The sequence below is a fragment of the Vidua macroura genome, chromosome 8 (assembly GCF_024509145.1).
Source record: "Vidua macroura isolate BioBank_ID:100142 chromosome 8, ASM2450914v1, whole genome shotgun sequence".
Taxonomy (NCBI): domain Eukaryota; kingdom Metazoa; phylum Chordata; class Aves; order Passeriformes; family Viduidae; genus Vidua; species Vidua macroura.
The window spans coordinates 19,493,845-19,719,696 of record NC_071578.1 but is presented as its reverse complement, the minus strand read 5'-3'; the positions used below and the strand labels follow the sequence as shown (position 1 = coordinate 19,719,696).

Below are 225,852 nucleotides of genomic sequence, written 5' to 3'. Positions count from 1 at the left end.
GGTGTCTGATCTCTGGGCACAGTGCCTGCAGTTACTAAACGCCCTCCCTGTCATAGGTACTGAGGCAGGCACGCAGGGCTGTGGTGTAACTCGGGAAATTAAAAAATTGAAACTGTGATTTATGAGGCAGCAAGCAGGGAGCAAGCTCTTTTTTGCCTTTTTTTTTTTTTTTTTTTTTCCCCTCGAGGAAAAGTAGGACATGAGTCAATACTTTTCAGGAGACTGAAGAAGCCTCACCCAAGAGCTGCAAGCTGAGCTGTGCACAGGGCAAAGCTGCCTTCTGCCCCTTTGTCTTGCTCCTGGCAGGGCCGGGGGATCATGAGCAGGATGCAGCAACACCCCCAGTCTCGCTGCTGAGTGCGGATCTCCCTGCAAGGGCCCCGAGTGCGGCGGGAGGTGTTCGGGGCACGCTTGAGCCAGCTTTTCAGGTTCACCCGGCCCCACAGCTCCTCACCAAACTTCTCTGCGAGAGGCACGGCAGCCCTGTGACTGGGAGCCGTCCTGGCTTGGAAACACCCTGGGTTTGCAAATGAATGCGTGTTCCAGGTGATGGCTGTGCAGCGCTGCCCAAACCCTGGGCTGGGGGCAGCTCCTTGTGGGGAATAGGGAAGGGGTGCAGCCACACGCTGGCATGGCTCCTGTTATGACCCCTCTCCTCAGCCCAGTGCCGGCAGCTGCAGCACTGCTGGGGCACACATCGGGGCCTGGCACTGCCTCGGAGGCTGCTCCCCTGAAGGACTTTGCAACCAGCTCATAAACTACTGCTGCTCCAGCCCCAGTGCTGGCTTTGGAAGGGTCCCCGCACACCCCTGGCAGCATCTCCATGGGAGAATCTGGCTGTGGGCTGCCACACGCACATCAATTCCTTATCTGGTTTTTCCAGCCTAGTAAGGTGGAGGCACCAAACAGCGTCAACAAAATTTGGCTAATAAAGAGGAACTGTCTCCCTCTGCAGGTGAGTGTGAAATCGCTCTATCGGGCAGTGGGAAGACTAGAGAAGACGATGATTTTTACTTACCCACCGTTTAATGACACTAATCAAAGAGCACTTCCGTGGTGGGAACCCCTTCCCTTTGCTTGTGCATGGCTCAGCCCCAGCCTCTCATCTCTGCCCGTGGGTATCTCCCTCATGGCCCCCATGCACCTCTCTGATGCTTTTGAGAGTGTGGGCAATGCTTTTCTCTGATGCTTCCAGGTTACAAATATTTCTCACAGAGGAAGGCAAGGAGCCAAGCTCTGTGAGGCCCCAGAGCCCAGCCGTGGCCATTTGCCATTGAGAGCACTGTTGGAGCAAGCTGGTCCCCACCAGCTTGCTCCCTAAGGGCCTCCTTAGGGCTGTGCCATGGCAAATGGAACTGCACAGCAAGTCCTGAAGGCAGTGCAATGGAAAGCAGCTTTCTCCCAGGTTCTCAGGCAAGGCATGATCTCAAAAACCAGAAATGCCCATGGTCCCTCCCAAGCTGTGCTTTTGGAAGGGCTTCCCAAATCCTTGCAAACACCAAGGAGAGATTACACACCAGCCAGGAGCTGGGCACTATGCCTTCCAGGACAGCTGAGGGCAGCCAATTACTCCAAACAGCTGACAGATATCTCAGGATACACCTCTCAGCCTCTTCCCTCTTTTTCAGGGACTGCTGCTAAGATGCTTCTCCCTCTCCAGCTGAGCTCATTTACCCCTATAAGGACCACTCTACCTGCTGCAATAAAAGACTCTGGGTGGGATACAGCTAGGACTAGTTATTTTTCAAGTTCTTACATCTACTCTCTGTGGTGACCATGGTAGGAATGGCTGTGTAGCAATGTTTTTAAGGAAAACTTTTGAATTATTATTTAGTAAAATATCTGTGCTAGTACTATAGTAGTGATGCTGTTGACTAACGTAATCCTGTCTCCTTTGAATTCAGCTATAAGAGTTTCTATAAGGTAAGTTCTTCCAAGATCAAACCATGTGCTGATCTAAAACTCAGCTATTTTAATAAAGAGCTTTGTAGAGTTGAATTTTCTTCTGTTATTAGCAGTCCTGGAAAAACAGAGGGATCCTGCTTGATTGGAAAGAGATAAGCGTGGTTATAGTGATATGCAGAACCATATATGTGTAGTTCAAAGGAAGTCTGTTTTGAGAAATCCAAGACAACAAGGAAGGCTGGAGGAGTTATTGAAAACAGAATGGTATGGTTCACAAGGGCTGCTGGGAAAAAAAAAAAAAAAAAAACAAACATAATATTACACATTCTGCAAATGGTAATGTTATAATGCTAACAGAGTTCAACAGATGCTTTGGATGGAGTTGAACTTAAGTGCCCTTCCTGCGAAGGTTTGGGTAAAGTCATCTGTCAGTTTAGGCAGAGGTAATGCTGGATTTTGGGCTCTAGGCAGGGAAGTATTAAAGGCTATGCCCTGAATCACTAATGATCTACATGGACTGCCATTAAGAACAGTCTTTTTAAAAGCTAAACTAACTGGGAAGGAAGGTTGAATGGCTAATTTTCATTAAAACAAAACAGGTAAGAAGCTGAGGGCCTTGGCAAGAACAAAAGACAAAACTGGTAAAAGCTGATCTTAAAACCCCTGCCTGTAGTTTGGGTTATGAAGCGGGGAGGAGCTGAAGAAACAACTGCAGACCTTTTGGGCAGCGCGGAGACACCTTTGACAGTTGGGTGCTTGGATCCCATCTGCCTTTTGTCAGGATTGCCCAGTAGCAAAAGAAGTGAGCACCTGTACTATAGGAAGAGGTTGAGTCTGATCAGGGAAGTTGCATTACAGTAAGTTTTGTAACAAAATGGTTGGAAAAAAACCCAGATGCTGAACAAAGGCTTGAAGACTCTTCTCCTTGAAGGTCATACCTCGCTAACCAAGGAGTCTCTAACTGTATCAGTTCAGAGCTGGGTAGAGGAGTGTGGGTTCTCATTACCAGGACTTTCCAAAGATGTTTCAAAAGAGGCTCTGCAAAAAGAGGCAAGTAACTGGTGGTGGCAATCCAAGCTTTACTGGGGATCAAATTAGTCTCAAGGCAGAACCAAGTAGAATGAATGTTGATTAGATTCATTAAAAGGCAGAAACAAACACTTTCTGCAGGAATAGCATTTTAGTCCCACTTCTGTAGCCAGGGTATTCTACAAAGCAAAGTGCTGAGCTTTGGTTTTGTGGTCTCAACGTTGTCTGGGATTGGCAAATTTACCTGGACTCTGCAGTCTTGATAGACTTCAGCCAGAGGAAAGAGGTGATGTTTTGTGCATGTTTGGTGTTGGTGTAACTTCTGCTAACTATGACAGTATGACAGTAGATGATTCAGCTGGGGACTGGAGCACAAGAATGATTAAGCGGAGAGGGCCCAACATAAAGCCACTGGAAAAGTCTGGCTGTGAATTACCTTGGGGCAATTTTGCTTAGTTTAGCAAAGCAGAAGGTGCTTTGTATTTTTGAGAATGCAGGGTGGAGAGCTCTTACACACCATGATCAGTGTAAGCAACAGCTCACATTGGCAATTTCTTCAATGCAATAATGTTGTTATTGTCCTGTGGTTTATTTTACTCTGATTTAAGGCACAGGACCAGTTCTGGTTGAGAAATACTGAATGTTTGTACAAAGTCTCTCTCTAATGAACACTTCAGAAAACAAAAATAGGTATGTACATGAATGCTTACAGGTGTTCTTAAACTCTGCTTGAGCTTTGAGACTTCTGTGATAAAGGCATAGCTGACTGGTTTGTTCAAAGGACACCTTTGATCTTAATCAGAAGTCATCCAGTGGGATTTTTGTACATGCATCAGTTCAAGAACTTGTTAATTAAACTAGTCTCTGCCTCTAAATTTTCAGTTGTGAAAACAGACACCAATGAATTAAATTAGCAGATTCTCTACTAATCTCAGGTTTTCTGGATTCTGCATATGTATCCAACTATTGTTTTCCAAGCAAAGCTTGAAGACATGATAACTCCAGCGAAAAGCCCAGCTGCCCACTCAAAGTAGTTGTTTTAATCAATGTTTCCAAACACCAGTGGGCCTACTTACAGGCTTTAGAGAGCAAAAGGGTTTGTAAATGATAGGGTTTTGACAAAAGACCTGCTTAGAGGTGATTTGCATCATGGATGTTTTACATGGGATTTGTAACCTTTAGCTTAGAGTTGATAGCATTCTCATGAAGGGTCATTGCTGATTATGACATCTTTGGGTTAATAGCTCCTGATGTCACCACCATTTTGTTTACCCCTTAGGATGTTTAACTCTTAGCCCCTTTGTTATTTTCTGTTCAAAGGTCTTTCAAAGTGGTTAGAACAACTAGGTCAGAGAGCAAGAAATAACTTGGCCACTAGTAAAGATTCCAAGTGGTCCCCTCTGAGAGGTCTCATATTCCTGTTCAATGCATCTGCTTTGGGTTTTGTTTCATGCTTAGAAAACACTGTCTGGCATGGTAGAGGGAAAGCAGACACATCTAGTGTGTTCCCCAGAAGACATCTTTAAAAGTATGTATGTATACATGCATGCATGAAGGAACAATACTTTGTCTTGCTCTATGAAAAATTGTTCTCAAATGCCCAAATTTCTTGATCATCACACACATCCTTGAGAAGGACCATGCCCAAACACTGTACAGTGAAGGTCTGATACAGATTCAAGGACTGCTGATTATGGCTGTATCTTGCCAGGGTACAAAGAAGAGATGCTATTGCTGAGCTGTGTCTCTAATGGCCTCTAGTTAAACATCATGCAGGAAGCTGCAAGGAAGGATTGTTTCCTCTGATACTGTGCAGTTGTTAAACCCCAAACTATTTGTACCAGCCTGCTTGGGTGACTCTTGCAAGGCAATGAAGCTCATCTGAGGCTGGGGAAGTGGAAGGAAGACAGATGGACTGCTTGCAAACAGCCGGGGATCCTCTCTTCACCCTGGGCCTGAGGACATGTTTTTCCAGGAGAGGACAGCTAACACCTCCAGAGAGTCAGGAAGAAGCACAGCAAACCTCCTGCCTGCTCTTGCTTTTGGGTCTCTGTTCAGGAGGTGATACCTCCCTGCACTTTTGCAATGTTTTCTCCCCTCTAATGGCCAAAGATCTGAGAGCCCCTTGGTGGAAACCTTGGTGTCACAGGCCGTGGTGGCTGGTGCAGAGGGTGCCCTGTGCTGGCAGACCTGTGAGGCATTGAGCCGCAGGTCCAGGCATGCTCACCATTACCCAGCACTGGGATAGGGTCTCCCACAGATTTTCCTGCAGTTCTGATAGCTGGTGTTTATCCCTGTGTTCCCTTACATCTCCAAAGGAATGTACCTGTGCCATGGTGGCTGAGAGAAAGGGTTATAGCTAAACTTAACAAAGCAAGGCACTGAAGGCAAATTGGTAAATCTGCACGGGTCTTAGTCCTCCCAGAGTCAGTGTCTCCTGCCTACCTCCTGACAGAAGCTCTTTGCTACTGACACTTGCACTGCAACTCTTCCCTCTCCTTGGAACAAGTGATGCCAACTGCCTGGGTTTTACCCAAGCCAGCTATTATTAATCTTCTGCAGACTGGTTGTTATGAAGCCTCAATTTATGCAAAAATACGTGTGTTCGTGTGCTTGAGGCTTTGGTTTTCAAATAGCTATGCTATTTATTGTGCTGCATTACTTGATGTTGCCCTTTCTAAACAAAAGCTTTTCAGAGCTGCCCACATATGAAGTGCCAGAAAATGTAAATAATATCTCATTTTACATCAGCTTTTGTATCTAGAGGTTATCATAGAATGGTTTGGTTTGGAATGGACCCAAACATCACCCAGTCCAAACCCCCCTGAAATGAGTAGGTACGTCTTTAACTAAAACAGCTTGCTGAGAACCCCATTCAGCCTTGAATGTTTTGAGAGACAGGACATCTACCATCTCTCTGGGCAATGTGTTCCACTGTTTCACCACTTGTGTGGGCATAAGTTTTGTGTTAGCTGAGTGTAAGCCTCACAGCTCAGGGTAACTCCCCCAGCACATTATGTCAAGCTCTTTGCTGCAATATGTGTTAAAACTAGGCTGCTTTCCAAAGTTAGGGAATCAATCAGGAGAGAATGTTTTTTTCCTTATCCTTACTATTTCTTCTTACCTCTTAAACCTGATTAAAACAAACTGTGATACGTGTAAAAACATGCCTTACCTGCCATGCCACTTCTGTTGGTGTCAAAGGAGTTAAAAGATACTTTGATCAAGAACACAAAGACTGTTCTTTGTTTTCATAGTGTGGTCAGTCTGGTGAAAAAGCTGCCCTGGGAGGGCCCATATATTAAGTCATATTCTCTGCAGTCAAGAAGGTCATATGGAATCAGGTCGTTATCCTAAGCTTTGATGAAAGCTTGTGGTGCTTGTGCAAGGAGATCCTTCCATGGCTTTCACTGCTCTGATGTGTAAATCACAAGTAACAATCACAGACAGTGTAACAAACTGATTTGGAGGTGGTTATGTGCAATAGCCTTGTCTGCTGGACAAAAAATGTTCTCTGCACTGGTGGGGATGGCAGTGTAACTCAGACCAGCAAGGTCCAGCTTAGGTGAGGCTGACTCTGTGTGTACTCTTGTCCTGCAGACTGTCAGGGGTCTCATATTTAAGGGCAATCTGAACTGGCATATTAATACCTGGAGCTTTTTTTTTTTTTTTTAATCAACAAGTCTGCTTCCTTGTTTCCCTGTCCCCACCTGTGTGGATCAGGCAGGTAGTTGGTGGCAGTACAGTGACAGTCAGCCAACCAACAGGCAGTTGAAGACTTTGGTGGCCACATTGCCTCTAGCCCACACAGTTATAATGTTTTGCCCCGTTCTAGTTATTGTAGCTGCTCTCTTGACTCCTGCCACTATGTTTAAGTCCTACAGACTTCTCTGTGTCATCTTTTTTGTGTCACTTCCTATGGAAGTGGTTGATCTGTGAGGCTAGGGAACTGTAAACGCTTGCTGTCCTTTATCTTTCATAAAGTTTTGGTTTCGTTCATTTGTAGTATTCTTAGAAAAGAGATTATGCACTCTGTCTTTTTGGAAACCACTTCCTGCACTTTGGATCGTATCAGGATTTGGCATGTTGTTACTCATTCTGAATGGTGCCTGCAGTCTTTCACAAATATCTTCATAATCTCAAGGCTTGACAGAAGGCAAATGTGCTATCTACCACTAAAGTAGTCTATTTGTTTTTTATTGTTCTGTTACAGGAAATTAGTTTTAAGACTTAGGATACAAAATATTATATTTTTGCAAAAATCAATTTTCTTGTACTCTTGACCACAGGGCAAATAAGATGTAGGTGATGCTCAGTCCCAACATCAGAAATAAGTTCTCTCTCCATGTGTATTGGTGAAAAAGTGAATCTTTACCAGAAAACTAAAACTCTTGTTGAAAATAGCAATTTAAGTGATAATTTAATCTATTTAGGTCTACCTCAAAGAAGAATTATTTCTGGAATGCTGTAGAAGCAGTCTAATATGACCCAGCTCTCCATAAGAATCCACAATGTTATTTCATGGTCCTCTCAAAATTTTCCTTTCTCTTTGAGGTCCTACCTAGCCATTTTGGGCTCAAAATAAAGGCATGGAGGCTTCTGTTCCATAGGGCCTCTGTCTCCTTCCCACTCAGTTGGAGGACAGAAGAATGAAGTGCTCCCCTCCCATTGAATCAGGACTGCAGCCCTGATGTTCCTGCTCTGTGTGAAGTGTTGCTGGGGCTTCACTTCCTCACCTGCAGTGGCTGAGCTCTGTGCAATTCACTGTCATGTGTGAAAATAAGCTCATCTGTTTATTTACAAGTTGCTCTGGTGTCTAGATTGCATGTCAGCTGCTAAAGCCTTCTGAGTCCAGCAGTGTTTCTGAGCAGTGCCAGTGACCAGGCACTGTGCTTGGCAGCTCTCTGCATGCTAATCCACCCAGATCCACGAGGGCAGACAGATGTATTTGACAGAGGGGAGAAAAGAGGATAACAAGGCTGTCACAACTGCATCTGCATTGTGCAGGTGAGCTTTCAGTCTGTGACAAAGCCTGCTTTATTAAACAAGAAATGTGTGCCAGAGGATGCTAGAGCCTCATCCCTGCTATCTGCTTCTGTTCTTTACATGTGTTGTTCTTGTTCCCATCTGCCAAGGAGACACTTGGGGAGGGCTGCCAGCTGCCTGCTCAGGTGGTACCAAAAGCTGCAGTGTCATGAGCTCCTCCTGTAATTGTACATGCCACCACCTAAGGGATGGATGGACAGACTTGTCCTAGAAAAGGCACTGTTCTTGTTCATGTGGCATGAAACAGTTTCCAAATGAAAACTTTACTGAACCTAAAACTAGATTAGGAATAAGAAATTATGTCAATATCAGGATGTTTCCTACTCAGCTAATCCAACTCATCCTTGCATCTCTCGACAGGTATTTAAAGGCTTTTTTCTCTTTTCATATGGTGCCTTACATAAAGGAGGCCTTGTTTAACAGTTGCTAAGCATAGGTCAAAAAAGCAGGTATTTTGTACTTGTAGTGCCTCAGCTAACAACTGTACTCCATCTAAGAACAGTGAATCCACAGACAAAGAAGTCAGCAACAGTGAAACCATTGTAAAGAGCATGGAGAGGGATAAATTGATAAGGTTCCCAACATGGCTTTGCTGCTGAATAATGAGACTGAACATTGACTTGTATGCATTAGAAGGACAAAAAGTTTGTGTTACTATGCTGCCTCTTCTCTGCTCTTACCCTTGGCTTTATTGGTGGTTGCACCTATTCTTGTGGTATGCAGAAGCCCTTGAAACAGATGAAAGTTTCTTCCAGCATGTACCTGAATATTCTGCCTGGTAATGCTACTGCCCAAAGTAAGTGATGAAAGATGAATGACAAGTGACCCAGGAATGGAGACTGCACAATCCCTGACCTGCAGTCCTCTGGAACGGGAAGAACATCCTTGGTGCTGGAAACACTAAGGTGAGAGCTGTGCAAGGCACAGTGGGAGCTCATGCTGTGTACAGGGTGTTTTCCCTATGTGGGGTATGATAAAACCACTGCTGCTGACATGTGTAAGCTGAACTTTCCACAGATACATGCAAGTGCTCTGCAAAATGGAGAGTGTAAGTCAGGGGTGGTGCAAAAATCACCAAGGGATTTTAATTCCTACATGTTAAAATCTTTCCTGATTTTCTCACACTACTGCATTGTCAAATACAGAGAAAACTGTGGATGCCCAGTCCCTAGAAGAGTTCAAGGCCTGGCTGGATAAGGCTTTGGGCAGCTTGGTGTGGTGAAAGATGTCCCTCCCTATGACAAAGGGGTTGGAATTAGATGATCTTTAAGGTCCCTTTCAACCCAAAGCATTCTACAATCCTATGAAATGTCTTACCCAGGCAAATGTTCACCTGTTTGAAGAGGCAGCAGTTAAGCAGATGACTTGTGTGCAGGCACAGTGATGCCTGCATGAAGCAACCCCCTTCCAAGTCTTTGAGCTTTGCAGGGTGCAGCTTTGCACCTGTGTAAAGACATGACACTTGGGAGAGACACCAAGATGAGCGAAGTGACCAGAGGGTGCAATGAGATATGCTGTATTCAGGGGATTTTGACTGTGCTGGAGCCATTTTCAGCTGCAGGAACTTTAGTAAGAGATTATCCAGAATCCATCTAGTCTCCAGCAGTGGCCAGATGCTTCAGTCTATGGTAAAGAAGGCACAACAGCTAACCGCCATCAGGGTAATGGAACTTCTGCCTGCTGCTGGTGATAGCGTTGGAATCACCTTGCCTATCTGCTGAGGGATGAGCTGGGCTGGATGGGGAATGGGAGGACCTCCTGCTCATCCTGACTGGGTGACCAGAGCCTCCCCCTCCTTACCCAGCAGAAGGAGTGGGAGGCTCCGGTTCTCTGTCGGACCAGGCGGCTCCCGGTCCCGATTCCTGCTGCGGTGTGATGTTGGGGCGGAGCGCATTCCCGGGACTATAGCCACCGTGAAGTGTGCGGGAGTGACTCATTTCGGGTCGCTCCCGGGGATGCTGACTATGGAAGCGAACATTGACCCGTTGGAGCTGCAGCCACTGGGGGAGTATGACTTCGAGAAGAACTTTAATCACCGGGCAGCCAGGAAATGGATGGAGGAGAATTGGTGAGAGGAGAGGAGGTTGCTGACCTGAGGCATTCCAGACCCTGGGTAGCCCTATTGGGTCCTGCTGCTTTTAGCAGAACAACTGTGAGGATCTTCAGTTCTGAGGAGGAGAAGATTGGGGGTCTCTGGTTGCATACCTGAGGCTGTGGAGGACGGGGTGCAGCAGTATATGTGGCAGAGCAAACAGCGTTGCAGATGGTGCTGCAGCTTGTAGGGAGATGGTGATGTGGCAAGAGGGCAAAGAGCACCCACGGATGGCCACTGCAGCCCTTGCACTGGCAAATAGGGTACTCAGCCCTGCCATGCTGCACTAAAGCCTTGGAATTTGTGGGATATAACACAAGGCACTTGAGGCTTCAGCTTACATGAAACTGGCCATTTTAGACATCCTCTGCCTGTAGAGTCTCACGTGTAAAGGGATAAGATGCATTGATGTGTTTGCTTTGGATCCTGCTCACAGGCTACCAGAACCTGCCTCATCCCATCAAGGTCTTGTGGAAATCTCCATGATGTAGCAGTTCTCTTTCCTTTGTGCAGTCCCCAGGGTTATTGCTTGCTCACTGTCAGGGCAGGCTTTCTTGTGACCAAACCCTACTTTAACATGAGAATGGCAAGTCTCTTTTTTCTTGGTGAGAGTACTTTGCTGGGGCTACAGAAGTCTGGCTAAAAATAGGTCAGTTTGGGTCTTTTTGTGACTGTTCCCTCTTCTCTACTTGCAGGCAAAAGTCTTTAATTTTTTTCTATTATTTATTTGATCCTGATCTTTGGAATCCAGCATTTCATGAAGGAACAGAGACCCTTCAAACTGCGTGGACCACTGGTCCTGTGGTCCTTCAGCCTGTCTTTGTTCAGGTATGAGCCTTTGTTAAATGTGGAGACAGCTGTAGACCCTTCCTCAGAACTGGATTGCTGGAAAGTTCTGGTTATTCCTTACATTACTAGGGAAATACATTAACTTTTTCCTCTTGAAGGCCCTTTCCAGCTAGGAGAGTGACCTGCTTATACAAGTCATTTATTTCTCACCAGAAATACTCCAGCAAGAATGAGGTGCAAAAGGAGCTCTGGGGAGAGTGCTTGAAAATCATTAGTAGGTAGATTTGAACGTGAAGCCTGCAAGAGCAGACATCTTCCCTCATTCAAAGGCTGCTTGCCAATTGCAAATTTGATTTGAGGTCTATTTCTCTTTAAAATTTAGATTTCTTTCTCTTCCCCTACCCACCCCCCCCCCCCCCCACTCCCCCATTTCTTTAATCCCGTTGTGTAGGAGGTGGGGAAAATTCTGCTGCACTCACAGAAGCACAGAAAATTAAATTAAAATGTGCTTTCAAACTGTCCAGTCTTATTGAATAGGTTTCCTGCAGTGGCCATGAAAATGTTTTGGCCCGTGCTCTGTATTTAAATTAGCACATGTCAATTTTAGAAAATTCCCCTCATCTCCACAACTTTTTTTGTCCATTTGGGGGGACAGAGAAAAACTAGACTACTGCCTCTGTAACTCCAGTTGGCTTTGACAAGCTCAAAGGGACACTGGTTGTCCTCTGTCAGGGCAGGGTATGGCAGTCATCTGTAAAATCACAAGCTGTGGGAGAGGGGAGGTCAGGGGATAGCTGTTCATGGTCTGTTCAGAGTCAAGCCTGTGCTAATGAAACAGGCTGATAACCAAGAAAAAGTGGTATTTTTTCTCTTAAGCTGTAGGAGTTGCTTGCCACAGGAGGTTATAAGTGCTCCCTGTCCTCTGGGCCCATGTCGAAAGGCAGGAAAATTGCCCTCCATTTCTCATCAGGTGGGGCAGCTTTTGCTCAAGTGCCTCTTCAAGCAGTGGATGCAGGGGGTGCTTCCCTGAGGGGAGCACTCTGATGCTGCTTGTCTTGCAGGAATAGGTTTTAAATCCTGGCTAAGATTTGTTAGGAAGTCTAAGAAGGCAAAGGTTTCTTTAAATGTCTCTGAGATTGCCCTGAGCATCAAGATGGAGTCAACTAAATATCCATGGATGTCAGAGGCTATGTTGAGGCCCTGGGCACAGTATTCAGCTCTCCTCTGGTTTTCTTGCAGTTTCATTGCAGCCTATCAGATCTGGAAGCAGATGGCTTTCCTCCTTCTTACCAAGGGATTTAAGCAACTGGTGTGTAGTCTATCTTTTTATGTCCACCCTGTTTCCAAGCTTTGGATGTATCTATTTGCACTGAGCCAAATTGTTGAAATAGGTGAGTCTGAAACTTCTCCTTATCCTGTGTGTTTATAATTGCTTTGCTTTTACAAGCAGATTTTCTTTCACAGGTCTCTGTCCAAATGTTACTTGAAGAAAAGGGTTCTTAGCCTTGCATGTATCACTCGTTTTCTTGCTCCCTACAGCTCGACTCAGATGATATGCTTCCTCTCCACGGGGTTGCAGCCTGATGTTACTGTTCAAGTTTGATCCCCAGGCCAGTGCCTGGAGTAGGCAATTCTGCGCTGGAAAGACCCTGGCAAGGGGGCAGCAGACAGGCAGGGAAGGCTGGGCTTTCCACACAGCTTTCATAAAAAGAAGTAAAGAAGAGCCGGTTGGAAATGCAGTGCAGGTAGATCCGGGAAAGCAAGCCTGGGGCAAGGGGCTCTTACACTACAAATGTGCCAGAAGGTAGGGTGCCTAAATGGTCCTCTTCAACACAGATGATTTCAATGGGAACCTAGGCTTTGGTGGGATCAAACTACATAATGGCTTCAGCATTGAAGCTTGCTTGGTGTGTTTCACATGAAAACTTGTGCAGCTGCTGTGCTTTCACCTGACTAATGATATACCTCTTCCCCAACCCCAGGTGACACTTTGTTCATTGTTCTTCGGAAAAAGAAGCTCATCTTCCTCCACTGGTACCACCACCTTTTCACAATGATTTTGTGCTGGTATGGCTATAAGATGATGGCAGCTGGGGCAGGGTGGAACGCAGCCTTAAACTTCAGTGTCCATTTTGTGATGTACTTCTACTACGCTGTGGCAGCCGTGAGCATCCGGGTACCCCACTCCCTCACCATGCTAATCACCACTTCACAGATAGTGCAGATTACAGGATTTGTAATAATTAACGTCTTTATCTTCTTCTGGAAGGATGATAAGCTCTGCCAAGTTACCTGGCCAATGCTTTTCCTTCCATCAAGCTTGTATACCACTTTATTTGCCCTCTTCTCCAACTTCTTTGTGAAACTTACCTTAGTAGCACCCAGAAATCAAAAAGAAATTAAAACCAAGGAATGAAAGAAGAGATTATGATGGAAGTGGGGAGAGAGGGAGAGGAAAAGGGGAAACTTTTCGCTTCTGTGTGGAGCCTAAGTACCTGATGGGATGGGTGTGATGGGGTTTAGGAAGAGATCATTGTGGGTAATAGCCTTCAGAGTAACTTGCACATTGGCTTTTGGTGTGGCTGCCTTGCAGCGGGTGGCATGCCAGAGTGAGGTGCAGGTTGTGGCAGGCTGGTAACAGGAGAAAGGGGAAGAGGCTGGGGTCTGGAAACCTCAGGGTTTGTGGTTCTGCTTTTCTTTCCTTGCATCACTTGGGTTTGCCTTGTGCTTCACTTCCTTCCTGGGGACTGATAGAATCCTGCATGCATCAAGACTCTCCTTGGAAAAAAGGTAGAGAAACTCCTCTCAAAGCAGCACTGCCCTCTCCATGGTCCCCAGTTTTGGGGAAGAACAGAGCCCAAACCTGCTGCTACTCTGCAGGGAAACCCTAATAGATTGCTGGTGGGAACAGCACTGAAATGGAAAATTCCTGCTGTTTTTTTAAGGTTATGTAGGGAAGGGATCTTCTCCTCTGTGATGCAAGGAACTGAATCCCATGAACTTTAATGGCTGTTACCTGTGGTGTGCCTCTTGTAAAATATTAACCCATCTATTTAACTTGACTAGCTACTGCCTCAAACCCTAAAAGATGAGCAGGGTCCAGCTCTGTCCTGTGGAGTGTGTCAGGCATTACCAATGGTCCCAGCCCATGGCCAGTCTCATGGGCTGGGGACAGAAGGGTCCCAGAGTCAACTTGTCTCTGGGTGTATCTGCCACTGGGTGATGTGTTAAAACAACTAATAAATACTGTAACGTGTGGATTGATTGATTTCTTTGATGCCTTTTTCATACCTGACCTTTGTACAGAACTGTGAGAGGAATGCTGCCTTCTCTATCTTGATAGTGTGTCTTCTTGAGGGTTAGCAACGTGTCCAGCAGGCTGCCCCTCTGTGCTTACCCCTTTTGCAGTCATCAGCTGGTCATGCTGCCTGAGCATCTTTGCTCACCACCAGGGAGCTAGAAGTGAGAGAGATGATAAAAAAATATCAGGCTGTTGTTTTACCATCTGAAATGAGCATGTCACTGTGCTTCATAAAGCCAAGATGTGCTTCAAAGCCTGAGTCCGAGAGCCTGAGCCTCTGGGTGGGTGTTGGCTCCTACCTGGTGAATGAGTTTGGCCTTTCAAGGCAGTGGACTGGAAAGTTACCACAGGCCAGTGGGCTGCACTTTCAATGCTGGGAGATGGCAACAGCCCTGTCCAGCCTTCCCTGACAAGGGCTCCTGCTCTGGACTTGGCAGCATTTTGGGTAGTGGTGTAACAGCACCTTCCCCAGCTGTGGAAAGGCAGGAGCAGTCAGCTGAAGGGTTGGGGAATAGGAATAAACTGGCTTCCACATTTAGGTCTCTTTAGAGAGGGGATGGTGAACATATGGGAGTAATGGGGTTGTCTCTCTCCTGCATAGTGCTGTTTGGGGCACTTTCTGTAACAGCTGTGGTCCTGGTGAAGCAGCTGCCAGCTCTCCTAAGTTCTACAGCTGCTGCAGGCATGCTCTCTCAGCTGTGTCCGGCATCTGTGCCAACACACACAATCACAGAATCATCAAGGTTGGAAGAGACCTTTAAGAACATCAAGTCCAACCATCCACCCAGCACTACCACTGTAACCCCTAAACCACATCACCCAGCACCAGATCCTGATGCCTCTTAGACACCTCTGGGGTGCTGACTCCACCACATTCCTGGGCAACCTATTCCAGTGCCTGACCACCTTAACAGTGAAAACAATTCTAATATCTAATCTGAGTCTCCCCTGTCTCAGCTCTAGGCCATTTCCTCTTGTCCTCTCTGTAGGCAGAGTAGAAGAAATCAGTCCCCACTTTGCTGTAACCTCCCTTCAGGCAGTTGTAGAGAGTGATGAGGTCCCCCTGGAGCCTCCTCTTCTTGAGACTAAACAAACCCAGCTGCCTCAGCCATTCGTCATAAGACAAGTTTTGCAGACCTTTCATGAGTTCTTTCTGGACATGCTCCAGCACCTCAGTGTCCTTTCTGAAGTGAGGGGGCCAGAATTGTAAGTAGTACTTGAGTTGTGGCCTCACCAGTGCCAAGTGTGGGGATATGTTCCCTTCCCTGGTCCTGTTGGCCACAGTATTCTTGTTACAGGCTAGGATGCCATTTGCCTTCTTGGCCACCTGGGTGAATTGCTGGTTCATATTTAGCCCAAGTCCTTTTCTTCTGAACAGCTTTCATGCCACTTCTCCCCAAGCCTCTAGCTGTCCCTGGAGTTGCTGCAAGACAAGTGCAGGACCCAGCACTTCATCTCCTGCAGTCCTTAGCCAATTGATTGAATCTATCCAGGTTCTCTGTAGAGCCTTTCTCCCTCTGAGGAGATAACACTCCCTGCCAGCTTAGTGTCATCTGCAAATTTACTGAGGATGTACTCAATCCCCATGTCCAGACCATCAATAAAGATGTTAGGAGTGGCCCCAAAGCAGAACCTCAGGAAACACCGCTAGCAATTGTCCACCACCTGGATTTATCTCCATTCACCACAATTCTCTGGGCCTGGCTAGAGAAAACATTGAAGAAATGGTGTGTTCACAGTTGCTCTTTTTCTACCTAAACTGCCTTATGTGGCACTTCAGAGGAGGAGGAATCATTGCTCAGGGGGAAGCCGTGTTCCCTGCTGAAGGCATCTTTGAGGACCCTTGCACAGCCAGAACAACTTGTCTTGGGGGCCGATGAAGGGGTGTGCGGGGAGAGCAGGATGCCGGGGAGCAGCCCTGCAGCTCTGGCACGGGCCGGGCAGAGGACGCGCTGCAGGCACGGGAGTAGACGGAGCTCCAGATTGCGAGAGCCTGTGAAACCGGGCTGGGGAGTGGGCGGGAGCGAGGGGGGCGGTTTTACCCCGGAGGCCGTATCGGTGTCACGGTGCTGGGGAGCTTTTCCCCGAGGCTCTCTGGGTGTCACGGTTGTGGGGAGGTTTCCCCGAGGCTCTCTGGGTGTCACGGCTGTGGGGAGGTTTCCCCGAGGCTCTCTGGGTGTCACGGCTGTGGGGAGGTTTCCCCGAGGCTCTCTGGGTGTCACGGCTGTGGGGAGGTTTCCCCGAGGCTCTCTGGGTGTCACGGCTGTGGGGAGGTTTCCCCGAGGCTCTCTGGGTGTCACGGCTGTGGGGAGGTTTCCCTCTGCGCCCCGAGGGCGGGAGCGCGGCACTCGCTGCAGCCCGCCGCTAGGCGGCGCCGCCGCCCGCGCTGAGGGCGCAGCCGGCCGGGTCGGGCCGGACCCGCACCGCGGCGGCCCCGGGTCGGAGCGGCGGCTGGGAGCGAGAGTAGAGCCGCCCCTCACGCCTGTGGACCTGTCTGAGCCCAGCTTTCACACGTACTGCAGCGGCCCGGAGGTGCGCGCCCAGGCCGCGCTTCGGGGCTCTATTGGCAGCACGCACCAAGCAAGGGGAGCGGGAACATCCTCGGCTGTGCGAGCGGGACACGAAGCGGGCCCGGTGCCGCGCTGCTTCTGGGCTGAGAGGAAGAACCGAGGGCAGCTGCTGGGGACACCCGGCGGCGGTGCGCTCTATGTGAGCCTTCAGACACAGCTGCGGGCGAGCGGGGAGCACAAGCCGTGCTGGTGGATGGGGGCTAAAGTCTGGCCTTGAATTAGAAAAGTGCAAGGAAGATAGTATTTACACAAACGGGATTTTTTCAGACCCTCTCGGTGTGGTGAACCTCACACAAAGCAATCCCAGAATTAGTCATTGTTATCTATGAGAATTCCCTTGGAATTCCCCCCTCTTCAAAATGGGGACTGGGGCCAAAAGCCAGGAACTGCTCACAGTTAAATCACCCCTTAAAAAAACATTTTTAAAAAACCTAAACAAAAAACCCCCAAACAAACAGAAAACCCCACCAAAAACCCACAAAAAAACCCCAAAACCCCACAAAAATAACCAACCAACCAACCAAACAAAACCCCCCAACAACAAAAAACCCACAAAACCAAACCAAAAAACCCCAAACAAACAAACCAAAACAAAACCCAAAAACTCAAACAAACAAACAAACAAACAACTGGATGAAATAATTTCAGTGTATATAAACAGTGGAGATGAACAGGAGCTATGTGGACACAAGATATGCTATGTTCTATCAAGAACAGAATCCGGTCAAAATAATTCAATTTTCCTGTCTGACAGGGTAAGGGCATGGTGACAGAGATCTTCGGCTGCCAGTCAAGTGGCTTTTAAGGAGGATCTATAAAGTATTTGGGTAGGTACAAAACCCACTGGATAATTATACCCAGAGAGTTATCCACAGTTTACTGTTGAGAAGGAAGGGGTCTGTTGAATGAAATTCAGGGACATCTGTTGTGGGTTTGGTTTTGCTCAGCACTTCCATTAATGATTTGGATGATGGAGGAGAATGTGCACTTGTTAAATATGCAGATTGGGAAGTATCCAACGACAAAGTTATTTGCCTAACAGGTCTCCAGAATAAGTGGGATCCTGCTAAAAATCACATGCTTGGGGTTGCAGTATCAACAAGATGCATCTGGGGAGGTACTGGGGGCTTGTGAGAGAGAAGTCCTGGCTAAGGGCTGTAGAATACCTGCTGTGCTTGAGCTGGACCCGAGAGCATGATGTCCGAGTCCTGGCCCGTGGGGAAGAAGCTGAATGTGAGAGGCTGAACTGGCTTAGCTGAACCAGGAAGGCAGGAGGTATTTGTCAGACAGGAGACACCTGCAGAGCGCTCTGCTGCCAGCCTGCTCCATTAGTTATTTGCTGTTGGCCACTTCTGTTTTCTGTAGATTTTAAGGTTTTCCCCATGGTTGTGTCAGTTGTTAGGGTACTATTGTATAAAGTGCTCTCAGCTCAGAGCTGATGTGTGGTTTGCCATCTGGTCTGGGTCCTACATGGTGCAATACCTCTGACTGCAGGAACAGCCCCCACCATCTTCTCCATACAGCATGGGAAGGAAAAACTTGAGTCAACTAGCCAGGCTGCAGAGCCACTGGCCACATGTACCAGTTATCTTGTGTGGGTACTGAGTCTGTCCTGCTCAGGAATCAGAGTGGTCCGGAGTAATGTTAATTTAAATGACTGTATGAAAAACCTCAGGCTGAAAAATCAGGACCTAAACTAGGTCTTGACTTTCCCCCACTGGCTCCCAGAGGAGACAATGAGAACCAAGTGCTGGAGCTGGCCTTCTGCTTGTCATAGTTGGACATATCTTTCATCCACTGAATCCTGAAACAGTCAGCAGCCAAGTCTTGTACTGTGTCCCCCAGCCAAAAATCATCTTCTCTGTGGGACAAGTAGAGGACCTCCACAAGCATCAGAGCAGCATAGAGAACCACCAAGCACAGGCTAGAGGTGCAGTGTGTGTGGAAAAGGAGAAGGGGAAAGACCAAGTGTGTAAAGAGATCAGCTCTTCATCAAGGCAATATGAGAGGATTGTGGCACCCCTGTCTTGGGTTACCAGGGAGAAAAGGTGGACTCTGCTATGAGTTGGACTCAGTGAAGGAGAGGATATTAGAGAGAAGTCCAGGCCCTTCTTTCTTCCCATAGATGGAAGAGTTGTGTTAGAGAAGGGAGTTAAGCACAGTAGCACCAAGATGAAGTGTGTATTTGGTGGAAAGGCTGCTGGGTGGCAGCTCCAGCACAGAATGGAGATTAACCACTAAATCTACTTCAACAGCACTTGTGCCCAGCAGCAAGGTAGGATCCAGGTTAAAATGAAACAAATGGTCTGGGATGTACCATGTTTATGTTTTACATGTTTACACTTGATCTTTGAACCCTTTCCACTGGTAGCTGTTTCAGTGCAGAATATTTTGGCTCCCAGATTTTGGATTAGCTCAGAGCAAGAATAATCTGTTACAGTGAGGATGAGCTGACACTTGTGACTGCTTTCAGCATCTGCTCACGAATACCTTCAGAAGCAACTGAACTGTGGAAGAGGCTTTGGCAAAAACTAAGCAGTTTATGTGCTTGGTTTGTGAGAGACCTCTTACTGTGTCCTAGTGAGGATCCATTCTTAGCAAAGAACTTGCTTTATCTCTGCATGTTGACAACATTGCAGAACATGGGTTATGTCAGATTTGCCTGTCCTGTTCTTCCTGGTAGGACAGTTTGTTGTGAAGATATTTTAGGACTGTTTTTTCTCTCTAAAGAGGAAAATAAAGTATTGGAGTTGTGTTTTCCCTTGGAGCTTGTGCTTGATGAAGGGAAAGGTGATTGCACTGGGTAGAGATGCCCTGCTCCCCTGCTGTATGTGGAGCTTCCTTGGGCCCTCAGAGGGATCTGCTGCCTCCCTCTGCATTGGCTGAAGCAGAAGCTTTTCCAGGTGCCTGTATAGCTTAAGAGGGCCACCTCTGTTTTACAGTTTTCCCAACAGAAGCTGAGCAGAGCAGATGCAGGTTGCTGCATCTGGCACCTGCCCTGAGGACCACTGTTCGGAGCCAGAGTGCCTGGGGGCATTCCCCTGCCCTGGGCTGTGGGAGCCCAAAGGCACTGGCTCCATCCAGCACAGTGGGGAAGCCTGAGCCAGAAGAGGCTCAGCCTTCCAGCTGCACTGGGTGCATGCAGACAGGGAACACGAAGGGGGCTTGTTTTCCTCTTCCTACTGTGTATGAGGGCTTTTGTTGTTCTGAGAAGCCAGGTGTTTGATATGTAAGTGAGGAACATGAAGTACTCTTCCAAACTTCAGCCTCTACTCCAGCTTGGACTGCCTCATGCTGGTGCTTGTAAGGATGCTCACCTTTACCTGGGCTGCTGGCACTTGATTTCAGAATCTTCAGATGCAGGTTTGTGCTTTCAATAACCACACAAGCAGAAGCTTAAAGGGTTTGTGCCAACTTTTATTATCTTTTTTGGAAATGGGATCTGGGGAAGGGAAGGAGATGTGCAAGGAGGAGCTGATTGTTGCAGATGGGAATGTTTGGGATGTATGCTGGCAGCAGTGTGTCTGACCAAGATGACTGAAGCAGTAAAGCATGACAGCCAGGACACTGCCTCACTGGATGTGCTTCCTTTGCAGGGATTTTGGTTTTAAGGTCTACTATGTAGGTTATTTCACATCCAAAACAAGAAGGCATATTTTAATGTTTCTATATGTATTTGTATATATACATAAGATAGATATATATATATACACACATATTTTATATTCTTACAACCCCCAGCTCCTGAAGGTTTCAAGTCTGAAGGGCCATGTGTATATATGCATTATAAAGAGATGATAATTGACTGAGACAAGGCTTCCTTACTGGCTGTATGATAAATAAATGGGCAAGATATCTTTCACTGAAATCTTGCACATGTGCAGAGAATATGGTTTAGCCAAGCACCAACTGGCAACCCCCCTCAAGCTGTCCTGTCTCTGGCTATTTCCTGCAGGGGTGGTGTGAAGCTGCCTGTGCTGTCCCAGGAATTTGGGGGGCTCACCCCTGTGGGGCTTGGAGGGGCAGATTGAAACATACTTGTTTGTGCTTCCCATGGGTCAGGCACCCTGCTTGTTGGGGCTCTATTTCCCCATGGGGCTTCCAGTAGACTCTTTTGGTTTATTTTACCATGGAGGAGAAGGTTTGGTGGGCAAGAAGGGAAGGGGTTTTGAAGGGGAAAGACAGTCAAAATTCACCATACAATAGACAAATCTTCATAAAGGTTCGTCTGCCTGCTCATTCTTTTCTCTCTTTCTCTCCCTGTCTCCCTCTTATGCTGTTATGTTCACTCATTCTCTGCAGGACGTACGCTGTTGTAGGGCTAAAGGTCTCCTTTTGTCAGGCTAAGGTCAAGTCCCTGGTTGGCAGAGGGCAGCCCTTCATACAGGCCTGTCCACGGCGTACTGGCAAGGGCTCAGGTTGGAAGCTGCTGTCTGCACCGCTGGGTAGGTGAAGTTGGCGTGCTGCTTGGCCTTCAGCCGCAGGCTGGCCAGGCTGGAGTTGCACGTGTCCCTGTACATGTAGGGGCTGGCTGTTGAGGCGTAAGGACAGGCACTGGATGAGACAGCAGAGTTGAGGCTCGGGCTGTTCAGATTATTGATGTTTCCCAGGTTGTTGAGGCTTGGGGCCGGTACTCCGGTCACAGCAGTAGGGACCATGGATGAAGGCATGGTCATTGAGGTGATGGAACTGGGTGGGGAGAACATGGGCTGGGAGGAGAGGGGACTGACATTCATGGAGTTGAAGAATGGAAAGCTCTTGGCTGAGAGTGGACTGCTGGCAAGCCCCTTGGTGGCCCAGTTGTTGTAGGAATAGCTGGAATACATGTCATCATAAGGCTGCATCAGTCCATTGAACTGGGCTCCGAAGCTGTTCTTGCACAGTTCGGCCTGTTGGTTCCTCTCTCGTTTCCTCCACTTAGCTCTGCGGTTTTTGAACCAGACCTGCAAGAGAGAGAGAGGGAGGGCATGGGAATTGCTCTGGCTGACCTTGAAAGGGGCCTTGCTCTGGTTTCTTTGCCAAGCAAGACAAGAGCTTGAAGGGCTGGCAATGCTCCCAAGGAGATGAGAGGCTGAGCATCAGGAAAGAGCTGCAGCAAGATATCTGGGCTTCAGAGTCATCTCCCAGCAGAAATCACCAGGAGGTCCTCAGTCAACCAACAGAAACCTAAACCACTGCCATTTCACAACACACAGAATAACCTACCTCACTCAACAAACAGATGCCCTTTCTACAGAAAAAAGAGAGGAAAATACTTGCTGTATTTCCAAGAGACCACATCCAGGAGGAGGGATTGGGGTTGTGTGACTTGGGAGCAAAGTATCTGGGGGATGTGTCTTGAAAACTGCTGAACAAAGGAAATAACTTCTCTTCTTTTGACTTTACCTCAGGACTGGCCTAGAGTGGGGTGTTATAGGTCTGTCTTCTAAGAGGAAAATCTGTTAGTGTTAGAGGGGTTCAAACAGTATAACTTCTAGAGCATGGAAGCTGCTGGAAGGCTATTCATGATGCTGCTAACTCATATTTCTAGTAGCAGAGAGAAGCTCTCACTCCAGCTGGAGCCCTGCCACACCATGCCTGTGACTGCACATTGGTTTGGGAACCCAAAAATGTGCCCTCCAGCAAGAGTAAGGCTGGGGACTGATGGTACTGCAAGACAAGGAAAGGTTCTGCTGGGTCGAGGTAGCCAGCAGGCAGGGCTCTGCGGGGAAGAGCCTGGGCTTTGAATCTACCTGTATAATTGCAAGGCGGCTCTGGATGGGGAAGCCACCACCAGCAGGGGGTATGTGTGTGGCAGGACGTGTCAAATCTCAAGGGCAGACCCTAGTGAGGTGTTTCCAAGACAGGGACATTTTCTGGTGCTCCTAATTCCTTCCTTGGTTTGGGGACAGCTTGGTCATGTATCACAGCAGGCTTCTTCCACACAAGCTCAGACCCAGGAAGGTGGAAGGGCTGCAGTCCTACCCGGACTCGTGCCTCTGTCAGGTTGGTCCAGACTGCAATCTCCTCCCTGGTGCTCATGTCTGGATAACGGTTTCTCTGGAAAGTGGCTTCCAGCTCTTGGAGCTGCTGGCTGGTGAAGTGTGTCCTCTGCCTCCGCTGCTTCTTTTTGAGTGAGCCGTCTTCAGGGTTGGAGTCATCTGTCTGGTTTTGCTGGGACTTCTCAGTGTCTGCGTGAGAAACAGAAAGATGGGAGAGATCCTCTGAGTTAACTTTGAGGGCTTGGTTGCACTTGGGGAGCCTATCCTTGGGGCAACCAGTGCACGCTCAGTGAGGAACCCTTCCACTGCAGCCACCAGGAGTGGTCCCATCTCCCTCCCTTGTCCTTGCAAGCAGGCATCCACCCAGCACCAAAACCAGTGCCCCCTCCATGCAGCACAGCTTGCCTTTGTTTAACTGCCATAACAGATATTAGCTTCCAATGACTGGATTTAGATTTTCCAAACTTCCAGTATTTCGGTTTCATTTACAGTTCACATGGGAGACAGTGGCAGAACTTATCCAGATCAGAAGGTTCTTAACCAACTTAAAACTCTCTGCCTAAGGTGTCCTTTAGAAAAACTGAATAGAAAATTGACATTTAGGACACAGCAAAAGATCCAGTCTTGTCTCTGTGGACAAGGAATGAGAAAAGGCAAATTGCAAATTGATGGCAAGCTAGGGTTCTCCAATTAATCAAACCCGAGGAGCACAAATTTTCATTCACCTTCTTGCTCCTTTACATTCTTACTTAGCTGCCTATGTTTTGATTTTTAAAAAACAGGGAAAGGCTTCTCTTAGACCTTACCATGGAGCACTCCAGCATCTCCCCGTCTTTCTGCCCCTGCCATCCTCCTGATCCACGGATCCCTCTCCTAGAGGCAGTGTCTTTCATTTCACTGTCCATTAAAGTCTCAAAACTCTCCAGTGTTCATACTGATATCTCACTGAAATCACAGCTCAGCCTCCTTCTGGGCATCAAGTCCATGTCTGCTTGCTGAGCTTTTGGCTGCTGTGGGTGGAGGTGGGCAGCCAGCTGCTTCCCTGTGCCACAGCCCTTTCTGGGGGCTGTGCAAATACAAGCAGGCAAAATGCAAATAGGGGCAGAATGCAAATACAAATATCTCCCATTTAACTGTCCTCTATAGAGTGCCTAACTGCTCAAATTTGGCACTTTCTTTTATGCTGGAAGAAAGCTATAGCTTGTGGAAGATGCTCCTGTCTCAGGAACCTGGTGCCACTACCCTCTTCCTATAACAGCCTGTTAATTCAGAAATATTTTCCTTCTGTTCCTGGAAAACTCTCGTACTTGCCTTTCTTCAAGGGGAGCAATGCTGGAGTTGCAGAGAGCATTTGCAGGAGAGGCGCTTGCTCTCCAGGGAGGAAACCCTGCGTGTGGTCAGTGGCTTGCTCCCCACCATCCGCCTCTGCTTCTATAGCACGTCTGATGCTATCCATCAGCAGGAGTGTGAATGCAAGGACAGTGAGATGGCCATTGCTTACAGCAGCAGGTTATAAGTTGGTTCTTCTGAGCAGGAAGGTGCTATGTCCTGTTCTTAGCATCAGGACCAGTTTGTGTTTCCATCCAGGGCGTACTTGTACAAGAACTTTCCCAGCACACTCTTGAAACAAAGACATAGGAATTGAAAAGTGGAATGAAAGAGCTTGGTTGTGGTCTTGTGGTACTCTTCTCATTTTCATGAGCATCTTTGGTTTGGATCCCATATTCAGCAGAACTCTTGGAAGCATGCTCTTAATGTGGATTTTTATAGTGGTTCTTGACAATCAGATTAATCTGATTTCTCTAGCTCAGTGCTCTAAACCAGTATTGGATGCAGGAGATTCCTGCACTATTCATCTCCAAAAGAGATTGAACAGGGAGTGATGCCACCCATCTGAGCTAGTTATTGGGAATGCTCAATACAGATGAACAGGCAACATTTGGTTTGTTTGTTCATCTGCTGAGCCTGGGTTAATTAGGAGCCTGATGCGTACAGGGGATGTGCTCTCACCAAAGTCCCTGACAAATATTCATTTCCGAAGGGGTTGCTGTGAAGTAGGAGGCTATGCCCTTATTGAGAATTCCTGCCCAGGACTGCCCTTCTTCACTCAGGAAGAAACTATACCAAGAGGGAAAGAAAATGGAATGAAGGTACCACTAGTTTATGGGCTATATCTGGGTGAAAGAGATCACAGTGTATCTTGTTTGGTATTTATCTTCTCAACACCCTCTGGTATAGCTACCTTCCATAAATCTTAAGTCTAAGGAGAAGTAGGAATCCCAACTTCGAGCCTTGAAAAGTCTCTGCAGTTCATCTTGGTGTTCTCTTTGTTTCCATACCTGCTAGCTGTGTTTCTTTCTGTGTGTCAGTCATCTCTTTCCTGCTTCTTCTATAAGCAGGGAATAAGTGTCCTCTGTAAAAGGTGCAGAGTTTTGACTGATTGCAGTGGGGACCCAAACTGTGGCGATACAGGGAAAGAAAGGAGCCTACAGAAAGGATGTGGGTGCCTTGAATCCATGCTTGAGGAGCACAATATGGGGAGATGTGGGGCAGTTCTTTACCTCCCTCATTCCTTATCCTTGCTCTCCCCTGACCTGTGCTGGCTGATGAAACCTAACAGAAGGGGGTGTCACTAACCATGCCATACAACTGGAGGACACGTGAGATCCCTGAGTGCTGAGCCTAGACAAGCAAGGCTTGTGTTCACTTCCTCTGGATCTCTTACTTGTGTGGATGAATGACGCAGGGCCAAGGAGAAGTAGGGAGGCTGCTCTCTTGAGGGGAGTCAAGAAATGCCAGAAGTGCAGCCATGCCCCTATTCCAGGCAGCCCTTGGTAGTCAGCCCTATTCTGCCTGACCCTGCTGATGTATGGCTGCCATCAGCTTCTGCTGCAAAGGCACAAGCTGTCAGCATCTGCACACAGGTAATGTTGACAAGTCACCTCCCAGAACCATTTTATTTCTAGACTGCTTAAGAGAGTGGGGAGTGATGTAGCCAGGCATCCAATGCTTATTGTCACCCCAAAATAGATTGTGGAATAGATCTTGTACACATTCGCCCACTCAGTGAAACGACTGTGGCCATAGCTGGAATTAGCTGCTCATGCCTAATGGAAAGAAAAGTCAGTGCCTAAATTGGCACTTCTACAGCATGCCAGGGTGGGTTCAATAGGGAAGGCCACTTGAATGGAGACACTGCCATGCATCCAAAGCAGCTGACGAGGAGCCACTGAGCTTGGGGATGTGCCCAACTAAGGTACGTGTGCAGTGGGGAATTTGTTGGGTGGATTCTGTGACTCTAGTTATCCCAGCATAACTCCCTTCATGATACTTTCTCTGGGGAATTTTAATCTGCATCATTATCCTTATTAGCTTTTGCATGCGGGTGAGCCTGGAGGCTTTACACGGAGAGCAGCGGGCTGTCCCCGGCCCTCACTCCCTCATGCTGGCACTGGCAGAAGCAGCTTTGCATCGTGGCACATCCAGAATAACAAGGGATGGAGTGGTAACCGGACAGATGTAAAATCCAGAGGAAACCATAGCATTTGATAGCTGATTTCTGAACAGGTGTGAATGGTGATGTTCCTTATTCAGAGCCTGATAAAGAATTAAGCAGGCTTGGGGTTTGTTCAGCCTTTGGGAATGGTCAGAGGCACAAGTGACGAGAATTTTTCAATTAAAGCAGGAGCAAGACAGTGCTTCCCTTCATCTTAATGCCTGCACCTGGAAAGTTCAGCCTAAGGTTTACCTTTACCATGGAAAGTTTAAACCCAAACAATTTAAACAGAGGTTAAAAAATTTAAAAAAAAAAAAAAAAAATTAAAAAAAAAAAAAAAAAAGAGCAGTTTAAAATTAGATGTAGCCTTCTGTGCCTTGGATACTTCCTGTGTTGGAAGGAAGTAATCTTGATTGGTCTGTGACCTGACTTGCCTGGCTCTGACCTGCCATGGGCTGTACCCTTGTGAACAGTGGCTTCCTGCAGCCAGGGCCAGATGACCCTGCCACTGGGATGATGTTCTCATCCTCCCAATAGCTGTCATTGCAATATGGACCCTTATGCCTTTCCCCTTCCTGTTGGCACAGCCGTGCTGCTATGGCATTTTTCTGGCTCCCAGTACAATGGGAAACTGTCCCTCTGGGAGCACTACAAGCCACTGGCCACCCAGAGCCAAGGACAAGGATGGGTCAGGGTTTTTCTTGTATCTTGAGCCTTGCACTCACCACTGTGGTCCTGTCCTTTGCAGCTGTGCTCATGTTGAGGAGTTCCAGAGTCTGAGAGAGACAAGGCTGGGCTGCGAGCCTCCGCGTCTGCCAGCAGGTTGAAATCCATGGGGCAGGGATGGGTGGTGGAGAAGGAGGAATCTGAAAAACAGTAGTCACAGGGTGATCAGAGAGATCAATGTGTGTGTGACCTCTCCTCACCACCTCCAGCAAGGACTTGCCTTGAGGAAAGGTCTAGGAAAAGGAAAGGATCCCTATGTGATCCTTGGACACCTCTGAGTTTCTTGGCTGGAAAATGGACATACTGGGCTTTCAGCTGAGTTTCCCTATTAATCAAAGATCATCTAGTGACACTTCTATTTGCAGCCTTCAGAGAAAGAGCCTCCAATTTATAGGTGACATTCAGACTGAAATAGCAACGCCGGGAGCATGCTGTGTAATGGAGATCTGAGGAAGTGGTTCTGGGCGAGCCAAGGGCTGTTAGCACCTTCCCCAGTCATCCTACCTCTCCCATCCTCCCTGCCCAGCTTCCCTCCTCTTTCTCCCTTGTTTCTCCACAAGCTGGCCAAGCCTAAGCAAAGCTATTCAGAGAGCACTACATGCACACATCCCAAAAGAAAAGCATTCCTGTGCCTGGCACTGATAGGAAAGCACATCTGCCTGCACAGCCACTGCTACAAGCAGAGACCCAGACAGTGCAAGTGGACTCCTTTGGGGTACACAAGGACCTCTGGAACCTGAATTAACATGGGAATCACATTTCACACGCCTGGGTGCCTGGGAATGAGTGGTCCTGACTGTAGCAGGAGCTTGCTTCCAGGCCGAGATCATCCTGACTGGAGGCTCCCCCTGTCCCCTCAAGAGACTGGCCTGTGCTGGTGAGCCATCTTCCCTGGCTGAAAGCATCCCAACTGGGAAGCTGTCAGTGCTGCTCCCCACGACTGCAGGAACCACTGTGACTCTTCTGCCATCTCTTTCCACACCTCTCTGTCCCAATTCTTTTCATCATTCACTTCCTTATGGACCCTGCACCCTCCACCTGTATATCCTAAAGGAGCTCAGCTGAGACCACTTTGTTCTGGACAACATTGGATGCTCATGAAGAGGCAGGCACAAGGCAGTAAGTGTTCCAAGCCTGGCTACATCCCCTTGGAAAGGTGAGCTGGCCATGTGTTAGCCCCTAATCTGAATGTTGGATCATAACCCAGCAAAATGCAGGATGTTTCACTGCCACCGGTGCACAGTTTATGAAGGCTGGATCAATCTGAGGGGACCCCAGCAGCTTCTGAAACTTTGGCCACTCCCAGCTGATACCTCACCTTCCTAGCCAGGGATCTTTTTCCTCTAAGACACAACAGCTGATACATTGTGCCAGGATGTGGGACCCCTGGGTTTAGGGAAGTTTGGACCAGGGGTTTGGAACTTTCAAGCTTTAGGTGGAGATCAGTTGTGAAGGCTGGATCCTGGGTGGTGAAGGATTGCCCAGCCCCTCAAATCCATGCGTATCAGGGAGGGAATGTGCTGAAGACAGTCTGGACTGTGTTAGTTTTTAGACATGTAAACAAGAGATTAATCACATAGCTGTTGCACCTCATTTGGACGTGGATGACAGTGACTAAGAATGTATTTTCAGAGCTGTCTAAAGCCTCCTTTAGTCCATTTGCACAAGGCTGCTGCCAGGGCCCAGGGCTGATCCCCATACCTGCAGTGTGCTTTCCAGGCTGTGATGAGAGAGAAAGGCGCCATTTCTAATGGTTATTTGGCTGGCTTGTGCAGCAGATTTTGCTCACAAACCCCCTGCAGTTTCCCTTGCTCTTCACTTGGCTTGACCTCCATTCATTGCCTGAGAGGTTCAACGCCTCTCCCAGGTACTGGCGGGACAGTCTCAACACTGACCTCAGTCAGTGCTCTCTGGAAGTAGCACATAACAAACCAGGACCTGGTTCTGGTTTCCCAGACCTTTGCCTTGCTCTAGGCTTCTCCTCTTCTGTGGGAGAGAAGTGTCAGGACTCCGGCTTTGCCATGAGGCTGGTTTCCATTTCCACTTTGTGGCAAGCCTGACCTTTGATGTCTGCTGGCTGTGTTAAGCTCCTGCCAGCAACCAGGCACAGCCCTGTTGCATTCTGCAGTGTGTACATACATGAAGTGATGTGACAGGGGCTGTGTTTTCTTTAATACCTTTGCATGGAGTAGGGGAGTCCATCTGCTGCTGATATTGCCATGGCTTTTAGCATTACTCTCAGAATTATGCAGAAACGCGCAGTGAATTAATTCCACGGATTAAGTCTTGATTAAGATGTGTGTCACTTTGCTGTCTCAGAATTTATTAAGAGCCCTTCTTGAGTCTGCAGCAGATGGAATTTCTGCCCAATGTTTGTAGATGATAATTTCCCCTCTTCTACAGCCATTTGCATATGATTGCATCTGTCAAGCACAATTTCCTCTCTTCTAGAGCTTGACACTGTACTGGACAATTTAAGGAGGAATTCAGATCCTTGCCTTGCTGTAACTCAAGGACAGTGTCCTCCTGTGTAGGGGCCTGTTTGCTCTTTTTTCGACATCTTGTATTGCTTTCATCTGTACAGACTAGAGTGAAGACAGGAAAACCGGGGGGGAGTATCTTACATAGGCAAGGTTCCATAGGCTTAAATGACAACAGAAGGTACGAGGCTCAGGAGAACCTAGTCCTGGCCCATCCTGGGCTGCACCAATGCAGTGGTTGCAAAGTTCATCCAATCTGCTGGACACAACATAGCATGCTTAGCCTGCCTCAGAGATACAGTAGGCACTTAGATTAAAACTGGTTATGAAGGGTGGCCAGTATTCAAGTTTAAACTGGGACTTGTGGCTGAGCACAAGTTTGCTTTGCGAACTGAATTTAAAAGCAGGAGGATTTCAGAGAGAATATGATGTATGTATATATGTAATTGCATAACTTACTGCATGTGCTGTATGTGGAGGCATTAAGGAATGCCTTCTCAGTTTGCTCTGAGCATGTCACGGAGAAGCAAAAGCAAGGAGAGAGAGGGATCTACTCAGCATGATTATAAAAGCAGGAAAAGTCTGCAATTGTGACAGCACGTGAGCTCTGTACCAATGTATTTACTCAAAGGCAACCCCATGCTACTGACACAAAAGGCTGTAAGGTATTCTTCTAGATTATACAGCCCTTTTGGATTTTAAAAAAGGTGCTTTCATCCACATTGGCTAGATCTTGCTGTAGGCAGAGACATTAAAAAAGTCAATGCTAAACCTTCATGGCATTTCTACTAAGTTGTTTGCCCACTGATTCTCAAGGAATCAGTGAAATTGGCAACTCAAAAGTTTTTTTAGATAAAATCAAATTTACCGTCTTCATCTGACTCTTCATCTCACTTTCTTTTAACACAAAAGAACAGTTTCTTTAGGGACAGCTCCTGTACTAGCAACATGCAGCCAGGCTCCTCAGAGGCTTCAGTTTTGTAAAACTAGCCATGGCTCCCAGTCTGCTCCAGCACCCGTAACTCCTTCCACTGATGTGTTACTGCCCCTGAGATAAAGGTTCCTAAACCTGTAACAAACACATCTCTTCTTCCAGTCACTGCCCATGTGTGTGCTCTCCTTGGTGCCCATGTGAACATGCTGTGGCCACCCGTACAAGACCCTCCAGCCAGACAGGGAATTGCTGGCCCTCCTCCATGGGCATGGTGGAGGGCAGGGGAAGAACAATCCTGGCTCTAGGCCTTTTCTCTTTTCAAATGTACCCCCTTTCTATTTCTGTGTCAGCTCCTGACTGCTCAAGCTGGGGACATTTAGGCAGTAGAAGGAGGACACTCCTTCGTGAGGAGGGCAACCTTGCTTACCTGAAAACAGAAACAAGGGTCCCTGTGACCCATCTCCTGGTTCTCAGTAACACACTGCTCCATCATCTCGGAGTAAAGAGGATTTTACTTGGGTGTTTTTTTCTTTGAAGGGGTGGGAAGGAAACATAGAGGCTGACTTCAAGCCAAGTAAGGATAATTAGAGAGGTGGCTTTTGTGATGCGGATCTTGCCCATTGAGAGCTGCCTAGAAACTGACTAGTGTGTGCTGCTCAACTCTCTGCACTGCCATTGGGGAGCAGGCTTCCTGCTGGACCTGCTTTTTGCAGGTTGATCTGGAAGTGAAAAGCTGTCTCTTGCATTGTTTTGATGTTATTTGACTTCACATGGGCATGCAGGGGTGCTTCAGCAAGGACCTGATGCTTCAGGTTCCAAGATACCAGCACAATGACCACTGATGACACAAGGATAGCAGGTAAGCACTAAACTGGCCTCTCTCAAGCAGATCAGCACAACCCTGTGGATCTGTGAGTTTCCTGCCTCCAGACAGGGCCAGAGTAGCTGAATCTTCTGCTTGGAATTGCTGATCTCCACAAAGAGTTCAGGGTTACCCCTCAGGCTGAACGGTGCTCTGCAATCATTTGGGGGGAAGTGTCCTTTCATTCTTGCATCCCCTGAGGTGAAGATATGATGTTACACTAGATTCTTAGGGTCAAAGCTGTCTCTTCCTGCTCCATCAATCGCAGAAGTCAGACTACTGCTGATTGCTTCACTCCTCCCATGCTCGTGTTCCCTGTGTGCTGGCTTAGTTTTAGTAGAGACAAACATTTGGGCTTCTATTTAAATGTACATTTTCAGGAAGATAATCTGCCTCTGTACTTTGGTCCCCGTGAGGGGCTGAGGCAAGGTAGAACAGGCCCTGCCTCTCCCTCTGCTCCTTGTCAAAGAGGAAGTGATTGAGAGTGTGCCTGTTCTCTTGAGGAAGAGCATTTTGTTCTCTGGATACCTGTGTTTGTTCAGGCAATGGTGCCATCAGAGTGCTTGTGAGCTGGAATTACAAGTGCCACATGAGCACAGCACACGAATCATGCAGCAACCAAGAGTCAGATTCTCTTTGCTGGCCAACACAAGTGCTGCCTGTGAGGGGCTCTTTCCCCACTGCTAGAAAACAAGAAAGATGGGGTGCAAAATGAGTTAATATTTCTGTCCTTGAGACTATAGAAATATTACTATGGGGAGACCAAGGTCACCCACTGCTAAACATCTCCGTGTAGCTTTAAATCTCTAATCTTAATGGAATTGCAGCAGGAACCAAGAGCAACCATTAATCACTGGAAGATAAACAGCAGCGGCCAACTGGTAACCCGGAGCGCAGGGCCATTATGGGACAGGAGAACAAGCTGCCTGCCTCCAAAAACATCAGGCTGTGCACAGCCCCAGGCTGCCTGAGTAGTGGTTTCGGGTGCACACTCAGAAGTGGATCATTGACCTCCAGCAAGGGCTGAGTCACAGGTTATAATAAACTTTATTTCTCGATTTAGTCCCTACAGCTGGGCACTAACCCCTGAGCTCCTGAGTGTGGCTTCGTAGTGGTGTGTGCTGCTTTGAAGAACATGGTTTAGGGGTTTTATTCCTCTCATCAGTAGGAATTGCCAAAGCTCCCTGAGGCACTTAGTGGCTTTGTTGTCAGAGCAAGTTGTCTGGCACTGCCCCACAAATGGACTGGGCCACAGAGCAGTGAGAGCTGTGCATGGTGCCATGGAATTGCAGTAGCCCAGGCTCTTGCTGCCAGGCTTCCTGACCACAGCTGGCAGCAAGGACCTGAGAGCTGGCAGCTCTCTGACAAGGGGGTCCAGGTTATTTCTCTTTTTGTGCATGGCTCTAAAGAGAAGTTCCCACTTGCTTCCCTCACATTGACATGAACTTCCAGCTGCAGAGGAGGATGATGGCTGAAACCTCTGCTCTGGGTGGCAGAGGGTTAATAAACCGCCTGTATTCCGGAGGATTATCACAATGGAAATGTCCCAAGGATTGACAGCTCCATACCCATGTCCACAGCAAAAAAAGCCCACAATGGAATGTGTCCTGTTCGCTGATTTGATGGGCTGCGCTGTGTCCCTGTGCTGTGGAAGCGCCCTGATGTCACCATGCCCCACACACAGTGCATCGTTCCCCACAACAGGTGTGTCTGCAATACCCTGGGCTGGTGCAGACCCTGCCAAGCTGAAGCATTGGCTTCTGCAGAGACAGGGTAATGTGCTTGGGCTTGGCTTAAAGCAAGTTCTTTACAATAGTATCTTTGGAACCTCAGTGCCACCCTTAGCATACCTGGCTAGTTTCTGAAATGGCACACAAAATTTGGAAACAAATTGCTAATCTTAGCACAAAAGAAAAGCCCTGCCAGACTTTCTGCAAAGTTGGCTTTTTTTTCTCTAAACTAAACATTCATAGTTTTGCATTCTTGTAAGCATTGTGCTTCAGGTCTCACTGTGTCTGGCTGTGTTTCCAGTGTCCCTTGGACACTATGCCTCAGTGGGCTGTTTGGTACCTTGAATCTATCAACCAGGACTAGGATTTTCATTCTGACAGACTGTGCAGTTATATTAATAAGGCCAGGCTTTGTTATGGCTTACTTTGTTTGTTAGGCATCTGGAACAAAATAAATCAGCAAAAACTCAGTTTTGCCCAAACAACTTTCAGTTGCAAAAAGTTGCTGGCATGGTGTGGATTCACCATGCAGGAGTGCTAGGAGTGGCAGCACAGTCTGCAGTTACAGGAAAAGAGAAGTCCTTTAGGGAAATTAATCCCTTTGTTTTGGGGAAGGGAGAAAAAAGGCTGATTTTAGTAAGAAATTCTGTCTGGGAAAATCTTGCAACTGAAATAAAGGATCTGCTAAAGTGGAGTGCCAGCACTGGCCTGGCTGGAACATACTGACTTTGTTCATCTCCACCTGCCCTTACCCACTCCTGCAGCCCCATCAAGCTGGCTGCAAAGCAACTCATGCCACGACTGAGGAATCTGCCTGCATCTGCATGAGAGAAATAGCTGCACAGCCATAGTGTGCAAGGGATAGGGATCTGGTCTTGTGGAGCCAGGAGCAAGATGAGACAATTGCAAGCCAGAATCCCGGGCAGGAACGAGAGGTGCAGGCAGCCTGTCTGCAGCTCAGCTGAACACGCGCTGCTCATGCAGCAGCGAAGGCCCCCAGGGCCTGGCATCAGCAAATCGGTATGTGTTGCTGTATTTAGTTGGGTGATTGTATAAATTTGACTAATTATTCTGGCAGTCAAAGGAAACTGGCCTGATTCCTATGGGGGCAGTGCTTGCAGAAGCGGGGCTGGGTCATTTCGGTATCTCTGTGGTTGTAAAGTTGGCTCATTTTAGGGAGGCCCAGATAGCTCTGTGGCTCCAGCTGCTGTTAGAAGATTTGTATGCAGATGAAGGGCAGTGGATAAATCAGATGTTATCGAAGATGTAAATGATTCTCACAATTAGTAAACACGCTCAAGAAAGTTCATCATCAAGTGGGTAAATACAGGAGGTTGAAGGTTGGGACGGATGCCCTGCCACCAACATGTCACACCACTATGGCTGTCTGACCTCTGGGTACTGGGCTGCCAGTGTCTGCCATCCAGCACCACTTCTGGAAATCCTTTCTGGAGAACTTCAACTTGATCATAAACATTTGTTCTAAGACAGAACTCAGCAAAACCAGCAGCTAGAAAGAAGTTTTTTTGGGGGAGAGATGGTACTAGATCGTTGTTTTAAAAAACCTGTCAGAGCTCAGCGGTTTGCAGAGCTGCAAAGGGAAAAGGGGTAACTGCCAGGAGTTTTGTGATGGCCCCACCAACCACCATGGCCAACGAGCAGCTCTGTTGGTTAAGGAAACAAGAGCCCAGAAACTGCTGGCTTGCTCCGAGGGATGTGTTGTCTCAGTACAAACCGGCAGTGCTGGAGGGAGCCGATGTCTGCTGTGCTTGGCTGTAAAGTTTCCTGATGATTTTTGGTTTGTTTTTTTTTTTTTTTTACCCCCAAGTAATTTGTATTTAAATTTTGTTTAAAGCTCTCTGGCAAGAAGATCCTTGCAGAATGAAGACTGCTGTGAATAAAACAAGTGGATGATCTCAGCTTACAGTATGCCTCCCCTCTTCCTTGCGATACTGCAGCTGGTAGGGCTGGGACAGGAGGAGGGTGGCTCCGGGAGGGATGCTGGAGCTTGCTCCCTCCCCACACTCCATCTTTATGGACCTTGCAACATGCCCTGAAGGTCAGCCTGTTTACCCAGACACTGTTTGAAGGGGCCGAGGAAGGCAATTAGCAAACACTACCGGGGCCGATCCCGCAGTGCTTCGCACGAGGCCTGTGCCGGCAGGATCGGGCCCGCGGATCGCCCGCTTTTCCTGTCGTACACCGGCCGCGAACGTTCTGCGAGTCGGGGCGAGGAGGAAGAAGGGCGGGTGGGGAAGCAGAGAGGGCTAGCAGCCCTTCTCCCGGAGCCTCTCGCCCAGAGGCCCCACTCGAGGCCGTGGCAACATGTCTCGCTAAATCCAGGGCACAACAGTCGCTGCAAAAGCAAAACCAAGAGGTTTCACTTTGGGAATCCTGAAATGTGGGAGTGTGCTGCCTAAGGACTGTATACAAAGTCTGCTTCTTTTTTTTTTTTTCCCTCCACCCCCACCCCCACCCCCCCACCTTTCCCCCGCCAAATCCTCAGTTTTTCCATCTGCTCGAGGCCGCATCCCATGCGGAGGAGCCCTGGGAGGTAAGCAGTTTGGGTGGGTAGGAGAGGAAGCTGCAGAGCCCTAATTACTCAGCTAGTCTGGCCCTCGGGCGATCCCATCAAAGCGGCTCGGAGAGAAAAGGGATGGGGCAGAAGGATGTGAGCCATCTCACAACACTGCTGCCTGGCTCACACCACGTCTCGTCCACGGGCGAGCCTGCTCCGGGGACGGGGCCGTACAGCCGAAAACGCCGCTGCCCGCGCAGACCCTGGCACCCTGCGAGCAGCCTCTGCTGCAGCTCCAGGGCCAGGGAACGGCTTGCAGCTCCCACCCTGGTCTGCATTCGGGTATATCTGAGCGCAGGCACTGGGGCACTGGTATTAAAACCCACCCAACACGAAGTAAGCTGTAAAACCTTTTTAAAAGAAGGGACACGAAAGTCCATGTTCATCGCTTTGGTATTTCTCTCTGCTTAGGTATGGATTCATACAGTGGCTGACCTTTATAACTCGATTAATTTACCTTAACAATCAATTTTTTTTTAAATTATCCTAATACATTCAGTCCTCTAAAAACTTTTTTTTTTTTTTTTGGAAGAAAACCTCCATGCATTTACTTTAAAAAAAAACCCCAGCTTTAAAATAAATGAAAAAAAAAAAAAACAAAAAAAACCAAAAAACAAACCCAAACCCAACTCACAGAACTGGAAGTTGGGATATTGTGGCACCAAAAATAAAACTGATGGAACAAACAGGGAATTTCATGTGGTTTTCATTGTCAAGTCTAAGCTCAGAAACAAACAGGAAATAAAAATGGCTAAAACAAAAAAGATTTCTTTTAAACTCTGTTCAAATCTAAGTGGGGAGCTGCTTTATGTGGGAGGGATTCTATGTTTATTTGCTTTTCAAAAAAAGGAGTAAATAAAAATGTCCACACGCAGACAGGTCAATTTGATTTACCATTAAATCCTCATGTTTCACAATGGTCATTTATAATCAGCTTTTTTAAAAGAAAATTAGACTCATAGAAATGGCAGCATTGCAAAGGAGAGAAAAGGCAATGGGTGGTGGGAAGGCTGCTTCTGTTTTAAATAAGGTTGAGGGGAAGAAGGAATGGAAAGAGAGAGAGGTGGAAGTAACTGCAAACCTCTAGTCATTTGTTTCATTCCATCTTTGTTTTTTTTCAGTTTTTGCAGAGAGCTCGGCAGGTGCTGAGCATTCCAGCCTGTGCCACACCACTGAAGCTCCCCAAGTAGCAATTTAGTGTATGTTTTTGAAAAAAATAGCCTATAGGATCAGTGCTATGAGATTTAGAGTGGCATATGTGCTATATTCTCCCAACAGAAGTATTTCTTAGGCTCTCAGATTTGGGATTGTGAACTTGTTTGATAGGGGTTTACAAACAGGTGTCTCAATCACAGCAGCCCTTATGGTGATTTTTAGGGGTTAATTTAGTGCACACAGGACCCAGGTTCCCCAAGCTGGGGATCTGCTAAGATCCCCAGTAACTGCAGTCCCATTAATGCATCTCAGAACATTTTGAATAGTTGAAAAATCAGAGGGACAAAATGAATGTCACTTGCTGCAAATCCAGCTCTGGTTTCCCTCCTCTTTTGTACTATTCAAAGGGGTGTAAATGTTTATTTTCTGGTGGAGCTGTGGTTTAGGAGATAGCAAAGAGCATCAGATTGATGGTCAAGGGACAGAGGCTGTATTTCTGACTCAGATCAGGAAATTCTGCCAGAGCTCAGTTTCTCCTCTGCTCAACAGGGATATTTCCCTTCGTGCTAAAGCATCCATAGATCTACGTATAGAAAAGCTAGGAGGCTCCTGAGGAGAGAGATCATAATGTTCAGCTCTTCATAAATGAGTGTTCCAAAGATGAACCTACACCCTGCAAATCAGTGGGAAATTTCCTGTTTAGGGGTAGAGGATTGGCTCTCTTCCTGAATCTGCTTGGTAATACTCTGACACTGATGGGAAGGGAAGAGAGGGACCTCTCTTGCTCACTCCCCACCTCTTTTTAAAGTCTAATAACAGAAATGTTCCTTAGCATCTGCTCTGCTAGATCTCCTAGGTCTTTCCTGAAAAAAACTTCTAATATTTTTTTTTTTTTTTTTTTTGCTGAAACCCAACAGATCTATTGCTAACCATCCCACAGGAACTGCTCTGGCTAGGCTGCCGTACCTGTCCTCCTCTGGGGTCAGAGGGAGATGAGGATTCAAGCAAATCCTTTCCCACAGAGGTGACCCCCCTCTTTACTGAGTCTGGCCCGGGTCCCTTGTGCTGCCAAGCTTCCAGGATCAGCCTGTGGACTCCCTTAAATGCCCCAAGGAAGCCCAGAGCTAATAACCAGCTTCATTCAATTCCCAGTCACATTATTATCCAATCTGCCAGAGGCATTAATATTCAGAGGTGAGGCGGGAGGAGGGCAGGGGTGCTGGTGAGGGGGAGCAGCACACAAAGAAGAGGAAGGGAAGTGTGGCGGACTGGCCTCAGAAATATTCCTTCTCCAGCCGTCCGAAACCCCAGCCTATTTCGGCCGGGTTTTGACAATAGAAGGTTTTTCCAACAGCCTCAGCACGAACTTTAATACCAGCTGGTAGAGACTGTTCCCCAGCCAACAGCAAATGCCCAGCCTTGGCACAGCCTAATACCCACCAGCTCCAGAGGCCCACAGCAAGAGGGGGAGCTTTGCCCCCTCTGCTATCAGGCCCTAAGTAAATAGCAATCTCCCATTTTTAAACAGCCAGATAAATAGCTGAGCCTGCTCAGAGACGCCACAGACTCCTGTTTCTGACCCTCCTCCCTCCATGGCACCACAATCTCATCCCATTGCCTTCCTGATGCAGAGCGCACAGCTTGAAACCAGCAATTCTCCCCATCTGGGACTTTGTTCCCAGACCCAGGTACCTCCCCTGTCCCCAAGGCCAGGGCACATGTGCCAGGTCACGAGACAGACCTCATGTCCCCTGCTCATCTCATCTTCCTTTTGGAGCGGTCTCCTAGATCAGGTTTCTGGCTTTTTCTTTTTGGCAGTCTCCAAAGTCAGCCTCACCTCTCAATCTCAAGGTTTTGGGTAGCATCTGACAGAGAGAAGATACAAGGGGTTTTTTGCCAGCTCTCCACAGGGAATATTAACCAATACTTTTGCAATTCAGTCACAATTTGCCGATCTAATAATTGCCTGAATTAAGCCCTTATAGAAATGTAATAGATATTAATTGAGGCTTGCAACAGTTTCTCTGACAAAGATTAATATTGGTTTTTAAACCAGTGCCTTGGACAGGAATATAGGTGGGCTTACATGGCAGAATCTGGGCTGCAGCTCAGGCAAATCCAAGAACTACAATAACAGCAGAAAAACCACCACCCCTGCCCAGACCCCTCTCCAGGCTGGCACAGAAAGACATCTCTCTGTGAAGTTCCTTATGAGGAGTACTGGGCATGGTGTGACAATTTGCTATTGAAAAATAATTTTTAAAAAATTAAAATCAAACTCTGCTCTTCTTCAGCAGACATTTATGAAAACTGAAAACTGGACATTCCCTCCAGAGCCAGCAGGCAGCCTATTGTCCCTCACAGCGAGGCACCATCAAAGCCTGCACAAACACCTATCCACTTCAGCTCACCGGCAGGCTGAGGGGCTTGGACGTGGTGCCGGGAGCCAGGGAGACACTGATCCCATCACTGAAAAGGTGGTCCTGTCCCTGTCTTTGGAAGATGGGACAGGAACAGAGGTGAGACTCTGAAAGACACCTTCCTGAGCAGTTGCTTCTAGTATCTCCCGAAATTGCAGATGGGAGAGAGCCATTTCATCCCTAGCATCCTGTCTTCCAGGCCAAGGGCCATGTGTGGAAGACCCACAAGTTTGTCTGGGGGATGCCAAATTCCTCTCTTTGCTTTCAGCACTGGACTCCACTTAGATAGTGGACGGGTCGTGCACCCGTCAGTCGGAAGTCTGCTTCCCTCCCAGGTGGAATAACGGGGAGGAGATGAGGGATAAGTTTTGATTTCTGCACTGCCAGCTCGAAGCATCAGATGGGTGCGGCAGCCGGGGGCTCACCTCCAGGCTATGCGGGGCACCGGCGTCCTGAAGCAGCGTGTTCCTCTGCGGCTCCCTTGAGGAGCCGAGCTCTGCACCTGGTAACCCGGCGGCCCGGGCGGGGAAGGGCTAGCGGAGCCCCGGGAGCTCCGGCTAAGGGACTGCTGCCCCGAGCTGCCTAACCCCAGCGGAGCGGGGGGGAGGGAGGGGTGCTGCGGCAACCCCCGTCAGCGCCTCTGCAGGGCCCTGGCTCGGCCGGGAGGTGGAATCCAGTCCCCTCCCCGCTCGTCCCCTCAGCTGTCCAGCCGCGGGGGCGCCGGGTGAACGGCCGACAGGTGTGCCCTGCTCGGCGGCACCGGGCCCGCCGCCCCCCTCCCTGAGCCCGCTCCAGCAGCTGCGGCGAAGCGCCGGCATCGGCCTCCGCCTCGGTCGCCCTCCCTCGCCGGAGCTGCGGCCAGCCGGGACGCACCCGTTCCTTAGTCCCGCTCCGAGGAGGAGGTCGGGGGAAAGGACAAGGGGATGCCGCACTGGCGGGCTGGCTCTTCCCCCGGAGCGGCACTCGTTGAGCAAGAAATAGACGGGGCAGCGGACAGTACCGGGCTCCGCCGGGAGCCCGCTACAGTTGGCCGGCCTTCCCGGGCACTCAACAGGACGGAGGGACGCCGCTCTGCGCCGTGCCCCCGGCGCCGGGGAGGCGGGAGAGCCCGTGCAAGGGCCCGGAGGCCCGACAGCCGGTTCTGCCCGCAGTAACCCAGCAGCCGCGCTCCTGCAAGGAAGCTCGATGCTCCCGGCAGAGTTGACGCGGGATCAGCGCTCCCTCCCCGCAGCCCGACCAGGTCTATTATTCCCGGTCGGGTCCCTGGAACCCCATCCGCCGGCGCGCTGCAGCCAGCGGTGTCCCGGGGCAGATTCGCTCCGTCCGCCGGGGCCGGCTCGTTTCTCCCCGGCGCTACAGGGAGGTCGGCTCTGCTGTAAACAGGAGCCAGCCCTTACATAAATATCATTTATCCAACTGTCCAAAAGCCGTCGGGCTGCCTTCCTTTTCCCCGGCGACATCTCCCCGCCTCTGCTCCCTGCGCCTCTCTGCCCCGGACCCTGCAGACAGCTGAGTCGCAGCCCGCAACGGCGTTATTTACAGCGAATCCCGGCTAATTTAAACAGTCCCCTGCCCCACTCGCTCGAGTGGAAAATGACTAAGTTTAGCAACGGCGAGAGACTACAGCAGCGCTGGACGGGAAGGGGCCCGCGTCGACCCCGAGGGGGCGGTCGGGGCTGTGGCACCCCGACGGCGGCGAGTAGGGGGTCGCCGGGCCCTACAAGGGCAGAGCAGTGGAAGCGCCGCGCCCCGCTGCCAGGCGGGCAGCGCTCCCGGCAGCGATAGGGGACAGTTCGGCCGCGCACAGCCCCGGGACCCCTTCTGGATGGCAAGGCAGGGCTCTATCCGCCCGCTCTCACCTGGTTGCCGCCCCTAGACACGCGGGAGGCGACGGAAAGCCGACCTCGCGCTGGACTGGGGCTGACCCCGTGCTGTCGAGCAGAGCACACCTAGCCACCCCACCGGGGATGCTCTTACCCTGTGCCAGCATCGAAACGGTTACCGCCGGCCGGGCTAGTATGAAGGGGCTCAGAGTGAAAGGAGGGGAGAAGGCCGGGGACGGAAAGGCACTTACAGTGGCTCCAGATGCGGGTTCGGCTGAGCGGACTTAATCCTGCGAGAGGAGCGAAGCTGACCGCCGCCCCACGCCCCGAGCTGCTCTGCCGCTATCAGAAAGTAAATTCCCCCGGCTCCCCAGCCACTCTGCGAGTCGCTGCCGGCCCGCGGCTCACGGGGAGGGCGGAGGCGGAGGGCGCCGGCCGACTGCCTCCCATTCACCCTGGCCATTCACTTTATGGCGGGCGGCCGGCGCCCCCCGCCAGCTGCACCGGGCGCCCCGCTCCCGCCCGCCCCATTCCAGCTGCGCGCCCGCCGCCGCCCGCCCCGTCCAGCGCCGTCCGCCCCAGCACCGCCCCCCGCCCGCGCCGCCCAATCGTCCCGCGGCTCATTTACATACGGCCGCAGCTCCGCTCTCCGATTGGCCGAGGAGGGCGGCGGACCTCGCCGTCCCGCGCTGGCCCCGCCCCGTCCCGCGCGCCGCGCAGGGTGCGGGGGCACGTCCCGGGCGCGGCGCTCGGCGCTCCGGCAGCCCCGGTGCGTGGACACGGCGCTCCTGTACGTGTACACCGATCCACTGCGCCTGTCCCCGCACAAACTGCCCGCCTCGCTCGGTGCTTGGCCATCCCGTACCCTGGAGCCCGTGCTGAGCATCCGCTCCTCTCAGCACCGGCGCGGCGAGCCTCTTCGGGTTTTGCAGTTCGAGCTAGCAGCCAGACAGAGTTTTTTGGGGGGGAACCAAGTCCGTAGTCAGCTGGAAGCAGCTGGAAGCGTTCCGCTGCACGATGGAGCAGCAGTTGCAGGGCATGCCTAATCACAGGCTAGTCACCGCACGCACTGTTGCGGCTCTAGGCGGTACCGAGAAGCGCTTCTCTGTCAATACTGTGCCGCTCCTACCGGGACACGGAGGCTACCGGCTGTGCGAAAAACACCGCGCTCCAGCCCACTGATGGGTCTTTCAGAGCCCAAATGCTGCTCGTAGTTTAGATTCCAGCCTGGCTTCTACTGAAGTTCACGGCAAAATCCCAGTGCAGGAGTGTAGGGTGCGATCACTCCCTGAAATGCTTGTACCTGCTACAGCAAGCCTTGAACGTGTTGGCACACACATTTTACTCCAACTAAATAGGTCCCCTCTCTCCCAATGCCTACAGGGAGAAGTTTGTAGAAGCCGGGTTTAGCCTCTCTGTCCTGCTCCGGGAGCCCAGGGGAGAAGTTTGTCCCTGTCAGACTCTTCTGGAGCTTGATGTGTGATTCTACGGTCTGATTTTCTTGAGGTCATTCTCATGTCAACCTGCTCTCCAATTTATGATGTCAAAGGTCACCCTCAAGCTCTTCCACTGACATATTTTAAAGATTAGGAAATAATGTTGTGAGAATAGTAGTGAATTTTAACCCTGAATGATTTACCAGCCATATTAAAGGAGCCTAATAAATGCAAAACAAGACATAAAGATACGATGGAAAGACAAGTGCACACGAAGCAACACAGGATATAAAAAGAGGTTGAGCAGACCCAGGCATTATGGATCATTGTTCAAAAACATGCACTGACAAGTTAATTCAGTAGAAATACAGAGAGTTTAAAAGGAATCACAACGTTGACATACTTGTAAGAAATTACCATGGTTTTTTAATGGTAGTAATGCCGGACTTATGTTTGTCTTACTACTCTTTTGCCTGACAAAAATGACAGAAAACTGGACCACATCTGTTTCTAGCTCAGATTTTAATCCACCCCGGCATAGGTTTGTCTCCATTAAGAGAAGCAGACACAGTGTAACAGCACTAGCACTTTCCACTGGGCAGTCTGTCTCTATCACCACATGCCACAGGGAAGTGGAAAACCGTGCACAAGGTCTGCAGCAATGAAGGGACCTTATTTTCAGTTGCCTCCCTCTCTCTCCAAACCTTTCACCTACAGTAGCCTGCAGCAAACAGTTTGTGCTTACACCTACAAGTAATAATGAAAGAAATGTATTTTTAGCTATTTTTTCTTGGGCACCATGTCACAAATTGGTTCCCTGTGGAGCACAGTGCAAAGACTCTTGGATCAGACGATCCAGGGACCTGCAGAAGAAGTCTGTCATCAAGGCATCCTCAATTCAACTGCTGGACTGACCCCTGAAGGGTGTCTTTGAGAGGGAGGCTCCAGTGCCTGTTGTTGAAATGTAGATCTTGTTGGTTAGTGCCAAGACCTCTTAGCTATAGTGCATCTTGTCCTGCCAGCAGGAGACTTCATTGCTGGGGAAGAGAACAAGAACTTCACATAGGTTTAGGAGACCGATGTCACTATTTTAAATAAAATAAAATAGAAAAGAAAAAAAATGTAAAAGCAAATTAAATCAAGAGTGACCCTGATTCATGTCTTGGCAGAGAGGTAGGATATGCAAAAGAAGGGAATTACTCAGCATCTTAGACACCCTTCCTTTTTCACCAGCTGGGAAGAGTTTGCTCTCAGACAAGATCTGTCTCTGCCACAGACAAACATGGTCCTCATGCTGGATGGGTTCACTGCTCTTGAAGAGTGGTGGAGTTGTTGATGATCATGGTTTCCATCTCAGTGTCTTAACTGATCTTTAAGCCATGCTGGGTCCATGCCATCAAATGCCTTAAAGATCAGGACTCAAGCTTGAATTTGGCTTGGCTTTCATGCCAGAAGAGGCCTAGAGAGCAGAGGTAGGTTTGATGCACTTGTGGCAGCCAGGGCTGCCACTGCAGCATGCTCTTCTAGTTGGCATTTGACAATCACTGTGGGCTTCATGCCCAGGTGTATCACATAGCTGTAGTCTAGCCAAGAAGTGACAAAGATATGACTAACTGAGCCTGGCTTGCTCCTGCCAAAAAGGCATGGCTTGCCTTGGCCAAGAAGAGACAACGAAAACATTACACTGGGAAGTTCACTGGGGGAGCTTGATGTCACTGGGAAGTGCAGGAGTGTTCTGGAGACACGGGCTAAGTTGAACACCGGGCAGGGTATTTTAGATTTAGGAGTCTGCTCTGCAGGTTTAATACTGTACTTGGTATAGTTTGTACAGTTTTTAATCATTTGTGTAGTTTCCAGAGAAGTGTTTTAATCCTTTTAATTGTTTCTGCAACAGCAGTTTTGCTGTTTCAATTGTAGGTCCTGACTTGGATTCCAGATTGTGTCAGATGCACATCAGTTTTCCTTTGGAGATCCTTCAGCTGGCTTTGGGCTGATCTCTACCTGAGCTTGCTCTGGAAAGGAGCAACTGCTTAGAAACACTGTGTTCTGCACATGATCAGTAGTGGTTTTGGGATGCTTAGCTCTGGGAAGAGTGGCTGTACATAGTTTCTAGCCATGACAACTCCTTGTACCTTCTGAGAAACTCCATCTTTCTGCTCTCTTTTCTAGAGATCTTACTAAGCCTCTGAGAAGGAGCAAAAGCCTCCAAGAGGAGGGGAAGAAGTTTAATCTCTCTCAGACTACCTAACCTGATGGAAAATTTCTGTGTTATAAGTGCCCATGGGTCTGATATCTGGACTCTGAAGATAACCATGAACTGGTGGTGCCTGAACAAGAGTAATGGACTGTACAAGGCTGGTGCAGCTTGCAGAGGTGCAGGTGGTTGGCAGCGTGGATTTCTGAGAGTCTTACCCAAGGCAAGCAGTTGGTGTGACATGGAGACCGTGCTCTTTGCAAGGGGCTGGCTGCTCAGATGTCTCGTGAAAGCAGGTAAGCTGACCAGGTACCTGGGAAAGCCCTGAGGGGATGATTGTCAGTGAGTTTGGTGAGTTTGCATCCCTTCCATAAGCTCCTTGTAGGCTAAGGAGGAATACTCAAGACAGAAGCTGCTGAAAAGCTGCATCTTTGCAGTGAAGATAAAGCTAAGCTTTCCTGACCAGATAGCAGGGGGATTTGCACAGACTGCTTGTCTGATCTTTGGTTTCACTGTACCATGTTGTGTGTAAGAACTAGTGCATTATCTTGGAAATAGAGGGATAAAGGATTATTCAGTGTCCTGCTCCTACACCTGGATCTTTTGGTGCAGAGTGCTCCCATTTGCCCACATGTGCCCACAGCTGTGCACCACTCACTTCAAACACCGCTGGATCATGCAGTCCAGGCAAGCTAGGTTTCCCCACTGCTGCCAAGCTGGGGATGTTGGTGGCACACCGTCACATCAGCAGGATTTTCTGTGCAGCCAGGGTGGTGCTGGGCTGTCTGAGGGCTGACTAACGCAGTGCTGTAGTGTGTGCGAGTGAACTCTCCTCCCCAGGCAGTGTGGGGCCATACCACATTGTTTTTCTCTCCAGACAATGCAGTGCTGGGTTCTTAGTAAAAATGCAAAGCACATTGCAATGTTTGCTCTTTATTAATGCACTAAGATGCATTTGGGTGAAGCAGAAGGCTCCTGCCTGGCTTGGTTTCAGGCTCCGTGACAGGCTTCCATAAATAACACCTTAGCAGGGTCCAATTCACCAGATGTGACAGGGTAGATGTGCTCAGGCTCCAGGATGTGCTCAGGAGCCTGAGCTACACAGTGGACACTGGAAGGAGCAAGAAGGTATGGAACGGGGTCCAGATCTTTTCTTGGCGGGCATAACAAACCTGGATTAAGCTGCAAGGTGTACAGTGGCTAAGCCAGCACCTGAAATCCACTTTCCAGAGCACGGAGCGATGGATGGAGTGGCAGATGAACTCCTGTGGATTTCAAAATGTCTGGCAAATACCACCAGGCTCTTAGTTAGCATCTGCTGGAGTGGGGCAAAAGGGAAGGAGAAAGCACTAGCAACCAATTTGCTTGTTCTGCAAACCTTCACTCATTGCCTATGTGGCATATGAAATCTGGGCTTGGTGAGTATTTGACCATCTGTTTTATAGCTGAGAAACTCAAGATGTACCATGAAACTCAAGCCATGTACCATGGCTGCAGCAGAGGCTGGAGGAAGACATCTTAGCTTCTGAGCCTATGGCTAGACCGCTGGGGCATACTCTTTCTTGTTTCACCTCTAGGGAATGTGGCTGCTTAATGCAATTACAGCTTAAACTTCCAAATCCAAAGACTTCCTACATGCTGCCAGGCAAAGCCGGGCTGAAGAAGGTCCCCTGGCGGTGCCAGAGCTGGGAGGTAACAGCAGTTTCAATGTAAGGCACGTTGAATCTCAATGAGGCAATAGTCTGATAGCTACTGATACGTAGAGCAGCATTGAAGTCAGCCTCAGATTTATATTTGGCTGGCCACCGAACAGTGCTGTTGGATGCTCCCTTGAGCCTTTGTCTGAGAACTTTCCTCAGTCACACTGTGGTAGATGAAGTTGTGATTAAAAGTGAATGAATACTTTTTGACCCTTTCACCTTTCTCTTGGCTCCAGTGATTTGTGTTTTCCCTACAGAGTGTAGGATTTTGGGGTAGCTGCTGCTTTGACCATTCTAATGTCTGCCACAACTGATCCCTAGGCTGACCTGACTGAAGATCCTAGAGCTGTAAAACTGTAATGTAACTGCAAAAATCTTGTCCTCTGTCCCGAGTTCAATGGGCAGAGGCTTAAATAAGTAGTGAGCCCTGCAAATTACTGCCTTTGAGGCACACAGCATTGCTACTGGAGCACAGAGGTAGAAAGCGCCTGAGAAGGTGGGAGCAGCACCAAGAATTCATTTTGCCCAGTGCTCTTTAGCTACAAAGCTGTGATTGTTTTTGCTGCAAACAGCAGGCCAACAAGGTGGCTTCACAGAGGAGTTAAACTCCATGGTGGTCTCTGTCTGCCGAGATCGCTGGCCCGGATGAACTAAGGCTGCAACCTGAGCAAGCAATCAGCTGCGTTCAGGTTTGAGGAGAGTTCCTGTGGGGCAGGACTGCGGAGCAGGGAGAAGCGGCGTGTGCTCCTCTGGGTGCTGCCGGGCGCGCTGCTGCACTCCGTGCTTTGTTCAGTCGCATCCTCCTGCTCGCTCGCGGGAAACAGCAGAACTGTGACTTGGAGCTGCTCAGGAGGGAACAGAACGCTTGCGGGGCATCATCTCCCAAACGGCTCCAGCGGAGGAGCTGCAAGAGGCTGCGGAACAAGTCGGGAAACGCTCGCGAAGCACGGCGGAAAGGCACGGCTTCCCTGCGCGGGCTGCGCAGCCCCAGCGCCGCCACCCCCGCCCGCACTCCCCCACACGGCCCGGGCGGCCCGGCCCACAATGCTTTGCGAGGGCGGCCCTCCCGCCGGCTTCCGCCCGGCCGCCCCGGCTGCGCCCGCTCAGGCGCGGCTGCGGCGCCGCACCGCGCCGCGATTGGCCAGCGGGTGTGCTGGTTCTACCCTCTCGCCTCTCATTGGCTCCCCGCCGCTGTCACCGCAGGGCCCGCCTCCTCCGGTCGCAGACCGTGTTCCCATTGGGCGCCGCGGGGAGCTGCGCGGCGCATCGTGCGCGGGTTGGCCGCCCGGGCTGTCTGTGTGCGCAGTAACCAGGCAGCGGGTCACGGTGCGCCGGTTTCCACGTCAGTGCGAGGGAGCGGGGCCGGTGTCCCTGCCCGTGCCCCGCGGACCCCGCGCTCCGCGGCCTCGCCTCCGCCGCCGCCGGCAGGGAGGGGCGGACAGGGGGCGGGCCGAGCCCTCCCGCCCGCGGTGCCACCCTCCCGCCCGGTTATGTGAAGTGGCCGCCGCCGCGGGGAGCAGGCGCCGCCATTTTGGATGCGGGGGTCAGTGCCGGGCAGCGACCGCCTGTCGCGATACTGTCGCGACGTGGGGGCGGGCGGGAGGGAAGCGGCGGCGGGGGAACCTTGCGGGACCAGCGGGGGGCGGGGACGGGAGCGCGGCAGCCCCGAGGGCCGGGCGCGGCTGGGGGCGGCGGCCGCACCTCCGGCCGGCCGGGACTGACACGCGTGACCGTGCCCACAGGGCGGAGGGCGCACGGGCCCGCCTGGCAACGACCGCCAAGGGCTGCGGGCGTCGGAAGAGCGGGGCCAGGGCTCGGGCCGGGCCGGAGGGTGGGCGCTGCACCTGCACAGGCATCGCTCCCCGTGCGCCACGGTGCCTTGCTGCCTGAAATCGGTGGAGACAGGCTTCTCCTGGCATATGGCCAGCTCCATGGCTGTTGCGGGGGAAAACTCAGAGCTCGCTTAGCGCCTGTGTTATGAGTTCATCCGGTGGCACGTTTCATAGTTTCAACAGTATGAAATAATTGGAACAAAGAAAATGTCCCTCCCCATAATAACCTTAGGTTCCGTTTTTACTATGCAGTTTTGACAGGTAAATACGACTTGCCTTTCTCTACTTGATTCCCAGGCCCAGTCTCACTGTTGCAGCTGAGTGTGGAGGCTTGCAGAGAAGCTTGTCCCTCTCTTCCTTTCTGATGTACCACCGCTGCCATGTTGCTGCTGCTTATCTTTCAAAGGGCATTCTTAAATGCCCAAGACTGCACAGTTCCTTTCTGTACTTACAAATTACTGCTTTCTATTACTTCTGTCCAGACATCAGGAGCTAGTCTTTGGAGAAAGATGCTGACTTCTCTGAACTTTTGCTGCCTGTGATGCTTTTTGCAGAACGGTTACAACTTCAAAAACCCAAGCAAGTTAAATTTCTGTATAGACATTCATGTACCTTCCATGTGAGGTTTAGGAGGAAGAAAAGGAGCTTTCTGATTGCCACCTGGGCTTCTGGGAAACCTAGCTGGCTGTGAGATTGTCAGGAGTTGTTTGTGATTCATGGTTGTGCGTTCTGTTTTGGTAGCAGTGTATTGTGTCAGGACTCTGGTGGCCAAATCTAGGTCAGAAGCTATCTAGATTATTCCTACATTGTCATAAACAGTAAAAATTTGGGTCAACAGAAGCTTACTTTGAAATAGTACCTTTCTATGTTGTGGTCATGTTGTTTTTCACTACTGCTGTCTATTGGAGTAGTATCACTGGGTTTAAATCAGGTGCCATGGCTGAAGGCTAAAGTTAATGATAGGAAGAAGTGACTTGATGGAAGTCTGACAGACCTTGTTGCTTCTGATGCTAATTCTTGCTTGTTTGCAGAAGAGTTGCAGACATTTTGCTGCAGAACAGGGAGTGGTAATACTAGGAATAATTTGGCTTTCTATCTATTGAGATGTGTAGGGATAAGACGTTCCGAGGCTGAGAAATGGAGTGTTCAGTGCATGTGTGAAATAACATTTACAGGTGTAAATCTTGTCTTATATGAAGATTCTACATGTGATGCTATTTCAGAAGTCTCCAAATAGTGATAAATTATTATCCATAGAACACTGTTGAAGGTTTTGCCAATGTTATGAATATGAGCTTTTGTTCTTTTATGACGTGATTAGGCATCGACCTTTCCCCACTTAGTGTTCCCAATGCTGTTGTCAGTGAGGCTGTGAAAGTTAACAGCCTCCCTTCTTCTTGTGGCCTGGGCATCTTGTTGCCTTGGTTTGGAGCTGTCATTTTCACTGTGCTGCCTGTTGCACTTCTGTGCAAGGGCATATCTGAGGACTAATCTGCAGTTTTAAGCAGATATATGAATATGTCTTGACAAAGAAGCAGGAGTCTATATAACCCTTCAGTTTAACTAACTGAAAGATTAAGGAGCCAAAAATAATTTGAAATTTAGTAGATACTTTTCTTTGTTTTTTTCTTTTCCCTAACTTAAGACCACGGAACTGAATCCATTTGTTTCTGTATTGAGTCCACTATCTTTTTGTGCTTGATTGCTTGCAAGAAAGGCATTTATTCTTGGTTTGAGATCAAGAGGTGCTGAAACAAAGCCTTTGCTAGGGAGGTTGTTTTAAATTTGTTGATGATCTTCAGTATTAGTTCTGTTAACCTGTTCAACACTTTGATAATACCCCATTCTTCAGACCATAGCTTTGTAACATTAAGCCTGAATTCATGTTAACGTTTTTTTCTTCTCTAAGTTGAACAAATGTCTAGTGGTTTAGCTTGACTCCCATCATGCTCCTGTAAACCCAACTGATCATTCCGTGCTGGCCTGGTAAATTGTGCAACTTTTTTTCTCTGCTGCTTCACTGCATTCATTTCAATCTTAAAACTTCTTTCGATTCAGGATATCTATACTGAGCTCTAAGGTGTGATCAGTTGTTCCTTGTGGTGATGCTACAGTTGAAGGAACATATACAGAAATTATAAATTATCTAATCATTTAAAAGGGGTAGCCTTTGGGAAGTTTGGAGTTTAGTGAAGCTATATCCATCACTTGAAATAAAATTTCAAATCAAAATTTTTACAGGGATGGTGGGTTTAGCTTACAAGGTGCATCTCTCTGAAAATAGTTGCCTGTCTTTCCTGCTTACTTTGTAGTTCTTTTCTGTTTATTTCTCCAGCATGAAGTTGCAAAGGTCCATTTGCTTTATGGTTTACCTTGGAATGCTATTGCTTGGTTAGCTACAAGCTTAAATATAAAGCAGTATTTCCCTCCATCTCCACCCAGTGTTGGTGGGGAAGTGAGCTCTATGTCTGATGTTCAGAGTGTGAGTGTGAATTTGCACCCACAGCATGACAGGTTGTTTCAGTTGCACTGGTGAAATGAGTTTGTTAGCATGCATGAAGTGAACTTTTGTACTTTTGAATAAAGTTATATTTAATAGAATCTGCAATGAGAAAAGGAGTGCATTTTCATTGAGTCTTCTCAGACAGTTAGCAATGAAATACTGCCCTAAGTTTTGCAGGGTTTTCATGTGTCAGGAAAGCCCTGCCAAGTAACACAGAGTTTTTACACCCTTGCTTGAAAGGATCAGGTGAAAAGGATAAGGTGTTTATTGGAGTTTTTTGTCTATTTTCTTCATATTTTGCCACTTGCAGTTAGCTGGGCATTCAGGAGCGACAGAGTTTTAACAAACTTTTTATTTAATTATTTTATGTTAAAAATAGAGGAGAAGAAATAGAAGTCTTACAAGCAGATTCAGTAGTATGCAGAACAGCATTTAAGCTTTGGCATCACTTTAAATACTGTCAGAACTATTGAGTATCTACGTGCAAGGTTTGTAATATGTCTGTCTGATATTTACATGCTTTTTGAAATAATGTCTCCATGTCAGTTTGCCAAATACCTGAAATGGTGCTACACAGTTTACATGTTCAATACTGTTTTGAAACAGTGAAGAAAGGAAAAACTTAGGTTTGACAAATATGAGTGTATAAAGAATTTCCTCAGAAGTACTTCCCTGGACTAGAATTTTGAGCCCTGAAACTGCTGATGTAGAAATACAGAAAATAATGGAATTACTGAAAGAAAAAATAAGGGATTTTACATGACGGAGAAATCTCCCAATTCACGCCTTGTACTAAAACAAGGACAACAAAATGAAATAGAAAAATTGTGATCAATGGTATTTCAATGCAATCATATGAATAATGTATGAAATAGTTTACTATTGAGGATGGGGACATCACTCACGCATTAGCCACATGAGTAGGAAGTGTATTGGTGTTTCTGTTATATACAGCTGTGGAGGAAGGATATAAACCTTTGTTCTTCAGGGCACAAGCAAATTCCTTGGAAGCAGTATTTGTCTGTCATGACTGTTCTTACAAAATACTTTTGTCTTTGCCCTTAAAGTATTGTCTTACACCAGAGAGTACCATTATGTATAATTAATTTAATGAAATAAGCACTTTTGCCATAAGAGTATTCATCCTATTGCAAACACCTGTAAAAATGAAACAACAAATATGATGCTGTCCTTTGATGAGGTATCTTTTTGTAATACTTTGCTTTCTTTCCATTATTTATGGACTCCTGAAGCAAATTAGTCTCTTTCATTCAGAGAATATTTGCGTATTTGAAGCACTGTTGATAATTCAGACATGCTAATTAACATGAAGCCTGACAGATCCAGGATGTATATTCTGAAATTTCTGTGGTGATCTTTATGAGGTCCTGAGTAATCCACCAAAACCATTTCTTTCCAGCTTTGCTTTTGTTACGTGGGCAGAAGTCCTCCTCATATTCTCTGTGCTTCGTTACCCCCTGCCTCCCCTTCCCAGCTGAATCCCTTAAATGAGTCTGTCAGATTTGAAGTGTTGATCAGTGTTTCACCTGTTTCCAATCTTTTGCTTCCATATGGATGACCTGTTGTGATTTCAAGTTGGAGTCCTCATTTCCTTTCATTCTTTTTCCTGAAAAATTCTCATTATTTGGCTACCATATCACAAAATCCTTCTCATTTACAGACATGGTATCATCTGACTCTTTGGCCTCTTTATAAGTCCTGTTTTTTATTTATAAACATTTGTGTCTGTTCATTCCCCTTCATTCTTACTTTTTGATGCTTGACTCTTATCTGGGCTATAGCTAGTATGAAGAGAACAGTCCCATAGAAGTTCGCTCTTCTCTTTCTCAGTCTATTACAAGTCTTCCTTGCTTTTAACTTCTTTCCCCCTCTTCTGCCTCTTTCTGGGTGCATCAGTTTAAGTTTTTTTTTCCCCTGAAAGACCTCAGACTGCAGGAGAGTAAGTGTCTGCCTTTCGCTTTCTCATTTTTTCTCCCTGTGTTCCATCCAGTTTTGTCTCCAGTTTTGCTCATTTCTTTGTGGGGTTTTACTCATGTATTTTTTACTTTCCTGCTTTCTTGAAAGCTTTTGTTTGTGAAGCAAGTGTGAAATCAACATCTGTTACAAATTACCTTCTTTTGTAAACATTTTAAATCCCAAGCAGGTTTGCTCTGGCCAGCTCATTCACCCCACTCATACTTAGGAGAGTACAAGGTTAGCTTTGTGTTCCGTGTAGGGCTGCAGGAATTTGCATAAGTGCTGGGGCTGCATGTGTTACTGCATTGCCATTGATGTCTGTCCTGGTACCCCAACACTTTATCTTTTTGTGAACTTACATAGACTGGGAAAAAAATGAGGAATGAGCCTTGGCAAAGTGGTCTCTTGCATTACAAAGATGCTGTTAGAATTAACTGTCTGCTCTCATGGTTTTGAAAACACATTATGGAAAAGTGTCTTCTTTTGATGGAGTACTTGTATTTGTTACATGTAATAACTTGTATTTTGTGCGTGCACAAAACAAATTTGAAAGAGTTCCTTGCATCACTGCAGGTCTTCTCTTGGTTAGAGTCAACTTAGTTTCATCTGAGGAAGACAGTTACTCTAAAGAGGCTAGAGATTAATTTGAATTACCTTTATTTTCAGAATTGTCAGGATGGTGGATAAGAACATTTACATTGTACAAGGTGAAATCAACGCAGTGGTGGGAGCTATAAAGCGTAATGCCCGATGGAGCACTCACACACATCTGGTAAGTTACCTTGAATTGTTGCCATCTGTAGCAGCAGCTAGAAACACCTATGGCAGAAACCAGCTGGCTTTGGAAAAGTACCTCAGTTTTTTTGTAGCAGTTGTTACAGTGCTTTTGTAAGTAAAGTTGGAATAACTTTCTTAATTGTTTACATTGTTTTGGGCGTCTCATGTGCCAGTGGCTGCAAAAGCTACAAACCTGGGAGTCTTCTACCTTCTTGTCCTGTAAATACAAAAACCCCACATTGTATTCTGTGTGGAAATCATCTCATTTAGACTTTATCACTGGGGATATCAGGAAATTCCCATATATGGTGTTATTTTATTTAGCACAGTGTTTTTATGTATCTTTTGTACCCTCTTGGGGAAGACAGTCTTCATCACAAAAGACATGAAATAAAAATTGGGGAAATAATTATATATAGAGTATTTTAAAATTTTTCATGTTGCATAGTATCTGTTTTTAGCTCTATTTTGTTGCTACTATCTATATTCCTGACTAAAACCTGTCAACAGTTTCAAACCTGCTTTGGTAAAAATCCTAAATACAGTGTTTCCAAGTCTAACTGTGCTTTGGTGGGTTTATGGCTGTCACAGTGTAAATGTGTGGATGTGGTGCACTGGATCAGTGGTGCACTTTGGAATGTCACATGAGTAGCAGATGGCTGCCATCCAGCACAAGTGGTTTCAGTTTGTCAAAGGGCAGGGCCCTTTTTCTTTCTAACATGCATTTCTTCATTAGAGCTCACGGCCTCTCTGTTTGAGGTGTGGGTGCGGCTGCACTCAGCTTGGAGAAACTGCTGCTCCTTCTTCTTTTAATATCATAAAGATAGACTAAGGATAAAGGATGCAGCTAATTCATATAAATATTGCACTGTGATTCTTTCTTCAAGTTATTTTAATGGCATAAAATGTCATTGTATTTCTGCTCCCATTACAATCTGCATAGATTAACATTATAGCAAATCCAGATGAGCCATTTCAATATGGTATGAGTTAGATTTGCAGTGAAATTTATTGAATAGCAGAACGCTAATCAGGAATACTTCTAAGGACAATAAAACCAAACCAGAATGCTCAGTGTTGGACCTATGCTTTGACATTTGAGCTGTGTGATATTGGGGAACACTGGCAAGAAAATAAAAATGCTTCTCTTGGATTTAATGGTGTAAACATGCTGACAGCGATAAAGTCAAACCACAGCACTTCTGTGAATGTGATGGTGAGGTCTTTAACAGACCCATTATTAAGATTTGTCTTCACGAATATGTTTGCCTCATTAATTACTTACTTCCTATATATAACCTATAGGATGAAGAAAGGGATCCCCTGCTGCATAGCTTTAGCCACCTAAAAGAAGTGCTGAATAATATAACAGGTAAGCTTCTACAGAAATTAGCAGATATGTGCACCTGCTAGGGTATATGCAAGTAAATATACAGGTGTATTTATTTGTCTTATTTACTATCCAGAAGTCATTTATTGAAGAACAAGAAAAGAGGAAATATGCATATGCTTTTGGGCAAATAATACCAATGTAAACTAGCACAGAAATACCACTGCTGCCACTGTCTATAGGGATATATATATATATATATATATATATATATATCCCTATATATATATATATATATATATATATATATATATATCCCTATATATATATATATATATATATATATATATATTTGTGTGTGTATGCACACACATAGTTTTATAAAGATGCGTGTTTCTTTGATATACTGAAGCTTGTAGTAATATATGAAATGTGGTGTATTATCATGCATAGCTTTTTTGTGGTTTGTTTATGCTTTCTGATCTGTGAGTGATGGAAAAAAATCTGCTTAGAAAGTGGTTTCTTTCTGGTTTTTTCCTCACATTCTTTGGTTTGTTAGCTTTCATCATGTAATAAGTGAAGCGCAGACCTCTGTTTCTATTTGGGTCTCTTGGATTTCAAGTGAAATACTTACTTTGTGATCACCTGCACTGAAAGAAACTGGAAATATGTATTGAGAAGTATTAGAGAAGTAGTACATAACGCTATGGTGTGTATTCTGACCGTTTTTTTTCTCACAAACCATCTTTCTCCCCTTCCCCCAACATTTTCTGGTTTTGTAGTTTCAGGAGTGATTGTTTAAGTGTAACCCAAGTATATGTTGAGAGTCTGTAGGTGAAGCTATTCCTAAACTCCATATGGCATTCTGCATGTTCTTCCCAGGAATTTTTCTTACTGATTGTAGTATTTGAAAGTAAATTTCATTTCTGGTCCCTTTATTACAGTGACTGTTCAGAACTGCACTCAATTTAGTTTGAGATGGACCTTTTACATTTTTAACTGTGAAGCATGCTTATTCTTGCATCAGTGCCGAGTCTGGAATGGCAAAAAAGGTGTGTTCTCTAGAAGCACTGTAGTGCTGCTTCCAGGTGATGATGACAAGAGGTGCTGAGGACACGTGCCAGTTCTAAGCCTTTATTCCTTCTTCTTGCGTGTCTGCCTGCAAGTGTAATGCTTTGCTTTTCTCTGCCAGGTTAACTTCCTGTGGTTGTAAGCAGGATTTTTCTGTTAGAACGTGACATATTAGGCGACTCCTGAACAGCTTGCATTTCTGGATGTTGTGCTTGTACCTGGACTACATGACAGTCTGGACTTGTGGGTTTTTTTGTAAGCTCACTCACCTTCTGTAGGATATGTGTACAATCTCCAAAAGTGTATTGGGAGGAAATTTTACAATTCTCCCTTCGGTGAGATGATTTTTTTTTTTTATTAAGCTTCTTGAAGTTCTTTGCCATTATTGCAAATACCTCTTCTCATCAACAAAAGCAGGGACTGTCAAGATGCTCAAATAAATGCAGTATAAGTAAATGTCAGGGACTGGCCATTTATCTAGAGCAGCTAGGTACAATGTGCTGTTGACTTGTTGGGGGAAAAAAACTATCTGCTTATGTTAGAGAAAGCAAAGTTTAATGTACTGAGAGATTCAGAGACTCCCTTTGTATTAGTCATCAGGTAAGTGTGGTTCCTGCTGAGATAATAATTGGTTATATATGGGGATGATAGCATGTTGGTTTGACTACATGATGTTCTTTTATACAGGTGGTTTCAGCTGCAGTGACTGCTATTTACTGCCTAGTGTCTTGAGATAGGACATCATTGCTGTACTCCATTTTTTTTTCCATTTTAGACATGGACTTGTTCCCAAGCAATACTTTGAATGATACAGAGTATCCTGCATCATCTTCCAGGCAATCAAAAGTCCAGTCCCCAGCATAGGGGACATAGGTGATTTTTTTTTTCCCCTAGACCTTCCTTTCATGTCTCTTTCATTAGCTCATGGAAACGCATTGCTTTTATATTTAAATTTATTCAAGCTGTAATCTTTGACATTTGAGTTAGCTTTTAGTACAATTTTGCATTTATAGTAATATATATTATGTATTTTCTCAATCCCCCAAGAACCCATTTTAATCTGTTCCGGATGCAAATTTCAGGCTGCCTTGTCCCATCTCCCCTCTTGCTCTCTCCCTCCCTTCCCCTCCCCCATGGAGCATGTTTGATCAGGTGTGGCAGGAATATCCACTGTCAAGCTGCGCCCTTTATATTAGTCAATATTATCCTTCCTTCCCTCCCACTCCCTTCATTCTCCTCTGGGCTTTACCAGTTGATTTATAATTTTGGAATTCTCATCGGAGTCTGTAATACAGTTTGTTCATTATTTAACCAAAACCTGTTTAATGAGCAAAGAGAGGCAATGTAAATGTTAGGCATGTTGCAGTGGAGTACCTTTTGTTCTCCTCTGAGCTAGTGGGTATTAACTCTGTCATGACTGTGGTGCTGAAATACCCTGGTCAAGGGTATAAAGATGCACTTTATGCCCCCAGCCCCTAAAGATTCCCATTTCAAAGTATTGCTCCTCAATAGTAACTAAATTACAAGCTGGAAAGCTTGCCTGCAACTAAGTATGGTGTCCCATCCAGTTACATCTACATGTGCTCTTGGAGGAAGCATATAGAGAAGATGTGTTGCTCAGCACAGTCCCATGATTATTGTAAGAGTAACTTCACTTCTACAGGTCAGCATACCTAGCTAAGGGCCTTGAACCTGAATATTTTGAAGTTTCTCTTTGAAATTCTGATAGAGAAACTTAGTTTCTGTGGGAATTTTATGTATATTTATAAAAAGAGTTTAATAATTTGAAAATGAACAGCATGTCTTCCTCTGATCCACTGTCAGTTGATTTATTGGATGCCATTTTTATATTTTCATGGGCTACATTTTCATGTACTTTAGTGACTATTGATAGTAGTTGCCTGAAAAACAGAAAGGAAATGTAGAGGTTCTGTTGTCTTGGGTGGTGCATAAGTTAATCCAAGATAAATTTAATAGCTGAATGCTAGCAATGCTAAGATGACCACAATAAGCTTAAATTTGATGGCATGTCTCATATTTCTAGTGCTTAGAAAAAGCAGAAGTCAGTGTCCTGAATTATGACCATATTAAGCAATGACTACCAAGCTTTGTCCATGCATGCAAAATTGAAATATAGCTACATTTTCAAAGGTTATTTTAAAACTGATGAAAGCCTGTACTGATAAAAGTTTGGATCAAGGGCTGCTGTCACCACACCTTCCATTTGACTGCTCTTTAAAGTGAACTGAGTACCCTGAAAATATGTCTGGATGTTGAAACATTTGTTCATTTTGCCAGTTTTGTTATGGATTTAGGTCACCAAAAGGAAGCTTCTTTTTAACATCCAATGATAACTGAGACTGTCTCTTTCATGAATGGTTCCAACTTAGGATGCTCTCTAGGTCAGCAGAGAAAGGTTTATAACCACAAATAATTGGAAATATGAATTAATTATAAGCCTGCTTTTCCATGATTTCATGAGGACTGGATTTCTTTAAATGCTTCTCTGGCTGTTGAAGTCTTCAGACCATTCTGGTATGATGTAGAGGTAGGAACAGATACTTCTGTAGTCATCCTTCTCATTACAGAATTTGTGCTTTGCTCTGACCAGGGAGATGAGTCAGTAACCAGGATTTGCATGCCTGAAGTGCTGCCTACTGGTGTGTGGGATGGCTTTAGGACAGGAATGACTGAATACAACTGCCTTGTACAAGTCATGACTGCAGTGGGAGAAGCAGGTGTTTGTGGAAAGTGTGTGCATCGAGAGTCTATTTAAATAAGGTTTAAACTAGGTAAACACACCTGTGAAGAGGTGCTTGTGTATATTTTAGGTCCATGAGTGCCAGACTGCAAGGTTTGAGTCCTTTTATCCTCTGGTGGTTCAGAGTTAGTGCATTTAAACAGAAGCTGCAAAGTAAGCTGTTAGAAGCACTCTGATTTCATGCACATTCATGACATTTTAAATGAATGCTTGTACAGTGGGTTCAGAAGAATCTTTTCATGGCTTATTTCAGACAAGAAGCTGCTGCAAATCTCCATCTTTAGAGGGTTGGCTGGGGCATTAAGAGCTGGCTAAAGGTCAAATGACTGTAACTGTAGGAGAACCTTTGCCCAGTGTCTGACTTAATATAGTTGTTACTGTAGCCATCAGTTTTCTGGTATGTAGACTTGATTGCACACTCATTTTCTCATGTCTGAGCTCTGGAAACTCAGTTTTTATGGAAAACCTAATAGTTGTATAAAACAATACAGGAATTTTATCCTGATTTTGGATTAATGTCTGAAGTTTTTCTGAAAGATCTAGTTTTAAGAAGTGGTACATTGGTAGTAAATATAAATATGTGGCCTCTTCTCGATGCTATTGAAGTGCTAATGGTTAGAATACGATATGTTCATTCAAGTTAAGAAATTAGAAAAAAGTAGTGTTTGTGGCTTTTTTTTATCAAGAAGTGTAGGAATTACACTATATGATGTGTATATGAGTGATATGTAAAGTGCTGTGATGCTTATTGCTTTGCAGATAACAGCAATACCATATTTTATTTATTATTTAGATCTCGGGTTTATGCTGGAAGTGCCTGAACTTACTGGCAAATAACAAATATGATGAACTGCATACTGTGATATTTCTCCCATTGCTTGCATTGAAGGATAGAAATGTTATCTAGATCAGCCATTGAAAAAAAAGCTTTTTTTTCTTGTTGCATGTCAGCTTCCTATCAAAGACCTAGAACATTCATTGATCTTATAGGTCATGTCTGTTCTTGTGATAACTCAAAAAAATAAAAGGAATTTTTTTTTTTTTTTTTTTTTTTTTTAGTAACAGGTATTCATATGTGTTAACTTGGTATTTTTGAATACCAAGCAATTCAGGCTAACATTTAGCTTTGTTGCATTCTCTATGAATTTTTAAAGAAGAATGGAAAGGGTATAAGGAAAGTTAGGAAACTCATAGAATAAGGTTTCTTCCATAGCTTTAACTTGGCCTCACTCTAATTAGTGGATGACCATACAATTTTAATCCATACTGTCCATACCTGACACTGTGTACAAAAGTGGTAATTTATTTCTCTTCATATTTTCTTACTATAAGAAATAAGAATATTAAGGTGACAAATTTGATGCTTTGCTTGTAGGTTGAATCCAGACTTGATTTTTGCCAACTGTGTTCAGACAATACAGTAAAAATTGTCATTTTAAAAGCAAGTTTCTAGTCTAAATGAATGCAGACATCCTCCCAGCTGCACAGAGAATGTAAACCAAGGCAGTATTGTTGCTTTGAAGCTGCAGGTAGTTCCAAATACTCTGTGTGAGGTTAATCTTTTTAATCTCATTGTAGCATCAAATTAATCAAATCACTGTCTTATGGCTCAGGTCTTTGAATCTTCCTCGGGGATATTTTTAGCATAGATATTGGTATTTTGGCATAGATTTTCTTTGTGTTTTCTTGGAGAAATAATAAATCAGACTTTTCCCAGGTGCTTGCTAACCTTGTGCTTTACTTTCTTAGTGATTTTCCCCGAGTGACACTGATGTGCTCTAAGAATGGTAGCTGCACTTCAGCTGGGATGGGAACTTCTCAAGCCCAAAATGAGCACAAGAATTGTCATAATTTCACTTAAGATTTTGTTTACTTTCTGTATAAAGAAAGGAGGAGGAATATCTTTGATGAAGAATGATTTACAGATGCACCAAGAAGAGCACCCTAACCTTTCTCATGGCTTTTCTGTTGTGTGCAGGACAGCATTTATGCAGAATGTGTGAGGAGTCAGTTATGGATGGTGTCACTCTGAGCTCTAATTGATTCTGTTGAATTGTACATTGAGCCCTTCAACATAGGTTACTGAATGAAATTAGAACATCTGAGAAGAAGCTTGTAATTGAGATATTTGTAACTAATACTGACATACAGAAAGGGAGAAACTCTGTTTGCGTAGAATCCTTAATTTGATAAGGATTTAATTTGAGCTAAGTTTTAGCTCTTGTGTTAATCTTCTGTTTTGTGTTTCTGAGTAGTACGAAATTTAATTAATGAAATTGAAAGAAGTGGAGTGAATCTCAGAATATTTAGAGCAAAAAAACCTAACCAACCCAGTAAGGTGGTCTTCACACTAGGTATTTATGCATGTCTTCTGAAGTCCCTTATGCAATTCAGCCCCACAGCCTTTGTAATACCACTTAAGCATCCTTTCAATACAGTTTTCTGAATACAGTTTAACACTAGAGCTTGGAGCTGAAGTCTTCCTTCTATGGATAATGACTGGCAGGTACAGGCAGGAGGTGGTGCTGTTGGAAGGAATTGTTTCCTGACCCCTAATCCTTAAGGACCCAAGGATTTAGATGGACAAGCACTCCTGGCTGTTGCTTGGAAGAGTTCCCACAGTGAGCTTGTTCTGTAACACCAGCCTTCTGTTACCACTGCAGGGCTGGGCTCTGAAGAGCTGCCACATGTGCATGGTGTGCAACTGACTCTCTCTTGTTCCACGCTTGTTGAGCAATTACTTTCCCACTTGTTGGGCACTCCATTATTTCCTTCAGTTACTGCTTCTGTGTGAAGTGGAGCCATGAAGGAAATGGCTTAATGGATGTACATTAGGGGGCAATAAATTGCAGTTTGATTTGGTGGACAGGCAGTACCAGATGCTGCATAGAAGCTAAGGTTCCTCTTAAGTCAGCCATTGAGGTTTTATATCAAGTTTTTTGATGCTGATGTTTTTGTTCGATGGTCAAGAGTAGTGAAAAGGATCCGTGGCCTTACAATAAAAACCTTCTGGAAGTAGAAGTAGACATGAAATTGCTTAATTCTGTTAGTAGTTTACTAAGTATTGGCTCTTCTGTTTTGTCACCTTCCTTCTTTTACCTGTGTTCTTTCCTCACTCAATAGTTGCCATCTAACCTGTTAAAAGTATTGTCGCAAAAGTGATTAATTTCAAAGAAGCAATAACTTACGTTAGGAAGTGCAGGTGCATATTTGTATAGTTGCATTATATGTAATAGGACTGCCAAGAAGTGTTGATTATACATACACAAGAAACATACTGAAGTATTCCTCATCTCAAAGAGTCTGTAGCTTAAGAGGGCAGCAATAGAGAGAAATCATTAAGTATACAAAGTTGTTAAACACTTCAGGGTTTTTGATTACCTCAATTTGTCCTTCAAACAGGCTGTTGTTGGCTGATCCTTAGTATGGTTTATACCAAGATGTGAGTTGGAAGGAGAGGTTTGAAAGAAGATACAATTGGGCAGTGTCCTTTACTTCAGGAGTAGTGCAGGGATCTGTGATAAAGTGCTGCTTCTCTCAATGATTATTGTGGAATAAAAAAGGATGAAAAGAAGTAGAATGGCGGGGATTAAAAAGTAAGTGTAAAAGTAGCAGACTAATGGAGAACATTGTTATTAAAACAGCAGATTGATTGGTTGATAATGAGGGATGTGTACTTGGTGGCTTGCTCATTTGAAGTAAACTTGCAGGAGCTTTTTCTTTTTAAAATAACTATCTAGTTTTTTGGCTGTCTGAGTGTTGCAGAATAGGCTATTGCTGAAGGGTTTTTTTTTGTTTGTGCTTGGTTTGAGGGGTTTTCTTTGCAATCAGAAAAAAATTAATCTTCCAATATGTTATGGACCATGTCATGGTAAGTTCTTAAAAAAATGTTGGATGGACAGTCAAGATGATATTAGCTCAGTTGGTCAGAGCACAATGCTGATAACATCAAAGTTGTGGGTCCACACAAGCCATTCACTCAAGAGCTGGACTTGATGCTTCTTGTGGGTCCCTTTCAACTCAGAATATTCTGTGATCTGTTATCTTGCTTTTGTAATTTGTCTTTAGAAAATGATACAGGACAGCTGATATGTCCAGAAAAGACATAAAACTGGTGCATACAGTCCTAGGAAAATTCTGATCATCTTTTAGATGACATGATTTTAACTTGGTTTTCAGCACTTTTCAAAGCTACCAAAAAAGACAAAATTTGATATGTAAAGTCTGCAATACAGTGGCTTGAAGATAGGGTCTGAAATTTTGTGATGTGATGGATTCTGAGGTGAGAGATGGAAGAATCATGGATGAGCTTTTGTTGGTGTCAACAGATACTTTCTGGGGAAGAACTTTGTGAGTGAATGGAAATCTGTTGTTTTGTTAAAACAGTGAGGAGTTAAATATATCTAAATGCTTTAGGGACGGTGAATCAGTATATGTCATCACAAAATTATAGGAGATTAAAATGCATTTTGAGAAGGAACAATTGTCAAGTGGTGATTGTAGAAAATGGATAGATCTACACTGGTATTGTATGAGGTACTGTATCCATGTGACTTGGAAATGTTGCTGGAAGTGTTAAAGCAGTCTGCTCTTCCTTTGAACTCCTAATGGGTAGATATTTCTTCTTTAGTTGAAGGGCATAGCTAGACATAGAATCCTCATCTGTTGGACTTTCTGAAGTTAATATGTCTGTGCTTTTTGCATGGTGCACTTGTGAAGTTAAAACTTGTTAGTTCAAACCACTGTTGTATTCAACGTGTTGTGAAAGAAAAAGCAGGTGTATAGTTCTGTGACAGTTGAGGAACAGGTGAGACATTATGACAAAAACACCCCATGTGAGATGAGTAAAAATGAAAAAGTAAAATATATTAATGAGAATTTGCACATCTTTGCTATAGAACTAAAGTTTGGCTTTAGCTATCCTGTTAAAATGAACAGGTTGGTAAACAGCTTATGCTAATGTCTTTTGCCCTGTAATTGCAGTTACGCAGTTACGGTGGTCAAGGGGTGTACTTCATTGATGCTTTTTAGTTGAATACGTTAATGGTAGTTCTTTGGTTATTTGAGCCTCTACCTATACCCTAATACAAGCATTTAAGAAGTTCTGTTTTCCAGTTCTGTCCGTGTAGCAGCAAGCTGAAACTTACTCCTAGACATATTGAAGTAGGAAGTTAGAGAGCCTTTCAGAAAGTGTAAGCTGTTGCAGGAGCCTAAGTGCTTGCACGACTGTAAATAATTCTCAAAGCTTGTGCTACTTAAATGAGATAGTTCAAAACAGTGCTCTTCTCTTTTAATCACATTTAGCTTGATTCTGGGCGAAATAATTTTGTTCAGATGTGTCTTTGTGCCCTGTTACTTTTCATGAAATTATAATTTCTCATGATACGGTCATGAAGTCTGCAAAGTGAATTAGATTCCACATACAGCTTGATTAACTGCCTAAATAATTCAAGGGTCAAGTTGTAAATATGAGGAATTGTTGAAATAAACAAATATGTGGTTATTACCTTGTCCATGGTATACTGAAAGAGAATGGTCTATTGAATCTGGCTATAGCCTATGGGAGGAGCTTTGTAGAAATAAAATGAGTGGCAGTGGTAAAATATGGTTGCTTGTGTAAGCATATTTAGTAACTGCACTTAGCAGTTTGGATGTTCTTCAGAGTGGGATTAGACAGTTTCTAGTGGCCTGTAATAGTTTTATAATAATGAAAATTACTGCCATGATAGCATCCAGGAGCCATCATTAGCTGATTTTCAATTCAGTCTGAGGTTTTTGTGTTTTTCATACAGAAACACCAAGTTTTTCTTTACATACTCAGCTCTTACTGAAAAAAAAAAAAACGTTTTGACTATCTGAAGTGCAAATATATTCAGTCAGATTTAGAGTCTAACAGGCACAGTCAGATTTGACTTCTGTGCTTCACTCTATTAAATACATCCTGCCTCAGCATGAGGTTAGTGCTTCAGATGTGATCAGGCTGGTAGAGAGTAGGGGAATACAGTCCTGGGAATATTTACTTTGGTGGCATTGTTGATGATGAACACAGAAGTATAGGAAATATATGTGCTCAAATATTTACCAGTCTGTTAAAATACGGTCAACAGGAAGAGACTTTTTCAGTTGAAGCAAAAGTACTAATTTAGATTTGGCAAAGAGATAAGTTCTAAACAAAATTTTCTGAAAGTGTGTAACTTCTTTGTGTGATACAGGAGTCTGAATATTTTCATAATGAAAGCTTCTGTTTCTTAATGAAAGGGAAGAATAAGAGAAGAAACATCCATGTTTTGCAAATAAAAAAGTATCACTTTCTTGGGGAAAAGGCTTTGCCAGGAGTGTTGGAAACGTAGGAGAGGGAGAAATAAAAATAATCAGACATTGTAGAAAGCAATAGGACTCTTAACAGCAGCTGAATAGTAGTACTGAGTTGGAAAAAATAAAGAAATTTCAGAGAAAATAAATTGCTGAAGAAATGTATTATTAAATAATGAGGAGGAGGAAGACCATCATAGGCATCCTGAAAAGCTTACCTTAATGGTTGTTTGGTAACTATTGACTATTTAAGCATTGTGTCACAGACAATATCAGGTTAAATTTTACTAACAGTTTCTCCCTTCAGTTTTATTAACAATACATTAAAAATCTGAAAGGGCAGTTCATTCTTGTGCAGCTGCCTTTAAATTGTAGTTTTTTTCTTCTTGTAGTTTCTTAATGCTATAGAGTTTCGCAGCCCGTACTGGTCCTTGTTCACATGCACAAGGCCCATGTGCTGCAGCGGAAGGTCACACACTCCCTTTCACTCTGCAGGAACAGCAGGTGATGGTACCAGCTGTTCACATCCTTGTATTAGATGCCTGAATTTGAGCAGCTGTATGAGGCTGCTAATAAACTCTTACATGTAATGCAGTTCATATCTTGCCCACATTTCACTTGATGGTACTCAGCCCTGGCCAGTATTTTTTTAGCATCTTTCCATTCCACCTATAAGGTGCTTCTTTTCTTCCTTGTGCTTGTCTCCACTCCTCTTGTACGATGTGTTAGTCAGATGTTTGAAAAATGTTCAAGTGGTGCAGATTTGAAAAGGAAAGGGTACCTGAAAACATGCAAACTGTGCATGGTTTAAGGAAGCAGGAACAATCTCTCCAGCAAAAGCATTTTAAAACTTTAAAGACTTAATGCTGTAATGAAAATAATCTAGACTGTTCTAAAGGATGTTCTTGTCCTTAAACAGTATACTTTTGGGTACAAACATAGCTGTGTGTGTTTGTTTGTTTGTTTGAGAAGAATGGGTCAAAAGTGCTTTTGTTCTGAAGGATCTGTCTGCATCCAGCTAGTTGAAGAGGTCTTGTATTTGAATCTGCTATTAAAAGAAGGCTACAGGGAATTTTAATTCCACCTTGGGTAATAAAATTGGCTTGGCAGTGAGTATTGATATAGCCCAATTAATTTCAACTTGTGCTTTTATTTAAAAACCATGTTTGTTAGGACCCTCTGTTAAGCCTATTAAATAAAGGGTGAAAAAGTTCTGGAAAGCACAGACAAGCAGTTTTAAAAGGGGTGGAGGGAACCAAAGGAAGGATATTTACCATTTTAAACCCTTTCAGCTCCTTTGTTCGCTTATTTCTCTTGCGTCAATGGTTTAGCCTCCCGTTGCCCTCTCTGGAAGAGTCATGGTGCCTAGAACTGAGAAATACCTTGGTTCCACTGAGTGGCCACCAATGTGATGACAATCTCTTCTTGCAAATGAGATTCTGAGAGGTGACTTTGTTGTTTTGTGGCCATTTTTAAAGTGGATTTTTGGTGGATTTCTTTTTTCCTTGGTTTTGTTGTGGAGTTGGGTTTGTGGGTTTGGGGTGGGGTTTTTTTTAAGGTTTTTTTGAGGTGCTTTTTTTGGTTGGTTGGATTTTTGGGATGAGATGGGGTGGGTTGGTTTGTTTTTCTCCCATGGCTGTAACCTCAAAAAATGCACTTTGGAATGGAAGTAGTATTGATGTAGGAGTTGTGAAGATCATCTTTTAGCAGTGTGGAGGTGGGGAGAGAGTATATTTGTTCCTTTTTCCTCAAAGGATCTCAGGGAGAAATTCAGCAAGAGCAAAGATAAGGATCAGAAGTTGGGTGTTAAGTGTTTTATAAAATTATGAGAAGAAGAGAACCTAGCTGTGTAGTTAGGGTTGGAAGACAATAGCATGGGATCAGAAGTATGTGGTAAAATATAGGAAGAATATAAGTGCTAATATAGTGAAGTGGCTTAGTTCAGATCATTCATTAGACCTTGTTCTTACTGCTCCAAAACTCAACTAATTTTAGCTAGTCAACATTCTTAAATTAAGCTATCCACAATCTAGAACTGATGTGTGTTGCTTTTCTCCATCAAAGATGGGACAGGAGTTTTTTTTCTGGGTGAGGAATTGGCTCTCCCATGGCAGATTAGGACAGTAAGCTCCTTGTTAAGCATCAAGAATTTTTAAGAGAGTCTTACCAGCCAGTTATTTTTAACTTCATGTTTCACATTTGAATTTTTTTTTAACTGTTCAGGTGTCTCTGCAAGCTATAAAGAAAGCAGTTGAAGTAAATAGCTGTATCAAATGAAGTACCTTTTGTCCCTGCTTCCAAAATAAACTGGGAATAATGCTTTACACATTTTGTCTCCTTTAACTCTACAGGCAAGCAAGAGAGGAAGCATGGATTAACATCTAGTGATTTCTAGGAGCTCAGATTCCTCTGTGCTTGGTCTGACTGACAGGGACATGTGGCTCAAGTGCATCTGGAAATATATCACTGGCAAAATTTGGTCGAGTAAATATAGCAGGAATGGATTGTCAGGGCAGGAGACAGATTGTTCTGGGAAAGGAAGTGCTGTCTGTCTGTTATCTAGTAACAATTTCCTATATTTCTGAGACATACCTATTTCTTTCAGTGTAACTACGGTAACAGCAGGCTCTGACATACTTGCTGTGTTCTGCTGTTGTATGTTCTTAAGGTGGAAGTGCTATCAGAAATGGTAAAATTGGTCAGAACATGTGTAGAGAACTGATACCAATATTTTCTATGGTGTTTAAATAGTAGCGCCACACACTTTCTTATAGTTTAAGCTCCTTTTTGAAAAGAGGCAAGGACATAAAATGTGAAAAGTAAGCCCCAGAGTTTCAGGGCATGATTATATTGAAGAAACCTGACTTTTGTTTAGCTGCAAAATTGTTTCTAGGCCACATGGTAAGCAAGCAAGCAACCAAAAAAAAAAAAAAAAACCACTAACCTCTTCCTTGAAAATGGGCTGAGAGCCCATATTCTGAAATTCCTGTCTTTATTGGCAGTTGATACATAAGTAATGAGCAAGGATAGAAAAAGCCAATCACAAGGCTTTTCTCCAGCAAAAGCTGATTGGCAAAGCTGTAAAGCTTCCTCAAGTATTGTGATATTAGTTAAAGTCTCAACAGAAATCGTACTGTTTGGGAGAAAATTGAACCAACTGTGTTAGAGGGTGGCCTACAGAAGTCTACGCAGGCATATCGGTATAGACCGTATTGTGCACAGAAAGGCATAAACATGGGCAATGGCAATTAAAATTGTAACAGATGCAGGCAGTATCAAATGTAGCAGTAAATTACAGAGTTTTTGCAGTTTATCAAGGGAAGTTGGAGATGACTACTGATTAGAGTCAGTACCATTTGCAGCATTTTCCTAGTGCAGTGGGCTATTTTTTTTATCAGCTTGCTCAAGAACATATTAAAGATAGGAACCCTGACAGTTTTGTGTGCAGTAGCTGTCTGTGGTTAGTTGCTGATTCCGTTGCCTTTTCTGAGAGGTTTCATGCTGCTTCCCACCGTTGTGAGCTCAGTCTGGTGCCCTGTGATGTGGCTGTGTCTGGGGTGGGGTGAGCAGCCAACAGGTGCACAGCATACCACGCAAATGTGGAGGCAGGGAATTTGTGTCCAAGGGCATTGGGGATAAATAACTGTAGTTGTAAAAAGTATTACATGAATGCTAACATTTTCACTGAACAGTAAGTCTGTTCTGAAAACTGTCTCACAAACTTCCATATAATAAGCTTCAATTTCTATGCTCAGAAGTTTGAAGACCTTAATCGGTGTTGAATTTTCTTTGGCTTTTAGGAAGAAATGGATATTTTTCTGGAGGATGTAACTGATTCAGACTAGAGGTTGTCCAAAAGCTTTCTGTAGTTACAAGCAGTAGGATAACAGATGGGATTCTATATTCTTTGAATAAAACCTGCTTAAGTTAACTATTTTGTCAGTGTACAGTATTCTTCAAAAATATTTGTAAGCCCCCAGGACTAATTTGTTATTTCTTCTGATTGCACCAGATCCAAATACTGCATGTCATGATACAAGCAGGGATAAAGCCTTATTCATAGTGGCAGCTCAAGACTTGTTACCATTTACTAGCTGTGTTACATAGCACACCTGGCTTGCCTAGGCCTTTTGCAATGTCAACTTCAGCAGCAGGAACAGTTCATTAAGAAAAAACAAATCATCAGTGTTTAACTTATTGTTACGCTGTTTCCACCTGCATGCCTCTTATTCTAGGTGTTCCAGCTTCCAGCAATTGAGATTTGAAGTCTACTCTGTAGAAGCCTGTGTTTCTCTTCAATGCCCTATAAATCTAGTTCTTTATTCCATTTTAATTTTCCTTTGCCAGTCTCACCCTGGAATAAAAGTGAAAGGGCTAAACTTCATGTTTCAGATGAAATTTCACATGAAAAGACACCTGTGTTCTGTGATCATTGGGTACCAGTACACTGTTGTTTGTTTCACTACATCAGCTGTCAATATGTGGGACAACAAAATCCTTTTTAATCAGATTTATTATTTGTAAAGGCTTTGAAATTATAAAGTGCAAGAACTATGGAGTGGTATTGGGAGGTATATGAGAGAAAGTTTTGGACCTGCTGTTTTGAGGAAAGCGAGTAAAATACTTAAAACTCTTCCATTGGAGCTTTTTCTGCAGGAGTTTCTTCTGGGACCATTGTTTCATGACAAGAATGGCTTTGCTGTGGATATGTCTGCATGATGATTTATTCAGGATGGCTGTAGAATTACTTTTAACTGTGATCTAGCTGTGTTGCTGGGTGTTGTCATGTAAATAGGAAGCATTTAATCCCTGTAAGTGTAACTATTCTGCATTCTACAGTTGATTTGCAACTGTCTAGGTAATACTAAAGCATATGGTGTTTAAGACTTTTTAGTAATAGTAAATGCTGAGTTGCTAACCTGTTCTCATAATCTCAGCTGTTTAATTATATGAAGAAGATATTTTTTAATTTGAAGCTTTTAAACTGTTTTACTCTTGAGTCTACTAATTCTGGGACAAGAATGCACGTCATTACATGAAGAAAGGAGTCAACAGGAAAATGAAAGTATGTAGAAGCTAACGAGGAGCATAGTTACTTTGTTCTTGATGTCCTCAAGAGCACCTTTTAGGTGGTAAGTTTGTGGGAAGGGAGTTGGTAATTTCTTTCATGTGATACCTTAGTGTCTGGTTTGTTCTGAGCTGAAATTTGACTACATGAAAATCACCTGAAGTATTAGCTTAACTTAGTCTTCCAGTCTGAGCCCACGACCTTTAGCTGCACAGAACCTTACTAGCTGCAACAGGCTGTTGTAAAATACTTATGCTGCAACCTTATTTTTGGTTCTAAAGAATCATTTAATGCTTAGGAATAGAAAAAGCAGTGAAAACAAGGCAGGACACGGGACCAGCATGCAGACCTTTCATGTGTACCTTAGGCATGCATAGCTGAAGTTTTATATGTGAAGAAATTGCCTGAGTTTCTTGTAGGGCACACACAGCACTTAGGGCCCATGTAAATTCCACAGAAGCTGCTTTGCAAAAACAAAATTCTGCAAAATTTATTTAGCTTTGTCTTCCATGACTCCTGTTCTCTTTTTCTCTTTTGCTGTTACTTTCTGTTCATGCATTTTTTTTTTGCAGTCTGTTCCTGTGTAAGCCTTTTCTGTGTCAAACTTACAACTAATGTAACTTTACAATAAGAAGCCCTCTGTATTTGTCTGACACAGTTCTTCTCACTTCTCATTCTTTATGTTCCTTTGGACAGTCAGCACTGAGTTTTTGTTGGGCTTAATATAAAGGGACTTAGAAAGGCAGGTGCTTCTGGATTTGAATTTATGAGACTTCCAGACATGAGTGTCATATGTGCTTTTTTTTCTCCCCTGTCTTCTGTAATGCTCTGTAGTCTGTAATAGGTTGAGTTGTAACATTCATTAAACCATTCCTCACATTCCCTGCTTTGAAAGCTTATCAGGACTGCTTTGATTTAGTTATCTGGAACAAAAAAAGCCATTTGTGAAGGTTGGAATGGAGCTCTGGAGCAATAATATATCCGAGATCAGATTCAGGTCCCAGTTGTATTATTCCTAGGGATTTATTTGCCTGTGTACACACAGGCAAAGAGTGGTGTGTATGGAAGACTTGCAGGAATGCAAATTGGACACATTTTGTTGGGACCTGTAGGGGATTTTCACTGGTTCATAATTTTTCAAAGGTTTGTTATACATCAGGCAGCCACTGCCTCCTCTTTAAACCTTTAAATCCCCCCTCTTTTTCCTGTTCTAAAGGTCAGATTTTTTTGACAACTGTGTGCAGGAACAAGATTTGTTAAATCCCTTCATTTTTATTCATACAAATACCAGTGTTTGGTGAGCAAGAGTTACCCCAGAATTCAGAAGCACATAAAGCTCAGTACAAGCCTTCTGAACCTAAATTCAATTCAGAGATGCATCTCTCGAAACTGAATCTGCCATCTGAATATTAACCCTTGGCACTGCACAGGGAATGCATGGTAAAAAATTCATCTCTTTGTGTCACTCAGTGGGCAGGCTTCACAGGCTCTCTGGTGTCCTCTGAGCTGCAGAGCAGTGTCCTGCATCTTGTCCTGGCTGTTCCTAGGCATAGGGCTCAGAGCTGAAGAGCTGCGTGTCTGGTCATGCTCATCTAGCATTAGTCCTTTCTGGTGAAACAGCAAAATTTTTGCGCCTTTGTTCTGATCCAGTCAATGAAGTAACTGAGTCCTCAGTGGGAAATCCTCTTGAAGCTATTTATATTTTGGTTTTAGATGCAACTCAGCTTTGAGAAAGCTATGTGATGGGCTGTTGATCTCTGGGATGTGAATGATGACTAGGTATCGTATCTCCTTTGTATAGGGATGACTGACGGTGGTTTGCTTCTTGGAGAGCTAGTCATAGAGCGTCATCAGTAGCTCTGAAGTCCTCATCCTTACCTTTCTCCAGTGTGGGTGAAGAGAAGAGGTTTAGGAATGGGAAGCTCCTTTTCTTACCCAGAATAGCTTCTGTAGACTAAAGCAGTTGACAGATGAGATCTGGCAGGTCATACTGTGATAATACACAATGTAGTAATGCACAATATTATACAATATTGTAAATCATTCTGATAAGCAAATTGTTAAGATGGCAGGGTGTGTTTGAATTACCCATTAAAAAAAAATCTCTCAACACTGGGACAATGGTCAGGAGTTGTACCTTTTTATCATCTGTCGAATTTCATTCTGAGGTGGCTGGGGAGTGGCCATATGTTTGCTTAGTTTAAATGTCTTGTAGCAGTTGATGATTTTGGAGGAAGATGGAACAGACAGCAGCAAAGTCTAGACTGGGCAGAATCTTCAGTGCTTGTTTCATCACAACAGGATTCTCCAGAGTGAGTCTATCTGCTCTTCAGTTTTATCTGTGCATTTCACATCTGTCAGCACATCTGTGCTAGTGGGGAATAAGAACTGTGACCCTAACCACTGTCACTGTATTTATATACATGTATGTATCTTTTGTTGGATGCCCAGAAGTTGTTCAGCTTCCATAGCATGTTTTGTGTAGAGTTATGTGCCAAGTGGTTTTGTTGGCTTTGGTCATGCTGAATTTTGCTGATACAATATCCACCCACACACAGTGCAGATGTGCACTATCTTCACAATCTGTATCTTGCAGTTCCTTTCCAACACACCTAGTGACACAGTCTAGATAACTTCAAGGATGCTTTTCCTGTGTGCTTTTTGTGTATAGATGCAAAAGTCTAGGACAGGGAGGAGAGTTTACAGAGATGTTTTCATGACTTAGCATGTTTACTGGATTTAATGCCTGAGACAGCAGAAATAGTTAGGCTGGGATCTGGTTCTGGGGAGGAATAAAGAAAAATGTCAAATATTTTAGCACAGACCATTGTCAGCTTGCTTTAATACTAATGTCTTTTTTTTTTAAGCTACTGTAAAGATGCTTCTCTGAACATCTTCTGCAGCTAGCCCAGAGTTTCTGCACTGGGTTAAATTTAAATTGGCTAGTAGATGCAGACTTACCTGGTTGCTTTTTGCAAAGTTTTCAGTGTCATGACGAGAGTGGCAAACAGTTGTTTTGGAGCCCTAGGGATTGACCTCTGAGGCTGTGCCTGTTGCTACTGTTTAGAAAAAAGGTCTTGATGCTGACTGACCTCAATGCTAGAATACTATTTCATCCTTGAGCTTGGTGTTCTGAAGCAGAAAGGTGATGGTCAAAAGTATTTTATTATGCTGTCTGCTAGCCAAGTGAGGATGCTTAAAGGCTGGCTAATGAAGAAGCATTTTGGCAACTACTTAAATAATATATTAACTCATCACCTCTCCCGTGCCGATGGCTTTTGGCTGCTAAGTGGAAAGATGCGGGACGCAAGGATGACTTAAGATGGACACCAGCAAAAGCAAGCCTGCTTGTCACTGTGCTTAGTGCCTGTACGGCTGTGTTTATACCCTCGTTCTTAGAGTGGGCAAAGCCTGCGTTGCGTTCCATACTGTCCAGGATGAGAAGGGTTGTGTATGGGGGCTGAAGAAAAGGACATAGTCTGCTTTCTCAAAATAACAAGACAGCTAACACCACCTTGGAAAAAGACCTGGTCTGTGGAGGAAGCATGTTCAAACAACATTGCTAGAATAGCTGAAGGGTCTGTAATGGAATCTGTTGAAGATTAACCTTGGTGCTTTATAGGCGAGCCAGGCCTTCAGAAGGGTTTGCCCCGAGTAGCAATTTTAAACATAAGGTCACGGTTAATCAGTCAGAATGAGAGGGACGGGAAGTAAAGTGCATAAAGCTTGTCGTCCTTGGTGATTGCATTAAGATACTTTGGTATCTCAGAGACTTTTCCGTTTTTCTTTTCAATGATCAATGTAAATGCGGTCCACCCAACTTTCTGGAGCCTCAGATAAATGATGGGGAAGGCCATTTGGCAGGCATTAAGGTAACAGCTAACTAAAATGAAAACAAAACAAGAGGTAATTGTCTTTTGTATAGATAACCTGGCTTGCAGAGTCTTGATTATGCTGATAATATAGGCCAGATGTGACTTGAAATTAGCCATGGGAGAGAAAATGATTTCTAATGGACAATGAGCTGTCTGGAAGCATAAAGGATTAATCTGTTAATGTGTTAGAAAGTAAGATGCAATTTATTTCAATGAGATAGATAATTTAGCTGTTTTGAGTAACTTTTTCCTGTTGCCTTTCTTAAAAAATGTTTGGGATGACACCCTCCACCCACTGCTCTGAAAGACCAATGGGAAGATTTCCTTGGCGTTTAAGTAAAGTTCAGAGGCTGCCTGATGTGACTTATCACCTTTCTCCTGATTGCATCTCTTACCTGTTTGGTGATGTCTTGCATCTACTGAAGGTGTTTAAAGAACATCTTGTAATTTTCTCTTCTTTTTTGAATGTTGAATCACATTAATGAATCCCTTCAATTGTTAGTAATAGATGTCTGTAAAGAAAAATGTAGTGTAAATTGTTTTTTAAAGGATGTTGTTTCAGGATTCATGGACTGATAAATAACCAGGTGTAGAAAGGATACTAGTAAATTTTCTTTTAGCCAATCAGGTAACACCAAAGGTTTAAATTTTAAAGGTTTGGGATTTATTATGGTGGTTTTTTGGTTTGTGTGGGGGGGCTCTTGGTGGGTTTGTTTGTTTTGTTGTTCTGTTTGTTTTTTTAGTTTAGGTTTTTTAATAACTGAGCATTTGATTTCTGTACATAAATCAAACTATTGAAATAATAGCATAATTATTGCTGCAGCTCACGTTACCTGAATCAGAGACAAGTGTACAATTCTGATATGTCTGTGGGTTTTAACGTATTTGTGTCTGGAAGCAAAGAGGTAGTTTTTTCGGATGAAATGTTTTTATCTGTGTAACCTGGACTGGAAGGAGCAAAAGATTCCCAAATTTCTACAAGACTTGAGGCAAATCGTAGTGATTAGTAGAAGTCATTACAATGCTGTGGTTCTGAGCTGCTGGTTAGGAGCTGTAAATCTGGTCAGTTAATGGCACTTTAAACAGGGAATGACAAGTTTGGCTTATGCCTGGTGTGAAGAAGGTTGCAACTGTTGCTCTGCTTCAACAGCTTTCAACAATATGCTGGGTGGATGGAGGGTCCCAGGCGAGTGTAATTAATCAGGTTTGGGGTCTCTGGAGTGTTGACAGAAGCATTGTGTAGGATACAAAACCAGCTTCTGAGCTGCAGCCGCTGGAGAGCTGGATTAACTCTGACCTGTAGGGTTTGCAAGAGGCTGAATGGCAATTGCTTGGCAATTGGACTGCTGCTGCGTGGGGCTTTGAAATGATAGGTACTACCTTTGGTGGCAGTATAAATCAGAGTGATAATATTCTGATTGTGATGGGTGGAGCAGTGGTGAAACATGAACTTGGTTCTTCTGTAACACGTTCTAACCTTAGCTGGCTACTTCCCTGCATCAGAAAGGAGATGTGACTATTTGCTGTATTGTGTTTCCCCTGGTTCTGGATGGCACTTGTATTTCATCTGCTGTTAGTTGCAGCAAACAAACTCTAGCATTTATGGAGCCTAATAATTTCTACAATAACCAAATCTGGCTTCACCATTCTTTGTTCATGCTGAGGGTCTTTTCTCACAATTTTTAGTTTCATTCCTTGTGTTTAGAGTGGTTGGTGGTATCTGAGGAGTTAGTATTTGAAATAGCAGGCATGGAATTCATCAGGGAGATTACTTGGTGATAGTTTTTGGTTTTTATCATGATATGATGGAGTTAGACTTGGTGGTAAGCAGAACTACTCTACCAGCTCCCTGTTCTTTTACAGAACAGGGAGAGTTTCCTGTTCGCAATTTGGCATTTAAATTTTTGAAGCTTGTATAAGAACTACCTTGAAGAGGGAGAAGTGATATGAGGGACTTTTTCTTCACAGGAAAATCCAGTCTAAAGACTGAAATATGGGACCAGTTTGTGTCAGAAGAGTACTTACTTTACTACCTTCCCACTGCAAGTAAAAAAAACTGTCTGATCTAGTAGTGCTTCCTTCCTCTTCAACCCCAAATAATTGTAGCATGCGAGCTTTATCACGACAAATACTAACTGCCATTTCTTCCTTAAGGCTAAATTAAAAAAATGAAGGCTAGGATTTAATTGCTTTCCTTAGTGACAAGCAATTCACTATGTTCTCTGTGAATGTGTGGTACAAGTATAGAATGGATTTCTAAGAATTTATCAGTAAGCTTCTTTACACTGGAATTGATTAAAAATGGAGATGTAGGGGTTTTGTCTTGAGCCGAGTTGGGTTTTAATGGAAGATTACTTTTTCAAACTTGATAATAGGAAATCTAACTAACCTAGACATAAAGGCTTTAAAAAAGAAGTTGTCTCTTAGTGACCTGAAACTTCTGCCGAGTGAGCTGTGGGTGGATACAGCAATGGAGGTAACCTGTTATAGGATGTAACAGTTGCTCTGCCTGAGCCGCCAACATCTATGCAGAAATTTCATGCTGTTTTAAAGGATTTGGATATACCCACCAACAGGATATTTAGGTAAATTCATATTTAAAGGAATGGAAGCTGGAAAAATCACCTTGTCAGTGTGTGTCTTAAATTTCACATTTGAGAATATACGGCTAAGGACACCGTGTGTAACACATTGAGAGATACAAGGTTGAAAAATACAGCAATGCTGTGTAAGTGGTTGTAATTCATACATAGCTCAGATTTTTGTGAACAGTAAAAATTTCGCCATGTTGTAATATAGAGAATTGTTCTGCTCTTAGCTCTGCCTCTCATTAACCTTTTCTAACCCAGGAAATTATCATAGTATACAGAAGTTGATTAAACTAACCTTCAGGAACTGCCAATAATGTCGTCATGTGATGTGGTGAATGGAATGTGGCAAATAGCTGATGGGTTGCTGTGAGGGGCATTGGATATGGGCCCTGTGCCTCTAAAAATTAGACAGCTCTATTAAAACAGTCATGCGTTAAATAACACATCACCAGGTCCCTTTGTGTTTCTTTATTCTCATCAGGTGTCGGAAACCATTAGGATCAAAGTTTTCCTTTTCAGTTAGATAATAGGCATTATGAAGTGGAGGAGAGAGAAGAGAGACTGAGGCCAGCAGTCCTGGTACTGATTAAGGGTGCCTTCCTAATTTAAATTTATTTATTTATTTATTTATTTATTGAGACAGAATTAGTGGTTTGCCTGTGTACAGCCTTCAGGCAACAGAAATAAGTTTTCATTCTAGTCTTGAGTGTCAGTAAGGTGTTTTGTAGCACTGGACATATATTGGTAGGCAGACTAAGTAATGAAAGGAAAAGTGTGAGATGAAGGACAATGTGTAAAAGTAAAGATGAGTGTATGTACTTTTGCCCTCAAATTAGAATTCTACAGGTGTTGTTTTTTCCACTCTTCCTAGAGTTTCTAAAGATTATTGTTAAATTACATGTTCAAATGCAAGTCATGCAGAGGGTACTACAATAATATGTTTATTTATGCATGAAAATACCCAGTTTTCTGTTATCTTTGTACTATTGTTGTATTGTGCGCAAGTAATTCCCCCCACCCTGAGCCCCTTCTGTAAGCAACCACTTTACTCCCCACTAAAAATTTATCCATACTTTAAATGTTAATTTGTTTTAAGGGAGAAGGTGATTTTAAAGCTTCTGCATAATACCATGTATAGATTATCTTTCTTCTGTTTATCATAGTTCATTTTGAAAGTTAGTATTGAATAGTAATGTGTAAACAAAACTCTAATGAATGTCTCATTATTATTCATTAGGTTGTATCCCTTCTTCTGGCTTAGAAAAGAGGTGATTGAGTAGGTATTGGTGGGTCATCAAATTGTACATTAATGCTTTCCTCTGATGTCCTTTGTGTTTGCAAAGAGGACTGAATGCCTCCTCTTCTTGAATACTAGAGGGATTTAACTGGAACTGGGAAACAAATATTCTACTTCCTCAGCATACATCCAAGTTCTGCTTCTGAATCATGAAGCAGTATTGCTTTGATTTTTAGGAGTAATTATCACTCATACCATAGTTCAGCTGCAGATTTTTATAGGCTAATGGGAGCAAAATAATTAGGAAGAATTTTGACAGTCCCTATTTCCTGTTACTGGGAAGTATACTTGGATAAAAATAATGCACATGGAGTGGGTAGGGGATTTTTCTTCCCTAGCTTTTTAAAGTAATTACTTAAACTGTGAGGCAGTTGCTTTCCTTATCAAAACAGTTATTCCTCCATTTATGCATTTGAAGAAAGGAACTATACAGAAAAGTAGTTCATGTGTTGGGCAAAAGTCCTCCCTTATGCTATGCAAGTTATGGAGTTACAATCAGCTCCAATATAGTGGAGTCCATTTGTTCTCAAATTTTTGGTTATAGTACACTGGGAATCTGAAAAGCAACAGTTTCAGCTTTGTAATAAATGCAGAACTGTATTCAACAGTGATTTCAATGAAAACAGTTCATAGGAATCTGGTGAGTAGTTGTACTCTACTTATTAAATCAAAGTTGTGAGCTACTGCTGTAGCTTTATGTTATGAATATGCTTCAGCATATTCATTTTTAGAATATTATCCATACTTTGATGGCTCTCAGAAGCTCCATGGGTGGTTATGCCAGTGGTTTTTAAGCACTGAGCTTGCATAATTGTTTCAGTTTAAGGCGACACAGGGCAGAGACAGGAAACATTGCTGCTACTTTACAGGTATGGGTATTAAAGCACAGAATTAATTTTCCAGGGTTTCTTAGGAACTCTGCTGTACACACCTTGAAGATTTATATCTGTGTTTCTTTTAGAGCTAATGTGGTGTCAAACTGCAAAGCTGGCTTTTTCTATGGGACTTATTAAATTACATTGAAATGAGAGATTTCCTTACTGACAGTTTTTGCTTTTCATTTTAATTTTGTGTTTTAACTTAGCCAAATAGAGAACTAAAAATAGGAGATGAAAACGAAATTCATACACCTGTGCTTCTCCACCCCCCTCTTTATCTGAGACTGTAATTTTCTTTGTATTTAGGAAGAAACTGGAAGAGAGTTCTGGGCAGAGGAATTTGGTAACTTTTTTTTGTTTTGGAATATTGTCTGGAGAGCCTTTAATAATATTATTATTCTTAAAGGTGTGAAGTTTTTGTGGCAGTATGGATTTGCAGTCAGTCATGTCTGTTCTGAAGTATTTCTGTTATAAGGGACAGTTATTATTCTATATTGTATTCTGTTGGACTGTACTGAATTTTTCTGAGCCTTTTGAACATGGTTTGTTGGTGTAGCACTGTGAATGCACAATGCTAGAGACGTAAGTCTCTAAGTACTTGAGCTCCTAAGCAGATGGTAGAGAAGTAAGAGTTCTTTCACAGACATTCTTAGCCTTTGAGCAAAGTAGAGATATGAATGGTGGAAATGTCTTCACTAGTAGCAGGTTTGGGGCACCGTTTGTTTTTAGTCATTGGGCATGTTGATCAAAGAAGGAAATAGAGCAGTTCTCATGGCTGGAAGATGAAGACTGGACTCTGCAACAGCTGTGGCTTCTGCAGTAATTTCCTGCTGTCTGGCTCATGCTCTGTATTAGAAGATGACAGCACTGGGCAAACTTGACTCATGAGCTAAAAACAATCTAAGGTCATCCTGGAATAGGCTTTTTGCTCTTGGGAAGAAAAGTTTTGTGTATCTTTGACATTATTACTGATAAACTTAACAGTGGAATGGCTGGACCTGTTTTACTGGGGTTGAGTTGCTTGTGTTGAAGTAATTGGTGTGAGCTAGAAATAGCACAGTGTCACACCTTACCAGCATTTGCTCTCTGTTGCCTTGGGACTGTGGATTCACTGAGGGAACGGTGTCTTGGTGAGATGACTGTGCCTTCTTCCTGGTAGATGAACGTGCCAGATGACTTGCATGGAGTCCTACCTCGCAAAGACAGAAGTCTGGAAGCATCTAAAATTCTAAATATAAATTCTAAAATACTTTTCATTCATTGATTCATATGCAGCCATAGTTAGGGAAAGAGGTGGCTGAAAAAAAGATGCATGTGCAGGATTTAAATTGCAGGCCTATCTTCTGAAAATCCAGAAGCACAGGTATAAACTAAAATTCTTTCTCAGCTACTCAATAGCCTTTGTAAGTTTAATTATACCATTTTGTTTCTGCTATCACTTTTCAGCTGATTTATTGTACAATTTAAAAATCAAAGTGTGTTTGGAGAGAGACCAGTCTTATTTCAAGAATGCCTCCTTTCTTCATTGCTGGGTTTAGACTTTGTAGTGGGAATTCAGGCTCAAGGTGGTCATTCTTTCTTGGGTTTTTTTGCTTCTTTTGTGAGTTTACAGAGAACTTTTGCTCCTTGAACTGGTTATTTGGCTTTTTCAAGCTTAATCGCTTACAGAAAAGGGGGAGAGAGTTGTTTTTCTGCACCTATTGCTGTTCTCCCTGGCCCGTTCTCACTAAGGAGTTGCAGAGATGATGGCAGCTTTGTCATAAGCAGTAAAGCTGCCTCCTACTAATGCGTGCTTGCATTGGTTAGGCTTCGGAGACTGATGTGGAGCTTGGGCACTAATCATATCTGCTTGTCAAGAGAAAGCTCTGTCTGATTTCTGCGCCTGATCAGTCACTGACTGATATGACAGCCCATGTGTCTGAAGTGTTGAGCAGCAGGTAAGTGCTGACACTTTGATTGGTCAGGCCACAGTTTGGGGATTGACAGCAATGTCTGCAATGACATTGGAAGAGCAGCCAAGAATTTACTTTCAGTGGACAAATGGGATTAGTTACTATGTTTAGCTGACATTAAGCTATAATTTATCTGAAAGGTGGAAAGAAATTCCACTCAGAGTTCATGTAGAATTTCCATTTACTAATCTGGCTGCACTGAGTCTGAATATTTATAAGGGTCTTCCTTTACCATATTGTGTATGTTTTTGATGGATGTTCTCAGTGCTTAATTGGTTACAACATTCAAAGAACGCAGTTAAAAATCAGGCCTGGGCATATCAGGTGCTGTGTAAAGTCATAAATTTAAGTTTTGAGAAACTTACATTATATTACATTTGTTCTGAGAGCAGCCAAGTATTTGCTAAAAATTAGATTGTTGAGTGTTCGTGTCTAGCGTTTTGGAGTTTCCTTTTATTAATACTTCGGTGTTTAATGGCTGTTTAATTTTTCTGTCTTTAAAGTGTTTGCAGCCACATAATTATTGCAGTCATTCTTAGGTAGTCTTTCAGGGGTGGAAAACAGTCTGCCATGCTCAGCCCTCTGAAGAGAAGATAGATGGCCATTGATGCTGTGTACACCTCTCCAGTGTCTGATACCTGCTCGTAAAAAATTCTTTTAAGCACTGAGCCATTCTTTATCTGTTAATGACATTAGCAGGCTCAGAGACCTCAGGTCTAGGTGTCACAAGAACTTGCTTTCAGGGAGATGTTTGTCACAGTCCCTAGGTGATGACAACTTTCTTTGTCCCATTATAAGTAGACTTTTGCCTCCTAGTCCATCTGTATGCAATTCACAAGTTTAGGGTGGTTTTTTTTTTTTCCTTGTCTAATAAGTTTTTTTTTTAAATGACCTCAAAGAATAAAATTTTTAAATTTTGTTGATTTGTCCCTAATTATGTCTGATGGAAAATAATGGGGAAATACTCTAGTCCCTGAAGAACAGGGAGTAAATATAAGATAACCATTAGCTTTAATAAAAAGGTGTTTTGTTAGTTGATTTCTACCCATTGCTGTTTGTGGAACAAAGCTTAGTTTGTTGTATTAAAATGGTATGCAAATTTTGCTTTAAGCTGTTGTATATGGCTGCTTTGTCAATTGTTTAGTAATTGTGCAGCCACAATTCCTGTTTAAAGTTGTCCTTAGGAGAAGGAATTTAGTGTACTACTCTGCAAACTTTGGCTGGCCTTTTATGTTGCTAAGGTTTTGTTGCTGAAAAGAGACAGGTTTTGATGGTCATTGTCTTATAGCTGGCAACTGATGGATTAGGGGTGGCTGGAAAGCTGTTTTTCTTTTACATTTCTCTCTTTTTTTTGCAACTCATTCTTGCCCTTTTTCATACCATTTTTCATATAGTTTTAATTTCATGTGTGCATTTTGAAGGATGCCCATTAGTTTGAGTGAGGATGCTTGAAAAGTCTAATGGAGCAACTGAATAGGAGAGAAAGGAAAAGAAACTGCCTGTGCTTACAGTGGACAGGTGGCACTTCCTTTCTCTATGTATTTGATTTATCTGTGCTCATAGTACTGGTGAATAGGATTCTAATAAACCAGTTTGAAAATTGGCATGTTTCAGCATGCAACAATTGTAATTCTGGTGTTGATGTACCAAATTTTAGAGAGATTTTTGATACATTTCTGACTAATGTGGTATTCAAAGTACTCCAAATTTTTGAAAAAGATTGAAATTTTTCATTTGGTGCTTTTCAGTTACTGGTTATCTAAATCTTTAGTTGTTCAGACATAGCAGAAATTAGAAATGTCCAGCATGTGTATGCCCTATATATGTTTCCAGTGTAGAACCTAATGGTTAGATCTACAGACAGGTAAAATCTCAGTGCTTGGCATTATGCATCTCTACAGGCTTAAAGCAGTATTTGCTTTTAAGTCTCAGAATGGAAGGCTCAGATAATGGTTCATGCTGTAGAGTTAATTGTATGCAGATGTTAGTTGTATCAGGATTTTCAATACTTTATCTGGGTGACTTTGATTTCTTGAAGAATACTTCTTTTCCATATGAAGTTCTTTGAATTGCTGTTATTTTTCTTATTTACTCATGTAAATTGCCATCTATCATAAAGGATGCTAAAGGTGTACTCTAGCCCATTAGCTGCTTGAGGTTTGTATCTATGTTTCTTTCTCAGTTGCTGATGTCTTCCCCTTTTTGAGAGAAGTTGATGTTGTTAAATTTATTTTGCAAAACAGAAGTGGCAGCTCTTCTCTATAAGGCCATGTCTCAACAGTGAGGTGAACCAGACTTCACCATCTTCCTTAGATGGTCTTGAACCTCCATTTTTTAAGAAGTTCAAAAAGGAAGACCCAGAGAGCTACAAGCCAGTCAGTCCAACCTCTATGCCCAGCAAGATCATGGAGCATATCCTCCTGGAACCTAAACTAAGGCACATAGAAAAAAGGGTTGTGATTGGTCACAGTATGGCTGTACTAAGGGCAAATCATGCTTGACAAATTTAGTGGCCTTCTACATGGGGTTTACAGTGTTAAGGATAAGGGAAGAGCAACTGATGTCATCTACCTGTATTTGTGCAAAGTGTTTGACGCTGTCCCACACAACATCCATGTCTCTCATCTAGAAAAACATGGATTTGATGGATGGACCACTCAGTGGATAAGGAATTGGCTGGATGGTTGCACTCAAAAAGTTGTGGTCAACAGCTCTCTGTCCAGGTGGAGACTGGTGACAGGTGACTCAGTTGTCAGTGACAAAGCCCTCAGGGATCTGTACTGGGACTAGTGCTGTTTCACATTTTTGTTGGCAGTGTGGACAGGACTCTGCACTCACAGAGTCAGTCGATGACACAAACTTTGTTGACCACTCTGTGATGTGGTCAACACACTGGAGGGAAGGGATGCCATCCAAAGGGACCTTGACAGATCTTCAGATGTGGGCTGGTGTCAGGCTCATGAAGTTCAGCAAAACTAAGTTTAAGGTCTTGCACCTGGACTGGGGCAATCCAAATACAAAAGCAGGCTGGGAGGAGAGTGGATTGAGAGCAGCACTGAGGAGAAGGGCTTGGGGTATTGGTTGATGGGAGCCTTGACATGACCTGGAGAATATGCACCTGCAGCCCAGAAAGTCTGTCCTGGGCTGTACCAAAAGCAGTGTGGCCATCAGGCTGAGAGAGGGGATTCTGCCCCACTGCTCTGTGGGACTGCAGTGCTGGAGTGCTGCATGCAACTCTGCGGTCTCCAGCATGAGAAGCACATGGACCTGTTGGAGCAATTTAAAGGGGAGGCCATAAAGACGGTCAGAGGGCTGAAGCACCTCTTCTCTGAAGACAGGCTGGGAGAGTTGGAGTTGTTCAGCTTGGACAAGAGAAGACTTTTGGGAGACCTTACAGTTCCTTCTACTACCTAAAGGGGCTGCAAGAGAGCTGCAGAGGGACTTTTGACAGAGGCATGTAGCTGTCGGACAAAGGGGAATGTCATCTAATTGGAAAAAGAGAGATTTAAATTAGATACAAGGAAGAAATTCTTCACTATGAGGATGGTGAGGCACTGGTACAAGTTGCCCAGAGAACTTGCAGATGCCCAGTCCCTGGAAGTGTTCAAGGTCAGGTTGGATGGGGATTTGAGCAACCTTATCTAGTTGAAGGAGTTCCTACCCATGGCAGAGGGATTGGAGCTAGACAGTCTTTCAGGTCTCTTCCAACCCAAACGATTCTATGATTTTATTTTTTTCAAGCTCTAGTATTTGAGCCATACCACCTAAGAATAATAATGTGTGCAAATGCAATCATTTAATACATGACTGTTTAAAAGTGCTCTGAAACGTAAACCATTAGAGGTATTGGAGGCAAGTATTTCCACTGAGTAAGGTTTTCTCTGCAAACATTTTTCACTTAGACTAAGCCTTTGAGTACTAGCTTGGGGCAGTAGATGAGACTTAATGTGTAAATAGTAAATTAGTGTTCCCTTTTGTCTCTCTCCTTAGGGATCCCTTGATGATTTTTTGAATCTTTTTTTTTATTATTAAATGGGTAAAGGCTTCCCCATGCACTTCCAGTTTCACCCACTACCTCATGCTGGCGGTAAATAGTCTGCAAAAAATGTCATTTGCTGGTGGATTGTTTTTCTGTTTATTGGAGGTGACATGAGCAGTGGGGCAGCGGCAAAGAGGCCGTGTTGCCATTGCTAAATATACATCCCTGACAGTCTGATAATGGGTTCCAGGAAGTTCAGTGGAAAATTAAAACAAAGCAACATTTATAGCTGATTGAACTTGAAAAGCAGTTTTCATGTTGAATGGCAAATATGTGGACTTCAGCATTCCAGGAGACTGATGCAGCTCCACTGGATGGGCCTGACCTTGTGTGCAGAATGGACTGTGGACACAGCAGCAGGCAGAATGGCTTCATCTATAGAGGACTTCATGGGGAGGAAAAATTTGCTATCGTGCACAGAAATAGTTCTCACATACGCTGATATTTATACAGTGTCCACAGGTCTGAATAGCATCTTTCGTATGAGGGTTTTGCAGCCTGTTAGCACTACAAGAATGTCTGGTACTGGAACTGTCTTTGTCCCTGCCAAAGCACTAAAAATACCCTTCCATCTATCCTCTTTCTAAAGCTGTAAGCAGAGTTTACTTTTACTGGTTTTTTAAAATATGGCAAAAATTACAAATCATGTTCTCAACAGGAGTAAGTGGAGCTTGGGTATAGAAAGCTCAATTTTCCATGTCTGTCTTCTGTGTTTAAAAGGTACCACTACCCCCAAACCCTAGAAACTCAGAAAACAAATCAATAAAAAAGATGTTTCATGCTTAATAATATTCAGTTGGTTTTGGTTTATGAAGACCAAACACTCCTGGAAATGAAACTTGTGAAGTAGAAGAAGAGTAGATTTTTTCTCACAACATTGTGTCAGCTAAATACCAGTTAGAGCTTTTGCAGGTAAAACAGCAAGCTGCAGGCTGGGTTGCTGACTTCCACTGAAACCTGGCTGCTAAAAGTAAATTTGGTGAAGCCTGCCTTGTTTAAGAGAATCAGAAGTAGAATTTGTAAGTGAGCTAGCTACTACAGATTTTGAGTACCTATTTCAGATTGGACTAGAGTGGATGTTAAAAAATGATAATGACTTCCACTTGGTCACAAGACTATAAGGTTTACTACTTTGTTTCTTTTGGCTGGTACTCAAGGTTGCACATTCAGTATTAAAGGTGTGCATTGATGTAAACATGTTAAGTACTCTGGCTTCTTGCCGTGTTAGAAGTTTGGCAGATATTCCTTTGTTTTGGACAAACCATGATGGTGTTTGTGGATAACTTAAAATCCTCAGGCTTTTTTGTTCTGCGGTTTTTAATGATAATTTTGAATTATGAGATTTAGAGTTCAGTTTTGAGGAGCTGTAAGTATCAAACTTAATATATTTCAGTTTTTAAATCAGCTAAATGTTTAGAGCTGAAAACATCTAAACATTTATGTGGCTGTATTGTCTGTCTGGTTACTTGTCCAAAAAAATACATTCAGTGGCCTGCCTATATCTGAATGTGCATTTGGAATGTAAAATGTTTCATCCATTCCAAAATAGCTGGCCCACCACACAAAATCCTTCCTTGAGCATCTGAAATGATTTTAGCTGCATAGCCTGTAGCATACCTTTACCTTTTAAAAGGTATTTTGGGACTTCAGCTCTTTGAATGCTGAGGGCTAATGGAGTATAAAACATGTGAACATTGCATCTTGTTAAGTCTTGAATTTTCTTTCTTTGTCCTTTTCTTAAAAACGAACATCTCCCCAAACCAAACAAGACAAACAGGTGTAAGAATGTGAGCTGAGCACTTCCTTGCTGCCACATATTTCTCATATGAAAAAGCAGTAGTTTGTTTACAAATACAGAAAATGTCAACTCCATCTCTAGTCCATTCTGCCTCTGGAAGGGTTGGACAGTGCACTTAATGGAGCCCTTCTAGTCTGCTCAGCTGCATGTGATGCAACTCCACTTTGTCTGTTTGCTTGTGTTTAGTTTATAAACTTGGATATAAACTGGCATCAGTCCCTTGCATCACTTATGTGTTAGTGTAACAGAAATTCAAGGCTTTTTCTCTGTCATGTTTCGTGTAGTGATCCTTTTCAGTTCCACGTGCTTCCAAGTGGTTGTACTGTATTCAGCTCTGCGCTGTGTCTGCACTGAGTTTGAGGCTGCTGTTGCGCCTGGAGGACCTGCTGAGCTGTTAATAGCTTGTGACAGGCCTGTGCTCCAGTTTAAACTGATCTGTCTTTTTTTTTTGAGGGTCTAGAGTTTTTCAGTGAAGGCAGAAAATACTGCTGACTCAACTCCCCCTTGTTCATCTGACATTTTCACCAGCTAGTCTCCAGAATGCAGCTGTTTGACTGACTCTTACTTGTTCTGTAGTGCTCTGAATTAACTGTGAGCTGTAAAAGGCTGATCCTTTTTCAACACTTGACTGCATCTAGATCTGCAGTAGACTAAAACTGAACTACTGGAATTTTATGCCAATGATTGGGGTTTATATTCTTTAATATCAGTGAAGTCGAGGCCAGGACCCTTGCATGGGGTTTTTGCTGGGGCTATGGAGTGCAGCACTTTGTCAGAAAATCAGTTTGTATCACTCCATTTTGTGCTTTAGTTTAACGTGAATGCTTTAGAAAAGGGTTTTCTCTCCATTTTTAACAACTATTTCTGCTTGTAATGATTATTCTTACCAAGAATAAAGCAGTCAAATCTGTTGGAGTCTGACATCCTTTTTAACCTCGGTGCAGTGAGTTATCCTTTCAAATTCCCCTGCTGCTTTCATCCTCTCTGAGCAGAGCTCATTTTAGCTGTTAGTTCCACAAGCTCGTTTAAAACGAGTAATTTATTATGAGTAATGAGGTGTGTGCTTTTAAGTGAAAGAAAACAAATTGGCTGCTGTGCACGCCTTTCAAATTCCTGAGTGTGCTTGGAGGTGTGGGTTACAGGAGAAGCAGATAGCAAGTGAAAACAACTCTGTGCTGGGCTCAGCTGCTCAAAGTATTTGTGGTGTTGTGTGTTTATTTATGAGCCTGTCTTTGCTGGGGATTCGCTGCCCTGTATCCTGGTAGAGAAGACTCACAGGCAGAATGAGGAAGCCCTCATTAATCTTCATGCTCTTGTTTAGAATTTCTTGTGCTGCCTGCTGCGGCTTCTGTTGGAGCGGGCACTGGCCTCTCGCAGTGAATTGAAATGGCTAAGATTAATATTAATCCCTTTAATACTGCAGCTCATGATATAGTCATTAGGTGACTTGGAACTAATCCTGCCCACCTAACTAGTGTGATTTATTAAATACACATGGAGGATTTAGTGTGAATACAGCTTGGTGGAATAGGCATCAAATAAATACCGCTGTGTATCTGTGTTAATGCTGGCAGATTGGGACACAATTGCAGGACAGGCTAGGAAGAAACAGGAGTGCAAGGGATACTTATCATACGATTCAATGGAGTTTACCTTTTTTGGATTAGTAGTAATGATTTTTCTGGCTGGACACAGCATATGCCAAGAGGTAACCGCAGCCAAAATGAGGCTTAAAAAATAGAATTAATAGAATGGGGGAAGCACAAATGCATTTATATGCTGCACTCAACAGCAGAAATTGCTCAGCTTCCTTGCTGTACTCTGAGGAGACAGCACATTGTCTTTATTGTCTGCCTGATCCTCTCAATGCAGGGCACCAGTTAACATTCCCTCTGCAAACAGTCAAGGTGTAGAATAGGAAGACAGTTAATTAGTACTAAGCTAATGAGCATTAACTTGCTATTTCAAAGTAACAGAGGCTTCTCTTGCAACAGTTTGGAAAAATAGCTGGTCTTTTTTTCCTTATGGGCATGATAGAAGTCTCTGTGGAATTGTTTTTGATGGGCTATTTACTGGTTTTGATTAAGAAAGGGTTGTTTAAAGCAACTGAGCAGAAAACAGTGGTCTGGGTTAGTGTCTGTGTCTATAACTCTGAAGGGATGACTTCCTGACCTCAGCCCTAGTGACATACCCATTTTGACATGGTAGGGAAGAGAGATCAAAGGTAAAGTTGATCCATTTCTAGATAGTGGAGGTAGAAGATTGTGAGAGTTTAGGAAATTATTTAAGTCAGTCCAAACAGTGACTATTAAAGCTGACAGGCTACAAGACACTGCACTGTGAGCAGCACAGGTTTCTTTGCTTATCATCTAAGAAACCTTTGTGTGAACTGAATCAGCCATGTAAGAGCTGGGAAGGAAAGATTAAAATCTGTATGCAAAGATTTTAAGCTCTTTATGCCTATCATTTGCTTTTTGCACTTCAAATCTTTTTAGTTAAAGCCACAAAATAGGGAGCTTTTCTTGAGATTGCTTCTTTTGAGATGCTTTCACTAGCTCACTCATGGAGAAAGGATGAAAATACAGATTCAGTATGACTGAACCAGTAGCTCTGAAAAGATTGGGGAGTAAAATAGGTTGTGGCCAGGTTATCCTTTCCAGAATGTGGTGCTGAAGGGCAGATTTTTTAAACCAGAGCTGCAGGCTGGAGAGGCAGAGACAAGTGTGAGGAACAGAGCTTGCTGAGCTGTACCTGACACAAATTCAGAAATTATTTATTAGTAGATTTTATTTTTCACTTGAATTTTCAGAAAAAGAAATGGGATTCTATGTTTGAAGGCTACTTGAACTGAAGAGGAATTATCTCTGTGGAAGGAGGACTTGCAGTTTGTCCTACCGACTTTCTCAATATTAGTAAGAACAGAACGTTGCATTTCAAGTTGAAATGCTTACCTAGGCAGAGATTTGGAAGATCCTGTTTAGCATCACACTAGTGTTGAAGAGATGAGTTGTTCTTTGCAAGAGGATAGATATCATTGACCAAGTGTGAGCCAGCCTGTTGTTCCAAGTACAAGTCTGATACATTGCTCATGTTAACTGTAGTTTTTCCAAGATTTTTTTTGCTTCTTCCTCCTCCTGATCTTTATTAACAAAACCTTTCTTAACCAGCTGTGCTGCTTCCACAACTTCTATGTACTCCTACCTTTCTTTTTTATTTTTTTTTTAAAGTCTGTATTTGTCATTTTTGCCCTATTTGGAAGACTTCTGCTTTTGAATTGAATTTTCTTTGAGATGTAACCCTATTCAGACCAGGCTGAGATCTGTGTTGCTAGGTTGTTAACCTTTAAAAGGGGACATAAGTCACCTCACAGTTTTTTTCTTACCTTTTGTCACTTGGGGTCCGAGTATGAGGTTGTCTGATGCTTTAAGTGTGATTAGTTTTGTTTTGAACCATGTAATAGAAAGCCAGCAATGTTTAATTATGATGGTAGCAAATAATTTTTTAGTGAAATGAATTTAAATGTCTGGCCTGTTTCAAAGAGGGGACAGGACTCTGCTTGCCTGTTCAGTTGTCTTTATCAGTCAATGTGGGAATACAGCTGTGACTTCTCATAAGGGATGCAAGGTCATGCACTAACTCTTCAGAGACCATATACAATTTCTGATGGAATAAATCTGGTTGTAGCTAAGGAAATTCAAAGTATGCTAAATATGAAGCTTGCTGAAATGTATGTTTTGATCTTTTACATTTGGGGGTTTTAGTTATAGGTTGTCATTGTTTCTGAAATAACATTTTCTGATACAAAATTATAAAATTGTCAAAATAATTGTTGTCCTGTTAATGATTTATCAAATAAATGTTATTTTATCTCGATTTTGGATTTTACTGAGTGATAGTAACATTGTTGTTTTTTCCTCTCTGGCTATGAGGCACCCTCATCCCAAGCCCCCTCCCTAGCACTGCTACAGTTCTTCAGTGACTGTAAAAGGACAGAGCAGATTTGTTTTAAAGAGAGTGAAATTCCAGGCCATCAGAGAATGTGTGAATCCTCCTAGAAGTCCCATGTCTTCTGGGTTTCTGAGTTGATAGTTACTTTAAAAACATACTACAAAGCTAAGAAACTGCTAGGACTTACTAAAAATTAAAATTTCAATGTAGAGCAGAACAAGATATAGTTCTTGCTTCTAACAAGCCTAATAATGGGGAGGCATGGAGGTTTTTCTGTTAGTTTACCTGCTGTCTGTGCATATGCTAGTCATCTTATTTCTGAGTTAGTTGCTTAACTCAGGAATTTTCAATTTAAATTGGCTGCAGTTGTTATTTCTGCTTGTGAAAAGTACTTTGCTTTATCCTCATTGCTTACTATTGAAATAGTTCACATTTGTAGATACTGATGTTTGTTCAGTGGCTGCACGAGTTATTTAGAATACAGTGAGGAAGAAGAATTGGGTTTTTTTGTGTGTGAAGAGGAGGATTGACTGTGCAAGGAGTAACAGCATGGCTTAGTTAGTACAGTTACAGCAGGTGTAGCTCAGCTGAATCCTGTTAGAATGCAATCATACATTAATCTGTATAGTAACAAGTAAAATGTAAAGGGTCTGATATTTTGTAAATGCTCCTGATCAATGACTTTCTAAAGCAAATAAATACCTCTAAATTCAGTTAATAAATGATGTGTAGTGTTTTGAATAAAAGTATTTAGAATTAAAAAGAAGTCTAAAAGTACTATTTTTTGTTTTGTTGGTCAGAAGAACTTGGCTTCTTTATTAGTAAGGCAGCTGCTTGTACTTTCTTGGAGAACCAGAAAATATAAGGGACTACTTCCCATAAGGTTCCAGAAGATAATAGTTACTGAAGGAGGAAACTGCTAAGGTGGTTTAGATAATTAAGACAAGTTCCATTCTCTCCTTTCTAAGAGTTCCATTTAGTGCCTGAAATTCCTGAAATTAAATAGCACCATAACCCAAATTGAACATACATCAGGAGCTTTCCCTGATGGCACAGTTAACAATAAATGTTGATGTCTTAACTGTAGTTTCTAGTATCTTCTGAAGTCTTTCTTGCTAAGCAGCCACAGTCATCATCATTCACACACGTAAGTGAAAGAATGAAGACTGCACTCTGCTCTGTTTTTGAGTAATATCTCCCCTCCCCTGGTATGTTACATGAGATACCTTAAAATGAACAGCTGAGTAAGTTCTTCAGTCTGTGTCTGGTTTTGGTGGCCTCCAGCATTGAAAGCCATGAGTAAAACCTTAAAGTCCTGAGAACTTTGATAATTAATTTTAGAGTTTAAAGTAGATGGCATCATTAAAGTTTCATTTTTTTTTCAAGTGGGCCTCTAAATCTAAAGGATGGAAATACTTAGCAGAAAACTAAACCCCTGGTAATCACTGCATTCTCTTTGGGTCTGTAGAATTGCAAGAATAGCAGAATGGCTGAGGCTGGAAGGGACCTCCAGTGGTCTTCTAGTCCAGGTGACCTGCTTAAGCAGAGCTGTCCAGAGCTGGTGGCTCAGAGATATGTCCAGGCAGTCTTTTACTATCTCCAGGGATGGGGACTGCACATCAAGATACTTTGAATTATTGGAAGCTACCCACCATCTGAACTTCTTCCACTGTGTCATGTTGGTACTTAGTGGTCTTTGAAGTAGTTAGTTTTTCATGGTGTGTGGAAACAAATTTTTTTTTAAAGAAATATTTTTGTCAGTTTCTTAGCCAATATCTAACAAAGTTCAGTGATCAGTGTAAGCAGCCCTCCTCTCCTAGGCAGAAAGGAATGTATCGTTAGGGTCTCTAGGGTCTCTACATTCAGTTCTGTCATCTGTGAAGTTTAAAAATTAGGTGCAAGTATATATTGCTCTAGTGATGGTTGCGACAGGAAATACAAGTCGCTGTCAGTATACTTAAAAGAATATAAATAATATATAAATATAAAAGAGAATGCCTGATTGCCATTCAGCCTAAGAAAATAAGCTCTCAAAGTATTTTACTTTCATGTGATATGACTTAGGGATGAATCATGGCTGTTTTACTTGGAGTCATGATTAATCTTCATTGGAAGATGAAAGATGGATTTAGAGGGGTTTTTTTTGGTTGTGTTGTGGGTTTTTTTGTTTGTTTCTTTCTTTTGGTGTTTTTTAAATTATTGTTTTAAAATTAAAAAATTAATGAAGACAACTTGGAGTGTGAAAGTAGGTACTAGAGGTCAGATGGGACATTTTTTACATAGTCGTGGTGAGAGCAAGTGATTAATACCTTTCTTTGAGGGTCTTGTAACCTTTTAAGTTAGTTTATGCAGTGAAATGGATAGTGAGTGATTTACTGTAATCTATTAACCCTGCATTTGCTAGTTCCTGTCAGGGAGGGATGGCTACAAAACGGTCCTTATGTATTTGAACAGAACTTTGTAGGCATTTAGGAAATAAAGGCAGTAAACCAGATAAAGACTAGTATAGCTCATCAAAGTCTTCCTTACCTGCCACCTTCTTAAATAAGAATTCATTATAGAAAAGGGCAGAGCAGAAGTTTTCTGTCCTTACTTGGCACAGTGTTGGGCATTTTGGAGTAATCATGTCTCTTTCTCTCTCTAGATATTTTGTCTGCCAGCTTTCTGCTTCTCCTTGTGTAGTTTGCTGAAAAAAATTCTTTGAGGAGAAGGAAGTGTTTTTCTATATTTAATCTATTGCTATTTACTAATTATCTAGGGATAATAGGTATAAGTACTAGCTCTGTGCCTTTTTGTATTGATAACCCCTTTTGAGATCTCTCAATTCAGTGAAGTTTTTTTTTTTTTTCATGTAAAGGCTTTACTGCCATTCTGTAATAAAACAGTCTTTGGTGAGTGGGACCTAATAGTGGTCTTCTTCTACCTAAAGGCGGATCACAAAAAGGGCAGAGCCACTTACATGGGCCAGAGATCCATTGTCATGAATATGGGTTAATTCCAGTTGTACCTGGCAGGAAAATGTTGTGAGAGAGAGTTAAATGCTGGGACATGGGAAGAGAGAGTGGAATCTTCATCCATGGAGATTTTTAAAGTTTGACTGAACAAGGCTTTGAAGCAACCTGTTAGAACTCCAGAGCAGTCATTGAATGCTGGTTGAAGTAGGTGACCTCCAGAGAACTCTTCCAATCCAAACCTTTCTGTGGTTTTGTCCTGGTTGACTTAGTAATTCTTAATCTCCACTTTGTATTTGTCTGATCAGACAAGTGCTGCCTGTTTGTTTAAAACATAGTCAGATGATCTTTAAGGTGCATGTACTCTTCCCTGCTCGCTCTGTACAGTTGCTCTTTTTATGTACTTGGATGGCACAGATGTCTTAAGTGTCAACTCAGGAGACTTCCATGCTGAAGCATCTAGTCTTAGATAGCAGAATTATGTCTGCCAGATTATAGGCTTGGCTTTCCAGTATGTTCCAAAATATGTGGGAGCAGGAAATGGAAGGACTACTTCCTTCCATTTCCCCCATTGCCTCTTCTCTGCTTGAAATGTGGAGTGAGTCTGAAGGATTCTGCTGGTCCCCTGAGTATGTCATTATCCATTTGAAAGAACCTAGCAGGTGAAGCTAATATATAAGGAGCATTTCATTTTCTCCTACTCTCTCAAATGCACACAGTTGTGGATGTTTGTACTCAACAGAACCAGTGTGAAATTTAGTCACAGCCACAGCATGTGTTCTAATTTTCCGGGGAAACTTTCTCTCAGCTGTACGTTAACCCTTTCTCCACTCTTCTTTCTGCTTCTCCAGCTTTTAGGACATTTCAGTGAGCAGTTTCTGTGACCAAAGAAGCCTTGAGAGCTGGAAGAAGAATTAGTTCTCAGTGATTGTATTGAGGAAGGGAATAAGATAAAGTAAGAATGGATGTTGATGGGATGTGTGTGGGAAATTTGATTTTGGGGTTTTTTTAGTTTCTTTAAAACAGTTGAAACAACTGTGTTTTTGTACCCCTCCGTTTTTGTCCTATGCTATGACAAAACTAAACTGAAGTTATACTGCTGCCATCAATCTTAAGGTACAGCTTACCTAGTATGAGTGCTGCCATACTGTTGTAAAGGTTCTGACCCAGTAAAGCTGCATTCATTTTAGGAGTCTTGCTATTCTAACTCGTAGGCTTAAATTGGATTTTTAAAGGAGGTGGTACAGATGCTATATTGACCAGGACTAAAGGGAGTTCTTTTTTTTTTTTTTCTTTTTCTTTTCCTTTTTTTTTTTTTTTTTTTTTTTTTCAAGCAGACATGCTAAGAGTGAGAGCATTTCCTCTTTATGGAAGGAATCTGCTTGCAGGTATATTATTACCACTTCTTGAAGTCTATTATAGTGAGGAATAAATGTGTTTGACATTCTTTCTCTCCACTAGAAAAGAATACTTGGAATTATATTTTGAGTTATCTGTGTGTCTTTCTGTAAAAGAAGGGGAACTTTCTTTCAGCAGGAATATATATTTTTAGATTTTAAATCTCGTTGTTACTGTGGTAAACAACCAGAGTGTGTAATGTCCAGTAATAAAGTGATTCCAAATCATACATAAGTGCTGAGGCATATTTCACACGGTTCTTTGAAGGAGCTTTGTCACAAGTGTGGAGAGTAATGCCTGCTCAGCAGTGCCCGCAGTGACCATCAGGAGGCAGGCAGAGGGGACAAGGTGCTGGCTTGTAGAGGACACGGTACTTTGTAGCTCATTGTCTTCAGCTGCTCTTTCTCTTTGGCCATATTAAGTTATGTTGTGGCTTCCTTTGCCCGCTGCTGCTCTTTTCACTCATTTCTCTATTTGGATTCTTTTTGTACTGAGATTCAGTCGTTCACAGAGCAGCAAAATGACATCTCCAGACTGCCTGCTGCCAGATCACAGCAGTTTAAATTGGAAACTTAAAAGCTGAAGCAGGTGCTGGAAACTATTCTCCCTTTGGTCTGGTTCATTGAGTGCCAGCCTTCAGCTGAGGAATGGGAAAGGGAGGAGAATTGATTTTGTGGCTGAAGTCTTGAACTGATTAATATTTGCATTTCTTGAAATAGTAGTGTAAAAGCACCATAAATTAAATCTGAATTTAGTGGAGCTTCAGGTGGTTGCAGTATGACTTGTTTTAGATCTGAAGTTATGACTCTGGGGCAAGGTGTTGATTTTTTGTTGACATTAATATCTGCAGCTGATGTGATATCTTTTTAAGAGACCACGGGAAGAACATGCTCTATTTCTGCTAGTTTTCTTAAAGTTTCCAAATTTGGTAAACTACGGAGGGTTTGGTTTGGTGGTTTTCTGTTTGTGTTTTGGTTTGGTTTGCTTTTTCCAGTTCAGTTACAGCCTGAGTTTGCAGCTTCTGTTTAAAAAAAAACTGATTTATAAAATCAAGAATGTTTTCTAGGTATAGTTCTGGAGTGAGCTTCTGCTTGGTATTTATTGATTGCTGCTGCTAACCAATAGAAGATCTGGGAAGGGAAACTCTCCTCACTCAGTGGATGTTAGAAAGCCTACATGTACAGTTACAGAGGGGACTTTTTGTTCCTGGTAAGCACAAGTCAGAATTTAAATTATTTGAAGTAGGAAGAGACCTCTGGAATTCATCTGCTCTGATACCCTGCCGAATGCAGAACTAACTTGTGAGATTGTGTGCAGGGTTAAAACCTGCTGAATTCTGACTATTTCCAGGGATGGAGCTTCTACGCTTTCTCTGAGCAAACTATTCTGGTGTTTGACCACCCTTCTTAAGAAACTATCTTTCTAATACCTAATTGGTGTTCCCCATGTACCTTCTGTCACTGCATCACATACTATCCCGCGCTCTTGCATTACTTTATTCCTATTAGAAGAGTTGTTCTTTTTTTTTTCCTAAAAGTATAAGGTTTCCTTTCCATTCTCATGATTTGGCATGTTTGGACTTGCTTAGAGACTTTTTCATATTCTATTTGGGAGAAAAGGGACAAGGAATGCTTCTGCTGCTGGCATCTTAAAGAACTTGTGTTGATTCACATATGGCCCTGCAGGTCTGGGGTTTCTTGACTTGTAGTGTGTAAAAACAGTAACAGTTGTGGTATTAAGAGTATGACACTGAATTGTGATTATCAGTTGAGTTTGGATGTTTGATTCCAAAACTTGATCTAGAAATTGCAGTAGCCTTTTGAGTACAGGGCATTTATTTCTCTGGTTATTGCTGAGCATTGACAGAGGGAAGTGCAGGAGGAGAAAGCCCAACAGCTGATTAGGAGTTGTCTGAGGTATGATTTTGGTAATGCTGAGTGGGCATGAGAGATTAGAGTATTTTGAAAGGTTTATCTTCAGACAGTGCTTACTTATTAGCCTTAGGTTTTTGGAAACCTAATCGAGATGTTATACAATCAAATAATTTTTGTAGAAGCCGAAAAGTCTCATATCTCAGTGGTCTGGAACAGAACTTATGGGTAGGTGTTTTCAGGGCACTACCTTGTGCATCATTTCCACGTGTTATTGGAGAGCCATGAAAAAGTTAAAATTAACCCTTATCTGGATGTTTTTACCCACCCTTAATAGGAATAACTTTTGCCTCTGCTTATATCACTGATCCACTCCTGCTGCTTTTTTTCTTTTTTGTTTCTCTTTTTTTTTTTTTTTTTTTTTTGTTAAAAACATTCTTTTTAATTCAGTGTGATAAAACATCCGTTGTTTGTAAGTTGATTGAGCATAAAGTATTTCATTATAAAATGGTCATCCATCACTGGAGGCTGGGGGCTGCAAAAAACATTAACTGTGCACTTTTGGCTGGAATGCAGCTTCTCCAGAATAATGCAGCTTCTGTGTAAAGTATGCAGCATAAAAAAATTGACTGTTCAGGAAAACAGGTGCTCGCCTTGCTCTCCCAGGGCTTTGGGATTTCATCCCAAGGTTTTGAAGGGCCCTTGAACTCCTTCTGTTACCTAGCGTCACTTTTTGGTTTTGAGTAGTGGTCTCAAAGCTGAAAATGCTGGTGTGTGTCAAGTGGTTTCATTCTGACAAGGCTGTGAGAATTCACTAGCAGTTTAACTGCTGCTCTTTAGAAAAAGATGTATATTTTCTTCCTCTCATTCCTTAGCTCTTCTGAAAATTAGGTAGCTTTTTTAAAAATCAAGTTCCTTAACACTGTCACCCCAAAAGTTAGTGGCTAAGCACTGCCAAGTTTCTTCTCCACTTTGTTGCTGTAAATCATTTTGGTATGTCATAAGCTCACTTGTTGTCATTATTATGGGAATCAAGCTGCCTTTTAATGCAGGTAGCATCAAAATTTTGGTGCACGTGTGTGTGTGCAAGGATTACTGATTGCTTCAATTATTGCTGTGGGGTTTCTTAACGTTTTTGCTGTTTGAATGTCTCAAGGTAATGGTTGTGTTGGCTGCCAGCAGGCTGGGCTCTTCTTCCTTTTGCTTCTGTTCTGCTTCTCTAGGTTTGAAACTAATATCCCCGTGATGTTTTGCATTCTGCTCTCCTCAAGTCTCCTGTTTTGTTCTGTGGTCACCTGGTGTGTGGGTTCTTGAGCTCTGGACCATCATATTTTGCCATTGACACCTGGGAGTTCTACTTTCTGATAATATGGCGAAGCACGTCTCCTAGATTAGTTCAGGTTGAATAGAAGAATTTGTGTAAATCATAACAGCAAGGTACATTGAACCTTTGAGAGATTTTTGTCATGAAAAGATTCTTTCCTCTTGGGGTCATCAGGCTTTTCTTCATTTCGTTCTTTGGATTTTGACTTCTCACTGATGCATTTTTGATTCTCTGGCAACACAAGAAATGTCTTGGCTTGTTTGAGATTTGTTGTTCTTCAATTTCCTTTTAATTTTTCCCCTTGGCACTCATTGGCTTCCCTTGAGGAAAGGGTAAACAAAATGGAGTAACATCCAGACGGCTAATTGATGATAAAACTGTAATCTTTTTCTCCAGCCTCCTAGAAATAGTGAAGCTTTCCTTTTTACAACATGGTGAATTTGCAATGAGAGCTCTATTCATAGCACGGTAGACACACAAAGCTGTGGAGAATTACTGTGCTTTAAAATACCAGGGAAGGAGTTTTAATTTCTCCTGGGCTTTTAAATTGCCTACTTAGCTTGGGCCTGGTACCGTGCAAGATGTGTAAAATATCATAGTGAAGCAAGCCCAGTGTGTGAATTGGGTTCTGTAGAGTGTCACAATCTAATTGCTCTTTCTTCAACATGTACCAATTTCTTTTAGAGAGGAGAAAGAGTGCTTAAACTTGACATGCATCAAACTTGTACTGTCAGTAAGATGAGCGGCTAAGTCCATCCTTTGGACTCGGCAGTGTGCAATTCCCCACAGGTTTCATTTAGCCTAGTCTGTCTTGTTAGACTGGCCACGCTCTCTTCCTCGTATTAGGAGGGAACCTTGGGAAACCTGGCTCTAATTCACAACTGCAGCAAGATCAATAACTATCAGCATTTGGTCAAGGGCAGATGAATTTGTCATGGGATGGCTGCTTTTTGATTTGGTTCATTTTGGTTTAGTAATTTCATTTAGAGTTGAGTGTCGTTGGCTTGGAGGAGGGCCTGTGGATTCTGAACTTCAGACCTGGTGCAGGTTTATCACAAAAACTGGCTGTTGTCATATGCATGGTGATTTTCTGCAAGAATCTTTTGAAACAGTTTCATCTGGTTCTGAACAGACAAAAAGTGAAGCTTGCCTTCATTTTACTTGCCTGTTTTTATTGGGATGGTTTTGTTGGAGTTTTTAAGTGGATGTTAAGCTTCAGTTACCTGTGAAACTGGTAAGCAGTTTAGCTTACTGAGCTTCAGGCTAAGTAACTTGGGAGTAACCATGGGAGAAAAATGCTTCAAGAATGGGTAAAATCTCAAGTCAGTTTTTGTTGAATCAGTTTTTGGGGAGACCCCAGGTTTTGGGGAGTTCAGTTTTCTGGAGTAGAATTAAGTGTCATTACAATTGGCACTAACAATTTAGAGCTTTTGTCTGTTTGTAAAAGCCGCAGAACTAGTGATATATCCCAAAACCTATCAGAGGCTTAGATCAGCTGTATTACCCTATCTCCTTTCCCTCAAAGCAATCAGTCTTCCTGTAAGGGAGAAAAAAAACTATTTAAGCAATTCTGAATTTGCTTATTTCTATCATACGTAAGTAATCTTACTGTGAAATGTGCTAGCAAAATCAAGTGGTGCTTTAATGCTTATCCTCTACTGAGATGTAGGAAGAAGGGTTTCCATGAAAACAAGGATGGATTAGCATTGAAATTACCCTTATTACTCTTCATACTGGGAAAAGATACACTCATGAGAGAGCAGTTTGGAGATGGGAGGCTTTTACTGTATAGTTACTTGATTTTTTTGCCTTTCATTAGAATTAGTCATGTCCTTTCAGAGGTGTTCAGGTCATGGGGTGGGAGGAAATAGGCTAGGGTTTGTAGCAAGGTCTGCTCTTGATGACCTTCAGCCTCACTGTGCTAAATTTCCCCTCAGCTCACTTTAAGAGGTGTTCTTATTTTGAAGCAGTCTTGATTACAACCTCTGACCAGTATGTGTCAACCATAGCTCAGAAAAAAGTTTGTCAAGATATTTGTCTCTGTTGTCTCCTCAGTGCTAAGAAATAAAAACAGAATTAAACAACTTCAACTCTTGAAATAACCTCATATTCAGACACTCAGCAGCCTTCATGACTGGCATTAGAAATTCAAGGTGGAGCAATCAGTCATGTCTGTACTTTTAAGTCTATCCAAATAGAAACCACGGAAGTTTGCCTCCTCTGTAGTTCCATACTTGTGCTGGTGGCATTTCTTTCCTTGTGATTGAAGTGAGTGTCTTCTGCTTCTTGTAATACCACTCTAGAACAGAATACTACAGCTGGCTGAAAAGCACTTAAACTAACAGTAGAGACACAGCTGGAGTTTACAGCATAGTTTTGGCTGAAGATACTCTAGCAAAGTTCCTGCTTATGAAAAAATGCCCAGGAAATTTTAATGGTCAGTCAGAGCAGCTGAATTTGAAGCACAGCATCAGATGAAACTCCTTATAACTAATGGCACACACTAGTGGCATTGTCAGTGCTTCTGCTTCACTGGTAGATATAAGCAATTCCATAGAAGACAGTATTTTAGTTGAGTTTATGTTGCCCTAACCAAAGGATGTAAAGAGTCAAATGCTCAGTATGCATTATGTCATGCTTCCCCAAAATAAAAATCTCAGTTCTGAGGGCTGCTTGAGATCTTGGCACTATGGAACAATCATTTGTTAAAGTCATGTTTAATGAAAGGGAGATAAACACATGAAGCTGGAGTGTGACAAATGAAAGCATTTGTGCCATTGTAATGAAATTAGGCAAACAGAACAGGCTTGACATCTCTGGGTTCCCCTTGTCAAACTGCATTTGTAATTCCAGCTTTGCATTCATGTGTGGCTGTGAATGGCAGTTTCCCTCTTGGTTTGGTGGGTTGGGGCCCCTGAATGACCACTTTAATTCACAGGGCATTAGCTTTGAAGAGTATATTTTACAGACATCCTTAGAAAAGGATTGCAGTTAATTCATATTTTTCCTTCATTGGCTTGAATATATTGATTTTCAGCCTGTGTTTATGTTTATTGTATGCAAAGCTTTTGATACCATTTTTTATAATGAAATATTGATTTCAGAGATGCACAAAGCTTGCTTCCACATATCCCCATGGTATATATACTGTGTTGCACAATCCCCACAGTATTTATGTGTTTTAGAAACTAGGATATAAGCTTCTGGCTCCTCAGCTTCTCCTTAGCTGGCAGAATCCTGTTTTCTTTACCTATTAAGAGCTTAGATTAGGTAAGACAATTATATATTGTGGGGAGCCTGGAGAGAATATCCAGTGGCTTTTGATGACCTCTCATTTATGAAGTTTAGTGGACATTGCCGTTTTCTTCAGGAAGAACTAGAGCTTTCTCTCATAACACTAGCTGCACTGTACAGACTGTATAGGTGGCAATCTGTTTTCCTTTCAGATCAGAAAATATCTACAAATGTGCCACCAATGGCACTGTGTTGCACGGGATGGTCTAAAACTTGCAAGAAAAACAAGATGAGAGCAACTAAGATCCCCCCTTGCAGGGGAGGGATGGCAGAGGATTCTTTTAGCTTGAAACACTGTCTGCACCAGGGCTGTGTGGAGCAGAACATATGCTCAGGAACAAAGGAGTGTGGATCATCTGTAGCGTAGCTTTTTTACACTTGTTATTCAGCATTAATTGGCCATTATTATCTGGGGTTAAATGTCAGAATTGGAGTAAATTTGCTAGCTGGAAGTCAGGGTATGTCTTTTAGCTCAGGTGCAGAGTGGCGTGTGTTGCAGTCAGTCTGAAGAATTTGTTTTTGTAGTGGTGAAAAACATGCTCCTCCTCTGTTTTTCAGCTGTAGAGCTGCTGTAGTTGCAGTTTTGCCAGGGCACCTAGAACCAGTATGCATATGCTGTTCTGTGCCTGTTACCGAGGGACTCTGTGTAAAGCAAATTCAAGATTTTTAGAGGAACAAGTTACTATAATTCTGTTTGCTAGATTTGTTAAGTTCTAAATTAAACAGCTGATAATCACAGGACTAACTCAAGAGAATTTCTCATTTCCCTGCAATCCTGCATTTTGACCTAGCTGAAATTAAGCCAGTACTTATTTCAGCAGTTAAAATGTTTATGAAAATCCAGGAAGTGTGACCACTCCATACTTTTAGACCATTTTAAAAGGCAAGTATAATTTTGTCCTTTTTCCTTGTAACATATTCAGTCTGACTTGCTGATACAGACTGCAGGGGTTTCTCATCCTTTGAGTGAAAAGACAAAATGTTTTGGTGTTTGTTGGGTGAACTGAGAATAAAGTGCATGTCACGTAGGCCAGAATGGCAGTGTTTGCAGAAAGTGGTTTTGAGGATGACCCAGGAAGCACTTGCTGATACTTCAGTTTTCTGTGGCATGAACTGATTGAGCCCCAAGGCAAGAGTCCGGAAAAGCTGGATTTCTGCCCTGTTACAGTGTTATCTTTGTCTTTTTCTCACCTTAAGAAAAGAGAATGTCTCCTCATTGTAGAGTTCAGTTTGCAAGCAGGGAACGTAATGCTGCATGCTCAAAGCATTGCTGTTGTCTGAGCTCGTGTGTGCTGGAGAGGTGCGTGGGATACAGCTCAGCAGCCTTTCTGAAGGCTGGGCGTCAAAGGCCAACAGCTGCTGCATAAGAGGAGTCCAGGTCATGTGCTTTGGGTTGCAGTTGCCTGTCCTCGGGACAAATGATGTTGAAATAACTTGTCATAAACAATTTTTTCTTGTTCATTTACTCTGATTCGGAACGCATAGCCGATCCTGATAAGAGTCATTCAGGAGTGAAGAGTTGAACTGCCAGAGAAAGCAGCTTATGTGAGCGTTTTAGATCAGGAATGTGCCAACAGTGTGCTAACAATAAGAAAACTGGTCCGAGGGAGACCTGCTCCTGCACTTCAGGAGAAAAGGGACGCCAGAGGTCTGATGCAGTTTGTTTGCTGAAGTGCCAGAATGGCTGGATGGGATTGCTGAAATGGGAGTTAGGTGCTTAAACATGAATTAGTTGATTAAATATCATTATAGACATGTGTGTCTAAGTGCAAATAATCCATGGGAAGAATGAAGGAAAGCACTGTGATCTCAAAGGACTTGTGTCCTCATTAAAATTGCCAGCCTGAAGAGTTGGCTTTTTGATACATTACTTAAGATACTCTTTCCTGTCTTCTCCATTTCCATGCACTGCTTTAAGGTAGCTGAGCATTTCTGAGTGTTGTGCTGATTCTGGTCTCCACTTGCTTCTCTGAAATTTTGTTGAAAAGACCTGTGTGAAAAGAATGGGAAGTGCTTTCCAGCTGGTCCCCTAAGCAGACCAGACTCTTCATTTGAGTCTAAGTAATGTTTTAATATAATTTTTCCCCGGCTTTGAGTAGATTTCAAAGGAAGGCTGCTTGAAGGAGTCCCTTGTGAAATTTTGTTCTCTTTTTGGATAGTTATTCAGTGTTTCCTCTTGTAATACCCTTGGCTGAAGTCACGCTTGCAGGTTTGGTGGGTTTTCGGATGGATTTTTTATTTGGTTGGGTTTTTTTCCCCAGAGCTGAAACTGGTTAATTAAGTAGAGAGCCATCCTGTATTTTCTAGTTAAAACACTGAGAAATGTCTCTAGCTAGAAAATATACTTGGAGAAACGTCTGTATAGACAGTTCTCAATTCTCTCACTGGTTATAGTTACCTCACTTGTAATGCCTGAACCTGAATGTGGCAGAAGAAGAACCAGAGTTGAAAATTCAGAGCTACTTTTTTTTGGACTGTTGTTACAAACATCAAGTATGTACTTCCAAACATTTAGTGTGTGCCTTACATAGTCTTTGTTTTGTCACAAAGAATTATTAATGTAATAAATGATTTTTCTACATTTTCTGAAGTTCCTGGATATTTTCAGGAGAGCACAGGATTGCTTTTACAGTTAGGTCATGGCAAGACTTCTATGGTGTCTCTTTTGTGAAGTTTTAAGTTGTTGAGCAGAACAATTCCCTCTAAAGACTACGGTCTCACCAAAGTATTGTGAAGAGAATGCTGTTCATTTCCTACTGTTCTGTGCTCTAGATCAAACCTGAGCTGTAGTGGAAAAGCCTGAGTGGAGTGCACCTTGCAGTTGTAGCTATTGATCCACAAGGGCTGGCATGTTTGTTCTGGACACTGCCACCTTTGGTGTACAAGGCTAAGAAAACCTGTTGAGGAAAGAGCTTCTGAACTAACTTCATTGACCTCAACAGGATTGAATTAAAAGAAGAGGATATATGTTTGATTTACTGGCTTGTTTGCATAACTGTCACTGTGTTAAAAACCCAGTAGCTTTAGTATGTAAGTGTATTTAAAAATCCAGGTAGCTTTAGTGACACTTTCAGATGCTGAACCTTCTTTAGCCCATGAAAGTAATCTGTTTCAAGAGAGGATACAGCAAGAATATTTTCAGTATCAGTGTTTTTCTGCACTTTCAAACTTCCTATTGAAGCAAAGAACCAGTATCAAGATTAAGTTCTGCCTTGAAAAGGGAGCTGGTGACCCTTGTAAGTCCTCAGTGCTTACAAATGCTTCTGGTAAGGGCTCATAGTAGTGATTAATTGAATATTCCTCAGGTGTGAGCAATGAGATCGATGATTCATTGACACTTAGATCTTTCACACAGTAAAAATGGCTTTTAGTGCAGTAAAAATGCTCTCTTTTTGTCTGGCATGTTTTTGATTTTTTTTTTTATACCACAGTACCAACTATCCAGTCTAAACAGTTTTACAGCATAAACCATCAGTTTCAGAGAGCTCAATGTAAAGTGCTTTGTTATCGTAAACTCTGGAATCTCTAAATATTAGGGAAAGCGGCGAAAGTTGTGGTGTAATCCACAATATGTGCCTAAGTTAAATCCTAATTATGACAAGCTGTTTTGTGATCTTGATATAAGTTGCGAATTTCAGTTAAACTGCAAGGGAATCTGATCTTTAACAACATTGAGATTTACAATTCTAACTGAAAGGAAAAACTTCATACTCCCCCTACTCTTGTAAAGAAAATATCTATTTGTTGTCCCAAAAGATGTATTAATGAAGAGTGTGATGCCCTGTACATCCTCTGCTACCAAGTGTGTCTTCATCGTCTCATTCTATCGTGCAGTGATGTACATCTGCTGAAGTCCCATTTTTCTTACTAATCAAGTGCAGCTTTTTCATCCTGGGACTCACTGGTTTGAACAAGGCTGGAGGAATTGGCAGGATTATAGTCTGGTCTGTAGAAAGGATCAGTTTTGGGAAAGAAGAAATTGAGTTTTGTTTCCTAGCAGTCTTACTGTATTTAATGCTGCCCAAGTGCTTGTAACCAGTCAACTGTTCTATAAAACACACTTAAATAAGTATTAATGTAAGTATATCTTATGATCATCTGGATTTCCATGTGCTATTGAGAGGTGACACAATTGTAATGTTACACCAGCATATTATCTGACAAACTGGGGGAGTTGTTCTTAAGCCAAAAAGGTTGAATCATCATGTTCCTTTTAACCCCTCACAAGTGAGTGGTGTTGGTCTTATTTGAGCTGGTGGCTGAAACGTAAGAGATGGCATAATGATTTCCAAAGTCCCTTTTTAATTGCAGTTTTTCTTTAGTTAACAGCATGTTGATATTCTTCTCTGTGCTCTTAACTTTTAAAACCTAAGCCCCTGTATAGTTTTTCCTCCTTTGCTTCCTTGCCATAATTTGACACAGTTATGCTAACATACTTTGTTAACATACTGGCAGACTTTTTTGCTTTGATACTTAAGGCTTCTCAGTAGGAACTGTGATAAAATGGAATTTCACTTATCTCAGAATAAGGGGTTTGGGTTTTTTCCCCTCAGCAAAATAATTGAATTATGTTGGTAGATAGAAAAGCAGCTTGTCTAAGGATTTAGGAATTGCAGTCTTTTTTTCTCCCTGCCTCAAAGAAGCTCATATGACAGATAAGTTCAATATTTGATTATTTGATTAAAGGTATAAATGCCAGTGATCCTGTGACACTATTAGCCATTAGACTTGTTAACTTTTATTAGGAATAAAAGGTATGTTTCAGCAAGTTGAGCCAAGTGTTGTACTTAAATATTTCTGGTCTCCAAATTATTCAGGTTACTTTTAATGCATTCTTCTGTGCCTATGTACTAGCTGTGTTGTGGTTGCATTCACCTGTTTTTTAATGCTTTTTCTTCTAAATCCCCCTCAGGGCTCCTCTTATCTTGATTCCTCCTGTTTTATTTGGTTGGGCTTGGTTTTTGTTTTGGTTTGGTTTTTTTGTTTTTTTTTTTCTTGGTCAGTTTCTCTAGTTCTGGTTATTCTCTTCTGTATTTCTTTTCCATTCCCAGAGCGTCTCTTGATCATCCTGGAAAGTTCAGGAAGCTTGTTAGTTGTTTTTTCTCCAGCTCAATAGCTCAGTGCCTTCTTGTACTGCAGCTTTAGAGGGAATCCTTGCTGGCCAAAGCAGCAAGTAGAGGAGTGCCCTTTTTAATTGTTTGGTTGAGAGGCTTATACAGTTATTTTGAGAGCAAGACAGAAAAGTTTTAAAGTTAGGTTATCTTGTGAGGTTTTCCTGTCTTTGCCAAGCAAACTTTTACTGTTGCAGAAATGCAATTTGTATTCAGGCAAAGAGCTGCAAGAGGTCCAGTGAACCTGGTTGTACATTTGTACTTTGCATGTGATTAGTGTGGGGTTTTATCTGTAGTAGGATGTTACAGGGGTGGCAGAAGGTGGGACAGAGTCTATATAGTTTATGGGTTCACACAGTTCCAATACTAATAGGAAAATGCAGCTGCATCTGCCAATGAGTTAAAGCATAAATTTAGGCATAAATGTGGCACTTACAGAGTGTTCCTACAATCAGATTTTAGAAGGCTCCAGAAAGCTGTTTTGAAGATTGCAAGAAAGTAAACTTTCCAAAGCATTGCTTTTAAAATACACACATATACCTATGTGTGTGTTTGTGTGTGTGTATATGCAAAAGCAACCCTGACCTTCCCACCAGCGTTCTGAAACTAATCTAGAACAGGCTTTTTTCCCTCTGAGATGAAACTTCCTGTATATTCCTAAAGAGAAAATGAATCCTAATGAATCAAGTCTAATTGTCTTTTAAAAATTATTTTTATTTTACAGAGCTATCTGAAATTGAACCTAATGTCTTTCTTCGGCCTTTTCTGGAAGTAATCCGTTCTGAAGACACTACAGGCCCCATAACTGGATTGGCACTCACCTCTGTGAATAAGTTCCTCTCATATGCACTAATAGGTATGTTATGTGACTTCTTGGGATTTACCAAAATGCCAGCCAAATGCATCTCTGTGAGCTGTGTCTTTGGCCAGGATACATGCTTGCAGTCTTAATGTGGAGATTAGAAAATTGTCATTAACACTGGGGAAATCAGCATCTGCAGTTTCTTAATTTCTTACTGGCTGATCTTTCGTGGTGCTAGAGCCGTGTCTGGAGACAGAGCCAAAGCCTCTGCTCTGCCCCGACTGCTGTGTGTGCTTAGGGCCTGCTGCAGGACTGTGCTGATCACCAGCTGCCTTTTAATGCCCTCCAAGCAAAAGGGCCAGGGAGGGAAGAATACCAGCTCAGATTACAATGCTGTAACATGTAGAAACACAGTAGGATTTATTTCGTTTTGTGGACTAATATTTCTGCTCTAGAGTGAGGATGATTTTTTTGCCTGGTCCCGGACCTTGTCCAGTGGTGTGTCAGTACTCTTCACTTTCCACAACTGTCATGGCAGAGACTGTATTGCTGCTGATCAAACTTTCAAATTTGCACAGTTTTCTTTGTATCTGTGAAGGACTAATCATATGCATGTGGTCAGTTCCCGTGGCTCAGCTGGCTGTAACTCATTAGCTGGCTTTCTGTCTGCCATCAGTGTGTCATCCCGTTGTTGGTGGTACTCGATTTTTCTCTGTAAGTTCTGTTAGTACTTTGTGATCATACCTGTGCAAATTACAAAACCTGTTATCCATGTTTGTTTATACATAGTCTCACTTAAGGAAAATAATTTTAACAGTCTTCCTTCCCCCTGAGTTCAGACCCCTCAGTACTTTTTCACCTTTGCATTGTAAGGCAACACTTTGAATTTTTGGTTGTTTTAAATATTTAGTTCTTTAGAGATAGCATGAAGGCAGAGAAAGACAGGGCTTTACATCAGTGCAAATCACTTTTGCAGGAAAGACACAAAACTAAAATGAGCAAAAATAGAGACTTGCAGGAAAAAAGATTGAAGTGTTGGATGAAAATCTACTGAATGAAGACTTCAGTTAGTGGGTAGTATTTGATATAATTAAGTACAAAAATATAACTAGAATGATGCAATAATGACATAAGTTCCTAGGGCAGTAAAGAAATCTTAATTCTTCAGGGGGACATGTTTTACAGGCTTATTTTTTAAGCAATAATGCAAACTATATGACTTCCAGCATTACAGTGAGGGGTGGACTCTTCTGGGCTTTTAGGATCTGTGTCACATGTCCAGGCAAATGTCTGCACAGGCAACTGACTACAAATGCTTGATTTGAGCCAGCAACAGGAAAAAATGAGTTTAGAATTTGTAGCCTTTCTCTAGCTACCTGTTGTTTAGAATATTAATTGGGTCACTCCAACAAGACTGCATCCCTTTAACTGTTGGTGATTGTGTCTTTGTAGTAGGCAGTGGAAGACTCTCAGCCTGGCTTTTTTTCTGGGGCATAACCTGTAATCTAAGACCCTCGTTGTTGCTTCAGGTGACATTCAGAGCAGCCTTGTCCTTTGTGCTGCTCCAGATACCAGTTAGACTGGGATTAGTGGTGCTGGCTGAACATCTGGCAAGGTTGTGTTGTTAAATGAAAGCTTTTTGGTATTACAATTTCTTTTTGTAATATGAGACTACAGGTAGTCTAAAGACTGCTTGCCTAACATAGGAAATGCTTAAAACTGTTCTTAATGTACAAATCTATTTCAAACTATACAGAGCAAGAGAGAAGAATGCCAGCATAACCATGGTAGGGAAATTGCAGTGTGGCAGATATTATAGCTTGTTTTGGGGCTGCATCATGACAGGTGAAGCCAGCACATTTTAAAAAAGTGACGTTAGCTTTGTCTGTTCTGTGAGTGGTTGGTTTTGCTGTACACACTGGCTTGAAAACCAGGGTGCAATGAAAGGGCCAAATTCCTCTGATAAATATCTTTGTTTAAAATGGCTTTCTTTTCCCATTTCCAAAGTATTTAATTGCTAATCCTTGTGCAGTCTTACTGTTTTTTTTATTCTGTCACATGTCATAAGGTCTCCTTCTGTCTCCTTTTTAGGACAGTATTTCTGAGGGGTATGTTTTAAAACTGGTTAGAAAAGAATAATTCTTGAGTAGAGTTTAAGACTTCTGATCTCTGGTAGGTTGAATTGCAAATTCACTAATGGTATAGCATGCAATCACAGCTCAGATACAATTACTTGATATTCACCATGTGTGTGTTTTAGCAGGAATAGTTAGCATTACAGTGATTCTCCTCTGCTCTAAACACTTCTTCTACAATTTAGTTGATAAATTACACAATAACTTTTAAAGTACTAGAAAACTGTGTGGTAATACTGATTTTTATCCCTGAGATTAGTTATTTCCTTGCTCAGCAGTTTTGCAGTAGCTAGTGAGCTGTCAGCCTACTGGATGAGCTTAAACCTTAGCTACAGGAAGACTAGTGGCTAAATTTCAGAATTAGGCTTTTCTGTATTTCCTTCAGAAAAAGTAAGTGCTCTTTTTGTTGTCCACTGCAGCTTCTGGCTCCATTTCTAAAGTTAGCTTTCTCTGATGTTCTTGGAAACTGCATATCTGTTAGTAAATAGCTGTTGCTCAGCTTCCAGTGAGAGGACTTCCTGTTTAAGGAGTTTAAGGCTTTTTCTCCCCTCCACCTTTTCTCTCTCCTTGGTGATTTATTTTAGTTCCATTAAAGGTGTTACTGAGCAGGCTTCTGGCTTTCCTGAATTCCCTCTGGTTCAGAGCCTGGATTTTCTGATTTCTGTTTGTTCCTTTGCCCACCTGTTGTAAGACTGCACCTGATATGAAATGTGTGTATCTAGATGGGGTGTCTAGATCTTTGCATTGTGGATGGCAATTTTCAAACTGTTATTGTGCTCACTCAAACTTCTTGTTAGTGATTCTGAGCAGGCATCGATACATCTTTCTGTACTGTTTTCTCACAAGGGAACAAAGATTTTTGTCTGTATCTTGTTTCTGCAAAGTAGAAGCATCTGTGCTTTTAATTGAACTCAAGAGGCTTTATAAATTGACCTGAATTTGTAGTGCTGTTCCAGGGAGCCAGAGCTGAAGTAGTCAGGCGTGATGTGTGTTGGGAGAGAGGTGTTGAAGGTAGGGGCTAGAACAGCAAAGCAGTACTCACAGATCTGTTACAGAAGCATGTGCACAACTTGTTTGCATTTCCTTTTCATGCAGACTGTTTATCTGTAACTATGTTTAAATATATCCCTAAGATTAGAGTAACTCCCATCTCCTGGAAAAGGTGACAATGGAAGTGAATCTGTGTATGCTGCCTGTGGGAGCCTTTTCTCCAAGAAGTTGCTTTTTTGTCCTGATTCCCACTGGGCTGCTTTCCACTGTGGTTGTTGAGGTTGTAACAGCAAAGCTAATGTAGGTGCTGGCATTGTAACACCACTGGTCCTTGCCTAATTTAATTAAGACAATTCAGAATGAGCCTATATCACCTTTGGTGATTTATGCTGTTACCTCCATGAATAAGACTGCATGACTCACCAACCTATGACTGATTTTATTGCCTCTGGTAGAAGAGTAGTAGCTTCTCACTGGATTATAAGCCATTATTGAAGGTATGCGGAGGTCTGCTTTTGGCAGCCAGGCCTCTTACCTAATGCTTCCAGTTTTGTATCCTGTTGTGAGCTGCTGCTAAACTGAGTGAAAAGTGACCAATTGGTTTTAGAACAGCCTTCTTAAAAGCTCAGTGAAGTTTGTATGGCAAACCAGGAGGGGAACTTGCTCTAAACTATACAAGATTTCTATGTGTGTGTGTGAACAATGTCAAAAGTAAGCAAGCTCTGTTCTTAAAAGGGGTGCATAAGAAGAGGCAGTGGCAAAGTGCTGTTCCTATGGAGATTTATGTGATTCTGAAGTACACCGGTGTCATTTCAGTTTTATGCAACTATGAGAAATTTCTTACCCTGCAGCTGCTCAGGATAGGGGTGTGGTAGAGGCTGCTGTCTCTGAACCACAATAAAGGCAGCTTTCTTTAATACCAAGGACTTATAGCCCTTCCTAGATGTGAACATTACTGGAGTCAAAGAGGGAATCTGTAAAGCTTCTCTGCAAAGCTTACAAGGCCTTGCTTGGTTCCTCTGTCAGCATTGTTGCTGGAGTTCAAGAGGCCCCATTGCCAATTAATGAGGTATTAAGCAATGTTTAGGTTGTCTCCTTTCTTTCCTAATGACTGTTTAGGTAAAAGGGTATCAAGATTCTTGCCCAGTGCCATATTGTCTAAGTGAGAATGAAATCAAAGCCAGAGGCAGCTTTTGTGAAGCCACTGTAATGTGGCACGAGATACAGTTACTAGCAACAATCTCATCCTAAACATTCTCTCAACTGCACCATTGTTTCTAGCTGCAAAAGACTGAAATGGAGAGAAGGAGCCTTGATGAATGATTGGAGTGGGACGCCTGCAACTCTGATATCTAAACTGTGATTGTGTCTGTCCGCTGTTTTCTCTGGGGAAAGCTACTGGTCTGTTCCTTCCCAGCTCTCATTCCTTGAGAGGGATGTAGAACAAGAGACAATTTTCCCTTCTCAATTTAGTGGAACCTGTTTGGCATTTTCTTCTCATGAGAGTAAATTTTAGGTTCTCTATGTTTAAAAGCTGTTTTTTCTTTATTCCCAAGGAGGCCCTGAATGCATTTAATAGCTGATTGTGCTATATTGTAGGGAACAGGACACAGTCTTAGGAGTTAACTTCTAAAACATAGAGAACCATTAACAATGGAATTGTAATTATTTTATTTGTTAAGTTATATTTTTTTGCAAATGTAAGTAGATTCTTGATACATCTTTCTGAAAGCTCCTGGTTATAAAGCCTTTCTGTTAGTGGGAGGTGAGTTATGTTCTTGTCGGGTCAACTCAGTGCAAGTCACATAAATTGAGGAAGCTGAAGGTCACACAGTATCTCCATGTAGATGTCTCCCCACAGAGGTGGTAGACTGTAGATGGCTGTTCCCTGACACATCTCTTTTATTCTGTTATTCAGATCCCAGCCATGAGGGCACAGCAGAGGGGATGGAGAACATGGCAGATGCTGTCACTCATGCTCGATTTGTGGGCACAGATCATGCGAGCGATGAGGTTGTCTTGATGAAAATCCTACAGGTAAGAGGAGAGAAATGGTAATTACCATAATGGTTGCTGCCTGTTGTGGAACATATCCTGTTACATAGAGATGAAGAGGAGGGAGCAATGTTTTGACTCTGCAGGAGCTTAGTGACAGACTTTATTTTTAAACAGATGGCTCATATACCTGTGGTAAAAGCTTTTCCAAATGAAAATAGTTAAAAGCCTAAATTAAATGATTTTAAAATTATGAACTTGATAATGTGGTAGTGTTGATAATCCTACCTTGTGCATGGTCTGTGTTGGGGGGTTAATTAAGAATACGGAGCTCTCAGACTTATTTTTGAGAAAATTTTTTTGTAGAGACAAAACTATGGACTGTATACCTCTTTGGTCTGTGTACTTCTGAGCACATATCTAGTTTCTGAATTTAAATACTGGGTAGCATGCAGTGTATTGGACCTCTTTAAGAAGTGGGTCAGGAGATCATTCTTGTCTCCTAATTGGCTTCTTGAGCACAGCATTCAGTTTAAAATAACTCCAGGAGAAGCCTCCTTAGGTTTTCTGCTCATGTCAGTCTTTCTTGAGGAAACCAACCCCCTCTTGGGAATGCATGCATCATTGCAGTGTGGTACATGTGGGTGCTGTTCTTCGCAGGTGTTGAGGACATTGCTGCTCACCCCAGTGGGAGCCCACCTCACCAATGAGTCGGTGTGTGAGATCATGCAGTCCTGTTTCCGCATATGCTTCGAAATGAGGCTCAGTGGTAGGTTTGTTCATACTTCTGCCATTAAGAAATTGATCAGGCTTCCTCAGCATTAACTAGTTCTGTTGTAGAGCATGCATCCATGGAAAGCTGCTGAGCTTTATATTATTGTGTCTTTCTACAACTTCATGGAAGATTTGTTGGGCATTCACTGTACAAGTTTGGACTGCTCTTTTCCCCAGCTGTGTAGCGCCACCGTGTGATGCCGTGACCGTTTGCAGTAACGCGGGGTTGGAGCTGGTTTTAATAAATTTGCCGTAATCTCTGTAAACAAGACTCGGAGGGGAGTCTGCTTGAAGAAGCCTCTTGATAATATCACACTGAGTAATGACACCTGTGTTATTTGTTTTTGTCTTCGCAGAGTTATTGAGAAAATCTGCAGAGCACACTCTGGTCGACATGGTGCAGCTGCTCTTCACAAGGTAAACCTGCTTGTGTTTGCCTCAGCATTGCTGAGATGGCCCTCTAAGGACAGAAAGATTCCACACTTCCACTTAAGGGCCCTCAGAAAAATCATCCAAAATGGTCATTATTTAGAGGTGGAAGGGGATGAAGGATTTGGAACTTTTCTCTAGGGCTGACCCTGTCAGACTGCAGGGAGACAGAGGTAGGGAAGGTTGCCTGGTTTAAGGTGTCCTTTAAGGAGAGATGGACAGCCAAGTAATGAAGAGCTTTAGGATAGAGAACCAGTTTCAGGACAGAGAATGCAAACTTCACTGAAAAAAAGGTGCTCTAAAAATATAGCTCTCTTTAGCAGAGAGAACAGAAATGGTGTTGAATACCCACACACTGATTTCTAGCTGAGAGCTTTGACCTCACACATCAAAGAACATTTAAAACTCTTGAAATCGTGTGTCTTGGACAAACGTTCTGCCCTTTTCAACACCCTTTAGGTAATTAAGATGACTTCTTTAAAACTCAAGTAAGTTAATTAACTTGAAAACTGTTTCTCCAAATAGTGAAGTAATCATAGGCTTTCCCTGGGTATTGTAAAAAGGACATTTTTACAGGTACATATATATACTTTAAGTAGAAAAATATTCTGGTGAAACTGACAGCTTATGAAACACAGTTGCATCGTATGTTTTTTTCCCCTGTTGTCACACAGTTCCAATGGGATCTCAGTTTTCTTCTCCTCTGTGTGCCCTGCATCGTGCACTGGATGAATGTTGGGCATAGGCAGAATCAATCTCCTCAAAGAGGAGAAACCACATTACTTTTTCTCCAAATGCATATGTGAATTTTACTTGGTGCTTTTTCATTACTTACTGTGTAATCCTCTCCTCTGTCCTTCTTGACAAGGCTCAGAGACACCAACACCATCTATGCCTGTGGACATTGGGATAGAGATACAAAGCAAAGGCAGCAACTGCAGGGGTGATTTGGCCATCTTGTTTTCCAGAAAAAGAAACAGCCAAAGCTGTGCTCTTAGGCTTTTATACCCTCATCAAGTAAAGACAGAATTGTAGTAAAGAAACAATAGAAGAGAGAGCAGGGTGTGTGGCATTGTAGAGCTGTACATGCTGTCATTTGGTAGCCCAGGTGAGAGCAGTCTACCTCATTCTGAGATGGGAACTGCTTATCTCCAAAGATTCAACTTAATGTACATCTGCTGCCCTCCATAGTTGTGTTTATATGATGCAGAACACAGGATAACTGCTGGGGTTTCTACAAATTCAAAGAGAGGAATTGCCATGACTAGTAATAACAGGTACACTGCAAGAGTCTTGGTGTGGATGGCACTGACTCAGCAGCTCTTTTTAGTAGCATCAGAGAAATCTGTTTTGAACAAACGTAAATAGTGCACTGCTGAAAACATACACTGAAGGAAAATAAATGGTCTTTACATGGCAGAAAAATCAATATAGAAAACCAGCCATTAGCAGTAATAGTGTGCACAGCACATCTCATCTGTATTTGTTGGGGTTCTTTCCCTTGGCAGATTTTGGCAGGAAAAGAAATTAGGAGAGTCCTCTTTGTGAAGAAAACCTAATTTGGGTTTTCTAGTACCTGCAGCATAACTGGAAAGACGGGCCTGTTTCTTTCCCCTTCTTGTTAATCCATATAAGCTTATGTATTTTGGCTTGCTCTTTGTATTTCAGGTTGCCTCAGTTTAAAGAAGAGCCTAAAAGCTACATGGGAACGAACATGAAGAAGGTAAGACTCAGCACTGTGTTGACTGTTCTGCTCCTGTCTTTGGCTTGCGCTCATTTCTATTTTGTTTGTTTTCACACTTGTATTTCTTCGTTTCTACAAGTCCTGGTTCACTGAAAGAGCATGTTTAACCACATAAATGGACATAGATTCATTAATTCTGTGGGATTAAGTCCAGATAGTCCAGTGGCGAGTCTTTTTAATGATACTGCTGCCTAAGTGAGACAGTCTGGATTCTGGGAACAGCCATCAGTGCTGTGGGCTAGAAAACCCCAGCAAGTTCTGGGACCTGATGGTGTCATTGTCTGGTTATCTGCTGTCTTCTGCTCTCTCTCCAGCTTCTTTTTCATCACTCTTCATTCACTACTGGTCTAATACTGACCTCTTGGCATATGTTTTTGTCCTGTTCCTCCTGTGTGGAAGGGAAACTTTTTGAGGCTGGTGAAACAGCATGAAAGCATGAAATTGGCTTTTATAGAAAAATCTGTGGTGACTTATAGAAGGGACAGCATTCTGTGGTGAGCGCCTTAGTTCACATGATCAATGCCATCTCTATTGGCAGCCAAATCAAAGTAGACTTTTCTTTGTCTCCTTTTCCGTAAATGTACAGTTTTCTGAGGGTGGAAGTTCTGGATTTATTCAACGCTACCATCTTGATCAATACAGTGAGGTTTTTAGCAGCTAGATTCAGTATTTCAAATACATTATGTGACCATATATGATTATTAATGTGGTAATTTCTTATTGAACTGAGGTCCTATTGAGGAACTCCATATATACTTCTATATATTCTTTATATTCTATATGAAAAATGTCAATAAAGGTACTAGATTCTGCTGTTGAGAGCAATAGGATGGGGAAAAGTGCTGGAGAAGAAATAACCACCTTTCAACTTAATGCTGAATATACAGTTTATAGCTTCCACTCTGGTTTTACTTCAATGAGTTGAGAAAAGGGACAGCATAGGGTAAGCATACATTTCAGAGCCATTATAGAAGTGTTTTGAGAGACTGAATGCTTGGTTGTAGGAATCTGAAACCTGGTAAAGCTTAGGGCTTTACTTCTTGTATGGTAAACTAATGACTGCTTGTTTCCCTTGCTGTGGGAGAAGTCACAGGATTTGTGATGATGGTAGGATGGTGTACGGAAAGCTAGAAGAGATCAGGCTAATGTACAGCAGATACCAGGCCTTGTATGGTCTGTGTACAGAAGGTGTAGAGTGAAGGTGACTGAATTTAGGAAGGCTGCCCTTACCAAGTGATGGCTGCTCTCCGCTCGGTTAAGTGATGCTCTGTCTTGTTACCCTCTGTGCAGTTACCCTGCACTATCTCTTTGCTGTGCATGCCAGGAGTGTGCCCTGCAGCCTTGCACTCTGCCAGGTTATTCTTCTCTTTGGGTTTATTTTGCTTTGTTTAAACCATGCATTTGCCTATCTTTCACAGATTTCTTCAGGTCTCCTCAACAAACTGGAGCTAAGTAGTGGGGAACAGCCCAAAGCCCTGAACCAGTTAGAGAGGGTATTGATCTTTAAGAACCTGAAGGTCGCTCTCTCCCTTCTCCCTTCTTACCTTACTCCCCTCTTCCTTCTCTTGTAAACACCACCTGAGAGATAGTTACGTTGTGTGCAGCAAATCTCCCTCCACTCATTTGACACAGCATGGCTTTTGGAGACAGTGCATGCCGCGGTTGCTTTGCAGTGTTGTGGCTGCAGCTGGGGCAGGCTTGGGAGGGAGAGACCCTTGTTTTACTGCAGCATTCACTGTCTTGGTGAGTGCCACCTAAGACACCATCACAGCATCCTCTGGAGGAAGGGTATGGGAGGGCATGGGTAAGATTTGACACTGAAAATCTGAAAAAAGGAAATATAAAAAGTGTAGATTTGTCTCTGAAGTGTTCTGTGTCTTGCCTGTTGATCTTAATTATAGACATAGCTCCTCCATATACCTGAGGAGTCTTTTGACCCAGCATGCCTTAAAATTATTTTAGTCAAGGTGACTCTCTGAGCTTTGTTACTTGGTACAGGGCCACAGAGTTCAATGCTTTCTAAAGCTTTTTTGAAGGAGACTGCTGTATATTTTCAACATCTTTTGTTCATGTTTCTACTGAATTTAAGTATGTGTCCCAGCACAGTATATGCTAATGGGGGATTAGTGGGACCAAACTGATTTACGAAATGTGTTGGTCCCTGCTAATTCCCATAGAAAATACTTCTAAAGAAATACTGTAGGCATGCAGATTATTAGGTTTGGATCAATCATAGTAACCCTGAAAAACTAACTTAGGACAGTTCTCAGTTTTCCATGTTGCTTCATAAACTTAATGTAGCTTTAATTTTTGTCTGCCAATAATGTTACTTAGTCCAGACAGAGCTGAACAGAACATTTAGAAATGCCACTCTTTTGTCCCGTGTCTAAGACAAAATAGTTATACAAAGAGGATAGTTTGAAAGGCAGTGGCTCAAGATTTGCAGATTTATGCAGTTACACAGAAAAAAAAAAAGACTAAGAAATGTTTCCCTTTGCAGTAAAAAGTGTTCCAGGTAAACATTGGGCTCCGCTGTGGGAGTGAGGAGGAACATAAATCTGAATTTTCACAGATTTTTAGGGTGGATTTTGTTGATAGTTGCCTAAGATGTGTAAATGCATTTCACCAAATAACCTTCATTAGTTGTTGCAGTACAGGCAGGTACGTAAATGAGATGACTGGATTGCCTTGGTGTCTCCAGGATTTGGATCGTGGACTGCGTTCTCTCTGCATGCTTTTGTGTCTTGAACGCTACTTGGTGTGCTGACCAGTTCCATGCTGCATCTAGAATGAGCTCATGTTTTAGTGTAATCACTTTAATTACTAATCATTGGCCCCTGCCCTTTTCTCTTGAGGCTTACAGTATCTTATGGAAAAACAAACGAGTACAGGTAAGGTGGCTTGTAGAAAAATGAGATCTCATGGACCCTTTAAAAATAAACTTGTAGTATTACATTTTTCTTCACCTTCCTAGACCTTAGCTAGGGTTTTATTTGTAAAACCTCATCTATCAAAGGAAGCATGTGGAGTCCTGTAATTTTTGTCTTCTATAATTTTGTGGACATTTCTTTATGCAAAAGTAACTCAGATAAACGTAATTGAATCTGTACAGAATTCCAAGATGAACGAACAGTACCTCTGAGTTCCCTCTCTCATTTCTAAAGAATATTTTTTAAATACCAACATCAAATGGTTTTTACCACCAAAAATACAAGCTTAATGTAGTCTCAAGGATGTTGATAATTAGAAAACTAATGTAAGTCTAATATCACCAAGCATGGAAGACGGAATGAGAGTTTTAGATAATGTGTAAGATTCAGAATATGCTAATGGTCTGTTAAATGCCATTTAGCTGCTGCATTTAATCAAAAAGACAACGTTAGGTTTAAAATTTCAGTGTGTTAACATACAATGAGAAACTGGGAGATCCCTTGGAATTAAAGGTAAAAACAAGATTTAGAAATACTTCCTTTAGTTAAAGGCAAACTGTACAAGTGTTTTTTACATTTTTTTATGCTAACATTAAAAGCAAAGAGATGTGAGATTGTTACCTTTTAATTCAAAGAAAATCCAGAAGGAATGATGTTACTTTGCTGTCCTTTGATACATGTATTGTTTTAGAATTCCCAAATTCAGTGTTTGTTAAAACAGCATTTAGCCTCTTGACACTGGTGAAATGTTTTTATTAAGCATTTCTGTTTGCTTCTGCAAATTTTTAAAACTGTGCAATAGTTTGCTGCATTGAAGCAAAAGGAGATAGCAAAATAAAAAGGAGGGAGGGCAAAATTCTATGGGAAGTAGTCCTATGTAGTCCTTTTATTAATTCTAATAAAAGGATACCTGTTTGTGTAGAATGTGGAGATTGGATGGTATTAGATGGAAAAGACCTATTGAGTAATCTCATCTCACCCCACATACCCCTCCACTCCCTGCAAAAAAAACCAAAAGAATTTCCTCCCCCCCCCCAAAAACACCCCCCCAAAAAACCCAAACCAAACAAAACACAAAACAAACAAAAACCAAAACCCCAAACCCATCCCCCCAAAAAACTCTAAAAAACCAAATGAAAACAAAAACCACAAAAAATGAAACCCACAAAAAACCACCCCAACCAAAATCCCAAAAACCACCCCAACAAAAAAAACCCAACACCTAAAAAGGTCAAATAAACTTATATTCTGGTCTAAATGATTTGTAGTTTGATTAAATGTTTTGGAATCTTTAAAAATCAAGTAAGTCTTCTTGCTTTCCTGACTCCACTGTTTCCCATCCATATGAAGCTGCTGTGACTCCAGTCTCTGAAAGATGGCACAGGGTCCTTGAAATGATTACAGATGGGCCTGTATCTCATGACCCTCGAGATGCAATCTTGGAAGTTAAAATGAAACACAGGATAATCACAGAGGGTAGATTTTAGATCTGAGGAAAAATGCTGTTTGAAAGGGCTAGTATTGATTCGAGGTGGTATTTGTATGAAAGGGGAGATTAGAAGCAGAAATTAAATTCTCAGGTTGTATTGTATGATAGAATGTTTCAAATGTTAGGTGTTTCTCAGGAGCATGACTGAGGGCAAAAGGAGTGGTACATGGTTAGCCTGTATCACTCTCTCAGCTCCATTTTGCTGATTCAGTTTTGCATCCTGCTGCGAGTAACTTTTAACCTGGCAAAAAATGACAACAGCATTTAGTAGCTAGAAGCAATGTCTGTTTTGAAATTGTGTGAAATGGATTTTTTTTCGTTTAACACATAATGTTTCCAGTTTTCCTTCCTAATGAAAATAGTTTGGTATGATGAACCATAAATCTTCAGATCTTATTGTATAAGTTACTGAAAAAGAAAGAAAAAAAATACAGCTATTTCTATAGTAGCTGGTAGATAAAACTATCTGATCTAATTTGTAGCTTAAGCCTTTAATAAATGCAACTATTGGTAGTATTTAAGGCTCAGAATTTAGAAATTGGCAAGAATCAAAAATAACACACATATTTCATATAGCCGTATGAAGCAGTAAGTAGGAAAGATGAGAGAGGTGACAATTTTGACATGAAAGGTTTGTGATCCATAAGCATTGTAAAACATTTTGACATCTGCAAAATTTTGGTTTTAGCTGTGTGCTTGTCATGTAAGTATTTGCCAGAAGCTGTGATTTAGAAGATTCTTTTTACAATATTTGAAAGAAATAATAAGGAGCAAAGTTATTCTGAATCTATTAATCAGCGCTCTCAAGGAAACTGTAGCACAGCTAAAACCTGGGGATTAGTCATCAAGCAAATACAACTTGTGGTGTGAAGAAAAGTTACACATATGATTTACGGCAGTGGGATATAACATTTTCACAGGCTTTGTTTAAATGGGAAGAAGTACAGGCTGAGGCCATATACAGGGAGTTAGAATTCTACCTGGAAAATGGAAAGAGAAAGAAAAACAGTAGTGGAACCTAGAAGATTTATTGGTGTTTAAGAGTAGTAGTAGCTGGAAGAAGGTAAGTTGCAGAAAAAGGAAGACACTAAAGAATATAAGTGTTTTCTACATAAGTTAAATCTGATGCTAGAGATATAAGAAACAAGGAATATTATAGCCCAAAATAAAACTTAACTGTGATAAATTTGCAAAGAAGAACACTGAATAGGGCCTGGTACTGAAACAACATGCAAGATACCTGTTCTGTGCTTAAATTTGCACCCAAACTGAGGAGGTGGCAGCATCAGAAAAGCTGACTGCAGCTACCAAACACAAGAGTACATGCAGTCCTGCACTTGGAGAAACTTGTGTTGTAAGGAACTGGTTTTCATGCTGGCCAGGGCCATTAGCCATGTGGCTAAATATCATACTGTTTTTAGGAATTTCTGGAGCATTTATGCATACCTGAAATAACAGTGCTGTGCAGCAAGTGCCACACAGTCTTGCCCTCCTCCTGTTTTTGTTCTTGTTTTCCCAAAGTTCTGTGTACAAACTAGAAGCAGAATCCTTGTCAACAAAGATATCAGGAGTTAAGGTTAGGTTTAGAAGAGAAGTAGTGACAGAAGGCAGGTGAACAAGAATGAGGTTTGTTTCTGGATTGCTAGGGTGGTATTTGCAATGTAACATGCGCCAGTAGCAAGTAAAGTGTTAGAAATACTTGTTAATAGCGAGCATGGCATTGCTACAAAGATGAAGAGTGAATTGAGGTAAGAGATCAGTGACAGAGCTGCAGCATGCTCATGCTGCATTTCCAGCTTGATATATAGATGGTGACATTTTAGCTTCATGTCAAACTTAACTAATGCTTGCTTAGATACTTTAATTGATCCCCTTTGGAAGTCTAGGAGCTTTGATAAATGCAGAGAGATTTGAGATGTGTTAGGTCTAAGAGAATTCTTTATCCTAATTTAAAGTTGGGAGGTATTGATAGGGAATAGGGAGTGTTGTGATAATTGAACTGTTAAGTATATATTATAGCAGAGTCATGAGTTAATTGTCCCTTGATTTAGGTGTGGAGTGTTGGCTAATATGTGGGGAGCTAAGGAGCAGTTTGCATGATTTTGGGGTGCTGATTAATTTGTGTGATATATTTAAGTGCTACTGCCTGACTTTAAAGTCTTTGAGGTAGCCTTTGTGAGTTGCATATGTAATCCGTTATGCTGTGTGGTTTTGCAACACTGATATTAATGATTATTGATTTTCAGTTGAAAATGAGAGCTGGAGGAATGAGTGAATCATCAAAATGGAAAAAGCAGAAGAGATCACCTAGGCCTCCTCGACACGTAACTAAGGTCTCTCCTGGGACAGAACAGGCAGCAGGCAATGCTACTAATACCACAGGTAAGTTGCAGTCTTTTTCAAGAGAACAGACAGCATCCATGCTAGAGCTTTTTTGAATCTATCTTTATTTCATTTCTCCTACTATATTATTTTGCATTAATTCTTTTCATATTAGTTCTCAGTGACTATGGCAATAAAACATATCATAGCTTTTCAGGTCCAGGAGAAAGAGTTCTCAGGAAATGGAATACATATTGATGAGAAAGGCATGGTCCTGCAGATAACTCGACAGCATTTCTGTGCCTTCAGCATGCCTCATAGAGGTAGTTTGGACAAAAGAGAATGGACACCTGGAGAAGTGGCTGAGGTTATGGACATGGACAGCCATGTGGTACAGATCTGTTGAAGGATGCAGCAGATAGAAGAGGCTGAGAACAGGAACACTGACAGGAGGAGAGCCGAGGGCAACTAGTGACAGGAAAAGGGGCGTAGTCTTAAGCTGCTCCAGGGGAGGCTTAGCTTGTACATTAGGAAGAATTTCTTCACAGAAAGGGTGATTAAACACTGGAATGGATTGCCCAGGGAGGTGATGGAGTTGCACTCCCTAGAGGTGTTTAAGGACAGACTGGATGTAGCACTCAGTGCTGTGGTCTGGCTGACATGGTGGTGTTCGGTCATAGGTTGGACTCAATGATCTCAGACATCTTTTCTAACCTAATTGATTCTGTGATTCTGTAAGGAACACTTAAATTCTTGGAGCACTGTCTCATATTTAGAGACAGAATTTGGTAAAAAATCTTCACTGCTCATATTTCAGATCCATTTGAATTGTAATGAATTTCATTTGTTTAGGAGGAATTAAAGAAATCGGTCCTGCTTTAGAATCAAGTCAAAATTCTCACTGTGAAGAAATGATTAATTCTTGATGCAAGTATTTAAAGTGGTTTTGCCATTATATTAAAGAGTAAAGTACACCTTTTAGACTTTTTTGAGATTCTTCTTCCTCTGCACCTGTTACCTAACTATGTAAGTCAGCTAATTTGCTCAGTTAGACTCCAACTATTGTGTTAAATTTGGAGAACTGCTAGTATCTCCAATGTTCATCTATTTAATTCATTAATACCTAGCAAGAGAGATCTTAGTTTATCTGTGTTCCCACATTAGTGTGCTGCTGAGATTATCTGTAATGTGAAGTAGTAATGAAAGAATTTGTTGTTGCTGTATTTAATGTATGAATTTGTCTGTTGAGGGACAGAGCAATACTAATCATTTTGCTTCTGTTTCGCATCAGCAAGCGGAGTTACTTTCATAGATGGTCCTTCTCCCAGCTCCTCTGGGAGCTCAGAAAACGTTTCATCAGCAGTCAGCCCTGTTACAGACAGTGGATTGGAGTTGTCCTCACAGACAACATCCAAGGAAGACCTGACAGATTTGGACCAAGTCGCTTCTTTGGGAATTAATGCAGGAACATCTTCAAATGAGGCCAAAGTCACTGAAAATCAAAATCAGCCTGAACTCCAGGTACATGAATATAATTTGCAAAGAAAAGTTCCAACTCCCAGCATGATCACTTCTCCCCACAACAGTAAATGCTATTGATCATAGAGCTACAGGGAATCTTTCAGAGCTGCAGATATTTTGAATGGTAGAAATGCTAGGAAGGCTTAAACAGAAGTAGTGTGCTGAAGTTGTTTTTAAAAAATAAGCAAAATTTTTCACCTCAGAGGCAGTAAGAACTACCAGGTTATAGGAGTATTTTTGAGCATAGTCTCACAACCTGGAGTTATATAAAGCAGATAAGAACTTGATATAAGTGGAAGGGTAAAGAGGGTTGCAGCTTATGTAGAGGCCCTCTTTTCTCTTAAATTTTGTTTTTATTATACTCTTCTGTTAGTGAGCTGTGTTGTTTTAATAATTACAGATTAACGGCAAACAAATGAGACTTTTTTCCCCTCTTGTCTAGTGCTTAACTCTTCTTTTGCTTCTTTCATTCTCAAATGATGTTTCAATGAAGAATGAAAGTCTGAGGGAGGAGAAGGTCCAGTCAGCTTCTGTCGAGTCTATCCCTGAGGTCCTAGAGGAGTGCACATCTGTAGCAGAACATTCTGACTCTGCCTCAGTTCATGACATGGACTATGTAAATCCTCGGGGAGTACGTTTTACTCAGTCTTCCCAAAAAGAAGGTGAGAGGTGGGCAATGCTGTTAAAGTCCTGCTTCATTTCCACTGTTTTATTTCACTTCCTGCTAAGAGACTGATAAGCTCCTATTCCTTAGTGGGTCTGGAACAGTTAAATTTTTAACACTTGCTAGGCACCTGTGAAAAGCAAAAAGAAAATTTAGATTGTTAATCTCTCTTTTCTTTAGGAGCAGCTCTGGTCCCATATGGGTTGCCATGTATTAGAGAACTGTTCCGCTTTCTCATCTCGCTCACCAACCCTCATGACCGCCACAACTCTGAGGTGATGATCCACATGGGGCTGCAGCTGCTGACTGTTGCCCTGGAGTCAGCACCCATTGCAAACTGCCAGTCCCTCTTAGGACTCGTGAAGGAGGAATTGTGCCGGCACCTATTTCAAGTGAGTCTGGCTTATGCTTGCATGGAATATGGCACTGGGGAGTCAGATACGAATTTCCATCAGAGTGTATTGAAATTTACTATTATGAGGTTTGGCTGGTCTGCAAACAAGCTCTCTCCTGCACTGCAGTGAGAGTTCTGAATTGCACCAAATGGCTCTGTTGCAAAGCCAGAGAGGTTGTCATGCTATTTTCTGCAGACCAAGGACAAGAACGATGAGTGTGATTTGAATGAACTGTTACTGTGGGTTAACACTGTGTTTTGATATAATTTGTTTTGAGGTAATTATGGATGCAAGTTACCAGCTTAGCAGTAGGCAGAACCTTTGGGGGATACCAAGCTATTAATTGCACTGGGGTCATCTCAGAGACAGGTCCTCTCCCAAGCTCCTTCACCACTAAGAGTCTCTGTGGGCTTGGCAAAAGAACCAAATTGTAGTAGGTGAAGTGTTACCATGCACAGATGAGAATTAAGTATATTCATCCTCACTAGCAAAAAGTAGGACCAGAAGGTTGAACAAGGGATTGTTTTTTAAAATATCGTTGCTATGGGGGACAGTGTGTGGATCTTTGGTTGGTTGCAGATGATGCCTGCAGTGCCCTAGTACTGCTACTTATAGCACATAATGACTTGCCTTTGTATTTCTTAAAATTCTTTTTGTTTCTTGTTCAGCTACTGAGTGTTGAACGGCTCAATCTGTATGCAGCCTCCCTCAGGGTGTGCTTTCTTCTCTTTGAGAGCATGAGAGAGCATCTGAAATTCCAGCTGGAGGTGAGTTTTTTGAGTATCACTGGGTGCCACATAATAGTTTATTTGCCTTTGGTTAAATGCATATATCTGGACAATAAAATAGAGTCTAAGTGTCAAATTGTGTTTGTATAAATGACTCAGTGTTATGGGTAGGCTGTGTAGGCCTTTTTCTGTTGGAAAATCAAATGTCTGGATTACAGACTGGTGTACTGTGCTGCCTGCCTTCAGACTGTTTTTTTAGAGCTGTAGATCCAGGTGCACTGAATGGTAGAACTGTTTGAAACCTTTTTACAGCCTCCTTCAGAATGAGCTATCATTAAAGATGGAATGTTATGGGGGAAGATGAGGCTTAAATCTCCCTCTGCAGTCCTCAAAGCTATTCACTATCCTGCTTTTTTTTCTTTCCTTAAACTGAGCTGCCCTGTGTTTCTGCCAGATGTATATCAAGAAGCTGATGGAAATAATCGCTGTGGAAAACCCAAAGATGCCCTATGAAATGAAGGAGATGGCTTTGGAAGCCATTGTTCAGCTGTGGAGGATTCCCAGTTTTGTCACTGAGCTGTACATTAACTACGACTGCGACTACTACTGTGCCAACCTCTTCGAGGAGCTCACCAAGCTGCTCTCCAAGGTGCTGAACCGTGGCAGGGGCAGAACTTAACAGTGGGAGCGCTCAAAAGGTCTGGGGAGAGTTTGCTCTAGAGATGAGGAAGGCCATTTAACATTTGGAAGCAGAAGAGAAAAAGAATAGTCATGATGCTTTAATAATATTAGAGCAAATAAACTATTAAATACAAGCTAGAAAGCTTAGGGTATTCTGTTCTAGTTTTTTGCCTTCCCCAGGCTGTGGGGGAAAACTTACTTGCCCTGTTATGGTGAGAGAGACATGAAAGTTGACTAATGCTTACATGTTATTTCCCAGAATGCCTTTCCAGTCTCTGGACAGCTGTATACTGTCCATCTGCTGTCTCTGGAAGCATTGCTGACAGTGATAGATAGCACTGAGGCACATTGCCAGGCCAAAGTGCTGAGTAACATACATCAACAAGAGAAAGAAGTTGTCAAACCCATCCCAGAAACCATCAACACCACCAAAGAAACAAGCAATAGTAAGAACACTTTCTTTGATATTTTACTATTAAGCTTAGTCTTGTGCTAAACTTGGAGATCTCATTTTGGTTGCTGACATAGTAAACTCCTTAAATACATGTCTTCAGTCTTCCTGTTGCATGTTTAATAACTACACACTGATGCTAATAACCTTGATATTTGTAAAACTTGCAAATATCAAAATTTGTCTCTCATGAAGCTTTATATAAAGGCCATATCAAGACTGGCAGTCACAGAATGAGGGTATGCCGTGGAATTCATATAGACAAAATACTGATACTGCAAAGTCATGGTTACTAGAAGGTTCCTTCCTTTGAATAAGCACATATTCAATTTAGAGTGATTATTTTTCTGTTGATAGCTTTTTTTTTTTCTTCTTCTTGGCTTATGAGTTTGTTTGTCTGTGGGTGTTTGGTTTGGGATTTTTTTGTGGGTTTTATTTGTTTGCTTGTTTATATGTTTTAACTTCTACAGATATTGAGAGAGCATTCAGTGAAGGAAAATCTTCCAGTGCAATCTCAGAGCCAGCTGGGGTATGTCCTCCCACCAGTGGGTGCCTTATGGCTGACCAGATGAAGGAGAGCTGCATGGAATTGGAAGGAGGAAGTGAAGCAGGTAATAGCCTTGGCAGTACCCTGGGTGTCTGTATCCTAAGAATGGTCCTGACATTTGCTGACAGGTCCTGCTATAGTGTGGACCATTGTAGCTATTGTGTTCAAAATTGGAAGGAGGTATATGGTGAATGTATGTTTATTATATGTGTGCTATTTATACCTACTAGGTGTTGCATGTCTTCTGGGAGGAATTAGATCTGATGGGTCACTTTGGGTCAAAAGTGTGTGAATTCATAGCAGTGCTTAGAGTTTTGAAGGAAGTTAGGGGCTCTCCAGGGAATCAGTAATGTACGTAGCCAAAATAGCCAGAAAATTAAATCTTGTGGCTATGTGAAATTGTCTGAGGCAAGAAGCTACTATGCAATTATGAAGAAAATGTGGGTGGGAGGAATGTAGTAATTAAATTGAAGTGTGACTGCCATTTGCAGGACAGCATATTGCAGCAAAGACTCCATGACTGAAAGTTATTATGGGACACTGCCATGCCTGAGTGCTGTGCTGGGGATAGATTTGACTGTAATGATGCTTTGTCATTCTAGCTGAGAAGAGTATCCCCAGGAAACCTACTCGATTTTCTTGTATCCTTCCAAGTCCTCAGGAACTTATGCAGATTAAGAACAAAAAGAAGGTATGGTTTGAAATACACTACAGGTGGATCTTTGAGTGTTCTCATTTCCCATCCCATGTGGGCTTTGCATGACTGGTCATACCTCAGAAATTTTGAGTTCTGGTCTCTGCTGAGCAGAATTTAAGAGTCAGCCACTGAAAATCCTGCTACACTGTAGAGACACCAATGATTATTACCTGCTCTGGTTTAGTTGTGCAGAAGGTTGCAAGAAGTGTTGGGGAAATTTTGTGGCACAGTTTGTAAGCTAGGTCCATCTGATTTCTCAGTGGGAAAGTCTCTGGATTTAGTTTTTATTATATGGAGATAATCAGGTACTTTGATCAAAAAGGGCGGCTTCACTACTCTTATCAAAGATGTAAATGGGGAGCATACCAAGAGGCCTGTAGTAGAAATTAACTGGTCTGCCATTCTGATTTGGTAATTCTTATGTTTGCTTTGTCATAAGGATGACCAAAAAATTTGTTTTGGTTGTGGTAAAGCCACTCTTTGTTTTCAGAGTCTGTTTCCTTGAACCTCATTAGTCCAAGTTATAGTCTAAACTTTCCACAACTTTTCCATTCCCTGAATGGGTCTGGTTTAGGCCTAGTGTTGGTAAAGGTACTCCATGCTAATGGCTTTGTATTTATCTGCTATGCTGTGTCAAATACATGGTACTGGGGTGCTCTTTCACGTCCAGAGAATGGGTGAATATATCTTAAATCCCCAGGGGTTACATGGGACTGTTCACGTTTTTTTGTTGTGCATTTCTTGAGATTTTTTCCATTCGTGTATGTTCTTTGTACATATTTTGTTGTCTTTGCACAACATATGCATGAGGTAGGTTCATTTCAGGTGTGAGAGATTACTAAATTTCAATATGAAAATAATGCATGTTCTGGATGAAACATGAGTGGCCATACTATTTGTAGGTAAGGAGATGATATAGGAGAAAGGAAATTAGGTCTTTGAAGGACTCTCTGGTGGTAAAAAGAGAAAGGGTTTTTTATTTGTATCTGACTAAAAGGCTTCTGGCTTCTCTCTCCAGCATAGGTGGTTTTATTTTACATTTTTGTAAGGAATTGATGGTCATATTTGTCTGAACTTACTTAATCAGAAAAAGAATAAAATACAATACATCTCTTTTCTCTGCTGCCATACTAATCTGTGCTTTGTGATCCACTCTGGCTGTCTCTGGATCTGAGTGTAATTTAAAGCATTGGTTTCTCTCTAGGAAGCTTACTGCAGTACTTGGGAAACCTTTTTCTTTACCTGCAACACAGTGCTGCAGTGGGGTAATGGTAACTGGCTTCCCCAGCTACAAGGACAGTGAGGGGAAGTGATCATCAGTGCAGTATTCAAAGGAACCACTGAATTTTGCCTTAAATCTTGCTTTCATAGCAACTTTGCTTGATGGACTCTGTGAAAATCCGCTGTTGAGAAGAGGGCTTGCATAGTGCTTCCTCTGTTCTAACTGAAAACCTTTGGTAATACTCTGGCTTTCCTCTGCTGGAAAACAGGTTTAGAAGAAATCAAGAGTAGGGGGCAGGAAGATGTTCACAAATCTCTGAGTTTGCCTAGGGAAAATTGTTACCTGATTCTACATCTCCTAGTAGTTTCATCCTAAGCAGATAAACAGGGCACAACAAACACTCAGTTTTAGTTATGTTGATGCTGACCTGGCACCAGCATGTTCTCCTCCCTTTAACCTCTGAAGTACTAAACATTACCACAGTTTGAAGGAAGAAAAAAGCTAAATGAAAACAGAAAACAAATTGTGCATCAAACAGAATGTTTCCAAAGGTGGTGGAAGAAGCACAAGACTGACATGATTGCAAATGCAGTGCAAACTGTCAGTCCGGTCTCCTTTCAAGTGGTTTTAGGAAGTCTGTGGACTCAACCAGTCCGTAGAATATCCTTGGTCTTGGGTTTCAGGACTTACAGCTGAATAGAAATGCTGCCAGTGTTATACAGTCCCTTCAGGCCTGTTAGAACAGGGCACTGCATGGTTATTCTTTCATTATGGCCTCACTGGGTCTCTGTGCAGTCCATGCTATTTCAGGGTCTGTGTTTCATTGCAGTTTTGAGGATGCTCACACAGGCAGGGGAAGCAGACACCAGAGGGTTGGTGGCTTCTGAGGTACTGAGAAACCCAGGGGAGCTAGTAATCATGATGGTCACGAATTTAGTTCACTAGGTCATTGCTAGCAGTCTGATCATGATAGGAGCTAACAGGGAACTGACATTTATTCTGGTTTCTTAGTAAAGTTCATACCATTGTTTGTGCTTTTGGTTTTTCTGAACACCACCAAGAACATTGTTAACCCTTTCTTAGCTGTTTTTCTACACTGTGACTATGGTACAGTCTAGTTTCCTAGGAGGGCAGATTAGATGACTTCCTTTCAGAACCAAATATGTATCTGCTCTTCCCAGCCTACAAATAACCTTGTCCGGCTGGAATACCTGATGTTCCTGGGACCATCTCTTACACATGTTGAGTAAGTGCTGAGGATTCTTGCTGCCTGTCTCCTAATGGTGAGGTAGTTATGAGAACCTGGAGCCAGAGGGACAGAAGAGGACAATAGAGCAGTGCTGCTGTTGTAACTAGGTAGGGCTGATCTTGCCACTTGCCTGGGGTTTATCTGTTGTGTTTACAAATGAGAGCAGGTGAGGCATTTGAAGTAACAGAGCTTATTGCTTGGTTAGCCGTTAAAGCTTTTTGGACATGGCAGCTCATGCTTACTCTGTCCAGTACTATTTGACGATAAAACCTTGTGATGAATGCAGGTTTTCTGTCCTTCATTAGCCTTTTTCCTGGATTACACAGTACAGTAAACTTGATCATGCTGAGGCTGATCTTTCTTCTGTTTTGTTTTTGGTTCAAATGCCAAGAACAATCTAAAATGAGAAATGCACTTCAAGCTGTAATTATCAGAATGTCTCCTGCAGCTCCTGATAACCGGCACAGAGCAGTTCAACCAAAAACCAAAGAAAGGGATACAGTTTCTGCAGGAGAAAAACCTTCTTGCCACCCCCATTGACAACAATGAAGTGGCCAGGTGGTTACGGGAAAATCCTCGCCTGGACAAAAAGATGATTGGGGAATTTGTGAGTGACCGTAAGAACATAGACTTGCTGGAAAGCTTTGTTGGGTGAGTATGCTTCTGTATCTCTTCAGTCAGGAAACAGTGAAAGTTAAGAGTTTAGTAATAAAAAAAGCAGTAGAATAGGTAGTTCCTGGAGGCATTGGATTTCTATCACTTGGTTCTCTCTGTACTGCCATGCCTTAATTCTGTGCACCTCTTGCATATGGTAACACCTTAGATATGTTTAAGTATGATATTCGAGCGCCTTTCAGCTGGGCCAGTCTCCGGGAAGACTGGAGAGATAATTACATACATAATCACTTGTAAGATTGTTGACTCTCCTTTATTGTTTTTGGCTGTTCATGATATATTTCTTTTCTTCTCTCCTCACCCTCCTCTCTGCTGTCTAAGCAAACAAGATTGTAGTTATTAAGTTTATCTTACCTTTCCCTTCTTGTTTCAGGTTCTCATTGCATTTCATTGTTTTTGCAGGACTTTCAGCTTCCAAGGTTTAAGGCTGGATGAAGCTCTACGACTTTATCTAGAGGCCTTTAGATTACCAGGAGAGGCACCTGTAATTCATAGACTGTTAGAAGCCTTCACAGAACATTGGAGGGTGTGTACTTGGTGACAGAAAGCTCGAAACTGTGTTCTTTCTTGTCCATCTGCTTGCCATGGTGGACATATCAGATCAAATGGCCTATATAACTGTGCTCTGCAAGCAGCAGCTGTTGTTTTGTAGGAGCTGGCGGTGGTAAATAGATTCCTGGGCTGCTTTTTAGAAGCTGGAGCCAGAACCTGGGACTTTTGTTTGTCCCAGAGATGATTCAGTACTGTGGTTAGGAAAATGGCTGTTTTGGTCACTGATATCACTGTTCCTATAGGATTAATTTGTGCATATATTTGCCTTTCAGAAATCAAATGGGTCTCCGTTTGCTAATAGTGATGCCTGCTTTGCCCTGGCCTATGCAGTTATTATGCTGAACACTGACCAGCACAACCACAATGTCCGCAAGCAGAATGTCCCAATGACTCTGGAGGTGGGTGTTTCCAGTGCAGGCATCTGTCTTCTCTGCTTTTGAAAACAGTCTAGTACCTCTTTTTATCTCAGTGGCATTGTCTCTTTTCTTTGGCCTTCACTCATGTACACAGTAAGCTGGAGTGCAGCACCACAGCTGAGTACAGTTTGAGAGAGTAGCTGTAGGCAAGAGACAGCCTGAAGAAATAGCTTCTCAGAAAACTTAGCAAATTCTTCAAGGGGCTTGTGTTTCTGTGAGCAATCTGTATCCTCAGACATGGTAACACAGAGAAGGTTGTTCTACTGCTGTGGGCTTCTACAGAGTTCAAGTCATGTGAGTGCCAGTGCAGTGGTACAGGCCTGCCATTCTGATGTCCAGCCTCAGCTAAGCACGTGTTGTGTCTCTGCTCTTTCCTTATGAGCATAGACAGGAGATGCTGCACACTACTCCCACTAAGAATAGTATTTACCTTTGAATTTTGAGACTGATGTAGAAGAATGCAGGAAAATCTCCTTCTGGCCTATGAAAAAGAAGTGGAGTACTGATCCTAGCCAAACAGTCAAAGTTGGAGATACCAGGAATTAATGCTGGTCTAACTTTTTTCAGGAGTTTCGGAAGAACCTGAAAGGTGTGAATGGAGGCAAAGACTTTGAACAGGACATCCTGGAAGACATGTATCATGCCATCAAGTAAGACTCAACCTGCCCATCCCCATGTTTGCAGAGAGCAAAGCAGAGTTGTTGGGTCAGTGAGATACCTGGAAAATATGGAGAGAGACTCACCAGTCATGTGCCTGTTTGCCTCAGACCAAATTCCAGCTCCCTGTGGTGTTGTGGTAAACAAGCCTGTTACAGCACATGGATTTGTATCTTGGATTTTTGCCACGGTAGTTTAATCCAGATCTTAAAATAAATTTTAAAAATATGTTACTTCTATGAATGTGGAAAATCATGGCTGAGCAAGCACATGTGAAATGCTGTATCTAAGAAGGCTTTGTTCTTCAGACCAGGCTTTTAGAGCTTTTTAGAACTTTTTATGTGGTTCAAGAGATAATCTCATCCCCAGGGCAGCACTTGTGTCCTGACACAGTGTGTCCAGGTCTCTGTTTAACATATTCTGTTTTTGAGCTCTTCATATGAGGCTGCTGTCTGCACCAGCCTCTTCTGTTACCCTTGAAGCTCATGGCACACAGAGCAGTATTTGAGGAGAGTTCCTGGTGGCTGAGGCCCTTTAGTGCACAAGCTAGCTTTGGGTGGGAAGCTTTAATAATAGCTCAAAACCCAGTAAATCAATAAATCCAGGCTCAGCCAATTTGAAGCTGAGAGGATTACATCTCTGAAGAGATAGGATGTGACTGAGTCTCAGCTGATTTCCATCTGCAGTGGCAGGCAGTAGCTGGTGCTGGAAGCAGGGCAGTGTGATTGGGCTGACCCTCCCTTTTGAGCCTTCTCCAGGAAGGTGGGGTGATGCCTGTACTGAATATCTGGAAATTCTTCAAGACGTAGCTCTACCTTTCAAACAGAGCTGTAATTTTGATTGGCCTCTCTCCCCTGAGGATGTTCTTAATGTTTTGAATAGTACACTGAGCATATACACATAATGTTTGTTACCCAGTGCCTTTATCCCAGACTATTTCCCTTTATCCCCCCCTTCACCAGATATTTCAGCTTTTCCAGTATGGTCTGTGATTAGGATAATTGATGTATCATTTCAGTATTGCTCCATCTCAGATAGATTGCCCCAGTGTCATAGTTGAGATTGAAGAACTATTTATTTGTATTATTAGGGGAAAAAAATAACACTGCCATCTCTATGAAGTAGTGTGTGATCTTTTCAGAGGCTTAGCATTTCGCTTTTGACCACATTTTCATTTCCTGAAACCTTCCAAGTAAACTCATTCACTTGCTTCTGGTAATTTCAATCATATATGAAATTTTAGAAATAATGCACTGTTTACTGCAAACTTACTTCCCTATATTATCCCAGTAATAACAGCTCTTGTCAAAATATGCCAGCACCTGAAGCTGAGAATAGCTTATTTCTTATGCATAAATCAGGAGCAGTTTTTATAGTTGTTAGCACATGAAAATTGCCTCTTTGGCAATTGAAGTATGTTATTTTTTGATTGTTGCAGAAAGGACTCTTCAGATTTGCTGTAATCTGCTATTCTTAGTGGCTTTGAGGCTCTTGTTCACTTAGTTGGTCATTTGTGGAGGATTTTCTCTTGTGCATTGATACCCAAGTCTAGAGAGTAGGTATTTAGGCTTTATGTGTTTTAGTCTAGGATTGCAAGCAGTATTTGGCATTAATCATAATTGTTTTATTACTGTATAGCTTCATCCAAGTTAGAATAAGGAGCTGTGGTACCCTGGTTATAAATCACCCATCATACTTTTGATTTCTTGGTTTTTTAAAATTTTATACTACTTTCCTTTCTGATATTTGATTTTGGTATAATATGAATATTTCCATTATTCTTATGCAAAGATATGCTTGCCTACTGGTGACTGAATGTAACTATTTAATTCTAACTGGGAATAATGGTATGAAGAGAGCACTCTAACATGGTGAGAGTTGGATGGAGGTTGAAGCTTTGCCAGTGTGCTGTCCAGAATTTCCCATCATTTAATGGCAGTATGTGTTATGTTTTGCACGTGTAGCAGTAGGTACCTGCTTCTTCAATACTGACCATACACAGTTGCTGCTGTGTGATTCTGAGAACCACCAGACTTTATATTCAGGATATCTAAGAAGGGCAGGCGAAGCAGGGAGGCCTAGGAAAACAGAATGTTTCAGGAGCTGGCAAAATCATTCCAGAATAGGTATTGCTTAGCTCTGGGACTACGTAATGAAAGACACTGTGTAAATGTTAGATTTGGCTCAGAATGAAAAATTCAATCTTTCTGCTTTCCTCCCTTGTAGAAATGATGAGATAGTGATGCCAGAAGAACAGACGGGTCTGGTGAAGGAAAACTATATCTGGAATGTCCTGCTGCATCGTGGTGCCACTGACGAGGGAATATTTCTCCACGTGCCTCCTGGAAGCTATGACCATGACCTCTTCACCATGACATGGGGACCCACCATTGCAGCACTTTCTTATGTTTTTGACAAGAGTTTAGAGGAAACAATAATCCAGAAGGCTATCTCTGGTTTCAGGTGACTCTTACCTTCATAAAGACCCAGAATAGTAAAAGTGGGACCATTGGCTCCTGTTTATCTGCTGGAGAGACATCACAGTGAATATCAAATATTGCTTTTCCTAGCAATTAAAAAGCACTTTTTTATGACCTACAATCCTTTAGTGTTCTGTCATTTGTGTCAGTTCATCCCATCTTGGCCTCTCTGGCTTGCCAGTCACTGTTTGGCTTGACTGCTGTGCTGCAATAAATTAAAGTGTCCAGGGTACATATTTTTAAACTCCAATCTGGTTACATTTAAAGGACCTACTGACACAGCTAGGCTGTTTAGAAGTGGGGGGGAAAAGTCACTCAACTGGCACAGTGATGCTGACAGAATCTCCATGTAGGAACAAAACCTTTCATGTTTATGATCCCATAGCTATGGCTGAATGGGATGTGGGATTTTTTTTTTCCTTCCAAGATAACCAGTACTCACGTACTTGCCATCTGTGAGCAACTCTATTGGAATGATCTTTGGTCATGCTTAGATCAGACTAAAGGATGCTTTAAGCATAGTTTTAATGCTTTGTTAATACACTACTGTAGCCATGATATCTTGGAAACTGGACTTCAACACTACCAACAATCTCAGCAACTCTCTTATGTTAGGACAGGAGGTTGGATATAATGCTCAGGTGCAAGTGGTCTGTCTGTTTAGAATAATTTCTTTAAACTGATCCTTGCATTAGCATAGACAAGTATCAGTATCTATGGATAAGGATTGAGCTTATTTAAGCAATAATAGTAGACTTCTATACATAAGCATTCATTATGCATGGGTAGAGAGGAAGGTCTAAAGTGTCAACAGAGAGGGTGTCAGATTTGCTGTCCTGTAGATAGACTTGCCTGTGCTGACTTAGTACATTATTTTCTGTTTTCTTTTTTTTCCCAGGAAATGTGCAATGATTTCTGCTCACTATGGCCTTAGTGATGTGTTTGACAATCTCATCATTTCTCTCTGCAAGTTTACAGCTCTCAGCAGTGAGGTAAGTTTGCAAAGAGGCAGAAAAAAGCATGGCTTCTACTACACTGGAGCTCTCTTCCTCTGTTAAGCAGCAATGTTTGCTTATTTTAGTTATCATTGTATGTGTAGGTATCTATCAGCCCCTGCCCAGAGTTTTCTGAAGGAAGTAATGAGAAACGTGTAGCGAAGTTGGACTTCCATAGGACAAGTTCAAATATGCAAATTTTCTTTTACTCACAAGTATCAGTTTGTGCAGAGCAGAAATGCCTTGATGTAGAATTGTTTATTCACCTATTTGATCTGAAGAGACTTAAATCTCCCTGTGATCCCAAGCAAGTTCATACATTTCAGATACTGACTCTTCAATTACAGGGTTTATGCAGTGCCAAGGGGGACTGTTTTGTGAGATGTACTTCCATAGCGTAGGAGCTATGTAGATGCACAGCCATAAGCATAAAGGGCTTAGAAAAACAAATGCTTTGAATTGTCAGTTAGGGTGTGGACTCTGGTAATAAGCTGTTAGCCCCACATTTGGCAAGCCCTGAAGACTCTTTCTTTGGGATGTACCATGAGAATAAATTCAGGGTGCTGTGGTTAGTGCAAGCTTTATTGCTCAAATCTATTTGTGTGTTGCAGCATCCGTCTGTTTTTCCCCAAAGTGCGTAACAGACAGTGTGTGGCAGACCATGCTGTGTACTAAGAGTAGTTGACAGCAATTCCTGTAAAGGGTCAGAACTCCCAAAGGATCTCACAGTATTGCTCTCAGAACCTGTGCAAGACCCACAGTGAGGAGAACAGAATTGCCACACATATAAGAAAGGGAAACAAGATGATTCAAAACTGAAAGCATTGGAGTAAAAAGGCCAAGACAGGTAAATTTTTTAAAAGATAAAGAAATCTCAAGCAGAGGGTTTGCTTTAGATTCCCTCTTCCTCTACAGCTCGCAACAGTAAAGAATACAGTATTTGATCATCCTCAGGCACACCAGACCTTGAGACCACCAATAGGTAACACAAGCAGAGGAATGTCTGCCATGAAACAGTTTGACACAGATTTACACAGCAGAAGCAACTAGACTAGACTAAGCCCTCAGATGCACCAGTTATTGCCAGCTGCATCCCATCTAGTTGTGAGACTCAAATCTGGAGCTGTCTGAGGTCTGAGTTAATCAAGTAAGCATGTCTTTTGGTGATGATGTAGAATCGGGGACTTCTGGATTTGAAGAAGGCTGAGTTCTTATCTTTGGCCAGATTCGAAGTACATTGATTACTTTCTGCTGTCCTAAATTCCTGTAAGGCTTGGAGACAGTAGTGGAATAGGATAACTGAACAAATATTTAAGAGTCTGGAGGAAGGAAAGAAGGAGGAGTCCTCTTCAGAGGACTAAAGAGTCAAACCAGGCATCCTCTCCATGCACTGTAATTGCTATGCATGGCCATTTTGATTGAAAGAAGGGAAATGGAAAGGAACATGGAAGGTCTTTAAGTGATTAGGAAGAATGAGTTCCCTACTTCATGATCCATCGTTAAGACTCACTGACTCAGTATGTAAGTAGTAGCAAAACCTGTGTGTGTGATTTTCAGTGATGTGGCTTCTTGCCACAATGCAAAATCAGGCATATTGCTGTTTGCACCCTGAGACTTCAGAGATACAGGTATTCATGTAGTTTCCCCATAGCAACAATGGAAAAAACCCAAATTGGTTTTTGCATTTCTGCCAGATTTCAGATTGGCACTTCTAATGGAGTTTGCTTCTAAATCAAAGACCCATTTTGATAACAGTTTTTCCATCAGTATGGCTGAAGTAAGAGATAGTTTTTCTGAACTTCAAATCTGAGATAGGATACACTGACTCCTTCAGTCTCTTGTCTTCTCTTCCATTCTTGGCGAGGAGATAAGTATGGATTTTGTCCACATAAACAAGAGAATGGCAAAGCCCATCTCTTCTGAAAAGGAAGATTGCAATGATTTTAAGTAACTGCAGAATCATGGAGCATGTTACACTGTTTGATATTAGCTCACATGGATGCTGGTTTTTCCTTGTTTTGGCAGCATATGCTTGGTTGGTTTCAATGACTTAGCAGGCTTTTTGTATTTTGAAAAGCTGTGAGTGCGTTGAACAGATTATGAGGATTTGAGATCCAGCAATCATCGGCAGAGACTCCACGTTAGGATTGAATTACTTTGAATCTTGCTGTTAGGTAATGGTAGGAGTAATTTTGCAAGTCAGTAATGGTTTTGGCCACAGTTCCCTTCTTTAACAGCACAGCAGAGTAATTGCTGCTTCCAGAGGAGATGTGGTACTTCTTGTAGAAGGCTTTGATCCTGAGCTGAGTTCCTGTAGCAGGATAAATTAGTGGGTTTTCAGCAAGCACTTTCAAAATGTTCTGAGTTGTCATTCTTGGGGAGTTTATATCTAGATTATTCAGTGATTCGACTTGTATCAGGTAAGCTACCTTGTCCTTGTTTTTGTGCAAAGTGATTGTGAGCTGAGGAGTTATCCAAGCATTGTACAGAGAATTGTTATCTTTCCCATAAACAGTTCTGAAGCATCTGCCCTAATTTCTGTTGAAAAGAAAACATCTCTTTCTGACTGATTGCCACCGCCTCTTCTTTCCTGCAGTCTATTGAGAACCTGCCCACTGTTTTTGGAAGTAATCCCAAGGCCCATATTGCAGCAAAGACAGTGTTTCACTTGGCCCATCGCCATGGTGACATTCTGCGAGAGGGCTGGAAAAACATCATGGAGGCCATGCTACAGCTTTTCCGAGCAGAGCTGCTGCCCAAGGCCATGGTGGAGGTAATAATTAGCTGGCTGGTGGATAACTGAAGAGTGAGCAGAGTGAGAAGCTGGCTTTTCATAGAGCCAGTTCCTGGAGAGCTCTCTTGTGAAGGCCTGGTTTTGGTAAAGTGTGTACAGAACCTGGAAACCTGTGAAGGGTATAATGTTCAAGTTGTGTGCAGCTTCTTTTGTACCTTGTTTCTTTTTCTCTCATTTTATTTCATGTTGGATTTGAGGAATTCCAGCATTTATTTTACTCGAACAGATTTTGAATGTTGTGCAGAAGCGGGACATGCTTATAGGCATGAAGTGCTAGAGCACTGCATTGGTGTTACCAGATGTGAATGGCACTTTACTGACAGGATAATGGGGTGAAGAGCTGGGTTTGACTGCACACATATGGGCTGTTTGGTGTAGTGTTTCATCACTAAGAGGAATATAAAGGGGTTGGGGAGGTCATATGCATGTCCTCGTCTGTGTTCCAGGTTGAAGACTTTGTGGATCCTAATGGCAAAATCTATCTTCAGCGTGAGGAGACACCATCCAACCGGTGAGTGGCGCAGAAGTCCCAGCCAGTCTTTTTTGTACCAAATAAGGTTGGAAAATAACATGATTTCTTGTTTTCTTACTGATGCTGGTATCTTCTGATTTGCAGTGGTGAATCAACAGTACTGAGTTTTGTTAGTTGGCTCACTCTCAGTGGGACAGAGCAATCTGGTATGAGAGGGCCATCTACGGAAACACAAGAGGCAAAGCGAGCAGCTTTGGAATGCATAAAGGTAACCTATAGGCTGTAGAAGAACCTGTTTTTTTTCTAGGTGACAATATGGGTAAGAGGCAACAGAAGCATAAATATGCATGCTGCTTGGCAGTACTGCAGGTAACAGGAGACTTAAGAACTGAAAGAATCTACAGAGGCGCATATCTGGATTGACAGCTAAACAGTCTTTTGTGCTGCTGTGCACAAAGGTACTAACACATCAAAACAGGAGTGATTCCTCGGGCTGGGATCTGCCCTGGATATCACAGTCCTATATTCAAAGACAAATTAATTAATTCTCAAACAACTAATCTTTTCCAAGATAGTGGAAAGGTGTATGGTGCCTACAAAATCTGAACCTGAGGTTTGACCACTGTGTGGCCAGAGGAGTCATCTGATAAAATCTGTCTAGCACAGATCAAGTCTCTTAAAAGTAATTGATGTTAAAGAGCAAACTAGTTGGAAGGAGTTTCCCTCCAGATAACAACTATCTGTGTCTTTCCTGTGAACATGATGTGTTTCTGGAGGATCTGTGCGTATGTCTTCCACAACCCCCAAATGCACAGTTGTCTTTTCTGTGTTTTGCAGCAATGTGATCCTGAGAAGTTGATCACAGAAAGCAAATTTCTCCAACTTGAATCCCTCCAGGAGCTCATGAAGGTGAGAGAGGTATTGGGCAAGGGACTGGACAGTAGTGGAACAAATATGCTGTGCATGATAGTGGATATGTGCTGTGTACTCACTTAACTCCTCTGTCCTCAGAGGAGGTCTTGGAACTATTCGGGTTGTGAAACTAGTCTTTAGTTCACCTGTTAAAAGTAACTTCTGTGCTGGCAGACACAAATTGCTCTGGCAGCAGAAGAAAACATTGAATTGTGGAATGCATTCTAAGAGCCTTGAGAACTCTCAGCAAATGTTGGAAAGTATTTGTAGTTCTGTGCCAGAGCTTAAAGATTTTTCAGGTGTACTTAATGAGAGAATTCCAAAAGGCCACTCTAGAGGCAAGAGCTGTACAGAAATATTTGACAGTGTGTCCCTAAGTAGTATGGTACCTGGCTGCTGTGGAAGATATAATAAAGCTGGACACATTAGCCTTTGGGCTAGAGAAGCTCATCTCTCTGGGGGAGTGTCATCTCAGTTCTGCGGGAACATTGTGCTCCTACTCCGATTGTCAGGAATTCTCCCTTCATATACAAGCTGATGGCTTAAGAAGAATAACTCCAGTATTTGTAGTCATTCTTAGGTATGCCTGCTTTTTCTGTACTTCACATATGAGTAGCAAGAAGCTGCTGGATATCAGTTCCTCTTCATCTGAGACACATTGTCAGAGTTTAACATCTTTTAAGTTCATATTGGATTTTACATAACAAAATTTATTTTTCCCATAGATTTAGCTTGACCTTTATCCAATGCCCTTGACTATGCATGACCTCACTAGACAGTGGAGTACAGTTTTGGCCAGACTCAAAGCATTCTGTTGATTTCCCATTTTTGGGAGCTTGTGATTCATAATAATACAATGGCTGTTCCAGGCACTAATCTCTGTGACTCCTGATGAGGAGACATATGATGAAGAAGATGCAGCCTTCTGCTTGGAGATGCTTCTGCGCATTGTTCTAGAGAATAGGTATGACCTTGAAATATGTGCACATTCACTGTAATGTCCCTGCTTTACTGCAGCTGCTGCCTGGGTCCAGAGAATGAGTTCCTTATGTCCGTGATCCACAGCTGAAGCAGCATGTGGCTGTAATTTCAGGGCTTAACAATTCCACTGTAGCATGTGCAAACAGAAAGGCTATTAGCTCATGAATTAGCGCTTGATGTCCTGAAATCTGGAGAATATAAACTAAACTCCAAAGGGAAAATTCTCTCACCTGATTGCTTTGCAAGTAATGAGTAAGAAGTTTGATCATTTTGTTGTTTCTGTGCGTCTGTTCTTGTATCTCCCAACTGGAATTTTTCATTGAAGTTAAGAAATGGTGGATTAGTCTGGAGTTGTGGGAGAGGTTGCTGGATCCTGCTTGTCTCATGTCCTTTCATTCTACCCTTTCCCTCCTCCTTGTTGTGGCTAGGGACCGTGTGACCTGTGTCTGGCAAACTGTCCGAGACCACCTTTATCATCTCTGTATCCATGCAATGGAGTTCTGCTTCTTGGTGGAGAGGGCAGTGGTGGGGCTGCTGAGACTGGCCATTCGACTGCTCCGTCGAGATGAGATCAGTGCACAGGTAAGGGATTTTTGAAAGGCAGTTACTGGGGTTTTGTGGCTATACCCAGTGACACAGGAAAGCAGTTGCTGCTGGATGGACCCATATTTAACGTGTCCTTGCTGCAGGTAACAACAAACAGCAATAGTAACTAGCTCTAATAGATGAAGGAGTACATTGCTAGAGAATGGAGTGTAAGTAGGGTCTGTTATTCTTGTCTCCTTCTCTGGCCAGGTTCTCCTCTCATTACGTATCTTACTTATGATGAAGCCAAATGTGCTGTCCAGAGTTAGCCACGAGGTTGCCTACGGCCTCCATGAACTCCTGAAGACCAATGCTGCCAACATTCACTCCGGGGATGACTGGTACACGCTCTTCACGCTCCTGGAGTGCATCGGGTCTGGGGTGAAGCCACCCGCAGCCCTGCAGGTTACAGCAAGGGCAGATAATGACACAGGTAAGACAGGCCAGCTTTTGCTAGGAAATCTGATGCTTGTCTGCCAGATAAGCAGCTGCTTTCTCAAGCTTTTCAATTAGCAAAGGGGACTGCAAGAAAACAAAGCTGATATTAAACTACATTAGCAAGATTAAAGACCAGCACCTGCTGTTCACTCCTCATGGTCTGTTCCTGTCTCTATTCTGCCATCTCTTCCTATTCAGTGAGCAGCAATCCAGGTGCTAGTCCCTGAGGGGCAGGGGGAGGAAAACTGATATCAGTTCTGGCAGCTGTAGGAGGTCTTTGCTCTACCCAAGGAGCATTTTCTGCTGGTTGTGCTTTGGTGCTTGGGTACTGTAATCTCTTATCTGGACATGTAATATAAACCCAGCTGCTGTTCCTGTCATACTTGCTTCTTTTGTGGGACTGACTCTTTTCTGTCCCCTTTTTAAGGTTCTCATAAAATGAGTTTTCTTTAAAATTATATTTCCAGATCCATTTGCATTAATGGTCCCTGAACCATTCCTACAAGACCAATGCACTATTTCTCACTTCTCTTGACTGTGTTAGGAAGGTGGTCTTTTCAGAAAATTGTTCAGTTTTGCTTTAGCCAGCTGTCAATATATTTGAGGTTGATGTCTTCAGACTTCTAAAGCAAAGAGCAATAAAGGACTTTTACTGAAGGCTTTTTTTTTTCTCTTTGCTTTTCTAGAACTTCTTTGATATGTCCGGATGCTTTGTGCTAGACAGATGGGAGAAGCATGATTTTTAAAAATACTTATGGACTTTGCCCCCTGGATTAATGCAGAGCTGCCTCCTATTATGTCTCTCCTTTCTTTTTTCTTTACTGCTTCTGATTTTGCTGATAGAGCAAACTGCTTGACTTGGCACCTTACATGTCAAAACATTAGTTCTCTACCTCCTGAAAATATTTGGTGCACTCTGTTCACAGCAAATCTGTCTGCTGATGAGTTTCTAGATGGTGTTGAACAATGAGAGAATAAGTTTTTACTTCTAAATAACATATCAGTAACTTAAATTTGTCCCTTGCAAGGACTTCTCTCTTGGGACGTGTGAAATTTAAGGTTATCCTAAATGTCAGGCCAGGTAGATCTGACAGGTGTAGAACATACTAATAACCACTTGTGGTTCCTGGTTGATGCTGATCTGGATGGCTTCTCCCTTATCCACAGCTACTCTTGCAAGTTCTTGATTTGGCTTTGATCTAAATCCCATGTCTTTTGTCTTAAAGGTGCTCAATCAGACAGCGAGGTGTCCTCCTCCTATCATCCAAGTGACATGAGCCTGGACCGTGGCTACACCTCTGACTCCGAGGTGTACACAGACCACGGGAAGCCAGGCAAGATGCATCGCTCGGTCACAGATGTGGATGTCATGAACAGCGGCTGGCTAGTGGTGAGTAGCCAGTGGGCTTCTGGTGACCAAAGAGGACTACTCCTACCATAGTTGTGAGCAGAGGGTGTGGTAGTGAGAGAAAGAATAAGACAGTAGAAAAGAGAGCTAATATGAGCTGATAATATAAAGGCAGGATGGGGAGAGACACAGATGGAAAGGAGAAAGCTTTGAGGCAAATGAGGAAGAAAGGGAAATGCACCATACAGAAACATTGCCTCTTGGCTTCTGAAGAAAGGCCCTTTCAGTGTCTGCATTAGATGCTTCTTGTTATGCTACCCTCTCCTGCTTACGCGCTTGCTGTGATCTGCAGGTGGGGAAAGATGACATCGACAACTCCAGATCCACTGCTGGGCTCAGCAGGCTGGGTCCATCACCTCTTGTCAACCAGTACAGCCTGACGGTGGGGCTGGATTTGGGCCCACACGACACAAAGTCTCTCATGAAATGTGTCGAGTCCCTGTCCTTCATCGTGCGAGATGCTGCCCATGTTACACCTGAGAACTTTGAACTCTGTGTCAAAACAATACGTATCTTTGTGGAAGCCAGCTTGAATGGGGGTAAGATGGCCCTTCACTTGTCAACCAGGATTCGGCTTGGGGTGGCCAGTTGGCAAGCAGTATGGAGTATACTGTCATGAAATGAGTCCCCAACCCAAAGAAAATGGTCTACCAGGAGAAAAGTGTTCTGTCTCCTGCTAGCAGCAGGGATCTTATTCTTATCCCCCTCCCTGGGATGGAGGGGAAGTCTGGAGTTGATGTGGAGACAGCCGTGTCAGCTCTTGTGGAAAGTTGTTCCTGCAGGGCACCGGGTCCCCTTCAAGCAGGTAGTGGTCATTCCAGAGGACAGGACCCTTTGCTGGGGATATCAAAAGGTGGCTGCCCTGTTTCTTGAAAAGCAGAACATTTTGTAGTGGACTGTTGTATATGGAATGTTGTTGCCTTTTATATTCTAGGCTACAAGTCCCAGGAGAAGAGGGGGAAGAGCCACAGGTATGACAGTAAATCCAGTCGGTTAAAAAAAAAGCCAAAAGACAGCTCCACACGGCGATCCCGCGTCTTGAGCCAGCACCAGGCGCATACACACAGTGATGAGGACGAGGACGAGAGCATCCCTGCCAGCTACCACACTGTGTCTTTACAGGTTAGTCAGGACGTAAGTATAGCAAGGATTTCCTCCTCTCCTTTCCCATTCTTAGGGCCTGGCTAGGTAATCACTGGAATTCTTTATGGGGCAAGGGAGGGCTGCATCCTGGATAAGTGGGCACTGGATGGCAGAGAGTGTCTGTGGGGGCAGTATGTGGTTCTGCAGTGAAAGAGGAAGGCTGCAATTTTTACTGGCAAAAGCAGACTAGCAATGGAGAGAGAGGCCCTCTGAAAAGCAAGGAGGAGGTCTGAAGCTGTGAGTCACTGTAGTAGGTAAGATGGATTAAGGTCATTTGAAGGCATGAGGTTCCTGTTGGATTAGCAAAGAGTCTGACAGGGCATCTGAGCTTGAGGAAAGGGGAAAGCCCTGTTGGCTGAGGCTCTGGAATTTGAAGTACAGAGGACTGGGCTAAGGGAGTAATTTCTCCCCAGGTGGTACTTCAAAGGTGTGAAGGCACAGGCCTGCTGACTGCCAGGGTGTTGGGTCTCGGTTCATTAGTAAACTGACTAAAGTGCTGTCATGTGCCCCTACAGGCAAGAGAACTTTGCATGTGCTTCACATACCCCTTTTAAAGAAAAAAAAGTTTCAGAGTTGTTCTGGACAGTACAGGTGAATCACTGGATTTATCCCTCTGCCTGGGAGAGTCAATGCTCTGTGCTAGGAAAGAGCCCATTCTTCCTTTAGACAGGACTGGAATGGTGTTCCTCAAAGATGGGATTAATGTGGCTACTGAACTGACATAAATCTTGTTGAAGATACCTGGCACTTGACTCTGACAGACAGCAGGGCCTGACACCATTTCTATTACTGTGCATGGTTTTGTGTATACAGAAAGCAGGCTTGAGTAGCTTGAGCCTTTTAGCCTTGTTTGGAGAACAGCAGAGATCAGAGTTGCTTCAAAACTTAAAGTCCTGTGTGTTTCTTACTGTGCCGTGTACTTGCAGCTCCTGGACCTCATGCACACCTTGCACACGCGAGCAGCTGGCATCTATAGCTCCTGGGCAGAGGAGCAGCGACACCTGGAGACAGCAGCCAGGAAAATCACAGCGGATTCCCGAACACTGTGGTCCAACTGCTGGTGTCCTTTGCTACAGGGTAAAGCCATCCCCTGGTGATGAGAGCGAGCAGGCACTCTTCCAAAGTAATGGCAGGAAAGTTGAGGAGCCAAGAACTAACTGCAGAAAGCAGGGTTAGGTTGTTTTTAGGGTCTGTTGTAATTGAAAAAGAACTTGGATCAGATTTGGAAAAACATCTGCAGGATGAATTAGCTGCCAGCATGTTTCTGGATCTGGTAGTAGATTGCCAGTCTGTATAATCCTTTTATTTTTTTTTCCACAGAGAGTTTTTGATCTTCACTAGAATTTTTACTCTAGACTGGGGAAGTAGGGATGTGACACTCTTCCTTTAGGCTTGTGGGCTTTGCCCTGAACCCCTCTCTTGCAGGTATTGCCTGGCTGTGCTGTGATGCCCGACGCCAGATCCGGATGCAAGCACTCACTTACTTGCAGCGGGCCCTCCTGGTACATGATCTGCAGGCCCTGGATGCCCTGGAATGGGAGTCCTGCTTCAACAAGGTAACCACCTGGCTGGCATGGGCATGTGAGCAGGGCAGCATTGTCATGAAGAGCAAAGCTGTGTGCAGGAGTGTTGTCCTACTTCAGCACTGTCTTCTTGAGAAGCTTGTTCACTGCAACAGACAAGATGTTCCCTATTCTGGTCCTGTGAAAAGTTCCTCTCTGCTTAGGCTTCTGACAGGGCCTTTTGGATTATTGAAGTGGATCCACTCATGCGCATACTGTTGCTTCCATCATGTCCTCTGCCTAGAAGCCACCAGTGCCTACAGCCAGTGCCTTTCTGTAGGGCTGTCTGTTAAAATCTCATCAGTCATTTTTCAGCTCTAAAATATCCATGTGTCGGATCCAACAGGTGCTGTTTCCTCTGCTAACCAAGCTACTCGAGAATATCAGCCCAGCTGATGTTGGTGGGATGGAAGAAACTAGGATGAGAGCCTCAACACTACTCTCCAAGGTGAGCACACCTCTGTTGCCTAGGGAAGCTTAGGGGAAACCATATTCCTCAAGAAAACCAAACTGTTTCCTGTGTTGGCTTCTCAGCATCTCTGATCTGGACAGGTGTCAGGTTGCTAGTTTGACTATCTTCAGTGCTGGGCTTCTCCACCAGCTTCTGCTGCTGGGACATGCCTTCTTTCCAGAATGGTCTCCAAGATTCTAGTCCTTGGAAAAGTTGTCAGGAAGAGGTTTGTGACTTTATGATAGAGAGAGAGAAGTATTTCACTAAACATTAGTTGAAGACAGTCTTTTCTTGGGGTGAAATGATGCATGTCACAAGCTGATAGTCGTGACCTGAGGCAGAGGTCTGGAAGGGCTAGAAGACATGATGATGCAGACTGCAGTGGCCTTCCACAAAGGAGACAAGATCCACTCCTTCACATACACACCTCAGAAGAGTGGGGGCCTGAGGATGCCACAGTCCTTTGCATGTTCCCAGCCTGCCACAAGGAGGAGGAATCCAGATTTGTGAGACTGGCTTGTCAGTGAGCAGCAGCCCCTATACTACTTGGTGACAGTAGTTGTGTTTTTTCCCAGGTGTTCCTACAGCATCTCTCCCCACTGCTCTCACTGACCACCTTTGCTGCCCTGTGGCTCACAATCCTGGATTTTATGGACAAATACATGCACGCTGGCTCCAGTGACTTACTGGTAAGGTGCTGTATGCAGTCCATTGGACAATCATTCATCGCATTTTAACCTTCTAAACTTGAACAGTGTTTCGAGTTGGTGTGGGTTTTAGGGGTTTTTTAAACTTTTTATTCCTTTCCAAACCATTTTGTTCCATGGTTTCTTGCCCTGGCCACAGTTTTCAAGGCAGCCCATTAGCTGTTTGGAGCTTTGTTTCATTGCTATCTGTCCATTTTGTGTCCTGTCTCTGATTATAGCTGGAGGCCATTCCAGAGTCTTTGAAGAATATGCTGCTCGTAATGGATACAGCTGGAATATTCCACAGTGCCGACTCACGGACAGGATACTCAGATCTCTGGGAGATCACCTGGGAGCGCATTGACTGTTTCTTACCTCGGCTGCGGGATGAGCTCTTCAAACAGACAGTCATCCAAGGTACGAGAGGCCGGGAAACCTTAACACAGGTTTTGGAGCAGTACTTGCACCTTGTCCAGTACCCAGCTGCCATACTGCCTTGATGCTGATGAAATGAGTTGTAGGAGGCTGTGGGAACTTGGCACAAGGGCAAATTGAGGGAGGGTGAAAGGAGTTGAACAAACTGGTGTGGTCTCACTGCATGTTTTGTCTTCCTAGATCCTGTCCCAAACATACCAGTGGAGCAGCAGCATCAGAAAACAATAGTGTCTGCACTGCCCCCTTCTCCTGTGGGGGATGTGAGACCATCCACCCATGTGGCTCCTTTGGAGAAGCCATGTGAACCGGGTGTCAGTGGTGAGTCCTGTTTTCTTTTTTCTGGAATCACTTTCCCAGCATGGTGGCATGGATCTGCTTTTCCTTGCTTTAGCATGATCTCTGGTGACCAGGCCTATAGTGTTGTGAAATGTTGTGCTTCCATATGGATAAGCTGTTGCTGAGGTTATTGGGGTGGGCAGAATGCCTATGATGGACCCCTGCTTTTCAGGGCCTTGTATGAAGGGGCAAGTCTGAAAAGGCCCTTGAATTGATTTTTAGCCCTGCTTAGTTTTGAGCTAATAGGTGACTTTGTCAGGACCTGTGTAAGGATCTATTTTGTCTCTTCCTTCTTCCAGAGTCTGAGAGAACCACTGCATCTGCCTCACCCACCATCAGCACCTCTGCCTCTTCTTCCTTCCCAGCATCAGCTTCAACAAAGTCAAGCCCCGTTACAGACATACCTCCTACGACAGCACAGCCGCCGCTCATTCTGCAGCCTCTTGCCTCTCCCCTGCAGGTTGGAGTGCCACCCATGACTCTTCCAATCATTCTCAACCCAGCCCTAATTGAAGCCACCTCTCCTGTTCCCCTCTTAGCTACTCCACGGCCCACTGACCCTATGACAAGCTCTGAAGTCAATTAGTTGGAGGATGTTGGAGAACTGTCTGCTGAGGAGGCTCTGTGGGTGGAGGATGCTGGCCAAATGTTCTCTGGTAGTGGGCATGTTTGTTTTAAAAGATGATGCTAACCTGAGCAGAAGGGCTGTTGCCACAGTCCTCTGGAGCACATCCCGTCCTGCTCCCTTCTTGTGGCATCACCTAGAGATCTGCCCAAAAATCCCTGTCTTCATGGAGGAGTGCCCAGTTCCACTGACCAGTCTCCTTCCTGCCTTTGCAATCTCAGGGGCCAGGCAATGCCTGTGCCCAGCAGCCTGGGACCAAGCTGCCACCAGTTCATCTGGTAAAGAGGGAAAACTTGTTGATATCACACCAGAGAGGGGCTGCAGTACAGGACTGCCTCTCAAGATTACTGAGTCCAGTCCCTGGGCAATTCCCCAGCCATTCCCTAGCTTTCCTGCTGACACTTCTGGTTGTACTGCTTTGTTTGGGATCTGAGCACGCCTGGGTTCAGCAGGTAGAGAATTTTATTATAAATGTGGATTGCTTACAGTACAGCTCTCAGATTGCTACGTAGGACTTCTTGCCTGCTGGTACATGCTTTCCTTCCTGCAATACGAACGACAGCAATCCCCAGGCCAAATAGAGATTAAGTAGCAGGCGAATCTGATAGGGGCTTTCATCCCTTGTCCTGTAAATGTAATCAGGCTTTCTGGTTGGAGAAGACAAATCCAGAAGGCTCTGCCTAGCTGGGTAGATGAGAAGGCAATGCTGAGAGCAGAGCACCATGGCCATGTCTCACACAGCACTCGTGGTGCAATCATGTATTGTTTGCCACTCGCTACACATTGGTCTCTGGGTGACCAGCTCCTTCCTTAGGAGAACATCCTCTTCACCTACAGATGTGAGGATCTGTGGCACCTGCTGACAGATGCTCAGCAGGTCTGCAGTGGTTTCTCTTGAAAGCTCTGAAGAGATCGCACCCTTCTGCATCTTCTTGTTGGGATCCTATGTCCTTCTACCCCCAGAAGGCCCCTGCAGCTGAGGCCCTGGCAGTGATTCTTGTGCTTCCATCTTGCCGCAAGGACATCCCGCTCTTCCCCCACTCATGTCCAGAGCAGAACTGGCTGCCTGGCAAGTGCTGCATTGCTGATCCTCCTCCCTCGACTAGTTGGCTAAATTCTCAATAATTTCAATCTTGGAAATCCCCCTGGTGACTGGGAGGGGCATGGGTGGGACTCCAACCCAGTGTATCCTGTAAGGAGAGGAACCTGCAGTTGGTGTGGGAATACCACCAGTGTACATACAGAGTAAATGGCTAAAATACAATGGACTTTTTACAGTGTAATAAATACATCCTGTAAATGAATGTTCTGGTGTTGCACTCCTTTTCTGTCATGGAATTTTGGCTCAGAGCTTTGGGAAAAGGGGAGTATGCTTGTCAAGCTGTTGTGCCCTGGCTTCATATAACAGTGCTCTGTCTGGAGGGAGCACAGAGGGACTTGTCAGCTTGGGGTGGGGGGCTGCAATGGAGGTTAGCCATCAAGGAACTAATCAGGAATAGTTCCCAGCATGGACAAAGCAGAGCTGTAATAGTGAGATTGGCTCTTTCAGATGGCAATAGTTTCATGTGGGCTGTAAAATTTTTGGTGTTACATTGGTGTATGCTCATGGACCACCAGGACTGAGGGCAGAGATGAGGGCTGAGGAGCAGGTGCTCTGCTCATCTGGTCATGGTGCCAGAACATAGACCTTGGTGACAACTCAGCTGGTGAGTTTCTGATGAAGAAGAAATCCTTGTTTCCATGAACAGGACTCAGAATTAGAGAGGGTGTGCAAGATGCTGGGCTCATCCAGAGCTAGTGCTTGCCATGGATTTGAACAACTACACTTCTCTCCTGGTATTTTCTACTTTGTTTCATGGCAAGATCCACACAGTGCCACAGTGTCCTCAGAGCTGTGTGAGGCACCAGTGCCTTCTCTATTCCAAGAGACTCGTACAGACTTGGTAAGGGGGTAAAAACCTGGGCGTTTGTTTAAATTGCATGAGAAAAGATCTAAATATTGCATAATGCAAGAATAATGTGCGTACTAGGAAAGTCCTGGTAATAAATCCTGGTTCCCTAACCCCATTTGTACCATTCCTGGAATATTTTCGTGCTGCAGCTGTCTCTTCCTCACCCTCCACTGCCTGTAGATTGTCTTACCAGCCCTCAGATATTTTCATTAATGTATTTGAGTCCTTGTGCTGCTCACGGTGTGCTTCTGTATCCAGCCCCCCTCTCTGTCTTGTCTTTCTGAGTCTTCACTTCCATTTACAGCTCTGTTTTTCTGCTTGTTGAAAGCTTTAGATTATTAACCCTTTGTAAACCATTGCTCAGTTGTCAAGTACCTCAATGTCAGGACTGCTGCCTCTGATCCCCAGGCCCAGGTGATCCTCTGACTTTTTGGGGTGGTGTCAGCTAATAGCAAAGCTCCATTTTGACAGCTGCCTTCCAATAGCTGTTTTGGGCATATGCTGTGTTTTAACACATGCTGTGTTTGCAAACCCAGCTTCTACTGAGAGCATTATGTCTTAACTCAGACAATTATGGTGCAAAGCACAGGCCACCTGAGAGAACTGCAAGAAGTGGGACTAGAATGGAAGGAATGTTAACTGGAAAGACAGAATTGCATTTTAAACAGTTTTCACTAGACTGTAAATAGGAATGGACTGGAAAACCAGAAAAATAATTTTTTGAATGTTGTTTGGATTTTTCAAGAGTGAGGTTTAATGTTAGAGAAAAATATCAGAGAAAGTATTGAACAGAAAGGAAATTGGAATCAACTGACAGGTAGCATGTGCTACCTGATAGGTTAATCAGTACGTCTCTTGAACTCTCTTTGTAAGTTAAATTTCATAAAAGCCAGTCATACTACTAATGGCTGCTGGTGAGGAGCGGTGTTTACAACAGTAGCCCTTAGATTTGTGTTAGCATATACTTTTTCTAGTCTTGGACTTCTTTCTCATTTTTACTCAGGGCCTGACAAAGTATTTTCCAGCGGAGGCTGAACAGACATCACTGTGTTTTGGATTTACCTGCCTCTTCTTTTTCCATTTACACCAAGGACTTTTACTGCTAAAACAGAATAGAAATATGTACTGGCATGTGCCTGTAGAACATTTTACTGTGGAGCTGGTGCTTTCCTCATTGGTATGAAGCTTACTAGTGTGAGAAGTCCTATGGAATGATAAGCCCTGACAGTAAAACTTACATTTGGCACTGAAACTTGTGAAACAGAAGCACTGCTGGTTTCAATCTCAATTTAAAAATTGGGTCTGAGCATACTCAAAATGTCTGTAAGAAAGATTTCCAGGATGTATCAACAGTGAGCTGGCTTTTTCAGAAGTTACTCTCAGTCCTATAAATGCCAGCTGTTGAACTCCTCTGGAAAAATGTATGCGTGTTACAGAGGGTGATGTGTTCTGAAGCCACTGTGCCGGGCGTTTTCGGCCCAGCTGCGCAGAAGGCAGCCCCGCGGGGCTCGTGCTTCTCGCCTGCGGCCCGGAGCGATCCGAGCCGTGCCAAGGCTGCTGGAGGCGGCAGCCCCGGCGCAGCGGGCACTGTTCCCACTGTCCATGTGGTGTGGAGGCTGCCGGGAGAGGGAGGGCCAGGCCTGCTGCCGGCTGGCAGAGGGCTGCACGGGGCAGCTTTGGGGAGCACAACCGCCTCGGGAGCAAAGTTCTGGACTGCAACGCTTGCTCCGAACTGATGGGCTGAACAGCGAGGAGAGACCCTGGGGCCCGTGAGGAGGCTGCTTGGAGCGCAATTCAATGCAGAGGACGATGAGATCCCCCAAGACTACAAGTCCCAGTGTGCAGTACTGCTCCTGCGCTTGTGTAACCAACACCCTGGCCCGGGAGAGGTGGTGGGCAGCCAGGGCTTGTCTCCCACACAGGCCACTGTCAGAGCTGTACCCTGGCAACTCCTCTCTGCAGAAGGCAGAGGGAAAGTGCAGGCTTTATAAGCACCAGATGCTCCGTTCTCCAGGGGTGTGCACACCCCTTGGCGATGGAGGATGTGTTGGGACTTGAAACACATCCCCACAAGCAGCGAGGGAGCAAGAGGGCAAGTTATTGCTGAGTTCCCAATAGGGAAATGGAACGGCCATGGCCTTACCACAACCCTACTTCTCTGCCAAGGGAAGTTGTGCTTCCTTTCCTCACGTTTTCAGTGTAAGAAAAATGGAAATTTCTCTGGGCAGCAGGGTTGGTGGTTGGCTGCTAAACTTGCTCCCTAGTTGGAGAAAGCGTCTGGGAAGAGGATCGGGAGCGTGTGCAGGCACTGGCTGGCAGTGTGGCTGCAGCCCTTTAGTGAGAGCACAAGGCCACTCACTCCTCGCATGCAGAGCCTTGTCCTCAGGAGGGAATGCTGAGCCCCATGGAAGAAGAGTGAACTGAACAAGGTCTTCTCTGCCTGGCCCCTGCAGAGTGCGACTGCACATGTCGCAGTACCTCCTGCCTCGTCCTTTGACAGTGCCGTTTGGGCCACGCTTACAGGAGCCCACACTTTTGCTGACGTGCGCGCCGGGCTGGTGTTCAGAGACAGCATCACCTAGAGCTGAGGGGGGTGAGGCCCCCAGCTCTGCAGCCGGCTGTCGATGCCCGAGTCAGCCTCGGCAAAAGCTGTTCGGGTCCCCAGCTCCCGGGAGGAGTGTTCGCTGCTGAGCTGTGCCAGCCCTCCCCTGCGCTCTACGGGAGCCTGTCCCTCGCTGCGGCTCAGCCGAGCGCGCTGTGGGGCCGCCCGCCCCGCGGAGCCCGCCGTTGCCGGCTCCGTGCCGTCCTGCTCCCCTCCCCAGCACTGACCTGCTCCCCGGGCCGGCAGCGCGGGCGCCACGTGGCGCCGGGGGCCGCGCCGGGCCCGTCCCGCTCCCCGCTGCCGCCGGACGGGGCGGGCCCGGCCCTGCCGCCGAGCGGGACCCGCGCTGCCCCGGGGCGGGGCCGGCCTGGGCTGTCCCGGCGCCGCTCCTCACGGCCTGACCCGCTCCGCCCGGCCCCGGCCCCGGCCCCGTCGCCCATGGGGAGCGCGGCCCGGCGGCGGCCCGGCGGCCCCGCTTGCCCATAGCCCGGCGGGGCATGCCCGGCCCCAGGATGCCGGCCTGGGGGATCCTGCCCGTCACGCTGCCTGCCTTCACCATCACCGGCATGTGGATCGTGTGAGTGCCGCGGGGTCGCCGCCAGCCTCCCACGCACGGGCGGTGGGGCCGGGGCCCGGGCCGGGTGCTGCGGGATAACTGAGGGCCGGGGGCTGGAGGATGCTTTAGGGTGGGATGCTGCGAAGTGAGATGCAGCGGGCTGGAGGTTGCGAGGAGCTGCTCTCCTCGGTCATGTTGGGGCACTTCTGGACACTCAGGGGCTTCCACACCTCCCTGAACCCCCATAGCCGCCCTGCGTGGTCCCCGCGTCCTCTGCAGCAGCGCTGGCATGTGCCTCCCTGTCCTTAAATCCCTGACACCCTGCGGAATCGCGCGCCCCTGTCCCGGCGTGAGGGCGGCTGACGCTAAGGTGGCACAGGAACGGTATTGAGAGGCACGCCACCAGCCCAGGAACTGCAGCGCCAAGGCTACAGTCCGTGAATGGGCACACATCCCATCTGGTGGGTGGGTGGATGGATGGATGGATGGATGGATGGATGGATGGATGGATGGATGGGCGGGCCTTGTGCTAGGAGTAGAGGCTGTGTCACTTGAGTGAACAGTACTAGTGCATCCCAGTGGTCCATTTCTCAGGCCTTAACACTGGTAAGCAGTGGATGAAGGACTTTTCTCAAAGGTATCAAGAGGTTCAATATAGGTGGTGGGACTTCCTGAGGTGTGGGATGGAGCAAAAGCATCCCACATACATGCAGGTTTCTCCAAGAGCTTCCCCCTGAGGTATCACCTGTCCTACTTCACGACAAAGCCAAATGTTGAACGTGGTGCTAGGAACTTATGCTGCAAGTTTTTCCCTCGGACACCTTGCAAAGCATGGTCTGTCTCCCGTGAGTGATCCTGGGGGGCAAATGCCCCTCCAGACCAAAGCAGCACAGGTGGGAGTTGCTGCTTATGATCCTCACAGCCTGAGCTACCCTGGGAGTGGCCCTTTTGGAGACCTGTGCTGGGAGATGGCTCGGAAAGGGGTCTGCTCCTTGGTGGCTGGGGGTGCTGTTCCTTGGTTTCCCCATCTGTCCTGCTCTTTGCCTCTGTTCTGAGAGCATCCTTTTTGCAGCCCAGCTGTACACGGCCAGCTTGGGAAGGAGAGGGGTTTTCATACTGGTGTTGGGGCCTGTTTTTAACCTGAGCTGTTCACAGCTGCCAGTGATTTGAACAACAGGGTACTGCCCACTGCTGTGGCTGCCCGGCAGGAGGGCTCCTTGATGGCTGGGGTGGGGGCCATGGGGCTGAGACCCCATGGAGTGGAGCAGGATGCATGTCATGAACCCCTTGTTACACTGACTGAGGCACAAGGGTGACTCTGCAGTGAAATGCTTGATGGAGCTGATCTCCCCATAATGCCCTCCCAACACACTGGCTACTTTTCCAGACTTCCTTTAACTCCATTGCTGGCCAGCCAGGGGCTGAGGAAAGCACGGCAGAGCCAGTGCCATTGGGTGTCACCCGGCACAGCTGGTGGAGAGCCCCGATGCCAGGGGCATGCCAGGCAGGCTCTGTGACAGAGCAGTCCCCCAGAGCCCGTGGAGCACAGCAGCACGATGGAGAAGAGGCCCCACAGAAGCAGCTGCACTGAACTGGAGCAGGAGATGGCTCTCAGCAGGGATGGGGGTACAAAGCGGGGGAGCCTCGTCCCAGCAGTGGGAGTTCTGTAGAGCATGCACTTGTTTTTCTTTTTCCTGCTTTGTAAAGCTGGGAGGTGCCACAGGATGAGTGCTGGCCCCTGGCAGGCAGTAAGGCCCTTTATCCTCTGCTCTGGTCACTAGTCCCTGGGGCTGCTCTGGGTGCTGGCAGGGAATGGGGATGCAGGGAGACGGGTGGCTGTGGTAACCCTGTTGTTGTCTCTCCTCCAGATACGCCATGGCACTGTCCAACAACCACATCTGCCCTGTCCACAACTGGTAAGGTCTGTGGGGAAGCAGGGGCTTTTTGGCACATCCTGGCTTGATTAGACCTCATAATGACAAGTCCCTCCATACCTGTCCCACCTGTCTGACCAAGCTGTGTCAGACCACTGGGTTGCTGAGGCACTTCCTGCACCATGACTGTGCTGAAGGGGGGTTGGGGATGGTGGGAGTACTAAAAGGGCACAGAGCTACCTTCTTCCCCAGCAGACGTGGTGGTGTTGGGGTGCAAATGCCACAGGGCACATGCCTCCTGCCCAGCCGAGTGGCTTTTGGGAGCAGAGCAGCTTGGAGCTGCTGTCAGGGCTGGGCTGCCCTCCCTCCCCTGCTCAGGCTCATCTGTGGTAATGGCTGCTCTGGTGAACAGTCCAGCCTCGCTGCAAACCAGGCGGGGTGAAAAGGAGGCCTTTGAAAAAACACAGCATGTAGAAAGTATGAAAATAAGTGGTCAGGGAATTACAGAGGGCTATGTGTCTCCATGGAAAAGGTTGTGACTTGCTTGCTTGAGGCTAAATCTGGCAGTGCCAGGGGGATGGGATGGTCCTGCAGCACCCAGACACCCCATGGGCAGAACTGCCTGCAACACCCCCAGATGGGGGAAGAGACAAGGGCTGGGAAAAGAAACACTGTTTGGTCTCTTGGCAACTCCTTCTGCAGGGTTTTTGGCTTGTAGCGTCGCCTTAAAAATCTGCCCAGAAAGATCCATGTTAGTTTAATTCTTGCTGGAGTGTTTGAAGAAGTGAAAAAAAAAAAACCTGCTGCCATTTCCTGCCTGATGGCCGATTCTGCCCTGGGAAGAATGTGTGTGTTGGGTTGTCTCTGCCGCACAGCCAGCCCTTAATGACGAATAATGCTTCCCAGCCTTGGGCTGCTTACTTTAAACAAAATAATAATAAAAAAAACCCTCCCAAACCAAACATGGCCCCAAGAGCAGCCTTTGAGGAGGCCGTGGGGCTCCACGCCTCGCCTGGGTTTAGTGGTTGGAAAACAAAGCCACCAGTAAACTGAGGAGACTGAAAAAACATCAGAGCCCAGCCCAGCTCTTTCCAAAAAGGCTTTTTTAACCATGTGCTTGCAGCATAGCTGGAGGTGGTGGATGGACAGCCTGGGCAAGGGACAAGGCAGCACTGTCCCCCCACAGCTCCCCCCACAGCACTGTCCCCCCTCAGTCCCCCCCCACATGTGGGACTTGGGGTGTCTGAAGAGGCCCTTTGGGGCAGAGGACTTTGCACTCAATGCCTGTGGTGTGAGCAGGGGTCCCACTAGGCCATGCCAGGTAGAGGTCCTGGATGCTTGGGTGATGCTGCAGCAAAGGGACACCCAAAAACCCACTTCCAGTGTGTGCCAGCTCCTGGGAGAGCTGTGAGGGTGAGGGCGCATGAACCCCCGCAGCAGGATTTTGGATAGGGTTGCAGTCAGCAGCTGTGGTACAGGAAGGGCTGATAAGAGCTCGGGGTGCCTGGACCCACGGGGTCTGTGGGTGCAGGAGGTGCTCCCAGTGCACTGCAGTGCGTGCGGGCAGCAGAGCTCTGCCCAGCCCGGCAGTGCTGGGACTACCCCGGGCGTGCTGCTGGTGTGCCTGGCTCCAGGGCAGCCTGGGGTTGGCTCTGGTCACGTTGTCCCTCAGGCAGTGTCTCCCAGCTCCCTCCCTCCCTCCCGCCCTCCCAGCTTCGGTGGCACTGCCCCGGGGGTGCCTGTGGCTGTGGGTGCCATTCCCCACACAGCTCAGCATTCCAACCCATCCCCTGCAAACCTGGAGCTGTCAATGGCTGTGTGCCCGGCTTCCCTGGTGCTTCCATCCTGGGAATATGTGAGAGGGCTAGCAGGTGGGTGCTCCTGCTCCTGTCTGGGTGTGGGGCTGCCAGAACCCCCTGAGCCCACACCCCAGCCTGCACAGCCTCTGCCCTGCCATGGCCTGTCCCTCACAGGCTGGGGCTTGGGGTGAGCAGCAGAGCCAGCAGGCAGGGAACAGGCTGTGGAAACACAGGCATGATTCTACCTGTTGGGCAGTGGGTCACTCCCTGCAGGTTGTGGGCACATCCCTGGATTTGGGCTGCACTCAGCAGCAACTCGGCTGCCCTTGCAGGGCAGGAGACAGGAGGGTGCTGGGCAGCGTCTCGGCTCTCCTAATCGGTTCCTTTGCTGCTGGCAGGAGTTACAACCAGTCATGTGACATGGATGGCCCCAGCTCCTGCTGCACACTGGATCACATACCCCTGGTCAGGTGAGCAGCCTCAGGGTGGGGACACGGGTAAGAGCTGCTCTGAGACCCCTCCAGGGCAACCCAGGAGGGTGTCCTGCAGAGACAGCCAAGCACACACCTCTGCGCCCTCTGTCTGAGTGCTCCGTGGATCTTGTTTGTCCCCACAGCAAGTGTGGCACCCTGCCTCCTGAGAGCTGCTTCTTCAGCCTCATCTGCAGCCTGGGCTCCTTCATGGGTAAGTGCCTGCTGCCGGGGAAGCAGGGCTGGGAGAGGCTGCCCTGCACCCACCCTGGCATGGGGCAGCAGTGGGATAGGGGGGCCGCAGACAGTGGTGTGTGACAGGGCTGTGTTTCCCTCCCGCAGTCATCCTGGTGGGTCTGCTGCGCTATGCCCACCTCCTGGAGCGCCTGGGGCCGTCCCTCCTCAACACCCTGGGGCTGGCCACTGGCTGGGTCTGTGCTGCTGGCCTCACCATGGTTGGCAACTTCCAGGTAAGGCATCTCCTCAGGAGTCTCTGGGGTAGGGGGGCAGGAGAGGGCCTTGGCTGGAGCAGGGCAATGCTGTGCTCAGCAGGGTAGGGTTTGGGGTCGTTGGTTTAGTCCAGCGTCCCATCCATGCAATCCTTCCCCTGAGTCAGTGCTGTGCTTCCCAGGGTGCTGGGTGTCCTCTTTGTATATTCATAGTTCAAGTCCAGATTAAGCTGCTGGGTTTGGTTAAACCTGAGCCCTTACCTGAGCCCCCTCTGCACTGTGTCCTCTCCATGGGCACGTGCAGGGGCAGGGACATGCTGTTCAAGCTGCTCCTGATCCTGCCCAGGGGGTGACGCCAGGAAACTGTCGGGGCAGAGCCTGTGCTCACGGGGAGCGGAGCGGGCCCAGGCTTGGCAGCACACGGCGGTGCTCAGCCCCTGCCTGCTCTGCCAGGCACCGGCCTCCCGGCAGCTGCCTGTGGCAGCCAGTCCCTCCTGCTTGGCAGGAGGCTGCTGCCCACACCAGCCCTGGGAGAAGTTCTGCAGGCCCTGATCCCCCTTGTGGCCCAGCCGTAGTGAGCAGTGCTGGGCTGTGACCCTCAGGAGGGGTGCAGGCAGTCCTGATGTTGCTCAGGGCAGAGGGCAGCCCCTGCCTCTGGGCACAGCCGGGCTGCTGGCCCATGGATAAAAGAAACAGAGCTCTTTGAGATCCCAGCAATAGATGGTGGATCCAAGTTTGCTTTTCAGCCAGGAGTCAGGCACAGGGTGAGCTGCCTGGACCTGCTCCCAGCACTGTGTGCACCCCTTCCTGGGCAGGAATACAGCTCCTGGAGCAGAGTCATGCTGTGATAGGCAGTGTCCCAGGGTGTTGGCACTGATGGTTTCTTCCCCACAGGTGGATCACGCCAAGGTGCTACACTACATTGGGGCAGGGGTGGCTTTTCCCACCAGCATGCTGTTCCTGCTCCTGCAGTCCATCCTCACCTACCGCATGGCAAAAACCCGAGGGCAGTACTGGACCGGCCACTTACGTAGCATCCTCACCACTGTGGCCTTCTTCACCCTCGTCTTCAGTATCCTGAAGGGTGTGGGAAGAAGACTGGTGGGAATAGGCTGGTGAAAGATGGTCCTGATGGTGGGGTATATGCCCCGTATTCTCTATCCTTTGGTCTGGCAGTGAGGCATGGTGCCAGGAGAGGAGCTGGGCAGGGCACTGAGGGTGAGCAGCTCACTGCAGGTGTAGGCTAGAGGAGCATCAGTACCAGGGCTGGGCAGGGGCTGAGGAGGGGAAGGGATGCTGGTGGGTGTCTCTTGGGGTGCTGGCATGCCCCAAACAGCTGTGCCCTGGCTGCTGCAGCCCAGCCACCACTGCAGGCTCCAGTCACACCCCACCTAGGTCTGGTTAATTGTTGGACTTTTTTAATGGACAAAGGTATTTTGAGCCCTTGGCAATGCAATCTGGGTTACCTCTCTTACCACAGCTGAGTACAAAAGCGCTGTGTGCAGGTGCCAGGTGGGTGCCTGGCAGCACCTCTGTCAGCCAGAACTTCTGGGCACTCGCCAGCCAACCTGCCCATGGGACAAGGAGGGGTTTGGTGAGCAGGTTCCAGGGTCTGCAAACACTTTACCAGGGAGGGAGGGCATGGCATCAGATGGGCTGGAGCTCAAAGAATGGTCCCAAGTGTGTGGCTGGGGAGTGAGGAGCTTATTTGGGACTGAGGTTGGAGATAAACTGGGAAACAAGGTAGTGTTTATTGGGCAGGAAGGGGAAAAAGCATGCAGTGTCCATAGATCCCAAAGAGGCTGGCTGGGGTCTGGCTGAGGCGAGCTGCACGACAGGAGCCTGGAGGTGCTGGCAGGCCTGTCACATATCAGAGGGTCCTGCTCTATCACCACATCAGGCAGGCAGGCTGGGAAGCAGGCAGGGAGCTGGGAAAGGCAGGGCTGCTGCAGGACCATGCCAGCTGGGAGGGACAGGAAGGGCATGTAAGGACAAGGAAGACAGGACTGGTGCCCATCTGCTGTGGCCATTCTGCTCTGTAAGCTGTGGGACTGTCAGTGGGCAAGCAGCGAGCTGTGGTGTGGACAGTGTGGGGAAAGGGCTGGGATCTTTCCTGATGGGATGAGGGGAGGGAGCAGACGGCTCTACACTGTACAGGTCAGGTCCCTGCTTCTGCAGCTCTCCCAGATCTTGGTCTCACTTGCAGAAGGCATGGGAGGCTTCACCTGGAGGGCTGGGGAATGTGCCTCCTCCCCTCACCTGTAGTAGCTCTTGCAATAGGTTTCCCTGGAGATTTTTGATGGGGATGAGAGAAGGGTAAAGAAATTCTGGTAGTGGTAGGATCTGGAGAAGTGGGAGCAGGCCTCTTCTCTGGGGTGGGCCAGCCTGCAGCACAGAAGGACAGGAGGTGCTGCAGGACTGGGATGCAACAGTTCAAACCCTGTTTCAAAGGTTGAGTTTTATCATCTTTGACTGTATCCTGTGAGAGGATGGGGACCACCAGCCTGGCTTGAGGAAGAGGCAAGGAGTATGGGGAAGTTGAGCATCTGGGTACCTGGCTTGCACTGAGACCTGCAGCCTGAGCTCCTCCTGCTCTGGCCTCTTCAGATAATCCCAGCCTGGCATCAGTGCAATGATTTACCAAGGCTGGTTTGGGCATGTGTGCCACCGCTTCACCTGTGCCAGGGCCCTTCTGGTGCTGGAGAAGCATGTGGGTGTTCCTCAGTGTTAGGAGTGGTGGTGTGTTTCCTGCAGAGGATGGGTACTCATGTCCACCCCAGCATGCGGTAACAGTGGGACATGGTCCTCCACGGGGTGGTTGGGGTTCAGCTGTACTATCCTTGACTGGGATACCCTCAGGTGGCGTGTTCTTCATCCAGGAGAGCTTCGTGCTACAGCACGTGGCTGCCTTGTGTGAATGGATGTTCATCATTGACGTTCTGGTTTTCTACGGCACGTTCACCTTTGAGTTTGGGGCCATCTCCACAGACACCTTCCTGGTCCTGCTGAAAGCCAGCCGGGCCCCCAAAAGTTACAAAGGCGAGAGCAGCCTGTCCAGCACAGCCCACATCCACAGCCATGTGGAGGGCCTGGCCATGGCCTGATCCCCACAGGAGGCAGCCCATAGAGGAGACCCCAAATTGGGCTCTGCCAGTGACTCCCAACCTTGAATATCTCTGAAAACCCCGCTGCTGTGTGTTTGTGTGTGTGTGTGTGTGTGTGTGTTTATGTGTTTTTGTGTGTGTGTGTGCACGTGGGCCTGCGGTGCTCTCCACTCTCAGCAGGAGCTGTGTCCAGTGCTCCTCTGGCAGCTGCTGCCCCTGCAAGAGCTGTCCTCTCCCTGCCCACGGGGTTTGGGGTCACTGCTTGGGTGTGGGGATGCCAACCTGGTGCTATCAGCAGAGCCAGGATCTGCCCCTGGGCGTTTGGGGTAGCCTGGTCTGAGTCAGGCTGCTGAAGGCAATCATACTGAGGCTTCCTCCTGTAAGGGACGTGGGGGAACAGGGGGCTCACCCTCCCTTCACCACACAAGCCTGGTGTGCTGGAAGGGGAAGAGATCTCTGTTCTTCCCTCCTCCACAGGGGTAAGCAAGCCTTCCAGCTGGCTACTGTGACTGTCAGAGGAGCCAAAAACACAGAGTGCCTTTTCCCTTTCTTGGGAAGTGACTGCACTGCTGGTCTGTCTGCAGCCCCAGTGAGGATGGCAGCAGGGGGTCTCTCCCTGCCTGCCTTCCCAGATGGGGGTGGTGTCTCACTCTGCTGCAGGATGACACCAGCAGCCCCAGCTGGACTGTGCTGACCCCCCCCCCCCCCCCCCCCGCGCCAGGGCTCTCACTGCTCAGGGCCTTGTATGCCGTCAGTCAATGGCTTTTCCTACATTTTTTCAGCTTTGAGAATTGCTGAGGCAAGTTTCACCGCCCTGGTCACAGCATTTCCCTGCTTCCAGCTAGTTTGGGAAATGAGTCTCCAAATTTACCATCACACAGGGGATGTCCTGCAGACACCGTGGCTGCTGAGCAGGGAACTTCTGCTCTGTGCCGCTGCCAGCCGAAGCTGTCCCGCGGAGTGCAGCCATGGAAAGGGGAAGCACTTCAGAGGAAGCATGTGCCCCATTCTTCTGGGACTCCCAAATCCGTCCGCTGGTGCCTTGGCCAATGCCTGCCTGGCAGGAGCTCATCCCCCTCAGTCGCAGCATCCTTGGGCTGAGGTGCAGCCTGGGGTGTCCTGGGCAGGGGTTGAGGTGTCGAGGAGTATGAGTGCTGTGTGTGCATGCCTGTGTGTGTATGCATAGATCTACAAATACATACACACACACACACACACACACACACACACACACACACATATATATATAAAATCCCTTTGTCCCTGGAGAGGGGCATTTACTGCTGCTGCTGCGCGCATTGATCAAGTTGGGCTTTCCTATTTGCCCACCTTTTCCAAACCGGCCTGTAAATCCACCAGTATATGTAGTTCAAAGAGGAGCCTTTCTGACTTTTGTATCTAATATATTTTTTAAAAAGTATATATAAAGACAACAGTGAATTTACAATAATAAAAGTGAAAATCAGCCGTGGGTGAGACAGACGGTCCTTCTCCGCTGGAATAGCAGCTGGCCTTGGGAATGGGGTGAAGGGTCCTGTCCCCCCCCCCCCCTCGGAGGACAGCCATGAGCCCGGGGCTCGGTTCCCTGACCGGGTGCCAGCCAGGTGGGATAGGCGATATCGCCGGAATGCAGCAGTCTGGAGTTGCCCGTCCCTTCGGGGGTCCCCTAGCCCGCCCTCCTGCTGTTTCCGCCGGGCGGAGCCGGGTCCGGGAAGCCCCGGGAGGCGGAGTCGGGTCGGGACTTTCCCGGTACCGCGGCCGGGGCGCGGCGGCCGGCCCGCGGCTGGGTGAAGGTAAGCGGCCGGGCCGGGGTGTGGGTCCTGGGGGGTGCCGGGGGGACGCGCCCGAGCAGCGGCGGCCAGGGCTACCCGCGCCAGCGGGAGAACGGTTCCCAGGGAAAGGGAGCTGAGCGGTCCAGAGGTTTAAAATCCCTGTGCTTGGGCTGCCCGTCCCAGCGGAAGGGTCCTGGGCTCCCTCTCGCTCCAGCTGCTACACCGGTCCCTGGTTGCCTCTGGCCGGCCATGCGGCCAGCTGGGGTGGGGGTTGTTGGGAAGATCCAGGTTGGAGAGACAGTTGCTCTCTTGGAGGGGAGAGGAGACAGCAAGTCCCAGCGCTGGCGGTTACACCCTTTTCCCTGCCGGTGGGGAAGTTCCCTATTTTCTATGTTGCCAGGTGTTGCCACACCTTGCTATGGGCCAGGTTCTGCCCCATCCTGCAGCTCTCCCTCTTGCGTCCTGAGCCCTGCCTGCGCTGGAGCCGGGCTGGCCTGCTACCCGCTCCGGGGGGAATCAGATCTGTGCCTGCAGACTCGGCAAGCTATAGCCCAAATGGAGCCTTGAGCACCAACACGGCAGTGGTACTGTGGGTAGAGTGGAAACTGGAGTGAGTGAAAGACAGCGAACGCGGGGTTGACGCTGGCAGGGGTTCTCTAGGGGCATACAGCTGCATTAATAGTTCATAACAGCAGAGGAGCTGATTTACAGGCCCTCAGAGGAGAAAACCAGAAGATCAGTGGGTGGCTGGGGTTTGCCAAAACCAACTTGATAGCCACAATGGGAGTAAAGGCATTTTATGCAGACATATATACAAACGGCTTCAGTGCTCAAAGGCAGGCTGTCAGGAGGAGAAGGCTTAGGAAGCTTTCAGAGAGAGGGGATTTCTCTCTGCCATACTTGCTGGTCAAGGACTTGGTTTCCAGGAAGGGTCTCAGAGCAAAGTCACTGTGAACGCAATATGAGAGAGACTCAGCAGCCTCTTGGCAGTAGATGCTGGGATTCCAGGGATGGAGCAGAGCACAGGATTTGCAAAGAAAACAAGGCCAAGTATTTAGGGCTATTGTTTGCAGGTGTTAGCAGACCCAAGGGAAATCAAAATGTGAAGGGAAGAGTATGTTAGAGGAGCAGCCAGCTGAGTGGCTGGAACATGTCAGCTGTACACCAGTGCAGTTCAGAGCAGAGCTGTACTCATGCTGCCTCCTGCATTTCTGGAGCACCCTTTCCCATGGCTACTAAACACTCCTGCCTCAGATGGGCTGACGTATGTTTCCCTCCTGCCTGCAGGGCATCAGCTCTGCAAGTCAGCCGACTGTCATGGGAGGAAAGAAAATAGCACCTGCATTACTAGGTCATGTTCAAGGAGCTGCAGGCATGGAAGACTGGCTTTAACTCTCACTGCTTGCCAAAAGCTGGCCCTTAATTGAAGCACTCTGGCTGGCACAGGAAGGCTGTGCCATCTGGCAAGGGTGCTGTGGCAGTGCCGCACTCCAGGTCAGGGAGCTGATGCTGCTCTGGGAACTGCCTTGCAGCTGGATTGCTGCTCTTTTCCCCCATTCCCAGCAACGCCCAGAGAATCCTTCCTGAACCCTAGGAATGTGTGAAGATGGGAAGGAATTAGCCAAGTGAATGGGGTCTGCAGTTCAAGCCCATGATTCAGGGCAAATGTGTGGGGAAGACAGAGCAGGGGATGCTACTGATGGAGGAAGGAGAGATGTGTTCCTTTCTGGCATGTGTGGGGGATAAAAGCTGCATATGCTACACTGCTAGGGGAAACCCCAAGTCCTGGAGGCCAGAAAGGCATGCTGCTTGGCACGGGAGGCAGGACATCACCTTGAGAGCAGGTCTGAGGTTGCCTGAGGTTGCTTTTCCAGGAAAAAGGAAGCAGGTGGTGACACCATCTCTGCTCAGCAAGCAAGGTGGACTTCCTCCAGCACACACTGCACAAGGGTGCAGGGATATGGCTGGCAATCTCCAGAGACAGCCAGAGCTGGGTGGGATGGGGAGATGCAGGTACAGCTCCATGACATTCTTTAGTCATGCTGTTTGCTGCAACAAGTGGAAGTGTCCTGGGCAACAGTGAGTGAGCTGTGAAAACCTCTCAAGAGGAGATGGAGCTGATGCCACTGGAGAAGGGGAGTTGTGCTATTCAAGGGGCACAGTCTATTCTCATCCAGCAGGTTCAGGCCTTGACTCCCCCACCAGGCTCAGTGGGTGTAGGGTAAGTGGCTGTTCCCAGCACACTGAGGAAGGTTGTTTGTCCCTTTGTTCACCTCTCTGGAAGATCTGTGTCCAGCAGATAGGGTGGCTGACTGGTGGTGGCAGACTGAAGCTGTCCAGGTGGGTGATCAGTGGGATCCCAACAGCAGGCAGTCTGTGCTGCTTCCCACAGACCAGTAGGGGGTTGTGTCCATGTTCCTAGGCCTTCGGAAGCCCCTGCAGAATGACAGGAGGAAGGTCCCCACCTCATTTTGCAGTGCTGGATCGCTCCTTTCACCTTCCTTGCACCTTCCCCTGCACTTGCAAGTCCCACAGACCCCACATCCCAGGCTGCACAGTTGCCTGAGATGCATCTCCTTGCGTAGGTGGCAGACCAACCGGAAAGAACCTCAGGCTTGAGGTCACAGGACAGTCCCTTTGGAAGACTTGAGTGGCTGAAAAATCTCTTTGATATAGCTCTGTTCAGCTTCTGAAGAATATGAGTCACACACGGATTGAACAATCCCCTTCCTTCCCCTCTTCTCCCACACACTCGAAATCCCCTGAGTGGGACCTGCAGCAACCACTGATTCAGAAATTCATGGTATGAGGGCATTGTGGAGTAAGATGCGGGATTTCTTTTTCTTTTCATTGGTTAGTGAGAAGAAATGCGGAGCGTGCCCGTAGGCTCTCCCCTGATCCTGCCCCTTTGCTAGAAGTCGCCGGTGGTTTTCTGTGGTCAGGCAGACCTGACCCCAGCAGAACTCCCGTCTGTGGTACTGGCAGTCCCTATGGCGATGCTGGGGCTGAACGGGTTGCTGAGACCAACCTCTTCCTCCCCGGTGAGTAGGAGGGTGTGAGCGTTGTGGGCCCCTGCTGCTGGCAGTGCCTTGCTGCGGTCGGCGGGAATTATCCAGTGCTGAGTGCTGGGGCGGTGGGAGATGCTTCCACAGGGAGCTCTGGAGCTGCCACTTCCACTTTGAAGCCAGTGGAAAGGAGGCAATGGGAGCGCGGATAGCGAATGCCTCTCTCTGGCCACCTCCGCGGGTAGGATGCAGGGGCTGCTGTGTAAGTTGAAACTGGGGAGAGGGAAAGCACCCTTTTGGGTGCCTGGCAAGGGGCTGCTGACTCTGCAAGGTCCTGGAGAGATCCCCTTGTCCAGAGGGGAGCCAATGGACTTGGGGACAGCACTTTGGGGCGACTCCTGTTTTGAGTTCATAGGGGCTTAAAGACGACATCCTGGTGCGGGAGACACATCCCTGTGCAGGATGGGATGATGTGGGTAGGGATCTTGGGGGACCCAGGGGTTTCTGCGGGGTTTTACGGCTCGGGCGGGTGGTTTCAGCCGTGCTGCACTGCAGGTCTTGCTGGGGAAGGGCTCATGGCAGCGCAGCGGGGACTGGCACCCGTAGCGGGACAGGGGGCCGGGGACGGTGTGGGGCAAATCCCTCCGTACTCTCGAGGGGAAAATACGGCACATCTGGCGCCCCGGAGCTGCCAGGCAGCGCCCGGGCGAGAACGGCCGGGGGAGGCGGGCGGGAGAGCTCCGGGATTTCCAGCCCGCCCGGGGCTCCAAGTCCAAAATTCCCAGGCGAGGAGGGGACAGCCCGTCCTATTGCCCCGAGCGGCCGCCGGCGGGCGCAGGAGCAGCCGGGCCGAGCAGAGCCCCGCTCCGAGCAGAGCCCCGGGCCGAGCAGAGCCCCGCTCCGAGCCGTGCCGGGCCGCCCTTCGCGTTCCGTGTCCCCTGTCCCGTGCCCCGAGCCGGGCCGGGCCGTGCCCCCGGCCGCGGCGGGGCGGGGCGGGGCGGTGACGCGCGGTCCCGTCATTTCCCGGCTCGGCGGGGTTTCTAGGGACTTTCCGGAGCGGCGGTGCCTTTCCTGCAGCCCCGCTCCCCGCTCAACCCCCCCCCTCTCCCCACAGGCCGGCGGCCGGCCCCGCGCCGACATGGACGAGCAGTTCCAGCCCGTGAGTGCGGCACGGATCGGATCGGATCGGCCCGGGGGGCTGTCGCTGCCTGGTCCCGGCCCCGGAGCTGGGCAGGGGGCAGTGCCCGACCCCACGGGTGGGGTGGGAGGTGGGGGTCCGTGCCTGCTTCCGGGATGGGAGGTGGGAGGGTCTGTGTCAGCCGCCAGGGTGGGCACTCAGGGGTCTGCACCTGCCCACCTCTCTTCCCGGGGAGGGATAGGGATCTGTGCCTGCCCCGATGGGATTCTGTGCCAGACTGCCATCACTCGCCCAGGGTAGTTGGGGGATTCCAGCCCCAACACACTCATCACACTCACCTTCCCTCCCATCACCTAGTGCCTGGATGGGATTGACTATGACGACTTCAGTTTTGGCTCCCACATGATGGAGCAGAAGGAGCCTCTGATGGAGACAGGTAAGGGCCCCTCTGGCTGTACCCTTCCAGGGGTCCCCAGCTGCGGTGGAGTTTCCCAGCAGGTTGACTCATGTCTTTTAGTTGCCAGAAGCACCACAGGCTTTGTCCTTACTGGTCCCACTGTGGGCTAACTGGAAATCCCTGCCCCATGCCACCAGGATGGGGCTTGTTCCATCTGTTCCTACTACTCAGTCTGCCAGGGACTGCCAAGTTGGGCTGTGACCTCCCGGGAGTCCCTGTTTCCCAAGTGGCAGAGCATCCTCTGGCCCTCCTCTCCTCTTCTTGCCTCTCTGACTGCTGTTCTCAGCTGGGCTGTGACAGCACAGGGTTTGGGGGCTCTGAGGACCCCCGTGGGACAGACAGGGGTCACAACACCTTCAGTGCTGTCCCTCTATCTCCAGCATCCTTAGTGAGAACATGCACTTTGGTTATCCCATGTTTCTCATTGGTACCTCTCCTTTCTGTCCTCCAGTGGAAGGTCCCTACCTTGTCATTATTGAGCAGCCAAAGCAGGTAAGGATGTCACCCAGGTAACGACAGGTGTAACTGTCACCTTTGCTCTCATGGCATCAGGCTTCGGCCACCCTTGGCTGACGCGCTCTTTGCCTCCACAGCGGGGTTTCCGATTTCGGTACGGCTGCGAGGGCCCTTCCCATGGGGGGCTGCCAGGAGCATCCAGTGAGAAGGGGCGCAAGACCTATCCCACTGTCAAGGTGAGCAGTGCCATGGGAAGGGGATGGAGCAGTGTCCTCAGCCGCTAGTGCATGAGCATTAGGAGGGAGCCTTGAAGGAAGGACAGGAAATTTATAATAAGCTCTTGTGTATCTCCTGGTGCTGGAGGGATGGGAGAGCTGTGGCAGGAGGGGTGATGGCCATGGGGAGGGATAACAGGGATTTGTAGAGAATCCTTCAGGTTCCTGGCTTGTTGTTCCTGACCCCCATCTCCTTCTTCCCTGCAGATCTGTAACTACACAGGGATGGCCCGGATTGAGGTAGACCTGGTGACGCACAGTGACCCTCCCCGTGTACATGCCCACAGCCTGGTGGGCAAGCAGTGCAACGAGGCTGGCAACTGTGTCACGATCGTGGGACCCAAGGACATGACTGCTCAGTATGTGCAAGGAGGACCCAGGGTGGTCCTATGTGAGGTGGCTGTGTGTGCTGCCTGCAGCTTTTGAGATGGGGAGAAGATAGGGGTTAGTGCACTCTGGAGCTGGGTTTGCTGGATGAGGTCAGGTGTGTGTAGTTCATTGTTACAACTCTGTCCCCATAGCATTTCGCCTGTCTCTGGGTTTTGACATATGCAGCTTATTTTGAGCTTCTGTCCTTGAGGTTGCAGCTCCCCAGCTTTGCGGATGACTTTTGAAGTCAGCCTGAGTCACAGTTATTCTGCCACTGCTGCAGTTGCTCTTACATATCCATCCCTGGTTCAACTTGGTACCATTTGCATCACTCTGACCTTCAGTCCTCCTGGTCTTGCCTTTGACAGCCCTCTGGACTTGTCACCTGTGGGAGCCCAGAATTTCTCGGGCTCCTTTTCTCTCCTCTGTGGTTGCTCCTCTTCTGCCGCACACACACTGATTCCCTGCTGCCTGAGTGGCACCGCTCCGTGCTCAGGACCTTCCCAGCTGCAGGAGTATGTGCCCCTTTCGGCTCCTGGCCTTGATGCTCCCAGATCCCAGCAGGTTCCCTTTTCTCCAGGTTCAGCAACCTGGGTGTGCTCCATGTCACCAAGAAGAATATGATGGAGATCATGAAGGAAAAGCTGAAGCAGCAGAAGATGCGCAACAGGAGCCGGCTGCTGACGGGTGAGGGCAGCCTGGGGACTCAGTGGGCCTTGGCACTGTGGGCTGACAGCTGGGGGCTGGGCTTAGCGTGTGGCTGGGCTGGGTAGGAAGGGGGCCTGGAGCACTGTCCCCCCGTACAGCCTGACAGTTTGTTCCCCTGCCCTGGCAGAACTGGAGCTGCGTGAGATCGAGCTGGAGGCAAAGGAGCTGAAGAAGGTGATGGACCTGAGCATTGTGCGGTTGCGCTTCACCGCCTACCTCCGTGACAGCAGTGGGAACTTCACACTGGCTCTCCAGCCTGTCATCTCAGATCCCATCCATGACAGCAGTGAGTGTAGGGCCAGTCCAGGAAAGGGATGGGGCAGGAGGCGGTAAAGACTTCTGCACAGTGACTCCCAACACCTCTTGATCTGCAGAGTCCCCTGGAGCTTCCAACCTGAAGATCTCACGGATGGATAAGACAGCAGGCTCCGTACGGGGAGGAGATGAAGTTTACTTGCTGTGTGATAAAGTTCAGAAAGGTAAAGCCATTCTCTCCAGATGAAACCTTCTGGAGGGGCTGTAGCAGGAGAGACCCAGGGCCCTTGGGTGGTCAGGGATCTTTGTCCTTGGAGCCTGTTTGGGGCAAGAGGACAGGCAGTGCCAGTGCCACTTCTCTCCCCAGATGACATTGAGGTCCGTTTCTACGAGGATGATGAGAACGGCTGGCAGGCCTTTGGGGACTTTTCTCCTACAGATGTGCACAAGCAGGTACAGGGGAGGTGGGGAGTGTCCTGCTCTGCTTCAAGGCAGATGAATCCCTTGTGGGGTGAGGCAGCCCTGTCCCCAGCTTCAGGGATGAGCAGAACCTCATGTCCATCACATCCTGCCCACAGTATGCCATTGTCTTCCGCACACCGCCCTACCACAAGCCCAAGATCGACCGTCCAGTCACCGTGTTCCTGCAGCTGAAGCGGAAGCGAGGAGGGGACGTGAGTGACTCCAAGCAGTTCACCTACTACCCCGTGGTGGAAGGTGAGCACCACCCAGGCAGGCTGGCATGTTCCCTGCTGTTGGGGCTGCCTCTCACCCTGCTGCCCCTCTCTCCCCACAGATAAAGAAGAAGTGGAGAGGAAGCGCAAGAAAGTCCTGCCTCAGTTTCCTCAGCACTTTGGCGGTGGCTCGCACATGGGGGGGGCCGGTGGTGGGGCCGGGGGCTTTGGCTCTGGAGGAGGTGAGTGGTGATGCCTCTTCCTCCTCCTCTCTCAGATGGCTGAGGTCTGGCCCTGGGGGCTCCCTTCTGCTCACCCATCCTCCGCCCTGCCCCACAGGTGGGAACCTCAGCTTCCCATACTCCTCTGGGCTGACCTACAACAGCATCTACTCGCCTGGCCCCCACCCAGTGGGGAGCTACCAGGGGGGTGTGCAGATGAAGGGCCCCGAGGCAGAGGGGCCTGGGAGCGACAGGCAGGCACCTGCAGAAGAGCGCACGTACTGCAAGGAGCTGCAGAAGCACGGTAGGAGGAGCTGAGCTTGAGGGAGGGCTGGGGCACATTGCGCAGGAGAGGAGGCATGGACTGGGGACCTTTTGGAGTTGTGTGCTGCTCTCCACACCTGGTGGATGCAGAAGGGTGGATGCTGCTCCTGGAGGTGACATCCTGCTTTGCCCCCCAGCCCAGCTGTGCCAGCTGTGGATGCTGGCGTTAGCCCGTCGCAATGCCCACGCCCTGCTCGACTACTCGGTCACCGCCGACCCCCGCATGCTGCTGGCAGTCCAGAGGCACCTGGCCGCGTCACAGGATGAGAACGGAGACACGTGAGCACATGAGGGGTTTGAAGGGAGAGCATGGTGGTCTTCTTGTCTGTCAGAGCCATTATGGGGGCTCTTGAGGGCAGCAGGGAGTACCTGGAGAAGCTGAGCTAGGGGCCATCCCACTCTCTCTACAGGCCTTTGCACCTCGCTATTATCCATGAACAGACAGCTGTGATCAAGCAGCTGATCGACATCATTGTTAGCATCCCCAGCCAGCAGATCATCAACATCTCCAATAACCTGCAACAGGTACATGTTTTTCAGAGCAGCCAGTTCTCCTCTACCTGGGAGTAGTTCCTCACTCCTATTTTCCAACCCTGGGGGCTCCTGTAGCTGCTCCTGCTGAGGGGAGGCTGCAGATCTGAACAAGTTGCAGCTACTGGAGAGAATGGTGGTACAGAACTTTGCTCCTCTTGTGAGCGCTGCTGAGGATGTGCTGCTGTTGTGCAGACGCCACTGCATCTGGCAGTCATCACCAAGCAGCCCCAAGTAGTCCAGCTCCTGCTGCAAGCCTGCGCCGACCCAACCTTGCTGGATCGCTATGGCAATTCCCTGCTGCACCTGGCACTCCAGGCTGGCGATGAGATGCTGAGGACGCTGCTGGCTCACCTGGGCTCAGATGCCCCTTATCTGCTCCACCTGCCCAATTTCCATGGTGAGTGTGGTTCAGGGGCAATGGGCAGGACCTCAGTGGTGCCATCATGGGCTTGGCCAGAAGGCTGCTGAGCCTGTCCCCATCTTGCAGGCCTCCTGCCTGTGCATTTGGCTGTGAAGGCAAAGAGTTTGGCTTGCCTGGACCTGCTGGTCAGGACGGGAGCAGATGTGAATGCAGTGGAGAGGCAAAGTGGGAGGACCCCACTGCACCTGGCTGTGGAGATGGAGAACCTGAACATGGCCACCCACCTGGTGAAGAAGGTATGGAGCGGCTGGTGTAGTGGTGGCTGTGGGACAGGGATGGGGTGCAGGCTCCTGGCAGAAGTGGGGGCTCTGCTGAGGCCTTGGGGTGTAGGAGGAGCAGTGCTCAGGTAGCCCATCCTCATGGTCTCACACCTTTCTTAGCTGGGAGCAGACATCAACAGCCGGACTTTCGATGGGAACACCCCCCTGCACTTGGCTGCTGGCCTGGGCTCCCCCACCCTCACCAAACTGCTCCTTAAAGCTGGTAAGGCACTGCTCTTCCTCCTTCCCTCCCCATAGCTCTGGCTGCCTGTGCTGGTTGGTGCCAGGCACAAGGTCAGACCCACGGGCCTGGCTCATGCCACCCTTTCCCTACAGGGGCAGATGTTTTGTGTGAGAATGACGAGCCCATGAGCCTGTCCTCATCAGAGGCCAGTAGCGACACAGATACTGACCCTGAGGAGCAAGAGCTGGCCATGGATTTGGGGGAGCCAGCCCTGGCTGCAGAGCACAGCACCAGCTCCAAGCTCTCTACACAGGGGCACTGGCAGGCAGGGCACAGGCAGCGCCGCTGCCACACGTCCCTGGACCTGACTCGGAGCCAGAAGGTGCGTGGCGCAGCGGGACAAACTCACTGGGAAAGTTTCTGTGCAGGCCATGGCATGGATGGGGTAGAGTTCCAGGAGATGCTCCTGTGAGGATGCCTGTGCTCCTCTGTGTCCTGCAGAGATCCAAAGTGTGAGGAGGCAGTGGGGGATCTAGGCAGTGCTTTGGAAAATTGACATTCATGTCTGTCTGCAGGTGCGGGAGATCCTGCTGCAGGCCTCCCAGCAGGGGCCCGAGGCAGAACTGCCCACTGCCCCCCAGCCAGGTGAGCAGCCCCTCCCTCCCCCACCCCCTCAACTCAGAAGCACCACACCTAGGCAGGGTAACACCCTCCCAGCAGCAAGGATGGGCAGCCTGTGATGGGGGCATCTCTTTCACACAGGGAAGGTCCTGTCACTGGACAATGAGGCACTGCAGGGGCTGGAGCAGCTGCTGAATCAGGACTGCAGTGGGTCAGACTGGATCGAGCTGGCCAAGCGCCTGGGGCTGTGCAGCCTCGTGGAGACCTACAAGGACACACCCTCGCCCAGTGTCAGCCTCCTGCGCAGTTATGAGGTCAGTGCGTGGTTGGGGTGCCTCTGTCCCCTCTGCCTGTCTGGCCATCAGCCCTACTCAGTGTCCTTTCTCTGCAGCTGGCAGGTGGCAGCCTGGGGGGACTGCTGGAGGCACTTGACTCCATGGGGCTCCACAATGCCGTGAGGATGCTCCACAAAACCGAGGCACTGGAGAAGCTGCAAAGCACAGGTACAGAGTGAGGGCTGGGGCTGGTGGGCTGTCTCTGCTGTCCCTCCCATTGCCCCGTCACTAAGAGCATCCGGGGATTGCTTTGCAGAGCTGAAGGAAGACAGTGCCTACGGCAGTGAGTCGGTGGAGGAGGAGCAGGCGTCCACACTAGCCCTGAAGCCGCAGGGTGAGCTGCCGCCCAGCCAGCAGCCACAGGTGCACTGAGGAGCCAGCCAGCAGCCCTTGTGACCGCACAGGGAGCTGCACTGCCCTCTGCCTTACCCACACAAGTGCCTTCTGGACTTGGGGTCCGGCTGCCTGGACTCAGGGGGATGGGATGCAGCTGGCTCCTGCCCGTCTCTGCTCTTATTTAATGGTTCCTCTTCTGAATAAAAGGACACGGGTTCTATTAGTCTTTGCCCTCCCTCTCTCCAGCCCCAGCAGTCAGCTGGGCACTAATCCACCTGAACCCTGCCTGGGTCTGGAAGTCTGGCAGCAAGGAGACAGCTGCCAACCCCTCCTCAGCGTCCCTCGGTGCTGGGGCTGTCCCCAGCCATGGGGAAGAAACCACAGCGCACCCAAGAAATGAAGAGCGAGTTTTACTTCAGTAACTGAGAGAAGAAGCTGTACAAAGGTTTTTTTTTTTTCCCCACCACCCCCCAAGCCACCTGGGGCAAGGGTGGATTTTTTTTTTTTTTTTTGCAATAGACTTAAAAGAGCAGAATAAAAAGTTTTGACACATTCGCAAAGTCAGTGCTGAAACCAGCCAGCCCCTGGTCACAGCCCTTCACTGTGCCTGGACCCCTTTTTGGACAGTCCTGCAACCGTGCTCCGTCACTTGCACCTTGCTCTAGACAAGCATCCTTTAGCCCACTCTGGAGTAGTGAGGGCTGCCCCAGCCTGCCCCTCACCTTGGCAAGGAGGGAGCCTGTTGCTGAGGAAGGGGCTGCACCAGTGCTGCTGCAGCATGAGGACTGCAGCACTACAGACCAGGCTTTGCTGGCAGCCTCTGAGGCCCCAGACATGCATTGGAAAAGAGATGGGAAGAAAAGCTGGCGCCAGCTTTTACTGGACCCATAGGGCAGGAGGACCCCCATATCAACCCTGGCTCCAGGGGTCACCACTCCACACTGCTGCCCACCATGCCCTGGGTACGATGCTCACACCCAGGTTGCTGCAAACAGGGCCAGTCCAAGCTGCCAGCAGTGGGGGGTGGAAAATAAGGGTGATGAAGCACCAGTGCATCAGCCTCCCATGCAGCCACACATGCAGCAATGGGTGCTGCCATCTAAAGGCTGCCTCCTTGGTACTGGCAGCCACAGGGCTATCTCCCCAAAGGGTTGCTGGTGCTGAAGTGGAGCTGGGGAGCAGGCAGCAGCACACACAGTAGCCCACGCTCAGCTTGCTGTAGGGTGGGGGTGTGGGGAGCTGGATCACCCCCTGAGTCCTTTTAAAAACCTCTTTCCCCCAGAGTGCCTACAAGATATGGCTGGGTTTGTGGTTTTGTTTTTTTTAAACAGTTCCCAAAAAGCATCAAAAGTAACCCCCCCCAAAAAAACCTTCCTGGTAGTCAGCTTGATCTGGTACTAAAAAGTGCAAAACTGTATCACAAAAACTGTTCAAAAGTTGTAAGAAAGCAGGGAGGGTGCAGAGGTGACTGAGGTGGCAGGGAAGGACCAGGTGCTGTTGCCCTGCCTTCCCTGGCCACCAGCCCTAGGAGAGGGGACAGTCTAGGGCTGGACCCCTCCCATCTACCCCCATGGCACGATGGAGCTGGAGAAGCAGCTGCTGGCTTTGTTTTGCTGCATTTGTCTTTTTTTTTTTTTTTTTTTTTTTAAGCCATTGAAGAATTGAGCCCAGCGGGTAGGTTTCAGTTGCTCCCTCTCCCCAGGGCAGCAGGAGTAGGTCCTGCAGCCAAGTGCAGAACAAGGAGGGGCAGGAACAAGTCTGATGGGGCCAGGCAGCTCCTGCAGGCAAGGACTGGGGACTGTCCTGCTCTGCCACGGTCTCCGGTGGAGGGGCCACGGCCCTGCATGGCTGGTGCTGGCGGCTGCAGAAGGGCTGTCACCCCCTCCAGCTCGTGCCGCAGACAGACGGACACATGCAGGGTCTCGGCAGGCACACGGCCTCCACCCCCGTGCCAGGGGAACGGGAACAGAGCTGCGGTGCAGGCAGCTGAGACCCTGCACTTACGACTTCTGGGGGTGGCCAGGGGGCTGGCGGCCGGTGCGCTCTGAGACGTTGCGCTTCACCTTGGTGCTTGTGCTGGAGGGCTCTGCGTTGAGTGAGGGGCTGGAGCGGGATTTTTTCAGGCCATCGTCCTCCCCACCCGCTGTGTCAAAGAGGGTGGACTCAAATGCTGCCAGGTCCTCGGAGCCAGCCTTCAGCTTGGCCCGCAGCAGCATGGCATAGGTGCCATAGCGGGATTTCTGAGGAGCACAGTGCAGCAGAGAGAAAGGTTGGCAAGCTGGGTACTGTCCTATGACCAGCATCCCCGCAGGGGGGGGGATGCTCATGGTCCCTCCAACCCAGCCAGCATCCCGGGGCAGAGGAATGCTGCCCTAGACCACGTGGTCCTAGACCACGGCAGTGGCAGTGCAATTCAGCTGATGGGATGGGTTGGTCTCATCACTGAGGATGGCCAAACAGGTAGGGGCAGAGGGCCTGAGGGCAGCTCACCTCAAATTCCAGGTACTCTTCCTTCTGCTTTAGCTCCTCGTACTCCTTGCCTTTCACCTTCTTCTCAGGCAGTGAGGAACGATGCTCCAGCAGCTCCGCTGACATTGTCTTGAACTTGGTCTCATGGTTCTTCACCTGCTCCTCCTGGGAAAGGGTGGCACCATGTCAGTGCTCTGCTCTGTCCCCCTGGTAGTGTGAGATGGCCAGGGACAGAACAGGTTTTTCCCCTTTCTAGGAGCAGCCATGACCTCAGCCTCTGCTGCTGGGTTTGATTTTTTTTTTTTTTTTAATAGGAGGCAAAATCACAGACTCTTGGAGGCAATCTGCTCTCACCTCATAGGGGGGGCTGACTGCAGTCTTAAAGCAGAATTTAATCCCTCTAAAACTAGGCTGGTGTTTTTTTTTAATCCTTTCTGCTCTATGAATAACTGCCCTGGTATGCATGAGTGCCAGCTAATCCCCCCAGTCAGTTGCCTTTCAAGGTCCCTGGCAGGACCTTCCAGGCCATCATGTGGGACCACTTTCTCCTCCATGGTCTGACCATCACCTGACTCCAGCCCCACTGCCAGGAACAAGACTTCACTGTCTGCCCCCAGTCTCAGTACCCCTTTTCTCTGTTTTCCCCTTGGCCCTTCACCTCACTGGGAAGGCAGCTGGGCGCATGGCACCACACAGATCCCCCCACAGGGGAATGTGCCACTGGCAGAACCGGGCGTTTGTCCCAGGCTCACCATTGCCCCCCCACTGTGGCCCACCTGAGACAGCCTGGTGCAGGAGCTGGGCAGCAGCGGGCGGCTGAACTTCTTCTGGGAGCCGATGGCTGCGGGGAAGGGGGGCGCAGAGAACATGGCTGCCACCACATTGATGCGCGTGATCCACGAGTGCATCTGTTCGGGGTTCCTGAGAAAAAAGGCCAAAATACAGATGGGCTATCTTTGTCAAAGACAAAGGGTTCTGCTCCGCAGACAAGGTCTGAGTGCCCCAGGCCTGGCCCTGGCCAGCCATGGCACCTGGACTCTACCCACAGCCAACCTGAGCCCAGCAGGGTAGGAAAAAGAGGAGCTGGGCAAAGCTCAGCATTGACACCAGGTCCCTCTCCTTCCAGAAAGGGCCAGGACAGGGCCACAAGGTGGCCCTAAGTCCCATCCCACCCTAGACTCAAGTCAGGGGAGCTCCTGTGCCCCAGCGTGGGGCACAGCCAGGGATCCTGAAGGACTCACTGTGCTTGGAAAAGGAAGACCCTCCAGTCAGCTGTCCTGAGGTAGAAGACGTTGGGTCGCTTGCTGTAGTCAGATGCCCGTGTGGCAAGCGAATGGTGGATGCTAATAGCATTCTTCAGTTCCTCTTCTGCCAGTGCCTTCCCTGGCTTATATTCCTCCTGCAAATCATGGGGTGTTTCAGAGCCAGCTTAGGGATGCACCCCACCATGAGTCAGCTCTATGAGGTTTCAGGAACTTCAGACTGGCTGCAGCAGGGCTTGGAGATCACCCTTCACCAGGCAGCTGCAGACTCTGCGAAGCTCATGCTACACCCCTGGAGAGAGGCTGCACAACCCAGGCAACAGTGGCTTGGCAACAGTGCAGGGGGCTGTTCCCCACTGCCCCCAGTTGCCTGTGTGCGTGCCAGCAGGGAACTGGATGTGCAGCCCAACCCTGCACTCAGGGGAAAGACCCTGGTGCCCCTCTCTTCCCAGCCAAGCCCCCTGCATATAGTGCTCTCAATTAGCAATGCCTTTCACTGCCCAAGCTGTACCCAAGCACCCTGAAAAGAGGGATGCCACCAGGTCCCCAAGCAACAGCTCAGGCATGCAGGGTGCTGAGTCTGCTTAGGTGAGGCTTTGCAAAGCTGTTGTGCTGCAGGTCCTCTCTCACTGCTGTGGAGACTGCTGTCTCTCTGGACTGGGGACAATGCCCCTCCCTGGTGCGGATGTGGGTGGCCTTGCTGCCTACCTTCTGCAGGTAGAGAATCATTCCCTTCAGGATGGCGTGGAAGGGCTTCCAGCCGCGCTTCCCTCGGGGTGCTGCCAGGGAGGAGAGAGCAGCTCAGACATCAGTGTCAGAATTGAGCGGGGGGGAAAAGCCACCCCCCACCCTCTTCCAGCCAGCCCTGCCACGACGCACGTCACCCCACCCCCGGGACGGGCAGCACGCCAGGACTGTCCCTGCGCACCTGAGCCCGTGCAGGCCGTGTGGCTGGCAGATGGTGCTGCTGGCAGGGGGGCCGCTGCTGCCTCCCGGGGCCAGCGCTGTGCTGCGCTCCCCCTGTGCCCCCCCTGTGTCCCTGCCTTGCTGCTTGTGCTCGGCTTCACCACTGCCTCCGTGCTCGGGCATGGGGACAAGGCAGTGCTGCCGGCCAGGTAATGCTGGCTTTGAAGGGCAGCTGCATCTAATCACATCTAGGCAGCATTAGATGGCCAGAGCTTAGGAGGGATTTTATGGGGAATACAGTGAACGTGCCTGGCAGTGCCCAACCAGCTGCAGCCCACTGTGTGCCTTGTCTATCACACCACAGGACCCTTCTCTTCATCCACACAATCCTGCGGCAGGGTTGCAACCCTCAGAGACCCCACCCCAGCACCCTGCCTGCCCCTTTCCCAGTGCTGTGGGCAGGGAGAGGTTTCCAGCTCCTCAACCTAAGGACTGAATTATGCCTGGCACAGCCAGACAGACAGGGCACTGATGCTGGAGGCTGGCATAAAGCTGCAGACAGACATCACATAGTGACCCCTGCCCTGCTTCCCATTTGATTCTGGAGTTCACTGGTGCCCTCTTGCCCCAAGTGCTCCTCATGGGCTCCCCAAGCACCTACTTTTCTTGCAGTCAGGATCAGCGTGGATCTTGCGGACTAACAGCCCATGCTTGTAAGTGGCAATGCTGGCGTCCTGGGAAAAGTCCAGAAAGGGGTTACTGCAGCTGCTGATGCGCTTGATGGACTTCGGGTTGGGATCTGCCAGCTCCGAGAGGGACTTTCTCAGCTCCTCTTCATCTCTGCCAATCAGATTTGGGTGGAGAAAGAGTTTGTTTCCTTTCTGGGGACAGCAAATACCAAGTTCCCCACTGGTCAGTGCCACTTTTAGGCCTGGCTTCTGAAAGGGAAGCCAGGAGCAGCAGACCAAGATGAGCAGTCTTCCATCAGCACTGGTGAGCATCCCAAACCTAGCCATGCCTGTGTGCCCATCTCTCTAGACAGCTGAGGTGCTACCTGGTCCCTTGAAAGACAAGGCATTGGGCTTTTGCTGCTGATTCAGGGTGGGACCCCTGCCTGCCCCAGGGAGTGAGAAGCCTTTTTTTGGGCAGGAGTGCAGCAGATGCCAGCCAGGCTGATGAGCCAGGAGTGATAGAGGAGCAGTACTCCAAGGCTTGGCACTACCACAGCCCCCCAGCCCATGGCATACAGGCTCACAGGTCTCCAGCTGGTAGGAAGGAGGGTATAGAATGGACTGCCCCCACAAGGAGAGACCCAGGCTCTGGTCCCCACATTTTAAGGGTGGCAGCCAGACCACAGGGTCTAGAGCCAGAGGTGAAGGGGTGCAGGGAAGGTCTTGGGCAGTACCATCCAAGGGCAGAAAGAGGTGTGGGCAGGATGTAGGCAGCCCGCTCCCACTGGGTCACAGCCCCTCACTATCGGGCAGGTTGCACCGGTGCCGCTCCCCCCATCCGCAGGAAGATGTGGGAGCCCGGAGCTGCTGCCCCCCCACTCCCTCAGCCGCTTGCTGCTAATTAAACCCCTCAGCATCTGCCGGCGTCTCCATGGCAGCGGTCGAGTGCATCGCTCAGCGCTGGGTAGCACCAGGCTGATTAATCCCTGCAGCGCAGGCGCTGCCGCTCCTGCTGCTGGAGATGGCAGCTGTGGGCGAGGGTGCAGGCACCCTGTGGGGCCCTGGCACAGCCACAGCACCTCCAGAGCCTGTCTATTCCCACCCCGGGCACAGCCACCAAGGCACAAACCCAGGCCGAAGCTGCAAGAAGCCAACCTAAGGTGGCTTTCCCCCAGCACGCTGGAGAAGGGGCCCCGTGGCAGTGAGAGCAGCCAGGGGTACATTGTCTGCACCCCAGACGAGCTCATCCCAAGCTCCCTCTCCTTCCCTCATCCTCACAGGGGCACCTGCCTTGCTGCATCGTGGTTTGTGCTGCCTCTGGGGCTAGGTGGATTGCCTGCCCACCCAGCGCCATGCAGCCCCATCCCACAGGGGTACTTACATGGCCCACTGCAGCTTCTCATTCTTGATGGAGCCGTACAGCGCCTGCAGAGAAGAGTGGGGCGTCAGCAGGACAGCGGTGCCAGGCTGAGGGTCTGCTCCGGGGGACAGAGGAGGCACGCCAGACTGGCTCAGGGACTCCGGAGCCTAAGGTAACCCCATGTCAGTTTGTTCCAGTCCAGCTCTGACCTGGCTATGCTAGCCAGTTGACCTCAATTTAAGGTTACAGACACCTCATCCTGGGGACCACGGGATCTGCAAACCCCCCCACACTCCAAAGAAATACTGGGGATAGCCCTGGCATTTTGGCCTCTCCTACCCTTTGTCTCTACCTGCCCATGACAGTGCCACCATGTTAGCAGCATAATGGTGAGGCATACCTAACATTTCCAAGTGTTTGGGAGAGCTGTTTCTCCCTATTCCAAGGTGTTCCAGGCTGGTAAAAATGACAGCTTTCAGGAGGCCTGAACTCAAGGAGAACAAGCTTTTGGGACAGACTTCTTTGGTGCATGCCTTCACCCTGCTCAGTGGAACCTCAGCCTGCTCCATGGCCTCCAGAAGCTCCATGCCACAAGACACCACAGCAAACAACTTCACTGCAGTCAGCCACTCACCCTGGGCTGGCAGAGACCAGCTCATGGCAGCACCCAGCACTCCCCAGCAATGCACTGCTCCCCCAGGAGCACACTTTGTGAGAGACTTCAGCACTGCTGGCCTGCACTGGCAGAGACCCTGGCATGCTGTCCTTTATGAAGCCCTCAGAGGACCTTGTCCTCTTGGCTGGTCAAGGCAGGAGCTTGGAGTGGCTGTGGCCTGTCTCTACCCCCTCCTCAGCACTTCCAAACACTTCTCCCTTCTTGGAGACCCAAACAACACCCCTCTGAGCAAGGCAAGGTCTGCTGCCTGTATTTCTGCACAGGAACAAGCTAAGCCTGCCTGCAGCAGGATACTCCAGGGCCCCACTCCCTAGTGTTTGTCCAGTTTGAGCTGGGTGCAAGCCAGCAGTGCTCAGCACAGCTCTGCAGTCAGGGGGGCTCCAGAGAGGGCTTCAATACAGTGCTCACAGAGGGCTTCAGAGCAAGATCTGGAAGGCATCATCCTTGAAGGAAAATAATTGAGTCTTGCACAGGCTGTTCATGCAGCTGTCAACATCCATCACTGGGCCGGAGACTGCTGCTGAGAAATCTTGCTGGTGGCAGAGAAAGTACAGCTGGAGGCGTGCAGGGGCCCGGGAATGCTGGCCAGCAGACAGGCCCCAGTGGTGTCTGGGGAAGGGACATCCATCACTCCCAAGAGGTGCAGCAGCCAAGATGGAGCGGGAACCCAGCTCCTTCCACACTTTCCCGTCGGGGAAATGCTGGCATAGCACCAGCTGGTTTCTCAGAGGAGGAAAGGATCGTCTCAATCTAGCAGGCAGAAAGTAGGGTTCAGTTCTCCCCTGGGAAGACAGGAGACCTATAAAGAGGTAATGGCTTCAGAGCCTGAGAGATTTGATCCCAGACCCATTCATACAGTCCCAGTGCCAGAGGGGCAGGATGCTAACTTGTGAGCAGGAGGTCCAGTGGGCTGGCAGCAAGGCAGCCACAGGAGCAAAGAGACTTAGAGAAGAATCTGGGAGGAAAAGAGCAATCCAGAGCCCTGCAGAACATAATTTGGGAGCAGAGCAGGGGGATAAGCAGGATCTCAGAGCAATGTAGATGATAAGGAGTCACTACGGGAAACAGAAGGGAAGGGATCTTACTGCCAGGGATGCAGCTGAAAAATACTGAGAACCAACAGACACAAAAAGGAGACTAAAAAAAAATGCCACAGAGTTGTGGACACTGCAAACAGCAGAAAAGCACCTCAGAAAGAGTGGGCAGAATGGCACACGTGGCTTGGCTCCCATCTGGCTCATTGGTGATACATAGAAGTGTCAACTTCCTGCCCCAAGGAAGGAAGATCTGAGCCAGCTGAGCAGAGATTTTGGAGGGCCGGAGAGGACTCCAGCCCTGTGCAGGGCTTGCAGGAGGACTGCTGCTAAATGATGAGTGAATGAGCCAATAGAAGAAGATGCTCGAGGAGTAATTTGGGAAGGCACAGTGCTGGATAACAGCCTGGCAGAGTACTGTGTTTCAAAAACCTGGGCCCTGGGACTCTGGCTGAATACTTCAAAGGCTGGACTGCCTTATGGCTTTAAAAGGCTCCAGCTGCCCTGCTACAAGCCCCAAGAGCATTCCACCAAGCCCATTACCAGCAGGGGCTGCCAAGTACCACCTCAGAGACAGGAAGCAGGGGCTGTTCAGCACTCCTGTGCAAGGGGACAGTGGGAGGCAAACAGGAAAACTGTGCGATTGAGAAGACAACACAAAGCTTTACATCGACACTTAAAACCTGCCAAAATTCTGCTTGGCTAAACACCAGCCCAAACCAAAACCAATCTCAGGTACAAAGCTGGTGGACTCAGCCCAAGTCCTAGCTGAGGACATGCATTCCAGCCACAAAGCCCACCCTGCTGTTCTGGTCCTGTAGCAGAGCCACTGGCTGTCAGTCCACAAAATTCTGGTGCATAGATTGTTTCTGCTGGGGAAGTGCAGGTGACGCAGGTTCCCGAAGCCTAACTCACAGCCACGTCAGCAGAGACCAGAGGCACCAGATTCATCGCTCAGCAGGTCCCTCTCTCTAGACTCTCTTTGCTCCTTGGATTCATTTCCCCTGGGCCAAAAGTACAGCAACTCTTTGGCATCTCTGAGCTTGCAAGTTCTACCCAAGAGAAAGCTGGGCACTGGCCACATGCCATTATGGATGATGACCCCAAGCATGGTTGGGTTTTTTTGCCATCGCTGGGTTATGAGCTCACTGTTGCAGCATGCCAGGCCAATCAGCCAGTTCTGTCCTAGACATGCGCAACGCTAAAGAGACCTAGGAATGTCTCTAGGGGATTTCTAACTGAATCAACATCTTTCTTTGGTGCTTTCCCTCCCAAAAGCAGGCTGAGAGGCTGTCCATGTGCCCTGCTCTACCAAACGTCTCAAGGACAGTTGAGGGGCTGCACTGGCAAGAGGCAGGTGGCTCTGATGTTCTCGCCCAGCCATGCTGGGGACAGCCTACGTAAGCAGGGTAGGGAGAAGACACCCGCCTTCAGCTCCTCAGCTCAGATCAGACCAGAGGCAAGATCCAGTGATGGTCTGTGGAGCTGAGCAACAAGCTGGCCTGAACACAGCTTTGGCATGGGATTGCACTGAGGGCTGTAGCTCAGCACTCAAGTAACATATAAAGGTTGAGGCAGGAATTTCAGTATCTGGATGAGCGTTTTAACCCTTTCTGGAGTGCTTCTTTTATGCATCATAACTCTTATGGATATATCCCCTTTCCAGTCTGCTAGTTCCTCTACTAAACACAATGCTCAGCTCTCCATGCAGCAAGGTGCATATCAAGGCTTTCCTTCCTCTTTGTCAGCCCTGTGACCAGTCATGGGTTCATGACATTCAAGAGAGACTTCACAGCCACCAAGCACCTTCCCTGTCATTCTACTTCTCTCTCTGACTGACAGCATTTAAATATGAAAGCTCAATTGCTGGCTGTCCCCAACTTTTTCTTAGCAAAATATCTTTGTTACACCCAGCCACAAAGCTCTGTGAGGTCCTCCAGGCATGCAGACGTCCCAGCTGCACTGATCTGAACAGTAGGGTCCGATCAAGGCTGTATGTCAGATGGAACTGTACCTATGTTGGGTCCCTAATTCACTTTGGCAGGTTCCAGCCCCCCATCCCGCACCTCCTTCACCTCCACAGCATGCACAACCCATGCTCAAAAGCAACTCATCACCTGGCACATACCAGCCCTACTGCATACACCATCATCTCCCTCCCTCCCCCCTTCCCCTCTGCTGCAGAGGGGCTCCTGTGTGCACACAGAGCAGACTGACTTGGGGACAGACTTTTTTTCCCGTAGAAGGGGCTGTCACAGGGACAATGTCTTGTGCATCACCTTCCACCCTGCTGCAGTCATGGGTGGCAGCAGGTGACAGCTACCCATCCCAGCCCACACTTTTGATTCAGTAACATTGTTAGCTGCATCAGCCTCTTTCAAAATATTTAAGCCACTCCTTGCCCAGGCAACTATCATCCCCAGGACAGCAGACCCTTCCCAGAGCAGCCCCACGGCACGGGAAGCAGCGACCGAGCATCTCCCAACTGCATGTTTCCATCCGAGTGCGTCACAACTTAATGCTGCCCCCAGACCGTACTGCGCTATGACAGCACCGCGGCTTGGCACGGCCCCGATGGCCCCACCGGGCTGGTTTTGTCCACGGGGGCAGCCCAAGTAGCTCTGGGGTAACCCTGACTACTCTGCCCCAGCCTGCCTGCGAGGAGGGGGCTGGTGAGCGTTCTTCTCCCGCTACTACACCCGAGGCAGGCACCCGACCGAGGCACGACGCGCCCAGAGACAGCCTGTTCGCTTCTTCCCATCTAGGACCGATGCGCACCAGCCTAACACCTCCAAAACGGTTAACGATGAGGGCTCACAGCGAGCAGGCTCCTGGCAGTAAAAAGCCCTTTTTTGTCCAGCCACTCCTTCCTCTCAAACTCTGCTCGGCTGGGAGCCGGGGCTGCGGCGTTACCCCTCCGCGTTGCCTTGCGGCTCTCCGTGACGCTCAGGTGGGTGCCAGTCTGCCCTGGCTGGGCTGGCCAGGGCACGGCGCAGAGCAGCCCTTGGCAGAGAGCCCGCAGAGCCTGTCACTTATGCTAAGCCGTAGGGCAGGTCCCAGCGGTACGGCTCTGTCCTGGATTCCTCTCCAGCGATGTTTTCGAGCAAGCACTGCTGCCAGACCACTGTAAGCGGCGCAATGTCACCCAGGTCTTGCCGCGCTCCCGCCACTCCCGTGATCGGGGTGGGATGGCGGGGGGGAGAAATCCAGGCTTAGGGACGGGGACCCTCGGGCGGAGGGGGAATGGTGGAGACCCGGCTCCGCAGAAAGCAGACAGGAGACAGAGATGGGGCTGGCGGCTCGCTACATCCGTACCAGGGCTGAGGCGCTTGCAGCGGGCGGGACGGCGACTGTCCGGGCATGTTCACCCGCCCATGTCCCCGCCGGGGCGCAGGGCGCTGCGCATCCCCCCACGGCGCTCCCCGCTCCCCCGGCCCGCCGCTTACCGGCTTCTTCTTACGGCGGCTCTGGATGCGGCTGACCACCAGGTCGGTGTAGAGCACCGGCTTGAGGGTGCGGGAGCGCTGGGGCCAGCCGTAGCAGAAGGTCTCCACGCCGCGGTAGTTGCGCCCGTAGCGCACCGAGCACATGGAGCGGGACCGCATGCGCCCCGCGCTGCTGTTGATGCTGTTGACGCCGATCATCCTGCCGGCGGCGGCGGGGGGGCGGCGGGGCGCTCGGCGCGGAGCCCGGCGGCCCTGCCCTGCCCTGCCGTGCCCTGCCCTGCCTGCCGCGGCCGCTCTGCCGCCGCCGCCTGTTGAAGCGGGGCCGGGCCGGGCCGGGCTCGGCGGCGGCTCCCGACAGAGGCGGGGCTGCCCCGCCCCGCCGCCGCAGCCAATGGCGACCCGCGGCGCCCGGCCGGGCTGAGCCGCGCCGAGGGGCCGGCGGTGGGCATCCCACCTGGTGGGACAGCGTCTCTAACGCTGATGCCACACGAGTTGCCCGAGCTGCCTCCGGTGCACCACCCTGCCTCCTTTCCGAGGAGAGTGGGAGCAGGTGTCTGTACCTCCCTGGGGGGCCGGTGGTGACATCTCCCGAGTTTCAGGGGCCAGGTGGCACCTCCACTCTGTTCCAGCTGGGCAGGCTTCAAAGCTGCTGCTGCAGCTCGGCCCACTCCAGGGACCGACAAAGACTTTAGGAGATGGGCCGGTGGAGATGTGCTCAGACTTTCCATCTTCAGTGCCCACCCCACACTTAAGCCTCTCGCCTGTCCCTCCCAGGTCAGGCCGGAAACATCGGTAGCTACAGGCACCCAGCTGGTTAAGGGCAGGACAAAGATGCTTCAGGCAGTTGCTCCTGTGAAGAAGCAAAGAGCTGGGCATCCTTGCAGAAAGCACAAGGATCGATATGTAATTTAGTTAGGCTTGACTGAGCAGGAGATGCAGCCCGTAGAGAGGGGGAAATTTTCCACTCTGTCCTAACTGTTTGGCATAGTGATCATTTTGACACAACTTGTGAGGGAGGGGGCATGGATGTCTGGCATGTCAGACAGTACTGGGCTGCCCCTGAGGCCTGAGGGAGCCAGGGGAGCCAGGGGCAGGGCAGCCTATTGTTCCCAGGGGAAACAGGCAAAAAAAAAAAAAAAACAACCAAAAAAACCAAACCATAGCCCAGGGGATTAGACTGAGCAAGCGTTCCTGTGATTATAGCTCAGAGGTGGGAGCCAGGGCTTTCTTCCCACATTGCTAATCACTTACCCAGCACTCTGAGCGTCTGAGCCCTGCTGTTGTGCCTCCAAGCTGGAAGGTGGGGGCCCATCCTACCTTCCTCCCCCGAGGACCCGACTGCATTGTCAGGCTTAATTCATTAACATCTGTGACGTGCTCTGGTCTCCTAGGCTGGCAGGCAGCACAGATTTGGCTCACTCCTGCAATTGCTAAGCAGTGCTGGTGAGAAATGGGGTCCAATTTGGCCCTAATGTTGTTTCTGCCAGTCAGTGAAGCACAAGGTTAAGCTAAAAGAGTAAGGAAGATGGGGATGAGCTAAGGCTCCACAAAGTGATCAATCACATAAAGGTCAAATCCACATCTGAAATGTAACAGACAATCAGCAATGGTGAGTGAAATTCCAGGGGGCCTGGGCTGGAATCACACTGTCAAAAGAAAGCAGCATCTCAAGAGCTAACCAAAATATCACTGTCTCCAGGATGTCCGGCTTTCACCTCCCTCCTTGTTGCATGGGCAGCTGCTGTCATATGGCCACAGGAGTTCAGGCCCAAGCCTGCAGATGTGGGCATCTTTGGGCACAGCATTATATGGGTTCTTATATCCCTGGCATGGTTCCATGCCTGATCAGGGGGACATCTCAGCTGGAGAGCTGGGCAGCCCTGCCTGCAGAGTATAGTTCTCCAGGGGAGCTTTCAGAGATAGAGGAAAGGTAAGTGCTGCTGGTAAGGCAGCACTGCCTTAGTTCCAGCAGCAGTGCTGTGCAGGGCATAGTGAGGCACTGGTGGTGAGGGGGATGTGATGCTCAGCTGTGAAAGCTCTTCAAGTGTTTTCATTGCTTCTGCATAAAAATGGGACTGTTTACACGTATTATCTAGTAACAGATAAAGTTCTTGTCTGACTCAAGCTGCGACATGCTCTCAGGCATCATACTGCGTTTATCTTGGGACTCCCTGCAGCCAGAGACAAGGGGAGTGCTCTGGCTCCCTGTGGGTCTATTCCTGATGCTGTCCTCAGGGGATGGTGGCCTTGTGCCCCTGCAGACACCTAGGTCCTGCTCTGCTATCCCAGTTCCCTGGTAGTGAGTGCTTTGGGTGAGAGCCACCTCCAGCTCTCCAGCTCTGAAGTCCATGGGGTAGCAGCCTGTGCTATCTACCCAGGCTGGCTTGGAAGAGCCCTCAGGACCTTTCTTCTGTGGTGCTGGAGCTTCCCAAGACCCAGCCTACAGCTTTGGGAAGCTCCTGTGAAGCCTGCCTTCCCCTCCTCTTACCCTTAGGAAACGCGTCTGCTCCTAGTATGCTAAAATTAGCCAGCCAGCTGTGCAGCACGCTTGCACAGGAGCCTCAGTCCCCAGGCACAGCCTGCCAGCCAGGTCTGCCAAGGAGGAAGCATCCTGCTCGGGGTAACAGGGCTAATGCAGGCTGACACAGGCAGGGCAGCAGGAGAGCCTTTCCCTGTTTGTCTGTCCCTGAGCCTGTGCAGGGACCACAAAGCATCAAGCAGCCAAAAGTGGTGGGCAGAAGGGAAAGAGTGTCTTCTCTGGATGAGCTGGTTAAGGCTGCCCAAGATTCCCTTGCCAGTTCTTCTCCCAGCACAAGCCAACAGCATTTTCTCCATCTCACCTGCCCCAGAAACCTACTCCACCTTGCATGGGCAGGGGGTTTCCAAAGTGGAGTGGTGCTTCAGGCGCTTCAGAAGAGCTGCAGCCTGCCCTGCCTGAGGTTCCTCACACTGTCTTTCACTCCCCCTCCCCAGCATGGCTCCTGTAGAGAGGCGGCTGAACAGCGGCGGTGGGAAGCACCGCAGCTGCAGATGGAGCAGGCCATTTTTAGCAGAGCAGCCTCCCAGCTGCTGGGCTGCTGGCAGAGCTGTGCAGGGCTGTGCTGCAGCACTGCAGCCTTCCTCCACTTCCTTACACCCAGCAAAGGTCTTGGCCCCTGCCCGTGAGAGAAAGCCTGTAGATTCATGGCACTTCCTTGCTGTCCTATTTCCCTCCCTGTCTGGGATCTGATGTGGTAACTTCATCTCATGTGCTTGAACTGCTGGTGTTCTGAGGGGCTGAGTTTAATAGGGCAATGCCTCAAGTGCGGGCATCCAACCATGGGGTAGTGAGGGATGCAAAGGGGGCACACCAAGAAGTCTGTGGAGCTCAGATACTCCAAGGTGTAGCAGCACTGAAAGGCCAGGGTTCACATTTCATAGATTTCCATACATTTCATAGATTTCCATCCATTTTCTGTGCTTAAAGCCTTTTCTGGAGCTGGGTTTAAAATTAGAGGAGAATTTTTCCCGAGTAACTCCTTTTACTGGCGAAGTGTGGGCTGAGAGGGAGGACAGCCCTATTGAGAACTGCTGGTAACCCCTTAATGATGGGGTGAGCGACACAACCAGGAATAGACCCACAAAGGCTGAAAAGGGAGCTCAGCTTTTCATCCTCTGTTGCCTTTTTTCATCAACCACCTCCCCCCCATTGTGGCTCCAGCACCCTGTGGGAACCCATCTTCCACATCATGAGTATTGGCCAACTGCAGCGCTTCACCAACAGCAGCAGTTTCTGCCCGGCAGACCCCATGGGAGCTAAGCCTATTCCCAGGGTCTGAGACAGGGAGACAGCAGCTCAGAAAATCCTCCTGAGAGCAGGCAATGCCAGAGAAGCACAGCAGTCCAAGGCCAGGGGTGCTTGCTGAACACTGCTCTCCCTGACCAAGCCCCACTAGGAACTGGGTCAGGCAAGGAGAAGGCAGGAGTCCCCCAGTCCCATCAGTGTGGTGAGTTCCCAGCTCTGAGGTTTTAATCTCCAGCCCACTCTCCCCATCGTGATGCCTTGCTCATGTCACCTCTGCCACCAGAGATGGCTCCAGTCCCAGGGCCTGGCCAAAGTTTTGGGTCCCAGTGCTTCAGGGAGTCAGAAAGGGCTGAGTACCACAGGACTGATGCCAGGAACCAGCCCTAGTAAGCTGCCCCATGTGTGCTCCCTTGCCTGTAACACAGGCACAGCAAGAGGAATGAGGGAATCAGAACCCCAGGCAAAGCTCCAGTGTCCTGCTGGGGGAATGGAGCAGCCCATGTTCCCCGCAGCAAGGCAGGAGCACAACTGCAGGTTCAGGGATCATCACTGTTCTTGCATGTAAATGCATCTTGCATTCATAGCATCTCATGTGATCCAGCCCAAAGCTCTCACTTCTGTTCCTGCTGCTTGGCCAGCCATGGAGAACAACCAAATTTACCTTGAGCAGCTCCTTGGGGAAGTCAGTGCCTCCATTGAGTCCCTCCAAGTTGCCAATGAAGTCAGAGCAGGACATTCTCTTCCCAATGTTCTGGGGGAGTCAGGGGGAGAGAAACATCAGGATTACCTTTGGGACAGAGGTCATTGCTGGCTGAAGCAGGTCCCACAGCCCAGGAACAAACACCCCAACTCTGCAGAGGGGTGAGGGACCATCCAGGTCTCTGGAAGGCTGCTTGCAGGTACGGGGAAGCTGCTGGCTTTGCAGACACTCCAGGAGTTTTAAGTAGCCTCCTTTTTCAAAATTGTGTGCTCTCTGCTCCCAAAGGCGGCTGTTTTTGGAGTCTTATTCCCACCTTCTTTTCCCGTTCAGTTTTCTTTTCTCTCCTCATTCCACCTCTACATCTTTCAGCTCAGCGAGTCTCCTTCAAAGCCCCACTCTCTCCTTCATTAGCCCCTCTTCTGATTTAGCCTTTCTTGCCTCTCCTCACCAAACACATTAAGGGTGACAAGCTCTTATGGGCCCAGGGTCCCATGCCTCCTGCTTGTGTGGCACTGTCCTCACTCTTCCCTGAGCACCTACAGTTTCAGGGTGGTGAGGTCAGACAGGGGACAGACTGGAGCAATGGCAGTGGTAACTTACATGTCCATGCAGATCTGTGTTTAGCAGCATCAGGGCGCACGTGAGGGTGTGGGCTCCGTCTGCAGCACAAGCAGAGGACAGGAATTAGAGCTCCCAGCCCAGCCCTGCAGCTGGTGCTCCAGTGCCTCACCATCTTAGGAAGGCTATGGGGTCTCTGAGCCTCCAAGACAGCACTGAGCCCCTTTCTCCCACCCTGGACACAAGGGGACACAGCAGTCACTGCAGTGCTGACAGCCTGCAGGTAAGTAGGCTGGTTCCAAACCTGAGCATACAAATTCCCTTCCAAGCCTGCTGCCCCTATAGTTAGGCAGTGATGCTCTAGCTAATCCTGCAGAGCTCCTAGCATGGTAAAGTAGGACTGAAACAGCGTCTGCCAGCCAGGCAGCCCAAACCTCACCAGTCCCAGAGCCAGCCCAGAGCAGACCCAGAAGCAGACTCATTCTGTGTGAATGCACACAGAAGTGGTGTGAAGACATGAAATAGTACAAAGCGGGTATGATCCCCAAAAGCTAGGCACACAAGTTTCCTCACTTAGATATTCCCTGGGCTGAGGGTCTGGGAGCTGGGGTCTATTTGGTGAGGAGTGTGCTAAGTATGTCTCTTGTGTTAATCTGCTCAAGGTCAAAATTAAGAATGGGTTGAGCCCCAATTATGCATCATCCAACCAGATCAAGGCTTAAAAAAAAAAAAAAATCTAAAGCATCTGTCATTTGAGGGAAATGACATACTGGGAGTATCTTCTAAGGCATCAATATGGGCTCTCTGCCTGCTCTCTAGTTTCAGTTTGAACACATTCACTGAGCTGACAAACACATAGGCTCCTCTGAAACACACACATGCACACACAGACACGCACTCCCCACAGACATACACAGTTCCTTACCTTCTGAAGAGATGGCATTGGGATTACACTCATAGTAGCGCTGGGAAAAATGAGCCAGCACTCGCTCTCGCTCTTGCGTCTCTCCCATCAAGGCCAGCTCTTTTAGAAAGGACCTGGAAAAGCAGCAGCAGGGTTGGTCGCACATGAAGCCCACTGCAGTTTCTTCAACTCACCCAGTGCAGGAATGGAGCGGTGCTTTCTGGTTTCAACACCTTCCTGTGTGCTGGATGAAGCCCTGTTTTGTAGAACCTTCCCTCCCTCCAAACCCACTGTGAGAATCTCCTCCAAGTCCACAGCACCATATCCCGCTGGCACATCGCAGAGACCTACAACCAGTCCCAGGAGCTACACTGGGAAAGGAAGTAGGTGTAACAACAGAAGGATTTGAGTTCAAGACTTGGAAAGCCAGGCCTAGGTGAACCAGATTGCCATTCAACTGCACTGACCATTGAGTTAAGACCAGGAGTGTTTTTTCTTGGTTGCATAGCTGAGAGACCATCTTGGAAATCACCCTCTCCTATTTAAGATGTAAGAGGATCTCCAGGTGACAGTCATGGGGTCTGCTTGCTCCTGCAGATCTCTGTGTGGCTGCAGAGCTGCAGAGGGCACGGTCTGGTGGGACCCCGCTCTGGTGGCCACCACACGCACACACGTACACACACTCAGTTCTGACCTGAGAGCCTGATCCAGGCTCATCCCTGTGAACACGAAGAACTTCAGATATTCCCCTGCCACCATCCTGCTGAACTCGTTGCTGAAATAGAGAAGGGGGAGGGTGAGAATGGAATCAACCAGGCTGTGGCAACAGCAAAAGGCACACAGGGGTCGGGTGGATTCCAGGAGGCTGGGAGTTCCCCAGGGTTGCAAGAAGTGTGTCAAGGACAGAGACACCCCATGCTCCCATGAAACTCAGAGAAGTCACCCACAAACTCACTGAGAATACTGGGCATGTAAGAGAAAATGGAGATGCTATAGAGGGAAGGGCCCACGAGAGGTCAGCTAGCCATCCCCATGCCCCAACGCCTTACTGAAAGCATCCAAGATGCACTCATGGTAGGAAGGTACGAAAATCTGGATGTCTCCTAGGTTTTAAGACCTTTAGAGGGTACACCTGCTACAAATGTACCAGTCGTGAGAAGCGGGTTTTGTGGTCCTGACAGCGGCTCCTTGCCAGCCTGGTGCCCCACAAGGGCAGTAGCTGCAGGTGCACTGCGGGCGCAAGTGAGCTCCTTGCAGAATGGAACATTCCTTCCAAATACCCACACGTACTTCTTCCCCAAGTGGCGAGCCACATCAGCTTTTTTAAAGCCATCCAGGTTGTAGAGCCTCTTGGCCAGGCGTTTGGCAGCCTCCAGGTCAGCCTTGTGTCCATTGGAAAGGGTGTCCGTGCTGCCCAGGGCCAGCTGCTCCACGCTGTCCATCTCCAGCTCTGAGTCTGAAACCAGCTGGCTGTGGGGGCGGTCGCTGCAAGGGGAAGGGACACTCCACATTAGCCTGCCTAGAGATCCCCTCCTTGTTCAGCTGCTTAGGAAATGCATGTTCCTCACCCTGCTTTGGAGACTAGCTACTCACTGCTGGGAGCCAGGATGAACTGACACTCTGAGGTCAGCTAAGGGAGCTAAGGGAAGGTGTAGGAATGCAGGTTTGGGAGCAGGGGTAGGGTGATGGGACAGCACCAGTGACTGACTGGACCAAGGCACTCCAACCAACATTCATACTGGATGTGGAAGGAAAGGACAGCTACTCCAAAGTGCCCCACTTTGAACCTGTGAAACTGTATGTGTGGGTTTAGGCTCTGCCAAGCTCAGCTGTAGCAGAGAGTTGGAGCAGAAACATGCGCACATCACACACTGTCCTACAGCTCTGTACTCATTTTTTAATCTGGACAAACTCCTTGTGCTGCTCTCAAGTGCAGTTTCTACCCAAGACAAGACAACTCCAAATCCTTCATTCACCTTTGCCCACTCACTGATTTCAAAGCACTACACAGATGGCAAAAATGAGGCAGAGAATGTGAGGATGAAGGAAAACCACCCTGGCCTCCCAGCTCACAGTGGAGTGCAGTCTTCTCCGGGCTGCCCATCAGCTCTCAGCTCACCACGCCTTAAATGGCCATGTTAGGAGACACTCTTGGCTTGGCCCCCAAAGCAATCTGACTCAGCTGTGTAGAAGTTATCCCAACCAAAAGCTGGTTGAATCTAATCAACAACAAATGTTAAACAACTCTGACCTCGCCCAAATTTTCTGGCAGCCCTTACAATGTTCCAGTCTGATTTATTTTTAAAAGTCTCTAATTGAGTTTTAAGAGGCCTGCTCTCCTGAGCCAATTACCCAGGCCAATCTCCTTGAGGCTCTGCCTTTTTCAAGAAGGACGAGCCTCCTCCTGCTCAGCACTGCCTGTCCCAGGGGAGCCCTGCACAACACTGGCAGGCTGCCTCATGCCTTGGGGGGCTCTCAGGTGCCATTCTCTCCACCTTCCTGTCACCCCCAGCCAGCATGCAGCAGGAGAAGCTGCTCTGCACTCAGACCTGTGGGTCAGACGCTTCCCTGGTGTAAGTCCTTGGAGAGATGTGCTTTGCTTGGAACACTGCTGAACTCAGTGGTGCCAGGGGGTGATTGTGGTAAGACCTGGATGGGTGTCTGAGGCAGATTTGTGCCCACTTGGCTCCAGGGAGACTATCCATCACTCCAATGCACCCTGGTGGAAGCAGCCACAAGAGTGGTCACAAGGTCACCCTGAGCTCACCAGGTCTGACTCCACCAGCTCTGGGGAGCTGGGCAGGCAGCTTCCAGCATCACTGTCTGCATCATGAGCACACCCCATCCTGTGGGCAAATCTCTCACCTGCCTAAAAGCTCTTCTCTTCCCAAAACAGCCACATTCAAAGGTGCTGCTGGCATGGGCCCTGGTGCCTGGCTGTGCCTTCACTGTCTGGCACGGTCAAAGCTGCTCTGAGGGGTGCCTGACAGCAGAACAGGCTGGGTGCTGCTGGGCCAGTGCTGGGCACACACCTGGGCTCCACTTCAGCTCCTTGTGTGGCAGCAGTCACTGTGACCTCAACCAAGGACAGAGGTCACAGGCTCTTTGATTCCCAGAGGCAGAAGAGATTAATCCATCCCAGCAGCTGGCAGCTGCCAGCCATAGGTTGTGGTGACTGCATTTTTTTTGCTGAAATTTTTATCTTTTTTGCTTAAAAATATTTATCACAAAATCTTATCTTTTCTGCTAAAATCTTTATCACAAGGGCACAGGCACTGTCCCCTTTGCAACCCAGCAGTTCCAAAGGTGCTTTTCCAGCCACAGGCTGAGCTACAAAATGCAAAGCCACCCTCTAACACTCTCCATGCTCCAACTGCATCTCCAGAGCAAGTTGCTGCTCAGTCACCCTCTCAAAATATTTTAATTCTTCTCTACACCATTCCTAAAACTCCTGATATCCTTCTGGACCTCTTATATCCTGCCTGAGAGGTTGTCCTCCCTCACATAGCCAGTTCCTGGAGCATCCTAGAGCTCTGAATCTCCCCCCCATGACCTCTCTTCCTAATCTATGGTCCTCAGCTTTCCTATCTAGTGCTGAGCACCCAGGTGTGGGGCCATTTACAAAATCTCTCTTTTCCTTCAATACCTGTATCTCCCTGCAGGGTCCCAACCTGTGACTACAATTCCTGCCTTGCTTCTTGCAATGGGCATGCAGGGATCTCAAACCTTGAGTCTCAAAGTAGCTCTGCCAGTGGAATTTGCTGCTCCCTCCCTCACCAAGTTCCAGCACTGATTTGGTGTTTTACAGCAAAGCATAATCTTGCTTTCAGGACGAGGCACTATTCAACCATGTCGTGAAATGGGTTTTTTTTCCTAGCACTGAAGCCACTCTCATGCAGTTAAATATGGACAGTCAGCCTCTGTAGTCTCAGTATGCCCTCTTTGTGGTACCTGTCTGCCACTACTCAAAGCCACAATTGGCTTGGAGAACATGCAGCTTAAAGACAGAAAAACAAGAGTCCAATTCTCAAGTAAATGGAAAGCAGAGCAAGAGACGTGTCCATGTCTGAGGTAATTGAGGTTATGCTAATTTTCTCACCAATGAGCTAATTGCAGGTCTCAGGGTAAGGTTTTTTTGGTGTGTTTAGTAAAGTGACATTTTAGTTTGGCTTGAAGAAACACTGAGATAATATTTTTACATTAAATACACACTTAAGGAATACAGATCAAATTTGATATTGTGCAAGTATCCTTGGTGTGCATGAAATAAGTCACTCCTGAGCAGACACAGTGCTAGCTCATCCCTCTCCCTGCTGTCACCTCAGAGGCATTTCCTAGAGCCCAGAGTGCTGCAGTGAGGCACGTCTGGGGGTCTCTGCAAGGAAGGCACATCATTCAGCACAGGGCTCAGAGCCCTGGGACAGAGGCTCTTCACTGACTACTTCCCACTCCAGCTCAGCAGAAGGATTTGTGCTCCCTGCCCTGGAAATCTGCTGCGGAATCATGGTCCTGCTCAGGGCCACCATACCAAACACACTGCTTCTTCCAGGTCAGAGGGTTCTCCAGGGCCCAAATGTTCCTTCTCAGGGCCAAACACTCCTTTCCTGGAGCTGGATCATCATCTCACCCCAATATTCCTCCTCTAGCCAACTGCCTGGAGCCCAGAAGCAGAGACCACAGCACCTTCCCTGGCTGCAAAGCAGTGTGTCACTGCAGGAGTCCTGACATCCTCTCCACCTTGCCATCATCAACCAAGCTTACTTGGCACCATGTTCACTTGGTTTTCCAGCAACCAGGAGCAAATCTTCTCCTGGATGTGGAGCAGCAAGAAGGCACTAGTTCTGCAAAGCCAGGCCCAAGAGGCTGACCTCCACCTCCCAGATACCAGCACAGACGTATCTGCATGGTGGGACCCTTCCTGTAGCAACAACTTGCTCCCCTGGAGATGGGGTGTGCTCAGCTCAGCCTGGACCGGCTGTCCAGGTCCGTCCTGACACAGTTCCAGGCAAGATACCTGCTGCAGGAAACTCCAGACCTTTAAACACAATTCAAGTACCTCTTGCTCCCCACATGAGGCTGGTTTCATCTTAAACCATGGTAAGGAGCCTGGTGCAGATCTACCAGGGACAGATGCATGGGACAAAGTAATACTCACCTCAGTTCTGGAAGGCCCATGTGCATAGCTAGATTGCCTCTGCCAAGCAAACCAAGCCTGCCTAATGTTGCTGCTAAGAATGTACCAGAGCGGATCTTTGGCTGAGCTAAATAAACGCAGCTCCCTCCATCGGTCTCAGTGGAACGACTTTGATTTATGACAGCAAAAATCTGGGCCAGTTCATTCCTCACAGAATTGAAGTTAGGACTGGGAGGACACTTGAAGGTCAGCTAGATCAGCCTCCAACCACAGGCATGGCTGGTTGTGCTTTCTGGCAACTCTGGAGTCCAACAATCACCCAGCCACAGCAGCACCACCAGCATCACTGCTGACAGATCCAGATAGGACTGAACTTGGGGCAGCTGTTCCCCTCCTCAGTCTTGTTTCTCTGCAGACTTCCAGAACCTCCCCTGCAGCACCAGTATTCTCTGGAGATGTCTATTTGTCCTCCATCAACCATCCCACCAGCTTTTCTTGTGAGGGACACAACTGCTCCTGTAGAGGACAGGGACTGACACTAAAATCCCACCAAACAATTTCTGGTGCCAGCTGAGAGCCTTAAATATCCAGTTACTCACCTGCTGGATGGAGGGTGGTCTTCTCCTTCAAAGACACAGATGCTATAGAGTCAGCACAGGAAAACCTGGGTGTCTTGGACCCTTGGGCCAAGACCAGCCTTGGGGCTCTGAGTCAGATCTAAGAGCTGGAATTAATGCCTGACACACGGGGCTGCATCCCACAGGTATGTGCTCATGCCTCTGTGGGCAGACCTGCCATCCCTGGGATCCACTGTCTTTTATTCCGTGGTGGGCTGATGTGTTCTATGTCCTGGCTTCTGCTGCTCTTCATGGCTTGCATAGGAGAAGATTGCCCCCAGGCTTGTCCTTTATTTCTTGCTGTGCCAATGCTTGTGGGGAGATCTCTTCATCCTGCACCCTAGCCTTGTCTCCCTACTGTGCTATCACCCCAGCCCACCCCATACCTCCCTTACCCTATCTTCATCCTTTCCTCAAGGTCCACCTTCCTCTGCTCAGCTCTCAGCCTCAACCTCCTGCATCACACCCCGAATCCGCCTCACGGGGCCCCAAACTGAGCACAGCCCTTCAAGGCATCCTCACCAGTTTGCCCAGTGCTACCTGGGAGCTCAGGTCAGCTGAGAGACCTGCGCTGGCTCTGGGAGGGGAGGGGCACGGGCTCCCCGACCGCTGCAGTAACAAAGGACCTTATAAAGAAAGGCAGCGGAGCTGGCTGGCCGGCCCGGTCTCCAGCACACGCCAGCAGCCGCGCTCTGGCAGGGACGCAGCTCTGACTGCCGGCGCGTCCTCCGCCCGGGGCGGCTGCCAGCCCCACGGGCTCCCCGCTCCTCCCACACAGCCGCAGCTCCAGGGCTGAGCTCTCCCTCTAGCGAGGCTCCAGGCGTGCTGCCCTCGCCGTGGTATCTGGCCCCTTTCACCAGGCGGTTTGCAGCCCCACCTTTGATGTTGCTTCTCCCGCCTACCCTCCCTGTCACACCGCAGGCAAGCCCCGATGAGGTCGCAGCAGAACCTGCCTCGCTCGGCGGGCGAGTCGCGTCTCTTCCCTCCGCGGACAAACCTCAGGGACTGGCACGGGACCAAAGCTGGCTCCAGAAGAGTGGGATTGCAGGGAAGTTAGGCAGCTGGATTTCAGGGGTCTTGCACCCCCAGAGAGATGCAGGTTGCCCATTTACATTCCTCCAGCCTACCTGTGCTGGTGGCAGTCAGCCTGTACTGCTTGTGACCATGGACAGTGGTGAATGCCATGCTCTGGCCCTGCTGGCACAGTTGATGATGCACTATAGTGACTGCAGATGTTCCTTAACTCCTTTCCTCATCAATTTCCATTGAATACCCCTTAGTGGGAGAATTACAAGGATAAGCTCTGCTCGATCAGATCAGCCCTGCCAGGCATCAGGATCTGCTGGTTCCAGCTCATGAGAACCTTTGAGCAATCAGCCCACCCACTTCTTCGTCAAACTGCTTGGGAATCTTCAGCTTCATGGTCAGCTCCACTGAGAGTCTAGAAAGTTGGTAGCACCAGTGATTGGGAAGAGGAAACTTCTTGGATCTCTCCCTTGCCAGAAACCCCTGCCTCCTGAGGACTGATCCTGCAGATGATGGGCTGTCTCAGACCCTAGTCCCCCATGCCTTCGCTGCTTCTCAACCTAGCTCCTGCTCCCAGCCCAATCTCCTGTCCTTTCCTCTGCACCAGATGGCAGATTCCAACCACACCTGCCTCTCTGTCCACTGTTACCTGTGGGACTGTGAGGGGAGGCTCACTCCATGCTGGGAAGCAAAGAGCTGGACTGCTCCCTGCTGGGGGCCTGCAGCAGGGCCCTGCTCCTCCACACCTCATTTCTCACTGTCTTTCCTACAGTCTCTGCTTCAGGCCACCACTGGAGCCAGGGCATCTGCTCACCTGCTGCAGAGCAGCATGGCAGATCAGAACAGTCCAGGACATGGGCAAGAAACATGTCCTGGACAAAAAAAAAAAAAAATGTTGTGCAGGGACCTACTGATAACCAAGGGAATAGATTCTAAGCAGAGAAAGGTAGCTGCTTGGGACTCTGCATGCATGTGTAACAGAAGGTGAGACTGGCAGTTATGGTGCTATGGGAAGCTCAGGCCTGGGTTCCCCAGGCCAGGGAGCACAGTGGGGACTGCAGCTGCATTTCCCCCGTGCTCCTCTGTCACCAAAGCAGAGGTACTCCTGCTGGAAGAGGAGATTACAAGAGGCTCAGCAGAGGTGGGCTCAGCAAAGATCTAGGGCAGCTTGTGGGATACACAACATCCCTCCATGGCCTGTGTTGCAGGCCAGCACTGTTCTGAAACCTGAGCTAGGAGGGGTGAACAGTGCCACAGTGTCCTCAGCATTGCCAGCATGCTCTGTGCTCCACTGACTATAAACCAGTGAGGAATAATCTCTGTTAAACCACCTCATTGCTGCTCCTGCTGCCAGCTGTGTCTCTGCACCCTCACACCTGTCTGTGTCCCTGCATTGCCATGCTGTGGTACAATGGCATCCCATGGACAGTTAGTCAGATACTGTCCTTTTGGTTTCTCCAGGGTGCTGTGTTTCAGTCCCTTGCCTTGGCACAGGAATAAGAAGCCAATTCTTCCTGCAGAGAAGCACTGATCATGGCTGGATACTGTCACCCTTTACTGCCATGTGCCTCCCAGACATGACCAGTTTTACTGCACAAATTTTGTCAGGCCTCTGTGCTACCACGCCTCTGGCTTCAGTGTCCCAAAGGTAGGGAAGGCCTAACCCAGCTCCTCTCTGCCCCAAAAGGCCCTTGGACTGACCCAAGGGCCACAGAGCTGATGGCACTGTCCCACTGTCCTCTCTTGACTGCAGACACTGGAGAAGACACAGAGCTTACATCTCCACCTGGCCACCCCAAGCTGAGCCTACAGAGATGGCACAGGCTGTGACTAGAAGTGACATAGGTTTGGTGTAGAAAAGACCAAAGCCTGGAAAGTGGATGAGGGTTTCAGGACGCTCATCTCTGCCCTCCATCTTCCAACATAAACAAGGCTAAGTAGGTTCAGGAAGCCAGAACAACAGGCAGAAGACCATGGGGCTCCTGCCTATAAGAAACAAGTGCAGATGGCAAGGAACAAAGTCTACAGTAGGGAAATGTTGTCAAATTTCTACTGGTAGTCAACTTCAGACTGGCCTCTCCCCATACAATTCCAGAATCTGGACTGCCTTGCAATGAAAACCACCACAGGACTGAAGTTCTGGCATTCCCTGCTTGTTTGGCTGAAGGAAACCTCATAGTCCTCCAGCACCAACAAAGCTGGCAAAGATGGAAAAGGCGTTGTGCTCCCATCAACACACCTACCATAATTCCATGATGATCACTGGCCTGATCAGTCACTGCCTAGAAAATCTAGCACATGCATTCCTGACCCTTCCTCAGCAACACAAGTTAGTCTCTGGCTGCAAATCAGACCTCACAACATTAGATTCCACATCAAGCCTTAGTGGCCCACCTGGACAGCAAGCAACTTTGGTCACTCACCTTGTGTTGGAGGCCAAGGGAGTGCCAAAGCTGTCCTCTGAGTGGCAAGGGCTGTGCCGAGTGCCCTTCCTTCGTTTCCCCTGTTCCTCCTCCCTCTCTGTCCAGGGGGCATCTGTGGCTGAACTGGTCCCAGAGTCTGGCTCTAAGTGAGCCAGAGGAGCAAAGTTCTCCTCGATCACCTTGGCGCTGTCTCGGATTTTTCCCTGCATTTCTGGGGTGAGTGTTGGGAGGTCAAAAGTGAAAAAGGTCCCATGGGTACGGGCTGGGGAAGAAAGGATGTCAATGGAATCCAGGCTGGTGTAAGATGTGCCTTTGGCTCGATGGGACTCCATGATGGTCTCAAAATGTTTGCTGAAAGAGTCCATGCCATCCTTGGAGAGGCTGTGCCCTAGAAGGAAGGGCACCGGAGACTTGAGCATACCTTGTGTGTCTCGGTCCATGATCCTAGAGAGAAAGAAAGTGAGAAGAACTGATCATTGAAGAGCAAGGGATCGAAACACCAAAACAAAAGCCCACACACTGTTTCAGAAGGAAAATGAGAAAGGTAGAAATCTCTTCTGAACATCTGTAGACCACCAAGGAACTGCCTCACCTGCCCAAGACACCATGGGAAGCAGGACTAGGCTGGCCTCCTTCCAGACATATGCTTCTCCTTTAATGCACCATAGACTTTGTTCCTTTAGTGGCTCATCCTCATAAGAAGCTTATGAGATGGCTACTGCTCCCAATCACTTGACTTGAGCTTAGATCCAATAAAGGGCTCAGGTACTAGAAGCAGGATGTGGTTCAGCTCCATTTCCAACCAAATCTGGAAGTGGCTGAATTTTTCATGAGCCTTCATGAACCTTCTATCACCAAGAAGGCTCCTCCTGAAGCTGCTCAGGACATCATGACACCTTCCTCCATGAACACTGCACTGTGGTCACTGAGTACTGTGCTTAGAGCATGACCAGGACTCACCTGCAAGGTCTGCTGGCTGTTTCCACAAGGTGATGTTGAGTCCCAGGAGACATGTGTGACTGTGCACACAGTGATACTGAGCTCCAGGTTTCCCCAGGCAGCACACATGGAGCCTCACACCCATCTCTGGGCTTGGGGATCTGAGCTCACCCATGCCCTAGAGGTCATGATTGGTCCTAGTTCATCATCTTGTTAGGGATCAGCCCCACAGAAAGGCCCAGCCTGTCTCCAGTGCTGGTCTGGGTCTAGCCCAACACAGAAGTTTCTAAACCCTGAAGCCCTGAGTGTTTTGTCCTGTAAATGAGGTGAAGTACAGCCTGCCCACCTACTTAAGCACATGACAACACGGATGTTTCCAACCCAGAGAACATCAGTACTTCAGCAGTACAAGCACAAACACAGCCCTAAAAGCCTACTTTACTCATAAGCTGCTATCATTTTATTAAAGCAGCAGAAAAGCACTTCTTATGCCACTCTCTCCTCTGATTAAAGGAGAGGAACTGCTCCAGCCTGTCATAACATTTGTTATGAACAAACAGCTTCCTACAAATGGCTCAGAAGATTCGTTGCTGTAACACACACCAAATTATTTTCATTCATTAGCCTTCACATGCCACTCAAAAATCTCACCCCAATTACTTCGGTAGGCCAAGAGCTGGCAGCTTGACTCCCCCAGAGTGCCAGCTGGTTTCAAGGGGAGTGCAGTGAAGCCAGACACAGGTAAGAAAGGCAGGGTGCAGGCTGATCTCACTCATCCACCAGTGTTTCCCTGGCTGTGAAGCACCATGCGACACTCACGATTCCTGTAGAAGCCCCAGGAGCAGCCACTTCTGAAGTAGCTTTTGGTGAGGACAAAGCAGAAGAGACCTCTTTAGTATCTGCAGATGTGCTTTACAGATGTAAATGTGCATTCTCCATCCTTCCCGCCCAGCCCCCTGCTACTAAACCAAGCTAATGCTGTTGATCATTTGGCACTTTGAATCCATGAGGAGGGTGAAAACTGTGCCAGGGAAGACAATACCAGCAGATTGGAAGGTATCTTGTTTCTAGGAGAGGTAGGTAGGCTCATTTTTGTGATCAAGTATATTGCCTCCAAGCCACAGAAAAACCATGGCTGGGTTTGTCCACACCATCCAAGCTCTGGAAACAATGTCTTCACCCCAAAATATCAAGCACAAAGCCATTCAGTTCAAGGATGTAGCTGCAGCAGCATGGGCGCAATATTGCCTGCTCAGACCCAGGTTCCATTAGCCCGTGCTGTACTGCCCAGCTCCTCCACCCTCTGCCCTGGTCCCCCAGGAAGGGTCACTGTGCTGAGACCAAGCCAGACAAACCCAGCTGAGAGGAGCAGAGGAGAGAAGGAGATGCAGAAGCTGTAATCAAGAATCTGTGCAAGGGTGACAGGCAGCAGGAAAGCAAATAGGTTTCCAGCCTTGAGCTGGTGCAGGAGAGGCAGTGATCCTTCCTTAGGAGAGGGACAGGCAGACTCAGAAGGGAAGAGGATCCAGGAGCCAACAGCATGTCAGGCAAGGCTCTAGGTATGGCATCTGAGCAACTGGGTTTCTGATGTATCTGATGGCTGATGGAGGGAAAAGGGCTCTCCCCACTCTCCCTGCCTGCAGACACATGGTGCTGCAGAGACATGCCATCCTCGGCAGGGGGGAAGAAAACGGGAAAATCTCTGACCCTCGGTGGTTATAACTCTCTGCTAAATGCTCCTGTGACCCACCAGACCCCTGACTTAGCCATGCCCCACTCCTCCAGCTCCAGGCTCCTCCAGCCTGCTCAGGCACATTGCTGTGTGAGGATCCCAGCTCAGTTCAAAGAAAGTGAGACTGTTCAGCACTGTCCAGCAGCCCCTAGCTTTATTCCTCTCTCAACAAGGTTCTTGTAGAGACCTGTCTCAGCAGCTCCTTGCAGTCCCCCCAGGCTCCTTTGCACTACTCCTCCAGCATGGCAGCAGCCTGCTCTTAGGGCTCAGTGTCCTCACTCTGTCCCATGCTTAGGCACAGGTACTGACCACAGGCACTGCAGTCTCCCCTGACTGTCCACACTCCCCTGCCACATCATGCTGTCAATGCTGCCCCCTTCTCACCCACAAGAGCTGCAGGCACCTCCCCTGCTCATTGACAGGCCCCTGCCAGCATCACCCTGAGCGTCCCCTCTGCAGCCCAAGCCCAGTGCTCCATCCAGGAGCATCACCCTGAGCTGTGGCTCTATGGCCACTTCGGGCTCTCGGACAACACATCAGAGGCTTGATGCACATGCTTGAGCATTTGATGAAATTGAGACCATAACCATTTTTCTGATCCCCAGCAAGGCTTGTCCTGTGGCTATTTTCTTGCCAACAAGCAGCAAGCACAAAGGCTCTGGAAAGGCTTCCCAAGCAGCATATCTAAGAGCTTTTTTCTAGGCAAGGCTTGCAGGGAGAAAAGACATCACTGCCTCCCATCAGCCCTCTGTGCTCTCGGGGGAGCAGAGCATTCCCTAGCAAAGCCTCTTCTCTCTTATCAGCCCAAGGCACCCATGTTGAGGGCCAAACCAGGCTCTTCCTATAGCTTAGCCAACATGTCTGCTGATGCTCAGGGAGGAAGGGAATTGAGCCTGCTCTCACTGACAGGTCTCAGCTCTCTTGGATTAATAGGAACAAAGACAGTAGGCTTAGACTAGTCATTAGAGTCAATAGACATAACTCTGAATATATTCAGGAAGCAGATTTGCTGGAAGAAGACATTTCTTTCATTGCTTTTCATGTCTTGTTTGATTTGGTGTAGATTTTTTTTTTTCGCTGTTAGCGTGCTTTCTTATTTTGGGAGGCTAAATTACAAAAGAAGATTCTGAACTTTGGCCAGAATATGAAGCACAACAAGGTACTACCAAGCCAAAGGCCCCCTTGCAGAGGTGCTAAACCCTTAAAGCTAGATTTTCAAAGGGATGTACATGTCTAAAAGCTGAAAATCAGCATCAAAAAGCACTTCAGTGGTTTTGTAGGACTGGTCTTTCCCAGCAACCAGGACAGGCGTGGGGTTCAGCAGCTCCTGCAGCAGCACAATGGTGCCAGGTCCAAGAAGCCAGAGGGGCTTCTTCATCCCCCAACTTCACCCCTCCTGTGAGCAGGCAAAGCAGAAAGCTTGAAGAAGAAAACATCAATACTGGTGACTGGTAAACAGGGATAAGGACTGCAGCTGCAGAGCTCAAAGCAGTGTGTAAGCAAAAACCCAGGGCTGTGATGCAGGGACTGAACAAGCTTGCAATTTGAGCTTTGTGATTTTCAAGGCACTGTCTACAGGGTCGCCACTTACAAGGGGAATATTCAGGGGGCTGCAGGGGAAAAAATCAACTGGTCTACAAAGAAGCTGTGCCAAATGAACATGACACCCCCATACATACACTGGTAATTATACTGGGAGCACCATCTTTTAGGAGCAACAGTGGTTCTTTAAGGACACATCCAAGCTTTCAGCACTGGTTGGGGAGCTACAGTAGGGTGTCTCAGAGGACAAAAAACAGGTCTAGGCTTACGGCTCATAAAACTCACTGTAGCCTCAAAGATATCTGGAAACAAAATAACACTGGAAAAAAAAACTGTTACAGCAAATTGAAGAACTGGCAATAACTTTACACCTCACTCAAACATCCATTTGGAAAAAAAACCCCACATTACAAACAGCTTATTTTCAGCTTTTCTCTAGAACCCAAATTTTTGAGGACAGGGACACTGGCATGTATTTGTCCCCTCCAATAGAGATTCAAGGGCTGGACAAACTGACAGGAGTTCAGCTCCCCTTGAGATGCACACCTTCCCTCTTTGTTAGCTCAGCACTTTCATTCTTTTCCTCCCCAGTGCAGGGGCACTTCTGTATTAATGTATTATTAATGTATGCATTTCATTATTTTTAATTTCTGCTGACATCAAAACCTCCCTTTTCCTTTCCTTCCACTTAAATGCTCCCCACCTACCTTCTGCATAGCTATGTGAGTTCATGCTGCCATGTGGCATTCCAGGCATCACCCTAGTTTTGCGCTGCCCAGATGAGACCTGTCCCTACTCTATGGAGCATTTGCTGATGATGCTGAACCTCCTCACCTCACTCAATTGACTCAATTGACTCCCTTGACAATACACATGTCAGAACATTCCTGCACAGGGCCTTTCCCCTCCAGCTGGCTGTCTCATACAGTGCTCTGGATCTGATGATGCCCATCACTTCTCATGGTCAAACTACCACTCCAGCAGAAACTCCATGGGCAGAATTTCATGTCACCAAGCCAAAATGCCATCTCCCATATGTGCTAATTGCCAGTGTCTGGCACGGGGCAGAGAGCAGCTGGGAGCACATTTACTGCCCATGGGTAGGCAACTGAATGATAATCTTTGTGCAACCCACTCCATCAGCCTCCCAGCACAGGGTGTTTTGCCACACATATGAAAAATGACACAGAAGGCAACAAAATGCTTTTTTGATCCCAACGTATCCCCTACGCTTTCCTGAAAATGGCAAATACCTAATGAGGCTGAGCAAATGGAACTGCTCCTGCTGCTGAAACACAGTCATCTGTGGGAAGAAGGAATGCCCAGCAGCACCTGGCAGCCCAGAGCAGCTCCAGGACACGACCTGTGCTCTGGTGTCCTGACACTGTCACCCCAACACCTGGCAGCACCGTGGCAGGATGTAATTGACCTGGCAGGACTCACACTGGGGAGCCTCAACTCAGCTGGGCAACCTGAGCTGCAGGGCTCACCCCAGGTGAGTGAGGCCCACGGCACAGCGCTCAGAGCTGGATCCCCTGTGCTGGCTTACTCTTTCCATAGGGCAGTGAGGGCCCCTTCCCAGTCCTGCCCCCAGCCCTAGCACCAATCCCTCTGATGTGATCCAGGACCCCATCTCGCCCTCACACACAGCTTGCATGTTGCTACTGGAATTTTTGGCTCAGACACTTCAGCAGAGCTTGTTTTGCCATGCAGGGTACAATAATGAGGGTGACAGGAGCTTTTTGCCTTTGCACACGGAGCCTCACCTTTCCCTGTTTTCCTTCCTCATCGCCTCAAACACCTCATCGTCCTCGTCCACGTCCCTGTTCTGCAGCCCATCCTTGGAGCAGCTGGTAGCTGGGGCAGGTGGCTCCTCTGGTGTGCTGTTCCTCCTGCCTGGCGTGCCCACAAAACTTGGGTTGCTCTCACTGTCCTTCTGGCTCTCAATTGCTGAATCCACCTCCTCCTTCTCGGCCAGGATATCATCGATGTTGGTTTCACGATAGCACCTCAGTGGCACAGTGTCCAGGTCTGTTTCGGAGTACTTCACTGTCCTCCTTATAATCCCAGTTTCACAGGAGCCAGGCTTCTGGCTGCTCAAAGGAGACACTTCTATCTCCACCTCCACATGGCTCAGGCTGTGCTCAGGTACCAGCCCTGGTGGCTCGGCTGGCAGAGGGGAGACAGACTTCTGGGGGAGTTCAGCCAGGGGAGTGGAGTCAGGGGCAGAGGAGCCTGCAAGGAAGGCCCAAGCATTCAGAGCTATGGGGAGCTGCAATGGGGAGCTCTGAGGACAGCATCACACACACACACACACACAAACAAACACATACTCCCCACCCCCCTCCCCCCCCCCCCCCGACAGTGTGGTCACATGTCATGGAATCATTAAGCTTGGAAAAGACCTCCAAGATCATCAAATCCAACCTTTGACCAAACACCACCATGTCAACAAAACCATAGCACTAAGTGCCATTCCAGTTATTTCTTGAACACCTCCAGGAACAGTGACTCTACTGTGTTAAGGGACACAGGAGAACAGTGAAGAGGTGGCAGAAAGAGAAAAAGTGCAAGAGGCAGAGACAGGCTGTCAATGCTAGTGCATCTCTAGCCAGCCCTGAGACCCCATCTAAACCCAAAAGCTTTTCTGCAGAGGCAGCCAGGGGCTCTTTGTCATCTCTTTTGCATAGTCACAGGGGACTTTGCAGGGAGGTTGGTACACGTGTGATCTGACCCCAGAGGGACATAGGTTGGCCAGTCTTGGGGGAATCTCAGCTCTTTGTTGGGCACTGAGAAGACCCAAGGGATGGGCAGCCCCAGTGTGAGTCCTGCCAACAATCCAGACTTAAAAGGAGGGGTGGGTCAACCCGATGGCATCCACCTGCAACTTCTTACCTGTCTTTGAGGTATCTGAGGAGCCGTAGAAGAATTCCCACTTGGCCTTGGCAATGCGCTGGGCATGGGCAGAGCTCTGCCGGGGATACAGCCCGGTGCTGCCCTGCAGAGAGGAGAGCAACGAGTGGACAATGCACCCCCAGGGCAGAGCCCATGCCCAGTGCAGGACACCCTGGTACCTACCTGATGTCGGGGTTCTGGCTTCAGGGGACTCCTGGCAAAGCTGGGGAACTCCTCTGGCAGCCCATTGGTTAGGGATCGGCAGAGGCAGCTGGTGTCAAGGGCACAGAACTCCTTCCCACAGGGACGTGTCCCCCCTGGAGTCCTGCCCCCAGCCAGAAGCGGGTCAGACGCGGAGGCCTCCAGCTTCAGCGTCTGCAGGAGCCGCTCCTGGGGCAGGGGCTGGGGCCGGAGGGATCCCATGTCCCCACCGAGCTCCAGACTGCGGCTGAGGCTGTAGGGGCCGTTCTCCCAGCGGAGATGGGGGGTTGTCGGGCAGCCCAGTGTCCGCACACTGGCCTTCTCAATGAAGCGGAAGGTGACCACAGAGCTGTGTCCCTCTGGGGCTGGCGGACTGTGGCTGCCCGGAGAGGCGACAGCTGGGCTGGGCCGGCCCCACCGTGGGGTGCAGGGGGCAGTCAGTCGCCCCGTGCCTGGGCAGCTCCCGCTGCCAAAGGGCGCTGCCTCAGCCGGCCTGCGGGCCAAGGAGCCAGTGCTGTTGTAGAGGCCGAGGGGGCAGCGGCGGGCATCGGGCGCCAGGCCCTTGCGCAGCAGGTGGAGGCGGCCGGCGTTGAGGTTGGGGGTGAGGCAGGGTGGGGGGCTGCACCGCCCAGCCTCGGGGCTTCCCCCTGCCAGCCAGGGCCTCCGGTGGGCAAAGGGCGGGGGAGAGGCAGCGCAGCCCTCCTCGGGGTGGAAGCGGACAGGTGACCCTGCTTGGGCCATTCTGCCAGAAGAGGGCACAGAGGCGTCAAGTCCGGAGCCCAGCAGGGTGGCACAGGCACAGCAAGGCAGGTTCCCAGCACCCCTGAGATGTCTGAGACAAGAGGCGATGCATCCTCAGGCAGCTCTGAAACAAGGGCAAGGAGCTAGTTAGGGAAGGGAAGGAATGGAAAAGAGTCTGGGGCCATGGGGAGGACAGGCCAAATGTGCCCTGCCCTCATGGCAGAAGAAAGATATGTGCCAGGTGAGACAGCTCCCAACAAATCCCCTCCTGCTGCAAGAAGCAGGCAAGGTTCATCAAGGGTATCACACCAGCACCACTGCAGGGATGCTGGCAGCCCTTTGCTTGGTTGCCAGGCACCCAGAATGTTTGCTCTCTCCCCATGGTGCCAGGATGCTCAGGCACTTTCCCCACAGTTCAGCACCCTACACATTGCAAGAGAATGCACTATAAAATGGATTCCATTCATTCTGCTTTAGGCTGAATATATTTACTACTCACAGTCTACAGCCTATTAAAGTAAGGGGAGGGAAAAAGTATCTACTGTATCCCTGAGACATCCTCCAATTTTACTTGCTCAAGGAGTTTAATATGAGCAGCAAGGGCAGGGAGCCTCTGTCTTTGGAGGTCAGCCCGGGTTTAAACTGTGTCACACCAACACATGTCGCAGCCACTACTGATGATGCAGACAGAGCTGTCAACACCAGTAGATTCAAAAAGCAGTGGTAACAGACAATCCCAGCCTGGGGGATCACAGCAAGCCTACCCTGCACACAGCTCACTTGCCTGCCTGTCTCTGCCCAGAGACCACACACCCGGAGATGAGACCAGCCACCCCACAGCAGCAGGTGGGTGGCTGCAGGGAAAGGCAGGACCCGGAGCCCCCATCAACACCACTGGCAGGGCTGCTGACATTTTTCTTTCTCCCAGTTAAAACTTGTACTTATCCTTCCATGAGTTTCTTCAAATTCCTAATGTGCAGAGAAGACTCTGCCTTGGCTGCTTGTGCCTTCTGACAGATGCCAAGATACTGAGTCCCTCACTTTCATCATTTGAAAGTGAGAAACCATATGCCAGCTGCAAACAGGAAAGCATTATTTTCTTCTCCCTGTTTCCAAGTGCAAACCAGACAGGATGAAATTCCTAAAGGACGTGGGGCTGAATTTTCAAGTGTTTAGGCTCCAGAGATGCACAGACAAAACTACTAATGAAATAACCCAAACCACATCTGTGGGGTAGGCACCCATTTATCTGCATTATCACACTGATGAAAAAATCTGTCCTGCTGAGCAACAGCAATCTCTAATTCACTCACTGCAAATTTTATTCTCCTGATTAATTTATTATGTACTATTTTTACAATATTTTTCTCCTATTATGGTTGTGTTTGCATTCAAGGTTGCTGAAGTTAACTGCTAAATAATAAAGATTCAGGGTTTATATGTTGCAAATGAAATTCCACTTTTTATCTCAATGCAGACTAAGACATATGCCAAGGAAAAAAAACTTATCTCTAGGAATAGTTTGTTTTCTCTGTAACATAACAAATCTACAAAAAACCAGCCTATCCCAAAACATGTGGGTTATTACTAGAATAAATGGGATAAGCAGAATGTCCTCCTGGCTATTAAAGCAGAATTATCAAATTTAGAGTAAAGGTCATGCCTGCCTTCGACCCACCAAAGCTGGATGGCTATACCATGCAGTGGAGTGAGCTTTTCTTTAATAATGAAAGGTAAAAAGCACAAATGCAACTGAGATGAAAAACCAGTGATGGAATGAATGAGCTACAGCTTCCTGCTTACTGATTTCAATTGTGAATAAAAAGGATGCTCCTTAAATCACTGCAATGAATGGGTTGGGCTGTAAAGCACTGGTGGGCTGGAGAAAACCTTGCTGGTCCCACTTCTTAAAGGCAGGAGGAGTTCTGCAAAGAAAATCTCACAAGGTGTCTGCCTGGGCAACCCTGGGCGTGCATTCAAAGAGAAAAACTCAGGAGCTGCAGTGTGATAGCCAGGGGCGGCACATCATTGGGGGATTACATTTGTTCAAGAAAACATCTCACAAGAAACTTGTTCCTTCTGGCTGTCCCTTCTTAAGGGCCAAAGGAATGTCCAGGGGTGCTTCCTGGGCATTGCTTTGAGCCATACCCAGTGCAACAGGGGATGGCTGCTCCCCATGCAAGCGCTTGCCTGGCAGAATGGGGTGATGTGGAGCGAAGGCAGCAGGCAGCAGGAACTGCTTACGCTGCGGGGGAAGCACACACCCACACCACGGGAGTGTGGGGACAAGGCGTAGGAACTGGGGGAGGATGAGAAGAGATCGGGCGAAGAATGGCACAGAGATGGGAGAGAGTCAAGAGGCCAGGCTGGGGGTTAAATTCACACGATGGGCAGTATTTGTGTGCTGGACATGGAACCCATGGCAGGGAATGGGGGAAACCAGGCTGTGGCTGCCGGGCTACCTGAGGGGGCTAGAGCCCCTGGGAGATGACTCTGCTCTCCGAAGGGACACAGAGCAGTTTGAAGGGATGAAGTGGTGACCGAAGCAGGATTTCTGGAGGCCCTGAGGCTGTGGGGCAAACAGGTGACCTCTTTCAGCTGTGATGTCTAGGCAGGGGACGTGTCCCCACCTTGGAGCTCAGGCTGAACATGCTCTTCACCCCCCGACCCCCCTGCCCGGCTTCCCTCACCCGGCACCTCCCGTTTGGCGGGATCAGCCCTGAGTGGATGTGACATCCATCCGGATGAGGAGGGAGCACCCCCGGCCAGGGGGGCTGGCGGAGCTGCCCGCCGCGATCTCCCTGCGTGGGCATCGGCCCGGCGCCCTTCCCGCCGCACCGGCACACCGGGGCCGGAGCGGGTCTCGGCCCCGCCGGGTGCCACCGCAGCCCCGTGCCGCCGCCCGCCGGTCACCGCCGCCAGGCGGGCGCAGAGACGCCCCGGTCCCTGCAACAACTGCTGCAACTTTCCCCGCTCCCCCTTCGCTCCGTTTCGGCCTCCGGTCCCCGCCGCGCCCCGCCCCGCCCCGCTCCGCTCCGCTCCCCGCATCTCACCGGCAGTGCCGCCGCCGCCACCGCATCCTCCGCGCCGCTCCTCCGCGCTGCTGCCGGCACGGCGCGGCTCGGCCCGGCCCGCCCCGTCGGGCGTGCCGCGGTACAGTACGATACAGTACAGTACAGCTCGGTACGATACGGTGCAGCACGGTGCCACCGGCCGCAATCCGCCGCTCCCTGCCGCGCTAATCCCGGCCCGGGCCTGTCACTCCGCCCCGCTGACAGCCACGGCAGCCAATGCGAAACCCCCGCCGGCCGCCGCGCTCCGCCCCACCCGGTGGCACCGGCACACGAGGAGTGGCCGAATTCACACCGGGGTGCCTGTCCCCATGTGTGGGCAGGCCAGCGGGTCCCCCACCCGTGTAGCATCCTCCACATGCTCAGGTCCCGGTGTGCACACCCCCTGTGCCAGTGCGAACCTGGCCTCATGCACTGGCAGCGCGATCCCGGATGCCGGTGTGCCTGTTCCAATGCCACACCACTCACGTCCCCGTGTCCTGGTGTCCATTTCTCCGTTCAGCAGCGTGCACATCAGTATGAACGGCCAGCCCCTGCTCAGCTGCATGCAAGTTACTATGTGACCACTGGCACGTGTCAATGCGTGAGCATGCACGGCCTGTGCTTTGTGCCCTACGCCAAAGGGTACAGTTCCCCTGTGCCCCACCATTCCTTAACAACCACGAGGATGAGAAGACAAAAGCTGCTATGCGGTCCAGGCTACCAACCAACATCAGCAATTCCTTGCTCTAGAGCACAGGTTCTGTGCCAGGGACTTATCTCTCCAAAGGTCATCACCCAAAGCACACTACAGCCAGGGGTGCCAAGGTGTCTCAGGCCACCAGGAACTTGATATCACGGTGTCACTAGGCACCCCAAGGATGCTAAGTGCCACATGAACCTCAGGAAACTACTTCTAGATGCAAGTGGGAAAAATCGTCTATCCCTTGTCTCCTGCCTTGGCATGGGGACTCCACTGGCACCAGTGGCATATGTGAGCTCATATGGGACAGCTGGGTACCAAGGTAAGGGGTGCTATGGCAGGGCTTCAGGACCCTATGCTTCCAGTGCACTGGGTCTGTGTGTGGCAGCCACTTGGACTGGCAGCCAGCACTTTGTGCCCTCACAGGTTGCCAGATCGATTTGCTATTAAACAGCACTTTATTACCCAGCCCAGCAATCGTTTAAATGTGTGTGAGACAAGAAGCCCAGGGGAGCTAGGGCTTCATGTGCACATCATATCTGCAAGAGAATTTGGGAAGAGCTGCCTCTCCTTGCTGCTTTCCATGCCTGCAGCAAGTCCAATTCCAAGCTCACCTGCCCCCTCAGTCACCCAGAAAGTATGTCTCCTTCTGCCCTCCCAGGCACAGAGAAAAAGCATCAGGCAGGGCAGGCTTTCCTCATATTTAATGCATCAAAGTGCTGCCATTTTCTCCTTCCTTCTCTGGGCTCCTGCCTGTGAGGGGCCTCTCTCCCCCACACTCAGGACTGTGGGACTCAGCTGCCCTAGACACAACCGGCTTTTCTGGCAGACTCCAAGAAGCTGGGCTAATTAGGGGCCTCACTGCTGAAGGATCAACGACCTGATTCCTTCAGCAGCTTCTTGATGGCAGAAGGGTGGGGAGGGGGAAGGCTTTTCTCTAAGCCACAGCCAGAGCGACAAATATAACCAAGTGCAAATATAACCAAGAGCTCAGAGCTTTCCCAGTGTGTCCATACCAGGACAAGGCATGCCTGTGCCTTCCCAGCACCTGCAGGCAGCCCTGGTGAGAGCTGCAGAAGGTAAGAGAGGTCTTTTCCTGACTGGACATCCACATCATTCACAGAAAACACATTTCTGTCCAGAACATGTGTTTTCCCTGTTGTAGCAGTAGCTGTTTCTCTCCCCACAGTGTTCTGCTCCTTCCCACAGCCCTAAAACTCATGAAAGATGTGTCCACATACATGGGTCTGGCCAACACTGACATAAGCCTCACTTGGATCAGGATTTTTCAGGATTTAGCCCTGGCTCTCCTGATCCCTCCTGCTGTGAATCCCTTCCTAGCTGATGCAGGACAGGAGGGAGCAGAAAACCCCTCTTTCAGATGACAGAAGGGGACAAGGTGTCCCCCACAGTTCAGCTCCCACTCCCAATCCAGTGGGCTTAGCTAGAGAGACAGGAGTGCCGTGCACTGGGAACCCTCTCTACTATCATTTGGGTACTTCAGGACCTCCAGTCCTTGCCTGCAGGTACCATGTCCTTCCTGTATTAGAGTCCACTCAACTCCATGTCATCCCTTTCAGCCTCCCAGATCCTGCAAAAGGGAGCTTCTAGAAGTTTTCTAACTATTGCCAGCACTGTCCTTGGTCATCTTCATAAGTCTGCAATACACTTTTCCCTCCCAAAGGCAAAAGGGTCTTGATATCACCAGGGCAGCACAACGATGAACTTCCAGCTTGGAAGAGATCAACCTGACATGTCATAGTGTCCAAACAACTGTACAGATTTAGGTGAAATTTGGGTGAAGAGGGGTTAGTCAAGAGCTCTTTCTCCCAGCTGACTCCAGGAGATACTCACACTCAGCTTGCCCTAAGGCACATGGATCAGTCTCTAGGAAGGTGCTGAAGCTGCAGCTCCACTTGGGGTAAACACTGTAGTGCACCCCAGGGCTGCTTCTCTGAGCCCAGTGGGGGTTATCAGAACCATTTCCTCTCTGGTGTGCTTTGTGCTAAAGGCATTGCAAAGGGTGCAAGGGCATATTCTGCTTCACTGCTCCCAAAATCAGTGGGGCTGTTCTGCAGCCTCAGGGCACAGTGCAGGCCTGCAAGGAGGGGACAGTCACTCCATCGGCACATGGGCTTTTCTCAACCCAACTGACTGGAAGCATCGTGGAAATAGCAACTCCAGCCACACAGGCAATGAGTCCCAGTGAAAGCAAGGGAAGCTGCACTCCCCTCACCTCTGCATTGAGGCCTCCAGGGCAACCAATTATGTTGCATAGGTTCCCTCAGGGCCTAGGCATAACTACATGGCTCTAATTAATGCCCTTTACCTCCAGTGCCAACACCTAACCACATCCTAGTCATATATTACAAAAGCCATTGCAGCACAAGCCAAGTCTTTAATGGGCTGATGCACTTATCTGTTATTGCACTAGACTTGTGGTTAAAGATAAATGGTGAAAATATCCTCCCTTGGACAGTTCTATACAAATGCTCTCCTGTGGCTTAGTCAGGGCAAAAAGACAGCGCTGGAGATCCTTCCTGAAGCCCCTCCCACCCAGACCTGGAACAGGGGAGAGCAAACCTGTACTGTCCTGTGCCTCTTGCACCTCCTCTGCACAGGACACTCATGTGGGACCGTGGCAGGATTTTTCAGGGTGAAAGACATTCTAGAAGAGGATACAGACTGCAAAATGTCTTACCAGAGAGAAGAGCCCATGCGGACTCTACATGGGGGATAGCTGCTGCCTGCCCCTCTGCCGGTGCCCTACCCAGTGTCCCAGCTCCCTGCCTTGTGCTGCTCCCTCTTACAGGAGGAACAGGGGCTTGGAAGAGTGGAGTTGTAGAGAGGTGGTAGCAAACACTGTATGCTGGGCCTCAGAATGAGCTGTAACAAAATATTTCTGTAATGCCCCAGGCACACCTGCTGTTACAGAAATCCTCTCAGACTCTGTCTCAGCCCAGGCAGCACCCGCACAGGGAGCAGGCTTTCTCCTGCACCAGCATTGCTCTGTCAAGATGAAGGCAGAAATGACAGCATGATAAAACCTGTCCTGGGGACGTGGGAGGTGGGGCCTCAGCACAGCTTGAGCCATAAATAATCTCCCTACACAGCAGTTAGGGGAACAATTGTGTGGGAGTATCTCTTGGTAAAAAGATGCTCAGGCAAAAATGGTCTTGAAGGAAAGCAAGGGATTTCTGAGCGGTGGGGTGGGCTCTCCAGTGAAGACAGAGCTTCCTGGGTGCCAGCAGGTCATTCATCAGACCTCACCATGGTGAGTCACTGCACCAAAGAAACAAATTTAGTCTGAACCAACCCAAATCACCCATACTCTGGCGTAGCCTCCCAGGACAGACTTGTGCTGCAGCACAGATCTTCAGACTGCTGTTCAGCTAATCTATGCAGCAATAAGATGTGATCCCTTACCCATACTTTCAGACTCAAGATTCACATGGGGAAAGGTGAAAGGGTGTAAAGGGAAGTGTGAGCAACGAATACAGAGTATTTTATGCAAAAAAGAGACAGTAAGCCCCAGGCACACAGTCTGACCCAGCACAGGATGAACACAGTCACATCCAGGATTGTGTAAAAGGCCTTGAAGGTCAGTTATAGAGGAATAATTACAAATATAGCCAGAAAACTGAGCAAAATGGCTGTCATGGAAATGTGTGGAGACAAATTCAAAGGGCACACTGAAAGCTTGGATGAAGGGGATTCATGAGTGGGATGCTGCAGAACAGCCCTGTATTTCTGTTTAGCTGGGAGCTTCCCATGCATCATCCTCTTTCAACTTTGACTTGCAGAACTTGGTCTTGCTTTACTTCTGTTTATTTATTTTTTTTTAGCCCTGACTGTATAGTCAAATTATTTTCTGAATAAGAAGTAGGAAGGTGGCATGTACAGGGAAGAGTTGAGCAGAAGTCACCATGTGTTCTCGTTTCACCATCTTAGAAATGGAGTCTGGTTGCACTGTGCAATCTCAGCACTGACTGACAGCAGAGCTTACCCTATGAGCTCAATACCTTCTCCCATGCAACCAAGAAGTCCAGCTGTGGTCCACTCCAACCCTGAGAGTGATGTGGGCTGTCAGACTTATCCTGCAGCCAGAGAAAAGATGGAGCCAGATCCTTTGAAAGAACCTGGTGAGAGTCCAAGAAAAAACAGTGTTGAGAGGCTTTACTGAACTTCTGTGGTATTGCATTCACCAAGCTCTCACATCTAAGAGGAGTGAACACTGCGGAACTACTGGTGTCCTTGACAAGATCTTCACAAGTTTCTTCTCCCACTTGAGACTAGTAGAAAACTGTAAAGAAAATGGCCCCAAAGTCTTTTCAAGGCTAAAGGTGTTTAGCCAGCAAGGTGCCAAACCATCATACGAGGTGACAGGTCTATCCTAGAACATCGGGATAATATTGGCTTGGCATCATATTGATCTCCTAAAAATAAGTTGTACTCTTGGACAGCACTAGCTTCTGGAATCCCCAGCAGGCTTGCAGAAACCCAGCCAATCTCTGAATACACCTCTGACATGGAAATATTTCAATTGGAATGGAATGGAATGGAATGGAATGGAATTTTCAATGCAAGGGAAAAGTCAAAAGGCATAAGCAGGGAAGACTTGCCCATTATAGCTAGAAAATCAGGAGCATCTCTGGGGAAAAAAAAAAACAAAAAAACAAAAAAACCAAACCTTGGGTTCCTGGCTTGAGGCCAGCTCTTCTAACCACAAAACTTCCCCTCCTTCAGGGCCCAGTTTCCTAAATCTCATCTCCACTTCCTAAAGGGTGAGGTGATGACCAAACTGCTTCTCTAGACTCTTCAGAAGTATAGCTCAGCATCAGCACCACCTTGCAGCAGCGGAGCTGGCTGAAGTCTCTGTTCACTTCAGGGGATGTTCATGAGGTTGAAGATGCCATGCCCTGGCTCTGTGAGCTGCCAGCACTGTATGTTTCCAAGGAATATACCAGAAAGCTGCAGCAGCAGCAGTTGTTGTGAGCTAATCTGCTTCCTCCCCCTGGTGCTCAGCTTGGTCGCTCATTACTATGGATCAGCTCATGGCCTGAGGCAGTAGCCCTGCTTTCTCCCACAGGACATCAGTGGCCACTGGGATAACAGGAGTGCCAGGGAACTGAACAGCGTCCCCTGTGTGTTGAAGGTACCTGTGCAATACACTCCCTCAGCTGTCTTGCAAGAACTGCAGGTGTCATAGCCCAGCATTCACCAGGTCCAACACAGAAAGCTGTTTTGGCAGACCTGGCTGAGGTATTATGAATCAACTAAAATTGGCATCCAACTGAAGCTTAAAAAGGAGACTTACCTCTCAAGAGAAATGCAGACCCAACTTTGGCAGAATATATTCCAAAAGAAAGGCAGAAGCTTGTTGCAAATCTTGATTGAGCAGAGCAGAACAAAGCTCTGCTCAACCTTCAAGCTTGTCTGCTTTGGGCTGTCCCTTCCCCACACAGCTACAGTGGATAACACTCCCCAAGCCCTGTACTGCAGTGCTGTACAGCCATTTCACAACTGCTCTGCATATAGGAAAACTTGATAGACATGAGCACAAAACCAGGACTGGTTTGGGATCCTTACCATTGGTGTAGACCTAGGTTGCTGAGTTCACTGAACATGCTGATGATGTAAAGCTGTGTCTCAGCACGCACCTCTACAATACACTAACAGTCTCTGATGCTCTTTCTGCATCTGCAAACGACCTGTGGACAAAAAACCAGAACAATATGTACATTTCACAGCTGTAAAGTACCCATAATTCCTAGTATGTTACACATGCATCTCAATAGCTGTAGCAGCCAGCCGGCCAAACCCCTCACAGGCCAAGAGCTCTCAGGCCCTTGGGGCACTTATAAACCTTAGTGGCCCTAACCAGCCACACGTCCAGCTTCCACCACTTCTGCCTATAGGCCCAGTGATTCTATACATTAAGGGACTCTGCCAGGTGGCAATTTTCCATTTCACTTCAGTGGAAAGTCAAGAGCAGAGTGCTACCACCACAGGGAAAGAAAGAGCTGTCTCAGGACATGGCCAGGGGCATTCTCAACTCCAACAGAAAATTTAAAACCCTGCATCACTTGTCCTTTAAATGAAAAATGCACTTCAGAGAGCCACTGGAATCCTCGAGGAGCAGGTGCTAAGTGTCCTGGGGCAGACAGGGTGGGTAGCTTCCCACAGAGGAAAAAAGACCTTTTTGCAAACCAGCTTCTATATTTTGAGGAAATGAGCAGAGCAGGGTGCACAGACAGATCATTGCTTTCCAGGAAACTTGGGATCAGGGATTTGGCATTTGTTTACTGTCTGTGGGGCCTGCTCTTTTGCCAGGTGGATTTTTTTATAGTTTCTATGCCCGCAGTAATCAGCAGGTTGATGCTATGCTGCACAAGTCAGCAGGTCTCAGTCCCGAGACAGCGATGGAGTCACACGCCCTGTGCCGGCTCGGAGGTGTGGTGTGCGAGTGCCGCACCAACGCGGACCGGGTGCCCGCCGGTGCCCGCTCCGCAAACCGACAGCGGGGAGGAAGGAGCAGCACCCGTTTCTACGGGGTCGTTATGACAACTGCGCGGGCAGGAGCCCGGGCCGCTGCTCCGCGGGGGCTGCGGGAAAAGGGAGGGACCCCGACCTGTCCCCGGGGCTGCGGAGGCAGGTGGGGCACCGGCGGGGGAGCGGAGCGCCAGGAGCCGGTTGGCAGCGTGGGAGGATGCGGGCTGGGAGCGGCGGGCCGCGGGCAGCCCCGGGGCGGGGACAGCCCGGTACCGGCGGAGGAGCGGGGCCCAGTGGCTGCCGGCCGGGGGTGTTATGAGAACTATGAGCTCCAGGAATTGGCCTTTACCGAGGATCCGTCCACTCCTGCGGGCGGGCGAGGGCGGCACAGCCCACCGGGAGAGCCGCGGAGCCGGGCAGGTGGCTGGGGGGGTTCCGGCGGGGCCGTCGCTCACCGGCAGCAGCGGGTCCCGGCTCCGCGTGGTGCTGAACGGACAGCGGCGCCGCGCTGCGCATGCGCGACCGCCCGCCGGGGCCGGGGCGTGCGCTGGGACCGGGGAATGGCGGCAGCCGCTGTGCGCCCGGCAACCGGGGCCGTGGGGAACGGCGGCAGCCGCTGTGCGCCCGGCAACCGGGGCCGTGGGGAACGGCGGCAGCCGCTGTGCGCCCGGGAGCCTAGGCAGCTGCAGGGCTGAGCCGGGGGAACTGAGGCCATGGGGACCTGAAGCGGCTGGTGTGCGCTGGGATCTCGCGTGCGCTGGGGAAACAGGATAACTGAGGAACTGGGACAGGCGGTGTGCTCTGGGGAACCGGCGTAGCTGCGGGGCTGCAGCCACCGGAGCGCGCCGGGGAACTGGGGGCCATGGGGATCTGGTGTGCACTGGCGGTCTGGGATAACTGAGGAACTGGGACAGGCGCTGTGCACGGGGGAGCGGGTGCGTCCCGTGAGCTGGGCCACCAGAGCCGGTGTGCGCGCCGCGCCGCTGGGAGCAACCTCAGGGAGTCGCTGCGACACCGGTGGGACCCGTGAGCACCGTGGCCCGCTGTCCCGCCCGGCACTCCCCGCCGCGGTCCGGTGCCTCGGGGCCGGTCCCGGGAGCGCGCTCCGCCGCCGGGGCGCGGCCAGGGGGCGGGGCCGAAGGCGGGGTGGTGGTGGCGCGCACTTCCGCCCGCCGCCGTGACGTCACGGGTGGCCGCCGGTGTCCAGGGCGGGTGCGGCGCCGGATGGAGCGGCCGGGGCAGCCCCGGCGGGGCCGCAGGTACCGGGGGCTGAGGAACGGCAGGGCTGGGCTGGGCTGGGCTGCCCTGCCGCCTCGCCACGGCGCGCTGCGGCGGGCAGCGGGATGGTGTCCTGGTCCCGGCGTCGCTTTCGCGGCCGCCCCGCTGCGGCGGCGGGGCAGCCCGGGGGCGGCTCTGGGGCCGAGCGAAGCCCCCTTGGGACGGCGAGGCAGGAGTGGCCTCGGGTGAGGACCCCCCGTAATGCGGACCTTGCTGGGGCCCAGTGTAACCGCGGCTCGGTGGGCTTTGGGCCGCCGGGACCCCTCTGCTCCTTCCCTTCGCGGCCCGAGGCTTCATCTTCGCAGAGACGCTGAACGTCCTCTCCTCGGAGGGAGGCTCCCTGCGGGGAGCCCGGAGCCTTGTTTCTGCCGCGGGAAGGAGCGAGTGCCTGGTCTCTCCCCCTTGCAGGGTGCCCGAGTGGCCCGGCATGGATGCGGGGACTGGCTGACAGGTAGAGCCATGCTCGGACATGAATGCTGGGCAGAGCTACTGTGCGACTGGTGCGGTAACGCTGCAGCAGCTTCTTGCTGCTTTGCTGAGGGACAGGGCCTCCTTCAGCAGCTGATGGAAAGCCCCACCCTTGCTCTCCTGGAGGGCACTGTGGGCAGGTAGACTCGGATGCCTGAGCAGGGAACGTCCCAGGCTGGGGAGGTGGTGATGCAGGCAGCAGGCACGTGCCCTGCTGATGGCTAGCCAAGGGGCTGTTCCCTGTGGGCTGACTGTGGGAAGTGTCGCTGAGTCTGAGTCTTTTTTTTTTGGCTGTTCCTCCTAGAGGCATCCGGCAGTAGGTGTGAGTTGATCTTGCCTGGCTCCTGCAGTAGCCTGGCCCTCTGGTGTCTGATGATGAGTGTGACCCCGACCAGGGGATGCCTCCTGGACCTGCCGTGGGAAGACATCTTGGTTCCACATATTCTCTGTCATCTGCCACTGCAGCAACTCCTGAGCCTGCAGAGGGTCAGCAAGTCATTCCAGTCTCTCATCCAGCTGTACCTGGCCAACATGCGCTGCTTTGACTCAAGCCAGGTATTGGATGGCTCTGAGGCTGGGGGAGGACACAGATGTCCTACTGCTCTGGAACTAACAGGGGAGCATCTATGTGGCGAGAAGAAACCCTTGGCAAGAAGGGTAGTTTCTGCTCAGGAGCTTGGGTTAATAGTTCAGGTGTCAAACTGGACAGATGGGCTTAGGGAGGAGAGGCAGTGATTCAGGGCCCAGCAATGCCAGTGTCTTGAGTAAGAGGCCCTGGGAGGAGTAAGCCTGGAAACTTCACCCAGGCTGTTATGGGGCACTGGCTGGCAGTTTGGAGTTTTGGAGTGGCATGTCCTCACGAAAGTTGTGCAATAGGTTGGGTCTGATGGGGCATAACTGTGCTTGGTCTTCAGGGAAAGTTTGTGCTATTCCTGGGAGCCACTGCCTGGGACTCAGAAAGACTGGAGTGGCTGCTATTCTGTGAGGATACAGAGTGGTCTAGCAAAGAGATTTTTGGAGAGCAGAGGTGTGGAGCTCATCATGAGTATATAAATGCAGGAGTGATGATGTGGGATGGAGAAACCAGAGAGAGTATCATCTAGCTTGTAGCAGTAGCCTTGGCTGAGGTGAGCAAAGTCTGATGGTAGGGTTTGCCCTGGGATGAGGACAGGGGATGGCTTTAGTCACTATTGTCACAGAAGAAGAGAGGAGGGGAGAGAGTATTTGGTGAGGACCAGGCTTACCTGAAACCCTGGGGGGATGCCTCATTCTTCCTGGGTTCCCCATGCAGATTGGACCTGCCATCCCTCGAGCTGCTTTTGTTAACCTGTTGAAGGACAACGAAGTTCTGCAGCAGCTGGCACTCCAGAACTGCTCCGACTGGCTGACGGACCAGGAACTGCTCCCGGTCATTGGGCAGAACCACCACCTGCACCAGATCCAGCTGAAGGGCTGCGCCCAGCTCAGCCGCCACGCGCTTGTGGCCATCTCGCTGAGCTGCCCCAACCTGCGCCAGCTCTCCCTGGCTCACTGTGAGTGGGTGGACAGCCTGTCCCTGCGCAGCCTGGCTGACCATTGCAAGGCGCTGGAGGCTGTGGACCTGACGGCCTGTCGCCAGCTGAAGGACGAGGCCATCTGCTACCTGGTGCAGAAGTGCGGCAGGCTCAAGTCTCTGTCACTGGCTGTCAATGCCAACGTGGGCGACATGGCAGTTGAGGAGACTGCCAAGTGCTGCCCAGAGCTGGAGCACTTGGACCTCACAGGGTGTCTACGAGTCAAGAATGACTCCATCAGGTACTGAGCAATGTGGGGGGCCGGGGGGGGATGGCAGGTACTTGGGATGGGGAGAGGAAGAGAACCAGAGAGGAAAGTCAGATTTCTTCATGCTGAAAGCAACGAAAGCTTAGTCTGGGAGAAAAGCCACTAGCAGGCCCTTCAGGGGAAGCACTGTGTGCTATTGACAGCAAATTTACCAGCATATCATGGAGGATAGGTCTGGGATCCAGATGTCCCTTGACTTTATCTCATACCAGCATGGTGCTGTCCCCAAAGGATGGTGCATGCATGGCACAGTCACGAGTGCTAGGCTGCTGGGAGTAGAGAGAGGAGTGTGAGTGGTGCACTTAAGTGTCCTGACTTGCAACTTGCATATGCTGTCTTTCTTGGCAGGGTCCTGGCTGAGTACTGTCCCAAGTTGCGCTCGCTGAAGGTCAAGCATTGCCACAACGTGGCTGAGTCCAGCTTGAGCATCCTCCGAAGCCGTGGGGTGGAGCTGGATGTGGAGCCTCCGCTGCAGAGGGCTCTCGTTCTGCTGCAGGATGTGGTTGGCTTCGCCCCTTTCATCAACCTTCAGATCTAGAACTGCTGCTGCTGGGGAGGGGGGGACTGACACAGTGCTGGGATCCCAGAAGGATGCCGGAACTGGCTGCTGTAGAGACGTGCAGAGGTTGAGGTCAGTCCCATTGCTGAGGCTGGCCTGAGTGGGGCTCATTCTTTCCTCTGGGGCTGAGTGTTCATAAGTGGACTTCATCGGTGCCTCTGGGGAAAGCAACTCCCTCTGCAGTGGCATGGAAAGAGCGAGTGATTTGCAGGAACACCATGGTGCTGAACAGGTGCTTGGTCAGGCCAGCTAATAGATAGGACTTATTATTTGTTGTATTTTAAATCTTTAAGCGGCAGCTGTCCAGAAAGCAGGGGAGTGTTTGGTAGGGACTGTCCCCTGGGGTGGGTGTGCAGGGTATGCCAGCAGAGCTGTGGAACAAACCAAACCGGCTGGAGCAGAAAGAATAGCTACCAGCCCTCCTCTTGGGAGAGGGCAGGCCCCTCTGGGCTCTGGGAGGAGGGCAGTGAGCCTAACTCCAGCCCACAGCCACTGGCTAGCCTGGCAGCAAAGGACTAGCGTGATCCCAGTACAGGCAGTGTGTCTGCCCAGGCCTAACGTGCTGGTTTAGGCTGGAGCAAGGTGGGAGTTGTTTAAGGGGGAATACGCTCCTAATGACAGTTTGACTGAGAGAAAAATGCCAAACCTAGCTGTGCTGTCACTGAAAGCAGTTGGTCATTGTCATTTATTTCTTCCAGCACCTGACTTAATATTTTAGTAGTGCCCAGGCCTGCTACTGTATTTTGCTCTCTGTTGTGTGGCTGGAGCTTTGGCTCTCAACAGTGGTGAGAAATGGCAGGAGCACTGACTCTGCTATCAGCTGGAGTTTATGGAGAGAGCTGCAGATTGTGTTGGCAGGGAGAGCCTAGTTCTGGAGTTGAGCCTAAGCCCTTTTATCCGCTAGGCAGTTAACAAACAGCAGCAGCATCTTGAGAACGTGATGAAGAGAGTAATTAGAGGAAGAAAGGATGACCCTGCTTCTGTCTTTGGAGGCAGTGTTGTAAACATGTGCACGTTCTGGCTGAACTACATACCAAGTCACATAATCTTTATTAATACTGGCACTCAAAGCAACAGTGCACAAAGACTCATTAAAAAGGTTGCTGCAAAAGCACATGCCACATCTCAGATCTAAAAATGTCCCATGCAAGGAATAGCAGAGCATGCCCAGGTCCTGGTGAGCCACTGCGGTGTGCCCCTGGGGACAGAAGGATAGCTACGCAAGGAGAGAAGTCTCCTCAGCCAGGTTAGTTGAGGAAACAAAGCAGTGTCCCGGCTTCCAGGTTAGTTCAAGTTAGTGGCAGGTGGAGTTGTCTCATTCTTAGCACCGTACATCCATCCTGCCATGCCTGACAGTGAGGTGGAAGGCTGAAGAGCAGTAGAACCTGGCTGTCAGTGGAACTTGTACTTCCTGGCTGGTTTTAGGCTGATGTAGGTTCTCTTCATCTCCTCACTCTCAGGCTTCTTGATGTCTTTGTACCTCTCTCCTTTTGTGCTCACCACCTGGTTATCAATGTAGCGGATCAACTTCTTGGGAGCCTGGAGAGGAAAGATATTAACACCAAGTGGGTGGACAGCCACACTGCTAGAGAAATGGAGGGGGCAAGCAAAAGCAGAGCTGCACTATGGGAGGTGGGTGGGTGGGCTGCTTTACCATTGTCTGTGTTGGGAAGCTTGGCCAAAACTGGGAAGCGTGCTATCTGATAGGAGGGAGCAAGAGCCATGGTAGTCAGGAAAGGTAAGAACTGACATTTCCTGCAGCACCTTAGCTGAGCTAATCTTCCCCCTTTGACTGACAGGTTCTATGAACAGACCTGCCTTTGGCCTGCCCTGCTGTTTTTTTGGACTTGCAGCCTGGTTTTATTTTAAACCATGGGACATTCAAACTGCTGGTGAGCTGGATGTGCTTACCTCTTTGGGTGGAGCTGGCCGATGTGTTTTCTGATCATCTGCACTATCCACCATCATGTATCTGAAACACAAGAAACATTTGGTGAACACTGTAATATACATTGCCTGGGACTACTCAAAGCCTATGTCCCTTCTCCCCTGGCTGGTTTGTGTCCTACTTGCCTAGACTGCAGCTAGGAAAACTTGATGTTCCCCTCTGGGTGAAATGGGCAAGAAGTATGTCACCCTTCTGGTGAAAATCTAGCAGGATTCTCCTGGAGTAGCATCCTTAGCTGTATGTGAAGGGTATTGAAAACTCAGGTGGTTGATAATGCTGATAGCCACTGCAGAACTGAGAGAGGTACTGAGGTCTGGTGTGTTCTGCCATTGGGGCAGCTTTGTTCCTTCTCAGTCCAAGTGATGGCAGCCAAATGAGACATATGTGAGATTACAGGACCAATCTGTCTACTTTTGCTCTGAATGATGGTGTTCCTTTCACACTCCTCCTACTACTTGACTATGAAACAGGTCTGTGCTGGAAGCAACTTGATAAAAGCATCACCTCATTTCCTATGTAACTGAAACATCAGGGTCCAAGCATTTGCTTGCTGTACTGCTGAGTTGCTACTCTGAGAATTTGGTGCTGGTTTAGCACAGGTGACCACGACTTCTCCCTCAGTAGTTAGTATAGTTACTCTTGTGTATCTTCAGCTATGGCGATCTGCTTTCTGTACCTGTGCTTGAGTGATGTTTAAAGTACAGGATGTTGCCAAAATGTCATTAAAGTGAAGTTCTCAGAAACATGAAAAGAAGCTGGTGGTTTTTTGTTCCCTTGCCTGTCACTCTG

At 47.3% G+C, this 225,852-nt stretch overlaps 7 protein-coding genes and 1 long non-coding RNA gene across 19 annotated transcripts in view; 5 read left to right on the top strand and 3 right to left on the bottom strand.

Annotated features, from left to right (window-relative positions):
* The first annotated feature begins 9,935 nt into the window (after positions 1 to 9,935).
* ELOVL3 (ELOVL fatty acid elongase 3) lies at positions 9,936 to 13,264 on the top strand. Its single transcript, XM_053984357.1, is given in 6 exon segments — positions 9,936 to 10,048; positions 10,768 to 10,783; positions 10,785 to 10,900; positions 12,101 to 12,252; positions 12,844 to 13,224; positions 13,227 to 13,264. Coding segments are annotated over 6 exon segments (816 nt in total).
* A 3,296-nt stretch (positions 13,265 to 16,560) lies between these two features.
* Positions 16,561 to 39,527, top strand: LOC128810500 (uncharacterized). Of its 2 annotated transcripts, XR_008438051.1 has the most exons (7): positions 16,561 to 16,694; positions 17,487 to 17,559; positions 34,797 to 34,867; positions 35,448 to 35,495; positions 36,641 to 36,718; positions 38,969 to 39,193; positions 39,363 to 39,527. It is a non-coding gene; the product is annotated as an uncharacterized LOC128810500 (long non-coding RNA). The 2 variants fall into 2 exon arrangements; XR_008438050.1 differs by having other exon boundaries at positions 38,969 to 39,527.
* On the bottom strand, positions 20,129 to 41,240 carry PITX3 (paired like homeodomain 3). Of its 3 annotated transcripts, XM_053983380.1 has the most exons (5): positions 39,520 to 39,588; positions 38,416 to 38,539; positions 26,935 to 27,075; positions 22,697 to 22,902; positions 20,129 to 21,675 (listed from the first exon to the last, which is right to left on the bottom strand). In XM_053983380.1, exons 3-5 carry the CDS (start codon positions 27,041 to 27,043, stop codon positions 21,112 to 21,114), a joined length of 879 nt encoding a protein of 292 aa, XP_053839355.1. In that variant the 5' UTR covers positions 27,044 to 27,075; positions 38,416 to 38,539; positions 39,520 to 39,588; the 3' UTR covers positions 20,129 to 21,111. The 3 variants fall into 3 exon arrangements, with proteins under 3 accessions (XP_053839355.1, XP_053839356.1, XP_053839357.1); XM_053983381.1 differs by lacking the exons at positions 38,416 to 38,539; positions 39,520 to 39,588 and adding an exon at positions 41,169 to 41,240; XM_053983382.1 differs by lacking the exons at positions 38,416 to 38,539; positions 39,520 to 39,588 and adding an exon at positions 30,777 to 30,863.
* Positions 41,241 to 47,649: 6,409 nt separating this feature from the next.
* Positions 47,650 to 149,877, top strand: GBF1 (golgi brefeldin A resistant guanine nucleotide exchange factor 1). 3 transcript variants are annotated; one of them, XM_053983368.1, is made up of 40 exons: positions 47,684 to 47,790; positions 53,226 to 53,331; positions 54,642 to 54,708; positions 106,930 to 107,061; positions 112,051 to 112,169; positions 112,788 to 112,896; positions 113,258 to 113,318; positions 114,999 to 115,053; positions 121,740 to 121,875; positions 123,107 to 123,336; positions 123,830 to 123,998; positions 124,181 to 124,392; positions 125,064 to 125,162; positions 125,578 to 125,772; positions 126,064 to 126,250; positions 126,726 to 126,866; positions 127,405 to 127,493; positions 130,419 to 130,621; positions 131,048 to 131,171; positions 131,470 to 131,595; positions 132,181 to 132,263; positions 134,497 to 134,733; positions 135,649 to 135,742; positions 138,342 to 138,518; positions 138,986 to 139,050; positions 139,156 to 139,279; positions 139,849 to 139,920; positions 140,793 to 140,887; positions 141,333 to 141,486; positions 141,700 to 141,922; positions 143,154 to 143,317; positions 143,628 to 143,874; positions 144,270 to 144,457; positions 145,405 to 145,555; positions 145,904 to 146,034; positions 146,387 to 146,488; positions 147,067 to 147,180; positions 147,417 to 147,594; positions 147,793 to 147,930; positions 148,248 to 149,877. In XM_053983368.1, exons 1-40 carry the CDS (start codon positions 47,783 to 47,785, stop codon positions 148,532 to 148,534), a joined length of 5,592 nt encoding a protein of 1,863 aa, XP_053839343.1. In that variant the 5' UTR covers positions 47,684 to 47,782; the 3' UTR covers positions 148,535 to 149,877. The 3 variants fall into 3 exon arrangements, with proteins under 3 accessions (XP_053839344.1, XP_053839343.1, XP_053839342.1); XM_053983367.1 differs by having other exon boundaries at positions 144,270 to 144,469; XM_053983369.1 differs by lacking the exons at positions 145,904 to 146,034; positions 146,387 to 146,488; positions 147,067 to 147,180; ... (1 more) ...; positions 147,793 to 147,930; positions 148,248 to 149,877 and having other exon boundaries at positions 47,650 to 47,790; positions 144,270 to 144,469; positions 145,405 to 145,897.
* A 3,637-nt stretch (positions 149,878 to 153,514) lies between these two features.
* Positions 153,515 to 173,949, top strand: NFKB2 (nuclear factor kappa B subunit 2). Of its 3 annotated transcripts, XM_053983372.1 has the most exons (27): positions 153,515 to 153,704; positions 155,552 to 155,599; positions 157,755 to 157,826; positions 157,973 to 158,040; positions 158,169 to 158,296; positions 167,271 to 167,315; positions 167,652 to 167,730; positions 168,203 to 168,243; positions 168,345 to 168,443; positions 168,690 to 168,841; positions 169,432 to 169,538; positions 169,687 to 169,845; positions 169,934 to 170,038; positions 170,182 to 170,267; positions 170,393 to 170,531; positions 170,611 to 170,730; positions 170,828 to 171,013; positions 171,171 to 171,312; positions 171,444 to 171,558; positions 171,760 to 171,964; positions 172,055 to 172,224; positions 172,369 to 172,471; positions 172,585 to 172,814; positions 173,008 to 173,077; positions 173,195 to 173,367; positions 173,445 to 173,556; positions 173,645 to 173,949. In XM_053983372.1, exons 1-27 carry the CDS (start codon positions 153,625 to 153,627, stop codon positions 173,758 to 173,760), a joined length of 3,150 nt encoding a protein of 1,049 aa, XP_053839347.1. In that variant the 5' UTR covers positions 153,515 to 153,624; the 3' UTR covers positions 173,761 to 173,949. The 3 variants fall into 3 exon arrangements, with proteins under 3 accessions (XP_053839347.1, XP_053839348.1, XP_053839349.1); XM_053983373.1 differs by lacking the exons at positions 153,515 to 153,704; positions 155,552 to 155,599; positions 157,755 to 157,826; positions 157,973 to 158,040; positions 158,169 to 158,296 and adding exons at positions 163,152 to 163,172; positions 166,010 to 166,192; XM_053983374.1 differs by lacking the exons at positions 153,515 to 153,704; positions 155,552 to 155,599; positions 157,755 to 157,826; positions 157,973 to 158,040; positions 158,169 to 158,296 and adding an exon at positions 163,163 to 163,172.
* A 1,393-nt stretch (positions 173,950 to 175,342) lies between these two features.
* PSD (pleckstrin and Sec7 domain containing) lies at positions 175,343 to 219,517 on the bottom strand. 2 transcript variants are annotated; one of them, XM_053983370.1, is made up of 18 exons: positions 219,339 to 219,517; positions 218,087 to 218,208; positions 207,986 to 208,868; positions 207,803 to 207,905; positions 206,674 to 207,142; positions 200,695 to 201,138; positions 192,779 to 192,979; positions 192,189 to 192,269; positions 191,516 to 191,628; positions 190,633 to 190,691; positions 189,994 to 190,083; positions 180,414 to 180,457; positions 179,023 to 179,201; positions 178,164 to 178,234; positions 177,435 to 177,592; positions 176,970 to 177,114; positions 176,215 to 176,358; positions 175,343 to 175,964 (listed from the first exon to the last, which is right to left on the bottom strand). In XM_053983370.1, the coding sequence occupies exons 3-18, from the start codon at positions 208,742 to 208,744 to the stop codon at positions 175,725 to 175,727; spliced, it is 3,300 nt and encodes a 1,099-aa protein (XP_053839345.1). In that variant the 5' UTR covers positions 208,745 to 208,868; positions 218,087 to 218,208; positions 219,339 to 219,517; the 3' UTR covers positions 175,343 to 175,724. The 2 variants fall into 2 exon arrangements, with proteins under 2 accessions (XP_053839345.1, XP_053839346.1); XM_053983371.1 differs by having other exon boundaries at positions 192,785 to 192,979; positions 219,339 to 219,516.
* Positions 219,014 to 225,808, top strand: FBXL15 (F-box and leucine rich repeat protein 15). 3 transcript variants are annotated; one of them, XM_053983383.1, is made up of 4 exons: positions 219,014 to 219,152; positions 221,040 to 221,290; positions 222,027 to 222,529; positions 222,905 to 225,808. In XM_053983383.1, exons 2-4 carry the CDS (start codon positions 221,108 to 221,110, stop codon positions 223,092 to 223,094), a joined length of 876 nt encoding a protein of 291 aa, XP_053839358.1. In that variant the 5' UTR covers positions 219,014 to 219,152; positions 221,040 to 221,107; the 3' UTR covers positions 223,095 to 225,808. The 3 variants fall into 3 exon arrangements, with proteins under 3 accessions (XP_053839358.1, XP_053839361.1, XP_053839360.1); XM_053983386.1 differs by lacking the exon at positions 219,014 to 219,152 and adding an exon at positions 219,643 to 219,722; XM_053983385.1 differs by lacking the exon at positions 219,014 to 219,152 and adding an exon at positions 220,167 to 220,248.
* Positions 224,143 to 225,852, bottom strand: part of CUEDC2 (CUE domain containing 2) — a 10,184-nt gene continuing 8,474 nt past the window's right edge. The window contains exons 8-9 of one of the 2 annotated variants that reach the window (XM_053983387.1): positions 225,027 to 225,087; positions 224,143 to 224,654 (exon numbers count right to left, since the gene is read on the bottom strand). In XM_053983387.1, coding sequence (XP_053839362.1) covers positions 224,508 to 224,654; positions 225,027 to 225,087 — 208 coding nt within the window. In that variant the 3' untranslated portion in view covers positions 224,143 to 224,507. Of the gene's footprint in view, positions 224,655 to 225,025; positions 225,088 to 225,852 lie in introns of those variants that run through there. The other variant, XM_053983388.1, reaches the window with a different exon arrangement.

Coding starts and splice junctions, on each gene's coding strand:
- PITX3 (XM_053983381.1), bottom strand. CDS start 27,043: ATGGATTTCAACCTGCTGGCAGACGCGGAGGCTCGCAGCCCAGCCTTG. Junction 22,903..26,934: donor CAAAGGACAGGACCACAGTG/GTGAGTGCAAGG, acceptor TTTCTCACGCAG/ACACTGAGAAGTCCCAGCAA. Junction 21,676..22,696: donor TGACAGAGGCACGAGTCCGG/GTAGGACTGCAG, acceptor TCTCTCTTGCAG/GTCTGGTTCAAAAACCGCAG.
- GBF1 (XM_053983367.1), top strand. Junction 126,867..127,404: donor GGAAGGAGGAAGTGAAGCAG/GTAATAGCCTTG, acceptor TTGTCATTCTAG/CTGAGAAGAGTATCCCCAGG. Junction 146,035..146,386: donor GGGAGTCCTGCTTCAACAAG/GTAACCACCTGG, acceptor CGGATCCAACAG/GTGCTGTTTCCTCTGCTAAC.
- NFKB2 (XM_053983372.1), top strand. CDS start 153,625: ATGCCCGGCCCCAGGATGCCGGCCTGGGGGATCCTGCCCGTCACGCTG. Junction 169,846..169,933: donor AGATCCCATCCATGACAGCA/GTGAGTGTAGGG, acceptor CTTGATCTGCAG/AGTCCCCTGGAGCTTCCAAC. Junction 170,731..170,827: donor GGGCTTTGGCTCTGGAGGAG/GTGAGTGGTGAT, acceptor CCTGCCCCACAG/GTGGGAACCTCAGCTTCCCA.
- PSD (XM_053983370.1), bottom strand. CDS start 208,744: ATGGCCCAAGCAGGGTCACCTGTCCGCTTCCACCCCGAGGAGGGCTGC. Junction 201,139..206,673: donor AGGAAGGAAAACAGGGAAAG/GTGAGGCTCCGT, acceptor CTTTCTCTCTAG/GATCATGGACCGAGACACAC. Junction 178,235..179,022: donor TGATCCTGACTGCAAGAAAA/GTAGGTGCTTGG, acceptor CCTCCCTGGCAG/CACCCCGAGGGAAGCGCGGC.
- FBXL15 (XM_053983383.1), top strand. CDS start 221,108: ATGATGAGTGTGACCCCGACCAGGGGATGCCTCCTGGACCTGCCGTGG. Junction 221,291..222,026: donor GCTGCTTTGACTCAAGCCAG/GTATTGGATGGC, acceptor TTCCCCATGCAG/ATTGGACCTGCCATCCCTCG. Junction 222,530..222,904: donor GTCAAGAATGACTCCATCAG/GTACTGAGCAAT, acceptor CTTTCTTGGCAG/GGTCCTGGCTGAGTACTGTC.